Raw genomic sequence first — 288,358 nt, forward strand, 5'->3', positions numbered from 1 at the left:
AGAGAAATATGCACACAAAAAAGACCCAATTTGACACGGTGGAGAGAATGAAGCAAAGATGATGTCCACAACCTTTAACCCGTGACTTTTTACAAGTGAAGTCACATTTAACAAGAAGAATTTAAAAAATATGCCTTTTGAAATATAGGAAATCCCACAATATCACATATGAGATTCACTGAGGTACAATCAATTTTTCCTCAAATTTCCACCACATTTTTTGTCTTTATTCAATTAAATAACGGAGGGCCGATTACACATTTAGTTTGAGTGGGCTGCGATCGCCTTCTTTAACCCCAACAGGAGACCGTGTTGATGACACCAGTCCTTCTGTCCTCCTGATTCATCCTTTCTGTGCTCTCAGATACTGCCAGTGTTATCGGTTGAGTCTTTAAGAGTTACATTATCGGAGAGATTCGGCACTTTTGGGACACTTAAATTGATTTTTACTTTACTTATTTCTCTTTTAGTCTGTTTTAAGTTTATTTGGTTTGGAAATACTGAATCGTCATCAGTTGTTTTGTCAAAACTCTCTTGTTTGACTGCGAGAGGAAATGTTTGACGTCAGCATCACAAACGGTTGATTCAACTGACAAAGAACCTGATGAACCTGGACCACAAGCAAAAAGGACATTTGTGAAATTATACTGCAAATCATATACAACATGTATACATGTGACATTTTCAATATTAATTTGACTTAAATCTTAATTGCAATACCAACATTATTTTCTGTTACGGCAACCAGAAGCAGATGCCTGGCAACCGCTTTTAGAAGTGTTGAGCCCTGATGATTGTAGATTTATCATCTACAGTAAGGAACAGAGCCACAGTTGGAGTTTAATAATCAACACAATTTACACCAACAGTCCTTGTTAGTCAGTCGGGAGACGTTTTCATCCCGTTCATCCTGTTTCTTGGAACCTAACATATGTCTAAATGATCTAATGAAGTTGGATAAAAGGTTTAGTCTCCCTGTTGTGAAATGCTGTGTAAACAATGATGAAGCTGTGCCTCCAGCTCCCTCCTCCTTGCAGTTTGATGAAGATACTGTCAGCGAAAACTTCCTCCGGGAAAAGCTGCTTATTTTAAATAGCATCTGGGATTTTTTTTATAGGAAAAAGTCATTTTTACCAATCACAACTGAACCACGGAGATCTTCCCAAAAAGAAACGAGACAAAGTGCCCGAGGTGAATTCTTGGTCAGGTTGTAACCAACACTGCTTCCCTGACTTTAGACTATTTGAAGTGATAATCAAGCGGTGGACATTTGGGATTTTTACATCATTAGCTGTGTCAAAGGTCTCCATCAGCCTCAGAAAAGATGTTCTTAAGGTTTTCTACGAGTACCAGTTTACTTCAAAGCCAGACAGCTGCAGAACAGCACCACAGACAAACGCTAAAAAAATAAGGAAAGAAAAGGCAAATGACAATCTTTAGAAAGGTGTAATTTGCTCATTGTGTGTCTGTCTGCTGTATCCAGTGGGGCGGACTGGGAGATGAACTGTTAACCGTAATCAGAGCATTCATACTCCACAACTCCTCTTGTTGTTTACTTCAATGGCTGACACTTTTCTATTTTTTTTGTATTACACAATTATTATTATCAATTCTTTTTAATATTATTTTATACATATATTTTGTAGTGCAAGTAAAGTGGTCTTTTATGAAAAGAGATTTTGTACAATATTCCAACAACTTCACTTCTGTAAGCCTATACTGGACATTCCAAACATGGATGTCAACCAACACGGGACCTGACCGCCATCACCACAAACAATTATATTTCTGCTTACAAGTCTTTTCTGCAACAGCTTTATGAAAGATTTAATAATTCCAGTTCCATGTTGACCTTTACTGCACTCCTCAGTGAGTGTAATGTCCCTTAAAGATTATGTTTACACATCGACGTGGTTTAAAGATTGCGATCCGTCATTGATCTTCCCGTAAAAAGGACAACATCTTCGTAGGCCTGAGAAGGGGCTTTAAAAGGTCACAGCGACTGCCTGACCTCTCAGACTTCCCATCGAAGCTCCAGCGGACAAAGAGCAGCTAAGAAGAGAATACATTTCACCTTTCTTGCATCAGCACTGCATTTAAGGCCCAAGTTGCTGATATGCTGTGATATTACACTTCTGTAAAACCTGCAGCTTGTTGACTGTGAGCTTTGAATCTCCAGGGGGAAACAGTGAAGGCTGAAGACAAGTTGAGGGCCTAAAAACTAGCTTGTCTTTTCAAGTGGGGCTTTGAAATGAAGTTGTTTGACTCAAACTGACCAGAAGATAGTTGACCACAAAGAAGCTTCTTTTGTTCGAGAGTTATAGGCTGCCTATCAATTACTTTTATTTTTTTAAACATTTCAACCAATTCTCGGAAGCTGATCTCTTTACGAAAAGACGATGACTTTAATCTCAAACTACTGTGACTGAGCTCAGGAATCCCACTTCCCCCATGCAGTGCAAAAGTGTTTGACTAGACTGTTACTTTATATTGTATCCATTTAACTGTTTGGTTTCATTTACTTCGATTCCTTCTCCTGACATGGTGTAAATCTTGAAAGGAGGGGGAATATGCTTATTCGCACATACTTGCCGAGTATTAGATAAGAAGAACAATAATTGACCATCTCATCTAAATTTAGAAGAAAGCAAATGTGCACATTTCCGACAATGTCAAATTATTCTTTTAAAAGAAATATAACCTCACTATTCAGCTAAGGCAGCAACATCTTTTTTTTACGTTTCAGATTAGTGGATCATGGTTTTGGACAATGCTGACTCAGAGTTTTAAAAGTCATTGAGAGGATCCAAAAGAGCTGCAGGGAAGCTTTTAGATTCAAACCTGAAACCACCAGCTGAGCTGTGGAGCCGGTCAGGTCCCTAAAGTTCACACACAGTTCTTGAGCCAGTTTGGTCAGATCTATAGCTCAACACACACATATTTTAAAAAGTAAATGAATGGAGTAAAAGTAATGGACCTTTTTATTATTATATATATATATATAATGTTCTCCATGCTGTTCTCCATGCACTGATATATATATATATATCAGTGCATGGAGAACAGCACCTGTCAATATTTAAAAAATGGCTTTCTAAGCCGTTTTGTTTTACTGTTTTTCTTTTCTGTTCCTTTTCAGTGGTGCATTAAATTGCTTATTTTTTTATTTTTGAAAGATATTTGATTTGTTTCTCTTTCTGTCTTCACCTGACTTTACACTGGACTCTTGATTGTCTTGATTTCCTCTGCCGGGGCTTTGTACCTCCAGTAATACCAATGTGAAACCTGTATTCTCCTCATGATTTGACTCAGTGGAAGTGTGATGTTTACATGTACAGATTTTTGCAATCCTTTCTGGTTTTCTTTCTCTTTTGTTTCTTCTCATCTCTATTAATATCCATCCCACGTGCCCCCCCTCCATCCTATTTCAGTTAATCTGACTCGTACCTGACATGCTGAAGGGAAATGGGACTGCGTCCAAACACAATTATCACCATTTACACACAAGCCTATCACATGAGGGGATGCGTTGATGTTTTGAATTTCAGTCATCACTTTTCTTCACCAGACTCATGCTTAGATGTTTTGTTTTTAGCATCCTTTTAGAAATGCAGTTGCACCTACGTTTCATTGACAAATGCAACAATTGCTAGTTTGGGTGTGGTTACCAGTTCACTTAGTGGCAACAGTGGAGAATTTTTTCTTTTGTGTTTTGGTGAAGAAATGTCCCACAGCTGAAATTGAAAAACACGCTACCCCGTGAAGAAACCGATTGTTTGGGAGGGGGGAGCGTTGAGCTACGTGTTTGTTTGGCTCAGAGGGGGGTGACCTTTGACCTCTCGGCTGACTCCACATCATACAATGACCCTCCACTGGTGTGCCTAGGATCCGGTGGAGATGATTCCTCAGTGAATGATAAGCCATTACAGACCGAGTGTGTCGGGTCTCTTAGTCTATTAGTATATTTAGCAAAACCTTAAACTGCAGATGACAAAACTCAACCTCAGGAAGAAAAAAAAGGACATCACTTTTGTAAAAACACGTCCAACTGAAGGCCCATTTCCCTCTCTCTTTGATACCATATAAATTATATAAAAATTTCTTTTTATATTTATTGTGTTTATTATTATATATAACAGTGGATACATTTTTTCCAGTACTTGTGGCTAAATATTTTGATTCTTTAGAAAAGTGTTGATAATATATGTGAAGCAACTTAAATGATCGCGGGGAAAAAATAGATAAAAGAACTGTAGGGTTATTATTTTTGTTTGTTGACTATGTTGGAGCGGTACAGGCGTGTTTGTTTAGCCCAACAACGAGAACATATCACTGGTCCATGACAAAGAAACCAATGATTGAAAAACGTAGCTTTCTCTTGTGTGATGTCACTGCTAAGGCTGAAATGTTTCTGGACTTTAAAAACATTGTGACCATGAAGTTTTTTTGTTTGTTTGTTTTCTTCCAAGCTGTATGTCACAAAGCTAAATATACTAATAAAACGGTGTGCTATCTATCTGACAGAGCAATGCCTTTTCTTTTATATTCCAGACTAAAGGTGCACTGACCATGTTAGTCCTTGATGAATGGAAAGTAACTCTGGACATTCACACAAGTACTACATGTATTTAACAGCTGTAGTTATTTTTCATTAAGTGGTAACTTGTATTTTTTCAACCTGTATCATGTTTTTGTGTCGCAGTGACTAATGGATGAAGCAATCGGTGCATTACTGAGAGAAGACGCTGCCGTCAAACCGGCTAATCTATTAATATGTATTCCATCTATCATCTCGTTAAATTCATCTTTAACTTTGATAGTTATGCATTTCGTGTCTTTATTTGGCAAATAAAGGTGTAAAGAGATTTTGTAAGCATAACTACGACATCAAAGTAGGCTGAATTATCAACACAATAATATCATATATGTATTTTTAGTTCTGTTTTAGGACTAGGTGTTACAATCCCTGGTTGATTTGCACTCCGGAGATGTGAAGTGGGTTGACACAGACATGCAAGGTGTTTCCGGGTAAGGGTCATGGTGCTGTCTGTGGGACAAAAGGGTTACAAAATATATTCTATATATAATGGCTATAGTCAATACATATGATGTGATAGCTCTCAGTTTTTCTTCCTCCACATTAATCAGATCAGACCCCACAGATGAACTGGTTCCATTAGAGGGGCTCGACCCCAAAGTTGGGAACCAGTCGACTGAACTATCCAACGGTGAAGAAAAGGGTTAAAACCAGCAGTGATCAACAACAGTAACATACTGCTCCAACATTAATGCATCAGAATCTACAAGTACTTTTGCTTTTGCTATGTATGTGCATTTAGGTGAAAGGACTTGTAATGGAGTATGTGCACATTGTTTTCCTAGTACTTTTACTTAGGTAAACAATCGCGTTATTGCTTCCATCACTATCAGGAGGCTCACACATAAATTCAAAGTTTTCTCTTTCTCATTCCTCCGTTTCACTTTTTGATGCTGATTCTTTTAGCTTTTAATGTTGTAAATGGAAACTGAATAACAGTCTGTGATATGGAGACTTAGTTCATCAGACTCCTCTGATGTAACTCACAGAACCAACGTGTACGCTGAGACTTTCACAAATGTAAAGATTAAGATTAGGGCTCAAACTGAAAAACTTTCATGCTGGATTAGAACCAGTTCTAGTCTTTCCACTTTTCTGCTACTTCAAGATGGTAAAAGCTAACTGCCTGATTACTGTATTATGATATACTTTAACTTCATGACTCCCCTCAAAAAACTTTAGTTTTTGTCTCAAATGATACTAAAACATTAGAGAACTAGAACGGGCACTCGGTAGAGCGCATACCTTCGCATATCACAAGATTGGGCTATGAATTATGAACATTTTGGCATTAGTTTTATGCCAATTGGATAAAAATTGACCGCGCTATGGTAAAAAGAAGATTTTGACCTTTTCATGACCTTGACCTTTGACCCAATCGATCCCAAAATCTAATCAAATGGTCCCCGGATAATAACCAATCATCCCACCAAATTTCATGCGATTCGGTTTAATACTTTTTTAGTTATGCGAGTAACACGCATACAAATAAATAAATAAATACACGGCGATCAAAACATAACCTTCCGCATTTTCAAAGCGAAGGTAATGATGTTTTGTGTGGCAGACTAATTCACATGTGGTACTCTGAGTATGTGTGGCAGCAGGAAGGTGAATGTGGGATTGAGTTAAAGTACAGTTTGTGTGTTCATGGTAATGATCATGTGACCCAGTGCAACAGTGTGGATTAGTGATGTGTTTTTAATGGAGCTCTATGGCACAGAGGAACAAGGCGTATCAGGCTTTGACACACACACACACACACACACACACACACACACACATACAATACTTGTTAGTAAAGTTATTATACTTAACAAATAGCTCCTCTTTTACTGTATTTTTCTCAGACAGTCCTCACATTTGAACGGTGTTCTTAGTTTAGAGCACAACTAAACTTCTTATCCAAGAGTCAGTAGCATCATTCACGGTACCAACCGAGCACCAAGGAAAGCCTTGGTGCCTTTTTCAAGAAGCGAAAAAAACAATAATGAGAAATCACCGGTTGAGGTCATCAGTTGGACTGAAAACCTTTTGACTGTATCCGCGCCCAAAACAAGATAAGATCAGATAAGACATTCCTTTATTAGTCCCACAGTGGGGAAATTGCAGAATCACAGCAGTGGGTGTATATTAGAGCAGCAGTAAAAGATACAAATAAAATACAAAATACAATATTAAACATACAGAGCAATACAAAATATATATACACGGTAGTGATTAAAGTGTATTTTCAGCAGGTTAAAGTGTCCAGGATAAAGTGTTGAGTGTGTTTAAGTGTTTAAGTGGTTTTAGTGATCTACTGCAGTTTGTTGTGCAGCCTGACAGCAGCTGAAGGAAGGACTTGTGGTTCCTCTCCCTCAGACACCGGGGCTGAAGGAGCTGTGCAGAGCTGCTAGTGTCCTGCACGGGGTGGGAGGTGTGGTTCATCAGGGACGAGAGCTTAGCCAGCATCCTCCTGTGTCCCACCACCTCCACAGTATCCAGAGGACACCCCAGCACGAGGCTGGCCTTCTTTAACAGCTTGTTCAGCCTCTTCCTGTCAGCCGCTGCCATGCTGCTGCTCCAGAGGACCACTCCATAGAAGACGGCTGATGCCCCCACAGAGTCAAAGAAGGTCTTCAGGAATTCTCCCTGCACTCCAAAAGACCTCAGCCTCCTCAGCAGAAAGAGTCTGCTCTGTCCCTTTTTATAAAGTGCGTGTGCGTGGACAGCCCAGTCCAGCTTGTTGTTTAGGTGAACACCCAGGTACCATAAGATTTGACAATCTCAATGTCCAGTCCCTGGATGCTCACTGTTACCGGAGGAGAGCGTTTACCCCGGCGGGAGTCCACCACCAGCTCCTTGGTCTTACTGGAGTTGATGTGGAGGCGGTTTCGCTGGCACCATCCTAAAAAGACCTGGTTCAGTTCTCTGTACTCCCTGTCATCGTCGGCAGAGATGAGGCCGACGATTGCAGAGTCGTCAGAGAACTTTTGCAGGTAGACGTTATCAGAGTTGTGCTTGAAGTCCAAAATGTACCTCCTTCAAAAGGTACCACACATTCAGGCTGTGATTGACTAAATACATTTACAAGTGTAGCTCGTGTTAAATGATCACTCCTTTAAGAACAGGACATACTTGAATCACACTCCTCTTAGGTTTGTGTTTCTTCAATTAATTTGGAGCTGGACCGCCACCTAAAATTCATTCAATTTAATGATGCCTGAAGAAAAATGTGATGATTTTGATTCTTGCAGAAATTCATGATGATTTATATTTTATATGCGGTGCTCAGTTCATCCTACTTTTTGGGGAACGACGGTATTCGTATCATGCTGTAATGTTGCAGAACAGATGCAGGGCTCAAAGGCACAAAGGGAGGACCGCATGGTACAAAGACTGCAGTCATTCGACTCCACAGTCTCTAAACTCTAATTACTGACTCGCAGTAGTTGTACACCAGCCGGTCAAACTGTAATTTATACTTGTCTGTCCAAAATGTGTGATATATTGTCATTTGCATATGAATTATTGAGTTATTGCCAAAAAAAGGTGCTTACTGAGGTCCTAGTTACCTTTGACCACAAAATTATTGGCGTTTATGCCAATTTTTAAGAAATTAGCTCAAGGCATTCCTGCGATGTCACGTTCACGAGAATGGGACGTACGTACGTACGTACGTACGGTGGACGACACAAAAGCATAGTGTGGCATGATGAAAAGCAATCGGAAGATGAGATTAACATATTTTATCACTTAAAGACTCTACAGTTATTTAGTCTTAAGGATCCTGATCATACAGACTTGGTGTTATTTTCATTACTGAATAATCTGCCAAACAGAACCAGAGAATATTTGGACATTGTACTTGCAAAAGGCCTAAAAGAGGACTTTAGAATTGTAAAAAATGTTGCAGGTGTAAAAAAATCATCCTTAACCTTTGTTGTGTTATGGTTTCACAAATTATGAAGACAGTTGGAGAACATTTAGATCACATTGGCTGTAGGCTCTATAGTATGATGTTTTCCTTGGCAACTATTATGTTATTTCCAAAATGACATTTAATTATCAAATGTCTTGAAAATATTTACTGCCAGTTAGCCCAGCATGTTCACGTCTGGCTCCGACCCGGATGTTCAGGAAGCCAGAATTATTGTTCTCCCATGAGATAAGATAAACACTTTCTAAGTATATGGACCGGTGTATTAAATACAGTGAATATCTGTAAATCTGAAGATGTACATTGTTCTCACGATGTAACACAGATAAATACAATACAACAGAGTAGAACTTGACATACTCTGTTGGTGGAAACTACTGTTTAGCAAATACAGACTCCATCGTTGACACAATCAAAATGACCTTCAGGGGAAACTGTCCACGAGCCTAACTGGCACATGCACGCACACATGCACGCGCACACAAGCAAACACAAAAAACACAAAGGCAAACACACGCCCATTAGGCCCCTCCTCCCTGTCAGTACGCAGGTGTGTCAGCCTCAGTCGTTTGCAAAGCACCAAACCCAAACTTTTTACGCACCGTGCCGCCGCTTCACCTTCAGCGTGCTCGTTCCCCTTTGAGTATCAACTGCTGCAACGTTCATACCAGATTAGGATGGATTAAAATGTCTTCGGGTGCCATGCTCACATTCCCGGTTCGTTTTGTGTCGCACCGCCAAGTCCTCGCAGGGAACAGACCCGATTTGGATGCCCTCCATTGCCGTTTCCGCATTCCCGCAGCCGCCGTTACCACATCAGACGCGGAGCTCAGATCCATGATCGCAACAGAAAAAAACCGGTTCCTCCGGCTAATCTACACAAGCAGTGCTGTCGGTGCAGTATGTTTCCAGCTAGGGGAATAGAGGGAACCCGGAGGGCTGAACGGCTGGTCACTGCGGGCTGTAAAAGGCCGTTTTCAGCGGACTGAGTAAGTGTGAACCGCGCGTGTTATTGATCGGTGTCACGATCAAACCTGAAAGAACCCCGCCGCGGCGCTCCTTCATGTCCCGGGATGGAGAGTTGCTGTCGCTCCTGTATGCCGTGTTTCGGCCGGCTGTGGAACTACATATGGCCCGACTTCCGCTACCCAAACGTTCCCAACAATAGCAACCATGTCATCGCCAATCCGGCCGCGCAGGCGGCGGAGATCCGCACCGTGTCCGGCGACATCCGCATCCCGTCTCCCAAGAAGCGGCCGGTGCAGCTTTACGCGGCGCTCTTCGACTTTGAGGCCCGCAGCGACGACGAGCTGACGGTGAAGGAGGGGGACAAGCTGTCGGTGATCGAGAAGCGGGGGGAGTACGTGCTGGCCAAAAAGCTGACCGGGTCCCTGCAGTCCGGACTGATCCCGGCGAACTACGTGGCTCTGCTGCAGGACGAGTTCGCCAAACACAAGTGAGGGTTGAAAATGCAACCTGTGCTATTATTATTATTATTATTATTATTATTATTGTTGTTGTTATTGTTATTTGTCCCCACAGCTCTTCTATGTTCCTTCATTCCTAAATGATAACATATCCGTGAGTCAGTGAGGATGTGTCAATGCATCCCTTAAGCCCACACAAGGTTGGCAGAATATTCAAAGGGCACATGGGGACATTTAAAGGGACGGGAGGTGTAGTGTAGTAGTATTTTACACCGCACATGAGCATCGGCATTAAACATTCATTCTGATAACTGATATCCTGAAAAGCTGTCTGGGTTTGACTTATCTGCTGTTGGTGCAACGATATCAAACTTGTTTAGTCACTAATTAACACCACTACAAGGGCTCAAAGTACCTTTTTGATATCACCAACAATCTTGGAAGGAAATTATGTAATGTGGCTTATAAATGCCTTTCTGGTAGATTTCTACTCTTGAAGTCTGCTTTAAATCATATTGAGCTGAAACAATAGTTCATTTGTTTTGCCAATCAACAGCAATTAATTGGCAGCTGTTTTGATCAGTGACACATTTACTGATTCAATTTTTTTTATTTATTGATCTACTGTTTCTATGTCATTTAAACTGTATTATGTATTGAGTTAGTTGATGTAATGACAAAGAACATCTTTCTGCAACTATTTTCCAAGTTGTTTTCAAAGCAAAAATGCAACAAAAAAAGTACATACATAGTAGTACATATACTATATACATGTGCTACGTCCCGTTTTGTCCATTCGAGAGGATAAGGAGGCACCTTGCATCAGCATGACGTGTAACAACAAGGAATTTATATTAAAAAGATTGGCCTCATTGTCACCAAACACCGATCCAGCAATTTAACTTAATGTGCTGCAAAAGAGTATTTTAATTATAGATTACTTTCTTAAATAATGATTTGATCCCTGATAAATCTGAAAATAGTATTACAAAATATATTCTAATTGAAAAATACAAAATATTTTTGTTGGACTGAGATTCCAAATCCAAAAATATATTAAATATACTGTTACAGAAGACTAAAAACTACAAATATTCGCATTTGAGAAGGTGGAACATTTGCCATTTAGGATATACGATTAATACTATGCATAATATTTGCATCTTGCTTATCCATTAAAAAAACTAATAATTTAACATGGAGCCAGTATCCTCATGGCGTCCAAAGCAAAGTTTAGCACAACTGTCTGGAGGTACAACAACGACAACAACAACAACAACAACAACAACGACCTCTGCTGCTGTAGAACCAGACTGGAGCTAAAAGTTGCCCAGAAGCTGCAGCTGCAGGTCCTCCATTATTCATTCAGCCTGCAGGGAGTCGTCATGTTTCAGCACACCGCTCTGCCTCTTTCGGTTGACTTCTGTCTATGTTCATGCTGCCATCCGAACACTGATCACAAATGTCCCACTGTCCACAAACACAACACTGAAACTGAAGAAAGGACATCAAAACAATCATAACATCTGACTTCTTTACAAAAATGTTGACGCTTCATTCTTTGTTCCAATGACGAACGTCAACCCATGACAGGAACTATTTTAAGCCGAAGAATAAGCAACCAAAAAGATCAAAGCATCACAATTCTTATAATAATCCAGTGATGAGTTCATGCAGTGCTCGCTGTGCTTTCTGCTCTTTATTATCTCCTCCATCATCATTGTAACATTCCTATAAGTAGATAAGCTCTGCTGCAAGTCAGTATACAGTGTGTGTGTGTGTGAGAAAACTGTTTTAATTAGTAATTTTGTTTCCCCTGTGATGAGGCTTTATGATATTCTAATGCTATTACTGTGGTGCACAATAAATTATGACCTCCTTAACTGATTAGTTGGTTCATCAATCCTTTTATCAATAAATGTTTGATAATGTAGAAGAGCTCCAAGATAATGTTAAGACCAACAGTCCAAAAATATCAAATTTGTAGTGATGTAGAACAGCAATAATAATGAATAATGGCAGAAACGACTGATTGATCCATTGATTAGTATTTTTACTCCTGTCGTATCCTCTTCTGTATCCCTGCCATATTTCCATAGAAACCTCTTGTGAAGGTACATTAATCCTACATGTATCACTACTGTACAATATGTCTGGGTTCTGTTATTCATAAGCTGTGCTGGTTCTTGAGTAGCAGGCTATTGTTACTGTTAGTGGAACCTGAATGTCAGGCAGAGCAGGCGCGCCCTCCCTGATAACTGAAAGTACACAAAGGTCAGTTTCTGTATCGTAACAAGCAGGCAGGACTAAACAACACTTTAGCTCTACAAGCTTGTAAAGAGTAACAATATGCACACAGTGGGGCTTCAGATTGAGGCCCAATATGATATCTGTGTGTGTGTGTGTGTGTGTGTGTATATCTACAGACAGGTTTTCTCTGTGTGTGCTTCTGCATGTCTGCATTTACATACAACACTTTTTTCTTGTCTTTGTTCACTCCCTTTTTTTATTAATTTGTCCATTTCCTGCCCACTTTCTCTTTTTTTCATAAATTATTCTGTTTTTAATGTAACATATCTGCTCATCCATTTATCCCACAATCATTCTTCATCCATCTTGTCCGTGTGTCTTATCTGTCCGCTTTGAAGGTGGTACTATGGGAATATAAACCGGGTGAAAGCTGAGAAGCTGCTGCTGGCTTCCCAAAACAAAGATGGCTCCTTCCTGGTTCGCATCAGTGAGAGTCACAGCGATGAGTACACAATCTCTGGTAAGTGGCACCGCCTATCCATCCACCTGTTCACAAAAGTGACCTCTTTCCTCTCGTTTTCTTTCGCTTTCATCTTTCTTTGTTTCTCATCATGTCTTCTTTATATTTATTCGACGGCCTCCTTCAAACTATTCTTCCCACTCCGACTTCTTTTTATTCCTTCTTGTTTTGTTTGCTTTTTTTATGGAGCTGAATCTGAACCTAATGCAGTGAATTAAACAAGTTGTAAAAAGGGGATAGTGCAGCTTTTGTGCACAAATAAGACCTCAGAAATCATGTAACCTTCAAAGCACCTGTAAAAGGGTTAAATGACCCCAAACTGTGCTGCCAAGCAAACTGTGTCTCACAGCTCCTGTGCTACCTGCACATATTTAAATGAATTAATATGCAAATGTTTGGCTCAATGTGTCCCCCTCTATGCAGATGAGCCTCATTGGAGTCTGATTCTTAAAATCAACACGCAGCCACAGTGAAACTATTAGTGGTCACGGAAGAGGATTTAAAAGGGGCGTCTGCTCAAACTCCTTTATTATGGGATCCAGTGACAGTTGTGTGAGGAATAATACATGATTAAATCTTCCCTACATGTACATTCTAAAAATACATGAGAACAAAATTAATGAAAGTTAAGGTTATTTTATAAATGAGTCTTTAAATATTCTACTCCCTCTGAAAAACATTTGCACTGTTAAATTTGCACTCATCTGCAAAACTTAACAAGCTTGTTTACACAGTAATATAATGAAATCTTTTGTGAATGGGACCTTGAGACATGGCTGTCGGTGGTTGCAAGCAGTGCAAAATGTATGGTACCGTCAGCGGCCACAATCCATTCTTCTAGAATCCGTCCCTCTGACTTTCACTCTTGGGAAATTCAAGATTTTCCAGAAACTCCATAACAGTGGCTGAGACTAGGATAACAGTCAAGAGTAGCACACGTATCCAAGAGCCATCCATAACCTCAGTTACCGAGTAAGTCTGCAGCAGCAACATCTTTGAGTGTATAGATTTGATCTGATGAATCAACTTCAACTCATTTACAGAGGCGGCATGAAGACATGTTGGAGTCTCATCTAGCCACTTGCTAGCAGCTACATTTTCTAAGTGGCATAAAAGCTTAAGAAATATTTATTCATATTACCGTAACCAAAACCCCTTCAAAAAACCTATTAACTTGGAGATGATGAAGGGCTAAGGCAAACACTCTGACATTTCAGGTTTAACAACTCATTCCTGCAGCACACTATAAACAATTTCTCAAAAAAGAGAAACCTAATCAGAAATGATTGATGAGGAATCAGCAATTGATTTTCTGTAGCTCTTCTTATATTTAATTGATTCATTTAGTTATGGGATTTATATCGAAATGCATCAAAGTGTATGTATTTGCATATATTTTCCTCGATTGCAGTGCTTTTGTTTTGGTGGGAATCATGTTGTCATTTGCTACATTGCTTCTTCCCCTCCTATCTTTTTTTCTTCATCCATTCTTTCCTCCATTCATCACCCCCTCCAGCCACTGTCAACCTTAATCTCCCTGCCTTCGATTTTCTCTCCCTGCTCCCACTATAGCGGGCAGGAGGTGACAACTTGCCCTCAGGCAGCCATGTTGGAGGTTGACGTGGCAAAAAACGACTGATTGACGTTTTTTTCAACTGGTATGACTTTACTCGTTGTTGACTAGAAATAATTAATCTCTCTTTTGATTTTCGGATTTGGAGTTTGTTATTTTTTTTTCAACAGTCTGACCAGTTGCGTTGGGTCGATGTGACACTGTCTAATATCAGCATCGGGTCAGCTCCCTGTTAGAGTCCAGTGTTGCAAATGTTATATACAGTTATGGATGTGTCCACACATGCTTTAGGGTATGTTAACATAAAAGGAAAAGATAAATTCAATTCAATTCAATTCAGTTTATTTGTATATAGCTTTCTCACAATTTACAAATTTGTCTGAGTGCTTTTACACTGTACACATAGACATCCCATCCTCAAACCTCACATCGCGGACCAGGAAAAACAAAACTCACAACAAAAGGGGAAAAAAGAAACCTGAACCTGAGAGAGCAACAGGAGGAGGATCCTCCTAGGAGATGGAGAGATGCAAGAGATGTAATGTACAGACAGACAGAGAGTTAATGAATATGACCATGATGATGATGAGAGTGTGTAGGCATATTCTCACGATAGAGACCTCCAGACCTCCACGATCCATCAGGCAGATGGGATGGGGAGGAGGAGGGGAGTGGTCTGAGTCAGGACAGTGGCGTAGTCATGAGCAGGAATTCCAGATCCCAGACGCATCTCTGTATGATAGATGAAATGCCGCGGATAGGGTCCGGCGATGACACCAAGAAGAAGCAAGTCAAAAGCAGAGTGATTGAGAGATGAGACGTGGTGATGATTGAGAGAAAAAGAGAAGAAAAAAGGAGAGAAAAAGAGGAAAAGCATCCATAGCCCTATATATAAGCCCGCCCCCCGGCAATATAGGCGTTTAGAAGCAGGCAAGGCAAACTGGACCAGCAAACCTGATTCAGCCCTAACTATAAGCTCCTTCAAGTCCTGAGGTCTCAGTAAGTGTCCTCCCGGACTGAACTTGTTGAAAACCAGTGACTAAAAGCTTGCTGGTTCCATAAAAGGGCTCTGCTCTACTCTAGCAGACTCTAGGAACTACACTTTTAGTCTCTTAGAGTAGTGGCTTAAGTCGCATTTAGTGAATATGTTTCAGTGGGCAATATGGTAGACTTAAGAGCTTAAGATATGATGGAGCATCACCAATCAAGGCTTTGTAGGTTAAGAGAAGAATTTTAAAAGTGATTCTTGATTTACTGGGAGCCAGTGCAGTGCAGCTAGTGCAGGATTTAGTGATCTCTTTCTTAGTTTTAGTGAGGACCAACTGGCATATCTGGATCAACTCAATTGGAGCTCTAGAATTTTAGAGGTTGCAGATGGAGTTGCAGTAATCCAGTCTCGAACCACGTTTTTTTGTGACTTTTGAGACAAGATGTGCCTGATTTTGAAGATTTGCCTGATTTTTTGAAATATTACGAGATGATTAGAACTTATGGAAGAGATTTGCTTTACGGGAGTTAAAGGAAAGATAGATCAAAGAGGTGGTGTTGACAGATACTATGCTCATAGAATCCACATCACCAGATAATTGATCTCTCAACCATCACCTCATCCTTGAAACGATAATTTTTGTTATTAAAATTACGGTTGTTTTAGTCATAGTTTACAATTCTTTATGTTTCATGTTCATTTTTATGGTTTTGAATGTTTGGTTGAATTGCTCTCCTATGCTCTTGCTTGCTTTGTTTTTCGACATAAATAAGTTTGTGTAATAGTGCCGAAAGTAATAAAGCTAATGTAGAAAGTGTTTAAGAAATATGTATTGAAGGGAGTAATGATAATAAATAAATTGGTCCCAGGAACGAAACTTGTGGAACTCGTTGCTAATTTAATCATCGACCAGGCTCAGAATAAACAAAATAGATCACTGAAATGATAGTTAAAAAACCGCTCAAAGCTCGTGGTGAATTATGCAAAATCAGAATCTAGGTCTCACTCTAACAGTCAGTCAACATAGGTTATGTCATGAGGTCCCATTCAAAGTGAGAGTCCTTTTCTCTTCTGCTGTCTCATTTTCTTAAGAGGTTTAAATTTTTCGCCAGTGCTGTTGCAATGCTCTTGTTTGATAAATCTTTCTTTAGAAATCACAATAAACTAGAATGATGTCGAAATAATGGAACCCAAGTTATCCTGGAGAGGATCTAGAGAGGATTAGGAAGGGAGGAGTGCTCAGGGATCTACGATAACCTATTATCTTGAAGGAGAGAGGATAAACAAGAGATAATTAATGCCAGCCACCTTGAAGGTAATAAGAGCAAGCCTGTTAGCTGCAAAAATCTAGAAGAATTGAGCAGCCATAAACGCCAAAACGTCTTAAAGCAGCTAAAAGCCATGAAACCAAGAGAAAGACGAGATCACGATGGGAAAATAGAAAACCGGTTGAAAATAATTGATAGGAGAAAACTATAAAACCTACAAATTCCACGCGTTGGTTTCCTAGGCTGTCCATCCACAGGTACAGGAACTGGTTAATCTGTTTTTATAGGCTTGTCCTAATAGTTAAAGTAATTAAAGCATATCATACTTGTCTATAATAAAAGTCATTAAGGATTAGGGGGGCTTATGTTGTTACTATCAAGTCTTGTAGGCTACATCTTTGTGCTGAAGGATTCAAGAGAATTTTATTTTTTTGGTTATATTCTCTATTAGTTGGCTATATTTAATGGAGGCTGGGGGATATGTTTTAAGACTATCTCGCCAAACTAAGCGGGCTTCTTCGAGATTATTAGAACGCCATCAGCTTTTCTAGTGAGGGCTGCTCAGTTCAGTGTTTGAGGGTTCTCTTTCTTCTTCAGCTATGGGCGCGCACAGTCTTCCTCATCCTCAGAAGGCCTAGTGTCCTTCCAAGTGAGGATTGCAGGGTCATTCTCAAGATGACCAGGATCACCTCTGTTAGATGATCAAGGGGGGAGAATCATCACGAGACAGAGTCACTGTGTTATATTGAGACGACAGGAATTTAAGTTAGAAGAAGAACTAGCTTTAGTTGTTAGAGTTAGACATCTAGTGTAGAAATCTTTACACCACGGAGTGAACTATTAGTAGAAGAGCAAAAGTTATGAGTGGGAAGGATGTGAAAGTTTGACAAGCGGTGAAGACGACTCAATGCTCAACAAAAACAATGTCAAGTAAGCTGTGGGTTTCTTGTACAATGCTGGTGTGAAAATGAGGATCCACAAAGACAGAAGCCAATCGAGTCCAACAAGGAGATGAATCCATATTAAAAACTAATTCAAACATCTACAACATCATAAAATCTCCACCACAATAATAAAAATAAGTTTTAAGAACCAAAAACAATATATATTATTGAATTGGCAAATATAGTGAATAATGACCTAGATAGAATGTGTTTTCCAGGTTGGATGTGAGCTGAATTTGGTCAAGGGAAAGATGAAAGACTACATTTTGGCTTTCAAATGAGGTAGAAATTCGATTAGGATTAATTCTATTCACCTCCCTATTCACCTCGCTCATGATTCAAGGTCATTGTAGTGTCGAGGATGGAGTATATTACTTTAGGAACATAGTCATTATATTCACTATACACTCAAAGCTCAGCCTAAGTTATGTAACATAACATAATGCAATTGATCATCTGATATCATTCAGAAGACACAGCTTTTAATATTTAGAGAAAAGATCAATAGGACCAATTTTATTGTTTTATCAAATATTTGCTGCTGTGCTGATAAATTGTGTTAACTTTGTCTGCCTTATTTGATTTTAAAGAAATCGCTGGCACTGAATTGGACAACACATTTAGCATCGCAGTTCATTCGTTTTTGATTCAAGAAATACAATTGGCACGTGATGTTGTGGTTTTGGTTGTTCGTTAAGCTGTAGAAGCAGCATTTAAATCTCACTTAACTCCGTGAATAAGTGAGCGTTTGAGGCGTTTGTAGAACCAATTCTTTTGTTCCAAGTCAATGCCAAAGTTTTGAAAACGTGACTACTCTTTCTGCTGTACTGCTGGTACCGTTGGAGCGCGATTAGACCTGGAGACTAATGGCGTCCCGGAGACGCTAACAAAATGTCCCTGAGTATCACACATTGTATACAACAAATGTGTGTTCAAGTCAGCAGGAGGAGAGATGGCAGCATGAGCTGTCAGCACCCCTTGGACGGCACAATCCTGCTTAGCTTAATAATGGCTGTTTGGATTAGCGTTGGAGCGAGCCAGGCTAGCTGTTCCCCCCCCCAAAATGAGTCATCATGCTAAGCTAAATTAAGCTAAGCTAATCACCTCCTGCTCTGTTGTCCTACTTGATATACAGACATTACATTTAGTATCTTGCCTTACTCGATGTAAAAATATAAGTACATTCCCAAAATGTTGAACTCTAACTTTGCTGTAGCCTATCTAATGGTTGTAAAGTATAATGTCCAAACACACATTTATGAATGAGCCCACAGACAATGTTCGAATGGACCTCCTAAGATGTGTGACTGTAAAGCCTTAAAGTTATTTCTCCCTCTCCTCTGCATGACCTCCATCTTATTTCGCTCTCAGCTCCATTCTCTTATTTTCGCATTCTGGCTTTCACCATTTTCCCATCTGCATTTTTTTCCTTTCCACTCCTCCGTCCACTTCTTCCTCTATCCAGTCCTCCCTCTCTACCCTTCCCACCCTTCTTCAATGTCATCTATGTCCAAAAGGGAAAATGCTGCAGTTGGATGTTCAATTTTCAATGTGCTGGTCCTCTTGAAATATGCATCATCAGGACTCTGTGTGCATGCATGCTTGAGAGTGAAGGCAGAACTGACCATCAGACAATTGCACACATTTGCATCTGATTTACTGTCTTTCCTTTGACTATATAAATGCAACCATCTTCTTGTTCTTGGGCATTTAATAATAGAGTTTGTGTTTTTCTGTGAGGACTAAACATATGGTGTACCTGTCTGAATCTAGTCCTTCTACATGTTGGCGTATTTTGCTGTCAGTCCATATTTTATTATAATTGCTAGTCTCCTATCAATGATGATCCCATATAGCTGCATTTTGAAGGAAACACATTTTCTGTAGAGTTTCCTTTTTATCAAAATGCGATTGTTATCGCAGTATGGCCAACTGCAATTTCTGAATCAATTGTAGGAGGTGTAATATTTGTGGAATGTGAAATTGTCAAAACCCTATTTAAAATTAAATATTGTTGTGCAGATTTTTTCCTTACATCATATTGCACATACTTCAGAGAGCATCTTTGTTTGTTATAAAATCACAACTTAATAATTGTAATATGTTATGCAATGAAAAGGATGACTCGTCATCATTCCTTCTATATATCTTAAACATAAAGTACCTCAAATGCCATTTTCTGCTTGTGACAAAAGACTGAAATGATAAATTCTGAGTTTGATACTGAAATATTAAGATTTGAAGAAACTTAATGAATGAGTCCTTTTATTTAGGATCTCACTATTTGTGTATTTAAACATGCAATATGTGACCACACATATAACTGGCGTGTCCCTCTTACAGCCCGAAGTGAGGGAAAAGTGTACCACTTCAGGATTCAGCGCTCGACCATCGGGGCGTACTTCGTCTCAGATAAGATCTCCTTCGCTACGCTTGGAGAGCTGATCTCCTACTACCAGAAAAACCCTCGCAGCCTGGGAGTGCTGCTGGAGGAGGCCTGCGCTCAGCAGGTAGGACACTGGAGATGCACTTAAAAACACACCGTTATTAGTTCATTCTTGTGAGTACCAAATGAGATGAGGAATAAATTGCCCCTAACCTTAAAGTGATGACTGTAATGTGTAATGGGCTCGGGTGGCTCGAAGTGATGAACCTGTAAAGACCATTATCACAAAACTCAACGGTGTCTTAGCGGTTGTTGTTTTGGTTTTATAGCCAACAGCTGTCCTGTTTTGTTCAATCTCAGTGCTCTTATTATCCTTGCTTCAGCTTCTTTTTTTTCCCAAAACAGACTAGCTGGCTAATGTAATGGAACATTTAGCAAAACATTTCCCCTGGGACATAATACAGTTGAGTCAGACATTTCCCTCGTGCCCTGTGTTGGCCACAAAGGAGCTAAAAGGAGGGTGAATACTGAATTAATATATTTGAGATGGCCAGAAACACAAGTCCAAATGAATGCTGATGTTGCTATGTGTCAGGTGGATTTGTGGACAAGCGGCTGTTTACCAACAAATGAACTATTACCACATTTAAAAGTTCATAATGTGTCTGTGTTCAGCTTTATTCTCCTCTCTGTTAACATCATTGTTTGACAGTGAATTAATGTGTGCGTACCATTATGTGATATGATTTACAACGAATAAAATGATCGGTGCATTCTCTGGACCTCTGGCACAGTGCATCTAAAAAGTCACTGAGTAGGATGTCTAAAACTTAATAGTACAAACATAATTGATAGTATTGTATATCCAATAGAAGACAGCAGTAAAAACAATCATAGTATAGTTTTTGAAGTAATTGTATCATATGTCAATGTAAAAAAATCCCAGTATAGTATGCAAAGTCAAAAATTGTGTCAGTATATCATTAAATAAAAAGGTCTTCTTGAATATTGTTTTTGTAGTATTTCGCAATGAAAAGCCAGCAGACACTGATGACTAATACGTTTCCACCGATGATGAAACTTCAAGTTAATTTCAGGCAGCAAATGTTGTAGTTCTTAATCGGAGCATCTTTTGTCTCTGCAGTAGGAATCCACAACAAAGACTCTGAATTGATCTTTCTATTGTTGCTCTGCAGCGGGAAGCTAACAAGTGCTGTCCTGTGCTTGATATGCATGAATTAATAAGAGGCAAACATATTTTGGTGTAATTAAGCAGAGAATAAAATCATGTGGCATTGATTTAATTACTCACGCTATCTCTGCCCTGCAGCTTACATTAAACCCCCAGCGAGTAATATTCTTTATTCATGGTTCATCAGTTCGAGACTGGCGAGAGACGACGTTTTCACTTCAGTCTGAGAAACCACCTATTTTTTTTTTAAACTGCAATTATTTACATTTTAGAAACAATTGCATCAGAAATACAGAGAGGTGTTTTGGATATAGGTTTTCCTTGATGGATAAAAAGTGTGTGAGGACATAAAGTACATTTGACTACTGGATCAGAGCCCGCTCAGTGACTCCTCCTCTTCTCTCTTCCCTTCCAGAGGAGGCTGTGAGTCTGAGGCCACGGATACACTGAGGCAGAAAAGCACACATCATATGCATACATGAACACATGCAAATACAACACACATATTCTACACAAATGCATGTTCAACATGCAGATTCATACACAAACACTAACTACATAAAACAAACCTGAATGGAGGTATTTTCTCACATGAGAAGCAAACTGGCAGGAAAGTGGAGTACAGATGAAAAATGTACAGAACACATTCACGTTTTTTATATTTTATACTTCAATATTTTATTATCTTTTATAGAAACGTAATGATCTTTTCATTACATCTAATGATTGATTGGCGAGTTGGTCGTCTTTTCCTGACTCTTGAACCTGCTTCTGTGATTCAAGAAAGCTGTTCTAACATTTTAAAGTTCCACTCGATGTGATGAAATGTCCTTACAGCAGCTAACTTTTGGTATTCGGAATTAAACATATTTATATTTGGTCTTCAAACCTTTAGCGGTGACCTAGAAATACATCCAGCAACAATTCAACATTTTCAAAAAAGATACGACTCTTCATAGCTCAGTGTATGAAGAGTTGTACACCTCCCGGCTGTAAAGGATTTACGTTTTCAGTTTTGAATCCAAAATATAATATTTATATATATCCTCAGTACTTTTTAAGCAAAGATGTGTTTTCACTCATTTCTTCTGCAGCATCAGTGGACTTAAACAGTCTGTTTGATCAACCAGTCCTTCCAACGCAATAATGAAACTACTTTTAGAAAATAAACACTCACATTTAGCTTTAAAAGCTCCAGTTTTTACCAGTAAAACAAGTCACAAATGATGCTTTCAATCACTTTTTATTGCACAAGATCTTGTTTTCTGTAATTATGTAGCCAACAAACATGGTCAATAAAATCGGATTAAGCATTGTTTTGAGGACATGTCTGATAGCTTTTAATCTAAAACAGATTCATGCTGCTGTTTAAATGCCTAATAAACGGTACAAGTGGTTACATTTTTCAAATTTCAAGCCAGTAGTGAGATTATGCCATGCATAATTATAAATGAAGGAAGACATTTTAATTTAACGGATTAAATAAATAATCTGCCAAACCATTTTATTATCATAATTATTCATGATGTGAAAACCAATGATAGATATTTGTATGGTGTTAAAAACAACAACTAAAACTCTCTCTGTATGAAGTAAAAGATGTGGCAGCAGACTGAAACCAAATGTCTTTTATTTCAATGTCCTTCTTCATTTCTGTGTGTTTTGCACTATATGAAATGAATGTGTTTAACATGTACTTTAAAGCAACAAGTTGCCTGATTAACATTTCTAATTTTTTTAATATATAAAATCAAATAGATTTTTAGAGTCGTATTTATGTGAACGATGATTATTTCTTATTTAATTTATAATTCAAGTTTTTTATAACCAATCATTTTATTTTATTTCATTTTATGTTCCTTAAAGCACTTGATCATTCCAACAATGTTCTTCATGACCTGATTGTTACTTATAATACATTTGTCATAACATATTTGAATTCACTTGCCATTTATTAAACCTATTGCTTTTATTTATTCATTGATTCGTTTTTCATTTATCTTTTTTAAATGAGAACATTTGTAATCACATCAGAACCGTTTTGCATCAGGAGAGAATTAATATAATTAATGGGTGTTTTTTATGTAGCCCTGTTTGGTTTCTCACACTCTCTCCACGTCACGGCCAGACAACCACACAACCAGCATTCAAGACGTGTCCAAAAACCAACAAGTTCCCACAATATGTAATTCAATGAGTCCACAATCAAAGAAGTGTTTTATTCAACACCTTCTTTGGTCTTTTCTAGATTTCACAATTCCTTCACGTTACGAATCAAAAAGGTATCATGTAAATTCACCACCTTGTATTGTGCAGAGTGGGGAGTTATGATATTTAAAATGCACGATTCCTCTGTTGGAAACATTTTAATAAGTTTTGTATTTGTCTGTTTGTGATCCAGCATCATCTGCACACATATTTTAAACCGTTGTTATTTTAAAGTGGTCTGGACTCACCCTTTTTGTGCAGCGGGAGCTGTTTGACATGGAGCCGTGGGAGAGACCGCGAGAGGAGTTCAGACTCCACAAGAAACTGGGAGAGGGACACTTTGGAGAGGTGTGGGAGGCTCTGTGGACCACGGAGAACAAGAAGGTGGCCATAAAGACACTAAAACAAGGTACACATACAGGGAGGTACTGTGAAGAGTGTAAAGCATGCGATTGAAGCTCATGTTAGAAATATTTCTGGGTTAAAGGGTTTTAAAAAGGTATTTTCTTCATCATAAACTAAGTTTGTTTTGAATATTTAAATTTTCAATTTAAACCATTTTCTGCTGAGCTCCAATTACACACTTCTAATCAGATGCACCTTCAAATGGGGAACGACACTGAAGGAGAACATTTCTGGTTTCTTTCACTCCTTAATACTTTACATTTCCATCAAAATAAGTGCCTCCAATGTACCCGAGGGGGCAGTTGATACTCTTTAAGTCTGTGCACACTGACATCAGTGGCTTTCATGAATATTTTGCTGTTTGGTCGTGACACTTGCAAGGAAACAGAAGTAGTCCAATGTAACACAATCCATATACCAAAGTATACAATCTGGAATATTGGCTTGCATGTTTTTGGTTGGCCAACGCAGGAAGGTACCAACAACCCTGGTGGAGAAGAGCAAAAACAAGTTGTTTATTCATTAAAAGCAGAAAAAGCTGCTTAAATATTATTTATCGAAAAGGGTGTACAATTTAGAGAAATGTGTGGAGAAGAGAAAATGTGGTTGTAAAGATGGCTCTGAATGTAAAGCCAAATGAATGACATGAAACGAGTTGAACAATAAGAAGATGGTTGATCGTTATGTTTCTACTCCTCCAGAGGACACGAAGCAGGACGAGTTCGTCAAGGAGGTTCAGGCATTGAAGAGCCTCCATCACCCCAAGCTGATCCAGCTGCTGGCCATGTGCTCCAGAGGAGAGCCGGTCTACATCGTGACCGAGCTCATGAAGAAAGGAAGCCTCAAGGCCTACCTCGCCTGTGAGTGCTGAAACAAACACACGCACACACACACACACACACACACACACACATACCTCAGCCAGAGTTATAAAATTCCAAAAATGTACAAAGACGATACAGTGTTTGGTATCTCCAGAAAAAGATGACGTGTCTGTGCTTCAGTTCCTCAACAAAGTGTTTAATGTTCTTTTCTAAGCGGCACACGACATGAGAGAGGAGAGTCCACTGTTGCTTTAATATGCAACGAGGTTCAGAACAGGAAGTTGATTTAGCTTTTCTTGGGGTTTGAGAAATTCAACCCTTACCTCAGACTTTTTTTTTTAAACCCTCTGAAGCAGGATTTAGTTCAAGTGACAGTTTAATCTCTACCCCTTGAATCCAAAGGAAATTGAATTATAATGTGGCAGCTTTGCTCAGCAGAGAAATATTGTTCTGACATTTTACAAAAGGCGTTAATCACCATTAATTTACATTACATATATTTTCTTATCTGCACAGCAACTAACAATCAGTTTGATGGGTCATTTACAGTCAAACTGCAGAACAGAGCAAACCGTGCACCACTCATTTGCTGTGCAGCTTCTCACATCTAGCTCCTGTCCTGATTGTGATGTGACATATAATGTAATAATAAATGCAAAAGGAAATTATGCAAATACATCTTCACTGTGGCACTTGATTCTTTCAAGATTAAAACGGTGCCATGTATACAATTTGGCCACATGCTCCAAATACATAGTTGTCAACATTTGACCGTACAAGTTGTTTTCTCATTTCTGCCACAAATGATGACCGTACATTTAGAATGTGTTGACCCAGTGGTAGAGGTCAAATGCTGACCCCCTGATTGTTCAGAACATGTGGCGAAACGAAAATACAAAACATAGTTTTCTCATTTTTTCCAATTTGGATTTAATCCAACTATCTACACCCACACGGACCATGGATACATTTTGGTTAAGTTTCGTTTGGGCAGATGAGGGTGACGTTGCCTTGTAGCAACAGGATTCTTTGACAGATTTCTTAACTTTACAAGGCAGAATAACTTCTGTAAAAAAAGACAACTACTGTTGCAAATATGCTATAGACCTGGGCAAGGATTATTGTATCATCTACATACAATTTACTAACTCAAAGGTTGATTCAGTGTCATATTTGATGTACAAAGCCATGCTTTCCCTCAGTTTCGCTGACGGTGTATGTATGTTTCCGTGCGTGTGTGGGGGGATGGGGGGGTTTCAGCTGCTGAAGGCCAGGTGCTGACATCAGCTCATCTGATCTACATGGGCAGTCAGATCGCAGAGGGCATGGCCTACCTGGAGGACAGAAACATCGTCCACAGGGACCTGGCGGCCAGAAACGTCCTTGTGGGAGAAGATCTGGTCTGCAAGGTGGCCGACTTTGGACTGGCTCGGATTATTAAGGTAAGCAGGTTGCCTGTGTGTAAGAGTGAGACAACATGAACTCGTAGTATGAAGACCAGGGTTTATGTTTATTGTCTATTAAGTATCTGTCAAGAACCATTTTCTTATTTTCGAATAACACTAATTATTTAACCATGTTGACTCGGAGAGCCCTGCAAAACAATTCCAATGTGTCTGGACTGTGGGTCTAGGCACAAATGGCAAATAAAAAACCTTGAACCTTGAATGTTAACTGTATTCTTTTTAAATATGTATCGTGTACTTTGTTGTTTCAGTGTAAATGTATGTAAATGTAATGCCTACCTCCATCGTCCAGTATCTGTCCAGTATAATGGAGCAGCACTCATATCTGCATCATGTACTTTGTTTGCGTGTAATAGTAACAAAAATGATTTTTAGGGGCCCAATGTGTTGGACCTGGAAGTTGTAATTACAGTTTGGCCTTAGTGTCACATTGGCTTCAAATCCCACCGCTTTTCCATGGGACTTAGTTTAGAGAGGATAATTCAAGATAACACCATCTTTTGTGGATTCATGGGAAATGTAAAGTAAAAGCGTGTGTAAATACAGTTTATTTTGTTTTTCTCTACAGGACAGTGTATACACAGCCAGTCGAAACACAAAGATCCCAGTGAGATGGACGGCTCCCGAAGCGGCCATTTACCAGAAGTTCTCCGTAAAGTCCGATGTCTGGTCATTCGGGGTCCTGCTGTATGAGATGATGTCACGTGGCAAGATGCCCTATGATGGTATGGTGTTGACTTCTTTCTACTTTAGAAATACATTTAACTACAGGGCATTTTAGCAGATTGATTCCAGTGTTTTAACCGGTTTATTAATCAGTGGGAAAACAACTCTACCAGTTACACAGTGGACTTACGGGTCTAGAAACAGTAGGAGGTACTGGGTGTGCCAATGATTGTGGGTTTATACCCTTCTGAGCTTATTATCAGAATCAGAATCAGAATCAGTTTTATTGGCCAAGTAGTTTGCACAACAAGGAATTTGTCTTGGTAAAGTGTCTCTGTGCTTACACAAAATGTACATTACAACACAGAACAAACAAAACAAGTAGTGCAGAAAGTATTATGTACTTTAACTGTGCCGATTTTGGTTTTGCAGTATTCTGACATTAGTTAATACAGTAGAATGCTGTCTTACGGAAAATAGATAAACAGATAAGCTGAACAATCTGGAAAGTATTCAGAGAAGATTCAGCATAACATTCAACAAAGAAACAGCATGGCACGGTAGTTTTTTTTTTTTTTCATCCAATGTTACTCGAACAGAAGAAATATAGTGCATTTACTTGACTATTTTCAGTGGCTTCACTGTCCCAAAAACTATTAAAAACACAACATTGAGTGACACTGTTACATTAGGTGACATGTTCCTTTATTACCATGAATACACAAACACACACACACACACACACACACACACACAGTCCTGCTGCCCAAAATCCACACTACGCACCAAATGTTTATTAATCCGCCGCTGACAATCGTCCCAAACAAATGCACTGTTTCCTCGTGTTTGATTTAAACTACAGTGAACAGCTGTTTAAGGAAATGATTTGGCTTTAAAAAAAATCTAAAGCAGGAAGACAAAAAGTCTTTTATTTTCTTTCAGAAACTAATGTATAAACACCAGCCTTATCATTTAAGTACTTAATCCATGAGTTCATAGCATGTACTTTCAAGAAAACTGAACATCTTTATTCAATATGTTGACTTTACCTTTCAAAGTTGAGCTGTTGCAGTGTTTCCTGATGTTATCATTGCTGTGGTTACTGGATATCGGCACGGTGTATTATCCCTGCCTGCAAAAGAAAATGTTACGGACTTGGTAAACTCCTTCCACTCTAATGCTTTGATATCACTCCATGTTAGGAAAAAGTAACAAGGAAGTGTTGGACCTGCTGTCGTCGGGGTTTCGGCTGCCCTGCCCAACACGCTGTCCTCAGAATATTTATCGCATCATGATGGATTGCTGGGCTGCCGAGCCCTCCAAGAGACCCTCCTTCCACGCCCTGCACAGCCAGTTGGATACAATATATGCCAGGATATATTTCAAGACTATAGAGGTATAGAAAGGGCAAGTTGTGGGGGGAAGAAGAGGACGATGAAAGCAGATTATCTGCAGCTGATCATCGACAGCAAGATGGACATCAATTATGGAAAGAGTCGGATGAAAACTTGCACGAAGTATTCTCCTCCCCCGTGCCACCCACTTCCACCACAGGGTATATGTATTTGAAGAACACAAAGGTCAAAGGATGGAGGGAGAAGAGCATTAAAAGCAAACATACGGAAGTGAATTGTTCAAAATAGGGAAGATGTTCGCCAAATAAAAATGAGGAACACTTCATTTCATAGGCTAAAGGAAAGCAAGATGGATAAAGACTGAAAATAGCCACGGAAATGTGTAAATACTCTCTGAAATCCAAACTGAACACTAAACCCCTCAGCACATTCACAGAACAAATTGTTTTTAATTTTATACCCTTTTGTGTTTTATAAATACTATTTTATTACCTCTCTGTGCAATGTCTGTGTATGCACACTTAAACATGTTATGAAGTCACAGGTCAGGACTTTAATCACCTGTCTTTTGACTGCAACCAATGCTAAATATTGAGTTATGTGCAATAATTACAGCTGGCTGGATTTTTTTAGCCATGTTGGAGGCCCAATGCTATGGACACTGATCCCTGATCGCTCTGTTACTCCAACACTTTGTCCGAAGTGAAATATCGCACCACTTGTTGCAATGATATTTGGTTCAAATCTTTGCTTTCCCCAACGGATGAACAATTGTGTTGATTACATGACTTTATTTTGCACCACAGTCGAGTCACAATTTCCTCTCGTCCAACGTTCCATCATATTATTAATTCCTAAACTTCCATCAGCTTCAGCTGTACTTTAAGATCAATGGATCGGATAGACCAAAGGTATCTGAATGATTAAGGAAACCAATAACTCTTTCGCTGTAATATGGCATGGGAGTCCAAATCCAAACAGTGTTCTCGATCTTTTTACCTGAGTCCCAAGAAAGTAAGGGAATGAGTATGTATTTCCAAAAATGTTGAGATATGAAGTGCTGCAGGAATGAATTCTAAAACCGGGAAATCATTTAACATTTTTGCACTTCCAGTTTCTTTGTCCTAAAGTCAGTGGTTATTTGTTAATGAGATTTTGGTGAGATGCTTGAAATAAGGTATGTGGTGAACACAAACCTAAGAGATGTTAACGCGTTGTTCTAAAACATTAAATACATACCCCTTGTGAATTTTGAAGCTTTTACGCGTCTCAAAAACCGCAGTTGCCAACGTGAAATCTAAAATAAAGTTTGAAGCTAAGTGGTGGTGTAAAGCCATCGGGGTGGAGCTTGTTAATTAAAATCATTGTTGTCCACAGTTTACTTGTGCATTAATTCAAAATCTAATGGAATTATCCCATTGACCTTTTGTTGAGGGAACCAGATCAATTCTAACTTCTGGGTAAACCTAAAAAAAAAACTGGTAATCCCTGCAGCAGTATCATTGGCATGCAAAGATGGACCCACGTTAACTTACTGCTGATATTTGCATGTTAGCTTGTGAATGAACATGCACGTAAAACTTAACGAGTAACATACTACATAAAAACATTGCCAGTCATTCGCATGTTGAGCATTTCAATAGAGGAGCACGATACAGCTAAGGCTGATAAAAGCTGAACCAAGTCAAGTTTGAGATCTTCTGAATTGGCCACTGTTAAGAAGATGGCCCATTTGATTTATGTGACCAAAATGGCCCATGTCAAAGTTAACATTTACCACATTAAACGTAAGCATCTAGTCTGTTCTCTTCATTTTTCATCATCCACCATTTATTTTCTATATCACACAATTGTACAACATTGTTGCAATGCAATTTGAGAACATTGCAACATTTGTCTTTTATGCATGTCCATATATACAGCAGACAAAGCCAAGTTCAGGGAACTTTAGCCATAATCACCTAATCACAAGATTGAGTTGTATATGTGCCGTCATGCAAAGAATAAAATATTTTAACTATTGTTTTGAAATGTCTTTTCATCATAACATCTAGTGGGTTTGTCTTGTGCTTAGAAATACACTCAGGAAGATCTCCAGAACAGAAATAATTGAAAGAATCAGCAATTAATGAATGAGTTTAAGGTGAGTACCTCACAAACAAGTGCAGGTGGGGAAATAATCTTCCTTGGAGTGGTCTGCTGGAGCAGCAGCATCTCGACAGCAGACAGGAAGAAACTAAACAAACTCATCCAGTCCACTGGATAGGGCGGAGTGGTGGGAGACAGGAGGAGGATGGCTCAGCTCTCATCCCTGATGGGCCACACCTCCCACCCCGTGCAGGACACTGTACAGCTGCTTGATCCCCGGTGTGTGACGGAGAGGTCAGGCTCCCAATATAGACCACAACACACTTAAAACCTATGCAATATAAATAGACTGTGTAATACTAGTTATAATAGTAATTATATATATATTATATCAGTTATTTGGGATTAGTTACTGTTTTGTATTGCTTATTTATAATACTTGGTTTTGATCTTGGTTCTTTCTCTATCTTGTTAGTAGATACACTTTGCACTAAACCCTGTGCGGCTGTAAATCGTGTAAATTAAACAAATGATTACCTTATTTGAGAACAATTGCAAGGTTATTTAAAACCCGTGATAATGTAATGTTAACAGCATTAACCAAAAGAAAGGCCTCATTACCAAGAGTATGTTGGATGGATCTTATTAAATGTGTATAACCAATAAAGGAATAAGTAGCGTACACAAATATGAGCATAGCAATATAATATAGCTCTATAGCCACCTATTAATCCATATCTACTAAATAACTACAAAGTAAATTAGTTTAGATACGTTTTAAGACACGTTCACCTTAAAGTGTACTCAGGTGTTGTAGCTTAAAGTGAATGTAGTTATTTGAATAGACGTGTGTTTTAAATAATCTGTTTACACTCATCATCCGGTATTTTTGGAGCAGTCACTGAGATTTATGACGCGTTTTTCAGATTACTAAGGCGGGTTCTCGTGCTTTGTATTATTGCCCGTCATAAGGAAGTAGCAGTCAGTCCTCTGGGCGCAGTTGGAGTCACATTCTCAACACGACCAACCCAGAAGCAGCAATTCCCCTGTGAGGGCGTTCCGAGGATTCCTTGCGCTCCTTCCTCCACCTGTCCAACAGGTGTAGCCAGCTGGCGCACTCTGAGGCCGACGGGGGTAAGGCTCTGAGAGGGAGACATTCATGGTCATCTATGGGTGAGTGTCTGAAAAAAGCTTGCCCATGTCTGGACGTACTATGGCAGAGGATTTTCGGCGTTCCTTCTGGCGATAAGGGCGAACCGAGTCCCGTAGCCCCGCCGGTAACAGTGCCCGAGAAAGGCTCCATTTACACGGCGCTCTGGTCGTTTGAATCCCGGCACCCGGACGAGCTGTCGTTCCAGGAGGGAGACCTGTTCAGTGTCACCAACCGCAGCGGGGACTGGTGGACCGCGCGGAAGATCGACAAGAACGGGCGCGTCCTGGACACCGGGATCGTGCCCAAAAACTACCTGGACCGGGCCGAGACGCTACAAATGCAACAGTGGGTTGTTGTCTTGTTTAACTTTCAGAAACAGATCGACTGTAAATGTTAACATATTCCACTTCGGATACAGACCTTCCTGATTGGTGATTGGTGACACCTGACGTGCGAGGCACGGTCACTTCGGTCCATGTAACGGCAATCAATCCCCAAAATGAGTATTCACAGGCTTAACATACGGGCATTAGTCTGACACACAAATATGGTGGATCGTGAAGAAGAAAAAAGCTTCCCAGCATGAGAACAAGTCTTGTCCCCAGGAACCATTGAAGTACCTGACACTATACACTGAAACAATGTCTGATTTACTGCAGCTCTTTGGTAATGGACATGAGATATGTTTTAACATCCAGCAGAGAGGTTTGCAGATTGCAAACAAGTGAAACTTCTCCCGAGCCAAGAGTGTAGGAGAATTACAGGCTGGTGGCCAACACATAAATGTGAACAGCCCTTTCTAGAACCAGTGTTTGGTTGATCCTCTCTGGGCTTACTGAAAAAACATGGCAGAAGGTCATTGGTAACCATTTTGAGAAGATGGCCACCAATTTGTTGTCTTTTACAATGGCAACTACTTTTGGACATTAAAAAAATAGGGTTATCCAACAACAACAACAACAAATGTGGAGTTGGCTCTCCCAGTCTCTTCAGCTGTCTAACTGTAATCAAGACAGATTGCAGGTCATCTCTAAAAGTTGGGATGATGGATCAAAAAAAAGCGAGAAAGGGAGAGAATTTGAGGTATTTTATAGCACTCGGCTACAAAGATAACCAACGTATCATGGATTTGTATGCAAATTATATTCAAGCAGCATTTGCAAAGCATTTATTTGGATGCTATTCATTCATCTACAAAATACTTAAAACAAGCAAAAGCTATACTATAAAACTTATAGTCACCAATTAAGTCAGTCATCACTCCTAACATTGTATATGTTCACCTAGTGTGTTTGGAGTAGATTGTTCCATAATCTGCTACCTTGATGACACTTCCATTTCCTTATGTTTCCAATATTAAGTGGGAATTCATACAACTGCATCTTCATATCATGAAGAACTACGTCTTCAGTTTTATTTATGTCTTTTACTTTTCTGGATTGCAAACGGCCTTTGAACTGTCTGTTTTTAGTACACATTGACAAATGTCAATAGCACCTTTCCTAATGTCAGTGCCATGTCTGTGTGTCTTAGCAGTGAAGCAAACTGTGACATAAACACTCCGGCAGTCATCACTCTGTTTATTGCTTAAACAGAATGGGAAGTGTGTAATATGAAGTTATTCCCACATATCAACACATGCTGGAAGGCTGAAATCAAATTGACTCGCTAGTCCTTTTATTGGATGATGTATTGTCCCAGAAATCATTGCGTTGAAATATAAATATATTGGAGCTTTTCAGACCATTTTACAGATGATACGATGGTTATGCAAGGCATGACGCGTTGGCAGCACATGCTTTCTTCGTTTTGCCTGCTGTTGTTTCACCTGCTTCTATGAAGACACTCTGACACAAGTTAAGCTGTAACCAGATCGCAGGATGTTTACAGAGATATGTTGTCGTATTCGATACTGTTGCGTTGATAAAACAGTTGCCAGAGCTCGAAAACAGACTGATTATCAAAGAGTTAAAGTTTGAAACCATCACAACACTTCCTCATAATTACTTTCATTTATGGCTTTCTGTCTTGATCCAGGTGGTATTTTGGGTCAATGAACCGCTTTGAGGCCCAAGGCCACCTGCTGGCACCAGGAAATGACCAAAGAGCTTTCCTCATCCGGGAAAGTGAGAAAGACGACGTTGGATACGTTCTTTCAGGTAAGATAAGAAGGAGAGGGGTGATGGATGAAGCCCAAAAAGAGAACAAGAACTGTGCGGTCGCACTGGGTTAAAATAGAGTTGGAAAGCAGTACAGGATGTGTGTGTTAAGAAAATGAGATATGGGTTCGGTAATGAGTAAAGTAAAGGGGAAACAGTCGGCCTGAGGAGGTTGTAGTTGGTTGGAAGGCAGGAATGGAAGAGGTTTACACGAGACGTGATGGAAACAGTTCATATTTGTGCGGTAAATATGAACCTACAGCCAGCAGAAGGTAGCTTTGCCTGGCACAAAGAAGGAAAACAAAAACGGCTAGAATGGTCAATTAAAAAGATTCCCTTCCCGGCATCTCTAAAGCTTACTCATTAACGCGTCTCATGTGTTTAATCCAAGTGTAATAATGTCAATTCACCCATTGGTTATGAAGGCCACTCCAATTTTTCTCCTGGCCTCAGTAAGTATATGGCGTTTGTAACTGTGTGTATGGTGTTTGTTATGTAACTCTCCGAGAGAAAGCAAATAAAAGTCACTTCCAGAATGTCAACTTATTGGACTTGTTTGACAAAGTGTGCGTAGTACATTTAAACGGGTAAAGAAGGGGAAATTCAGTTTTGATTGTATTGACTAGAACACAGACACGTGCAAAGAGTGCGATGATTCAATGAGGTAAAAATGATCCTTTCTTCTTCGTGGCCCTCCATGTTTTACAGTCACATGGCATCTAAATGATGTTCTTTCGAACAGAAACAGCACAAGCGTAACCAAATAATGTCAGTATTTATATTTTCCATAATTTCAAAAAGAATACTAATCCTCACCTCTCACCACAACCCACAACAGTGCAACAAATAATAATGTCCAAGTTGCAATAAACTGAAATAAAAACATTTGGAAGAACAGGGTTAGGAGCCATGAACTGCATTACAGCAACAGCTTTACATTCCGGTCTTACTATTAACCGTTATTTGGAATCATTGGGGCACTTTTTTTTAGAAGCTCGAACTATAAATCTGTGGTAACGAATATTAAGAGAAGTCAAATACGTGTGTGTGTCCCTCTGTGTCCCTCTGCAGTGAGATCAAACAGCCAGGTGAAGCATTTCAAGGTCCTCACAACAGATGACGATTCTTTTCACGTCGAGTACAACAACAATTTCAGCTCTCTGATCGACTTGGTGGAGTTCTACTGCGCCAACAGCCTGAACAACATCGGCACACTGGGAAACCCGTGCAAGAGGGTAAGACGGGCTCTGTTGGTTGTGTTTCTATTGCTGTGCTTGTTTCTTCCCCTTTATTTAGTGTCTACTTGGTGTATGATTGTAAGTCTCTTTGGATAAAAGTGTCAGCTAAATGAAATGTCATTTCTTCTCATGTGAAAACAAAACTTGTGGATTTATTGCATACTAATTTAACCGTGGCCTTAATAAGAATGTATGTACTGTATCAGTGTCCCTGTTTTACAAGTATGTCCTGATGTGTTTCCTTCTTCAGAAAAGGCCAGACATCCAAGATTTGAATCATTTTACAGTGGATGAGTGGGAGCTCCCGAAAGAGGAGTTCACCCTGGAGGAGGAGCTGGGCAGTGGATACTTCGCTGACGTCTACCGGGGACGTTGGAAAAATCACATTAATGTCGCCATCAAGATCATAAAAAGTGGTATTTCATCATCTCTGTTGCTCTAAATAAGCTTGATTTAATAGATGGATGTCTGGGCATGAGGAGCTGTTTGGCAAAAGCTCCACCAAAAACCGAAGAAATGGGTAGGAAGTGTTTCATTAACAGAGTAAACAGAGTATGGAGAATAATTAGATGTTTTCCTCATGTGACTTGGAGCTATCAATGCGTTCCAATGATGTGATGGATGGTTGTGTCTATAAACTAGTAAGAAATAAGTATTCAAATTTACCGAAGCAAAAGTACGAATAAAACAATCTAGAACTACTGCATTTAAAATATAAGTGTTATGGTATCAGCTAAATATACTCAATAAAGTAAAAGCATTTGCATTCAAAGTATTATTAATACTGAGCTATAATCTATGCGTCGGAAACATTTTACTGTTGGGACTAGTCAAGCTTTTAACTTCTATATATAATGCATCGTACAATACTGGGGAACCAGTGGTTTCCAGTTTGGGGTTGGGAACCTCCCAAAGCGTACGAGATATATTTGAAAGGCTATCAGGTTTTTATGGGGAAATCATTTGGTATTCAATTTCTGGACTTTTTCTCCAATCGCACACATCCTGCCACATGAATGTAGTGATGGAAAATATTTCTCTCGCATGTAGTGAAGTAGCATGAAATTGAGAGTACCTCAAAATAGTACATTTACTTATTTACGTTCCCCTACTGCACCTGGTTTCCTCCCTGTGTCGTCCAACACTGCAAATATGCATTTTCCTTTGAGTGAAACAGATGAGAGAGAGAACAAGAATGCAGAGAGATGTATGATCTCCATGATGCATCGCTTTGCTGACGTCCATAACTGGATATTCAAGAAGCATTCTTATGTTTGGAACTGAAATGACACACAGTCAAACTGTTCATTAAAAACTAACAAAAAATTAACACTGTTGTGCAGCAATCAGTTTTATAACTTCATGGTTGAAGTGACGTCCTTCATCTATTTTTGCCATAAAGTATTTGCTGATATCAATTTCTAAAATAATAACAACATGTATATATAATATTGTGATTGTTATATATACATTTATTTATTTGTAATCAATTTTGTGTAAAAAACGCCTTCAAAAAGTAAAATTGGAGTAGTCAGGGGAGCTATGTAGAAGCATGAAGTGCAGCTCCGACGAAACTGATGACTCATTGCACAGTAATATTATGAAACACCTTCCCTAAACAGGAAGTAAATAACTCATAACTTTGTTATTTCCAGGTATCCTTGTTCACAATGTATCTCTAGATTGAAACTCAGGGCAGTTTATTGTGGATGATACATATTAATAACATCAACACTGACGATACCATTCAAACGTAATAAAACAGGATTTACTTGTAGTTTCCTTTCATCAGTTTATTTATTATGCTCATAAGTCAAGTGTAGTGACCATAAGTTATATACTTTCGGAGCTACTGGGTGCTCAGTAATCAAAATTGTTTTGATTTGTGCTAAGAAAAACAATCTATAACATTACATATACTTTAAATCATGGCATTCACGTTTCCCTCTTGTCCATCAGAGTCCGTCACTTCCAATTAGTTTCTATTCTGATTTAATGCTTATGGCACTGTTGTACTTTTGAGTGTTTACATTTTTTTTTAAATATATATATTGTTTTTGCGTAATCTATCACCATGATCAGAATTGCAACATATTAAATCATAACATGTATTTTATTGCCAGAGTCTTGCTAATACACAGCTCTGTTAGATATACACCAAGGTATCTCTCACCTGTAATAAATGTGACATTCATGAAGGTAATGTGTCGCCCTCACTGCCCTTCATCTAAATGAGCACCCCCGTTTTGTTGTAAGCATGTCATGTGTCAAATGGTCAAGACTTCAATGTGGCTTCCTTGGTTTCCATCTCTTGTGTCTCTCTCCTTCCCCTCCTCTTCCCAGACTCTGAGTTGAACCACCGAGAATTTCAGAGGGAAGTTCAGATCCTGAAGAGTCTCCGCCATCGCCACCTCATCTCTCTGTTTGCTACCTGCACGGCCTCCGCCCCTTACTACATCATCACTGAGCTGATGGAGAAAGGCAGCCTGCTCAGTTTCCTCAGAGGTAGAACACCGCCTCTCCTTCCTTTCCTAAATCCTAGGCTTACTTTTTTCCCTTTCCTCTCTCTTAACTGCCTTTAGTACCCTCCAGGCAAGACCACTGGCTCAGGCTGACTCTCACCCCTCACAACCAACACATTGGCCTCAAGCGCGTTCATATTTTGCCAAATGGATAAAAACAATCAGATGCAAAACCGTATGTGCATGTTCACGCTGCAATATCATTCGCACAAGACCTTTTCTTGATTGGACCTTGGGATGGGGCAGATGGTGGTTGCAAATGATCCTAAATTAACACAAAAGCAAGATAACTCTCAGTTGTTTTGACCTTGACAACTTAAAAACTGGTTCAGACCTTATTATTTAGAAATTAAAGTGTGATCTCAGCACTTTGAATATTGCATTTATTGGGGTCTGAATCTCAGTGCAAAGTTGCATTTTCCCTTCTTTTGTAGGTCCAGAGGGGCAGCATCAAAACATTGCATCACTCATTGACATGAGTGCCCAGGTGGCTGATGGGATGTCATACCTGGAGGAGCAGAACAGCATCCACAGAGATCTGGCTGCTCGAAATGTCCTGGTGGGGGAGAACAACATCTGTAAGGTGGCTGACTTTGGACTGGCCCGAGTGATCAAGGTAGGAAGGAAGTGATATGAAATGTCTTTTAAGGCAAATCAAGGCTGCAGGCTTTCAGACACCGATTTATCATCCAGGAGCCGTTCTACATCACAGAAGATCACAAGATCCCCTACAAGTGGAGCGCTCCTGAGGCCATCAGCCACGGGAAGTTCTCCAACAAGTCAGACGTCTGGTCTTTCGGTGTCTTGCTCTATGAGATTTTGACCTATGGAAGCGCTCCTTATCCAGGTTGGTGATATTTTGAGATGTTAAGGAGAGCCTTGACTTTAAACCAGTAAATGATGTCAGCAGGCTTAACCCTTGTGTTGCCTTAGGGTCATTTTGACCCGACTCAATATTACACCCTCCCCCCGCCTTTGGGTCATTTTGACCCGATTCAATGTTTCACCCTCCTGTTACCTTTATATTTACTAACATATTTTACCCTTTGGGTTCAATTTGACGCCAGCAATTAAAACCTCCAGAAAATTATTAGAATTAATATTGTTTTCCAAGTTTAAGTGTGAGGCACTTTATGTTTGTTTGTTGACTACCGAAAGAACACCGACATTAAACATTGAATGGGGTCAAATTAATCCTAAGGCGGGGGGAGGGTGTAATATTGATTCGGGTCAAAATGACCCTAAGGCAACACAAGGGTTAAACTCAAGTACAAACAGGCTTCATATACCACGAGAATACGCCGCACGAAACGCAGAAGTAGGAGCCTCCCTTTCTAAATCACAACAGGTCTCCTGGTAACATTTGTCTCGTACATATAATTTTTAAAATTCCCTCCGTCACAACTTAAGCTCGTCCCAGAGTACATTGAGAGCCTCCACGTTTGTCTCCAAGTCAAAATAAATGTTCACCACTTCTGCCCTCCGTCCTCTGCTCTCCCTCAGCCTTCAGCAACCAGGAAACGTACCAGCAGGTTACCAACGGGTACAGGATGCCGGCTCCGCCCAAATGTCCCGACTCCCTCTACACCATCATGTTGAAATGTTGGAGCGCCGAGCCTGACGACCGGCCAGATTTTAAGTCCCTCAATCTCAAACTGGACAGCAGCTCCTACGAGATGGAATGACCGCCGCCCTCCACAACCTGCAGTACAAACTCGGCACCGACAGAGACCGACACAGATTGGGACAATTCTTCACGAGGACTCTTGCTTGTACAATGTCCGAATTTGCGGATTTGGGGTTTTAACGCTCAACACAATCAGTTTTCAGAGATTGGCATCTGTACAAGAAAAACATTACTTCAAAGATTAAGCAGGTATTAAGTGTGTGTGTGTTGGAAGTGAATTTAACAGCAAAAATATATTAAACTCTCACAACTCGAGCAGTCATCCATGTCTCATTTATCCAGGTGGATACTCACTACTATGGAGCTTCCTATAATTTCACGTGATCTTCTCCATCACAGAGCTAAAGAGACTTGGGAGGCCAAAGATAAACATTGAAAATTAAAATGTGACTACATGACTGCGAAATCTGCTGATGAAGATCGTGTGATCGAAAGTGCAATCAAAGTAAAGCAAATGTGAAAAACAGCTCCAACTAATAATATTGAGTCATGACAATCTTAAAGCATTTAAAGATAAATACACCAGCATTCTTGTACAAATTGATTAAAAGCTTTCAACAACTTTTTTTACTTTAACAAACGTCTTACTTGTTGATGAACTCAAAACTATAAGCTGCAATGTTACACTTTGGCCAGAGAGGGGCAGCACACTCAGTCCTTATTAAGATCTTCTTTTCTTTTTAGTGAAGTTTTTATTGCACATTAGTCACAATTCAGTTACTTTCCTACAGCTCATACCCAACCACTATTTCAACAGTTTATCTCAAATCAAGTCTTGTCTAAGCTGCTATAAACACATACATAGTCATCCCTCGCTGTCTCTTGCATCAGTGCCGGAGATCGTCAGGACACAGTGTGATTTACTGTCACTCAATTTCTCACGTCTTGAGGAAGTTAATGTATTCAGTTTAGAGGGACGTCAAAAACACAAACATAGCTTAGTGTTTCTACTTTCCTTCTAATCATCTTGTAAACCATCAAATGAATCTTGTTAAAGATATAAATCAGAGATGCACCAATATCGATATCGGATATACTGTAGATCAAATTCTGACTCAAGTGACTGGATCGGGCATCAGTGACAATGGGCTAATCGTGTATTGGAAACCATTATTTAAAATAAAACTTAATTTAAGTTCATTTATTTTTTCACATTTTGTTCAACAGTTACGAAAGCAGTGTTCCTCCTGTGCCTGAGTCTGGACTCCTGAGTCCTAAGTACACAAGTCTGTACTTGGTATTAAGTTAAAATCATACACACTTATTGTTAGTACTAATTCAACACAGTGGATAATATAATTATCCAATGTTTGTGTTAAAGTAATAATAACAATATTTCACAGGAGTGACTAACCTAACATTTAATAAATTATTCAACATTCAAGTCGTGTCAAAGCTGCTATAAACTGAACACACACCCTGAATATATGCAAAACGATCACATGTTCGTCCCATGTTGTTGCATCATTGTTGCAGCAGCGAGGTTAAAGCTCATGCTGTATAAGACCCATAATGGGAGAGGATCCATTTTCATCTGTATTTCATATTCAGAAGTCAGACTTGTGTGTATTGTGTGTATCATGAGCCACTGAGCAACTCTCAAAGAAATGAATGGGCCTCTGACGGTGTATCCAGTTCTCAATACATTCTGTGCGACAAGCTCAGAGGTCCCATTCACTTACATCATGGTGTGTTTAAAGGTAATGGCCAAAGGTAAACTATGATGTTTTCACAGCAATATTGATCATTTTTGAATGTTCACACTGACTTCAGAGCTGGTGAATTGATTATTGTATCTGTATGTACCAATATGGATCTGCGATGATGATCAGGGATATCTTTAAGCTATATTTGTTCCTTTAGTGCTGATCCGATGTAATCCTTGACTCATAGCCATAACATCATGTATGAGCCACCAGTTTTATGATCCATTCAACACCGAATGAGATAAAATTATACTGTCAGACTTGTCACAACAGCACAATTTGTAATCAGTCATGAAATCTGCTTACATTCCCTCCTATCTGCTTCTGCAATGTCAAGTTGACATTTGACCCTGCTGTTGGAGTTCAAATTTAAACAGCTTTATTGGCCAAAAAGAAGGAACTAAAGAAAGTAGGGATTAAGAAAGATTACATGACAACTTGATAAGGTCATACAATGAAGGGGTCTTGGAAAATTCCTTGTATTTTCTATGAATATTTACCTCCGTCACCTTCTCCTTCATTTATTATTCACTACACCACGACCCAACAGATGCTGCATCTTGGCCAAGAGTAACAATGTAGTTACTGTAGTGTAAAGCACCATGAGTAGTTGGAAGACTATAAATGATAATAGGTAGAAAGGAAAGGACTATATAAATACATTTATTCATGTCACTCGTAAGCAGACACGCTAAATCAAAACGCACACTTCAGCACAGCTGCTCGAAAAAACATCCTCAGGAAAACACAACACTTTTAATACCTACCACTCAACTACCACTCAAATTTATATATTTTCAAACTCAGTTTCTTCCCCGTCTAGTCTCTTAGACATTTTACCAAACCTGAATATCAATACATCTTTAGGAATAACTAATTATATGGACGAAAAATATGCTTATTCTTATCCTTCTTCTTCCTACATTTTCATTTTACTTATCCAAAACAGGATATAGTCTTAAGTAAGCGCAGACAGTTAAAAAAAGAAATAAACCAAGCGGTGACCAACACTAGTCGGTCAAGTACTTACTTGCCATGTTTACTCTGCAGAAGAGTGGCTGCACAGGGGAGCATGTGGAGCCTTAATGGTTATATGTGTACAGAGAAACAGTGTAATCCAGGAGAAAGTAAAGTGCACTGAGGTCAGGGGAAACTTGTTTTTGTAAACCCTCTTTTCAAAACCCTTATTACTCGGCCGTCTGCTGACAAGACAAATCTCCATGGCATTTATGTCATCACTCGGAGTCTGGATTAGAGACCTGTTGTTTCACAGGGCAAGGTCTGCTCTTGTATTACAAGAGAGGGAAACAACCATTACAAGTGGTGGTGTTTTCACGTTCACTATTGGGGTCTTGTGTTCACAACAAGTCCCCATCTGCCATGTTTAGTGGAAATCTCATAAAAAATAATCTCGTCAGATTATATTTACTCTGCTGAGGTTGAGCTGTGCGGACAGGCAGAAAGAGCTTTTGTTCAAGATCACAAGCAAATGTTGTGATACGTTAAATTGCTCTCAATTCCCATTTTGTTTTTTCCTTGCAGGACAAAAAACTATACACCTTAACCCTCCTGTTACCTTTAGGGTCAATTTGATCCCATTCAATGTCAATGTCAATTTGACCCCAGGCTGTTTTTGACTGTGTCAAACATATAAGAAATATCAACTTTTTTATATCTTGAAAGGGCTATTTAGGTAGTCAACAAACAAACATAAAGTACCTCACACTTAAACTTGGGAAACAATATTAATTCTAATAATTTTCTGGAGGTTTTAATTGCTGGGGTCAAATTGACCCCGAGGGTAAAATATGTTAGTAAATGTAAAGGTAACAGGAGGGTTAAACACAACTAAAGTTGATTATTTTTAATAGTTCACTCAGTGACACGTCAAGGAAATTACCATTAAAAGCGCATCGTTATTGTGGCATCGGGGTGTGTTTAGGCTCGGCTGCAGAGTGGGTGGGGGGGGGGGTGGTTCAGGGAACGGTGTTGGGACCAGGTCTAATCAACCCCAGCTGGGGCTAATCCTTTGGTGCTTGGGGGGAGAAACCTACCGGGGACAGCCACGAACCTGTTACAATTATGCATTTGCTTTTATTAGAAAAGTGCAGTGATGGAAGAAGTAAGAAGTGAAAATAAATAAGTATTAAGTAGTCACTGAAGTCAAAGTCAAAATGTACTGAAGAGTATTATAAGTCCTCAATGCTGTAAACGAGCAGGTTCATGAGTGGGAACAGCCGGGTCAGGACTGCACAGACTCCAAGATGGCTCTAAATTACGTGCAAAATCTCAAGATAGCAGCTCCCCTATCCGGATATTTGGGCACTGTTGTACAGTGGTAGGAAGTGAAAACCTGTCATTCATCTTTATTTAAATATATGGTAATAATGTCCACACTGTACATCGAAATGATTAGGTTACTATTTATAAACAATAAATAGATACATTCCCATGAGCAATGCTCGGCATGACCTGGGGCTGCCCACGAAACGACGAGCTGTGGTCAACTAATACTGATAGTCGTGGGATAGTCGAAAGGTCTGCACCATCACGCCGACGGAAGGGAACCCTCCACTTCCATCAATGTGACCTTTGATCTACATCCACCTCAAATGTAGGGCACGCCGGAACTAAAAGAAGTAGCTGTGTCGTAAGGTAAACAGCTGCTGACCTTTTGACTTGGATGCCACTTGACTCTTTGGCAAAAACACAAGCCACTCCTACGCAGCACATGAAATCTAAACTGAATGGTCATTCCCCTCAGAGGGGACCCTGCAGATGTTGGGTTCATTTCCTGCACGATATCTATCCGAAACTTTCAGGATTCTGCAGAGCGGCCGTTTGTGTTTTATTGACGGTTTATTGATCCGAGGGTGAAGAGCGTATTTCAGGTGGGTCTCTGCATGCAAATAGAAAGTGTCTGTTTATCAGCAGTGAACCATTCAGTGTGATGCAAGAAGGTTAAGGGACAAGTATATGTGCTGACATTATTTTTTACATATCCTACTCTTTTTTTGTTTCCTTTTTTTCCCTTCCTTTCTTTCTTTAAATTCCTTCTCTGACCTTTCTTTTCCTGGTTTTCCTATTTTTCGCCATTTATTTTTCACTTATTTCCTTCCATCTTTGTCTTGCCTTACTTACTCCCTTCTCTTCTTTGCTCTTTATTTATTTCATTTTTTCCTTCCTTTATTCTTTTCTTCTCTATTTACTTGTTTCCTTCCTTCTGTATTTCTTCACTTACAACCTTTCCTCTATTTGTTTTCTAGATCTTTCTTTCTATTTTTCTTTCAATTGTTATTTACTTTCTTGTTTACTCCTTTCTATCTTTCTTCTTCCCCTTCACTCTCTGTCCTTCCTTCCTTCCCTCTTTATTTCTGCTCTAGATCCTGTCTTCTTTTTCCTGTCCTTACACATTTTTTTCAGACAGTCTTTCTTTTTTCTTCCTTCCCTCTTTCTATTCTAACAAGGTACACCCACAACTCCTCTACCCGGTCAGACTGTAACCAGATCTGGATGGGTGTGTAAGCAAGTCGACAGGCTTGACCTGTAGCAGATCTGTGCAGATCATATGACCTTTGGGGGGAGGGGGGAGAAGAGAAAATAAAAGTTGTACTGCCATTGATGTTGATAATTTATTTTATTTGTTTTTGGATTGAAAAGAGACCCGTGTATGTTGAAATGTCTCCATTTGAGTTAGTCTTGGTTTATACTTTGTCCTGTTTTAATAGCTATTTTCAGTTAAGTGTTACTTTGATGTTCTTGACATTACACTCAAAAGAGGGGGAGATGTCATACACGGTAGTCTAATGCGCTTGCGCATCTACTGGGGGTTATACGGGAGTTCTGCATGTAAAGGAGACACCAGGTGAGCCATTAAAACCAGCTGAGCCAATTAACAATCCTCTATTGCCTTGATTTACATGGATGCACTGGGAAAAGGAAAACATGGGGGGAATAAAAAGTAAACCACAGAAGTGTGAAGACCTGTGCATTTATTTATGTGGTAGAGATGTGCAGATAAAACCCTGGAGAGAGAAAGAGAGAGAGTGGCAGACTCTATAGGACTTTAAATCAACAGTGGGCGGTCAAGACCTTTCCCCTACATCTTACCAACAGACCTGCCTCACATGAGCTGAGTTTAGGTCCTTCTTACACAACAGAGAAAATGAAAGGTAGTCAAGTAAGAGATAAAGCCTAATTTATGTAACAAGCAGCTTCATTAGCAGACACATATCGCTCTTTGATTTAGAAGTTGCAAGAAGGCATATCTGTTACCTGGGATCATTACCAGACATATTTGCTGTTGTCTTGGATCTACTCTAGCACATTGGACTGACTTTTAACTTTAGGGTAACCACGCCGACCCAGAGCGCTGTATCTTTCCAGCACACACACTTTCTGTTATCATGCCAGCATGACCAAACATATGTATGTAACCAACACTGGAGCTGGCCTCTTTTCTTTAGTCTCCTTCCTGACATTATTTTAGACTCTCAGTTGGTGCAGTTTTTTTTATTTTCTATAGATGGGACCCTCTTCTCTCTGATCATGCTAACTGACCAGTGCATCTTCTGTTTTCAATCTACCAACAGTTTATCATTTTACCACATAATCTCCAGGCACCCAAGTTATGTCCCAATCAAACACTATGTACTGATACTGTTGAGTAGAAACTCCTGTAGCCTGTATGATTGAGCTTTGTTGTCATGCAATACAGGACTGCACAATGAGATGTGGCTGTGTCGCTCCCTCTGCACAGGAAATAATGTAACAAAAAAGCACAATCAACACAGGACTCAGAAGTTATTTCCAGGATGTCAGGATGACGAAATGTGGTCCACGCAACAGACACAGCTTTAGTTTGTAATGATGAGTCATCTGCTGAACTCCAGCGTTGACCCGAGTCATGATCTCCCCGCCCCCCCTCTCTCTCTCTCTCACCCTGTAGGTGAGTGACTGCACATCTGACACACCATGACCAGCGTCAACTCTCCAGCCTGTCTGTTCGCCCGCAACCACTTCTACAAAAGTATGCACGCAAGCTAACACACAGAGTAAACATGTGTAAAGCCGGAGGTATGCATAGGTAGCAAAGTAGTGTGGGATATGCATGTTCTTTTTCGAATTACATTTTTATTTTTTATAACATTACCTTCTGAACCCATTTTTGGCTGAACTGAGTTTCTCCAGGCAAAATAACAACCTAATCGTCTTGTCATCTTGTTGAGTTATAAAACACTTTCTACTGGACAGATTACAAAGTTTGATCCGAGGAGAAAATCTAAATTCACTCGTTCCAGCCCATTAAATGTTAAATAAATATTAATAGTGACTTTATTGTTCAATTTGAAGAAGTTATGATGGGAGGATATAAGTCATTGACAAAACAGATAAGCAAATTAATGTAAAATAAATAATTGCTAAAATGAATATAATTATTATTATCATTAGTTGTGTGAGTTATTTTTCAATAAATCATTTTATATGTCAAACAACTGAAGATGTCACAATAGGCTCTGGGACATTTCCTTAACTATGTTCTGACATTTTATGAATCAAATAATTCAGAATTCCTTTTTCTGTATTTTCCATATTCCTTTTGAGCTGCTGTCTCTCAGTGACATTTGCTTTTAGTCTAATGGTGGTGCATTAGTTAGAGTACATGTGTCTCTCTCTCTCTTTCTCAGACCTGCCCCCCAGCCGGGAGCAGATGAAGCCTGATGTTGATGTGTTCAGCTGTCAGAACGACTCCATCAGACACAATCAGAGACAGTTCACCCTCTGGGTCACCGTGGCAACACCTCCCGGTAAAACTCTGCACACAGACACAGTACATGTAGTACACTTCTTTTTAAAGGAAGGCCTTCTAACTGCAGGGATTTGCAGACACAAACACATGTGTCTCAAACTGTGGTAAAAAATCCTGATTGAAGCGCGTATCCTGAATGTGAGAGTGATGGAGACTGAAGTAGAGAATCTGATACTTGCCCAGTTGTCAATGACCAGTGCACCCAGTGACCTAATAATAACTCAACTCATGAACCTCAACTTCTGTAAAACAAAATCCCACAAAATACTTTTTTAAACAGAGTAAATGGATTTCTTTGCAAGTTTAGCATATAAACTAACACTCAGGGAAGCACGAATAAATAGTTTTCTGATTCAACTCTTTGCATTTCTCTCTTCCCAGGTGGTGTTGGCACCAAAGGATTATGGGTCAACATTGTCCTGGATACTAATTCTCTTCACTTTTCCACCTCCAAACCAACCAGCCCTGCTGACCGGGGCGTCAAGTAGAGGGGAACAAGCGCACCTCTTTGTTTATAGACTGAAAGGAAGTTAAAAAAGCAGATCCCCTTAACATCCACATGTCTGAGGCAAGCTCAGACAAAGTGGACGATTTCCAAGTAAAAGGGCATTTCAATTAAACGATTACTATCAAAGCCTGTGCATGCAGTAAAAAATGTCGATTGCATATTTACAATCCACATTCATGAAATCGGAGGCCTCAAGTGGAGTCAAAAGTTTGTATTGTCACAAAGTTGGATTTGGGCAAAGACGACTTACTTGAAGCTCTATGACGGATCAAAGGGGTTAAAATGATGAGCAATGTCGATGTCATATGGACACAAAGTCCTAAAACTGAGCTTCATTGTCCGTGGCTCTCTACATAAATGAATCATCATGAAGGATCATGAAAAACATGTCATGATTCCCTGCCACAATTCACAGACGTGTATTTAAATGAGTCTTTAAGTGGTGTTGTTTTATTTAATATGGAAGAGGGAAGCTTGCTGCTCTGCAGCTGTTCACACCAATAAGAGTGACAGGGAGTATTTCATCATGTGCGGCTGCACCAATAGCATTTTTTTAGAACATGTAAGCATATCTGATATACAATAAGAGTTCCAATGATTGGTCGATTAAAATCAATATTCGATCGACAGAAACGTACCTGGTAAACATTTAAATATTCAATTATTAAGGCTGGTACTTATAATTTTAAATTCTAACTTTGGGATGGGGATGTAGTATGCTATATAATACATTTATACATTTGGACAATTTGCATGTTAGTTTGAATCCAATCAAACTCAGTGGTAAGAAAATAGGGGGTCTAAGGCTTCTGAAAGGTCAATATTCCTAATATCATCATGATACAGACTTCAACCATCACCCAGTACGACAACCAGGAAGTCAAAGGAGGAACAGATGTTGTGGAACAGGACAAACAGGGACGGGAGTCTGACAAGTGAACGAGAGCCTCCCTCCCTCCCACTTCCCGATGGACCTCGGAGCACCTGGTGAACTGGAAGAACTGCAGCGGGGGAGGACGAGTGGCCGCTCCGCTCTCACATGAGCCACAGAACAAACCCTCGACACGGCGATGAGAGGGGCCCCTTTGCAGTATTGTTTGTTTTTCCTCCGTTTCATACGGACAATCAGAGGCTGAACGGGTGGCTGAGGACAGCGGTGCTTACATAAACCCATTTCACAGTCTAATGGGGAAATCCCTGAGTCAGCAGGGACATTTCTCTCCACATGTCAGGATACCTTGTATTAGTGAGAAGATAAAGCGGGTTTATGATTCTGGGGAACAGAATAGGCTTAAGTTAGTTTGGGGTTTTCTTTCTGCACCGCCATCACCCTTACTGCCGGTGACCTTCTCTGTGATGACCACTCCTCGTAGGATTATAACATTTGGTCAGAAACTTTTGTTTTATTGCAGTTAGCTCAGCCAAATAGTACAATGGTCATGCAGTGAGGACTTCATTGTATATGACTATTAAATAAATTGAATTCAGCTTTATTTACACCTGCAAATAAATAAATTACCTTTGCAAAGGCAATACGCAGCAGTTCAACAAAAACAGAAAAAAAAACTTTAATCAGAAAGGCTATACTTTTAAATAACTGCATGTGGAATTGATAATACATACATTACTTGTCATAATAAGTGAATAGTATAGCATAATGAAATATGAAAGACGAAGGGTGTAAATCACAAGTTTCATCACGATACCGTATTATATCGATTGATACAATACATGCTGATATCACAGTCTGCACAATACAATGTTGATCTGTTTAAATCAGGGTCCTGCGAAAGGCTGCGATCCATATGAGACAAAAGCATATGACCATTTAACACAATCAGTTGCATTAAAATATAAACTCACAAAAAGCTCTAACGTGGGATTTGAACATTGTATTACCGGGCTCTAGAAGAAAGAGGTGTATGGTTAAAGAAATTTGCCATGGGAATTTCAAAATAAAAGGCGTATCTTAGAGATGTTGTATGTTTTCACTTTGCGTCAATTATATTGGATTGTTGCTCATTGATCCCCCTCTTTCATATTCATTGAATGTGTTGTCACTGTAACGCTGTTCATCTGAACACATGACATATATTGCTTCTGTCCATCTGGTTTCTTCCTTTTTTTCCCTGTGAAAGTTTTTTTTCTATTTTCTGGGGGAGTTTTTCCTTGATCGGATGTGAGGTCCTGGGCCAGGGGTGTCATAGGTGTACAGGCACATTTGTAATTTGTGATTTTGGGCTATACAAAATAAACTTAATTGAATAACAAAATAAATGGGTTGTTACACTCCTATGAAATATAAGGTTAGACTGTAAAATAGATTTGACGAGGAGTCCACCCCCTCCCCCCCCCCACCACCACCCTCATTCCAACCAGACGGGGTTCTGAGTGCTGCTGCACTCGGCTGGGTGTTCACCTGAACAACAAGCTGGACTGGGCTGTCCACGCACACGCACTTTATAAAAAGGGACAGAGCAGACTCTTTCTGCTGAGGAGGCTGAGGTCTTTTGGAGTGCAGGGAGAATTCCTGAAGACCTTCTTTGACTCTGTGGGGGCATCAGCCGTCTTCTATGGAGTGGTCCTCTGGAGCAGCAGCATGGCAGCGGCTGACAGGAAGAGGCTGAACAAGCTGTTAAAGAAGGCCAGCAGCGTGCTGGGGTGTCCTCTGGATACTGTGGAGGTGGTGGGACACAGGAGGATGCTGGCTAAGCTCTCGTCCCTGATGAACCACACCTCCCACCCCGTGCAGGACACTCTGGCAGCTCTGCACAGCTCCTTCAGCAACCGGCTGATTGATCCCCGGTGTCTGAGGGAGAGGAACCACAAGTCCTTCCAAACTGCAGTAAAATACTTCAACACACTCGATCACTTTATGCTGGACACTTTAATCTGCTGACAATACATTTTAATCACCAACTTGTGTGTGTGTGTGTGTGTGTGTGTATATATATATGGTTTCAGAAATAAAAGATCATGCACCGACCAGATTACTAGCCTCAGGATCATCATTGAGCAGTCTATAGAATGGCGAACACCTGTTCATGTCAATTTCATAGACTTTGCAAAGGCATTTGACAGTGTAGACCGTGAAATGCTATGGAAACTCATGGCACACTATGGAATCCCCCCAAAGTATACCAACATCATTAAGAACATGTACTGGGACATGCAATGCAACGTACTCTTCCAGGGATGCGCACAAGAAAAATTCAAAGTACTCACTGGCGTGAAACAGGGCTGCCTGCTTTCCCCTTTCTTCTGTGCATTGACTGGATCATGGTACAATCAACCCACAATAAAAAGACTGGCATCCAGTGGAGTCTAACAGAACATCTGGAGGACCTCGACTTTGCGGATGACATCGCACCAGTGGCGGGCCGTCAGGGCCAGAAGGCCTTCTCTGCTGGCCTAAACATCATCAGAATATATATTTTTTTCTAAATATATTTTCCCACAAATATGTATTCAATTATTTCCCAGAGTAAGAGTTATTCTCTTAATTTCATAGCGTTCCTCTTGGTTGCGCTGCTGCCAGCGCCAGGTTGAGATTTGGAGGGCTGGTCTTTATGTTAGATCTTTTATCCAATCATATTCAGCCATCGTGTGTTGCCAGGGGGCTAAAATCTGCCCTTAGGCCTTCAGAATCAACATTGCGGGCGCTGGTAGCTTCAAGTGAATGGGAATGACGATGTTGTGTCAACCAATCAGCTTTAGAGTTGGCTCCTCTAGGCCTTCTAGAAGGCCCCGGAACCGGCACAGGAGCAGCGAGCAGGCGGAGTGCTGCACGTCTTTTGATTGGATTACCAATATTGAGAGGCGGGTCCTATGGGCAGGTAGATGCAGAACCTCAGAACTAGGAAACTGAATTTGATAAAGGAATTAATTCGCGGACTACAAAACTGTTTTTTCAACCCACAATGGCGGAAGGAGGAGAAGATGTCGATTTGGTCGAGCATATACTTGAAATCTGCTTTGGGTGCGACAATGCCCTGTTTAGTGAACAAACTAGTGCAAGTGACTTTTTTCTTCTTTTTCTCCGTCCCGATGCATTCTGCAGCGTGCGAGACGGAGAGCCGAGAGAAATGACATGCTGTTGTGTAGATACGAACAACATCAGACGGCTGTTTAGTTTAATAAATGAACAAAGACGTGCTATAGAGAAAATGACGGGGGCGGGCCAATTTTTTTTAATGTCATGCGATCTACCAATACTACGCCGCGATCGACGTATTGAGCAGCCCTGGTCTAGAGCCATGGCATCATAATGATAGTAATAAGAGGTGGATTAATTCGGGTGGGACTGTGTAGGACCTCACTGAAGGCCCAGGCCCCAGGCCCACGGCCCGCCACTGCATCGCACTACTGTCCAATAGCCACCAACAGATGCAGGACAAATCCGAACTGCTAGAAAAAACGGCAGCTGGACTTGGACTCAAAATAAATGGACCAAAAACCAAAGTAATGCGGATAAACACCAAGAACACGGACCCAATAACCATCGGGGACCAGACGCTGGAAGATGTCGACAAATTCACCTACCTGGGAAGTGTGATAGCTGTTGATGGTGGGACAGAGGATGACGTTAAGACAATAATTGGGAAAGCAAGAACAGCATTTAACATCTTAAACAAAACTTGGAAAAGTGAAAACATCTCCCTCAAGACGAAGCTTCAAATCTTCAACTCCAACGTCAAAACCGTGCTACTCTATGGCTCCGAAACCTGGAGAACTACCACTAACATCACAAACAAACTACAAACCTTCATAAACCACTATCTAAGACGCATCCTTGGAGTTTTCTGGCCAAACACAATTAGCAACATCAACCTAAGGGAATGCACAAAACAAGAAACAGTAGATATACAGCTGTTAAGGAGAAAATGGAGCTGGATTGGACACACACTACGAAGAAACACAACAGCAATAACAAAACAGGCACTGACATGGAACCCACAAGGCAAACGGGGTAGAGGACGACCCAAAAACACCAGGAGAAGGAGCACAGAGCCGGAATTCAAGAAGAAGGGGCTGACGTGGAAACAGCTGGAGCGGATGGCTCAGGACAGACGAGGGTGGAAACAATTCATCAATGGCCTATGTTCCGAGAGGAATACAAAGGCCTAACTAACTGTGTGTGTGTGTGTGTGTATATATATATATATATATATATGTAAACAACAAACTGTACCAAAAACACCAACAGCAGCTCTCACCTTTGTGAAGATAAGTGTCTCCCGAACATCTAGGGAGATTATATATTGTGGTCTCAAACAGCAGGACTGGAAACTCAGACTTCTGGCTTTGTCAACCGTTTTATTAGCGTTAGCTCCTTAGCTAAACGTCAATAGCAGCCGTTTTATTAGCGTAAGCTCCTTAGCTAAACATCAATAGCAGCAACTAAAGACTAAAAGACTTAAATATACTTCTATAAAATAAATCCACCAGGAAGCAACACCCTGTTGTCTGTACATTAATGTTTGTTATACTGAAGGCGCCGGTCGTTGTAATAAAACTAACAGGAGCTAACCCTAATTAGCATTGGCTGCAGGTGTGCAACAGGTAAAATGCATTTAAATAATCTGCCTTGTTAAGGACACAGCTGATTTAAACTGCCTCTGATTGGCTCGTGCTCGTTGTCTCCGTTGGTTGGATTGGTTAGGTTTAGGAAGAGAAGTGCCGTAGATTCTCAGAGGGTAATGTGGTACTTTTTCATAGATTAACAGCTTTAGATACTTTAAACATGACTACAAAAAAAAAACATGAAATACATGTAGATTACATTTTGTTCTAGACTAAACAATCCAACAGCATATAGAGAAGTTAACTTTGCTCAACTCCCCCAGATGTACCATGAAAAAGCTCCTTGTGTTAACACATTAAAGTAATATCTCTGAAGGGGACCATTGCCCAACAAGTTATTTTGCTTTAACTTAAGGAAGGTTTTGAATATAAAACATTAACTTGCAACTACTTATTTCTCCCGAGTCCTCTAGATATAAAATTATTTTAATAACACTTGTGAAAAATATTTGAAAGCAAAGACACTTCCCAAAAAAGTTTCCATTTCAAATTTGAAACTTCAGATGCCAAAAACAGGTTGAAACATCTGGCAGGGTGACTTGGATTTTTTATTAATGTAATCCTTAGACAGATCGACTCAGTTTCCAGATGTAGTGGTTGTTTAGACACCGAGCAAACAGTTACACAAGTCCAGGCTCTGCAGTGCAGCTCTCTTGGTGTTTACTCTGTTCCTGGTATAGCCCTGTACAAAACAAGTGAGCCGCTGCTGGCAAACACTGACTCCTTCACCTCCTGGTCCTTATAGGGCTATGTCATCCAACTGCCATGGCACTTGTTTTAGAAAAGTATACAGAGTTAAAATGATGTTCTTAAAAGTAAAGAAGAGATGTGAACATTAGGCTGAAAGAGTCTACTTTATTTCTGGAATCACAGGGTGACAAAAGTGAAAAATATTTTACAAAGGCATGTTGATGTGTATGCACAAGCGTGAATGCAACACAGTATTACAAAAACATTACAAATGTTAAAAAACAAACACAGGAGTTAATCAGTTGCATCTTCATTACGTTTTTTGTATATATTTTAATTTTTTTTAATAAAAAAAAAAGGTTACAAACAAAAACGAGTAAGGCAGCCCTAGAACTACAACAAATATGTGTTTTAACTAATACGGTTGTAAACAGGACATCCTCCTGTCACATGGCGTTGGTTCAATCCCATCTGAGGTGAGACTGCAGGATCATGAGGGGCTTCCTGCACCACTGCTCTCACTCACTTGGTGTTGCATCACCATCTCCTTTGCAACGCAGGTGATCTGACCATTTGTCACTGCACCTTGGACAGCTGCCCTGAGAGACAAAAAGGGAGATTGTGGAAAAACTATTCTTGATACTGTATAATAGAAAGGGTTTGACCATGTCAAACCAGTAAAGAGTGATTAGTTTACACACGGTCGGGTCAAATGCTGCAGACGTATATACAAACCAGGACGGCTTGAATAATGTACTTTAGTATGGAGTTAGTGTTCCCAGTCTAGAAACGCATTTTTATTTTCTGAACCCGTCAGACGCTAATGTTTTTTTTGTATAAAGTTAAAAAAACAATAGTATGTTAAAAGATATGGTTTATTCCTAATGCAATACAAGTTAAAGTGACTTACTTCTGCTGTGCCTCCTCGGTCACTGGGGTCATGCCTGGCTGCTTCCCAAAGAAGAAACTGGACCACCAATGTCCAGAGTCCTGCTTGGGGAGTCCTGTGGAGGCAGATGAGACACAGGTTTATAAAGGTAACAGGACCTACCGTCCATTTAATTACAATTTCTGTCCGTGGGGTTTGTATAATATCTTGACATTTGACCAGCGATACAGTTAACATTGCTGTCTGAAGCAAGACAGCAACCCAATGAGTGTGTATGCGTTTAAATCGAGTGTGCGTTTCATCAGCTACACTCCAAGGGAAGCATGACTCACCTTGCCCCCATCACAACTGTGTGTACATATGTCTGAATAGTCACTGGGCCGCTCCCAAAATAGTTAGTCAATAATGTGAACTACTTTCCTAAATGAATGTATTAAATGAGGTCAAGAAACAAATTAATTATTGCTGACTTAGTTATAACACCGAGCAGACAATGTAGACCCTGTAATACAGTATTGCAACTCAAAACTATAATTTTAATAACATTTTGTAAAACTTAAAACCGACAAATAGAAATTCTGTTCCGTGCATCAGTGTGAAAATACGTGCCCTGACACCACTAACAAGACCCTGTGCCATCACTTATGAGTTGAGCCCGATGGTTTCAATCAAGCTGCACTGATCCAGGATTACAAGTGATGTCAGCAGATTTGAACTGACATAGTGGTGTACCAGGGGCTGAATGATTTACGTTTATACTGATGGCTGAATTCCAACCAGAAAACTGAATGGGAGTAAAGCAATCCTGTATCTTTCAAAGAGAAGGGAAAATACAAGATAAGAAAAACACTTTTCTCCTAGATAAGAAAAAGACAGATCAGCTAGTTTTTCTCTAGTATGACACAAACATAGTAGCTCTGAGAAAACAGCTGATCTAGCCACAGCGATCCTTGAGCTTACTGAAACTGAAGCTCTGCCTGTGTTATTACCAGATCAATCAGTGGTATGATGTGTATTGAGCAACATCCCCATCTTTTAAAAAACTGTTGCCCAAACTGAAACACAGGATTTTGAGCAGTTGCTCCAACAGACAGAAGCATCTGGATCTGTGACAAGACACTTCTTGTCGGTGTTGCTTCCCCAGACAACACAGTTCTCAAAAACTAAAACCAAATAATCTATTAGTATTTAATGACTCAATTACTCCAAACTGAGTTTAACTTTCCTATTGAAAGTTCTCTATTAAAACTTGTTTAAGACTTAAATCCGTTTCCTGGATACACACACACCTGGATGCTGAGGGATGACCTCTCCACTGTACTCCGAACTGCCACAAGAGCTGCTACTGGATGTAGAACCAATGCGCCCTGCAAGAGAGAATCAACAGAAAAAGAGTTGCGCAAGTGAAAAGATAAGTAAAGAGGAAGTACATTTCTTTATGAATTTAATGTTTGACTGACAAGAACATGATATCTATCTGCTCCCTTATGAGGGAACAAAATAAAGTATGGTCACAGGAAATGACTGGTCAGCATTACAAATCAGTGTTCTTTTAAAAAGCACATTCAACCAAGGAATAGGTTACGTATGTTAAGTATTAAACAAATAATTCAGCCTGAGACACATTTCACTCTGACTAGTCATCTTGTACTCAGAAAAAAAAGACTGATTATATCTAAATGTTAAGCCGTATAATGACGCCTCATGGCACTAAAGTGTCAACCCAACAGTAGAGTAATAGTAAATCCCTGCCAAAAGGGCAAGAACTCAGTTTTGCGACATGAGAATAAAAAAAGAGGAGAGACTCACTTCGGTAGTAGTCAGTGGTCGCCACGAGAGAACCGCCTGCTGGAATGGATGCCATCCTACTGGAGTTGGTCCCCGTCCGCTGTGCTTGAAGGAAACCTGGAGGAAAAACCTGTATGATCAAAACTGTCTGGTCAAATACCCACGAAAAAAGAAATTTAATTATAAAACTGGTTTATTATTCTGTTATCTAATCTTTTTTAGGTCTGTATGAGTAACTATTTATTGTAACTAATAAGCTGCAAACAATAAGTATATCCTAAATGGATTTTATCTATCCATCATTAGTGTACATATTTTATTTGTAACATGTAAGAAAACACTAACAACAGAGATGCGTTTGGCACATTTGCTTTAGAAATGTCTTAAACAGACGATGTTGTGGGTATTAGTCGATCGTTTCATCACTTATTGAACCAATCTGCTGGTGTGCATGGCAGAAAAACTAACATCGGATTTAAACACAAATCGTGTTTCCTCAAACTGCTCAGATCTCATGGACAAAATACATAAATGTTTGTTTTGCTCGTCACATCCTTAATGTAATGACGTCACCCATGTTGTTTGCAGGGGTCTCGTCCACATGAGATGGTCACTGCACCAAACAGACATCGACTTAAATCTATTCCATACAAAATAATGTAATAAATACGTAAAAGCTCAATTCAAAAATGCATGTGCTGAAGGAAGAAGGTCTTAAAAGGGGATACACTCACAGACCGTAAATATGGACCCCTTTATCTTGCACCGGAGACATTTTGTTTCCAAACAAAACCTCAACAAAAAAAACTCAATTACTGTTCACTTCCAGTGCCAGCGGAACGGTTAATCGATATTCTGTGAATGAAAAAACTAACAACGATAACAGGACGTTTATTCTTCTGCGCTTAACAAATAAACTTAACTGCTGGTGTAAACACAAGCTAGCTCTCAGAGCACCGCTATCTCGCAGTTGCCCGGCCAGAGAGACGACCGTGAACCCCCAAAACAAAGCCCCCCCATCCTGGTCCTCGGCCCCTCCGCGGAGCTGCTGCCTGAACCGAAATGAGACTTCTGGTACAAATGTCTTTTAGGATCACGAGCCCTGCACGCCTCTCACGTGCGCTCGCCGCCACCAGAATGCGGAGATCCCACCATGTTGCCCGGGGGGGAACCCTCACCTTTTGTAGGGACCCAAACGGACTCGATGTTTTCGCAGCAACCAAATCAAGTCAGTCGGCGAGCCTGGGGGAGTAAACCCTGGGAGACGGGGCCCATCTGAAAATACGTTTTTGGATAAGTGTAACCCTCCAGCTCCGGAGGGGAGACAGCGAGGCTCGTTGCTGGCTTCGAGGGTCGGCGTGAGTATTTATAGAGAGAGGGTTGGTGACGTCGCATCACGGGGCAGGGCGAAACGTACACAAAGTAGTGCTAAAGGTCATCGCTCCGCGAGAAGAGAAGGGGAAGAGAGTGAGACATGCCACAGCGCACGCGCACGGGTTCACGTGGGGAAACAGAGACAATACCTTGTTGTGTATGTTTCCAAAACAGATGGAAGGGTAAAAAATGTAACTGCAGGCGGCTATTATTTAAAATATGAAATGCCTTTCTGGTCATCATGGGCGTTCACACATTGAAGTTTGGGTTGTTCTTTTGTCTTTATATTGTATTTAAGGTATTATGTATATTTGTTATGATGCAATGTTTCTTAACATTGGTCTGGTTCAAATTTCTGTTTTAGTTATCATATTTTCCTGAAATTCATAACATGTCATGACCATATATATATTTAAAGGATACAGGGTCATAGTTTATTCCTGGTATTTAATGACTAATACAGACTTATCTTAGACAAAGTATAATTACACAGTATAATTCTGAATAATGTGTATACATATATATGTATTGATATGATGACATGTTCTCAGTATAGTTTGCTTAACAATTGCTGTGTCTGTGCTACTGTACTCATAAGTATGAACTTGTTCAGCACACAATGGTTTGGGCTTTATTTATCTTTTATTATTATTTCTATGTTGTCTTTAGAAGAGCACAACACCAAAAAGCCACAAGGCCATGGGTGATGAGGAGTGGATGGCAAGGCTGAGGGCGGTTTGGCCTTCTGGAGGAGGCAATAGACCAGCCCCAAGGCAGAAGATGTGGCACGTCCTCTATCAGAAGATAAAGTATAACACAAATAATGACCTATTATTGTCACTAGTATGACACACACTTAATTACAAATATGCAATATGATCCTGCAGATAGTGACAATCAGACAGAGTACACTGAGTGACTCACTCCAGGCTAAATAACCATTCTTATCATTTCAGATTGAGAAATGCCCCATGCAGGCCCGTAGATAGAGCCCCCTCTTTGGAGGGTCCATGGCCGCCATGGCCTGTAATTGCCGATGCCATGGCGTTACGGTAATCGGTTTAAGAATTAAGTCTCTTTATTGTTCATCTTGTATTGCATGTCTGTTAAATGCTTTTATTTTTTTACAATCTTCTGCTGTTGTTCCACAGTCTATGGCCTCAGCACCATCTCCAGCTCCTCTTGATGCTACTCCACAGTCTGTGGCCTCGGACTTAGTGCGGCCTTTTCTGCGACACGCTCTAAATGTGTAACGCCCTGTTCTCCCCAGTGTGTCTTGATTGTTTATTCCCTGCACCTGCCCTCTGTCTCCCTGATTACTGATGCCCTACACCTGTGGTTTCCCCCCCTATATATTGTCCCAGTCTTTCCCTTGTAGCCTATCGAATTGTTGTCTTTGTTCTCGTTGTATTTACTAGTGTCATCGATCCTTCAATTTGTAACTGTTGTGGATTCCAAGTGCGTTTAAAAAAAAAAGTGAAGTTGCGTACAGCCAGAGTTTTTATATAAAACCTTTTCCCCAAGTAAAGTTTTTTTGTTCCCTTTATCTGGAGAAGTGCCTGCTTCCTCTGCACCTGAGCTCTTGCCCCACCACACCAGTGATAAAATGTGTCAATGGTGAATATGTGTTTTAGTAATTCAAGTTTTGTATGACTTATTTTGTATCTGTTGTATCCTTAAATCAACTCTGGTTAGCCTTTCAGTTGACGCTTTGGTGGGTCAAAGTCTACCTTACTAAATCCACATTTAGTGGGGAGGAGGACCCCTGGCCCTTCTCCTCCTCTGTGGGGGACACTCGGCTCTGCTGGAAATTACGGCATTGTATAAGATGCTCTGAGCACTGTGTAGCTTACTGTGTTCGTTCTGGCTTCATTATAAGACATATTTTGTGTTTCCTTTATTCATGCATAAACCTAATTATTATTTGTTGTCTTCCAAACTGTGTGAGCCTGGAGGAGTTCAGCTATAGGCGCTGCTGGGGCTCCAGCTTCACTCTGGCTGTCGTCTGAGATGAGACAGGCCCTCCCTGTCCAGGACCAGAGGTGGATTTCATATTGTGTGGTGTTGTATATGTGATATTATTCTTGGATTGAAAGATTGTACAGACTGGTGTATTTATCTTTTCCTCAAAATGTAACTAAATGTTATTAGGATTGGTATATTCTTCAGTGTTTTGTGGTGGTGTTTATTATTCTATTATAATGTGGTGTTTTGTATATTTTGTCCTTATTTAAATAAGTTTTTTTTCCATACGTTTTGTTTTCAAGTGACTTATAACTCTCCAATACTCGGATTGGAGAAAAAGGTGCAATATTGTTGGACTATGACCAATTTTCATCACATTTACCAGCCACAGTAACTCAAAGAAGAGATGATAGAATTACCATTTATATACCAATACTATCTCAGTTCTCTCCGTTCATTTTAAAATTATATATAACGTCAATACCGTAAGTAAACAAGAGATGTTTTATTTAAAATGTGTGTATTAACAGGTCATTTGCATTGGATACTTAAGTAAAGTAGGGACATTGTATTTCATATTCGCATAACAGTTAGTTAATTGCATTACACATGTAGATAACGGGCAACAGAAGCACTTTTATTCTGAATATCAAATCTCCATCCTGCTGGGGTCTAGATTTGAACCGGATCATTTTCTTTTCTTTCTCTTTCCCACTTTCCTTTTTTCTCCCCCCTTTCCCTTGCTAGACTATTGTTTCCCAGTTTTTCAAAAAGCTGTGAACACTAAGCACCGCGCAAGTAGCTCACCCTTGTGGCGAAATGCATAAATTGCCCCTCACTGAAAATGCAACGTGTCGGCCGAGAGGGATACATTTACGTGTAGTTTTTCTTCGTTGTTTGCAGATACATGTTAAAAATGATCTTTTTCAATTACAATTGTAAATGATTCATTGTCATATACATAACAACTAGCCTCCAGAGAAAACGTTGAGTGAGAATGATTTATTGGACAAAACAATTTCTCGTTGTCGGCAGGATTCGAACCTGCGCGGGGAGACCCCAATGGATTTCTAGTCCATCGCCTTAACCACTCGGCCACGACAACTCTTGATATGCCTTGAGATCTCAAATTCATCCAAAAACTCAAAAGTAGGAAAACAAGTACATCTCGCGTTCATGTCACTCGAGTTGAAGTATTATCATTAAAATAAACTCAGAGCCAGATGTAAAAATACTCGCAGTATAATATATATTATGTTACATATGTTAATCAGTATTTTTTGTCGAATGGTTCAACTGGTAAAATATAAAATCACCAATATAGAATAACATTCTGTTCAGAGCGTTCGATTCCTACTCTGTGGCTCTGAGAGATTTTAGTTTAGTTTAGTTTATTTCGATCAGCAATACTATACAAAAATCAAAATTTCAACAAAAGAAGAAAGTGGCCGACCGAAAGGGTCAAGGCTGAAGCTATCAAGCTTATAAGTGCCCTAACCTATGCTTTCATGAAAATACTTATTTTAAAGAACCACTACATATACCTATATATATATATATATATATATATATATACATAAACATATACACATACATACAAATTCACACACCCATATAAACATATATACACACACATACCTACATATACATAAAACAATCAACAAAACAAAAACAAAAAGCTTGTCCCCATTATCCGTTACTTATGAAGCGTCATCAATGTTGATACGTCTGTACTTGTCCAGTCATGTCTTTAAATTTTTTTTTGAATATCACCAGATTCTTACTTTCCTTGATGTCATCAGTTAAACTATTCCACTGTTTCACCCCACAGACAGATGTGCACATGCTTTTTAGAGTTGAATGAACAATCGGCTGTTTGAAATTCCATCTCCCTCTTAGTTCATACTCTCCTTCTCTATCTCTAAAAATCTTTTGAATATTTCCAGGAAGTGAATTATGTTTAGCTTTGAACAGAATTTGTGCTGTTTTGAACTCTACTATATCCCTAAGTTTCAGTGTATGTGATTTTAAGAACAGTGAATTGGTGTGCTCAAGATATCCGACATTATTTACTATTCTAATTGCTCTCTTTTGCATGATGCATAATGGCTCAATATAGATTAAAGTTCTGTTTAGAGCGTTTGACTTTTCCTATAGAATTCTGTGAGCGCGTTTACCTGATGGTCTAGTGGTTAGGATTCGGCGTTCTCACCGCCGCGGCCCGGGTTCGATTCCCGGTCAGGGAACTACACTTTTCAACTAAATTTACCTTAAGATTTAGATTAGTAACGGTATATAATTTACTTTAAAAGTGTGATTATTTTAAGTATATCCTACCGTGCATTACACCCTTTTATTAATCCCTTATATGTATTGGGATACAGTACACCCATATGCAGCTTTTTGATTAACAACTTAACGTATCATAGATGCTTACATATATTCAGTGTTTCCTAAAATTTGAAATGGTACTTCGTTGAAAACATTCAATTAGTAGGAAATGCAGTTTCCAATTAGTCTCTTGAAAATCAGATCAGACCTGTATGTGTGACCCCTCTAAAAGGCCATAAGATCAAACTGACGATCTTAATTCCATTTTATCTTTTTAGGCTGTCAACGGAGCAAAAATGGAGAACATTTAATGAACCACCAAATCCAGGATTATATTCCAGCACAACTGTAGTATTGATAAACAGTGATTTGTAAATTGTGTGGAAGTAAAGGACAGAGTGAAGATACTGACCAAACACTACGCATTAATGTAAAGGAATGCTTTATTGATATCCAAACATATACAAGAAAACCAAATAATTCATTCACCATAATCTTCCAAATCAGATCCCTTTGGATATTCTACACCAGTTAGGCCCAGGACCGAGATAAAGCTAGACGCACTCTGTCCTCCAGCCTCGCGGCGGCTGGCACTGATGTGCTGCACTTCCCATTGGCACCCAAATCAAAAGAGCGTCATCTTTTTTCTATCCATCACGACTACAAAACCGAAAGCAGCTCTAAACAGGCGACGTATGCACTGCGGGGGGAACAAAAGTCAAGTCATTTAATTCAATATCTAAAACCACCTTTTTCTAGTACGTTGAGCAGATTACGGACAAAAAGCATCAAGTAAGTGGAAAGTTCTCTGCCTAGTGTAAAAAAAAAAAATGTTAAGAGTAAATTCTGAAGTAAATGACTTGAGATTCATATTTCTTGTCGTGTGCATCTGCTTTTCTCATCCCGACGAAGCAGAAAGTCAGACTCCATGAGAGTCAGAGGCAGATAGAGATTATGAAACACATATTTTAGTATTGGCAATTTTTTTTTTTTTACAAATACCAAAATGTCCTCCTCTAACAAAAAGAAAGCCAAACAATTCACCTAACAGGAATATATTAACTAGCAAAATGATCAACACAAACAAAAACATGAGAATACACTTATGATACACTGGCAGCAGCCGGGAGCTTTCGTTAATAACCTGCAGGTCGTTTTATTCAATGCATGTTCATTGAAGCAAAGCAGTCGCAGAGACATTTGTTACCTTGTTCCTTTCAATTTGTTGGCGTACGAGTGAGTCTGAAGCTTGCTCTGAAAATTTGGCTGAAAACATTTATGTTTCCAAAGAAGTTAAGGGATATAACAATTCATATTTGATCCTTTTCTATTGCCTCAATGACACTAACATTAGGAGACATTGTGCTGAAGCTGAGGCAGGATACACAAGCAACATGTTGTCGTTGCAATATTTTAAAATAGTCTTGGCAATGCGAGAGGCAACACTGGAACAACGCCAGTGCGTCATCAGTGACATAAGATAGATTTGGGCAATTATTTCCACAAGCTGCATTATATTTGTTGGCAGGAAATTAGTGTAACATGTCAAACCACCTGCGGCAATAAAGAAAAAGAAAAAAAAAAGGTTTTCAGTTTGAGGATAAAAGTGCGGCCCTGCACAGCTCTCAGGTTTACGGTCATCTTTTGGGAGGCTGAGTGGTTTGTAAGAGCTTCTGTTTTCTACAGGTGCGCGACAATAAGAGCATCAGTGACTTTGTACAAGAGGCGTTTGTAGTTTGGCCTCACGCAACACGAGTTCGCGATCGGGGCATTTAGTAGCATCCACCGCGTGTTCACTGGAGTGCATCTGTTTCCATAAAGGGATCGTGAGCAGTCTCTCCTAATGGCAGCGAGAACATCTTATGACACATTGTGTGGCCCTTCACTCTAAATGTGGTGATGCTAACTTTCCTTCTTTCAATCAAACTCGTCTGTACAACAACAACAAAAAAGGAAAATCTACTTTCTGTCCTACCACATGAATTATAATAAGTGATCCATTTAAAGTGAGTAAGGCTGATGGAGAAGCGTTGACATCCACCCCATAGTGTAGAAAGCAAAGCGTCGTCTCACATTGAGATCTGAACGTTAAAAGGATCATTGAGATCTCTTGAAGTCGTGTCGTATGAGGTACTCGTCCAAGGTGGCGGCTCCAGATCGGAGAGGCAAAGCAGTGAACACAAGTATATCGTATCACTAATCTGTTCTCTGAAGTACCTTGTTACGTATACAAACACACTTCAGAACATCCAAACCATCACTTCAACAACAGGAAGGGAACTCCAGTCGAACCGGGGCGGGGGGGGGAGAGAAGAAACTGTTTCTAAACATGTCAACGCGTCGTCTGACGTTGTTAACCTGCTGCAGAGATCAAACCATCACGGTACTCCAGTCACATGAAACCACTTTCATTATTGGGTTTGTTCTCATCCAATAAATCTTGTGCCCAGACGGGTGCAAAGCGACTGCAGCTCATTAATGAGTCAGTTTCACAAACATAAAAATAAAATAAAAAAAATTTAGACCACACTTGTACTTAGAGGGGAAAAAAAAATGTACAGAAGAAAACTCACGTCTGTGAAACTGGCCCATAGTTTGTTTTTTTTAGGTTTGTTTAGCCTCCCCCTGCTTTTTCTTAAACCTCCTAACCCGATTACTGCTATTCGGCAGCATCAGTGACAATATATTTACTCATCTATATTTATACATATTGATAAAAGTTATGTAAAAACATTTTGCAAAGCAGTGTAAAATAGTTTGTAATACAAAATGGTGTACGGTTGTTTTTCTTTTCTTCCCGTTTTTACATCCTGGGGGTGTTCTTAGGGTGTTACACGAGTCTTCTTTGCAGGGTTAGTATGGTACAACTGAGATGAAATGTGCACATGCATGTAGCAGTAGAAGGTCTAAGAGGAGTGGGATGTGCTGGACCCCACCAGTAAACCCACTAACATGGGTTCACACCAGGTGGCAGAGCTGTGAAGATAACTCTGTACACCGTTTGAGGGATATATCGGGATCCTGGGGTGACGTGACGGGTAAGTACATGACGGGAGTCAGAAACAAGAAGACAGAAAGAGTAGCCGTACAAACAGCCATCTTGTGTCTGCATGTAACATGCTCCTCCAGATACCCTGGCCCCTATACTGCGAGTCGGGGCCCAACAATGAAGCCTACCTTTTGATGCATAGCCGCAACAGTTTAACAAACACCCAATCCCAAAGATAAATGTAAAGTTCCCCATTTAGTTTAAGAGCTTGAAATCTTAATAATGCCTCTTTTTTTTGTTGCCAGGTGATCTTCTGAAACAGGAACCACCTGTTCAAAAAAGGTGTCTGAAAAGTGCAGGAGACAACAGTGTTGACCGATTGACTAAAAAGGGGTGTGGTCTGACTGGGGAGGAAGTAGAAGCAGGGGGTGGAGATGTAACAAAGCATGGTCTGTAAATTATTCGGGTTTAGACATCAACAAAACATTTCCCTTTTCTCCAGCAGCAATGCAGAAGGATGGAGGCGGTGGAGCCAGCAGTGACGGAGAAGCTCATCCCGCCTCGAACCAACGAGCTCTTCACCTCCGCACGCCTTGAGGCAAAGTGTGAGTGGTGGCAAGTTGGTGAGCTGGAGGGTCAAAGGTCAGGGCAGACTCTGCGATGTGAGGTGATTAACAGTACAGTCTCAGGTCGTGAGGAAGGTGGCAGCGAGGAGGAGGAGGAGGAGGAATGCATTCAGAAAGGCGGGTTCTCCTGAGTGGGGGTGGTGTCAGTGGGGGAGCCGATGGCCTCCCCGTTTCCTCTGGGACCAACAACCTTGTACTGAGGAGACGAGAGCGGAAACAGACCAGAGCGTTATTGATCGCGTGCATTACTACACCGACTCAGTTTCCATTTCCTGTCGGGGGGAAAAAGAGACGTCGACTACATTTAAAATCCATCAACATGTCCTGAAATCCATTATACACAGTGCAGTTAAAACAATAATATCTATTTTCTTCTGCAATTTCTGAGGTTGATGTCAACAGACAATCGTAAACCTCAGAAGGAAACTTAAAATGTGCAGACGAGCGGGTCAGTCACCTCAGGTCTCCGGCTGCTCGCCCTACTGTCTGCTCACCTTCAGGTTCCCCATTTTATCCTCAAACGACTTGAAGGTTGCAGAGTTCCTGCAGAACAGAAATAAGAGGTTAGAATACAAAAGAAACACAAGCCAACAGTCCATCCATTGGACCGGTCCTAACATGTGGGGATTATCTCGCTAAATAGTGTTTGAACAGCAGCATATGAATCAGAGCCGGAACAGGAAGTAATGTGTGACACTGACATTGAAACAGAAGCAGTACAGTGAGCAGGTTGTGTTACTTTACCTCATGGCGGGCATACTTATAGAGTGGCGAATGGAATAGTTGCTAATTTGTAAGCGTTAAAGAGAGGAGACAGAAGTGCAAGTGTTATAAAGCAAGCAAAGTGAAACACACACACTTAAAAAACATTAGAACATGATTCTCAAATGCATATCACTGGCTTCATATGAACACTGTAAATAAAAGACTGACCCAGATGACTAGTAGCCTCTTGGTTGGTGCTAATTTCTCAGAAATACATACAAACAAGTGTCCTTGGAATTTCAGGAAAAAAACATTGGCAACACTTTATTTTATGGCTTCCAGTTTTTCTTGATATTTTTTTCTCAACATATGCCGATCTAGTCTGTTTAATATTGTGTCTAACTGAGTGTTGCTCAAGGAGAAGTCTCATTTTGAAATATTGGGAGGAATTGGAAACTCACCCACATCTAAATATTTAGCCATGTTATTGAACATCTCTTGAATGGAAGCTACGCTTTCTGTAATGCAATGTTTTACTTCTCTGTAGGCTTCTTTCCTGAGTGATGTCAGACACCTAGAACAATCTGAGCCCATCTGTGGCAAAGAAAATCACTTTTAGTGGCCGAAAGTTGAGTGTGAGGAGTTGCTCAGAGAGATGACAAAGCAGCAGTCGAACTCAACTGGACTGAATATATATATTTTTTTAAAGCAAATTCTTCTAGAACTGTAACTAATTAGACTTAATTAACACCTCAGGCCATAACTAGATAACAATTTACTGAAAATATTCGAGGAAATTGAACAACATTAAAATAACAGATTCACCATAATATAAAGTGTTACCACAATAAAACAACCAGCACACAGTCATAAACTGACAGCAGATTTCACACAAACTTAGTGTTAATCAATAATGAAATATGAATGGTGCTAAGATGCCGTATATAATGACAGATCAACAATTTATTTTAAGAACTACAGTGTTGTTTAAGTAACAGCAAAAGGACAACATGCTGCTGTAAGCATATAAGCAAAATTAATTGAGGCAATCTAGGGGAAGAAAATAATAGAGCAGGTTGGGGAAAAAAAAGCTTTAAGTTTAATAGTGTGATCAAACTCTTTTTTGTTCTAACTGGGCGTGTTAGTCTTACCTAAAGGAATTAGAGAAAGGTAGAGCTCTGCAAGTCAAACCAAGGCAGCAATTAAAAACAAGGAGAGAAAGAGCGTGAGCCAAAAGCATCATCATCATCATGACAAACAAACCAACAGCAGTAGGCGGCAGCAACACACAGCAGGCGAGAGATCTGAGTTCTCAGCAGGGAGGGGAGCAGCGAAAGATACCAGTCCAACGGACGCACGACTTCTGGTTTCTTATCTCCATGTTTTGTTGCTACGCCGAGTCCTTTACTACATTTACATGGACCAAATATTCTAGTTTTCACCCTTTTTTCCGACAATATAAAGACAATATTCCGAATAAGCTTGTTACATGGCAAATTAAATAAATATTCCGTTTACATGCAGCCGTGATTATATTCTGATGAACGTAAAAGGACCCCATGCCGCATCCTCGTCACCCGGGCCAGTGAATCCCACGTCAACGGCACTCTTGGCCGTGTTTGACCGCGGTCGGTGCCCCGACACGTCGCTTATTACATCAAACTTGGGAAAAATGGAACGGCAGGAGCCAAAATCTATTTTTAAGTTTTCTACCGGTGGTGAACTTGTTTGACCGTGCAAATACACGTTCGCTGCCTTTTGTTGCCTCAATCACCTTTTCGAAAAGGTCGGCATTGCAAAATGTGCACGTATTCTAAAACATGTTGAATTCTCGTCCTGCATAATGCTCGACAGGCGCCGCGTTTCTCCCTCCGACCAGAAATGTGTGCTTTCCTTTGGGGTATGCATCTCAACGCCAGCTTTGCTAACGCTCGGCTCGTTGGTCCAGTTGCCAGATCACATTCGAAATATTGTCATAGTCGGAATAATAGTGGAATATGAGTGTGCATTCAAACAGTCACTGATTGAGGCCTAAAAAGATGGTAATATTTTCAGAGATCCAATTAAATGAACAAAATGGGGACATTTAGAAAAAGGAAATACAACAACACCAGAATACAACTTTTAAAGATACGGAGGGAAAACTGGACTGAAAAACATGCCGGGATGGACACAAAGTGGAAACAAGGTTAAAAAAATATTGTAAACAGTTTGAGGCCATTTAAAATAAACACTATATGCTATATTGTCATTTGTTTACCTTTCAGGCGGACAGCCCTTTACGACAAGGAACTGAAGCAGCTAAAGTCACAAAACGCTTGTGGATCGGTTACTTAGTTATCGAGTGACAGGTATTTGTAAGAGTTACTTTTGATTTCATAAAAGTCACAGTAACATTTTTGTCAAAGCAGTCTGAAAGCTTTGAAGAGAGATGAGCTGCTTCAGATCCCTGTCAAAAAGGGCTGAGAAAGAATTATTTCTTGGGCCGGCTAGGGCGTCCTCCTATCGAACTTGGAACCACGCCCCCGCTCATCCTTCTCTCTTACTCTCTCTCTCTCTGGGTACTGACAACCCCCCCCATATCTCTGCACTCTGCCTGCACTACCAACACGCACCCTCTGTTGTCCTTTTAAGACCCACGACCGGTTAAAATCCTCTCGGCTCCGTGGTTGTCGACTGTCTTGGCAAGAGAGCCACCCTGCGCCCCTGCGGAAAAAAAAGCCAATCGAATCAGCGGAGGGCTCTTCTATCTCCTCTACAAGATAGACTACACGCCGCTCTCCCTTTACAAATCCATCTTCTATCACCTCCAACACTAACTTCTTCATCCCTCTCTTTCCTCCTTGTCGGCGAGAGTCAACCCTCTCTGAGAAGAAATCCTCGACCCGTCTGAAGTCAGTCAGCAACTACAGACTTCTTCTCTTCTTTCTCTCTCCAAAAAAGAGCGCGCTCTTGAGCCAAGTAGTGTCCTCCTTCCCTCCTAGTAACCACCTTCCTTGACCACTCACACTGGATTCTGGCAGGCCACTCGGCAGCCCTCCTTGCTGCTTATCCTTCTCGACCTTTCTGCAGCATTTGACACGTGAAGGACCTGGGGATCTCGAACACTGCACGCGCTCTTTTCTCTCCTACCTTAAAGCCCACCCTACGGTAACTTGGAGAGAGGATCTGTGTGATCCTTGTCCTCTCACTACTGGTTCCTCAAGGCCCGCCGTCCCTGTCCCCTCCTCTTCTCTCACACAAATTGGCGCTCCTGTCTGTTCGCATTATGGCTTCTCCACACTACCATAGCTATGCACCCAACTGATCAAGCTTTTCCGCCGTCCGAAACCACGGGTGGCGACGGCGCGCCTGCCTGTCTGACTGACATCTCTCAGTGTGGATGTACACCACTGGCGTGCCGTGCTCTCTAGACGGATCGGGCCCTACATCATCCGGGATATGGTCACACCAGACACCCGCGGCGCTCGCTCGGCAACAACAAAAGCCAATCGACCTCCTGCCCTCCTGCACATCAGATATCTTCTGTCTGTGGCTGCTCCTGTCTGGCTCCTCAGTGGTGGGGCTCCCCAGGCACCCACAGACAGCAGTCTTCTACATCTTATCTTCGGAGACTGAAAACAACACCTTTCCCCAAATTATATCTGAACAGAAACACAGATTAGCACTTCATACTTAGATAGCACTTACTTTACTACTTTTTGTTCGACTATGTACTCTAGGTTGAAATGCACTTATTGTAAGTCGCTTTGGATAAAAGCGTCTGCTAAATGACATGTAATGTAATGTAATGTAATAAAGTATACACGTAAGACCGATATGGATTTTTTTCTTTGAATAAAATGTGTTTTGCTATGGGTAAGCAATTCATACAACCCCACGACAATAAATACACACAATCGATGCACAATTGAAGAAGCCTGGACTAGAAGAGCGGCATGCCATAACATTCATCCTCCAGAACACCGGTGTCAACCACATCTGTGCTCATGGCAGACAGATCAGAAAACTGGATTAGTGCCCCAGTTAGAATATTTGAGAGTTTTAAAACCGTGTTTATCCAAATTTCTGGAGAGAGGATTTTTATATTTAGATGCACAAACATATGTGTGGGATAATCCGAAAACATGAAAGAGATACAATATTTTATCTGGCCATGTTTTCCAATGTTCCAAGTTCTTTTCAGCTTCCCCTTGCTGTTCCAATATAAATATAGACCTATTGTATGATATCCAGGTTTGAGATCTTTCCGTTTCAACAGAGTCCACTCTGCTCATTTGTTCTTGTATTTTAATCAGTGTCTCTGCAGCGTCGTACCTCATGTCTCCCAGTCTCCTGCTGAGGACCGAGCCCACTGTGGTTAAAGCTGCACTGGTCTTCTGTCCCGCCTGGGATAGAGTCTCTTGAGTCTTTTTGTATCTGCAGAAGAAAGAGGAGGATGAAGGGAGGGAAGGTGGGAACAACAACAAAAAACACAGAAAAGAAAAACACGGTGAAGAGAAAGAAGACATAAAAAATAAAGCATAAAGAAACCAAATGGAAAAACAAGGCAGATGAATGAGAGGGGCGGGACGGGAGGGTAAAAAAGAGAGAGAGGGGAACACATTAGACCAAATGACCAGAGCACGAAGTTCTCAAAAGAAAAAAGGGCAGTATTCACCCGTATGGTCAATATTCACACACAAATACAGTCACAGGCATGTGTATCAAAGGTATTTGCATCTGGCACAATGTAGGTGATGATTTATGATTCACCAACATTTTTATTTAAAAAAATATGGAAAGTAATTTAGAGTAATAATAATATTAATAAGAATAATTTGAATGTCAACGTTATGAATGAAGCTTCAAACTGTTCAGTGCAGCTCTATGATATGATTCGCATTGTGAAGTTAAAGATAAGTGTTCAATAGAACATAACGCTGTGATCTAGCCGCACGGACACAAAGACATCTGAAACTAAATGTGGCTGAATACCATCGCACACAACCACCAATCACCACCAACATGGCTGACCTTCCATACTAAAGGAACACTTGACATTTTAGCAGTACATCCGGTTCTTATCAAACAAGTACAAAATGTTAAACTTGTCCTCAAAAACATGTTTGGGAGTCTTCTGACCAAGCAGGAAAACCGTCATTAAATGTAACAGCCACTTGCACCCTCAGAAGAGCAAAAGGAAAACAAACGAAAAAAAGGATGGATGGTCAACAAAAAAAAGTAAAAAAATAAACTCCCTGAAACGCAAACCAAACTTTAAGAAGCCAGAGCTCATCTACAACGACTAAACGGTAACACAAAAAAGAAAAGGGTCAACTCACGCTTCAGAGCGGGAGATGTCATCCAGAGTGGCAGAGGCAGACAGATACCTGAAGACACAACAGCAGGAGAAACACACGGGGTGAGAGGCACACACTCGCAGGACAGTAGATCACTACAGAGTTACAGTAGATCACTACAGAGTTACAGTAGATCACTACAGAGTTACAGTAGATCACTACATAGTTACAGTGAGAGCTTCAACACTGACTCCTGACAACTCTTTGAAGATTTTGGTCAATGTCCAGCTGGATTTTGAAATCTTTTAACATTTAAAACTGAGTGTACAGGAGAAATGACAACATTAGATACACAACACAAAATCATAGAGCAGTGTTTCCCCCACCATTCTTTCAGGGTGGCGGCCCGCCCCCCTGAAAACTCCGCCCGCCACTCTGTAATTTTCTCGATAGTGCCAGATTACAGAAGCAGTTATTTAAGGTCCCAACAGGTGAGCACCCCCCCCACTAAATGTAATGTTATGGAATCACCTTTCCCCAAGTGGCAAAAACTTACAAATTCTCAAAGTTGAACCTCGAGCGAGAAATAAGTGCTTTGTTGCAAAAGCCTTTCAATCTTGAGATTCTCCTCCCGTCATCAAATATGTCATAAATGGAGGGGAACATATTGTAGCCTTCTGAGGGCCCCCAGAGCTCTAAGACAGGACTTCATATTCCTACAGAGACCGGCCGGTGTACAAATGTGTAGAGAACACACCAGGCATCTATTGAAGAAACAACAACGTAGCACGGCGCTTGGTTTTCCAACGTATCCGAGACATCCACAACGCGTACAAAGCAACAATTTCAGCCACTGTTGATGAAGTCTAAAATGCCAAAGTGTAGACGGCAGGCATTCATATTCTACATTTACAAGTGCACAAGTATGTGCATGGATGTAGCCAAAGAGGGGAAAACAGTCAGAGAAACTCAAGCACCAAACGGTTCATAAACAAACCAGATCAGCCCATTCATGTCCGTAACAAAGTGAGTTCAGTCAGTCCTGTACGCGCTCTAGAAAAAGAGAGGAAGTGTGTTTGTGCTGACTTCTCCATACAACACTAGAGCAGGAAGGAAGCCACACACACACACACACACACACACACACACACACACACACCTCTTGCTTTTGTTTAACAGTGACATTTCAACTGTATTTAGGTGGAGGCTTCAAATGACTTCAGGGGCTTTTCCATTAAAAAAAACAGGTTTGTTTAGGTTAAACAGTAAAATTACTCTGAAGAAATAAAAAGCTGCCCCACTGTTTGACTGACCAGGTATCTTTTATAAATGCAGAGCAGAAACCAACCACTGCTGAAAATAAAGAAATGAACAAAGACCAGCTCCAGGAGACGGCTCTCCTCCGGTCCAAACAAGGCCGCTCTCTGTATCCGGGCTTTGGCGAGCACAAAGCTGCTCACACAGCCACAGTGACTTCACCCAGAACCGCCTGGTCACGTTACCACATCTCTCAAGACATCGTCACCGTGCAACTGCTGTATTGGTTTTACAGCGGAAAGCAATTCTATTATTAGAAACAGGGTTTTTGTCTCCTTTACATTTGGATGTTTCTTCGTCGCCACCGCTCTCTTTATTTTGAGAAAGAATCGCAGTCCAACTCGCTGCTGCACCAACATGTTCAGAACCATATAGAAAAGAGAAGCTTGTGTTGCATTACACGACACACACGTCCCAGTGCGATATTAGCGGGAAATACATGAAGTTACATTCTGAGGGAACTACAATTCTGGGTGAAATGCACATCTGGCTGGGTGGTGAGGTTCACCTCTCTTTCCCCTGACATCCTGTGGCAAACATTGTGGTCCGATTTTGACGGTCATGCTAATAAAGCACACTTAACCGATTGGAAAATCGAATATAACAGCTGAGTGCTTCCACCCACTCCAGAATTCATGGCAGCCCACTCGTCTCCAACGTATTTATAATTCATAACCCACTTTAGCTTAGCTAATTATATATACATTATAATATGTGCGCCTCATAACCAATGTCTCTCCCTCCCTCTCTGGACATGAGATATCAGGTTACGGAGCTAAACATCTCCTTCTCTTCACCTCCCTTCCTTCATCACATTCCTCTCCTCCCACTTGTTCGTGCAGCAGCAGCTCCGCGCTGCCCGTCTCGTCACCAGACACGACCAGGTTGCATCAGCGCGTACTCATGACGTGGGTGAGACACAAACACACATTTCCTGTGCTGTATTTCTGCTACTCTAGACAAATATGTAATAATCCACAATTATTTGGGCCCTGTGAGCCAACGCATGACTGAAAGTCCGAGACGAAGAAGGGTGTGGGCAGCGTCTATTTCTGTGTGCAGAAGTAGAACAAAGGCACCAAACCAAGATCCCTGCGCCTGCTGCTGTTTGTGAGGGCGTGTAGATGCGTGTAAAAGTTAAGAGTGTCAGTCACTGTCGGCCAACGAGCCGAGTGAGCTTGCCAATCCACTTCTTATCGGAGGCAGCCACATGGAACATTCCACTAGTTTCAGACCTCGCAGCAACAGAGGCAGAATAATTCATCTAAATGTTGTTTTTCTTGCCGACTGCATAGTCTGGATTCTTTAACCCTTGTGTTGCCTTAGGGTCATTTTGACCCGAATCAATATTACACCCTCCCCCGCTTAGGATAATTTTACCCCCCCCATCAATTGTGGGTGTTCTTTTTCTTTCAAGAAACATAAAGTGCCTCACACTTAAACTTGGAAAACAATAGTAATTCTAATAATTTTCTGGAGGTTTTAATTGCTGGCGTCAAATTGAACCCAAAGGGTAAAATATGTTAGTAAATATAAAGGTAACAGGAGGGTGAAACATTGAATCGGGTCAAAAAACCCAAAAGGCGGGGAGGGTGTATTGATTCGTCAAAAAAAAAAACCCCCTAAGGCAACACAAGGGTTAAGCAGCAATCCAGAAACACTGTAAAAATAAATATCCCCCTCAAACCAACTCCTAGGACAACTTTATCTCCTCAGTTTAAATAAAAAGGTGAGACATGCATGGAAAAGATTTAATCTCAATCCCCCTTCAGTCCATTACTGGTTATGAAGCTTATTTATTTTATTTACTTGGTGCCAAGTGGTTCACTTGTAAATTGCACCCATTACTAATGAGGAGGAAGCTTTAATTATTCACTCTACGATGGCAGACGGTTGTCATACAATAATATTAAAGCTCAGGACATTTTTCAATCAACAACAAGGCACTTGAACATCGTCTATGGCCCATTGTCTCATAATCCCTCAAATCCAGGCACTTACTAATGAGAATCAGTTAAACACTGATTATTATATCATTACACAATTGCCGCTTTCACATTGCGTGCCAATTGTTTTGCTAATAAGCCCTCACTCACATCCTTCGGCAACCGCGAGTGTAGCTTGATGGAGTCTGATTTTCAATCACATGACTGGTCATTTTTTGCAATCTAGGTCAACAGACAACGGAATAAAACATTTAGTCGTTCTTGACGACTGTTGTTGCTAAAAGGTTGTCAGCCATGCTAAATAACCATCAGTGGCCTGATTACACCACAGCAAAGCCGTGACCTTTAATTCTAAACCTTGCTCGATACACTTGGCTCCACCCTTTAATTTACAGCCAAGAACATTCCTCTGATTTTCTCTTTGTGTATTAAATGTTGAATCAGACACATCAGTGTCAGATTTGAGCCTGGACTGGTAATAAATGTCCGAAAAAGAAAGAACATTTTAAACATGGAAGACTGTTGATTTGGAGAGAAGTAGACAGGACGACGTGGAGCATCACTTCTGGATGGAAGAAAAGGAGACAGGTGACCTCTTGAGAGGAAGTCAAAACAGACAAATGAGAGGTGAAGACAGGAAACTGAAGAGAAAGACACAAAACTAAAAAACACATCGGCGGTATAAAGAAGGCATAACATATTATATCTGTATATGACAACAGAAAAGAAAGAGGATAGACGATAGTTATGTCAGCACCGACTTCTGCCACGTCTCAGAAAACAATCTGATTATCAAACACTGAAGAGGGGAGTCACAGGCCAGTGAATAACAAACACTCAGTTGAATCCGTTTTCTAACTCAAGACTGAAGTGGTTTGAACAGAGACACCAAATCCCTGATTCACGGATATCGAATCAAACTAGGTTCCTCCGACCTTGAAAAGCTCCTCAACAGGGTCAAAGCAAACCAGAAATATGAAAATGCACTGAAAGTCATTAATACAGTTCGAAGCAATATACTACATCACAAATTAAATGGAAAAGTATTCAGTTCCTCCAATTAAGTTGAGCATATTAATGGACCCTCGTTTCGAAGCATTCCTTTACAGCGCCTCATGCAACCGGAGCAGAGCGAGACTGAGCAGACGACGGGTCTGTCCTCCGAGCACACACGAAGTTAAACACCAACTGTTGAAACGCAAGTGTTCTCAAACATGGTTAGAAGGTGAGAACGGAGAAGGATGGAGGTTGTGTTAAAGTCAGAGCGTGAGAGAGCAAACAGCGCAGAAGCCCAGACATCAGCGGTGCGCGAGCAGCAAACAGTGCACGGACTCACAGATCCAAGCGGGCAACCCTCTCATTCCACTCGCCCAGCAGTTCTCACATAGCTAGAAAACAGAAACACGAGGGTGTTACACTGCTGAGGGGAACATCGAGCTGGCCTGAAGAGGAAGCCAGGGTCAGGAAATCCCCAAAATCACAGCAGTCGATAATATGGACGTATAAATCAGTAAGGGATTAATAACGTAAATTATGCAATTATCCTAGAACCCTCTTTTAACCCTTGTGTTGCCTTAGGGTCAATTTGACCCGAATCAATATTACACACTCGTGTCGCCTTAGGATTAATTTGACCCCATTCAATGTTTAATGTCGGTGTTCTTTCGGTAGTCAACAAACAAACATAAAGTGCCTCACACTTAAACTTGGAAAACAATATTAATTCTAATAATTTTCTGGAGGTTTTAATTGCTGGCGTCAAATTGAACCCAAAGGGTAAAATATGTTAGTAAATATAAAGGTAACAGGAGGGTGAAACATTGAATCGGGTCAAAATGACCCAAAGGCGACAGGAGTGTTAAGGCAGGGTTCTGCAAGAACCAGCGACAATTCCAGTTGTACAAAAATAACTCTGCTCAAGACATCAAACTTTTATGGTGTATGTTTAAATGGTTTTATGAAAAGTGCTATAAAAATAATGTTGATCATTATTATTACTATATTATTAATAACGCTTTTGCCATCATCATTATTCCATTCAGGATGTCAAACTGGTGCTTATGCATACAGATCAGTGTCAAAGTTCACCTGGAAATCCTGATGGAAGACAATAAAATTAAAGCAGAACATTGATCCTCAATCATTAAAAAGCAAAAGCAGTTCTGCAGCACGTGTAAACATCCAGGACGCCTTCAGTAGCTGGCATAGCATAAGTGCTAACTCTAGTAAATGACGTACATACTGTGCTAATGTTGTGCTTTCAACCTCTCTGGGTAGAACATGTTGAACCAAGACGGCTCAAAATCTGAAAGTCATGCGTCTACGGAGCGCGTCTGACTCGTGTTTGGGGGGCTAAATAAAGTAGATAAAACTCTTTGAATACCCACATAGTAGTTTGCAAACCACCAAACGTGCCGAATGACGTACTTGTTATAATAAAGGATTACGGGACTCTTCAGTCATCCCTGTAAACAGATGCATGGCTTCATCTTCATCATCAATTAAAAGTCAGCCCAGCGACGATCTCCTTATCCTGCATCAACTCAATCATACGTTTCAGAAAGAGGTTTGGTTGTGTGAACACCTCCTGCAGAACAACCACGGCGGCTCAACTCATCATCACTCACCATCTTCAAAACTACAATCAACTGTCAGAGTCTGATGACGTCAAAGCATTACATTTAACGTCCGCTGCTGTGTTCGAAAGAAAAACGCTGACGAGCTCGATTAGCAATCGTGATCACGGTCGGATTGATAGCTTGTTTATTAAATCTGATAATGCAGCAGCTTTGTCCCGGCTAAAGTCAATCAGTCAGAAGACTTCAGGAGCCCGGATGAGTCGCCAGACGGCGAGTCATTTTGTGACGGCAACTTCCTGATGAAACTGTTAGTATCAGAGAAGGTATGCAGGGAGTGCTCATTCATCTCACCGGACGGTGCTCAGAGTTGGTTTCACTCCTTTAATTATACGGTAATCTTGCTGGAATAGTTTCAAGGTGAGCATTAGATTCTCTTATTGAACAGGTTTTTATCATTTATATTCCAAAACATGATACTCGGGTTTTCTGTCCATATCCTAAACTTAAGAGGCATCGTCTACTGTAAAAATCAGAGAACCAGAGAGCTTTACCATGATAAACCGTCAAGTCAGTTTTTTGACATTTAACAACTGCAGCTGAGACGAGGTTTTCATCTCACTGCTGTGTCTCGACACACCGGAGCACGAACCCTCGCAGATGGCGCAAGCTCCGAGCTTACACAAAAGCCATTCATGCGTTGCATATCCCTCCATGTCTATATTCCTAGACATGTAGAGAGTGCTTTTATCAGTGAAGAATTTGCGACACTCAAGATACAAATAATCAAAAGGTGCACGACCTAGCACTGTGACCACCTTCACGCAAAATAACGCCATTCTCACACCGGCCGCACGACGCCGACCATAGACTTGGCTGAAGGCAGTTCTCAGACCGACATACAGTGGCGGCTCCACTGAGGGGCCAGGAGGATCCGAATGCATTTTAAAATGGTTTTTTGGGCTCGAACTTGAGTCACTCTGCACTCAATTCACGTTTCAACATTAACTTCCAGAGAGCATTGACAATCTATCGATCCCATTTATTCTAGCTATGAGAGAACATCATGTCAACTGAGGGAGTGATTCAAGTGAATTTCTGTCTCATCTGTTGTGTTCAAATAATCCGGTCTGATCAATACGTACGCGTTGGAGGCCTGTACGTCTTGCCAGCTCTTGCTAAAGTTCTGCTTGAGTTCGTCGAGCGGGCTGAGGCCAAGTTTCCTCTTCAGGTCTACAGCGTGTCTCTCTTTGGCTGACAAAACCTGACGCAGGGTGTTGATCTCCTCCTCCACCTAAACACACAACAGAAACCCCGGAGTCACGTCTGTGGTTCATCTCTCCATTCATAGCGCTGAACACGGCTACAGATTCATATACCTTCACGGTGCATGCAATTGGGCTCTAAGTATTTTAGGATACAGGTTTTTTCTTTTGGCTCCCGGAAGTCTTCTCAGTGGTTATATTAAATAGGGTTAAATGTGAATTGTTGGTGCATCGTTAGCTAATATTCCAATAGTACTAACCCTTCATTTCTAATGTTAAGTTAAAAAAATAGCTCACTATTAACACACCTATTAATACTCCAGCTTGTTGATCAAATTTAAATTTTCAGACATGCATGACATTTTATTTGACCTAAGATGGTTTATTTATATCTCATTCAAACATTGCTCAGAGGAATTGTTGTCTCTATAGAGCAGTTCTCTGTCGTCTGACTTTTGTGGTGAGGGATCTCAAACTTCTGCACAGCATGTGGGCCGACCTTGGTGAGCTCCGTGCGAAGCTCCTCTGCCTCTTCCTCCATCAGGCCAGGTGGAAGAGGGTTGGCTGCGATCCCCACCGGCCCCGCCTCCACCACTCCCTCCACCGGCACATCGGAAAGGCTTTCTGCTTGATCCACAACAAGGCCCTTGTTAGGAGAGTTCAGGTTGATATCTGGAACAAGAGCAATAGAGGGAGAGGATGGGACAAAGGGAGGGAGAAGACAAGGTGAAGAATAGGAGAAGTTAATGGGACAGTGAAATGGAGGGGCAGCAGAAGGCTACACACACACACAAACACACGTTGAAGTGTTAAAAGCTTAGAGTGGTTTACTAAGATGATTCTTCTCTCAGTATCCATTTCACTCTCACACACAGAAAACAAGGCCCGGAAAAGGTCAGTGTTGCCAGCAGGAGATCTCCGACAGGAAGAGAAAGTGTCAATTAGCAGCACCGGGAGTTGAACTGCACTCTGGAAAAGTAACACAACACCTTTCTGTCTCAGATCCATTAAACCTTTTGCTTTCTAAAAACTGGAACACTACAATACAGTGGACCAAAAAAAATGACAATAAACTTCCCCAAAAGAACAAAAGACACCGTTATGTTTTAAAACTAAAGGTTGACAGCACAAGATTTTAAAGAGAAATCTGCCAGACAGCATTCCTTTGCCAGTGAGTTGAGCTTTCATCATTCGCCGGAGGACACCGTCATAATGCTGCCGCCTGTGGAAGCCTGGACGGTCCCAACCGTCTGTCAGTGGATGTGTGCTTCAACTCCTCAAGACCTCGTTTACTTTCTGTGTCTTACTCGCCACCTGCTTTTTATTGTGAAGGTGGTTGGCTGCACACTAGGACCGGCTAGTATGTGACTGCTTTTTTTTTAAAGTGTTTACATTTATTTGACAATTAATCATTAATATCCCTTCACACACACACACACACACACGTCAAACGCATAACAGCGCTACAAAAGACCAAGATTATCAATATCTGCAGTTCGCGATGGTGACGCTGTGAGAACAACAACATCCGCACACAAGTTGGCAAGGGATACGACCGCGCCTCCTCCTCCTCGGCATATTGATTCAGCCAAGAATGATTCAGCGTGGCCCGCAGGAACAGCAACGGTAAAGGAGAGACAACCATAAGGATCGTATGAGAACAGAGAAAAGGCATTTCTTCCTGGGATTTGTAGTTCAAGCTCAGATACTCTTTTGCTTGTCAGATATGTCTTTAAATTAGGGATTTCCTACACTTCTCAGAAGGCCTTCTGGTACGCCCCAGAATCAAGTTCCGTTTCATATAGGGAATAATAGCCACTTATTATTTATATATTCATACATACTAGCAATACAACTAGCCCGTAAACACTTAGGCATACAAGTAATCACAGCCACACGCCTCACTTAAATACGTTGCTGCTGCATTGCATCCTGGTCTATTTCCTGCTTATATGGATGCAGTAAACTAGACTGATGGATTTAGAAGGCATCCAAATCTGATATCTATTGTTGGTGTTTGACAGTTTGGCCAATTAGTCATAAGGAAACCAAATTATTATCACGACACATTAAAATGGAACCATAAAAGCAAGTCAAGGCACATCACAGATAGCCGCTGATGGTATTATTTAAGGATGGGCTTCAAAAGACTGACATCAGTGTCATGTGAGAATGCATCAGTTGGGGAGAAGTCTCATGCGCAGACAAAACATCCTATTCCCAGATCTTACAGCATTATTTAGGGAACAGTAGTGGCAGGATTTGGATAGGCATGACCTTTTCCATTCCAGTTGGTCATGCTTCAAGAAGACTGAAGCTTAATCTAACATCGAGCTTAAATGTGGGTAACGTGACAATAAATATTGTGAGGCGATAGAACTGTTTCCACTATTGTTCTCCATTTTGTCTGGAAGAAATATTGGGACCCTGTTTGGACAGATGTCTCTGGATGCCTCAGACAACTGTGGGCATTGCCACACATTTAATACAAGTATAGCTTTATGAATTATAGACTTTATAGAATTGGATAATTTTGTAAGTTATCTTTTAGAATTATTTAATGGAATTGCATTAAGATTTTCCATATCACAATTATAGTATACATCAAGATCACATGAGTCATAACTCCCAACCATATTCCAACTCTGTTACTCACAGCCTATTAATGTGGTTTTTTTGTTTTGTCAAAGACTTCATTACAAAGGATCTTAAAACTAAAAACTGTAGCTGTGGCACAAACGGTAAACATCGACAGGCTCGGTGATATAATGATTAAGCAGAAGGGTTTAGCCTCCTAGATGTAGTCGTTCAGAAGCAGCTTTTGGTCAGCTCTAGACGTGCAGTAGTGGAAAGTAACTAAAGCGACATAGAACACTGTACAGATTAACTTCTGGGTTGCCTTATAGTGTGGAAGTTAAATTCTGCATTTTAAAATTCCACGACTGCCTACATGCAAAAGAAGCACGCTATTATTAGAGCGGTTAGCAAGCAGCGTGTCCAGCAGCATCATCAGGCCTATATCTGAAGTCACGGTTCGTGGCTTTGAGGAGGGAGATGTACACAAAATCAGAGAACGGAAATTTGATGTGTTTTTTTATTTTACTTGGTTTGTGTGTGTGAAAGTGTGTGTGTGTGAGAGAGAGAGAGAGAGAGAGAGAGAGAGTAGCCTAAGAAACATTTACTCAAGGACTGTATTTAAGTATACATTTAAAGTACTTGTACTAGTTTCATTTGATGCTACTTTATACTTCCAGGGCAGACAGTGCTTTTCACCCCACTACATTTATGTATCAGCTGTCAATACTAGATGATACTTTGAAGATCAAGATTTGCATACAACATACAAGTTCATTTGACACGATAAACAATATGATGCTTTGTAAATAAATGATTATATATTAAAATACCCAGCAGTATTTACCCATTTCATTTTGACCAGACCAAATGCATGAGGTAACCCTAAACTACTTTGAATTAAGAAAACTATCTGAGTATTTCTACAACCTCTGGCTAAAGATGGAAGTCAAGAGAGTGACTGAGCACATCTGACTATGGAGTGATTCAAGCAGACTAGATTGACAAACACGTATTCAGGTCACATGGAGGCAGAGGCTACTTGGTGGTCCACTTTGGAAAGCAAACTAAACCGAACTGCGCACTTCAAGTTCAATTTGGTCCTTTTGTTTACAAAGAGTGCAGCTCGGCATGCCTCACAAGAAGATACCATGACATTGTTCTCTCTGTGAGCTGAAGTAAAGTCAGTCCATCAGGTCAAATAGTCGAGAGAAGTTTGTGACATCAGTCATACGATGCTTCCCTCTTCTCTGTCTTGTCCAGCAGCGGCCCGGACTGTCCTCGCGACTGTTGCGTGTTTGAGGATCTTTAAACACAGCGAACTGGGACACACACGAGCGGAATTATTAGGTTAATAGCTAAGTAGGTAGTGGTGGATCCGTCAATAACGACCGTATTCTGGATGCCGGGCAAACATTTGACGGATGTTTGAAGCTAAGCTATACGCTTGTTAGCTTTGAGCTAAGACATGTAAGTTACCTTGACTGGCGGGGTCCATTTCGGCGTAGATTTCACAAATGTAGAACTATTACTACGGTTCAAAGTTAACCTCGACGGGTGTGAAATGTGGACAGCAAACTAGTTCAGAGTGCTTTCCACTCGGCGTGAATGAATCTCTCTGGTTTTAGAGACAGCTCCACTCCGATAAAGTCGTCAACAGGAACTCACGACAGCCCAACAGCCAGCTCATCTTAAACGGCGCTTTGTGAAGCTCGGGACAATAATGGCAAGGGTACTTCCGGGAAAGAATTTCAAAATAAGATAACATAAGCTTTTATTTGTTTTTGTTTGTTACTCCCCAAATTTGCAATTCACGAATTTCTGCAGCAAAGACAGATAAATAGGGAACTAAAAGTAGAACTAGAAGTGTGCCATTCCAATATCCAGAGACAGTTCAACAGTTTAGAGCAGGGCTATTCAACTTCAGTAGCAAGTGGGCCGAATAAGAAAATCACGGGGGGTGTGAGGGCCGCACAGAATATTGATCAAATAATGGCTCAAAATTAAAAACAGTAATGTATATTTCCACAGGTAAACAGTCACACACGAAAATGCGTCGGTATTGTGTGGCAAAAGTGTTGCGAACAAGCATCACTATAAACATGTTTCAAAGTGTAAATATCCGCTCAAGGCAACCAGTTGTTTCAGATCCCAAACCAAACTGTTCCCATGAAAACATAAGAAATGTGACTTAATGGATCAATATATAAATTACTTGAAATGACACTAATATCTGGTGTCGCAGCGCACAGACTGCACGTCTTTGAGTGCAGACTCCTTTTGCGTGAAAGGGATCGAAACCAGGTCGGGCGATCTTTTTATTTTTATTTTTTCGAAAATGTATTTCTTCCTCCGTGGCTGTGATGCACTGCTCACTTATACAATCGTAACCGCCGACATGGATATGAACGGTGGCTTGAAGATCTCCAGCAATATGTTTGTGAATGTGTGACAAATCTGGTGCGCGAGACAGAGCCCCGCTGCAGACGTGAAGAGAACACAACGCACGCGCAGGGAAACCAGTAGGTCTGAAAACCAGTAGGGTGTAACACCGGCAACCAACACGGGTGCGTAACATAAAGATGTAACCATACAGGTTTGGTTGAGGCAACAGTGAAACTCAATGGCTCTGGGTTAAATGTCTCAATGTATAAAAGAGGCGTGTCCGTGAGTTTTATTTTTTCTTACCAAGCTATACTGATTTGCAGGCAGTCTTGCGGGCCGTAGTTAAACTCAAACGGGCCTTTCCGGCCTGCGGGCCGCTAGTTGAATAGGCCTGGTTTAGAGTATTCAAAGGAAAAGCAGTGGAGGACTTTGTGATCTGTGCAACATAAAATGAAAGAAAATCTTTGATTGTGGTAGTATAAAACTAATGTACAGCTTATAAACAAGTAAAATAACTTTAAAACAATTCTTAAATAAATAGGCCATTGTGATAGTTTGATCCATTTTTGTTTGAGTTAACATTCTCCAATACTAAGTGGGAGCAAGTGCAAATACCACAACATATTAATAGTAAGGGGCAGAAACCAAATGTACACAATGCCATACATGGAAACAGGTCGGAAACTGTTATACATATAACTGTATTTCAAAAACAATTGCTGCAGAAAGAGAGATAACCATCAAACAGAACAGAACAGAGCTGAACTGGAAGCTGGAGTCCCCTCAGCACCTCGTGGCGCTGCCTTCCATCTCTCTGTATGAGGTAGACGAGTTGTGGAGTCTGATATCCACACAAAGAAAGTATTTCCTGTGGCTTTTTAATGTAATGTGTTGGTGTCCGTTTAGTGCTGAACGTTATATGATACTTAATGATGATGAGCAACAACTTCTATATATTTACCACCAATAAAATAACCAATTTTCTCAAGAGACTTCAATGAATTCTTTAAAAGCACCATAAGGCATCAATCTAAATCCCTATCACTGTCTTAAAGAAGTCATAACATTTTATAGTGGCACATCCTAATATAATGGATATAATCACAAACTTGTTGAAATTTAACAACGCATATCAGATTAAATATTGTACAGACAGGTATATGCATTTCTATAAACCCAACCAATCTTTACTGTTAACTGGTTTATATATCACGTCTCATAGGGTCCATTGGACCTGGCTGGGTCTGATGGCATGGCGAACCGGCTGCAGCGATTGAGCAGGTGAAGGCAAAGAAGAAATAGTTTCTGAAAGGGAAGCGTGTTCTCATGTACTCAAACTGTACTTGCATTCCCACATTGGTTGGTGTATATGGGGTCCACGTATATGGGGTCCAGTTGTTCTGCCAGGGAGGACTCTGCATGTGCATCCTCTGCTTCTCTCCTCTGCAGTTGATGGGATCTCCCCGGGGTCCAGGAGGAGTGCACCAAGTTGCTTGGCTATTCACAAATCCAAAAGGACCAGACCTCATACATGTTGATTGGTTACCTGTTTTAGAATTGACTGATTTTGAGGTTATTGTGATATTAAAAACACCAGATGGGAATTGTTGCAGGCAGATCTCTCTGGCTGCACCTAAATCCTAGATCCTAGATCGATGCTAAAAACTATCTGCTCTCTTGTCTAATGCGGCTCTTTCCTTACACCTGCTGCCGTCATGACGTCATTAAATCACCTTACTCGAGCGTCAGTCATTAACATAAACATCTTTCAATACATTTTCCAAATAAAAACCCAACTCAATCAGAATTTCCCTTTAAGACCACAGATCTTGAGGCTGTTAAACTAGAGTAACTTTGGAGTAAAAGTATAACTACACGCATGTTTTAAGTCCCAGTCAGGGTTGAACTGATGAAACTGACTCTGGAGTGCAACTTTCTTTCTTTATCTCCTCAGCTAATAATCGCACGACACAACCAATCGATAATGAAATTTGTTGCCAACTATTTTAATGATCGATTTTTATCGATTCGTTGTTGCAACCCTAATACACACAGACATATATATGTATATAAATAAAAACACAAATATATATGTATATAAATAAAAACACAAATATGGAAAATAGGCTGGATATATACAACCTATTTTGCATGTTTGTGTTTTTATTTTATTTATAATTTGTATTTTATTTATAATTATTATTTATTTATAATTATTAAATAATAAATCATATTTCTAAGTCAAAAATAGACTGTATATATATACAGCCTATTTTGCATGTTTGTGTTTTAATTGCTCCTTAATATTTTTCATCACTGTTTGACATGAAAATCTTTAAAAATGTTGCCTCTTGAAAAAAGACATTATAAAAGGAAGAGGACAAATGGCTGAGCAGCTTAAGGAGGACCAATGGCTGAGCAGCTTGAAGAGGACCAATGGCTGAGCAGTTTAAGGAGGACCAATGGCTGAGCAGCTTGAAGAGGACCAATGGCTGAGCATCTTAAGGAGGACCAATGGCTGAGCATCTTAAGGAGGACCAATGGCTGAGCAGCTTGAAGAGGACCAATGGCTGATCAGCTTGAAGAGGAATGAATAAACCGAGCCGCCAGCAGGAGGAATGGAGTGAACTGTTGCGCAATATGCATGATGCTTATTTTTAGCTGAATAGTTAAAAAGCCACAAAATACAAAAGAACAAGGTATTCAAAAAAATTATTAACTAATTCAAGGTTACACATCTAGAACATCTTCCAGCAATATATTTGTGTGTAAATATATATAATAAAATGTAAACATTTTAATTCAATAAATGTAATTAAATTAAAATACACCGACATGCAAAACAGAGGAACTATTTCGAATGAGCAAGTGCGTCTGGGGTCATCCTGTGAAATGAGGATGCTTTAAATAAAACATGATCAAACCCAGACGAAACCCCCCAAAAACAGAGATTCAACTGACTTAAATTAAATTTCGGAAACATGTCTGCAATGTTGAAAAAGTACTTCTGGCATCTTTAATTTTTTTAAGTCGAAGACGGTCGGCACTTGACGCCACTCAGTGTGAGCCCCGCCCCCTCGTACTCAAGGCGCGCAGACAGCATGACATGGAGCGGAGCAAAATCGTATTGTTTTTAACAAAGGAGCAAGACGAGGATGGAGGACTGGTCTCAGCAGGACTCCTCGACCCAGTCTCCATCTGGAAGCAAAGGGGGGCAGCAGATGACTTTATAAGACTCAGTATCACATAGAAACAGTCAACATAAAAACACATGTTTGTTGTTCACTATCACCAGTGGAGGAAATAGCAGCTCCTTTACTTCAGTAAATGTACTAATACCACACTGCGAAAATACTCCGATACAAGTAAAAGTCCTGCATTGATGTCACGCTCTGTAACGTTTCCGAGGGCAGTGGCAGAGACTCCGGAGCAGAGGGAGTCAAGGTGAGGAGAAAAAACTATTTTACTTGCAAAACGTCGCACGAGGACAAGGAAAATACAGGAAGTACAAAAACGATCTGGCACAGGACAAGGGAACGAGACACAGGTGGAAACAATGAGGGCGGGGCCTGCAATCAACAGGAGGCAGAGGCATGGTTGAGGGCAAGCGAAGGGAATGAACAACCACAGACAGGCAGACAATCACAGGGACAGGAAGTGCAGGGAAACAGAGGACAGCAGAGACAAGGACTTCAAAATAAAACAGTAAACAAGACACGAAAACCCAGACCATGACAGAACATGTTAAATGAGTAACAGTACATTAGTAGTATAAGTATAATAGGGAAGTGTACACAACTGCAGTACAGTGCTTGAGTATGTAGAGATAGATAGATAGATATTCTACTTTTGCATACACTCCATTTGTCTAAAAGCTTTAGTTACCTGAGCGGAGCAGCAGTGAGGATGGCTGTGTCTCCTGCTGGTATTATGTGTAAATGAAGCAGCCGATGTAAGCCCAAACCTTCTGCAGGAGGGCCAGGAAGACCAACAGGTAGAAGAGCAGAATGACAGCCTGGCGTACGATGGAGGGATGGGCAAGAGAGGAAGAGGGGGATGAAGGATTAGGTCAATTATGATATATACATACAGGAGGAAAAATAGATGTGGGCAAAGTGGGTTGATTTGAAGATTTGGGGCGAAGGGAAGACAGAGAGAGATGGACAGATGATGCTGCAACAAAAAGACTGGAATGTGAAAGAGGAAGAAGGAAGGAAAGAGGACTCATAACTGTATAGTGGTGTAATATAACTACCGGTAAGTACATTTACTACTTAAAGTGAGAGAAAGAAGATCATTGTTTTCATTTTTATTTGCATTTTTTCTTTTGCATTGTATGTTTTTTATTGTTTGATCTATTTTTCTTATTCGTATTATTCAACACTGTCTCAGAATGCTACGGTGCTTTGCTAATTAAAATATTGCTTTCAGTATTTGTCAGTCAAACTATATTTTTCTTGTCATTGAACTGAGATTAACTTTAAATGTTCCTATCCTCCTTCCCGTTTTCCATTCAATTCCCAAAATAACAACAAGACAGAGGCCAAGTGGTAAACAATGTCAACCAAGCAAATGTGACTGCAAAACATAAACAGCATGACAACCTTTAAGAAAAGAGAAGAAGAAGAAGAAGAAGAAGAAGAAGAAGAAGAAGAAGAAGAAGAAGAAGAAGAAGAAGAAGTGCTTCTAACAAATGTATAGTCTCTGTGAGTTGATTTTCAAAGTTTACTGGAATTGAGGTCTGAGGCTGCGTGGAGAGTAGGAAATCAATCTAAAGTTAGATTTGATTAAATGTATCATTTTTTGACATTTTAGAAAATGTTTTTCAAGTATACACACGTTTTAGTTAACAGGCTCAGGGTTCCTTGAATCGAGTTAAGAAATAAAATGCTGAGCTGAAAGTACCTGCTGTGTGCTCATTCCCTCCTGCTCTTCACAGACGGCTCCTTCTTTACGAGCAGCTGCACATCCCTCGGCCTGCTCTTTTTGATCCTCTGTTTTGTTCTTCATCAGACCGGATTCTCCAGCATTTAAGTCCGGGTCATTGGTTTCCGGCTGTAGAACCGCCCATGCGTGCTCCACGGAGTCCTTCACCAGACCTGGAGCTGGTGGGACTGAGGCTGATGTTGGTGCAGCTGTTCTCACTGGTGGGGATATCGGCGTTGGGATTAGCTCTTTAATTGGTTCTACAACAGATTCCGGGTTGGGTGGGGAGGTTTCCTGATGGTGTTTTGGTTCTACAATCTGGACAGAGGGCGTTCTGGGTTCTTCAGGCTTCTTTCCCACCACTGTTTTTTCCGGAACATTTTGCACCACTGGTTCTTCAGGAACATTTTGCACCACTGGTTCTTCAGGAACATTTTGCACCACTGGTTCTTCAGGAACATTTTGCACCACTGGTTCTTCAGGAACATTTTGCACCACTAGTTCTTCAGGAACATTTTGCACCACTGGTTCTTCAGGAACATTTTCCACCACTGGTTCTTCAGGAACATTTTGCACCACTGGTTCTTCAGGAACATTTTCCACCACTGGTTCTTCAGGAACATTTTGCACCACTGGTTCTTCAGGAACATTTTCCACCACTGGTTCTTCAGGAACATTTTGCAAAACTGCAGGGATAAAACAATACCTGTTGAGACCAAATGTGCACTTGCATATGTTATTCCATTCCATTATCCAAACCGCTTCTCCTTTTTAGAGCCGATCCCAGCTGACATTGGGTGAAGGCGGCGTTCACCCTGGACAGGTCGCCAGTCCATCTCAGGGCACACATAGAGACAGACAACCGTTCACGCTCACATTCACACCTACGGGCCATTTAGAGTCCAGTTAACCTGCAAGACTTCGGACTGTGGGAGGAAGCCGGAAAACCCGGAGGGAACCCACACTGACACGTAAAGCTTGCTAACATGCAATCTCATAGAAATGATCATACTGTCAATGCCCCATATAGTTTTTCATATGCTGGTCTCTGCTCTTTGGCCTCCATGACATGTCTTCATTCAGACCAGTGGAAAGAAAACATGCAAATTAAATGGTATGAAGATAAAGTCTAAAAGTGGTTTCCCAGGCAGTCCATCTTCATACCTTTGAGGAAGTCTATGCTCCTCAGAGCCCTCTCTTGTCTGCTGAAGTTAAATATGTAGTGGCTCAAACTCTCACAACCTGGTTTCAATGTCTCAGCTGGACAAGAGCCGGTCGCTGTTATCACTCTAAGGTGAGACAGAAGACAAGGCAAGAAGAAAAAGAATCAGAAAAAATCAAACATTTGATTCACTTTAGAAAAGAAAGAGGTGTATCAACATTATATCATCCAGTAGGCAACAAAACACATCAGAATACTCACTTTGTGATCAACTCTCTTGAATTCTAAAGGGAGGAAATGAGAAACATGATAAGGGGTTATTTGAGAGATTCTGGACTCAAACAATCATATCTATTATTATAATTTTCTACAAAATTTAGCAAACAAAACTAAAAGAGAAATGACCAACATAAAGCTGAACATTTCTCAAACTTGCTACTGTAGTTACTTGTAAGTATTATTGTAGTAATGATACTTAAGAAACAGATGTGGGTACCTCTTCCTTTATTGAACCATGTTGTACTGTTGGCCATGTGTCTGTGTCTGTCTGTGTTTACCTTCCGGACTATTCTGGTGAATTTACAAAGCAATGCTTATTTATCCGCACTGGACCGAAAATAAAACCCAAACAAGAGGAGACCATTCAAACTGCATGTTTCTACAGCTATTAGTAGAGTAAATGACTGGTTAATGGAATCTTTGCAGTTGTTTAAATATTGTAGTATTTTTTATGATAAAATGTTTTGCTCAAACACACACACACACACACACACACACACACACACACACACACACACACCTGAACAAAAGCAGCCATGTCTGGTTCCTCCATGCTGCTCACTGCTCTCTCCACAAGTTTGCTGTTGGCTTCCACGCTGTCTCCATAGCAACGCACCAACGACTGGGCGTGGCTTGTCTTCTCTTCCTGCTCAGAGCTGATTCGCTGCGTCATCACCTTCAGCGTGATGATGATAAAGACCATAATCAACCAACTATGAACACTGTCACTGCTGCTATGACTTTTACTGCTTACATAGAACCAATTTAACACTGTGGGTAAATTAGTAGTATTACACTAGCACTACATCATGATCATACTGTCTGTTTTTTTATTGTGAAAAGTAAATAGCAACTCAAAAATAGTGTACTAAAAAAATACAATATTTCCCCCTGAGAAATACAGTAAATATGATAATAATAATATATGATTAAAACGTGCTGAGAACAGGAAAACATCTGACCTTTCGTCTCTCCTCAAGGATCAAAAACACACGATCGAACTTCTCACACACACTTTGTTTCTGAGTCTTACAGTTCTCCTGCAGAGAGAGGAATGAAGGTGCACAAAACTAAATGTTCAGTGTTTTCACACGATACTGGAACTAGAAATTGAATGTATGTGATGGGGAAACTAGTAAGCATGTTTAAAAAACTGTTATTACGACATGCAGGCAGAAAATACTGTATGTGCTAGCCTTTACACACACACACACACACACACACACACGCACACAAACCTCTATATTTTTGCAAGTCTCCTCCAGCTCATTGATCAAAGCCTGGACTTTGTCGTTGACTGACACCAAAGAACTGACCCCTTCAATCAGCTCATCCTGAGAAACAAAAGGAAACTAAGTTGTTAATAAGACTTATGATTATTCCTTATTTGCAACCTTTTGAAATCGAATAACTCGGTAATTACTGAGGCCAAAAAAAGATTCTAGGTTTTACACATGGACCTCAATAGATCATTAACACAATACTTGAGACATTAACCGAGGTGAGCTGTGCCATTAAACTGCTCTTATAATGAGAATGTTTATCAAATTGGGCTCCAACAATAAGAATGAAGCATTAACACAACCACACTGATCAAACCTGTAACATTACTTTGACCAAAATAAAAGAATGGACTAAGCTACTATCTATCTCTACAAGTAGATTTTCATAGAAGGAATAGCAAAAGGAAATATGCAGATATAATAGACACAAAGCCTTTAAAACATGAAAATAACACTGGTCCAACTGTCACACACCATAACAGAAGAATGTTATATACCTTCTTCTGCTGATAGATGTCTGTCAGAGGAGCCACCTGACAGGACTGATGAGCCCCGAACACTTTACAGAGAGAACATGTAGGAACCTGACAGGTGAGACAGTAAATGTTCACCCTCTCACCCTCATGATCTGAACATGTCATCTGAGCAGGAAAAAGAGGAGGAGGGACAGGGCTGAGGAGGGAGAGAGAGAGAGAGAGAGAGAGGAGGGGGGGAAGGAAACATCACGTCTTTAAACATTCGTATTATCTCATAGAGGCATATTCTTCATCGCAATTATTTTATCGTCTTCTCTTTTCACCTCGCGGCTTTGCTGTTATTGATGACTTCCTGTTTGTAGACATCGATGATGTTCTCCACCAGCAGGTTCCGTGGCAGGCCGTAGACACCGTGACGATCCAGCACAACTTCCTGTCTGCAGGACGGACATCGGAAACGACCGCTGTTCACCTGCATGGTGGTACGGACCTGGAACAAGGAGGGCTGCACCAACAGAAGCAGGAATCAGGATGCTGTATTTATTCACACAGGAATGATCTCCAACCCTCCACGACTGTTGTCAACGCCCAACAGTTGGAGTATGTTGTCTTACAACAAAGCCACATGCTGGTATTTCAATTATTAGCCGCAGTTTTGGTGTCAGTCTTCCAAATATCTCCCTGGGTGATGTCAGAGTCGGTTCAGGACGGGTTACTGGGTAAAAGCAAGACGGCAAAATCCCCCGTTCGCCATCCAGCATGGAAACACAGTGCGGCTCAGGACAGCACACAGACAACACTGTCAGAGCATGTTTACTCTCTAGATCAGTCATTAGCAAAGGCCCGGAACCACAAGCAGGTCGCAATATATTAATGAATATAAAAGATATATGCATAAGTTTGCTGAATTTCTTTCTATCGTCTTTTATTGAACATTTATATTTGCAGTGGAATCAAATTAGGGAGCCTGAATGTTTGTATTGTTCTGATAATTGTAGACTGTAATAACATTGAATCTAATATCTTACATTCTCATGATTCATAGAAAAGGCCTCTGGTGGATTTGGTCTCGATGGGAATTTTACCAAGGAAGAGCGAAAATACGATCACATTACATTCAAATTCTAATCCTGAAATATACCGAGCGGAAAGACACACAGCACTGACTTGTTGCGTGGTTTTAGCTAATCGGTTAGCAAACAGATGCCGACTTCCCAAGCAGCAGCCACTGAGCAACATGCTGTATCTGTTTCTACCTGATGATGTTTTTGTGTTCGGTATTTGGTCTCTATCAGCTCCTGAGCGATTTCTGTGTCTCTTAGGCTGCTCAATACTGCTCCATGTTCACTGACTGCGTCTGCTGGTTACACCCGGAAGCTGGTGAACGTGGCTTCATCACAGCTTGTTTGCTGATATGGCGTTACAGCTGATCATGGCATCCTGAACGACCATTTATCCAAATTGCAAGGTCAAATAAATAACCAAGAGTTTCAGAAGAATGTTTCAGTTTACAGCAGTTTACTGACAAAAAGACAGAAATATGGGCCGATAGTTCAACAGTTAAAGACAGAAACAAAAAAAACAGAGATCACAGGGAGAAAAACTGATCCAAAGGGTAAACCAATGAGGAATATGAGATTTAAGGTAAGACCGGTTGACAAGTGAGGAAAGGACAGATGAGCAGAAGGGCGGAGGGAAGATTAGAGGTGTAACACGTCCTGAAATAGTGACCTTTAATAAGCTTCAGCTGCTGCTGGGCCTGGACGAGTGATCAGCTGGTCGAGAGACCAACGCTGAGCACTCAGAGAAAGAGAGATGGTTTACAATGTGTTTACGGCCTGCTATCGGTTTGTCAATATTGAAATGATTTTACAGTCAAAACTAAAGGTATGCCTTCTAAAATGGAAATGTGGACATGGCCTTAAGCTGACTGCTCAAGAAGGTCCATGTCTGTCTCCTACAGCTGCCTCTCCAAGCAAGTCCCCGGCAGCAGGGAGGACAAGGCAAGGGTGTGAGTGACTACATAAACTTTGTAGCATTCTTGCACCGCTGCTGCAAAAGGACACACACACACACACACACACACAAACACAATCTGAACAATAGTAGTAAATATAGCTCACAGCCGGTGATTTTCATGTCCATGAGCGAACCAGTTATTCATCCACACATCCCATTTTAGACACTGATAATCCACCTAACACACAAACGCACACACACACACAAATCTGACACAGGTATATGATAAAAGATGAGTGTATTGTGACGACCTCTGCCTCACTGTCTGTGCTGGGGTGTGGGTGGGTGTGTGTGTGCGTCTCTCTCCCTGATTGTCTCCAGGTGCAGCCTCTCCCCAGGTGCTCTCAATCCAATCAGGATCTCCATAAAGGACCTGAGGAGGGCTGCAGTCTTTCTCTCTCTGGCCGGAGGATGTAGGACGAGGAGCAGCCAGGAACCGCTGACCTCCGGGCTATGAATTGTGTTTCCGCCGGTGTTGTTATCCGGTAGCGGTGGAATAAAACTTCTCTCTTTTTCTACTCGCGCCACAGTCTCCATCGTGCGTTTGTTGTGGCTGAGAGCCAAGCCATGACAGTATTCCCACACATACAGTACATGTACACATTTGCGTGGACACACAGGGATTGGGACTGTACAGAACCACACAGTACAAACATGTATATGTATATATATACATATACATCATACCTACATATATATATACACACACACACACGTGTGCCGTCTCACAGACCTGGTACAGCTCATTGGCACACTTCCGGCAGAGGTTATGCTGGCAGGGCAGGATGACCACCGGTTTGTTGAAGAGCTCCAGACAGATGGGACAGATCAGCTGTTTCTCCAGCGTTGCCAGCGCCGCCTCGCCCTCTGCTCCCCTGCCGACCTGCAGGCAGCTCAGCTCCGCCGGCAGAGACATCACCTCCTCCTGTCGGCACCAGAACTGATTGAATGAAGGCACTGTTCTGCTGCTGCCAGCCAGCAAGTCTGTTTGTTTGGGAGGGACTGCACTGGTGAATTTGCACATGTTAGAACAAGCATTATAGATATGTTTAAATGTACAGTATATATTTCAGTCAGTGCAATTTAGTTTTAAAAAACGTACGTTGCCAACAATGCCATGCCACTTGAGACCCAGGCTGTATTTGTTGGGCCCGCTGGAGGGAAGGAAGGGAGGCACGGGGGACCCACACCCTGCTGCTGTAAACCTGCTGCTGTAGAATGAGACGTTTTCTAAAGGGACTATGGCCTTTGTCCACAGGGACAGCCAAAATCAACACAAAGTGAAATCCTCTGGTAGTAGCTTTAATTGTCTCAATAAGGTATTGCAGTGGACCAGCAAGCACATTATCAGACCTCTGGAATACAGCTATCATTAATACTACTGAATACACATGTGCTTTTTCTACTATGATATGTCAAAAGGGTATATGAGTATCTCAAACTAACAACTAGAATAAAATTAAAATAACGTTTTGCTGTATTGATTTCACCAATAACGGCTCATAACACTTTTAACAAACTTCAAATATAAATCAAACATCAAACTTCCAAGTACTCAAACTGTATTATCAGAATACCATCGTGTCGGCAACAATTGTTAAAAAAAGTGGCTTAAATGTTGACTGGTGGATAACATCAGCAATATTTGAGCCTCAGCATGATTTTCAAAATATTGCGTTAAAAAGTGTAGACTAATGTCTGCCTGTAAAAGTAAGCTTATAAATTATTCTAAAATGTTATTCCGGAAAACTTACTGGAAAATGCTTTGGGAGAGATTTTATTTAAAAGGCAAGGTAAATAACATAGACAGTCAACACAAGATAGGCAAACAAGTAAATAACACTTGAAACATAAAAAAAAAAGAGGAAAACCTGAACTCAACAGCATTGGCATAACAGTTAAATCAACAACAAAACAACAACTCACCTTCCTCTCTGGGCTGTTGGCAGTTGCTGTGTGGCCTTTCTACTCTTCTTAAGAGTCAATCACATAATCATTCTGTTGAGATGTATTTGTGTCTCAATGAAATCCAGTTCTCTGTTACAGTTTTCAAAATCCGAGAGTTGAGATCCTGCAGGCAGAGCAGGAAGGCTGAACTTCACCTCCTCGCAGGGCTTCTGGGCAAGTTAGGCTGTTCCACTTCTAGTAAAAAACGACACTATTTCTTGTAGTTTCTTGTGTTTACATGCACAGAGAGCCCAGGATACGGCGGTTTAGTTTCCCAGGACGTCATTTACTTTGAAACAACCCGGGTTGTTGGGTAAGTTGTGCATGAATCTGCTGCTCTCACAGACAAGAGAGGGAAAGGTTGTCTGTCTCAGTTTCTGGAAATACCCAACTCACTCACTCACAGACAGTTTGAGTTCAGCCAGGCTTTCGTTGCCTTGGCGAAACTTGTCATGTCCAGTTATGTACTGAGAAAAAACACAAATGTGGTCACAATAAAAAAACATTATGGAAAGCTGAGGTCAAGAAAAGTCCAACTGAAGTCGACCAGTTGGAGAACAATACGTATCTTATCCGAGGACAGTAACGAGGCAGCAGTCAGTTTGTGATCTCTCCTGTTCCTGTGAAACAACATCTGGCGGGACAGGGCGTCACTGTTTCACCTTCTCCAACCTCTTCCTCACTCTCTCATCCAGCACTCACTGCATTCTTCATGTTATGCACTCAAGTAGCGACTGCCGTGAGTGTTGGTTTGCAGCTTCCTCCCCATCTACAGCAATGTGACAGTGTGGGAGGACTGATTTGAGTTGGGGGGGAGTCAGGTTTCAGCCCAGTGCCTTTGACAGCCCCCCCCCCCCCCCAACCACACACACACCATATCAGGCAGTGGCTGGTATGTGGACGCATTAAGACCATGCCAGGCTGTGCTCTTTCTAGTGTTACACACACTAACTGTCCTCTTAAAAGGTGCTAAATGTAGCCATTTAATATACATAATAATAATTACCACAGTAATCTTCAGACATTTTTATTACTGCAGCTAACAGGATCACTGCAGAAAAGTCAGTCTCACTCTACAATATTTCCATGAACAGTATAACCGATTTACTGAGACTATAGTGTTTTGCTTTTTGGGTGACATGTAACTTTGCCACCCCTATTCAGCATTTATACATGCAATATAATCATTTCATAAATTGCGTATAGCATACTATAATGTAGCTGTACGCAGATATGAGGTCATTTATTATTATTTTGTATTTTAATGATATACCGTTTGTTTAATTTTGGAATCATATGGTTTCCACAGGAAATTATAGCCGAGTTAGCCAGGAATGTTTTTGATGATTAAATTGCTCAAATCAGTTTTGATGCCATTAGAATTTTTCCCTTTGAAATTTGCATTTCATATGAACTTCTTAAGTTTGTGATTCATGAGAATAAATATTTTGATACTTATAAAAATTACCACAACAGGTACTCTGATAAGAATCATAGTAAATAGTATGATTGTGTTTGATGGTAACAATACAAAACTACTCATTCAAGACACATTAAAAAACTGACTGGGGGTCTGGGTAGTGTGAGAATAACACACTTTATTACCTCTGATTTATCTGCTGCATAGTTATAGTGGGAGTTTAGTGTAGTTTGAACCTTAAATGTCCGAGGTAACAAGAAAACATTTATGGTGTCATGTATATAGAAAATAATTTGTTGAAAATGTGGCCTAGAGTTCTGCTTTGTTTATAACATTCAACAATACATTTCACAAAAAGACTGAGAAAAAAGTCTGAAGCAACAGAAACATTTATTTGACAACAGTGTGTCATATACTTCATTTACTCAAACATCTGGCTGACACACAAACATCTTCAGATCATGCTCAGAACAGATCATCTCTAAGTCTCTAAGTACTCTGCGTGTATATACAGCAGGTCTGTCAATTTGCCACTTCATTTTCAAAATAGTTCACATCTAAAATTCTATACATCCCCTCAAGCTAATTGTTAATAGATTAAGAAAAATAAAATAATGCTTCGATATCATTATGATCTGGTCGCTGTATTTACTTACATCAGTTTTTGTTATTTATTTTGACCTTGTTATAGATCCAACAATGGAAGTTTCGAGACTCCAGGTTTATGTTTTTTAGGCTTCACCTTGCATTCACTCAGACACGGTTGCATGTTTGGTCAATAGAGGAAAATCAAAAAGAAAGGAGGGTTTTTAAAAACAATGTAGCATTTCATTGGACACAACATGAAGCACAACGCTAATCAAGATAAATCAAATTCAAAAGGGGCACCTTCAAGTTTCATAAAGGTTCCTAAAAATATCTTTTTAATCCTTAATTGGAGTCCAAACTCTGAATTATAAACTTAAATGCTATAAAAAGGAATACAAATCAGACTTAAGCAGCCTGTTTTGAACAGTTATGTGTTAACCCTTATTCTCTTTGCTTCAGAATGAGCCAATTAAGAACGAGCTAATTAGGAACCTTTCTTAAAATTATGGCCCTTTGAAATTTGCGATCGGACATTTGGAAGAGAATTTAAGGGGAACCATTTTGCTCATATTGCATCGTCTCATGATATGTATAAATACATAATGAACAAAGTGTTTGGTTTCGGAATCAAAGAAAATATATTGAATAAATTAGCCTGGTTGGTTTAATCACAACACAAATCAAACTGTTGACACAAACAACCACAATGTTCCTGTATTTCCTACTTTAGCAGAGCTGGAGTGCTACTTAATATAGATACGCTACAAAAAAAGAAAATGAGTGTTATTCTGGAAAATTATACTCTACGACATAATCAGCCTGATTGTTGTAAACTGCTCTTCAGTTGCTATGAGGATTATATAATCTACAAAACTGCTGCCACATAAACAAATAAGACTTTGGATATCAATATCCTCCCTTCATTAACAACATAAATAAGAAAAGAAAAACAATGGAAAGCAATTCTACAGAGACAAACAAATAGAAGAAAAAAGTGTTGAACTCAAAAGAAATACAGTGACGTCAAATCTAAACATACACTTTAAACGACACGTACATCATTTTTACTTTCTCACAAAACATGGATTATGTTGAAAGTATAAAAGAAGGAAGCAGTGCGAAGGAAGGGGACCATGGCAAATGTACAACGCATTCGTGTTAATAACAAGTAACCTGACTAATAATTACTGCTACTACTGAGAAACTGAAGCAATGTGATACCCTTTCAAGATTTAATAGGAGTTAATTATTACTTGAAGACCTTTTGAGACTTCTCTTTGAGGAGTAGAAACAAACCCGTCACAGTCGACATTCAGCAGCGCTTTGTGTGCCGGCTGCTGTCGACTTCCAGGTATCTGTTCAGTCAGGTGTTTCCTCAAGGAAGCCGTTTCTGTCTGGCTGCAAACTTGATGAATCGTGCGGTATTAATGTGCTGGATGACAAGTGGAATTTACTTGCTAGTGGAGTCTGCATGCCACACTCCCAACTATTTCAGAATGGAGAGGCACACAACCTGTTGAACCAGATGCAAGTGAGCCAATGGTTTCAATGGGGGGGACACTGGTGCCGCCCTCTTCACACCGAGAGGAGCTCCTGTGGCGACGTTCACAAGGGTGAGGACAAATAAACGACCTTGATCAAGGCCAGAAGCAGAAACACTTTGGTCTTACAATAAAGTTGTTCTATATACTACAAGTAGAGATGCACCGATCAGGTTTTTTGTGCCGATCACCGATCACGATCACTGAAATCAGAATCTGCCGATCACCGATAATACCGATCACCGAAATCAGTATCTGCCGATCCGATAATACCGATCACCGATCACGGTGTCGATTGAAGCATTCTATTTATTGTGTCGCATTATTGCGATTGAAACGTCTGATAGTTCTCGCAGATGTTACGTCATCTGATCGATCGGTTTGATCGGCCGTTTTGAGAACGCCGATCAAAACCGATAATGGCAATATCGGCCGATATGGATCGGCGCCGATCAGATCGGTGCATCCCTATTGACAAGTGTTTTAAACAGCCACATGGTCTTTTAAACTCCGAACCAAACTCATCGACAGGATCAGTGACCTACTTCCTGCCAGCTTTGGGCTGAGCGAGAAGCCTTCAGAGAGTTTTCTTACAACCTAACCAGCTAAAAGAAAACCGCTTGTTTCTCATGGAGCAGTTTCTGAGCATATGAAGAACAAAATCTAGGTACGTTCTAGACATCAAGGGTAAAACCCTTGTATGATGTGTCAAAAAACTCTTTCCAGGAACGCATTGCATAAATTTCCACTTGGCAAATATGCGAGATGGCAATTCTTTGTAGTCTCGACAGCACACAGGAGTCGGATATAGTCCGAAACAGACGGAATTCTGTTTGTACTACGGGCTCTTCTCATTTTTCAGTTTGTACATCCTCAGTTCCTTTGCTGAGGAGAGAGGAGACAAGGAGACAGGCCTTCAACAAAACGAGACATCTGTGCTTTGGAGCCATCCTTTTAAAGCACCGTCAGTTAATTGGGCAGTGTGGCATAGCCGTGTGTCACGCCTCTTTTATACGTCACAGGTGGCAAAAACACATCTGCATTCCTGGAGATTGATTTCAGGGTTACAGGCAGGAGGACAGAGGAGAGAGGAGACGAGGAGGCACAAAATAGAAAACTGAGAAGAGTCCAGTGTGTGTGTACAAAGTGTGTCACTCGCACAGTGTGCATCATAACCTTTGGGCTGCATGTGGACAGGCCGTGGTTAGCCGAGCTGATTTGGGCAGGTAACGAAATGTACGTCAGATTGCATGTGTCGGTCGACCACGCTTTGGCATCGCTCAGAGCCCAACACACAATCGCTGTGCTACGGAAGAAAATAGACTTAAAAGCGTTAAAATACACATTGGGTTGTTTTACCCCCCACACACACACACACACACACACACTGCATATCATAATTGTGAATCTCTGGCCGGATTAATTTTAAACTGGTGAATTATCTTCAATTAAGTTTCAGGTAATTCACTCGACTCGAGTTTGCAAACACACACAATTTTCAGGTTTAATGCTTTTTTTTCTCATGAAACGTGTGCGTTTTGAAAAGCTTCCCCTTCTGTGCTTCTAACTTCATCTGACATGATGGATATTTTTGATACTAGCCTCCTGATGCCAGCTGAACTATGAGCTCATCCAATTCTCTAAAGACGAATGTTACTCTGGATGATCCTGAAGAAACACAGGATCACTCGTGTTGTCTGTATTCAGCACCTTTTTTTTGTATGCGTGTATTTTTCCTCCGTCTCCCCTCACTTTACATTGATATGCACATTAACGTGAATTATAGGTAAACGCTTGGGCTGAGTGGTGTGATGGCCGTCTGTGAGAGATGGTATCTGGTATTTGCTGGTGTGTGTATGGGTGTTATTGGTTGATACTGCCAGGTGTGAGTGTGTGTGTGTGTGTGTGTGTCTAGTATGCGTCGGTCTTGTAGTTTTGGTGGGCATCAGTGGTGAGCTGGGTGGTTTCTGTGGCTGAGGATGGCTGCATCACGATGGGCTCACCGCCATCTAGGAAAGACACACACACACATTTAAACGCTACGTTCGTGCCATAGACTGTGTGTAAGAAGTGGACTTGGTCACTGTGACGTGCAGAAGCCGAGAGCAGGGGTTGCAATCACCTCTCTCGTCAGCGGTCATCTGGGCCTCCAGGTCCTCGGGGGAGACGTAGAACTCGGGCTCCTGGTTCATGGGCGGCCGAGGTTTACATTTACCGAAGCAACAGTTAAAGCAGCAACACAGGCAACAGCAGCAATAACAGCCTGTGGACAGGCAGCAGAAGACAAACAAGGCCTGTGGGAGGAAGAGGAGAGAGACAGAGATAAACAACTGACCCGATAAAGGCAGACAAGCACTCCGCAGAGCAGAGATAGAGAGAAAGCAAACAACACTTAACACTGGAGGAGAAGATATTGAGAATAATGTCTTTTCCAAATGTATTTATCTCGATACAGGTTTTGTGCTGTGAAAAGCATCTGACGTTAAACTAACTAATACATAGTACAAACACAAAGTATTAACTAGCATTATTGGCCCTCGAACAGTGGATGTAATTTCGGATTTCTTTGACAAAAGAAAAAGGGTGCACTGATCAGGAGGTTTGTGGGCGATCACTAGAGGCTAAATCGCTTAGCTTAGCGACAACCATCAGCAGTTTTGAAGCAAACATTTAGTGGCAAGAGATGTGAAGTAAAATATACCAGCAGGTGGAAGAGTTCACTTAAAGTTGATCACAAAGAAAGAACGCCTGCGTTGGCCTCCGCCCTACCTTCGCCCACCAGCTGGACAGAACAAAGTAGGTGTTGACGTTCTCCTCTCCGAACTGCTCTGCGACGTAGAGCCCCAGCGAGCCGTATTTGTCATAGATGTTCTTCTTAGTGCAATCGCTGAGGATTGAGTGGGCGTTGTTGATTTCCTTAAACTTTTCAGATGCGTCTGGGTTGTCCGGGTTCTTGTCTGGGTGAAACTTCAATGCTAGTTTCCTGTAAAAAAAAGAAGGAAAAAAAAGAAGAAATGAAAAACAAACAAGGTAAGGTCAGCAAGGTTTTCTCTGTGATGCTGGTCCTTTATCAAACGTTCATAAAAAACACAACAAATTATTCCAGAAGGCATTTATCACAGACAGCAGTCACTCATCACTTGCCTTTAACCTCGATGGTAAACGTCATGAAGCCCAAAACATGTCGAAATTGTCATAAGAAACAAAGAACCCGCGGTGCTCAGAGAATCCAACTGCACTTGAACTAGGCTACGTTATTATGGGACGTCCGATGTTATTGACATCGTGGGTCTAACAAGGTGATCTACAAAGATCAGAGGATGGACGACGAAAGTCTTCTTGCCGTGGTGTTTCATTCAGGCTAAATAAACGTGGACAATACAGTGAGAAATATTAATTCATTACCGCGGTTAAAATAAAACAATAATATAGGTCACCAGTCACAGAAACCGAATGACTGTCATATTAGGAATGGTTGCTCACCCAATCACAGGGCTGCCGCTCTTAGATCGTTTTTTTTTTTTTTTTTTTTAATGATTATGGAAGCTGAGAGCAAAGACTACCTTTATTTTTAATGTCATCCTTGTAAAGCCCACATACCAGAGTTCCTATACTTTCAGAAAGTACTGCCTCCCCCCCATCAGGGCCTTTCTGGGTGAAATGATCCCGGAACTAAATTTAGATCCTGGTCCCTGCAGTTGAAACACAACGAGGTTCATCGTCGTCCCTGAGGAACGGTCCTGTTGTTAAAACGGGCTAAAGAGGAAAATGAAATTAGCATTTTACATTTAAACCCTATTGAAAAAAATTCACCATTTAAATATGGTAATTCAAAATGCTTCATTCAAAAGCTGAATGAACCAATATGGAGCAAAGAAAAGGTTACGTCCCCAAGCAAATACTTAAATTCCTTTATAATTAAAGCGTTAGATTGGTCACAGGCCTCTGACTCCCTCTAGCGGCGCTGCATTAAAAACATTAATATAAAAGATGGACTATGAGGCTGCATCACGTGACTGGAGGTAGTCACACATACCTGTAACATTTCTTGATGTCCTCTGTCGTCGCGGCCTTATCGAGGCCCAGCACGGCGTACAGCGATTCTCCTGATGTGGAGAGAGATCTCTGTCTCTGCTGGTCCATGGCCTCTCTCTCTCTCGTTCCTTCTCTCACTCGCACACTCACTCGCTCAGCCTCTTACCTGTTAAATAGGAAGAAAAGAGGACAAATAAGTTGATCAACTTAAAAGGTTCTCTCACCCGCACACTTTTGACTCACAGTTTGACATGTGGAATATGTCGTTCCACATGTCAAACTGATTTGTTAAGCTGCATGTTCATGGTCAGCTCATGTTGACGTGTTGCTGAGGGGTTTAACGGTGTGTTGTGTCGAGGAAGAGAAAGGAATACATGAGACACACCAGGGTAACCTTCAGTAAATTCATGTCACGCAGCCAGGCAGGTGTGTGAGGCAGAGAGATTTCTAATCTGAGAGCTGAATGAACCTTTTGTATCCAGAAAGTAACTACTAAAGAAACAGGAAGTAGGTACAATACCACGTTACACAATACCACGTGACACAATACCACGTGACACAATACCTTTCTTAAGTCTCTTTCACACAAACAGGAGCCCACATTAGAACCCACAACTTTATCTAAAACAGAAATGCCTTTTGGGTTGATCCGCAACAAAATTATCAATAGAGAAAGTCTGCAATGCTAAAATAGGATAGAAGTAATCTATAATATTAAAGTGGTGACTATTACCATGTGGGTGACCCATTATAACCGACATCTTCATTGACACTGCACAACAGCGTTTTACTTGCAACAACAAAAAATAAGTATGCCCTGCAACACTTGTGCATCAAGAATGTGTCGTTTCAGTTTTGACTGTCAACAAGATGATGAGGTTTAACATTTATGCTTTTTCCCCCTAGACCCAGCACAAATTCTTTGATTTATTATCGGTTATCAAAGAACAAGTTACTTAAGTTAATTGTCTTTATTTATGTAACCAATCAAGGGTTTTGCACAACCTCTAATGCCACCCAATTAACTTTGTGCTTCCAAGAAATGCTCTATTATAGCTCGCTTTAGCTTGGTTTTCACTAAAGGTGTCGAAATTCTGATTATTTGCACAAATATAAACAACAAATATGTATTGTTAAATGTGTTATTTATGTAGAAAATGTATTTCTACGACAAGGGATTTGAAGTCCTAAAGTAAATCCATCTCCGTACCTTTGAGCTGGCGGTAACAGAGCGCTCAGCCCGTGGCTGATCACCCGTCAGACAGCAGGCGTCTGACGGGTGATCAGGCTGAGAGAACGCAGGAAGCCTCACGGCTACACGGAGTCACTGGGACCGGTTTGCTCGACGTAAATCAACAGGAAAAGAAGCTGCATGCCCGTCGTCAGCACAAGACCTGCACCTTCCTGATGGGAAATGATCACACGACTATCCATGGGCTCAATATTACAATGACAACACCGCTCCCATCACTCATTTAAACATTCTATGGTGGGGCAATGGGGGATGGCATCTTTAAGATTGTATTGATAATACAACGCTCAACGATACTCCTTATCGGTTCTATAGCAATAGTCCCATCGTTCCTTTTTCATAAAAAATAGCTTTTTAATATTTATTTATGTTACATTAAACAGGATTATAATTTATTTAGTTTGAAATAAAACTATAATTTATTTCTTGAGCAGCAACTGTAATGTTTACAGGAGCAAACTAGTGTACCAAATGTCCTATTGTTTTTTTACATACAAAGATTTTAGTGAGGTTTTCAAATGTAAGCTTACATGTTTATTTATATATATATTATATACATATTTTATGTCATCATCCCCTGAACAAATAATATTTGTAAATAATATAAACATATTTGTAAATAATATAAAAATATGTGTAAATAATATAAAAATATTTGTAAATAATATACAAATATTTGTAAATAATATGAACATATTTGTAAATAATAATAATGAAACATATGTTTTGGTTTGATCTCTATTACTCACACAACAGGTGTTTGTTGGGAGTGTCTGACTTTATCAGCCTGCACCAGGCTACAGTGTGAGAAAAAAGGCAGTATAAAGTTGAAATGAACCACACACCATAAACACAATGGCTAAAGGCTTATAAGTAACCAGATGGCAGCTGTGGCAACCCCACAATCGCACCACAACACCTCCCCTGACAAAACAGCGATTTAACACCTCCGTAAATCCAACCCACTGCTGTGCCGCTGATTAACCCTCCTGTTATGTTGCGGGTCAAATTGACCCGTTTCAAAGTTTGAAAATCTAGGAAAAATACTTCTAAGTACTCTTTCTGTATAAAACTTCTTCTGCTTACCTTATTTAGTGTACTCAACGTAAAAAAAAATACTAAAAAAATATCATGTATTTGCAACCCCCCCCTGCAGGTTTATATAACAGAGATGATGTTCCCGGGTCAATTTGACCCGGCTGTGAAAGTGAAGGCTAAAAGTCATCAGAAGAGTCACGTTTAGACTATTTCTTTCTTTGTAAATGTAGGACAGTCTTTCTTACTCCCTCCCACCAAGTTTCAATACACACACTCACACCAACACACACACACACAAACTAACACACGCGCACACAGACACCAACACACACACAAACACACACACACTAACACACGCGCACACAGACACCAACACACACACAAATCAGCACACACACAAACACACATATCAACACACACAGAAACACACATATCAGCACACACACCCCGTTCACAACCCCATATATAAAGTTGTACACATTTCAAACTTCAAACAAAAGAATCAGGTGGTTGTTATGGAAACCATCTCTATCCTGCTGCGTGCCCATCACCCTACATGAGAAGCACACTTTACAGACTAAACAATGTTTATCATCTTCTAACTTTCCCCCTAAATACACCTTTATTGGACATGGGACACTAATGTGAGGGTTTCTTTCATGTCTCAACTAATAAATATGTAGTATAGTACTTCTAATATACTGTCTGACTGGGAGAGACACACACCCTGTCTCATCCCAATCTCAGACCCACACACATTCTCTTTCTAACGACCCCAGCTGTGCGAGAAATACATACTATTTTGACGGGAACCTTTATTTTTCCTTGCGGGAAAACTCCACGCACGCCTTAGCAGGGGAGGGCCAAACATACAAAATGGTTGCTGAGAAGTCCTACAACATTACACTCTGCAGATACATACGACTGCACCAAGAGGATGAATGTGTGCTGGCCTTTGGTCATCTTTTATCATATAATTTATGCATCTTAACACTAAAAATAAACATAACTAAAGTTTACTTTCAATACAAATCCTTTATGACTCATTTGGCTTGATTTTTAGTGGGCGGGTCATTATGACCCTGAACAGCACAGGTGTCTCATCTCTATTTATCTACATCACCCCATGAAAAAAAAAAAATTACAAAATGCAAATAAAATTTAGGAGAACATATATGTTATGGCAGACTAATGCAATTTAGATTTAGATTCTTTCAATGTTCCTAAAAAATAGTTTGAACATGTATTTTTCATTAAAACGAGTGAGTGCTCCTGATTGAACTCTGATCTATGGAGGGGTAAATAACTCAATTCAACTAAAAACTGATTTAATTGTTAGTAATGTTGTTGGTGATGATGTACAAACTATAGTTTTTAGAATTTTTGGGTTTCTAACCACTTTTGGATGATTCAACATTAACCGGGTCAAATTGACCCGGGAACATCACGGCTGTATGGAAGAAACGAACATAACAGGAGGGTTAACAAACACAGATTCACCACCGACGAACTGGAATTAACCAATCAGTGAGATTCATCTGAACTCCATGGACTGAAAGACTGTACTGTGTGTGTGTGTGGTGAATAATTACATCCAACTATCATATTGAGCCTGAGCCAAATACTCTGCCTACTTTAGCCGGCATGCCAATGACATGTCTTCATGCAAGTCAAATTCACAGCGTCAAACCGACTGGAAAGATTGTCCACGTGGCGTCATGAGGGTGGCAGCATACGGCCGAGTCTTGGCGTGTGAACGTGTGTGAGTGGGAGACTGAAGTTGTGTGTCATTCCCGTTTACTGGATTCCATTCACTGAAGGATTTTCAGAGAGCTTTAAACACTTATGACTGCATATAAATTCTGCATTACACTTTCATCCGATACTCAGGTTGTTTTCCTTTGGTCTGAACGAGAGAAACTGTGTTATTATTTATGTTATGTAGGTTATCACCATCTTTATGTTGTTCTATGACACTTACACTGGAGGAGATTCTTTCGGCTGCATCTGTGCCAAATAAAGCTATTTCTCTTGTTTGCTTTGTTACGGTCACAACTCATCATTTACATGTCAAACGGCACACGATTCAAACACACAGCAGCTCACACACAAACCAAAACCTCCTTCTTTCATAATCCAGCAACACTCAGATTCATACCATGCAACGCTTAGAAAAAACAGTGAACTGGTGATGGCAGTACATTATAACAAAAGTGCAACTCCTTAAGAGGAATAAAAAAGTTAGCCTACGTTGCCTCCACATTTGGATGAATCTACAAGTTCTAATAAAGGAAAACCAGAAATATCTTGAGAAATAGCTTCCAATGAAGAATAAAAAGCGCCATGCTTTTTAATCTCATGTTGCCCAACTATTTAGAAGAACGTTTTACTGCGTGAGCTCGGAGCCGAGGTTCAGACCAGACACGGCCCTGCTTGGCTTTCAAAGGTTGTGTAGCTGGGTTCTGCAACATGTTAACATCGTCTGCACGACAAACAAAACACAATCACAAGCTTTGTACAAATCGGAATAGCTACCAAAGATGGCGTTTTCTACTCTGTATATACTCGCTCTGCCTTGCTGTGTGCTTGATTGATACACTGAACACGATGCGAGACAGCCTGTGTGGTATACATATTCTCACAACGTCAGAAACCTAAAAAAGAACAAAAGAAACGCAAGTGAAATTGAAAGACGGGGCAAAAAGCACTGATGTAACAAATCATGTGCTCGTATGAACCGCCTGCAGGCTTTGTGGACCGAGAGGAGAAGTGAGCACTGCGGTCTGGAGACGTCTAGAAGAGATGGCTGCAAAAAGATGTAGAGCGTCTTAAGGATGACCTACATGGACTCTGTTACTCAACATCCAAATCAATATGCGAACACTTTTTTCTCTCATCCTGTCAGGGTTTAATTTATCAAAAATATTATAATCTCATACTTATGAGTTATTATTCTCAGACGGAGTGAATGTGTTATCCCCATTGAAGAACCGTCAATAATCCAAGGTATTTTATTTTAGATTTATATGTTGGCATAGTCTGAATATACACTTTCATAAGATCAATTTTTGTTATTTTGGACTGTCGCTGTAATATATTTCATGCCACATGTTTCATCACCAGTGGATTGTAGTTGTTGTTTTTATTGGCCTATTAGTGACACATATTTGCAGTGCAGACATTCTAAATATATCTTTGAGGCAATTTTAAAGAGTGCCTGCATTACATACTTTGCCCACCAGAGAGCACTGAAAAGTTTATTTCCAACACTCAATTGTGCTCCAGTCCACAGAGAACTGGATCTACACGGTTTTGTAAACAGATTAAGGGTTCATGTCAAGTGCTTGGGAACAAATATGAATCTGCAATTATCTTGAAGAGTACAGATAATCCAAAATAGGACAAATTGGACGTTTTGAGCCTCGCTTAACTCAAGAAGTGATATTACTGAAGGAGACCGGCGTGGGAATGATTCACTTCCGTTTACTGGGATGCAAATCAGTAACTTTCCTGCCATCATTTGATTTCAACAGCCAGATGTTTGGAGAATATGGTAGCTATATTTCAGTCTGTGTGAAGCTATAATTGCAATCTATGGTTTTATTCATGTACTTATTTTAGGTATTTTTGCGTTTTCACTCTTTTGTTGTGCGTATGATAAAGTATGGAACAATAGAGCCAGGCTTCTGTCAGCTTGCATTAAAAGCTCATCACTTCACTCATACACCAACCGATAGATGACAGACAAGTCCCATCCGTGTTGGTCATGTGACGAGTCCTCTGTGTGAACATCATCAAAACAGTGTCAACCGAAAAAATAATAAACAAAGACAGGAATGCAAGGTATATCACCGATACTACCAGCCTCCCTCATGCATTCAGTTAAGGCAGAATAAAACGTAAATTATGCAGGAAACACATTATCTTTAAACTTCATCCATCTCTTTCGCAGTTTCACACAAACTGCAAAAAAATTGTACGATTAAGAAATGATGAAAATTATTGCTATTTTCAGCCTTATTCCAATCAATTATTTGTCATCTGTGGCAGAAACCACAGGGATCACATTTATTTTACACAATAATAATGTAATAACAAAACAAATGCAAGAACAAAATAATGTCCAACGTCAAACCACTATTTCCTTGAGGGCAAAGTGAAATGTCTCCAAACAGGCCAGGCTAGTTTTTAACTGACCAAAGCCAAAGATATTTATGAGAATATATGAAACGTATCTATTAATTTTACACTTTTACTCTCGATCACTCTTGCCATCATCACACTATCTTCCCCCTCTCCCTGCTCTTAACTTTTGTCATCACTTCTTCTTTAACATGCCACACATCTCCTCCCCTCTTTCCTCATTTTCAGATGATGTTTATTTCTCTGTCCTTCCTTGCATGCGTTTATCATTCTTACTTTTCTTCATTGCTTACAATTTCCATAATTCCTTATCTTTTCTATTTCTCAGCTTTGCACCGAATCCATTTCCAAACGCCAACTTTCCTCCAAGTGTGGTTTACACTTCACGTTCCTGAGTATCCTCCATCACTTCTTAGTTCACTGTGTTGATCCATATTGCGACGCCATTATGCTGATCATAAAATATAGAATTTCTGCCTTCCTTGAATGACCACACTATTTTTTTAATCAAAAACATTATTCTAAAAGCCTACAGCAATCAGAAGATAGATGCCTCATCTAAATAAAAAAAGACAGATTATATTTGCTATATTTTACAGTATTATTCATAGACTGTTAAAAGTATGTGGGACATTTTACAGCTACTTCCTCTTCTCCTTCAAGTACAAGGTTTATGAACACATTTCTGGTTATTGTCTTTGCACCACAGGGTTGCGCAACAAAATGCAGCTTGTCGTCCCGTTTTGCTTCATAAGAAAATACACAAAAATAATCCTAATCTATATTATATGGTGGAGGGTGGTGGATGCATTTCAAAGCCTCCCAGCCTGAGGAAAGAAACTACACTGAAAATTGTTGGTAAGGCAAGGCGGATGATAACGTCTCACAAGTCCCAACGGAGGTTGGAGACATGTATTCTGTATCATAGTACATTAAATGCCTTTACCTTTTTAACTGTTGATCGGAAAAAACAAGACATTTTAAGATGTTACCCTGGGCTGCAGTGAATGAAAACAGGTGGACACAACAATTAGTCCATTATTCAAGGAAATAATCTGACAATGAAAGGAAAACAATGGTTAATTGCAGCACTATTATAATAGTAAAATAAAAAAGAGGCCTAATTTCCACACCAAAAACAAAACAGAGACCAACAGACAGGCAGGCAGTGATTGCAAGAGTGTACAGCTTATTCATTGAGATCAGGTTACAAACACAGACACGCCATTTCAGCCGGAAAAGCAATAGATGGTAATGAAACCGCAATGCTCGACTGACACAGTGAACACAGCTGCCACACATGTGCACGCAACGCAGGAAACGACCCACTGGTGCATTTTACGTGAAAATAAAAAGGATTTAAAAATAAATAAATGTGGGTTTGGTTTCCTGTCCATGTGAGAACAATAAAAAATTGTATTCACTGTCCACTTCCCAGCTGGAAAAAGAACTGAGCCACTCTGAGCTTTATATAAGAGTACGCTCAAGAACGTCTTCTTCCTGTGCCAGAGCCAAGAAGTGGCAATGGAGGAACCGTCACAAAAATAGTAACAAGTTGTAATTAATGAGATTAAAAGCAGCTGCTCAGGTTGTCATATGTCAGAAGATTATATTGACAAGATGGATGCGTCGAATCTCCACACTTTTCCAACTGCGTTGTGGTTTGTTAAGAGTAAAAACGTACCCCATGTTGACAGGGACTACGCCCAAAATACAAGTGGGCTGATTCAAAGGTTGAGACCCAGGCAATGGCTATTGATCGGCATGCATGAATGAACACTAGTTTAGATCCTGATGAGCATGTGGCATCTTGCATGGCCACGCCTACTATCAGTGTATCAATGTGTGTGTGAGAATGGGTGAATGAATGTTAACATGTAGTGTACATTGCTTTGAGTGGTTGTCGGAAGGCTGTAGAGTTAACTTACACCTTTTCACTATTCTCTCACATATTATAAACTAATTCACCAATCAATTGAAAAAAAAATAAAGAGCAGATGAATCAATAACCAAGCAAATTGTTAGTTGCAAATTACAAGTTAACCTATCCACATTTTAGTTCCCAGTGTAGCAGCAGAGACCTTCTCCCTCTCTGACCTACTGCTGGGTTGTCATCTAGATTTCACCTTATCTGATACTCCTGGCTTATTTTTATGAGTCACTCACTGATGATCAATATCATTCAACCTCACCCAGAATAAATAAATAAATAAAAGACCAATCATACGATGGAAGTAAATAACACTGCACATACATTTGTAGTAGTTTTACAGCAACACCACTACAACCGATTGTTACACAAAAACATTTCTTACAAAAATGTATAAAATTGTGTGAGACTTCAGAATCAAAGTTAGGAGAGAAAATGTCAATACATGTGTATAATGCCTGCTAAAAAACACATCACCGTGACTTAAACTGCAGGACCTGGTTGCTGTAAAAATAACACCATTATAATCGCAGTTAATGACGAAACCAAATTGGCTGACCAGAGCCAAAACTGAGACTTCATAATAAAGTCTTCATGACGTCACATCTTCTGCCATAAACACACACACTCTCACGTGAGACAATGTGTGACACCACCTGCCACTCCACACACAAGTCACGAGGACAACAAGCCTGAAGGAGACAGCAGCTCTGCTCCAGCTATCTCAGAGGCGCTGTCCCGTTAAGAACAACGGGTCACTCATTTAGACTACCTAACTATCGATTCGCAAATAGCGTGGCTATTTTTCTTGACGTACAATTAACTTCCACGGGAAGTTGCACCGGTCTCTCCAACATTACCAAAGACAGGCGCGATCACATATACGTCAGCCTCTCACTCGGTAGCAGCTAGACTACAAATCCGGATTTAACCTGAGGTCGGTGTCTTTCTCTCAGTCACACTCAAGACTGACTAACTCGCGTTAAAGCTGTCGCGTTAGGACCACACTAATCGATATAACAACCTCGTCTGCCCTCAGGTACTGTAACCCAGCGCTCTCGGCTCGTGACTACGAAGGAGCACTCTACAATAGTGATGGCTTCTCAATGAATATCCAAACATTACACCCATATGTGATTGTTTACCATCTGTCCATAGACCATGGGCATTGACCACCATTAAGTTTGTCATATTTACTTTGCCTTATTGTGTCTGTGATTTATGCCACTTAAATAAAGTAAATAAGTGACCTGTACTGTTTGACTTCTGTGTTCTTGGCTGGCCACACAATTAAGAATTCAACCAGCCAAGAACACAGAGAGGTCAAACAGTTCAGGTCACTTCGTTAGTTTACTTTAAATATGACAGATGGTAAACAATCACATATGGGTGTAATGTTTGGATATTCATACATGTATGACCATGTCTGGCCTTATTGTCCAGATTGTGTATGTTTACCTCATGACAACAACACAAACATTTTCCTCATTAATGTGCAACCCTTTAAAGACGTTTTGAATTGACACAGCTGACTATTTGTTTGAGAAGCCATCACTATTGTAGAGTGCTCCTTCGTTCAGGTCAACATGCTCCATGGTGGTCGGCAGTGTGCTTCATGGTCACAAGTTGATCTGATGGTTTTCTGCCTTTCGTGGTGACCAGTGACCGCAGTGCACGTTATTTAATTGTGCGAACAGAGTATATCGTGTCGATCTTGGCCTAGTGGTAAGATCCCCGTCAATTAACCTTTTTTCCTCCCAAAGACATGAGTTCGAATCCCGTAACATCCTTATATATATTTTTTGTTGTTGTTTTTGTACTCCAGAGTTATGCTACGTGGTACATGTTTGCACAAAACAGACTCCCAATTGTATGTTGATTAAGTGTTTATTTATTTGACCAAATGTATTTCAAAGGAAGGGCAGTTTGCCAACTTCCTGTTTCAACCCATAAACAACACGCGACGCTTCAAGTCGCTGGACGCTTTCTCTTCTACATCGTCTCCTCCGGTATGTTCAGACCAGACACGACACGAGAAGGTTTCTCATTGAATTGTAGAACTAAACAATGCGGCATTCGCGAGGACAGCTGCGTGTTCTCTTGCTATTATCAACATCTGCCGTAACTACGACAACAACAGACGCATTCGACCGAAGGTCGCCAGTTAACAGGGTCTCCGGTTGAACCGTAACACTGGCAACCGAGCTAGAAAATAACGGTCGACTCGGGAATGAAAACCGTGGTTAAAGCGGATAATCTCCAGGCGCCGCATCAAAAGCACACTCAAAGCATCCATGTTGGTTAGCCGAGGCTGTCCTGGCGACATGCCCAGTGTGTATAACCCAGCTAGCACTTAACGCTAGCGCGCTCACTAATCCAAGGGCAGCGAAGCAGTCTCGTCTTCGCCCAACTGTGTGCGTGTCTTACCTTGTTTCAGTGTGGCTTCTCTGTATCTTTAAATCGACCGTAACGTTAACTCTATTTGTAGTCAAATAACAATCGCATCACAGATCTTTCTTTCCGCCGCTAAACCATTCAAACAGCCGGTGATACAGCCGCAGAGCTAACGGCTGCACTAGGAAGGAAGGAGCTGTCAATCCTCGCGGAGCGGCGCGGTCACGCTGAAACCCGCCCACTGACTCACCCGCCCTCTTTTTCTCGAAGCTCGTTCGCGGTGACTGCAGGCGCGCGCACGACGCAACAGGAAGTCAGGCTCGTTATTAGTAACTGAGAGGACGTCAGAGCATATTTGCTAGAAGCGACGTGGAGAAGAAAAAGTTTATGAACTCAGCCTACACACATTCAGGTATTTGAACGCGATCCATTTGTTTAAAAAAAAACAGTTTCAAATATAACTGCTCCTTGTACAAAGTTGACTTGTTTAAACATGTTGAATTACTTTTTCTCATTAGTTTGTGAGGCATTTGGCCTTTTGTTGTTCGTGTGTTTATCAGGTCACGCGCTAACGTTAGCTAACATGACATCCGGCGTGACGAACGTTTCCTGGCCAATCGCTACTTTTGTTAGCTGTTAGCCTGCTCAAAACTACTGAAACTTTTGGATTATACCACAACACTAATGTGATGTTCAAATATCAAGTTTAAAGTATGATACTATACAAAATATGTGTCAGTCTACAACATAGCGTTTCAGTAGAAGTAGCAATACCTCGGTGGAAACTGAGTAACGTTAAAGTAAAAAGTCCTGTATTCATATTTTCTTTAGCTTCGCTAACGTACTTAAGAACATAAGTAATGGCACCACACTATACATTACTAGCTAGTAGTGAGGGTTGTAGTAAAAGTATTTGAACTAGGTACAAGTATGTTCCTTAGAGTTATTATTTGGCCAACTTGCACTATCTAGGTTTTTCTATGACTTGCAGGTAAAAAAGTAATTTATACAAGTGATACATTTCTGTCCGTCTCTACTAATTCAATTAATTATTGAGTTTAGTAGAATAAATATGGTTCCACATAGACACAAATAATGTATGTCGCCACCTCCGCGTCGATGCGTTACTCATACCAGTAATCATCATGCCACAGTGTCTGTAAACGATGGTTTTGCAAACCTGACCCCTTTTTTTCCTGCAGTATTCAGGCTTGTTTACAAAGAGATCTAAAGATGTCGTCAGGTGCTCTCTTTCCGAGCTTGGTGAGCGGCTCTAGGGGAAACTCCAGCAAGTATTTGGTGGAGTTTCGTGCTGGTAAAATGACCCTGAAGGGGAACGTAGTGACACCGGACAAACGCAAGGGCTCTGTATACATCCAGCAGTCTGACGACTCCCTCATCCACTTCTGCTGGAAGGATAGGACGACTGCAAATGTTGATGATGTGAGTAACTATAAAATTCTTACTGTTACTCAGATGTAATATTTCTCAGTTGTCAACTAAAGCAGTTGTCATATTTTTGGCCAATGTATCCGTCAAGCACTAGTCAGCAGTAATGATTTGCAATTTGTTAAATTCTCTTATTCAAGATCCAACTGCTAATACTTTAAATAATCAGTAATTCTAGTGAAAGTGGAATTTCTAAATCTAACCATGCTTGTACGTTGTTACTATCATTAGAGATTGCGTACATTCCACAAATGCCACTAATCAAATGAGGGTTGTGGTAGGACTCATGAAAAAAAAAAAAAAAAATGAACACTGTCTTACTTTGTCATTTTGCCCATTTCTATTATTTCTGTATTTTTACAAACAAGCATTTTCATACAACAAATGCTTACACATTGAATACTTATTTAGCTGAGCTTCAACAGATCAAGCAGGGGTCACTGTCTTTATTTCAGAGCTGCAGTGTTGATTCTATCAATAGCCTTTGTTTTTCATTTCAGTAATCGACTGACGATGATTTGTTGTGGCAGAGCCACCCCAGTGTTTTTTCCCCGCCTTTGTCTTGAATGCCTTATGTTATGGCTTTTCTGTTCCAGGACCTGATCATCTTCCCAGATGACTGTGAATTCAAGAAGGTCAGCCAGTGCACCACTGGACGCGTCTTCGTGTTGAAGTTCAAGGCCGGATCCAAGAGGCTGTTCTTCTGGATGCAGGTGAGAAAAAGATGCCCTTCTTCTTCTTTCTAAATGGGGGGAAATGGTCTTTTATGAATGTATGACATCTGTGTCCATTCATGTGCAGACAGCTGGATGTTCAAATATTTTTTACAAACTGAGTGGAAAACTGAAGTGGGTGACAATAAGAGTAATGAACAGAGGAGACATGATTACACATGATGACAGGGTGTGCATGGCTGTAATCAGTATTCAGGCACCCACATTTATGGGACTCGTTTGTGTCCCTTTTTTATTTTCGTCTGTCTAAAAATATGTTTTCATTGGTTGATATGGATTTTGTACATTAGTTTTCAGCAATGTGTTCATAAAATAAATTATGAAAACATTGACTAAAGCACACGTCGTAACATTGTTGGTGAATGGAGCCTGTGAATTTGGTCTGTGGAGAATTCAAATTGATTTTTTAAAGGAATCCCGGCGTGCCTCATTTCCATCAGGAACCAAAGACTGACAAGGATGATGAGTACTGTCGTAAGGTGAACGAGTACCTGAACAACCCGCCCATTCCCGGAGCGGCAGGAAGCGGAGGCGGCAGCGGTAACGAACTCTCTGCACTCGGAGGAGAAGGAGGTCTGCAAAACCTCCTGGGAAATATGAGCCACAACCAGCTGATGCAGCTGATCGGACCAACTGGATTGGGAGGACTGGGTGAGTAGCACTGGATAGTTCTTAGATATTTATACATCTTGACACTCACCATAGCAGACTCATGAATTTGTTGAGCGAGGGAAGTCGCCTTCAGGAAACAACCGTAAACACGGTGACAACAAAACAGGCTGCTGTATAAAAAGACCAGAATGTATGTAGAATTACAGAATGTAAAGACTCACAAGTACATTTAGCCTCCTTTGTAACCCTTGAGACAAAATAAAATATTTCATTAAAACAGGATTTTCAGCCCGAATGTCCTTGAGTAATTGAACAATTACAAAATGTTATTTAAAAAAAGAATAGAACTTCTTGTAGTAGCATTGAAAGCTTTAACATTTGTCTTTCTTTGTACTCTTTTTCTTACATCATTCTTTAAATCAACACAAAGTTATGTGAAGCTTATAACTGCTGTATTTGTTTTAAATATGTGTTCATGTTTGTCTAAGGAGGTTTGGGAGCTCTAGCAGGACCAGGACTTGCCAACTTGCTGGGCAGTGGAGGACCTGCCACAAGCAGCTCCTCGTCCAGGTCAGGCAGAACACAGATGTAGAACATAATACATGTGAAGAATAAGACAAATTACTCCCTAATATTTGTATTATAAATTATTCCTTCTTAGCTCTCGTAGTCAGTCAGCAGCCGCCACTCCATCATCAGGCGCAGCCCCCAGACAGAGTTCCTCTCAGGCCTCCACCACCCCGGTGACTCCTGCTGCCACCGCTGTCGCCCCTACAAGTGTTGCTCCTTCCACTCCAGGTACAGTGCTGTCATAATGTTTCAGCTTCACTGCCAATTAAGCTCTCTATTAGGAGGAAAAACTATATTGTTACATTTTATTTAATATATTGTTCAGTGTTTCCCCTACCATTATATTAGTAGTGTGCACCGCCCCCCCCCCCGAGAAGGTCGAGTTAATTTTATTTAATTACATTTTCTACGACGGAAATCCTTTACGGTTCCCTTTCCTATTGAACAGGTCAACAACTTGTTCTTTTATTAAACAAACTAAATGGCCGTATGTTATTTATCTAATTTATATCTCTACATGGTAATAGAATTTGAGAATTTGGGCTACAAGGTGACCATCTTGCAGCCTGCCTCCGGATCGCGACAAATGGGCCAGACGTGTCTCAGTTGGCATATCGAGAGGCTCCCCAAAAATACACTGCAGTGACAAAATCTGCACACTTTGTTAGGTGTCGTGATCAAAAGCTGTAAACCTCCGTCTCATTTTCAGCCTCAGCTCAGACCCCACTGGCCCCAGCCTCTGTTGGAAGCCCCGCCTCCCACCAGCCCATCCAGCTCAGTGACCTTCAGAGCATCCTCGCCACCATGAATGTCCCGGCAGCGTCGGCTGCCCAGGGAGCAGCAGGTGAGCGACTCGAGCGGCAAAGGATCACAGAACCCACAGCTCAGATCATTTCATAGTTTTGAGTCCCGGATCTGATCAGCAGAATAAAAGGAAGCAACTATAATGACTAGAAGGCATTAATGGCCATTTTCTGTTATTATTGAATATTTGCAGATCAAATGTAGCAGTCAAATTATATTACACACCATGTTGGTACAGATCATGGATTAAGGATCAGCTACAGTCTGTGAAACCACTGTGAGCAACATGATGAAATGTCAGTCTGAATAACCGTATCCGCTAAGTGAAGGAGACGGAGAAAAGAAGCCAACAACGGAGAATAAAAAGAATGACTGACGGTGTCTCCTGTTCTCTAGTGGATTTAGCAAGTGTTTGCACTCCGGAGATGATGGCTCCCATCCTGACCAACGCTGAGGTCCAGCAGAGGCTCCTGCCCTTCCTCCCCAGTGGAGAAAGTTTACTGCAGAGCGCTGATGAGATCCAGAACACCATCAACTCACCTCAGTTCCAACAGGTAACAGATAAACGCAAAGTAACTCCAAATAAACATAACAATTCTGGTTCAGACATTTATGTCGGGGGTAGCTGGGGGAGTCAACAATTCCATCCTCTGGAAACGAAAACAAATCTGAACAGATTTATTGAAATGTGATCTTTTTTATTGAGAATCAGACACAAACAATATCAAAGCTGTGAGACGGAGGCTGTATTTATAGATGCACCAATGAAGACCTCGCACACGCATCTGATTTGCTAAATAGTGTCTTCACAAGTACCTGTTGACTCAACGTACCTGATGCATAGCTAACTAGGTTTGGGCAGAGAGCTTTGGGTGTGTGTCGACGTGTTGACCAACCCCAGTGACTCCGCCTCCTCCCTCCAGTCCATGAGTATGTTCAGCAGTGCCTTGGCCTCCGGGCAGCTCGGCCCTCTCATGAGTCAGTTCGGTCTGCCGACGGAAGCCGTGGACGCCGCCAACCGAGGAGGTGAGACGCATGACGGGGACCATTTGTTTTTCAATGACAGTTTTCTCAACTTAAAGGGTACCTGTAGTGAAAGCAAATATGTAGCCAGATCAAAAGATAATGTGTTTCTAAAGGTTATTCATGCATTGACGGTCCAGTATTCAATAACAATACGTAGTTTAGGCTGTTCAAAGTCCTCAACTCCGACATGCGACATTGCACTGGAGCTTGAATATGTCGCGGGTGGTGTGACGTCAAATCGTTGAGAGATCGACAGCCAGCCACAGCGGATGTGTTCAGATACCAATATAAACAACGTCGGCGCGCAAACAAATGCTGAGAGATTGAGAATATGGACGATGAAAGATTGTCTGATTCAGCAACTGGATACTTGTTTGAACCTTTAAAAGCAGACTATCCCCATTTAGTGAATTGTGACAGCGATGATAGCGATGATTCTGATGAAGTTGATGCCGAAGGACCGCCGGTCCAGATGCTTCACCGTGCGGACCGTGCACGCAAGTCGGCGGACGTTTGGTGCAGTTGTGGGAAATGTGTGCCACAAAAAACAGACATAGAGTGCATTTGTTGTAAAGAACACAAACTTATGTCCGATGATATAGTGTCATTAGACCTCATCTGCTTCACACAAAAGCGTGAGCTTGATAGCTACATCGCGCATAAACCAGCGCTGGAGATGTCTTTCATTGATGCAATGTTCGGCCCATATGTTCGGGGGTGCTAGTGACTTTTTCTTTGCTCCGTCCGTCCCGATGAGCGCAAACCGGTGTCGGGAGCTCCGCGCGCCGCAGACGGCGGGCAGAGGACTGTCAACGCAACACGTAGAGACAGAAATGACGTGCTGCTGCTGTAATGTGGCGCTATAGAGAAAGTGACAGGGGGGCGGGCCAATTTTTTTTAATGTCATGCGATCTACCAATACTACGCCGCGATCGGCGTATTGAGCACCCTGATATAGATTGTGTAATTCTTGAGGCCACCGATCTATCCCAAGAAGCAACGCGTGTAGAAGTGGCTCCGGATTGGCTGAATTCCTTTCAACGACTCAACGTCATAGTTAGCTTTGACATGAGTAAATAACTAGCAAAATGGCTGCGCCCTGAAGCGTTCACGGACTCGGAATGTTGACAAAGAAATGTAAATCCTCGGGCTATGCGTGACTTGTTGACAATAGCGGCGGGGTAAATATGATTTATTTGATGCGCCGAATGGATGTAGCACGTTGTTGTTTTGCACTACAGGTACCCTTTAAACACCTATTTATTTGTTTATTTGTTCATATGCATGTTGTCTTCCTGTCAGATGTGGAGGCGTTTGCCAAAGCCATGCAGGACAGTAAAGGAGACGCCAAGAAGAAGAAAGAGGATGACGAGGACATGAGTCTGGATTGAAGCTCACTCTGCCAAGCCCGCAGTAGAATCTGTGATTTGATTTTCCTTGACAACTTTTTCTTAACCTATCTACCATTTCATGTTGTCTTCCACCTTTGTATACCAAAGACAACACTCTGCTCTTAGGGGGAATGTCAACATGTAGCAGAGCTGTCTGACGCATGAAAGTTAGGCCAGTTTCTCCTGTGACGACTTCCTTTCTTTATCAACAGCTCCGTTTTGTTCAATTGACAATTTATTTTACTCGGAAAGGTCCGTTTATGGAATTCAGGGGGATTGAGCCCACGGTTTGATTTTGTTTTCCTTGTTGCAGTTCAGAGCCTGAATAAGTGCTCATGCTCTCTTTCTTTTGTGATTCCCTCTTAATAAAAAAAATCATATTGGCACCCCAAATAACCGACCTCAATATCTATCTTTTGCAGATGGGAAACACACACTGAAAAGTGTAGTTTGTATTTTAAAAAAGGCTTTATTTAAAAATACATTTACAAACATGGGGGCTGGGAGTGATGGGGAAGGACAGCTTATTCTTTCTGTGAGAAATTCTGTAAAAAGTGGTTATATTACATAGAAGTTTCACACGCAAACACACACTCATGTTTGGTACATGTTTACATTTATGAAGGTATAGCGATGGGAAATGTTGCCTGAACCCTGGACACGAGCTGCCAGATGGTGGTTATGTTAGTTCTCACCTGTGAGGCTTTCAATAGTGTGACAATATAGCACTATATTCATTTAATTTGGGTTTTATTACCTTGGATGACTGAATTTGACTGAAAAATTGACAAAGTCATACAAGATACATTAGAGCGTTCAGAAATAATTTATTATAATTTGGATGTTGACATGAACACAATCACAGGTCGGAAACTGGTTGTTACAGTAACCCCAACGTGACTTGAATGCGGCATCAACAATGTTGATAGAATGAGAAAAGAGATTGTGTGAGGAGAAGGAATTGAACTTCAACCTAAATTATAGTTGAGTTTTTGCTTTGCACCCTTAGTGTAGAAAACGTTCAGTCCCTTAAACAAGCAACAGCAGCCAATGACTGATCGGCTCTTATCTTTCTTTTCTGTGTCCATACCAGTGGTGGAAGTATTCAGATGCTTTACTGAACTAGAAGTACTAATACCACACAGTGCAAATATTCCATTACAAGTCAAAGTAATATATATATTTATAATATATATATATTGTACTGCTTTAGATTGTTTAACTCACAGACTTTTTGTAGCAATGCAAACTCTATAAGGTCATATTTGTAGAGTTCGCTGTCTTGTGAGAACCTCATATCTCTAAAAAGTCTAATTTCATGAGCGAGCTAAGAAAAAAGCCCTGTTAACTTCACCGTGATGCATTTTCTAGCCAACTCAAGAGCTTTAAAAAATATTTGTCTGATATTCCGAAATGTCCAGTCCCAGGTGACATTGCCCATCTGCGCTGCCTGAGGACGTTGCTCATACATCCCAGTGTACCGACTCAGTAGGTATTCTTTACATTCTCTGCTAGAGATGCACGACACACAACTGTATACATCCTTTACTTTTCTATATAATGCAGATCCAGAAAATGTGTTTGGACGATTGACATTTTATTTTTCACCATTTGCTTTCAAATGCAAGACAATTCAAGCGGAGTTGCCTTTATTGACAATAAACTTCACATTTCAGAATTATCTTTCGATTTTAGAGTTGATATTTGATATCTTGTATCGGTGCATCTCTATGCAGTTCTTGTAGCACCCTGTAGCACAATAACAAACCAGTAATATTGCAACAACAAACTGTAAAATATAAAATATACATTTTTCTGAAAATAGAAAATAAATATTAATATATATTTTAAATTAGCTACAGTAACATGACACCCACCACCAGTAATTTGCAGTTGGAGAATGTGAAGATAAGACTGTATTGGGGTTACATGTGTGGGCAGCCCTGCGTCCCCACGGCTCCGTGCACAGCGAGGGGTCTGGACAACATGGCCGGTCTGCGGTTGATCGTCGCTTGGCGGATGCAGCCGTGGAAGTCCGGCAGGCCTGCAGGCAGACCGGGAACGATGACGCCACCTGGTGGACAGAGGGGCGAACAACATGGATCTAGAGTTACCGCCTCGCGCTTGTATTCCGCCACCAGCCAATCATGTTGCTGTTTACATCCACGGCTGTCCAACATGTCATCGCTTCATCATTTTAACCGATTACACATTTGTTTGAAAGTGACATAATTACCATATGAATTCTGGAGATATTAGTTACCGTTGAACACAAATTATATTTAAAGTGCAAGTGTATGTGCGACATTTGAACGAATTTGCTCCAGATGTTTCTTAGATATCGCGATCAATTAAATGATTTATGATTATGAATTGAAAAATTAAAAATACTTTCTGTTTCTAGAGGTACAGATGTGTAAATTTCAAACTATTTCATTGTTGATCCAACATTTTGGGCTTTTAAACCGATAAATCAATTTATCAAGAATATATTCTTGCAGCCTATTAACAGTTATCTAACGGTGTTTTCTATATAACTGGCTGTGGTGAAATATATCAAAGAGTCATGTACATTTGAAGTTTCAGTTATTAGTGTTTACCTGTTGAGTTAGTTTAAAGTGACTAACAAAAGAAAACCACCACAGAGAGAAAGGAAGTATGTATGCCGTTACTGTTGTGACATTATGTGTATTGTTGTCTTAGATGTGCAATGCTGTGGAGAAAATTCCTCTTGGGGATAATAAATTCTATAACAAGAAATAATTCAAATGTTACGGAAAATGCAATATTTGGGAAAACAAATGAATATTTTGAGAAACAATTTCAAGGAAACTGTTGGGATTATGGGTGTATGAGTGAACTGATGACATCAGAACCTCATTAGGACATTCAGTTGGATCCAATAAATAAACATCATCTCAGATGGTGGTTCTTTGTGGAAAACATGTTCACCAGAGGACATAATGAAACAGGGTCAGGCTGAAGTCCATGATTTTGTCATTGTGCAAAAAAGAAGGGAATAAAAGGTTGAAACAGGGACAGTGCACTCACCAGGTACCCCTCCAAGGTAAACGGTCTCTTTGGACCCTGCAGAGCGGCTCTGTTTGGGGCCCACGCTGTGCTCACTGGCTGCATCAACATGCAGCTGCAGGACGTTGTTCTTCTTCACCACTGGAGATGCAGACACGACGCAGCATCAATACCTCAGCGTTACATCATCAATACCTCAGCGTTACATCATCAATACCTCAGCGTTACATCAGCAATATCTCAGCGTTACATCATCAATACCTCAGCGTTACATCATCAATACCTCAGCGTTACATCATCAATATCTCAGCGTTACAGCAACGACACGGAGACAAAGAACCAGTTGGTGTCAACTCACTTGTGATTGTGTGCCAGCGTCCATTACATAGAGGTTCCTGAGGGGTGAAGGAGGTAGAGAATTCACCTTTGCCGCTGTTTAATGAAACAGTCACCTACACACACACACACACACACACACACACACACACACACACACACACACACACACACACACACACAACACGTCAGTTCACAATGCAACTGAATTATTATCATTATCTTCTTTTGTTTTCTTGCATTTCTGTGACAATTCAACACAAACAGACTCTAGCTGTTAAAACCCTCCCTGGTGACGTCTCACCTGTCCCTGTCTGAGAAACAAAGTCAGGCGTTGGTCAGGTGACGTCCCAGCATGCAACAGCAGCCCAGAGTCCAAGACGGGCCGAACCTCCAACTGGATTTCCAGATCCCGACCTAGAACCAAGGACTCATCTGCGGGGAGAAAGCGCCTTAAATCAGAACATCATGACCCAAACAAGAAGCTGCATCACGACTGGAATTTGTTTTCAAACACAGAAGAGAAGAAGAGTGACGATAAGTACCGATTGCCATGTGTCCTCCGTGGCCAGAGAAATACGCTCCGGGTTGGAGAGGACTCTGGAAGCAGGGCACCGTCCCCTGACTGTGAGTGGGGCTTTTTGCCAGGGCTTCGTTCAGCGTCAGCTCCCTGACACACCCGACAAATCCCCCAGAGCCCGGAACCTGAAGTTTAGAAGGAAACACGTCATGATGTGTGGCCCAAGAGCTTTTCTGTGCTGGAGTTGGTGTGCGAGGTCACTATCTCACGTTCAGATATTACTCATCACCACTGTCACATTCGCCTTGTAATTTCAACTTGAAATGTTCTTCTGTTCTATTTGAGTTATATTATCGACTTCCTCCATTAATCTGTATTTCAGTTCCTCATACAACCCCACATCAAAAAAATCAACTACCCTTTAAGATTTTGGGGGATTTCTAGGATCATTTCTAATTATAAAATGTAGTTTGTTGAAAACTGGTGCAGTCTATATGTTACTGCCAGCTTATTATTATATATTAAATATTCATTACATATTTAAGCTGGTGAGTAAGAATTACAGTTAGTAGAAGTAGAAAAAAGACTATTATTTATCTCCAGCATTGATACATCACATCCAGTCATGTAGCCGACTTTTTTTTACCGTCAGTGAGGCCGGGACTCCTCCGACATACAAAGGCCCAGCGAGACGGCTCCGGTCTCCTCCAGGGATTCTCTTAGACTGAGCGCTGATGCCGTCCACTATCAGGCTGATCTTCTCGCCTTCACGTTTTATAAACACCTGAGGTGACAAAGACAGAGCGGGTGTTATATTCAGGTGAATCAGACACAGTTGAGGCGATATGTTGCAACTCTGATAGACAGAGGAAATACATTTTATTCCATGATGATGGACTATAAAAGACAAATTACCAGATCAAAATATTGTCAAGTAGATTTAGTCAATTTCACTTCCTGGACCCTGCCTGTAACCTCACCGTGTGCCACTGGTTGTCGTTGTACTTCTTGCGGCTACGCATGCTGACCTTTCTCTTTCCGCCGTCCATCAAAAGCAACAGGTGGCCGTCTGACACGCTGAGTGACATCACGGCCACGCTGCGCCGCCCACCAGCTGCGTACAGAACCAAACCATCAGAGGAGTTGATCCTCAGCGCCATGGAGATCTGAGGCCTGCAGAGAGAGAGAGAGAGAGAGAGAGAGAGAGGATTACATGTTAAACTTGTTGTAAGCCCTGTATTTACTTGATGAATGCATGTCCAATAAATACTCCTTTAAGCTCTGGTTTGGGCTCCACCATATTCAGAGAAAGATATGTGGTTCGATCTGCCAAATGTTCCATTTTATTCACCAGCTAGTTGCTAACTTTGTCTTTTGTTTGGGAGTTCAGGTGGTTTATCAGAGCTTAAAAAATACTGACTGATGCTGACAGTAAAAGTGCCACAAAACTAAAGCAAAGTGATAAAAGAGACTAAAACACCGTGTCGATGTGATCATTCTCTGTACGTTTGACTCAACAACATGATTACAACTCGCCCTGAGGCAGACAGGCATGTGTTTACCAAATTTCATGAACTTGTGGGATGACTTTTCCCAATTGGTGAACACTTAATGTCCAGTGTGTTCACACTCACATTGAGCTGAGTGAGCTGGGCAGAGAGTCGTATCTCCGGTAGCTGTGAGTGGAGCCGCTGTAGTGCGTCGCTCCGGCCTCCTGACGCGACAGCTCCCCCTGACACGAGTCCCTGGTGTTACGGCTGCGAGACCCAGATGGCTTCCTGTGCTTCCCCTGTTTGAGAGAGTTGACATGTTGTGTCTATTACTGGGCACAGGCGTTCAGTTAGTGTCTAGTGTATCTATGGTAAAAGCAAGAATTGGCTCTGTGTGTGTGTGTGTGTGTGTGTGTACCTTGGGTTTGTTGCTGTGTTTGGGCTGCGCAGCAACGATCTGCTGAGGCTTTTTGGCAGCAGGACAGTCGAGAGGAACGTTGACGTTTTCTTTCACTTTCAGCAGGTTCAACACCGTCTGAGAGTCCTTCACACTGCCGCCAGGAGACACAAACACACGTTATAGACACAGCTGAAACACAATATATGTATGTATCAAGGACAATTATGGCAGTGAATCTTATGTTACAGCAGATCTATCAAGGAGTCAGAGGTCGTTATTTGGAGAGTTGAGAACAGGAAAACAACCTGTGTGTCTATAATAATAATAATAATAATAATAATTAAAAATCAGAATATAGAGATTTATATCAATAAATTGAATGCAGGAATACAGATAATAACGCTGGCATTACAACAATTTAACAAATAATTTTGAGTGATACAACTGGCTCTAGAAGCATATGATTTGACCTTGCTTTGTGACATGATATCAAAGTGTTGGATTGAGCTGTGTTGCTCATCCTGACATGACTTCTCACCTCTTGATGAAAACATTGCTGATACATCCAGTGAGATTAGAGAGGATTTGGTTGGGCATTCCTCCCAGGAAGGTGCTTCCCTCCGTGGTCGTCAAACTGCGTCCTCTGCTGTCCAGCCGGATGCCCTCCTTTGCTTTCTCCAGCACGTCATCCATGTACAGTCGCATCCTGGAGCAGGGTGAGCCATCAGACACTCATCACGGTGTCAACAATGCACGCTTTAATCGAGATTTGTACCGATGTTTGATGGCTTTGTGTTGACAGTTGGAACAAAGAGACAACTGATAGCTTTATGTGGACTTTTACAGGATTACACAGTGAGCCTACCCGTTGATGTTGTTGTAGAGAGCAATGTAATGGCTGTTGTCATCGTTGTACGTCTTCTGCGTCTTAATCTCACTGTTGCCAGCTCTCACTACAACATGGCCTTCATGCAAAAACACCTGGAACACTCCGTCCTGCACACACAACAGCCTTAGGTCAGAAGATGACACTTAAAATACCAAGAGACCAATGCAGGAGAAAGACAAACATCATGGAAGATACTTTGAAAGCCTTAGAAATTGATTAAAGATAGCTGACAATGAGAAACAAAAACAGAGGAAACTGGAAGAGGTGGGTTACTCGTCAGACCTGATCATGGTGGTAGAACATGAGTCCCTCTTTCTGCTCGGTCCTGAAGCCGAAGCTGGAGTAGAAGTTATTTCTGAGGCTGGGAATGTTGATGAGAGTTGAGAAGTCCAGGTAGCTCTGACCAGAGAAATGAGCCTCCCGAGCCAACTACACGGACACACACACACACACACACACACACACGAACAAAACAGGTTCAATCAGTGAGCATGTGCCTCAAGAGAATTACTGGTTGGTTAAAAGAGCAAAGATTATGACTAATATTTGAGCCTGAAGGGAAACTGAGATCGTGGACACCTGCAGGTCTAAATATACAATTTAATGCCATAGAAATGTACTTTTCTTTCCATGAGCTGAACGGTTGCATATTCTTACCAGCAAGTCACTGTCACAGCCAAAACTGACTCCGGAGAGCTTCATCCTCTTCAGGTCGATGTGGGAGTTCTGGGCCTTCACGTTCCTGAAGCAGCCCTTCAGAGAGCCCTGCTCGTGGAACAGAGTCTTCAACCTGAAAAGAGACAGAGACAGAACAGATATAGCTTTAAACAAACTAAAGTTTAAAGCTATATCTTTAGGTAATTTGGAGGCAGGAGTACTTCTCAACAAGCTTAACAGACTCACACCTCTGTGAACTATGGGCTTATATAATTGTTACAGCTAACATGATAGCAAATCTCCACATACCCTGTCTGCTGTATGTCAATTGTGTTTATAAAGTCCACTATAATAAATCCTAAATCCATGGCAATCCATCCACTAATAATGTGTGTGTACTACTCACATCCCGGGCATCTTGTGGTCTGGTACTCCTCCCAGGTAGTAGCTGCCACTGAACTGGGGGATGCTCTCTGTGAACGTGTGTGTGTAGAGGGCAATGCGGTTGTTCCTCACCACAATACGGTTTGGGTTTGTACGCAGGATGATGATCTCCAGCTGTACAGATACAAACAACCCGCCACACATCAACATAGACTAGAACACTTGAGTGGAAATTAACACTAAGACAAAAAAATAGCATTTTAAATACATAGCAAAAGTAGAAACAATGGGTATTCACATCGGAAAGACAAAGACAGACATGGCAGACTTACAGCTTTGGGGTCGGCATCACTGATCTTCAGGTATTCAGATAAAGGTTCTTTGGGCTCGAGCTCCACCAGATCGCCATCGAAGTCATAGAAAACCTTCAGTTTGCCCTGAAGGACCGCCAGACACAGGAACTGGTTCTGATGGAGGAGAGAGACGTGGAGAGAACATTGAGCCACGTAGCCAGTACAGTGAACTCGACCAATGCTAGGCGTTTGAATCTGATACTCCCTGATGTCCATATTTAAGAGTAAAAAAAATAATTGATACCTATCAGCCAACATATCTTTATAAGGAACCCTTAAATAATGACAAGATGAGCACTGAGCAGGAGACTACAAAGAAAAACAAACTGGCTCTGTGGTGGACAGACTATGTTTCTAAACATTGCAGATACTGTGTATTTCTGTACTGCATTTTATTAACCTATTGGCTGAGATTTACAACAATAATGACACATTTTAATTTGATTTGATCTGAATTAATTTCAGTCTTCTATCTGTAAAAATTAAAAAAAAGGCAATGAATGCAAAACAATAAACATTAACACTAACCAATTATTCCATCGCTACATCAGATAAAAAAATGTTTTGCTCTCTCATGCAGCTATAGTATATTTACAAAATAGAAAGTAAGATTGGTTCTACTTGGCTTCTGGAAGAGAAGAATGAATGAATGCATGCATGAGCGTGTGAAGTCTTTACCTCCTTGTGCAGCAGCAGCAGGATGCCGTTGTGTGAGATCAGTTTGACTTCCTGTTCAAAGCGCTGAATGCGAGCAGATTCATCAGCAAAGGTGATCTCAGCAAAGCCGGTACCGTCAAAGTACGCCGCGTCGTTCACCCAGGCCTGAGTCAGCACCGGCTTGGACCTGTTTTTATCCATGAGGAATCACACAGAAGAAGACAAATGGAAACTATGAAAGTAAAGTAAATATATAGAGAAAAGACAAGATGAAAGATATGGTCTGATAAACATAAACTGGAGGTTATTTAGCCAACATGCTTTAAATGATATTAATTGGATGACAACTTGTACACTGACCTGCCGTAAGGTTTCTCCGCTGTGGTGTTGAGTTGGAAGGCGTTTTCAAAGTTATACAGACTGAGAACTTCCTCGTTGAGTGTATCTAACTCGATACAGCCCTTAAAGTTAGGCAAAGCGAGCGGGGAGGGGGGCTGAAAACCAAAAAAGAGAATGAAGATTAGATAAATAAGTGCTACTATATATATAATTAAAACAAAATAGTCATGAATTCATATCCATAACATCTGTTAAATGTCTTTTCAAGATCCAGATATTTTCTGATTTGACTAAACTTTATGTTTTTTGAATTTTCTTTTTTTCTGTCTTTATCACTTTTAAATGTCTCACTCCTTTATCTTACATTATTGAAATAGGTTTTATCCGTTTCATCATAGAATCTGGTCCATTTGAATTTGCTGCCTTCTGTGAAGCACTTTGTAACTTGGGTTTAGAAAAAATGCTCCATCAATAAAGATTATTATTATTTCGAATAACAGTTTAGATTGAGTACCTTTTATTATTAATATGAATTTTTGTTAGTAACTACATGAGAAAACATTCAGTAATTATTTCTGTGCAAACACTGAAACGCGGATGCTCTCATGCAATGCAATGGTGGAGCAACTCTCATATGAAGGCTTTCCACCACGTGCTCACTTTAAAAGTACTTGGATATCCTCCCACGTAAAAGACGGTGTTGTCGCTGATGAGGTTGAGGAGCCCCTGATCCCCTCGAGCCACCACGTTGGCTTTGGTGACTTTCTGTTCCCCCTCAGAGGCTTCTGAAGACATGGACATCTGACCGTACTGTAGGATCCTGCATTCAACCAGGCAGACAAACAAATAAGAGACAAAAGACAAAAGAAAGCTGATATTCAGTATTTTAACTTGCATACTGTTATTATTTTTACACTCCTGTCTCGACTGGTTAGTTAATGTTAATGTGTGATTGGTGAATCCAAACTAACCCTTTAAAACACCAGTTACACAATAACAAAAATGTACAAATCGATCAAGGCGGCAGTAAACCGGCAACTTCTGTGCTCGGCAAGGTGAAATTATATCTATTGTTAAAGGAGTCTTGTGGCTTTGAAGAAAGGATAGATAATGGCTTCAGTTGCTTGTTGGAAATGGCAGTCTGACAGGAAGGTAAAACAGAGAAAGTATGATAAATATAGCCTACACTTAAACGGATAGATTTTTTTTCGTCAGTAAATTACTTTGACCGCCTGGTTCTCCCGTACCGTTCTATTCTAATGCGACTTCTTTACAATGTCCATGTATAAGACAACAATGTGTTGCATTTATTTGTATATTTCAATGATTATACTCAACAAAGTTGGAATAATAGTAAATCAATCCATCACCTCAAAATGTGAAAAACTTCTCAAGTAAAAATCATCCATTTCTTCATGTATGCACATATCCATAGTGTGTCGTACCTCTCGAGCACTATGCTATTGAAGTTTCCATTGGCCTTGACATCTTCAACCATCAGCACCTCAGCAGTGTCTCCTCCAACATTGAAGAACCAGCGAAGTCTCTTTCCCACCAACACCATGCCCATGTACTCCTTACTGGACTACAAATGTGAAATAGACAGTAATAAACTACAAGAAACCCTCCTTACTGCATCACAACTCATAGAAACACTCTCGAAAATCAATAAACAAAGAATACTCAGGAACGTATTGCTTACAACACATTGTGTGGCTTATCTTGAGTAATTGGGGAATGATCTCTGGAGAAGACATTGCTTTTGAGTTTTTTTAATGTATTTTTGTATTTGTTGGCGCTTTGAGCACCATAAGCCGAATGCCACCAGGTGAATCATGCTGGAGCGAGAGGCAGCGTCTCTGGTGCTTACATCCTTGTTGCCGAGGTAGAAGACGAACTGTTGGTTGCTGTTGTCCTGCCGCCTGGCTCGGGACGCCTCCGGCAGAGTGATGAAGAACTTCAGGGAGGTGTAGGCAGCCAGGTCGGCCACGTTGCGAGGAGTACGGACCTGAACCCCGGACGCCCCGTTGAACTTCACCGACACGCTCACCTGGAGGAGGAGGACGTTAGAGGCTTTTCAATTTCAACTTCTGTCTGTGTGTGTGTGTGTGGTGTGTGTGTGTGTGTGTGTGTGTACCTTGCTAGCAGCATTGCGCGCCTGCTGTATGAGCTGTCGGATGCGGCTGATGTTCTCAGAGATGTTCGGCATCTGTACGGAGTGATTCTGCAGTTTGTCTAGCTTCTTCATGAGCAGAGGAATAGTCTCACCCAGCGCGAGCACTTTAGAGAGAGATAAAGAAACTTAGTCCGCTTTGCACCAACAAGGATTTATTTAAAAACCAAATTAAACTTTGAATCATGTAGCAACTAAGTCTATCTTAAAATTAACTTAAATATCAGACATTAAATTAAAACCTCTATTTAAACATCAGTTACTCTGGATTAAATTAAATTCGGTTGGACCTTTAAACTCCAGTATTTACTTTAAACTTACACTTGAGGGTGTTTAACCTTTAAAAACAGCTCTCTTTTTGAGATGGATTCAGCCAAATAGTTAAATTAAGGGACAGACTCAACCAAATTGAGTTTAATGACGCTGCTGCTGAATTTCTCAAAATGCTGATTCAGCAAGGAAACTGTTGAACAAGAAGATTAAATCCTGACTGAGAGTTTTTATTATTACTGTTTTGTTGCCTGGTTTATAGTCCAACATTTCATTCTGAATGTAATAATATAAAACAAAGATGATAATTATTACATTTAATAAGCTGGACCCAAACAAATTAAAAACCTATTTCAAAATAATACATTTTTAACTTGTCACCTCTTTTTATTCATAAGTTAAAGCTATTGATATCAAATAACTTATACATATATAAAAATATATATAAATATATATATACATATATATTATGTATATATTTATTGTTAAACAGTTTGAATATTTATTCTATCTGTGGCTTAGTTACATGTCTTTTGAATATGGCTAGTGTGATGTAACTGGCAGTGGACGTCAAAGTTAAAATATTTATGTGAGAAGAACTCACGTAATAAAAAAGAGCAGACAATAACAGAAAACAAACACAACTGTGGAAAGCAAACAGTTCTTGAAATCCTTATTTCTCCAGGATGCTTCTCTGGCGATACGTTCACACACGTCAACAAGATCCTACCAGTCTTGTTGGCCTCCATCAGGGCGTTGTTGATGTCATCATTGGTGGTGTTGGCGTTTCCGTACGTCTGCTGCCATTTGTCCAGCTGCTCTTGAAGGGGGCGCAGGGCGTCGTTGACCTGTGTGGCCGTGCTGTTCGCCAGACTCGCTGCTTGCTTCGCCTCGTCGATCTCTTGACTCACATCTGTTCATCACAGAGAAGGATGGAGATGTTTTTGTAGTCTAGTAGATCAGCACATGTGATGAAGCCAATGTGCTCTCATGATCCTTGCACTTCACATGGTTGAATGCAATAATTGAAATGTCAATTTGGATAAAAGCGTCATCTAAATAAATGTTGTATAATGTGCGTACTTGTAGTGGAGTTGAGGTTGTTCTGAATCTCCGTCAGGTTCTTCATCACATCAACCTGCTTGGTCTTGGCATCGTCCAGTCGCCTCTTGGCGTCTTCCAGCTGCGGCTTCAGGCCTGTGCAGCAGGAAAAGACAAAAGAAATTCAACCACTAAAACATTTAAACTGAACTCTACAATTCTCTACGTTTACTTGATTCCATCCCTGATAATGAATAGTTTATATGACTGTGCTGATGTGAAAGATGTGTGTTTACTGTCGTTGAGTTCATCGTTTAGCTTCTCGACTTCGTCCTTCAGCTCCACGCTGTGGTTCCTCAGAGAATCAGCGACCTGCCCGAGGTTCTGGTGTTTTAGGTTCTAAATACACACACACACACACACCGATATTACAAGCCAGACACGGACAAGCAAGTTGTTTTATGAGTTTTAATGTGAGCACATACACTACCGTTCAAAAGTTTGGGGTCATCCAGACAATTTTGTGTCTTCCATGAAAACTCACTTTTATTTATCAAATGAATTGAAAATTGAATAGACAAGGTTAGAAATAATGATTAATATTTGAAGTATTAATTTTGTTCTTCAAACTTCAAGCTCAAAGGAAGGCCAGTTGTATAGCTTATATCACCAGCATAACTGTTTTCAGCTGTGCTAACATAATTGCACAAGGGTTTTCTAATCAGATATTAGTCTTCTAAGGCGATTAGCAAACACAATGTACCATTAGAACACTGGAGTGATAGTTGCTGTAAAAGGGCCTCTATACACCTATGGAGATATTTCATTTGAAACCAGACGTTTCCACCTTGAATAGTCATTTACCACATTAACAATGTATAGTGTGTATTTTTTATTAATGTTATCTTTATTGAAAAAACAGTGCTTTTCTTTGAAAAATAAAGACATTTCCAAGTGACCCCAAACTTTTGAACGGTAGTGTACATCTTAAATGGGGGTGAAAACATAAACGCGTGTGTCTTGTACCTCCATCGTGTCGTTAGCAGCCTTGTTGGCCATCTTGGCTGCCTCCTCCGCCTCTTTGATACTGTTGATGATCTTGTTGTATGCTTGTGTCACATCCACTAATCCGTCCTTCTTGGTTTCTGTTACCAAACTGCAGACAAACCAGATTATTAACATCTTCTCTTTACTTACTTATCATGGCAACTTGTGCATGGCCCAGGCATGAATCAGGCCATAATGCAATGGCAGTTTGTCCAAACATCACCAAACTTCTTAGTTATTTATAAGGAAGCTGTTGAAACATGTCCCCATATGCCAAGACATATGACTGGCAGGAACTTGAGTTTGCGATTATTGAAAGGCAGCATAAAGTGTGCGAATGGTCCGACTTCTTTTTGACAATTAAACCAGCTGAAGTGGCTTTGCTGAGCTTTGTGAAGCCCAGAACCCGCTCGCTAGTCGCTGCTGCCTGCAGCATTCACTTTGAAGATTGAGCTCATCCCATTTGTTCAGTGAAAAAGGGCATAAACCTGTAATTGTCGCTTGCGGCTATATTTTTTTTGTCAATACAGTGAAGTGGCGTGTAGAACAATCTTAGTACACGGATGTAGAAGTAGCTGACTGCTCTCTTACCTGGACAGGTTCATGGCTAAAGTCTCCAGTAGCGCAGCGTGTTTCTCTGCTTCTTCCACCAGAGGAATTTTAGACTCGACCGAAGAAAAGTTCTGCACTTTCTTTGCCAATGATGTCCTGGCGCCGTCCAGCTGGGCCGCCAAGCGCTCATATTCCTGAAAAAGACATTTAAAGTATTAAAGCCACAAAAAATACTGCAACATCTGCATTTTTGATTCAGAATAGGATCCCTACACGTTTTGTCTGTATCTGGCACCATCAACGAAAGCAAAAAGCTAAACAAATAATCTTTAAAAAAACGATACTTTATTGGAAAAGAAATTAATTTGTTCATAATATACCTGCAAAACGCAGAAGTAATGACTGAATACAAAACCTTTTCTTGTACTAACCTTAACAAATAACACTTAAACCCTTAAACCCATAAAGCAGAACGGAAACTTAAAAAATCCAGAGTTTCTTCTGTCTTACCAAAAGGTAGTTGTGAAGCTGCATATTTATATCATCAGGATTTGAACACCTTGTCTGGAGCATGTATAACCTAAAGCATATGACAGAATTTTATGTTCAAATCTGTATGTTTTTGTTATTTTTCTAACCTCTTTGGAGTCGTGCAGCTTGGACAACACATCGTTGACCTGCGCTACGTCATCTTCAGCCATGGACAACTGGTCGTTCACCTCGTTCCGCTTTGACAGCAGGTCTTCTATCCTCCTCTGAGAGAGAGAGAGAGAGTCAGCATCTCCTTTCACCACTACCCTCTACTGTGTTGGGGATTACCCAGCAGCCCACCTGGTTCTCCTCCAGCGTTTTCTCATTGGCGTTGTTGATCTCTGCGGCTCTGGCAGTGTTGTTCACAGCTTCGTTCAGGGCGTCTCGGAGGTCCATCAATCCAGAGTGGAAGCGGGCCAGGCGCTCTCTGATAGCATTGGCCAAGTCGCTGTTCTCTCCCTGACGACCTGCCAACTCCTTGTTAACACGGTCCAACACTGGCGAGGACACAGAGGCGGAGTTTGAAGAAGTGATCATGTCTACAATTTGCTTTTGATTGTTTTGGGTCTAAAACTGTGGAAACGTTGACTTTTGCATTTGATTACTTTTGTTCTGCTTTAGAAACATGGTTTCAACATTTGAGCACCAACTGTCTCTCCGAGTAGCTTTCACTATGTAGAAAATCCCCAGACTGATGGTATGAATGTGCAATGAATGTATTGATAGATTAGACGTATCTTTTTGGCCATTGTCATCATTCTCAAGAAGAAGGTCTTGTCATAAAGATAATCATGACATGACCATGTAAGCATTCATTTTGTGATTTCAAGAAATTAACAAATATGATCAGTCCAATACCATAGCCCTTAAAATAAATAAGTGTTGCCAAGATCATATTTATGACTTGTTTTTATTCTATTTCACACATGAAAACAAGCAAATCAAATTGGCACTGAAAATTGAGCGTTTTTCACCTGTTCTTAAGTCAAGCACAGGAGAAAAAAACATTTAGATCAGATTGGAAAAAAAGAAAAACTGTCCCTAGAATTGTCTGACTTGCTTCTGTAGTCCAACCGGCAGTTCTTATGTTAATGTTGCTGTCTCACTCTTAAAAGATTGCTTTGAAGTTCCCATATTTATCCTGTTATATAAAGTTTTCAATGTGAAAAAGCAGCAAACACGCAACAACATAAAGGATAACACAATGGACACAATATTTGCAATAAAACAAGTGTAATATGACTTGAATGTCCAATATTATGTATTTAGGTTCAACAAACTGATGGAAAATACTATTAAACGTGCAGTTACCACACGAGTAGTTATTCCCTGTGTGAACAAATTCTTCCTCTTGCATTCTTTATCTATTTAAAAAGGGAAGTTGTTTCTTACCAACTTATTTATGCCGCTGAGAATTTAGGCTGGAGAAATGTTTTGGTCTAAACACAGAATATAAACTACAGAAATATCTCTATATGTTAGACATCTTTGATGAAGTACCATTCATAAAACTGGTAAGTGTTTCAAATTAATAAATATGTTAGTAAAAATACTCACATTTCTCCGCCTCCATCTTTTCTTTGTCAGACAATTTCTTTTGTCCCGTAACACACCTGTTCCTCATCTCCCTCAGCATGGCCTGCACCTCCCTCATCTTCCTCTCCCTTTCCCCTTCGTCCTGCTCAGCTTCGGAGGCATTCAGCGATGTCTGGTTGGTCATCTTCAAGATGTCTATGGAAAGCACCAGAAAAACATCAATCAATTAAATGGTCTATATAGCAGTCCTCTCTTCAGTGGATGAAAGCTATAAATGGGATTGTTAGACGAAGGCTCCCAACTCTGAAAGACACTGTCCCGCAAAATGTGAGTAATTTAGTTTCAGAGCTTGTGTTCATCTTAGTGTGGAATGACAGTATCTGAAACTTGTTTTTCTTTCAAGAAAGATGAAAACCAAAAGTTTTCTCCACCGGCTACTAAATTGTATGTCATTTTTAATAGAGAACAAACTAATTAAAAACTTACTTTTAAACCTTTAAATGTTTATTTTTTATATTGTTAGTATGATTTTACCACATAATTGCACACCAACAACCTTTTGAAATGTATACACACATGAAAAAAGATCACTGAGTAGGGAAGCCCAGTTCCACCAGTATAAAAATAAAATATGATGAAAAGCTTTGCGATACTAGGTAATATTAACGACTTAAAACATCATTACTTAGGAAAGCAAAATATTGAGAAACCCATCTCATAATAATGAATTAATTTCTTAAAATAATGACTTAGTATCTCAAAATAATTAGAAACTTTTGCATGTATTGACTTGAGATACTATGTAATTATTCCAGATAGTTTCTCAGTAGAATGACTTTCAGAGTCTTTTTTTAGTCCACATGGCCAGGAGAGGGCTTTTAATACTCTGAAATCTACTCGAGCGTCTCATGGTAATAATTAGCAACTGGAGCACTGATTGACTTAAACGAACAGCTTGTATCATGTTGTACAAATCGGTTTTGATACACATCTGACTGATTTTCCGCTGTCATACCATTTAAACCCATGGTCATGTTGACGATGAAGGACAGCAGGTCCTGCGCCCTCTGGTGTGTGCTGTTGGTGCTGTCCCACAGGTCACCGACCCTGTCGGTCATCACTGTCGCCTGAAAACAACACCAGAACATAACACTCTCAGTTCTACATACAAGCAAACAAAATGTTCATTTATTTAATATTGTATTTGTGAAGACTTGAAACTGTTATTTGTTAAAACCAGGGGAAATTACATTGTTGCTCTTTTACATTCAAGTCAATAAACTACAGCAAGAGAACAAATTCATATTTTTTGCACAATCTATTTAACTTTTTTTTGTTTTACTGTTAAGGCTTGAGAGTTTTTATGTAATTACAAAGTAGTGGTGAGCGGGGTGGACAAAATAAATATCCCAATAATTATCGAGTTATCACCATATTTACAGTAATATTCAAGAAGAAGTTCCAACGATAACTGAACTTGCCCATGAGCAAGGCATAGAGGTCTGTTGTTGTTTGACATAATCATACTGTGTGTGCATGTGTGTGCGTGAGTGTGTGTCATCAGTAACCACACCTTGCCCTGGAGTTCATCAATGTCATCATCGATATTCTTAATCTCAGCATCCAGCATGTCGGCCCGGGTCCTGCTGTCATCCAGCGTACTGTTGTAGTTCTCTATGGCGCTCTAGGATCATGGAACAATGTGGGTTATATGTAATATGACACCATCAGCACGGCAGTCTTACAGCCTATCGATTGAATCACATTATGTATGTGTGTGTGTGTTTGTGTGTGCACACTCACAGCGATGTCCTCCACAGACTTGTTGAGATTGTGCAGCTGAGCCCAGGCCATGGAGCTGGCGTTCAGGCTGCTCAGCTGGACGGCCACCGACCGGAAGTTGTCGTTCATTTTGTCGAGATCCTCCAACAAGACGATGACGCAGCTGTCACACGCTGCAGGGAGAAATACGCGCGCGCACACGTTCACACTTCATTTCACTCGAGGGTTATAAGAACACTTTCTGATAAATGTTTTTTTGGTTCTGTTCCCTGGCATTGTTTTCTCTCTTATGCATATTTTTTAAGTATCACATATATAAAAATGGTATCAATTGCAGTCCGCCCTAATGTGCGGGTGTGTATTTTACTTACGTTCACAGTGCATGCTGTCATGGTGCTCTACAGGTACGTTGTATTTTTGCTTGCAGGCGTCGCACTGTTTTCCCGTCATCCCATCAGGACAGCGGCACTCTCCCGTGCGAGGGTCACAGCGACCTCCTCTGCAGCCGCACTCTGCAGAGAGGCAGACGTGAACATGACTGCTACTAATGCTACTGCTGCTTTTACAGCTCCGATCACATGTTCAAAGTCCTTTCTGCCGAGCTGGAAGTGTTCACACTGGCCTTATTCCAGCTGCGTTTGAATATAAATTGAGTACACTCAAAGATGCTGTCCAAAAAGTGGGGTCTGATTATTATAAAAAAACAGAATACTAAGAGTTTACTTAAATAAAAATATCACATGAATTACATTTTAAAAAGGAGAACAAAATATCAGAATAGCCTGAGCATCCATTTAAAAACAGATTATTCTGACAGTGACACAAGTGTCGTATGCTGGTTAGTGTGTCATGCATGCACTCACTCTTGCATCCGTTGGGTCCGTAGTGCCAGAATCCAGGAGCGCACTGTCTGCAGCTCGGCCCGTTGACTCCGGGCTGACAGGTGCACTGACCGCTCTGATGGTCACACGGCTGTACGAGAGCGGCAGAGGCGTTGCAGTCACACTGACGGCAGCCGGAGCACGATTCAAAGCCAAATGAGCCGTTCTGAGAAACAGATTGACGCAAAGGCTCGAGGTGAAGTTTAAAAGATACTCCCCGCTACATCTCATTCGTAACAGAAAGATTTATCATTGAGATATTAGATGCAATATTGCACAATGTGATCATCAGACCTCTGTTTTAACTCAAAGCTTCCAATTTCTTTTTTTTGCGATTTGTAAATAAATTGTTGCAAATTATATTTCAGATCCCCAATCCACACATACAGACTGTACAGTTTACAAAAGAAAGAAACAGTGCATCCCTTACCTCACAGCGGTCACAGTGCGGTCCGGTGACTCCAGCTTTACAGCGACACTGTCCGGTTTGAGGGTCACATGACTCGGTGCCACATGGAGAGCAGTTACATTCTGCGTGAAGAAAACCGAACGCACACAACTTTTTTATTTGCTGATACAACTTTTAACAACTTACATTTTTAGATTCAGTAAAGTAAGTACGGCTAGAAAATGAGGAAACTTCTTTCCCTCGCCTTCATCAGTGTCCTAATTTCTGATTTCATCCCTGATCTTCACCTCCACTTAACCCTTGTCATGATATATCCATGATTAGCAACAACATTGATCTTAATGTATTGCACCAAACACTGCAGAACTCCAAAGTCCAGCAGACATTTTCCAGAGTAGAAAACAGGAAATGATCAGGTATGTCAAAGCCAAACTCACTGGTGCAGTTTTTGTTAGTGACGGCGTCTCCATAGTAACCAGGTGCGCAGATGTCACAATGAGGCCCGCCCGTGTCGTCCATGCAGCTGAGACACTCGCCCGTCAGCGGGTGACAGTCGGTGAACAGCATGTTGGGGTCCGTGTTGTCGTGGCAATGGCACAGCTGGCACCTGCTGCCCAGTACCATGGGGTTGCCGTAGTAACCGGGGGCGCACCTGTGTTAAGAGACCCATTTCTAATCACACATGTATCTAACAAGGTTGTATTTCATTTGGGTTCAGGTATGTCGATGTGAACTTACTTATATATACTTAGGAAAGATACAATTTGTTTAAAAAGTTTAAATCTCTAGTTTAGTGACACAATGATCCAAAATGATAATCATGAGTTATCAATTAAAAATCCAGTATAGACCTACAACAATTAGTTGACTAATCAATTAAAATGACAGAAAAGTGATAGGCAACTATTTTGATAATCGATTCATTGTTGAGGTAATTTTAGAGTATGTCAAGCTTGGCAATTTCCTACTTAGTTCTGGTTTACAAAATATTTAAAAAAGATGTTTCGAGCCACTGTGTTGAGGAGGAAGTTCACCTTTCACAGTGCGGTCCAGCGTAACCCGGCATACACAAACACTGCATCCTGTCGGTTTTCTGCACACAACCTTCTGCAAAGCTACACAGAGAGAACAAAGGAGTGGTTATAATATATGATTCAATGGGAAAGTAACAAGAAGAGGTCTTAAAAGAAGACAGTATAATAGTCTCACTTGTTGGATGGGACCCTTAGTGGGCAGGGACAACTGGAGCACGACACCGCCTGTCCGTCAAGACTGTTGTTGCCGAGAAAACCACCTGGGCAGCTGTCACAGTGGTCACCAGCTGTGTTGTGCTGGCAGTTCTGATGGACAGAGAGAATAAATAATGATAAAGATGGATGACTTACCAATAAGCAGCACTAGAGGGAAGTGATATCAAGAAGGACAGAGTGGTGTGTGTGTGTGTGTGTTAACGGATTTATCATTAAAAATCCTCACCAAACAGATTCCAGATCCGTCCAGGCACCGGTCAGAGTGTCCGTTACAGTTACAGGGAACACATTTCCCGAGAAACAGGCCAATAGTGTCTCTGTAGTAACCCGGAGCACATTGCTATAGAGAAGAGAGGAACATTTATGTAATGGCCAGGAAGTTCATTTGAAATTATGACTAGGAATGTATAAGTATAAGCCCAGAAAGTAGTTTTTAAAAAAGAAGAAAAAAGCCCATAATAATTTTTCACTTCAAAATTACTTTTTTAGTCCTAAAAGTGGTCCAACATCCCCAAATTGTCAATTCACAATAATATTATTCAGTAAAAGGTTGTCAAACTGGGCCGAAAGAATGCTTGACATGTCTACTTAAAAACATCCTTCCCCAAATCAATCTTCTGTTGAATGGGACTGTATTAACTGCAGAGTTTCTATTGATTATTAAACTTTGTATAGTTGGGTTGACAATAAAAAGCACCGTCTAATTTTTCTACAAACACAATGTCGACCATCCGAATAATTTGAAGGCTTTATGAGAAGATATTTCATAGACTACATTGTAATGATGCAAAGATACGACATGCTGTGACTTTTACACATCATTTAATACCATATTTTTTTACTGTAATATATGAATTGTAGAATTTCCCACTTTTAGTATAATTCCAAATGAATGTTGAATGAAGGTTTCATCTTAGTTTTCAAATGCTTTTGGGAAACACGGTCTTGGTTCCTCACCTGACAAGAGCCTCCGAGGTAATTGGCAGGACACATGCAGATCTCCACATTGTTGGCGTGGCGACCGGCGGAAAGGCTCTGGGCGACCTCCAGCACGGCGCCGCGTAGCGACACCGAGTGGGCAGACTGGGAGTGTAGCGCTCGGATCTGCAGAAGTTCCAGACCAACCAGAACCATCATCAGCTCCTCCCGAGACACAACGTTACCGGTCTGCGAGTGACGGAAACTTCCCTGTGAGGAGAGGAAGGAGGGAGGTGAACAAATGAGAGCGCAGGTTTGTGCTTTTGACTTTTCTTTGTTCCACGATGACCTTCAAGGAGGTACAGGGACATAGTCACACAGCTAAGTGGACAGCGACACCTGTTGGCCAGCAAATGGCAAATATAATACAATAAGGAAGACAATTGTACATGAATGAACAAAAACAGCAAACAAACAATACTCATCAACACTAAAAAGCACGAAAAGGCCAAACCCGACATGTTGCTGCCGGCCTGCACTTGTTGTGTTGTAAAGAAACAGCGTCTCGCATACATCCCCCGGCTTACGAGTCTTTAAATGACCCGTGACGACATGTGGAAGTGACTTTACCTCGACCATGTGCACGATTCCCAGGTGAGGCTCTTCCGGTGAGGAGTACTCTCTTTCCATGAACACCAGGGTCATCTGGTTACCCTGAAGGAGGAAACACATCGTGTGAAAAGGGTGTGTGCAGCAGTTTAACATAGAGCGTGTGTATGTTCAGTTTTATATTCGGCAGGCTTTTGGCAGCTAAAAGCATTTGTTAAAAAAATTAAAGACTCTCTTTGTTTGTACATGCATGTTTGTGTGTCACATTTCTGATATGTGAACCTTGGTTTCAGTCATATTTGTGTGTTTTGCACCTTGAGAATGATGTCGGGCCTGGAGGCTTCTGCAGGCAGAGACAACACGTCGCCTCTCATGGTCTGAGTGTGGAGACGATACCTCAGATAACCTCCATAGGAAGAGACCTGGGGAAGCAGACAACCAGTAGGTAGTAGTTTCAGGGGATATTAACATGAAAAACAAACAAACATAAAACGACAAAAGAGACGAACAGTCATGAGGCAGGAGGCAAAAAGTGAAATAGAGACAGGAAAAGCAGACAGACCATCTTAATCCATCCAACAATGGATTACATTCAGCTTGTACAGTCATCAGAAACAAGATCCAGGGCCTTTATTTACATGCCGGCTTCGTCAAAGCTGATATTTGGAGCAGGTTCATGCAGCGTAGCACGACTCAGTTTGGGGCTTAAATCAAACCATCAGCCCGCACGCAGACCGATGTTGGCTGAATCCCACATGAAAGCTGCCGATTCAAACGTCTAGACGAAAACGCTTATCTGTTTCCAAACACCTCGTCTCAGCCTCTGGATCATGATGTGGGATCATTTTGTGTATGTGTGTCGTGACCAAGCCCCACGCTGTTTGTCTCGTGTTTTTATCTCATTTAAATTACCAAGCTACGGATTCTGGGCTGTACCGAATAGTTTGGCGCTTCATTCATAACAATAACATAACATAATCAACAACTTCAAACACATTTATTTTACTCCGCTTTAATCCATTTCTGTTGCCGTTTAGCATTTTCACTGAAGTAAAAAAGAAGTTGACTCTCCCTCTCGTCGCACAAGATATTTTGCTGCTTCTTGTGTTTGGACAAAATGAAACCTTTGAGAAGTTTGGATTGTTTTGACATTTTAGGAGTTAGGCTTATCTGCTTTCTTGCCAAGAGTTGGATAGAAAGATCAAAACGACTTTCATATCTGGAGCGTGGAGCTTAACTTAATCAAGCATAATCACAGGAATATGACAACACGCCTATTAATCATAATCTCTCTGTTTCTACATGTGAGATGCATATTGGCACTACTCCAGTTGTTTTAAGAGTTCTTTATGACAACTAAGAGACACTTGAGGCGTAACATTGTTTCAGCATGACACTCTAACAAACCCAGTTTGATTGACCTATTATTACTTTCACTAAAGCTGTTAATATGTATCTCATAACATTCAAAAGCAAAACACAAACTGTAAGTCAATGATCTCTGAAGAACCAAAGTCATCCAGTGATGGAAAAAAATATATATATTGCTTGCCTCAAATGGCCCCCTGAGGGATTAATAGGGTGTTTTGAATGAAATCTACGACAAGGAACTTTTATTGTGAGCTCAATCTTGTGGAAAAAAAGGATTTTCAGAGCACACAGTACTTTTAGGAAGACTCTCATTTTACAGCAGCAGGGAGAGTCCTGGTTCTGGTTCCCTGTGCCTCCCATCCCTCCCAGCGAGGTGAAGCTCTGCCCCTGGCCTCTGGTGAAGCTGAATGATTTCTTCTGATGTTTTGCAGAATCCGACCCCTTGGCACTCAGTCATAAGCAATAAGGATACCTATATAGAACTAGCCAATCTTCTTGATGATGGTGTTGTTTGCTTCTGTAGGCCCGATAAAGCCATCAGCATTACATTGAGTCTGTTTAATAACCATAACCGTGAATAATTTATTTTCTCTTTCCTCCAACTTTCAGAGGTTAACTTTTTCTTCTTACCTTGTCTCCCAGGTAACTCTTTGGTGCATGCCAGTGAAGGTCCTGGTAGACATCGGGCACATCGCTGAGGTCGGACTCAACAAGGTCCTGACCAGGATACACCGCGACCGCTACTTCCTGTCTGTCTGCTCCAATCAACACCCAGCCCTCCATGTCCATCACCTACAGGACACGGGGGGAAAAGGTCGATGATAAAACAGCGGTGAATAAACAAAAGAGGGAAGACATCAACACATAAGTTTACAAAATGTCCAGCAATGTTGAACCGTGAATGTCGTGTACCGTTACACCTTTACCAATTAGAAATCAAGTCCTTTCCTCGGTTGGCTGCAGAATGCACACGTTTGGATTTTTAGACTGTGGAGATTGTCGGAAAAGTTTAATATTGAAACAGACCTCGGTGCGTCTCTTGTCAGAGCTGCGACAGCGGTCGGTGGCTCCAAAGCAGAAGCAGCTGGTGCAGCCCTTCGGGTTGGTTGGGTCCAGGTGGAACGTACCAACTCTGCACTGGTCGCATCGGGAACCCTGAACGTTTTCCTGCAGGTGGAAAATGCACAGCAGCTCAGAACACACTGTTGAGTGCAGGAGGACGTGTGTATGTGTGTGTGTGTGTGTGTGTGTGTGAATATGTGTGTGTGTGTGTGTGTGTTGCCCCACCTTGCACAGACACTGTCCTGTGAAGAAGTCACACACTTCCTCTTCTGTTCCTGCCTCGTTGCAGTCACATAGCCTGCAGTTGGGGTAACCATAGAAACCGGGGGCGCAGCGGTCACACTGACGGCCAACGACGTTGTCCTTACATCTGGAAAAAATATTATGTAATGGTTTTAATTAATGTTTGAGAATCAATGGGCCTAGGTTTGTTGATCAAATGTAAATCTCTGTCCAACCTTTATGTGCATGAATGAACTAATTAAACATAAACATTTTGACATCCACACACAGCCCTACACTGACAGCCGGCTGCAGGGTACATGATACTACTAGAAACTATTAATATCTTCAGAGAATGGTCGGTTACTGAAGTAAATACGGTTTCTCTCTGTCATGTTTAAATGTCTTGCTTTAAGTTTTAATGTAATGCCTTTGTTCTGCCTACTGTGTTCTGTCCTATCAGCGCCTCTCGAGGTCACTCATCACATGTCATATTTTGATTGTTTTATCTGCACAAGAAAATAAATGTAAATACAAGATAAATTGTGTGAACCTTTGAAATTCAAAGGTGCTGGTAGGCAGATTTCTTTTAAACGTTTAAAAAGTGCTAGGTTTGCATGCTAAGCTCTTCGCCTCGTGACTTTCGCTCCCTATTTATAGTGGAGAAATGCATTCATGAGAGTGGTATTGGTCTCATCGAACTCCAAACAAGAAAAGCAAATATGTACAATATCCTTTCAGGGCAATTATGGGTAAAATAGAATAATCATGGAGCTTGAAGAGGGGAGGTAATATTCAGAGAAAAAAATAAACAAAAATCCCAAATTCACATGAAATAAATTGAATATTAGCTAAGGTTTATCAAACCATAAATTATCAAAATAAATATACAATTTTAATCTCAGAGTTATCTCTCACAATATGACCTCCTTCCCCAAACTCCTTAACATTTTTCTTTTACCTTTAATGGTACAATATGCCATCATAGAATATGTTCCCAAAGTTCTGAAAATCCTTTTAAATTCAGTGGTCAAAGTGTCCCACTTTCTCTCGTTAATATTCACATTTTTCAGTATATGTTTTTCCAGTTAACGCATCGATAAGATAAACCCAGTGAGCTGTGTGTTCGTCCAATCAGGTGAAGAGTTCATGTTGAGTGAAGAAGAGATCCGTTACAATTACCAACTATTGACCATAGTTAGAAGCACAAGTGTTGTGTGATGAATGTGAGCTGCTTTTAAAAATAGTGTTGTAGTTGTGAACATAAAAAATGGTGACGAATGGGGTCTATCATCATGTTATAAAGCTTCCTGTCTGCGATATTCATTGGAGGAGGAATAACGCAGGCAGGAGGACAGATAAGACGAGGACAGGCAGCTGCTGTGTTGTTGCCAGTCCTCAGAGAGCCACGTTTAAAAACCGGCAGCTTCTACAGACAAGAGACAGTCTTGAACAGACAAGAGTTGGCAATTATAGCTGGCCAACGACACAGCAATCAACCCAGTGAGAGAGGCGCAGCCAAGATCCGGTCAGGAGACAAAAATGGCGAGAAATAACTGCCCTTTTTAGGTATTTCCAAACAGAGGCCTGATATTTTAGAGTTGAACTTGCTGAACTCCAAATATAACAGCGTGGAGAGCAGATGATGATTCATGGCTTCTGAAGAAAATATAAACTTCGAGGAAATGAGAAGAAACTGAATTTATTGATTTAATTGTTTGTGAATTTTCAGAGAGGGAAGGTTTGCCTGCCTCTGATTATGGCCCCAAAGATACGATGATGATATCAATATTCCTCGTCTTGTCGTACCTGCACTGTCCGCTGAAGGTGTCGCAGTTCACATCGGGGTTGACGATGCCCGGCCGAGAGCAGTTGCAGACCTCACACCCAACCAGTGGGTGGCAGCCAAACGTCTGGGGCTCACACTGGGTGCACTCTGGGAGCACAGTCCTGGGAGGGCAGATACAGTCGCCGGTCACCGGTTCACATAACCTTGTACCACAGTTACAAGCTGGAGGGAAGGAGAGAGGGGAGTTAGTCCCAGGGAGGAAGGAATCCATCAGAAGAAAAATAGCTTTGATTGCTTAGACATTTCAGAGACAGGCAGGAGGGTGGAGAAGAAGCCACAGAAACAAATGCATCCAAATCATTTTCTTTGTTTTTGAGTTACTGCAGGAACAAAACATTGCAGACTGTAAAGATTTTTTTTTTTTTTAAAGGTTTAAAAGTTACACAACAACATTTTATGATTTGGACACTGGAGAAACAGCAGTTAGGTTTTCATCAACTTTGAAAAAAATATATATGAACAATTTAAACCTAATTTATTATCAGTGGGACTAGAGCTACTTATTTGACCGCCAGGCAGTCAATCACACTCACGTCTGCAGTTGGGGAATCCCCAGTAGCCCGTGGCACACATGGAGCAGTCCCGGCCGATCACGTCGGGCCGACAGCGGCACTGGCCGCCGAACTGCTCGCAGGTGTCGCTCTCGGCTCCGACCTCGTGGCAGGCGCAGGGCATCGCCCCGTTGTTGAAGAAGGCCGACAGAGACACCGCCGAGCTGAGGCAGAACTGAGAGGCGGTGGAAGGCCTGCAGGGAGGAAGAGAAGAGAGGAAGAGTCTGTAGTACTGTAACTTTAGTACTGTTAAAAATATCACAATATAGACTCATTTAAACTATCTCTGTTGCTTATTTAGTTTAACAAGTAATCTGAAATCACTGGTAAAGGAAAAAGATGACTACAAATACTTTGTATTACAAAAACACCTGTCATTGTTCAGCTCTACTGCAAACTGCTGAGGTACTGACTTAATGTCAAAGCTGTTTTGTCCACAGTTGCTGATGAAGTCGTATGATTTATCCAGAGGCTCCTCGTTCAGGTAGCTGGAGCTGTAGCTCGTCTCAGGCACGACCAACACGTAGTCCTGAAATGACACAGCACATGAGGGGCCAGGCATGAGAGAGTGAGAGGGCTCCTCATCTGTTACACTTCCATTTTGGTGGAAAGACAGTTGAATGATATAACCCATATATCATCAAGATGGAAATAGAAGAGATAATCTCATATGAATCAATAATATAACAAACAAACTGAATTAAAAATAGATAAAAGTGCAACATGTGTGGAAGTGCAGAGAAAATTACAAACATTTTTAAACTAGAACAACTACAAAATATATACGTAATGACAATAAAGTTAAAATAAAATAGTAGGACATGTGAAGTGATGAGATAATGGAAAAGAAAAATCATTTTTAAGTGTCAGCCATCTTGTAAAAGTGAGTTTTAAGGAGGCAGATCTCACACTGTTCCCAAGCCGAGGGAGGAAATTTAAATGCTCACAATATTGTATTATGCACCTTTGATTCATGGCTTTAACCCTTGTGTTGCCTTCGGGTCATTTTGACCCGAATCAATATTACACCCTCCCCCCGCCTTAGGATTAATTTGACCCCATTCAATGTTTAATGTCGGTGTTCTTTCGGTAGTCAACAAACAAACATAAAGTGCCTCACACTTAAACTTGGAAAACAATATTAATTCTAATAATTTTCTGGAGGTTTTAATTGCTGGCGTCAAATTGAACCCAAAGGGTAAAATATGTTAGTAAATATAAAGGTAACAGGAGGGTGAAACATTGAATCGGGTCAAAATGACCCAAAGGCGGGGGGAGGGTGTAATATTTAATCGGGTCAAAATGACCCGAAGGCAACACAAGGGTTAAATACCAAGAGTACGTAAAGATGTGCTGCATTTGTGTGGAAGATTTTAGGAATGTAAGTTCTTGTTTAGAATTCAGAAACAACCCCAACAAAAGCAAAACTTAGTGTTGGACACAAAACAAAAGAGAGCGAAAGTCCAATATAAGCCAAACACAGGGAGAGAAATACAAGCAGGGCGGTAACACTCACCAGCCACAGCGTCTTGTCAGCAGGTATCTGCACAGTGAGGAAGACCTCGTGGTCCGTCACATCCAGAATGATCTGATTCTCAGACACCAGGACGTTACGGCAGCCGTACGCGTGGGGACAGAAGGAGGCGTTGGCGTGGCCTGAAGGAGACGCATGAAAACTGTCTCGATCTATTTTGTTTTGTACAGTTTGTACGGCCACCAGTACTGGACCTGCTCTTACCTTGCCAGATTCGGCCACCATTAATGTACACCTGCACAGGGTAGTTGGGGTGGAGAGGCTGGTGATAGTGGAGAATGAAGACATAACGTCCCAGAGCATGGACACGGGTGGAGTACACCGCTGCATTCTGGGATGACAGAAAGAGATAAAAAAGAGAACATATATTCGTATTGTTATTCATTTATCTCACTCAGGCACTCCAGTAGGTACTTTCTTGAGGTCTGAGTCACAGTTGATAAACTAACTGTATTGCCTTTTTGTCACCAAACTGTTGGGGCCGTGTCATCCCTTAAAACCCCTCATGCGTCTGTACCTGCAGTGAATCCAGCCTGATGTGGTTGCCATTATCTGCTCCGTGGGGAGGTCTGTCTCCTCCCATCCAGGCCGGCTGGTCACTCTGGTAGAAGGGCAGAGGAGGAACTGCTACAGGGGAGGCCAGGATGGGCTCCTGTATGGAGGAGCTCTGGCCCTCCTTCAGGACCAGCGAGTCTGAGGGGGTCTGGAAGCGTGAGGGGATGCAGGAGGAACTACAGAAAGTAGGAGAGGTTGTTAGGTAGGTCCATCTTTATAAAGGAGTTACAGTGCGGTTATTATTTGTTATTTTACCTGTCAGGTGAGAACTGTCCATGAGTGCTGATGCAGTGGACTTTAGGTTTGACATACTCCATGGTGAACTGGTCTTTAGGCACCAGGTACACTTTGTGCTAAAGACAGTGAAGAAACACACCGGTTTGTAATGGAAACATTCACAAGATGGTCAAAAATGAATAGGTTAATACATGTTTGATAGATAATTTATAAAAAATACACTACTTTTTTATATAGAAAATGCTAAACATGCAATTATAAGAACAATTTACCATTTCTCAATATTTCTGACGGATAAATTGTTCGTTGATTAATCGCTCCAATTAACCATTCGGTTAATTGATACAAAAAAGTTATTATTTCTTGTTGAATGATTTATATGAACATATATTCAAAATCTACATTTTCTTGTGTCACAAGTATTTTATCATTGAGATCAAAGTGTTTCAAAACTTATAAAAAGAAGGTGGAGAGAACAACTCTCGCAAAAATAAGAGGATAGATAGAAAAACAAATCTGATGATGCATTTTGTCTGATTTAAATAGTTTTGTCTTCTATGTTTATGACTTCAAAACAGGTAAAAGGTTTTGCCAGTTCCGTCTGTGAAAGTTACTTTTGGAGGAAAAAATTCTCCAATAGTAAAACCCAAAACATTCAAGTTCTCTTCCGGGTGAGTTTTTATTTACACACAGTATGTGTACCTTCAAATACATGGGGTTGTGGTGCACTTCAATCTCTTGTGGTCCAAAATTAGTATTACAATAAAACGTAATAAACGGTAACAAATAAATTAAAAAAACAGAGAATGGTGATCACTGGTTTTTAAGCATAAACACCAGTTGAAAAACAATTTAAATCACTCATTAATTGGATAAGCTAAATGTTTTTCTCACCTGCCACAAACGGCTTTTGTAGTCTTTTGTCCTTTATGTTATAATATAAATAAAACCAATATTTTTTTATTATTATTAATATTATAAACATAGGTTCACTTTCCAAACATTAGCATCTTGGAAATCTCCATTATGCTCTAACCATCTAAGGTCAGAGAAACCTTCCATGCTTGTAACATATCTCCAGCATGATGGCCGATACTGTGACCTGGGTGTTGCTCTCACCAGGAAGAAGCTGGCACGGTCGGAGACGAGCTGGATCTCGGCTTCAGAGGGGAAAGAAAAGAAGGCCACTCTGTTTTGTCCATCGATGGCCACGACTCGACACAGGAAGCTACTCAAAACACACAGACACACACATACACACACACACACGGAGTGATTACGAGCTGTTGACAGACTTCATAAAGAACAGACGGTAACAGTAAACTGTGAACCAGCTGAGTCTACATATTATGGGAAAAACACACAAACGTTTCACTGCAGCCAGAATAAAAAGGAGCGCTGTGCTCTGCAGTCCGCCACGTTCAATGAGATTACAAACCTGAGGGAGCAAACATGCTCAGTTCAAAGGGAACTGTGAAATGTGTTGGGAAGAACTGAACAACGGCTCTCCCCTTTGCCGCCAGTTGACAAGCAAGATTACCCATCAGCCATCGCTCGGCCAACAGCTGAGTACAGCACTCATTCTGCAGTTGGCATTGTGCTCTGGACACATTGCTGTTCATGGAGTTTTGCAGAGTTTACCAATAATTTTATTGATATCCAATTCAATTATTAATTCAGAGAGAGAGGAGGACAATATTTGAATTCATTAGTGAAACATTTCCCTCAGTAGCCGCAACAGGTATTGGAAAGGTTTAGGTTACCAGGGTATCAATATGAGTGTTTCTGGTCACTGTGGATTGCCGTTTAAATTACACACTGCAGCATCTTAACAGAACCGTTGACACCATGTTTCTTTCTGTCAAGCTTGCACAACTTAACAACAGTAAATAAAAGGACTGGGACTTAGGAAGGGTTAAAAGTATCTGTAAATCAGACAAAATCTGCAGGTTCATGATCATTATGGTCAGAGGTGTTTTCAAAGAGCAGAGGTGTGGTACTACTGGCGTCATTTCATTCATTCATCTTTACCAATAAGATGGTAACTGTGACAACTACATCTTTTAGTTCTGTCCTCTCCAGATTGCTGCACTTATTCAAGAGACCTGGATCAAAGATCAGTGTAACCTTTGAAAAAATGATGTAAATAGGTTAAAAGTACTGAATCTGAGGAAGGAGCTTCTCCGTACCTGTATTTGCAGTGCTGCAGGGTTATGTGGTGCTCGTGTGTTCGTGCTCCCGGCATGTTCACAGCGACAGACAGAGTTTGTGGCAGTTCTTCCTCACTGGAATATTCCACAACCAGAACGTAATCGCCTGGAGACGGCAGACGCCCTCGCAGCTGAACGCTGATCTGAAGCATAAAGAATAATAATACTAATAATAATAATACTAATAATAATAATAAACAGTTATTAAAGCTCTGTCCGGTCTCTGAGTCTTTGTGTTTCTATAAACCAACACACATACTGCACAAACACGTCCCCCTCTCTTACATCATAGCCACTGCAGACGGCCATGTCAGGGTGGCGTGGGGTGACCTTCTCAGTTGGGCAGGGGCGTGGCAGGTGGTTGTCGTTACGACAGCTGGCATCATTGCCGGAGATTGAGGGGAAGGAGTCCAGAGACAGATATCTGTGCTGCAGACAGCTACATGGGTAAAGAGACGCAACAGACAGTTATTTGATGGACAGGACTTATGTGCTGGGTTATTTCTTGGAATTCAGGAAGTCTCTATGCTCGGCCAAGAAATAGTCCCTCACATAACTGTCTATAAAACTACAACTTGTTGTACACAGATCCAGGCTAGCTGTTTCCCCCTGTGTTAGACTTTGTGTTAAGCTAAGCGAACTGCCTGCTGTCTGTATGCTCATATTCACTTTATAACTCACACAAAGGAAACAAAGAAAAATATTTTCCAGCATGTCAAACTATTCCCTCAAGGTTTAAAACAGTTTTTACATGATGATAAAATGTATAACATTTATTCAATATATATTACATTTTAAAGCACATACATTTAGAGCTGTCATTGACTAATGAAGCAATCATTTCGCTATATTTAGTAAAAAGCGAATGTGCATATTTACTTCTGGTTGCCGTCGGCCACAGAGCTGTAGGAGCAGGGCTCAGTAACTCTGATCTGCAGGATGGGAGCTTCATAGTAGGCACTGGGCAGAAGGACCAGGTAATCCTGAAGGTGAAACAGAGCAATAATACAGAGTTACTTGGTGAACACTGAAATCACTTTGTCAACTTGTGCAGACATTTGGTGGAGATTTTGTTGATTCAATATGAGTATTCTGTTCATTATCTCGAGAAAACATGAGAAAACATTTCTCACTTGGCTTTCTGTTAGAGGTTAGATAAGTGTGTATGTGTGTGTTTGTGTGTGTGTGTGTGTGTGTGTGTGTGTGTGTGCGTGCTTGTGTCTCTCACCAGCAGGATTCCCTCAGCCTCTATAACAACAGTCCAGGTTCCCGGGTTCAGGACAAATGGCTCCACAAAGGTGTTCTGGGGAACGTTGACAAAAGTCGGCTCCACACTGGGAGCAAAGACAATCTGTTTGGACTGCTCTGAACCTGGAAACACACACACACACACACAGACACACAATAAATGTACTGAGTTAGATAGTACAACTAAAATGCAATCAAGAGAGAAAAAGGTAAATACTGTAAATGTACTGAACATTTAAAAAAACATAAAATAAATTCACAACAATAAAAACGTGTTTCAGAGACAAAAATACGTCTAAATGTAAAAAGAAATTAGATATAAATTATATATATATACACATTGCAATTGTAGTGAAACTAGGAGCCAACAACTATGAATTGTGTTTGATTAATACAACAAGACACACACATACAGTACATGTTTCTTCACAGTCACAAACACTCATACTTTTTCTCTTTTGGGCGTGGTGTACACCTACCTCTACGGTTGACCTGATAGGCTGTTATTTTACCGTTGGACGTAGCGCCCTCAGAGTTTATATATCTGAGGATGAAGCGAGTCAGATAGACGTCTGCCTCACTCACATAAATCTGAAGCTTCACTGCAGTCTACAGGGATGAAGTGTGAGAAGAGGAAGTGTGGAGGGTAGAAGATATGAATACTTAAATTAATAGTCTTAAATCCCTGAACTCTGCACTGATCTGTGGCCCTGAAGGTGAGAGAAGACTGAGGAGAGGCCACCACCAACAGCAGCTCAAAATCACCAAGCACCACACACATCGCTCCATCATCCTGACCAGGGGCCGATCAAGGAAGGCAGAGTACAGAAAGGAGGAGACAGCCGATTGAGCTGGAATTAAGTTAGGTTCCAATCAAAGTCCAAGTCAGAAAAACTTCTTGACACATTTTGTTCATCATGTAAACGTATGCAAAGGCTTCTGCTGTATCAAAGACATTTGGCTGACATTACTGGCTGATAACTATAATCGTGCGTTGAACAAACTGTTCTATTGACATTTCAAAGTAGGTAACATTGTCCAAATGATGATGAGTCTCAGAAGGAATTCTGACTTGGAATCGAACAGTAAGACATATCTTTGAAACGCAGCTGAAATCCAGAGGAAAGCATGGAAATAAATAGATAAGAGGTATTGAGGTGGTGCAGCTTTCAATCGAGCATTTACTGCACTGCATCTGGAGTGAGGGATGGAAGAGAAGAGAGATGCATTCCTGTCTTTTTTTTTCTTCTCACTCACAGTTACCACAGTAGTAGTTCCAGCTGTCGTCTATGACCGACACCCGGCCCCGAACATCGGAACCCCTCCTGTTGGCGTAGCGTAGCACCACGTGGAAGAGGTCTGGAGAGCTGACCGACACCGACACCAACACTTTGGACTGCCGAAAGACCAGCGAGCAAGGCAGCAGGCAGAGGGAGAGCAGTGGGGGGGAGACGGTGAAAAGAAGGAAGAGGTATAGGGAAACATAGGAGGGAAGAGGAAGGGGATAAAGATGGAAGAAGAGCAAGGGAAGGAGAGAACGGGTGGAGGAAAAGGAGAAGGTGGGAAGTAGCAAGGGGATGGTGGAAAAAGGGAGCAGAAGAGGTGAAGCAAAAGGAAACGAATAGAGGGGGGAAAGCAAAGGAAAGACAAGGTGGAAAGAGGGGAGACAAGTGCAAGGGATTACAAAGGGAAGAGGAAAGGGAATCATTAGAGTTGAGGGCAGGAAAGAATGAATAAAACAGGAAAGAGTGGAAGTATGTCGTATTAAAGAGGAAAAAGATATAGAGAATAGGGATGAAAAGAGAAGAGGAAAGGGGGATATGAAACATACAAGAAGGAGGAAGAGATGAATAAAGGAAACACCAACAGAATAAGAGAAACCAAGTCAAAAGCAAGACTTTAATACCATCACCTCCACCACCAAAACACTTTAATCACCCAAAACGGCCCAGACTATTTCTCTCTGAATTTCCACCTCTCAGCACAAACATCCAAAGAATCTCAGAAGTAGTTAGCCACTAAAAATACATTTACAGATTATTTATTTTCACTAGTGAAACATATTAAATGTTATTTCCATATTGAGACAAGGAACACAGGTTTAACATCTGTCAACTGCCTAATCAACAGAGGTGTAAGTAAAAGTACGTAGAAGTACGTAAAAGTAAGTATAATCCAAAGTGCTTTGGAGTAATAAGTGCTGAGAGGTAATTATGTCAATGAGAAATATTGCTTTGAGCCATGGAGCAACCTTTCTGGTTCATATAGGAGGAGCATAAGAGACGGGCCACAGTCACAATAATATAATAATGCATAATAATGATCACATTATTTGGAAGAATAGCACATAGAAAATACATTCGGTATAGTTACTGTAGTATTGGAAAACAAATCAGTGAGATGACAAGAAGTGCAATTATCTGGAGTATTGGATATATATAAGTACTAACTTAAAGGGCCAGTACGGCTTAAACGAAAACACGACAATCTTTAACTTTAGGGGATTATACACTTATATACACTAATATCGCCCTGAACCGTATAATCCAATTCTCATATACAGTATTTCCCTGAAATCCTACAAATCCTCATATCTGGGTCCTTGAAAAAAACATTTATCTGTAAAATGTTGTAACACCCAACCAAATCCTGACTGTACGGTAATGGCCGACGGTGAAGGTCAAATGTAACGTTCCTACCTGGACGGGGGACATCTGAGCATAACCCCTCCAGCTGAAGTCCGGGAACTCCAGAGGGTTGTAGCCGAATCGAACCGGTCGGCCATCGAGCATGGTTCCCTCCTCAATCTCAAACTTCAAGTGATGGAGGTCTGGGAAGTAAAAATCTGGACGAGGTCTGCAGACACAGTAGAGGGCATTTAGAGGGTAAAAGAGCTAATGTAGCAGCAAGCAAGTCTGGATTTAACATTTTCATAAAGTTAGGTCTCTATGGAAGATTTTCTCATTTCTCTTATTTCTCTCCTCATTTCTTCATTCATGTGGTGATATTGGTCTCTTATGAACCACATGTTTCCTACAAATAAAGTTGGCAATGCGAGGCAAGACATTTATTTTTCAGGATAAAGCAACTGCAGTTAATTTCTTGCACTTTTTATTGAGTAATTTGATGTCTTTAAATTCCTATTTTATTTGTATTGTATTGTAATTACTTTCGGCATCATTAACAACCAAAGACTATTAATCGAAGGGTGATAAAGTAACAACTTCCTTTCGGCATAATTATTGTCTGTTCAACCCAAACATATCAAGGATTGAAGAATATTTTTTGGGGTAAAAATTTGAAATATACGAAATGTAGTCTTCATTTTAAGATTTACTACCAATCCATCTGGCCTGAAAATACAAGTTTCATTATCAACTGCAATTAAAGAAATCTCATCACAATTAAATCAATACAAATAAATTGATGTTTAAAGGGACAAGGACATCATGTTAAATCCCTCTCAGGTCTGTGGTCTAACTCACAGATTACACTTTAGTCCCTCCACATTGGGTCTGCAGCGACAGCGGCCGTTCCTCTCTCCACAAGACTGACCGGCTGAGCCTCCAATGTCACACTGGCAACCTAGATACACGACACACAAACATGTAAATACAAGACGGCTGCATCACAGCACTCAAAGCTTCGGTCTGAAGGGGGACACAACATTTAAAAGGTGTTATGCAACCCAGCCGATGAGCACTCACCCTGGCAGCCAAAGTAGTTGTGCTCCTGCAGGTTGTAGAAGCCATCTTTACAGGTGGAGCAGGTTCCACTGCAAGCGTTGGGCTTACAGTGGCACTGGCCAGTTTCCTTTCACACAAGAAGTGGATTACTTAGAATGATGACAGGAAGCTTGGATATGAATCTTACAGGGCTTCTGTTGATAATGTTGTCGTCTGTTTAACCCTCGATACTCGGAACATCTTTTCAGATTCCTAATTTTGTATTTTACGACCATTTTGTCTATGTTAATGCATATGGCATATATTTTGTTGAGGATATTGCAGCAACATTTTTAAAGGGATAAACTTAACAATGGAGACAAAATTATCAAAATTGAAACATTCTCAATACAAACATGTGTAACACGCCATCACATCAATAAACTCTTGGTTTGTTTTTCACTTCGAGAAAAATGCAAACCAATAATAACCAATGTTACAACAACCACAATGTATTTAATCTTACAATTTCTGTCTTCAAACGCATATATTCATGTGGTAATGCATCATCTCTATGATCTATATACAGGCCAAAAGAACTGCAGGTAGATGTGCTCACCTGTGCACACTCTGCCACCCCACTGATGGTACCTGCAACGTTACACTCACAGTCTGCAGGAGAGAGAAGACACTCAGACTTCAGTTCATTGAGGAGCTCCATTTACTCCATTCAAACCAGTCCAACATATGTGAGGTGAGTGTGTTTGTAGCATCTCTTACTGGTGCATCCTTCAGGAGTTTCAGGGGAGAGGTTCCAGTACAGAGCTTTACATTTGTCACAAGCCGGGCCCTCCACATGACGACGGCACTCACATTGGCCCTGAGAAGGTGATTGACAGGTAAATAAACTAATATAATATCAACATTTCTGCCAGTAAAAGAAAATAACAACATCAAAACTTAGCCTTACAATAATAAAAGAGATGCTGATCGTACAAATGTGAAACTCTCAAAATAATGAGCAAGATAAGACATCTTGAGAAATGTTCTCATTATTTTGCGATACTAAGTCATTTTTTTACAGTTATATAATTTGGAAAATGTTCTCATTATAATGAGCAAGGGGGGTCCCCCCTGTAAAACCAGACCTCTTTTCTTTTGGCTCATTAAAATGGTCTTTCATAATTTAATCAGCTCTTTAAACTGGAACTATTTTGTGTTAACTTAAAAAAACCAATGAAATAAAACCTTATAAATGAAATAAATTAAATGAAACCTTGAAAACTCACCACTAGTGTCTGCGACACATACTGAACAGAGCCGGCAGGGTGGCAGGTACCAGCTACAAAGGACGACGAAAAAGAAAGACAAAATAATATTGATAAAACCGGTCGTGTCAAAATGCAGCCATTGGAAGTTTACGGCAAGAAAATGAAGTCATATTATCAGATATGCTGGTTGTTGGTACCGTCCATCATTCATCAATACTATAAAGTTCCTGTTACTTCTTTCATTTCCTTTGCATATAGGTGACACCAAGAAGTAGCTGTGTAAGCATCTATACCCCAATTATGATCAATATGGAAATAGGTTGTTCAGTCAGGTTACAACACCTTGTACTGCTTTACATAATAATATAATACACAAGAAGGCAGTTGTTGTGTACAATATTTTAAAAACCCAAGACTGAAGCTCAGTGAAAAGAGGAAATTAACAAGTCGAAGCCTGAAACTGAAAAATCCTCCTCCTGCCAGAGTAATGTAGAACGCCAAACAGCCCGTTCCCTTGGTCAAAAGCTCCAGTCCTAATGAGTCGTTGCTGAAGTCCAAGCCAAGTGTCTAAAGTCATCACATTTTTGTCTTGTGTCTGACTTGAGTTTCCTCGACTCCACACCTCTGGGAACCGGTGTCAGCACAAAGCTAAAGCTAGCAGTGGAGGGAACCACCTGTCCAATGTGTGAACACTCACAAGTCAGAATCCACAGGAGCTTTTCCTCATTCTGCCCCACTGCTTGTGCTTCCAACAAAGCAGCTCTGCCCTGCAAACATGCGTGTGATCTCACTCATGTTCCTTCCTACATAAGTGTGTGTGTTTGCGTGTGTGTGTGTGTGTGTGTGATTAGCTGTAGGTCACAGTAACTGCAGCCGTCACACCTCACCTCCACTATGTTAAGCGGTCAAGAGAGTTTGCCTGTGTTTAACCTGCATGTGTGCGTGTTGTTCTTACCCCGGCAGTTGGGGAAGCCGTAGGCGCCGTGTGCACAGCTGTCACACCTCAGCCCGACCACGTCGGGCAGGCAAACACACTGCCCTGTCACCTGGTCACAGCTGGTGTAGCGGGAGCCCTCTGCAGAACACTGGCAGGCTGGAACAAACACACAATCAACTCCAGTTATTTATCTGTCCCATCAATCGATTGATATTGATATATTTAGCCGGATCATTTTCCCACATCAAAACGAAGTCAATTCCCAGACAAAGTTAATTACTTTGTTCACCTTAAAGAAACCAGTCATGAATGTAAGGCGTCCGTATAAAGCTTGATGACTTACGTGTGCAGCTTGGGTAAGCATGGTAACCAGGAGTGCACTGGTCACACGAGTCTCCGCTGTAGTTGGGCTGGCAGTGGCAGTGACCTGACGCAGTGCAGCTGGAGTCCAATGCGGTGCGAGGATCACAGGTGCACTCTGGGAAAACAAGAGGTGAGACATAATAAACAGGAAGGCAATTCCACGACAAAACATCAGACAAACAAGAAGGGAAATATTAAAAAGCCTTTATTTTTTAAAAACTGAAAGAAAAACTAAGAAAAGACGACAAAGAAAATTTAAAAATACGAGTCTATATCCTCATTGAGACCTGGATACTTGAGGGTGAGTATATCTGAGAAAATGTGCTTGGGATATATGTTGAGTCTAACTTAAAATGTTAGACAATAAAATAAGGCTTTGAATAAAATAATGGAATTGTCTACAGGTAGTTTCGAGAAAAAGGCATTGCCCCCCCCAGTCCAGGGATTCAAACTAGCAACTCTGTCCAATATTTGAGAGTATTATCCTTTCCCTCTTACTGTATTGTTGTAGCTGTTGCCCATTTATTATTTTACACTGAAAAGGTGAAATGTAACCTAATTTACAAGGCAATATAACACTTCATAAGAAGGTGCGTAAAGTTAAGTGTTTCCATGGAGTCCATAAGTGTGTTACAGCAGGATATCATGTTCTCTCTTTCCAGTACGGTAACTAGCAGCAACAGGTGCCTTTAATCACTTTCTTTTCACATTTCTATGTGTGTCTGTGCGTGTGTGTGTGTGTGTGTGTGTGTTTGTGTGTGTGTGCATGTGCGTGTGAGTGCATACCTTTGCAGTTGGGGTAGGAGTGGAATCCAGATCTGCATTGTTCACATCGAGGACCCTGAAACTCTGGTTTACACAAACAACGACCAGACGCATCGCAACCTTCAGGCAAGGAGCCGACTGTGCTGCAGCCACACACTGGGGAGAGAGACGGGGGAAAGGCTTTGTGATTTGGATGGAGCCAGGATTTAGTTGTATGACAAACATAAAGTTTGGACTATAAAGGCACAATGAGTAGGATTTTCCAAGAGATTCACAAATAATACCTCTCAATCATCACCTATGACCCTCTAGACGGTTGGTGGTGCCCGTTGGGGACATTTCTGGGTGTCAACCTCGTAGCAACCAAGTGCCAGTGCAGAAAAAAACCAAATATAGCCTCGCAAACAGAGCTCGGGAAATGTTTTGTCCACCGACCACAGTGACTGGTGGATTCAAAATGTTACCAGCCACTCCATCAATTACCTTTGTTTTTTTTGGGCTGGTGATTGAAGCAACTCTGGCAGCCATAATTTACCAGCATTTTTCTGATTGTTGGAGCTCATTTCCAACCCTGCAAAGCTCATTCCAAAGTGAGAGTGAATCTGGTGTAACTGGTGAGCACCATAACAACTCAAAAATGGGAAAGATGTGCCGACTTTGAATGTTGTGTTTACATGGCGCAACCAACAAATCCTACTCATTGTGTCTTGAATAAACAAACATTAGAATTCAACATAGATGCAGAATCTACATCTATTCCCCTTTTTAAACAAACTTGATATATAATATCAAATATTGACCCCAAGTTGTCGTAACCACAGATGACTCACATTGGCAGAGTGGGTAGTTGAAGTAGCCCGGTGTACACTGGTCACACTGGTAACCTTTGAAACCACTCCGGCACACGCTGTGACCGGTCAACAAGTCACATGACCCGTCCAGACAGCCGGGACCTGCACACTGACAGGCTGCAGACACACACAACACAGTTAGATCAATTAACCCTCCTGTTACCTTTAGGGTCAATTTGACCCCATTCAATGTTTAATGTCGGTGTTCTTTTTCACTGTGTCAAACATATAAGAAATATCAACTTTTTTAGATATTTAAAGGGCTATTTAGGTTGTCAACAAACAAACATAAAGTACCTCACACTTAAACTTGGAAAACAATATTAATTCTAATAATTTTCTAGAGGTTTTAATTGAAATATGTCAGTAAATATAAAGGTAACAGGAGGGTTAAACATTGAATGGGGTCAAATTGACCCGAAGGTAACAGGAGGGTTAAACAGCAGTAACACAGACGGATAAATAAAACGTCTTATTTTTTTACCATCTTAACTGACTGAAGGAAAGCTGTGAAGCTATTTACTCGGATTAACACAGTTTAGAAGCAAGCTGTTTATTCAGCAGTGTGTGTGTGTGTGTGTGTGTTTGAGGCTGCTCCTGGGTGGTAAACTAACACAGAATAAATAAACAAGCCTATAAATAAAGCTTTTGGAATTCCTACCTCTGTTTGTGTGTGAATGCCTGTGGCAGAACAAATGGGACCCAACCAATTAAACTGAAGTGTCAACGTTTTGCAATAAAAAACCTCAGACTAATTAAAAGCTTAGGCATTTTATTTGATGGCATTGAGAAGAGTAGGGATCGTCATCTGAAGGGTCATCCTTTATTAGCTCACAATTCTGTGTCGACACATGTATATGGACACAGCTGAGATCAGATCTGGGTTGTCCGATCACAAAAGACAAGTGGAACCACGGCCCAGGATAATTTGCAGTGTTTTCTTATGTTTCATAGACCAAAGGATACATATATTAATCAAGAGAATATTGGACAGATGAATCAATAATACGAAATAATAGATGGTGGCAGTACCACTATAGTTGTCTCTCCATGTAAGCATCTCTCACCTTGACAGTTGAGTCCATAGAAACCTGGAGCACAGGTGTCGCAGTGGTCACCAGTGAAACCTGGTTTACAGACGCAGGTCCGGGTTCGGGGATCCGGTCTGCAGGAATTATCCACAGTACCGGCTGCACTGCACTCACAGTCTGCAGAGAGAGGACATAAACTGGTTTTTTTGACAGCAATGTTTCTTGGCAAAGTTATTTAACGAGGGAGAACAGTTGATTGGGAGAGATGTCATCAAAGATATTATGATATGATGAGAAACTCTCAAACAAAACTCCCAAAATATAAACACGCTGGCTGATATGAGCAGAGCCACAGCAGGTGATAAACTAACATTTATCTACGAGGTTGGAGTGAACCGTGTTTTGGTTTTTCCAGTTTATCACATTCCAATGACATTTCATTCACGCCACACTGATTTTCCCAAAACTCCCCCAAACATCTGATTTCTCAACAGCTGAACCGATGAAGAAGAACATGGGTCAAACAGAAACAGTATGCGAGCGTGGATAAAGTGCTCTTCAAACGCTTTATTTACTGGTAACAATTGTTCTTAAATACCTTGTAAAGGTTTCGATAAGAGAGTAAAAAATATTTGTACTCAAATAGGACATATGCTCGAGATATGCTGTCTCGAGACATGAATTATATTTTATTTTTTAATTATTGTTATTTTATTTCCCAAAATGTGTATTCTTTTTATTTTTTTATTTTCAAGATTCATTTTTAAAAATGTTGGTTTTAAGATTCATATGACTTTATAGTCGTCGTCATTTATTATTCTTTAGTTCAAGTATTTTTTTTCATTTGTTAGGGACTATGAACAAAATATGAAATGATGAGAATATAATTACATTTTATGTTAAACATTATTTTCCCTAAGGTTGAACAAACTGGACAACACACATGGTGCCTCTGTACCTGTACTCTAGCAATGACAATAAATTGAATCCAATCCAATCCAATAGTACATTTAAACTTACTGATGATCTCTCCTGCAGGTTTAGCCTCGCCGTTGTTGTTGCTGGATGGATAGATGGGGATGGCTGAGAGAGGGAGATTAGAAACCAGAGGAGTTTAGGCTTGTGTTAAGAATATAAAAATGCATACATAGTACCCCATGTCCCTCGCTTTGCATTAAGGCCCCGAAGCACCAAACCGTGTGTCCTCCTATGACATTAGGGCTCTGACCAGAGAGAACAGCTCATACGCATGCTCACCCACATGTTTTGGAACATACTGACACTGCTGGATAAGAAGCACAGATACTGTAGGGACAAACACTTCTTGACCTCGGCCAGAAGATGACATCCACACAGGGAAGATAATCAGGAACTCTGTGCAACCCTTGGCTCTGACCTCATCCTGACCGCTCAGTCGTAGAATTGAGATTTAAATAAGAGCCGTACCTGTCACCGTCAAAGAACTTGTTTATGTAAGCAACAGATAGTTTTAATGCCTTTTTAGTTTCTATTATATTAAAGACACTGCACAGCTCCTGCTTTAGATGGAGAACAACATACACACACACTGATTATGATGATGACGAGAAGATCGTGAGCCAAGAGGGTGGGACCACCCTGAGCTCCATCAGAAGGTGTTCAAAGTCTAAACCAGGAACACCTCCATCTGTTTTAACCAATCACTGCTGCTGTCGTGAGCCCAGAGGGTGGGACCACCCTGAGCTCCAACGATGAGACGGACAAAGATTAAACCGAGTGACGTCTCCATCTACAGGACTGTCTCAGAAAATTAGAATATTGTGATGAAGTTCTTTATTTTCTGTAATGCAATTAAAAAAACAAAAATGTCATGCATTCTGGATTCATTACAAATCAACTGAAATATTGCAAGCCTTTTATTCTGATTTATTGCTGATTATGGCTTACAGCTTAAGAAAACTCAAATATCCTATCTCTAAATATTAGAATATCATGAAAAAGTATACTAGTAGGGTATTAAACAAATCACTTGAATTGTCTAATTAACTCGAAACACCTGCAAGGGTTTCCTGAGCCTTGACAAACACTCAGCTGTTATAAATCTTTTTTTTTACTTGGTCTGAGGAAATATTAAAATTTTATGAGATAGGATTTTAGAGTTTTCTTAAGCTGTAAGCCATAATCAGCAATATTAAAAGAATAAAAGGCTTGCAATATTTCAGTTGATTTGTAATGAATCCAGAATGCATGACATTTTTGTTTTTTTAATTGCATTACAGAAAATAAAGAACTTTATCACAATATTCTAATTTTCTGAGACAGTCCTGTATATTGTCTAATCACGCTTGCTCTTAAAGATATATAGAGTCATGTTCTCCTGGAGAACTGCAGTCTGTTACTGAACGATGCTTTGAGCTGACTTCATCCAGGCCCGTGCTGCACGTTAAATGTTTTGTGTCTTTGAGACTTTTGTTCTACCACACTTAATTAAATCCACTTTGTTTTGAATTTTACTTTGCCGTCCTGGTCATCTTTTCCCAACCTTCGACAAATTGGTGACCCTGACGTGATATAACGGTGAAAAGGTGACCATTTTTGGACGAAGAGGTGCGAGTCCCCCGACCCGCGCCTAGGGTCTGGGACCTGGAGATCCAAGGAACCTGAGAGAAGTCCATCGGCAGATTACACACCCATCCTCAACTGGTCTCAGGCCTGAACAAATAAAAAAGGTAAGCAGAAACCTATTTAATTGAATTCTGCATATTGTAGTTATAGTAAAAAAACAAATTTGACCAGAGGATGCGTGAGTAAAATGTCATAGTCATTGTAGTGTGTTAAAACTAAAAATTTAGATCTACAGTGGTAAAAGTGTGTTGGAAAACTGTTCGAGGGCATTGTTGATGACTGTGTGATAAGGTAAAACGAGCGTGTAAATTGCTTCTGAGTTTGTATTAAACTCTGGAAGTTGCGTGTCGTAAAACGAGTAAAACGAGCGTGTAAATTGTTTCTGAGTTCTGATTAACTCTGGAAGTTGCGTGTCGTAAAAAGAGTAAAAAGCGTGTAAATTGCTTCTGAGTTCTGATTAACTCTGGAAGTTGCGTGTCGTAAAGAAATCGTAAAACGAGCGTGTAAATTGCTTCTGAGTTCTGATTAACTCTGGAAGTTGCGTGTCGTAAAAACAATCGGAAAACGAGCGTGTAAATTGCTTCTGAGTTCTGATTAAACTCTGGAAGTTGCGTGTCGTAAAACGAGCGTGTAAATTGCTTCTGAGTTCTGATTAACTCTGGAAGTTGCGTGTCGTAAAAAAAGAGTAAAACGAGCGTGTAAATTGCTTCTGAGTTCTGATTAACTCTGGAAGTTGCGTGTCGTAAAAAAATCGTAAAACGAGCGTGTAAATTGCTTCTGAGTTCTGATTAACTCTGGAAGTTGCGTGTCGTAAAAACAATCGGAAAACGAGCGTGTAAATTGCTTCTGAGTTCTGATTAACTCTGGAAGTTGCGTGTCGTAAAGAAATCGTAAAACGAGCGTGTAAATTGCTTCTGAGTTCTGATTAACTCTGGAAGTTGCGTGTCGTAAAAAGAGAAAAACGAGCGTGTAAATTGCTTCTGAGTTCTGATTAACTCTGGAAGTTGCGTGTCGTAAAAACAATCGGAAAACGAGCGTGTAAATTGCTTCTGAGTTCTGATTAAACTCTGGAAGTTGCGGTAAATTGCTTCTGAGTTCTGATTAACTCTGGAAGTTGCGTGTCGTAAAAAAAGAGTAAAACGAGCGTGTAAATTGCTTCTGAGTTCTGATTAACTCTGGAAGTTAAAAAATCGTAAAACGAGCGTGTAAATTGCTTCTGAGTTCTGATTAACTCTGGAAGTTGCGTGTCGTAAAAACAATCGGAAAACGAGCGTGTAAATTGCTTCTGAGTTCTGATTAACTCTGGAAGTTGCGTGTCGTAAAGAAATCGTAAAACGAGCGTGTAAATTGCTTCTGAGTTCTGATTAACTCTGGAAGTTGCGTGTCGTAAAAAGAGAAAAACGAGCGTGTAAATTGCTTCTGAGTTCTGATTAAACTCTGGAAGTTGCGGTAAATTGCTTGAGTTCTGATTAACTCTGGAAGTTGCGTGTTGTAAAAAAAGAGTAAAACGAGCGTGTAAATTGCTTCTGAGTTCTGATTAACTCTGGAAGTTGCGTGTCGTAAAAAACCGTAAAACGAGCGTGTAAATTGCTTCTGAGTTCTGATTAACTCTGGAAGTTGCGTGTCGTAAAAACAATCGGAAAACGAGCGTGTAAATTGCTTCTGAGTTCTGATTAACTCTGGAAGTTGCGTGTCGTAAAAAATCGTAAAACGAGCGTGTAAATTGCTTCTGAGTTCTGATTAACTCTGGAAGTTGCGTGTCGTAAAAACAATTGGAAAACGAGCATGTAAATTGCTTCTGAGTTCTGATTAACTCTGGAAGTTGCGTGTCGTAAAAAGAGAAAAACGAGCGTGTAAATTGCTTCTGAGTTCTGATTAACTCTGGAAGTTGCGTGTCGTAAAAAGAGAAAAACGAGTGTGTAAATCGCGTCTGAGTCTCTGTAATACTGTGCCGTATCTGGAAGAGATCGGACAGGTTTCTGCGGAGGTGCTCTGGACGTTGCCGGTCGTAGCAGATCAAAATGATGAATGTGTAAATTGCCTCTGTGAGGTTGGATACTGTGCCGGGTTCAAAGACCGGACAGGTGTCTGGATGCCACTCTGGGAGTTTCATGTTTTTATAAGCGTGTAAATTGCTTTTGTGTTTTTTGAACAAGTTTCTGTAAATACTAGTTTTGAGTCGTAATATATAAGATGAACATGGTTTAAAATGATTCAGTCGGATGTTATAGAATTTGAAACAGAGGAAGATTTTAACAAATTTGTAATTGATGAAGACATATCTGTGATAAAACAAGACGATACAATTACGAGTCCTGACACTGAGGTTGATATAACTGAGGTTCGATCTGCGGACGATTTGAATAAACTGCTTAGACCTAAAGTTGAAAAATCCCCAGGAAAAAAGCTGAAAAATAAAATAAAATAACAGGAGCGGCCCCTCCCCTACCCACTTAGGATGATAGCCTCGCTGTGCTCAGCTGCACTCTCTGCGCGCCCCCGCAAAGCGCGCCGCCTTCACAGGACGGAGCACAGTCCACTTTCCGCCTCCACCTGAACTTGAGCTCTGACAGAGTTCTCCTCTCTTCTTGTGGTTAAGTACACACACATACTACTACATTAGCCAAACTAAGGAAGTGTACGACCATTTTTTATTAGATTTTTAAAAATGTTTTAGATAAATGCATTATTTTAAATTGTTGTTTAAATTTATTGATCAATTGATTCATTAATTGTTTTTTTGCCTGGCTAGCTCAGTCGGTAGAGCATGAGACTCTTAATCTCAGGGTTGTGGGTTATTAATTTTTTAATTGATTTTTTAAATTTTATTTTTATAGTTATTTATTTTATATTTTTATTATCATTTTTCCTCAATCTCTCTTAAAGATTTGACCCCATTCAAGCATAACTACAGTTTTTCAGCCACAAGGCACCTCGGTGCAGCAGACAGCAGCACAAACACCTGGACCATACGTCCCTTATAATCCGTATCCAGCCCCTCCGCTACATCCATACGCACCGATCTATCATCAGCCACAGCAAGGCAGTTCCTCACACATTATGTCCCGCAACAGGCGGGTCAGCAGCCCATTGGGCGCCACCGTAGGGAAGACGGTGGGTGAAGACTGAATATTAATAACTTTTAAATTATAGTCAGGCTGGACATTGGGCTAATGTTTGTCCTTTTCGACCACAGGGTTAGCAGTCTCAGTCAGGACCGCTTCAGTGCTCCCATAATGTCTAACCCCGCCATAACAAGCATCCAACACACAGCCACAGCCACAAGGCAACAGTGATCCACGGCACCAGGCCCGGATCAGAGACACAACATTAGCGGTGCCCAGATCCAAAAGCTGACAGCGAACTGTATCCACTGAACAGAAATGTGCCACACCCACGAGTCAGCCAATGATTCAACTGGAGACTAAAGAGACACTGAAAAGGAAGAAAGGGTCTGGTGGGACAGGGTAGATGATGACATCACACCTCTGCATGACACCAGTCAGCAGTGGAGACTTTGGTTCAAAGTCCTGCATCCCTACTCGCCACCAGGGGACCAAAGACATTGTGCTCTTAATTAACTGCACCCTGATACAAGATGAGAAGCAAGGAGTAGCAGCGGCTGGTGAATGGACACCAGAGCTGCAGATTGTATGCAGTCGTTGACACCGCAGCTCCTCAGCTCCACATCACAGTGTTGCTCCAGAGAGGAGGCAAAGAGAAGATGTGTTGTACAGTCCCTTTGATAATCAAACCCCAAAGTTCAGAGAGTTCTTGTCTGGGACTCACGGTAACAGTCTGGGAAGTTAATGAAACCGTTGGCGCAGGAGTCACAGTTCTCTCCGGTGTAGTTTGGTTTGCAGAAACAGCGACCGGTCAGATCCTCACAGGTACCATCTGTGAACTCTGACTGACAGTCACAGCCTGCAGAGAGGAATAGAGAGGAAGAGGGGCAAACAGATGGCAATAAGACAGATATGATATAAATGATGGATATATCATATTTGCATTTGAATGTATTTTGTCCATTAGATCATGGCAGAAAGCTGTCACTCACGTGAGCAGGCCAATGGGGACTCAATGGCGTGGTCAGGTGATCTGTAGTAGGTGGGGATGCAGTGCTCACAGTTGGCTCCAGTCGTGTGATGCTGAAAAGGACGAGTTTCCATTACAGTTACTGTTATCAGGAACTCAATAATGCACACACAATTACTGTAAGTGTTCATCGTATAACGATAGAGATGAGACAGATGACAGGTACAATGTTTATACTGTATATTGAGTACATTTTCTAGTATTTCTTGACTTTGCATCATCACTTTAGTAAAACGGCACATTAGGGCCGTTGTCGGTACAGATTACAGCGGTGTGTAAGGGGAGTAATTTTATTGAACCTCCAGGCAATATAACAGGATTTAATAATGAACTGCAACTAAAAATAATATAATTGATTCAATTTGACGAGCTTTAAAGATGGAACCGACAAGGCAGCGATAACAGCCACTTACTGGGACCAGTAGAAGACCATTACCTGACAGTTGAGGCAGACTCCTCCTCCTCTGTTGTGCCCGTTGATGTCAATGCTGCCTCTCTTCTGATTGACCTCAGGGTCGTAGTAACAGTCAAACGAGTGGCGGTGACAGTTACACGCTGGAACACAAAACACATCAAATACAGCCGTAAAGCAGCTAATGGACAGTGACAGTAATCTTCATACCTGCAGTGTATTTTAACAACATACAGAACATTAATAAACTAATAATGATTACAATTTAAAATTAAAAGTTAGTTATTATAAATTAGTTAGTGTAAAAGTTGGTAATCGCATCTGAGCATTTTAATTTTTGTATTTAGTTTTTATTAAAACTGTAAATTAATCTATTTGCATATAGTACATACATGTTGAACTTTGCAAGGTTTTTAGAGTTTTTAATGTATTTAAAGATGATAAATGATAAACTATTGTGGAAATTATTATTAATTATCTGTGACATCATTAACTTGGACCTCATAGTTGGTTAACGTGTAATTACTAATAAGTAAGGTGGTAGATATATATTTAATGCATGGACAGAAATCCCTGATATAATTTCTCAGATGTTCAGAAGATCAAATAAATGATTCATTACTTCTTCAGTGACAGGTTTATCTGAAACAACCTCAGACATGAATCTCAGGCTGCTCTGTGAAGTCACTTCAAGTGTAGTAGTTGTTTTGAAACCTGTTTCCTCAGGCAGGTGTTCATTGAGCTGGATGGGAGATTACTACTCTGCTGAGGATCATATTTAAGTTGTGAAAACAAATAAAAAAAGGAGATAAATGAGAGAAGCTCAGTGGGGTAAGAGGGCCGTCCTGCAACCGCAGGGTTGTGGGTTCGATCCCCGCTCTCCCCATTAGTTGATAACTAAGGATGGGTTAAATGCAGAGAACTAATTTCCCCTTGGGGATTAATAAAAGTGTATATTCTTATTCTTAATTAAAGCCACACAAGCTTAATTATTTCCTGACATTTGATAAAAGACAATTATCAGGCTCTTTGTAGTTTGAAGTAGTAAAAGGAAGGTTGGGGATATTTTCTGAATCAAAAAAGGTTATTTCATGTCTGATTACAGTCAGTGAAATCTCTTTTAGGGAGTCGACTATTTATTGGGCTTGCGAGTGACTTCATAAAGTATTGAGGTCCCCATGAGCAGGACTTGTGGGACTTGTTTGTGCTTGTGGAACTGAGTCCTTTCTGTAACAGTTTAGCTCCACATCTTCCTTTTATTATTAGTTGTTTTCATCCTGTCTCTAACTATCATGTCATTCCAGATCCTGCTTCCCATCTCATCAGTCCAACTCCCTTCACCTGCCTCTGATCACTCCCTCGTTAGTCCCTCATTACCTTCACCTGCTCTTCATGCCCATCTCACCTGTTGCCCATTCCCTCATTAGTCCCTCTCTACTTAGGTTCCCTCACTTGCACTTGTCCTCTGCCAGAATGTCTTGTGTTTTTGTGCCAAGTTCTCCAGCGTTATTAGAGTATATTCCTGACCTGCATGACCTCTGATTCTCTGCCCTGACCCGACCCTTTTTGGAGTTGTTTGCTTCTTGGACTGATCTCCCGGTTTTGACCCAGCCTGTTTTCAACCAAAGACAGTCATCTTTGTTACTCCTGTCTGAGTTGTGCTTTTGGGTCCACTCTAATAGCACCGTGACACCTTTCATCATATGAGGGAAGAGGAAGTGGAAGTCTAACGGACAAACTTGACCTCATACATGTAAACAGTCAGAAGATTACATACATTCTTTAACTTAATCTACGATAAAGAAAGAGAACCGCATGCTTTGGAGACACACGCATACAATCCTGACCAACGTTTGCTCTTCATACAGAGTCGGTGAACCCCTGATAGAGAGCTTCTTGTTCTTATCTGACCCTCAGCGCCTAAGAGGTGCCGGATGAATAAACCAGCACCGCTTATCCTCCAGCTCTGATAGCAGTGAGGTTTTCTCAGACCTGAGGCACATCTGACATTTTTTTAACAATCTTTTTAAGGACGATTCAGTGCAGTGAGTCAGTCAAGGGACTCACTGCACTGAACTAGCAGACCAGAATAAGTCATGATCAGAGACACAGTTCAACACTCTGCTCTCAGACAGATTATATATTCTATCAAAAATGAATACTTTGATCCTTCTTTTAAAAAGACTGAAACATGAAACAGATTTTCTGGAACCTTATTATATTCATGTAGCCAAAATCAAATGTACACTTCATAAAAGTTCATGCAGCTTTGTGATCTTCGCGCTAGTTGAAAAAAGAGATCTGTATTATATGTTTAATATCTGATACGCATACTTCCATCTGCCGTATGAACATAATCTGATCCCCTATGGTGTCACTCTATCTGCAGTATACGCCTGCATCTCCCTCTCCCTGAGGTTTGCTATCATGTTGACCTTTGGCGACCCGTTTGCCTTTGCGATACTCGTGCTGTTCCTGTTAAATATAACTGCAGCTTTGATAACAGACGGCTCTCACATGTAAATACAACCACAGCTTTGATAAATCAAGAATGCGGCAGGACGCAGTCACAGAAAGGTTTTATGTCACAATTGAACCTTTTGGCAGATTAACAATATTTGGGACTTAAAATGTGATCAAATATAGTGAGCTGTGAGTCTACACGTCAACAGAGTGTTATTTCAACATCTGGAAATATAGAAATAGATATATAAAAGGAAAAGTTCAGTGAAATTAAAGTTCAGTAAATTAAAATCTTACAGGCCAAAATGAAGTCCCCCCTAAAACTTGTATTTGTGATGTCATTGTGGATTACTCTACCCACAATCCTAATGAAATGTGTTATGGTCATGATTCATCTCGTAGATGGTTGGCCTTCTTTCAGGATGAACCATCTTTCGATAAGGATTTCTGAGACGTTAACGGAGTAAATTAAAGACAAACTATGAAATGATGACTGAATTCACTGGCATCTCTAAATGGAGACGGATCTCCCAGCTCACGTATGGCAGGAAAGACGTATTTTAAATATGTTGATTATATTCATGTTCATTAAATTGATGTTCATATTCAACCAGAAATCCTGAAGGAACTTTCTCCAAACAGAGTTTACATGTGTGAGAATTATGAAGAAAGTTAACAGCAGGACATGCGTCTGTTTAGCTTCATTAAATTAAGGCCAACTCATTCTGTTGAACATGAAAGGAAATACATTCCTCTGCAGGGATCACTGGTTGAAGTGAGTGCATGTGTGCGTGTGTGCGTGTGTGTGTGTGTGTGGGTGCGTGTTGGTGTGTGTGTGTTTGACCAAGCTTGTGTTCTCTCACAGATTCATGAGTCGGTGTGTGTGTGAACACAGTAACAGGACTACTACTCACGTTCACACTCGCTGGCAGTGTCGGTTGTGGCGGGTTTCCACGGTAACTGGTTGTATCCGGGGCAACACTGGTCACAAGAGAGGCCACAGGTGTTGTGCTTACAGTCACAAAGTAACCTGTAAACAACAACAACAGCAACAACAATAGCAGCAGTATGAGTAAAGAAAACAACATATATAGTTTAACATTCGAGGTGCAAAAGAAATATGCTCAGTATATTTAATCTTAGCATAGACACAAACACACACACACACACACACACACATACATACACACACACAAGACTTGAACCCATGTACCTATTTAAGATCACCATGCCTTAAACAACCGTAAGCATCATTTAAACTTTTCTCAAAAGTTCACATTCCTCTACCTCTTAACTTGTTACTGTCACTTCAAAGAAGGAAAGCGAGATAAAGATTTAAAGAGAAAAAGCGGAATAGAGGGTGTGACAGACAGTAAATAGAAAAGAGAAAAGTGGAAATGGACCCCCTCCCCCTCCCCACTCCCAAACAATGAAAGAGTTAATCTTCCTCCTTCATTGACCAATGGCTGACTTCTTCACCTCATCCTTTAATCGGATTAGTCTTTAAAGCTGCGGCCTGCGTGGCCACAGCACAGCAAGGAGGGAGGGACGACCTTCCTCACGCCATTCTCTCGTCTCTCAAGAAGAGACAAACGGAGGTCTGGAGTCATAGGAGGAAGGAAATAAATCCAAGAAAAACCCCAAAAATGACAAATGTTTGATTTAAATTCTAAAACAACTATTTGCTGAAACAAATATCTAAATATGGAACCCAGTTGCCAGAATAAACCATTGGCTCTGTATGTTCTTGCAAACCGGGAAATCTCAACATTATTGGGTTTTAACAGCAAGTGCTTTTTGCCGTTTTGAAACTACATTCTCAATCACGTTTAGGTTTAGGCAACAGAACTACTGGTTCGGTTTCATAAAAGCTTGTGGTTGGGGTTAAGTAAGGCACGTTACTTTTGGTTTCACAAGTATAGCAGTCCCGTGTTTGACCCAGTCGTCCACCTCGACCTCCATTCCCAACGCGGTTTTATGCAGACTTCGAATAAACGTAATTGTGTCACATCAAAAAATAACTTCATCCGGGAGAAAAGACAGAATCTTGTTTTGTTGTACGAGAACGTAATCTTTAGGAGAGCAGGATGAAATAGGACCTGTAGTCAAGATATGAAATGCATTTACATTTTTTAAAATGTATAAGTGAGTTTATTAAGTATATTCAAAATTAAGATTAATTAAATAAAAAGGAGACTCTTGGATTTATACAATATACAAACATTACATGTTGTTTGTTCTTTCATTTTCACTGCCCACATCTTCCGGGAACTGTGTCAAATAATGTAAGCAGGGCGGGAGACATAAGCTCAGGCTTCGGCCGACACTTTGAATTGTCACTACATCAAAGTTAATGACTTATTATTGTTATAATAAACTTGTTCAAACTTATATTAAAGCAAGGGTGCCTGTTTAGCCTCGTTCTGTAGTTGCTTTCTGTCACTTTATGGTAATTGTGTGAAAGTGTTTTGTGTAACTTTGTATCATCTTGCATCTCTTTTGTAGTTATTTATTGTCCCTTTGTGATCCATTTATGCCTCTCTGTGATAATCTTGTCTCTCATTTTCAAGGGATAAACCACACTTATGCAAAAACAAGCAAGATTTGGCTTGCAATCACTAATTTAGGTAGTTCTTCTCATGTTTTTGGAGAAGTGAGTTGGTGTTAGCTGATGTCCCCATGCATTTAAATATTTAGTCAAAAATCTCAATAGCACACGGCATAATACAATAAGTTTCCGTTTGAAAAGTATTTTAAGTGTTGAAAATGCCTCTCTGGAGGGCTCCTGTGCTCTGGGGGGTTGTGTTGGTCCACTCTGCTCCACGCTGATAACATGTGTTTCAACCGCCTCATTGTGTTTCCAGCTTTACTATCAGATCCCATTCATTCAGGCTCTCGCTCACACACAGTTTAATTCACACGCTCACTCATGCTTCCCTCATCTCTCTGGCTCTCCATCCTTCTTTCCTTTGCTCCTTGGTGATACACTCTGTTCAGCCGTTTTAGGAAATCACTTTCAATGGACGGTTTCCATCAAAATGCCCTACTTCCTGGTTTTAAACGCCAGGCGGACCGGCAGCTTCCTGACCGAAGCAAAGTAAAGTTGTTCGTTACTCAAAGGGCTTTAAAGCTGAATTCCCCTTTTCAATTTACAGTTAAATAGTTAGATTTAGAGTTTCATTCTTTTTTTTACATGTTGTAATTTATTGTTTCTTCAATGGCATTTTTTTTATTTTAGAGAAAGTTAAATTTCAGGAACTCAACATTGCTGAAACAGCAAAGACACTGGATGAAAATAGAAGACGTTTTTTTTGTGCTCTAAATTTAGTAACTTCCAAATATATATTTAATATAGGTTAGTGTCTGTCTGTGCCTGTAACTTGTGCACTGTGGTGGATGATACTTTCTGTTCAGCTGGACAGACCCTGTCAGATTTGATAAACCTTGTTGCTTTACGTTAAATGCGAGTTTAATCGACTGGTCAAGATGTGGGTGCTCTCAGTGAAGGTGAACATTAAACTTTTAATTGGTTTTGTCTGCTGACAAAGTTTCATGCCAAGAAAGGCAACATTATTTTGGCGAATTCTTCTGGAACAGGAAGAAGAATAAAAAAGGAATTTCACTTTGAGATGTGCTTGGTTGGCTGTTCTGCAGTTCAGTATTATTTCTACCTGAGTATGTTTTATAGTGAATTAAACTATGTTTAATTCACTTACATGAATCATTTCTAATCAGTGCTTCTACTCAATTAAGAACAGCACTAAACCCTCTTCATCATAATGCAGTCTGTGTGTCGTAGTCTTTAAAGTGTAGAGTTCTCATTCCTAATCATATCAGCAGTGCAGCTATAGGTCAAACTTATTAAACACAGACCTCCAGTCAGCAGACCTTCTGTCGTCTCTAACACACCTGCTGAATATGAAACGTTAAACAAAGTCCAGCATTGATGTACGTTTTCAGATCGGCATTCCTTCGCTCTGACTCAAGCAGTCGGTGCATCTCCAAAGGCTTGATGAGGAGGGATTTATTTGAATTCCTCTTGCCGTGTTCCCATCATTTAAACCAGTCTTAAAACAATAACTGTAGGACTCAAGAGAGGAAGAATATTTAGAATGTGCTCACTAAATGTAAACCACATTGCAACAGTATATAAATCCACATCCCTGACTGTTTGAAATACCAGAACCCCCTGAATCACATATCTATATCCACTGCAATTTCACAAATATAATACTTCAAACATCAGTTAGATTTAATTTAGTTTAAACAGTTTGACAGGGTTCCTGTCTCAGTGATTGCTCTTTTCATTCGGCGTCATTATACTTTTGAGTGTGAAATACCAGTCACAAATTAAACACTATCTCCCTCTAGTATGTGATAAAAGACTAACAGCTGTATCTAAATGGGGAATTCTGTCTGGATTGTGGCCGATCGTGAACAACACTCTCAAACTGGTCAATCGTTAATAGACAACCTCTCTGCTTGACACTCACTTCTCTCTTCTAATCTCTGCTTTCCTAACTTGTACGCTCTGTATTTCAGTTTTTTTGGGGATGAAATGTGTGAGGAGTTTCAACTGTGTGATAAACCACTGCTTACTGTATGACTCCATGTAGATCATATTCTGACATATGCTAAATCTATTTAATTTGTCCCTAATTTTTCTACTTGAACTTATCATTAGTAAGTAATGGGTATAGCACAGGACTTTCACCCAGGAGACCATTTTTCATGTCCTGCATGGGTGAAACCAAAAGTCAATATTTAATTATTTTTATTTAAGTAGTCTATGTAAGTTACGTTACATAACAAATGCACTTATTTGAACCAAACCATGATATTTTCTTTACTAAAGCTGTACCTGAAGTAGTTGTGTTGCCTCAACCTAACATGTATCTGTAGTGACTCTCTAAGAGATGCTAGTAAGACGTCTTTATGATTTCACATATTTCTGTGAGATCACATTATATTAGAACTAACGCCTTGTGGATGGATGCCTCCACCAACCAGTCAAACTAAGGTTTACATGCATGTCGGTCCAAAATGTCATACTTGTATCCCATTAAACATTTGTTGGTGTTCAAAATGACCATATGCTTTCTTGAGTTATGGCAAAAATCATGTGTTGTGATTTCACGGTGACCTTTGACACCAGCAAAATGTCTGCCACCAGTCAGATTCATTTGTGGGAAAGTGATCAACTCTAAAAATTAAATAACACCAAATCTGACTGTGATTTGGTTCTGTCTTCACCAAATACGAGACTCCTCTCCAGTCTCTTAACACTCATTTTAATTCACTTCACTAGTATTTCTGTTCTTGCGTCACAAAGGAATTACAGAAAAGCACAAGAACACAACTTATCTTCCCCAGCAGTTCCTTCCTCTTTGTTTTTTGCTATTATCCCGACACCCAAAGGAAAAATCTGTTTTCTTTTTAACCACACACAATCGGTATACACCCACATACGTTCAAACATAACAACACGTAATGCACATACACACGGCACCAGCCGTGCTAATGGTTAACCCAGATGGAGCCTCACCTCTCGAAGCGCTGATCCTGAACTGGAGGTGATGCAGCAAAGTGAAACCAAATGGTGCAGAACAGAACATGCCATGTGGACTTACAACATCGACCAAGCAGCCAGCTGGCAACGATATGAGCCAACGTGATGTCTGCTGCACATACTGTACATGTGAACATAATTGGGCATTCAATGTGTTTGACTTATTTATTCTCCTCCTGCTTGTGAGGATTTCCGGGAAATGTATTCCAACTTCATACAAACTGAACCATGAAAACTTATCATGAACTGACATTATTATTAAACACTTAACAATTGGTGTTTATCTACCTGTATTTAGATTTGTGCATCCACATTAGTAATATTATCATAAACTTCATCAATTATGTTGTACACATATTTTGTACCCAAGGTTTAACCCCGAGCTGCCACTGTGTAAGTCCTCCATGAGACATGTTCAGGCCCTGCTCAGCGTCATTTAAAACCTCTGGTTACATTTCCAGTTAAACATATGCATTATTAACACGACATCTACAATATAAACACACATTCACTGTAAGGACGACACGCAGTACGTCACAAGCTTTCCGTTACCATTACTATCATCTACGGTGAAATACAAGTTTCAGTGGATTATAGTGGTGCCCATTTTATTCTCAGGAGAGCAGTATCAATGTGCCTTGTTCCCATAATCTGGTGAAATCTCTCTAATGTGGTATAAAGGGAGTGAAGCCAGGACTCTCTCAGGTTGCCTGTACTGTACATCCGCCTGCAGGCACTCTCTGTTAAACCGCCATGCATTATCATGGCAGTGTAAACACATCCTGTCGTGTAAATATATACCTCTGCTGCTAGAAAGAGATTAGAGCTCACATACCGACTGAAACTGGAAACTAGAGCCATTAACAAATTCGTGAATGAATTGCACATACTTGTGTTGTGGAAGAGAACCTGTAAGTAGTTTGGTGACATTAACATGAGCACCTGGTATGTTTTAATTTTAGATTACTTAACTGGTGTTTAAATTAGTTTAAATGTCTAAAGAGCATACGAGGAAAGGAGAGCAAATAGCAATATTCTGTACAAAAATCTAAATGCTTCATAAAGTCCTCCTGCGATGTGTAACACATCTGGGGAAGAAGGTCTTCTAGATTAAATTGCTTGAAGATGTGCGTGCAGGCCAGCAAATACATGAAAGTATACACACGTCTTCTTATAGTAACTATCGGGGCCCCGTCAAGATATTACAAACACCCATCAAACACACACACAGTCCTCTTCCTACGTCTTTCTGCCTAAAACACAGACAGACACGCAAAGCTGCATTTCAACAGCTTTTGACCCTACACACACCTGTGATTGAGGCTGAACTCTGCTCTGCTCAGTGTCGAGAAGACACACACTCAAACACAGATGTGACATTTGGAGACTTATTGCAGTCTGCTTATAGTGAAACGCATATCGTAAAGTCTCCCTGAGGGATTCACCCAGACTGCATCTCAACACCCAGCACACAACCCATTTTGGGCTAATGATGTCGATCAGTATGTTATTCTGCTGCTTATTGTGCCTGGTATGCCACCTGTAATTCAAATTGAATCCAGGTTAGGGCTACTAAGGGTCAGTGAAGACAGGACATTTTCCAAGGTAAGTTAAGTTTTGGAATTTGTTGAGATTTTAATAGAAAAATCCCTTATAATAGTGAACTTATTTGGGGTGACAGTCAACACAATATTTAGTTGATAAAATAAAGACGTAACATTGTCTGCTTGTGTTTGATAGCTAGCTGTGAGGTGTAGTTTGAGCAAGCTAAATGACTTTTATTATCATTCCTCATTGTAAAACAGTTAGTTTATAAATGTGTTGTTCACTTTAAATCCAAAGTTTGCACAAAGCAAACAAATCAATGGATTTTGATGTTCAAATATGTCCCCCCCCCCCCGTATTTGCATGTTATTCGCATGATTCCTTGTTCGTTATTATGGAAAGTTTCTCCCCTAAAACATATCTTTACGTAAGAATCTCTTCAAGATTCCCATCACTTTTGAAGCGTTTAAAGAAAGAAAGTCAAATGGTCTTCAACTCCAGATTATTTAGCGCAAGCTAGAAATGATTGTGATGTTCCAGACCTTCGTATGAGGAATTAACAACCACAAAAAAAGAGCCACCTGTCTTTCTGTATCTACTGTCAGACAGATCGAAGCTTAAATATCTTCTGTAGGGTCACAGTGTGAATGCCTCCCAGCAGCAGTAGATTCTTCTTCACTGTACATCAAAAAATCGGACAATTCCCAGCTCTCCCTCCACCGTCTCCCTCTCCTCCCTCTATAATTCCTCCCAAGTTCCCAAATTAGTCACGTACAACAACAAGGAAAGAGCTACATCACCGGCTTTACAAGAGACTGAGATCGAGTACAAATAACCTCCACATACAGACACTAATGTAATCATGCAATACACACACCTATTGTTAAATTACATATATACGGCCCACTTCCACTTCTCATGAGACACCTACACTTCTGGAAATGCACAGACTCAATAACACACACACACACACACACACACACACACACGCACACACACAGACACAAATGTAAACAGGCTCCATCTTGTTATACTGCTCCAACAAAAAACTAATTATAAGACAAGAGGCTTATTTGTTTAGAAGGTGTAATCAGAAATATGCGTCTTCCTCTCCAACTCCAGCTGTTTTGCCACCAGTTGTTCAGACTTGACTTGTTTTTCTGCTTGAGATTTGAGACTAATGATAATCTGATATGAAATTTGTTCCTGAAGATTTGAAACGAAGTTTTGTTCAAATCTCTGACATATATATATATATATATATATTTGAAAGATGTTACAGATTAGTGCTACTTTGTTTCATGCATTTGACATTTTTTCGTAATTCCTTTCCTTCATTATTAATTAGCCGGCTCATGCCCTGTGATTTGCATCACAGGTTAGAAGGCATGTTGAAGATGATGAAGACATACATCACTGGCACAGAACTACAGCCAAGGATAATTTAAACAAATTTACATCAGATCAGAGCAGTAGCTCGTGGATATGGATTTGATAATATGCATTTTGCAGCGTTGAGTGTGTTTAAAAGTGTGGGAGTGGGAATGTGTGTATACTATGCTTCTGTGTGTTGCAGCAGGTAGACGTGTCTGAGTCACCGTAGTAACATAAATCATGTTTAGAACCTTCTGTGTTTACCAAGACATACAATGCACTCAATACAGTCTCACACACACACACACACACACACACCTACACTACAAAATCAAGCCAATTTTTTTTGGGTTTGCCACAAGTCTGTGATTCATGACAGTGCTGTCTGATTCCCAGATTGTGTGTGTGTGTGTGTGTGTGACATTCGCTGACCCTTTGAAGGTCGGGTATCAATTTGTGTCTTACTTGTAGGGGTTGTTGGGCTCATTGGCGTTGCAGGACTCAGCATGTCCGTTACACACACATCGTCCTCCGATGCTGATGTCTTTGATGCTGTAGTAGTACTGTCAAATGAAAATAAGACACAACATGAGTTATTATCATCAAGTTGTTGCCGTACATCATGTTTTTTCAAACTTCTAATATACTGACTAACCCTTTCTATGACATCCATGCTTCATAAAACATATGTATAATGCCTTATAATCTGCTTGTAGCACTGTTAAATTATAGTTATAAGCTTTCATAAATATTCATAATGCTTGATAACAATAATCATAAGACACTAGAGTGTTATAATGACTTAACAACTCAAGTATCATACGACTTCATAGTCACTCACTGAGTTGGTTTTAGCAAGGATCATAGTGTTATAATTACCATAGTAATACATTATAATCATGTTATAATGCATTATTATCACTGTAATAAGGCATTGTAATGTGATAATAAGTGGTCATTGTGTGCTTTAAGTAAAGTGAAAATGTATTATTTATGTTGTTCCTTTAGCCAATTGCGATCTAATATATTGATGAATCTCTTTAACTCCACTAAACCCACCAAAGAATGTCTAATATGCATAAGTTATGCTGAAATTCTGGAATGACAAACTGTAATACAAGAAGCATTTACAAGGAAGTTTTATTCTCTTTCTGTCAGTTATTCTTTGGAAGAATATGACATCAGCAACCCATTCCTATTTGGTGGTATTGCGTTACCCTGCGGGTGACAGTGGGGTCACGGAGCGTCTTCCCCATCAGGTGTCCCAGCAGCGTGTTGGTTCTCAGGAAGCGAAGCCTGATGTGGGTGGCCTTGGTGAAGTCCCTCAGCACTGGGGAGTAGGAGAAGTTCAAAGCGCCGGGCCGACCGTTCACCAAGGACACCACAATCTGGGAGAGGAGAGCAGAGGCTGGTTGTCAGCTGACTAACAGGTGCAGGAATATAAACATTACAGTCTGGGAAAGTCCTGTAATTATCAAAGGGATGATATCCACCAAATAATATTCACGATTTAATATCGTGGCATCAGCTAAATGTTTGATTTTGATTCTGTATTGCATGCAAATACTGCAGGATTGTTTTCCTGACTAAAACTTAATACGTTTATGATCATATGCTTTAAAAAAAAATGTCTGTACCCTCTGTCCTATTTTAGTTCTTGTTTTGTTTATGTACAATATTATAACTACATGGAAAACAATTACATTGACAGTAAGGGCTGTGTGATAATTAAATAAAAGGAGTAATACTCATTCAATGTAATCGTATTGTGGCAAATCATATATCAAGATATAACAATACACAAATCAATAAATAAAAAGCACTTACTGATGGAACATTTTGTAGTAAAGTTCACAATAAATGAGTCACTAAGTCACCAGTTTCTACTTTTCATTTGTCAAATATTTAATTCAGACAGGAGTACGCCAAAATAGACTTGACCGTTTGGTTCTTTAATATAGAAAATAATTGACTTAAAAAAAACACATGCTCTATCGTGATAAGATTTTTTATTAAGACATGAAATGGCATATATCATAATTGAAGATTTTGGCCATATCATATTCATGTGTTCAATAAACAAAAAATATGAATCTACTGATATTTCTCCCAATCAATCTATTCATCCTTTATTCTAGTCCAGTCCTAATCTTTAAGATAATCAGTTACATAAAATAAAGAAAAGCAACAAATCCTTACATTTGAGCAGTTGGAATTAGGGAAGTTGGCCTAAAAATAAGCTACTTTTTCTGTGAATGAACTAATGAATGAACTGATAACTAGTTACGCTCTACAGCTGTGGACGAAGACATTAAAGTACTTTCTACACACACTCACCTCTCCGTTCTCAAGCGGGACGATACGGGAGTATTCGGTGGTGCAGACGATGTCGTTATCATTGCTGATCCTCTCAATGGTGCTCTGTCCAAAACGCTCAATACAGTCTCTCTTGGAGGCTACACACACACACACACATACACACACAAACACACACACACACACACACATACAGGAGCGAAAAGGGGGGGAGAAAGCGTTGAATCAATCACTACCACATTTGCAAGCGTGTGAAAATCCCCTTGTGCTAAACATAAGGAGTGTGTGAACCTTTTAATGATGCGTCTCAGTGTGATAATTAGAGGAGGGTCTCGGATTGGTGGAGGTCTATATTTTAGTTTTCCTTTAGTTCTCTTTAAATATACCTTTTCAGCTTCACAACAGCTGGAATGCCATCATTAATAATCATCTTCCACCAACAAGACTAACTCTGTATGACTCTCTTTAAGCCGCTGTAAACATAACTGATCTAAATCAATACAAATCCCAATACTACCGATTTGACAACTCGTCTTTATTAATCGATACATCATTTAACCCTTATGTTGCCTTCGGGTCATTTTGACCCGATTCAATATTTAAAGACCAAAAATTAAAGAAAAAAGTCCTATAATCACACACACACCTACACAGACACTTAAACACATACACACCAATAATGTGCAGCAGCGATCCCACAGTAATAAGCCTTGATTCAAATTCATAACATCCATTATCTATTATATTAATAATGCTTATAATGAGTATTTATGACCTCTTTGTGACACCAGGGAACATTAATATACAGATTAACATGCTGCATAAATCTCTGTCGTGAAAATGCAGGATGACTATCACCAAAACTGTCTCATCAACAAGTGTCAGTCTGCATAACCTCATGTTTACTCGTTTTGTTTGAAAAAAGTCAGTGTGCAACAATTTATCAGATATTTTTCCCTCGGCATAGACCAAATTAACCCCAAAACAAGTGTGGAAGCACACAAAAAGGTTGGTTTGTTCTCAATGATATCTCATCTATGTTGAACTTATTTAATTTCCTTGCATCATTAACTTAGCTGTTTGATTTGGCTTTAGAGAAACCGTCTTCTGCCTTTAAAGACAAATCGAACTGTAAAACTATGTCGGACAGTTTGAGAGTTCAGCTTGTTTAAGTGACATTGTTTCTTCATGAAGACACAGCTACATTCCTGGAATGGTATCTCAGAAGTGACCTTGACACAGAGGAAGACTGAACGACCACGAAAACAAGACAAAGAAGAGGAGGCATGGGTGATGTCAAGATATCCCATCCAACCGTACCTCAAACGCACCAGCAGGTCAACCCCCCCCCCCCCCCCCCACACACACACACACACACCCCAAAAGCAACATGAATGAAAGTTTGTAGTTTAAATAAACAAATATAAATATGTTCCGGGCAGTTTAATGCTCCCCAATGCTCACACTTGGAGAGCATTAAACAAACAGACAATGAGTCCCTGTGAGTAGAGGAGTATAAAGTATCCATGCAGTGATGTATTCACCAGCAATCAGACAACAAGCTTTGGTGGGCTGCACCTTCAAGAATTCCAGGGTAGAGATGGTATCAAACTGCAAAGATTTAAATGATCTGGTATCTTGAACACCTGGAGCAGCTTTCAATAATCCAAATGAATGAGTAGACACACGCACGCACGTATGCACACACACACACACAAACAAACACACACACACACACACAAACCCCCTTTATCTTCTACTCAGGTGAATATCAAGCTGTGGCCTGTTGTCAGACTTGTCAGGAATTTCCCTGGAGCCCACCTGGACTGACAGCTGCCACAGCCAATCAGCTAGCAGCTCCATGATGTAATATTCCCCCTCCTCCGACCTGACCAACAAACTAACCGACCAATCAGCTGCCTGCCCTTGGGGCTGCTGTTAAACTGTGAGATTAGAGGGATAATTAAGTCTAACCCTGGGGGAGGTTAGGAAAGCATGAAGTGATGCTGATGGAATCTGACTCTGTGTGATTCTAATGACCAAACATCTGGAATCATGAGCAATACTCACAGGCAAAGTACTGCCAGGGTTGGTAGGTTTGACCAAAGTTGACGGATCTCTCCAGAACCCAAAGGTCCGGACGGGGAGAGTTTGCGAACTTAATCAAGACGTAGGCAACGTGGAAGAGCTGCAGAGATACAGAGAAGAAGACATTCACATTATTACCACAGTCAAACTTAGATTAAGAGAGGAAATATGAGAGGATAAGAAATTATTTAAAACTGACACATCCATCGGAAATGTCTCAAAATTAAAAAAACAATAACAAAACTTCCATCAACAGTAGTTAATAAGCTGGAGAATCATTTATTGATTATTATAGACACACTATGACTGTTAAATGTGAAATAAAATAAAATTGTTTATCACACCCAGCAGATTTGTTTTAAAATAAGGTTGATCAGGGAAAGTCTTTCAGGGAAACATCTGCTACTGACTGGAGTCCGAGCTGAATGAAGTGAACCTGCATGATTTCATCTGATTTTGCACAAAATCCAACCCAGTGGCATCGAAAGCATTTAGAATACCCAAAAAGAAATAGCCGATATGTTCGCTGATGGTATTGTTGACTTCCGTAGGTCATATAGGGTCATCAGTATACAATTCAGAACAAGTCTCTCACAGTAACTTTAGGGGAAAGGAAAATAGATAAATAAAGAAAAAAACAAAAAAAAAAAAAAAAAAAAAAAAAAAAAAAAGAAAAAAGGAGAAGAAAAAGAAGGGAAAGGAAAACAAAAAAAGGAAAGGGAAGGATGTGTGATAATATAATATAATATAAATAAAAATAAATAAGGAATAAAATATAAAAAAAAAAAAAATAAAATATAAAGGAAGTCATCTGAAAAAAAAAAAAAAAAGAAAAGAAAAAAATAAAAGAGAAAAAAAAAAAAAAAAAAAAAAAAAAAAACAAGGAAAAAATGCTGAATAGTGAGAAAACAAGAGAAAACAAAAAAAGAAGTGTGGTAATTTTGTTGTTGTGTTTGTGTTGTAAAAAAAGTCAACCTCATGCGTTGATCCTTGACTCCTCCTGAGTCCTTCCAACTCAAGAACAAAACGTCAAAACAGTAATGTATTGATGTAATGTTAACAACCTACATAATAGTCATGTTAGGTTCTGAGTTATTATCAAAAAACTGATTCCCATCAGTAATGAGCACCAGGCGCTCGAATCACACTCAGGTTCCAGCTCTGCGGCTGTCTGCATCCTCTTCTCTTTCACTTGTCATCCCTCACTCTTTTACGGAAAAGACCTGAAGCTGCTTGGACGGCGATGACAAAACTGCTCTCATGGGCAACGAGAAGCTCGGATGGACTGTTTAGCCCAGGGTTCCCCAAACTTTTTCCTGAGAGGGCCACATAACGTTTCTCTTGTCTACTGGAGGGCCAGCCGGGAGGGGGGGGGGGGGGGTGCTAGTGAGAGGATCCGGCCCGCGGGCCGTAGTTTGGGGACCACTGGTTTAGTCTTTCAGACATTCTAGTCCAACCAGAACACACTGAAATAACAAGATGACGCACATAGTAATGTCACAACTAATCACATTTAATCGGGATGTGTGTGTGTGTGTGTGTGTGTGTGTGTGTGTGTGTGTGTGTGATCCTCTAAAGTTAGACATGATACAAGATGAATAAATCTAAATGTTGATTATCTTTGTCGTTGTTGTGATACTCTTACTGTTAAAATGTGTTTTGCTCTTGAAGATGAGGTGAACATGTTACCTATCCTGTGTATTTTCCTTTTAATTACACTTTTTTTTTGTGCCACCTTAAAAGTCCTTTTTACAGATACTGTGTACACATTAAGTCCTGATGCAAACTTTTTTAAGGTGAAACATTAGATGTCAATCGTACTGTCCACACAGGGTGAGCTCGAGGCCAAAACATGGCACAATTTGATGGAAAATGTCATTTGAGTTTAAATCCCTGGATGTAAAAAACAACTGTCTTTCTGTTTCAACAAGTTCGACATTGAGTCGGTCTTTGTCTCACCATCGGAGCACAAACACACAAACTTTGACCATCCATCACTGGAGTTCGGCCTGTGGTCTCCATACTTCCTCCCTCTGACAGGCAACACACAAAACAACACACACACATGACAACATAAACACAGCACGCAAAGACATTGACGCACTTACAGAAAAAGACCTGCAAGAACTAGAACCCTCACTGTGGAATGCGAGGTGCGTGTTCCTTGCTGCTGAATGAGAGAAGGACGATGGAGGGATGGAGGAGGAGGACATTCATGTTCATCCACCCTTCTCCATCTGTCCAACCACTCATATTCTGTTACTGCACTCTGTCAGGATCATATTACAACTGCAACTTTCAAAAGCTGTAGTTTCCTGTATGAATTACATAATTTCCAACCAGTTTCCGTTTCTGTTTTTTTATTTGGTATCCAGAAATATGTTAATGTAGAGAAAGAAAGTCAGAAGAGACTTCTACATACACTTTTATTATGGAAGACTGCAGTTAAAGAAAGGTGGTTACTAATTAAAACATACATGTGTGTGTGTGTGTGTGTGTGTGTGTGTGTTTGTGACTGTGCGTGTGTGTGTGTGTGTAAGAAAGCGTGTGTGTTTGTCTTAAAGAGATCTAAAAGGACAGGAAATAGAAAGCGAGGCCTCTGCACGTCCCTCGGGGCCGAAGACATTGGGGAATAAATCCAGAAGCATTCCTCTGATTCCAGGGTTAAAGTTTGACCTAAAGTTCAGAGCAGATCCTTTGAACTAAAGAATTAATTTCTAACTGAAAACACACGACTGAACACGCAGAGATCAGGTGATTTGCTCTGTACTTCAGACGATACTGTGTTTTTACATTGTATTTAAAATGATGTAAAGCTGAATGAAAAATCACATCCTACATTATTTGTCGGATTCTGAAGGCAACTATTTCACCAAACCTTCCCCTACATTAAAGATTTCTGGCCGCACCTAATATTAGAAAAGACTTAAAAAGTCCCACTTGCATAAAACAATTAACTTCAGCCAAGTCTCCATCTAAAATGGCCTCAACACATCTGGATGAACTGGAAAGTGCACAAACCATCCTTTTGCAATACGTTGGCCATTTGCCACTAAGAGAGCACAGTGTGTGACTTGCGTCGTGAAGTGTTGGAATGTGTGTGCATGCGCATGTTTGTGGATTGTTCTTTTAAAATGACATTTAAAATTGTAATCTGCTAGTCATCACCTTTTTTATTAACCCTTGTGTTGCCTTAGGGTCATTTTGACCCGAATCAATATTACACCCTCCCCCCGCTTTAGGATTAATTTGACCCCATTCAATGTTTAATGTCGGTGTTCTTTCGGTAGTCAACAAACAAACATAAAGTGCCTCACACTTAAACTTGGAAAACAATATTAATTCTAATAATTTTCTGGAGGTTTTAATTGCTGGCGTCAAATTGAACCCAAAGGGTAAAATATGTTAGTAAATATAAAGGTAACAGGAGGGTGAAACATTGAATCGGGTCAAAATGACCCAAAGGCGGGGGGAGGGTGTAATATTGATTCGGGTCAAAATGACCCTAAGGCAACACAAGGGTTAAATGTATCAGTAATCTGGTTGTGACTCTTTTTTCAATCAGTAATGAAAATAATAATTAGTTGAAGCTCTAATGGGAAATAGGGATCTCTCTCTCTCTCTCTTTCTCTCTCTCTCGCTCTGTCTCTCTGTAGGAGTCAGTCTGTTGCCTGGTGTGAACACACACACACACACACACACATTTACAACAAAAGATTCTGCTGACCCCTGTTTTCCCAACACACACACACACACCCCTCTACAGGATTTATGGATTAGTGGTGAGCACCCAGGTCAGCCTCCATGAATTACCTGTCAATCCCATCAATTACATTTCTGTTACTGTGGCAACAGGCAGCTAGCAGCAGGTCAAACTACAGGGCGAGAGAAACGGATGGCGAGTATAAGAACTATATTGGAAGAAATCTGTCGAAAAACATTAATGGAAATGGTTTATCAACACACACAAGAATGTCAAGTATCTTAAGGACGTTTACTGTTTACAACAAATGTTTTACTTTAGCTTTCTTCTCTTTTCTTCTATCTACTACTACTGAACTATTACTGAAAAGAGAACACAAACAATGCAATCAGCTTCTCATTTTATCAATTAAATTACTTGTAAAGAGGCTCTAACACCTCTTTTAGCTCACTGTCTCATCTTACTAAAAGTTCAGCTATTCAAGGACACCTGCAGTATATATATATATATATATATATATATATACTGGAGAACATTCCTGCCCACTGCTATTAGACTTTATAATCAATCACCAGATCCTTCTCAAATGAACATCAATAAACCTTGCACCGCTGTCACTTTATACTTTAGATACACTATATACACTTTCAATTCAATTAATTTTTTACATTTTCACTTCCTTTATTATTTCAATTATAAAATGTAATATGCCCTGCTTTTTTATTTTATTGTATTGGATATTTGTAACAATGTTTGCTGCTGCTTTACGTAATTTCCCACTCAGGATGAATGAAGTCAAATCTAATCTAATCTAATTTACTACTACTACTACTACTAAATTTGACCTGACAACTTCTCTACTAAAAGAGATGTTTTGATGTAAAAATGTAAATTAGAAAGATCAACTCCTACTAAAGATGCCACCTGAATGCATACCTATACTGTGTGTATATGTCGAAAGAACAAGGTGTGTGTGTGTGTGTGTGTGTGTGTGTGTGTGTCTGGCCCCTGGCTGGTTTAATAATTGTACAAATTCCTCTGTGGCACCACATTCCTGGTGCAACGTAACCATGGAGATAAGACGGGAGACACACAATAAAAGGACAGAGGGAATGATGGGGGGATGACGGATGGAGGGTTGAAGGAAGGAAAGATGGAGGGATGAAGGAGACGCTACATCATGTACAAACACAAGCGATAAGAGCGGACACATCAAGTGTAAATGTCACCTGTCATGAACCTTGAATGCATTTGTATTGATTGATTGACTGATTGATTGATTAATCATTAATGAAATTTGTAAACCAAAAATACCAAAGATTCCTTGGTTTCCATTCGTTATATTATGTTTATTGGTCTTAAATGACTAAAAAGTACTGGCTGTGGTGAAGTGTGGTCGATGCCCGTTTCATACATCAATTCATTGTAAAAATCATCATCAGATTTGTCAAAAGAATTAGGAATTCATAGTAAGTATGAAATACTTAATAAAAAGATTTAAAGATCCCTAACTTTAAAACAAAAGGACCTAGATACTGCTTAATAGTACTTTGATTTACTATAACACTCAAACGCATAATTTTTATTGCATAAATATCAAGTTAAATAAGATTTCTTCCAAAAAACAAATGTCTCCATTTCCATGGGCTTCAATGTTAAGAGATGATATCGATCTAACAGCTGTGAATCCCACATCTGGGTCAAGGTCAAAATCAAATCAACTTGCATCTGTTCGACGGCCTCCGTTATCTAGATGAAATCAGGAAGTAATCTTTATTTATGGAAGACAAAACACCCGAGGAACGTCATGGATGACGGACAGATGGAGGGAAGAAAGAGAGATCCAAGAAAGAGTCAAAGAGGAAGCGTCACTAAATGACCTCCAGGATAGGTCACGATGTTGTGTGTGTGTTTGTGTGTGTATGTGTGTGTGTGTGTGTGTGTTTGTGTGTGTGTGCGTATGTGTGTGTGTGTGTGGGGGGGGGGGGGGTATGTGAATGTGTGTGTGTATCTGAGATATTTCTTTACAGTAACTAAGCGGATGGGAAGATTATTCTGGCGTCTTGTGGGCGTCAAGAGAGAGAATGAGTGTGTGAGAGAGAGAGAGTGAGAGGTTGATAAAAGACAGGACTATGGAAATGTTGGCAGAGTTGTTAACGTAGAGCCGGTGCTGAAGCTTCATCCGTCAGTACCTCGATGAGTTAAGGGCCGTAAATCCTTCTGCTTCTCTCCTGCGTCCCCAAACTGGTTTCACGCCGTCTGTCCTCCAACACAACCGACTGACAACACCAGCCCGCCTCTCTCCAAATATTCCACTCATTGTCACAGCTCGTGAGATTCTGACCTAAGATTACCCTTGAAGAAAATAATAATTGTTCTTATGAAGACTGACTATGTATACATGTCCCAAAAGTCACGTTTTTGATGATCAAGTTGGTATCTGATGACATCTGGCAAAAGTCTGCTGAAAGGATGAAAGGATGAGCCGATTGATTGAATGACCCTGTCCTTGTGAAACATTAATCCTTCCATTCATTCTGTTTCCACCAACTCGTCTGGTTATCTGTCAAACAGATCCAGTGGTGCCAGACTTAGGAGCAGCTGTTCTAATCTCTCTCACACACACACACACAAAATCTCTATTCACGTCTTTTACAGTCTGTTAATGTATCTGTGTGTGTGGACAGACAGCAACTGCTCTGTGTGTGTGTGTGTGTGTGTGTGTGTGTGCGTGTGTGTGGTTGTGTATGTGTGTATGTGTGTGTCTGCATGAGTTAGTTTCCCTGAGATCAAAGGTTATTCCTCACATTCAAGTCAATCTCGGTCTCAGTCTCGTACCTCTCTTTCCTTCCTAATCCTCGATGAATATGTATCCCCCCCCCCCCTCCCCCAGGCCCTACCTCCTCTCTCTACAGGGGTTCGGGAATGCCCATCTACTCTTCCTTCAGGATATCAGGGCAGAATTCCTGACAGATTCCTGAGGGAAGACTCTCACAAGCTCTTAGATTTCAGTGAGAAAATGTTATAACCGTTTCAGTTTTGGCAGTTTAAAACAAGACGCCTCATGTACAATTATAAGGACTGAAAATGATACTGTGTGTATCAAAGCAGTCAGAGGCTTTGACTTTTCCACTGTGGAGTGATTTAACCTCCAACACAAGAAGGGGCTTGGTGGGAAGGAGCTCAATATGCTTTAAACGGACTAGTTGTCACAAAGTGTCCTCTGAAAGTTTACCATCATCTGAAAGCTACTCGAAGATGAGGTGAAAAGCCTGCTACGGTGCAAATGGGCACACAAAGGGTACATCATAATATAACAGAGGATAAACAATCTCTTAAAGGTACACAATCGCTTGGTAAAGTAAGCGTGATTGTCAGTCACACTTTGTTTTTTAGAACAATTTCCAAAATTGTGAGAAACACTTCATTTCACAACACCACAACAGTTGTTGGTTGTTGCAACCTTGTGTTTTTTTTTAAATCACCAGCTTGAATTGAGTCTCGGGTTTGTGTCAATCATAGGATGCTACGAGTACATCATCCATATGATGCGGATCAAAACAACCAGCTTTCCTCATCGTTCATTGACGATCCATGAACCCTGACGTTTCTTCCCATTTGCCCGTTACTGTATTCATCATGTTCACTGAGGACTGAGAGGTCTGACAGAGATAAATGCACAAATGTAACCTTTAAAAGACAGCGGTTGGAACTGAGGTGGAGTTAGCCCCAGGCCGAGGGATATCTCACATTTAGAGCTGCAATATTAAAATTGAGCTCAGAGCGAATTGAGCTGTAAGGCCTCCCCTGTAAGTATCTGCAGTCGAAAAAATTGTGTCACCTTCAAGCAAACTTTATCAACACGCCTGTAAATCAACGGTAGAGAAAAGCCAACCAACACTTTCAGTCCCTAATAACAGCCTGCATGTTCCCAATAACCACCTCCATATTCCAACTGCACAGTTCTCCAGCTGGCATGTTGCTGCCCAGCGGCGAAAGATGTGCAAAGACAACCTGCAGCTTCACATCTCTAACACCTGTACACTCAAGCAGCCGGCCCAAACATGCTCATCCAGAGTCTCAGTTTTTCTAAAACACTTCAGAAATGTTGAGATTACACAAACTGTCATTATCTTTTTTCCATCTTCACGTTGGTTTGCACAGCGTTAAAAAATGCCTGCACATTACACATTCCCAAGTCTCTGACATGTCAGAGCAAGACAATAAAAGCTAGGTTAAGACTCGGTGACGAGTTGCATTCTTGGGATGTCACAAAAGCGGAAAGCCTGTCTTCCCGCTGGGAAAAAAAATGGGATGGCGTGACCAATCAAGATATAATTTATTGTTGGAAAGCCGAGTGGCATTTCAAGTCAAATCCTGCGGTTTCATTTTTCGCCTCATATTAGGTTAAATACGACAGAAATATGTAAATTAAAAAAGACAAACTGGATAACTTTTCTTGTAACTTCCATATCTCATAACTGGAACTTTTGAGAAACTTTTCTTAACCCTGAATATGTCTTTTATCTCCGAACTCAACTTAATGTCACAAGGTATTAAAACCATTAGAACTTGAAAACAATGACCATTGGCGCAAAATAAAAGACGTTTGCAAATGCTCGATGCTAAATAGCCTGTTAAGGAACAGCAGCATGACATCAGCTGTTGCACACAGGACAGAATTACAGATCCATCAGCGATATTTCATCCATGTCTCTCCGCTGTTTTTTCCAAACTGGACAACGAAAGGATTTAGGAGCTAGAGAGGACACGAGAGTGCCAGCTGAGAGGGGAAGACAAGGAGGAGAGTGGTCAAGACAGTGAAAAAAGAAAAGCAGACGTGAAGGAGGAGGAGAACGGGAAGAGAGATAAGAGATACGAGAGATGGACTCCCATCATGGAAATAGTGAGTGAAACCTTTTCTCAGACAATATTTATCAGTGCAGACGAGGAAGAAGGAGGAAGGGAGGTTGAAGGGCAGGAAAGGAAGGGGAGGGGAAATAAGGATAACAGTGAGGAACACTGATGACACCTCTACTGCTACTGTTTGAGTTTTACGCATTTTGTTGTTACTGAATTGTGCATTAATTAATTGGACAAAATCCCGGCACCTCAGGGTCAAAACTAAATTATTTTGAAGTTTGTCATCTTTATATTCTGTCTATTGCTTACATTCTTGCCATAACATGAACTCAAACTTAAAGTGAATGGACATGGACTCTTATATGTTCAGTGTTGCACACTACATTTTGTTGCAGGTCATATCTCAGTCTATTTTAACTACATTTGGAACAAATCATGCCAATAGGACAACACATGGTTGAGTAGTAAAACATTTGAGTTATTTCATCACCTAGAAACAACCAAAGTAAAGACACCAATGCTCAGATAAACAGAGCGAGAAGCTAAAAGGATAAGAAAAAGAGGAAGATGATGGAAGAGCAGCGAAGAGAAATAGCCGAATTAAAGTGGCAAAGAGGGAGGTGAAACAGGCAGGAGAGGCCCTCGGGGAACAGTTTATCCTCAAGTTTCTTCTACAGATTGAAGCCTTGTTCCACCACTCTGTGTCACAGTTCCACATCCCCCCAGGAAGTGGAAACTCCTGCAGTGTGTGTGTGTGTGTGTGTGTGTGTGTGTGTGTGTGTGTGTTGTACTTCTATTGTTGTGTGTTTTAAACCTTGAGAGTGAGGACATTTATGAAAAGTAAGGACATTTTGTCCGCTCCGTGCCTCATAGACAACATTCCTTGTATGCGTAAACATATTTAGGTCATAACAGATGATATTGAGTCTTTAAATGTCTGTTTGAGGCGTAAAACCTTTTTACGGTATTAATGATATAGGCCTGTATTATAAACCCAGTTCATTCTAGAAAATAACTAGTTAGTGTCTTGAAGCTGGTGCAGGACTAAAGGACTTTGGGTGTAAAGCAGGTGAGAAACACAGGATTTAGACATTCCGGGACAAATTACCCTCATTGTGTCCTTAACTATTAGCATCACCCCCTCCCCCCCTCACTCTCCAACAACACCCTTCACTTTCCTAATCACAAAGACTGTCTCACTATGACTTGCAGACTGATAATCAGTCTGACTCTGAATCAGTTCTTCTAGTTGAGTTTAAATTAAGAGCAGAAAACAGCTGAAAACGTTAGAACTGTGCATCATTCACCAACATAACAACCACTTCATAACTGAGAGCGAAATAGTAACGAATAAACGGAAACCTCGTATCTGACAAGGTTCAGATGCTTCCTAACTCCCTCACAGACAAAGTCAGCTGATATGTTGCAGCCTGACAGATGAAATAAGCACACAATTCACCTGGGAAAACCTCGATGAGAGCAGAGGAACTCATGAATATAAAAAATGGACTGATGATAAAGAAAGTGAGGTCAGACAGAGAAGAAGGGAGGTTTCCTCTCCTAACCTTGACTTCCAAGACTCCTTTCATATGTTTGCCTCATTGTAACAGATAGTTGGGGCGAATTCTATAATTAGTGGAGGAGAAGGAGGAGGAGGGGGAGGAGGAGGAGGAGGAGGAGAGATAGGAGAAAGAGAAGGGAGGGGAGTTCAGGCTTTCTTGATGGAAAGAGAGGAGAAGGAGGAGAAAGAGGAGGAGTAAAAAGTGAGAGAGAAGGGGGAGGAGTACAATTTGTCTTAATGAAAAGAGAGGAGGAGGAGAGAGGGGGAGAAAGGGGGAGTTTGTAAACTCTCCAAATAAAAACACTGATGGGTTACATTCAGGCACGATGATAGTTCTCTGTTTAATATCTCATACAGAGTTGGTTATCAAGAGCCCGAGGACGTGAACCGTTTGTCTGCCACGTCAATATAAACCTTAAAAATCACGTCTTTGTTCCTTATAATTTTTGATCTTTGAGACAAAAGTGTTTTGTCTCATTATAATTTTAGTTAACAGCTGACAGTTTAAACAAGACATGCGTTAGATAAATGGAATTTGTGTGATATTTTGTGTGAAATGGAGCCTGCTTATTTCACCTTGCCAGTTTATACGTTCATTAACATTTCTAAAAATCAAACATTTCCTTTCTTACAAAACATATTTGTTGTTGGAATTAAAAAACCCACAGTGTAGGAGTCAGGGTTTCCATTAATTAGTTTAGAAGTCAAGCTGAGAGACCCACCCACTCCCCATCTGCAAAGAGGTCAACGATCAGTGTCTGGGGCTGGTCGGGGATCACAAGCTGTGTTTGATGCCATTTCCAGCTGACGCGGAAGTAAACTGAGACAATTTGTTTTCTCTGGCTCATATGACTGTATCAATCACAAAATTACCAGGAGAATGAAAATCAGAAATACAAATCACCAGTACCTCTTCAACTCAATTTCATATTTTCAAGTGTTATTTTTAGCCAAATTCAAGTGAACATGTTAGTGTTGAATATAGGGCTGCAACAACGAATCGATAAAATCGATAAAAATCGATTATTAAAATAGTTGGCAACGTATTTCATTATCGATTCGTTGTGTCCCGCGATTATTACGGCACTCAATAAGTCGCAGAGTATAAAAAAAGTTGAGTTGCGCGCACAGCGGCGCAGGAGAAAAAATAGCGGAGCAGAGGGAGAGAACAGAACGCTGCGTTGTGAGAGCCAATCAGAGCTGAGCTGCTCTACTGTTGGTGAATCTAATTGGCTGCTGCTGCTCTCGTGGCGCTGGAAGCGGAAGTCATTCACGTAGTCGGAGTGACGTTCACGGAGCTGTGTGCGCCTCCGGGTGATGTCATGAACCCAGACACCGGGGCGCTAGATGTTACGACGTGTGTGGCATTTCCACAAGAAGTATAACGTAGAAAAAGTGGTTAATTATTCCGTGGCGGATGACGGAAAATATTTTTTCACGGAGAAAGGCAATGGAGATAAGCCACGCCCCCTCACCGACACGTAGGATGCGTTTAACCCACAAATAGTCGGCTGAGTAAACTCAGGCAAGTAAAGCGCTGTCCGTCTGTTTGTGACGGGTTCATCCACATGCTGACCAATGGATCTCCACCAGGACCTTTCCAGGACTTTAAACCAAATTTCCATGATTAAACATTTTGTGAAAACTCGGTGTATACATGAACAAGTGAGAAGATGTAGTATTTAAACGAGCAATGAGAATTCCAAAGCATACAGTACATATTCTGTTTAAATTAACATTTGAATATAACATATTTGCATTACTTTTCCAAAAATTGTGGGATTTTATTTTTTTCAAATACTTTTCTAGGCCTGGAAATAGCCATTTAAAAATCCCATGACTTTCCAGGTTTTCCATGACCGTACGAACCCTGTTTTGAATAAAGGGTTGAAAATGACAGTTTTTTTGTTTTTTTATCTGATTAATCGATTAATCTAAAAAATAATCAACAGATTAATCGATTATCAAAATAATCGTGAGTTGCAGCCCTAGTTGAATATGTTGTCAACAGTCTGGAACTAGAAAAATAAATGATAATGTTATATTACACCTGTGTTTTGCCTGCTGTGACGTGTTTAAATGCTCTTTAAAAGTTATACTACGCTCTTTAATTGACGACGTAGCTCAGCTTTATAGATATTAGCGAGACATCTTCTTTGTTGCATACGGTGTCCATCAAGCAGACAAGTCGACAGGCAGAAATGTGCTTTAGCACGCCAACTATTCCCAGCATGTGTAAGGCTGAACTTTAATGGTGACTGGGAGTGCTGAGGCTGCCCAGCTGTTGGCTTTTATGGAACCAGTCACAGTTGCTGCTGCAGCTATCGGCTTGTTTCCCTTGGTAGCTAATAAACACTTTGCTCTCTCCGTCTGATGCTAAAGTCTTTCTGTACCTGTCTGCTTTGATGGCGTGATGTTTACAGGGTCTCTGTGGCCCAGTAATGTGTCCAAACCCCAGGTTGGTGCTTTTCACAAGTGTATAGAGGCACACTCGTCATTTCTGATTCTCTATCCCAACAACACACTCCCACTTCTATCAGGTCTTTCTCAGTGCGATGAGGTTTAAAATGTGGACTTTGCCCCGTGGAGCGCATCGTGGTCAGTCACAGTCTCTGAACTCTGACTGAGCTTCATTAAGACTCTGATAGCTGCTAGCTGAGCTGGACACACACACAAACACACACATTTAGACAATTATAGCTGATCACTGTTGGCTTCTTTCAAGAAATCTATTTTTAGACTTGAGGGACTCAAAGCTATACAGTATATTATCTATCCAGACTAATCAGTCGGATTGTCTTCAGCCAAAGAAATTATTAGTCGACTATCACTCATAGGATTTTGTCAACTAACAGATTTGTTAATAAAAGTTGACAGCGCTGTAAAACTGAGATCTCCTCAGAGAATCATGCAAAAGCATCACTTTAAATATTGGCTTTAAAAGGGCTTTTTGAAAGAAAGTCTCTTCAACAGAAGAAATCTTCTTCGACTAAGGCCAAAAACACCAACTAGTTGGGTTATCAGCTTGGTGACAATGTGTCAAAAAACAGTGATGCTACAACTGTTTTGACAACAGTAACTACTCAGTTCCTCATTTTAGGCTTTAAAGTCAACACAATCCAATTTAAAACTAGTCTGAACTATTATAAAGCTCAGTGTGCTACCAGTCCAATTATACACACACACTGCTATACCTTCCGCAGAGTGTGAGTGTGTGTGTGTGGGGTGGGTGTGTGTGTGTGTGTGGGGGGCGGGGGTCAAACAGATTGACCCCCAGAAACACACAGCCGTTCCACTCCCATTCACCATTTTATGCCTTAACTATGGGAAAACCCTCCCTTCCGTTTGCTGCTCTCCTGTTCTCTCTCTCTCTATCCCTCCATTGCCCACTCTCCACTCCTCTGTTTGGACAAGGAGGAAGACATTCTTGCAATGACACAACTCAAAGGCCCCATTCAGAACAGCATCAACAGCACTGAATCAAAATCACAGGTTTCACCTTCATTCCAGTGAGATGACTACATCGGCACAGCAATGGCGCTAACACAACTTGTCACTTACCCCGTAACTTTGTATATTTCATGATTGTATACTTCTTGTATAGTTTCTACTCTTCACTAGTTGTATGTTCCTGATATTTCTTTTTTTTATCCTCTATTTATTCATACTTATTTCTGCCTTTGTGCTGCTGCAACACCTGAATTTCCCCTCTGGGGATCAATAAAGGTTGATCTTATCTTATCTCAATGTATACTCTGAAGGACCTTTGTATTGAAAATACATTCTAAACCAAACAAGGAAACGGATAAAAAGGATGTATGTCACCCTTTGGTATCATCTTAAAATAGAAAAACACACCAGGACACCAGCATTATTGTAAGTTCATTAAAAACTCCAATAGCTAACAAAATATCACAGGTTATGAAATCTTAAGCAGAAACTTGCCCTGGATTCTAAAAATCCCTGAAAGTATGTGAATTAGCTATGAACACCTGGATAAAAGATCAATGGTTGTCTTTAGTGTTTCACACTGGAATGAACAACTGTGGATTTGTTATCTTTTTTCTGTGCCGTCTTCACTGTTGTCGTGTTAACATGAACACCAGTATCCTGACGCTTGTGTTCATCATTAGAAATGTAAAGTAAGATTAACTTTAACTCAGTGACCTATATTTCCTCTGCACCTTCTTCCTCCCCCGCTCCGTCGTCTCATTAATCAGCAAAGAAACTCAAACAGTCTGCTGGAGTTGACCAGGTGAAAACCAATATGTACTGTTGTATTAACAGGGACAAACCTCTCACTTTGTCAATGCTGTTTCTTCATCTCCTTGAACTGTTTCTACACATTTTACTACATGTGTGGCGGTCTGTCTTCTTCCATTCACAAAAAACCCAATGACAAGTTAAACGGAAAGATAAACATTTGACATTTGTGTGAAATGGTCATTATTATGAATTCTTGAGTTATGCCCAAAGGTGTGTTCCGTGAGGTCACAGTGACCTTTGACAACCATATTTTAATAAAATTAGCCTCGAGTCAAAGTGAATGTTTGTGCCAAATTTAAGAAATTCCCTCAAGTTGTTCCTGAGATACTGTCGTTCACGAATGCTGACAGAGAACTCAAAAATAAAACGTCATGGCTATTGCACAAAATAACAATTGTTCAGCTCAATTTGCTCAGAAGATGTCTAATTAACTGCTAATAAATAGGGATACGTACTTAAAAACATTTAAACTATCCCTTTAAGTTTGAATGAGTGCCGCAAAGACAGACAATAATATAATAATAATACCTTCTGGTTTATTCATTTTTTACATTGGATCCAAAATCCATTAGATATATAATAAAAATAAAAACAACCACGTTCTTTTTCTCTTAAGTTGGTAAGTTGTCAAATCCAGTTCTTCTTTCTCCCTAAATGAGCTCATTGTGTGATAGCGGGCAGACATTAGCATGAGGCTATTCTGAGTCTGGCTTGGCAGAGCAGGGAGAAAACCGCTCAAAGTCCCCGGTGTCCTTCAGGGAGGACGAGCCTGGCACAGAAAGTGTTTTTCGGTCTGGGTTTTGTCTGGGGAGGAAGCTCACACACTCCTCGCACACTGCCGCTGGACATCTTTAACATGAGCAGAAATCTGATAACTCAATATATTAGGCTACATGATGGACTACAAGATAGATGAGAATAATTGATATTATCGATTGTCTTTGTGGTGGGTTAAGTATAGAGACGTGTTTAGCGTAGCTTAACACAAAGACTGGAAACAGGGGAAACTACTCTTAGACCGCCATCAACAGTTCCAAAACTTATTTAAACATTGTATATTTACTTGTACATTTAACACACTTTTTGTTTCATCAAATGAACTCACATACAGGACTGTCTCAGAAAATTAGAATATTGTGATAAAGTTCTTTATTTTCTGTAATGCAATTTAAAAATTATTAAATATTAAAAGAATAAAAGGCTTGCAATATTTCAATTGATTTGTAATGAATCCAGAATGCATGACATTTTTGTTTTTTTAATTGCATTACAGAAAATAAAGAATTTTAATTATTATCTTCTTTTCTATATCTGAACAACAGAAGCATTTTAGAAGTCCTTTCCTCACACTTAATTTGCCTACTTAGTTCACTTTGCTCACATAAAACAAAACATGTTAATCCATATGTTTACTGGTGATTAGCCTGCGAGCTAACAGCTACCCCTCTAACGTTAGTTTTCAACTTTTCAGAACGGGGTGTCAATACACGGTCATTATATGCATCGTGTCCTTTAAAGATAAACCTTCGTCTTCACAGGAAGATGCCAAAGGAGGGTCTACGGTGGAGTTAGTTGAAGCCAGTCGCTGCCACTGAAGATTCGTCAATTTCTGGTGCCGAGGGGTCCTGACCGATGTTGGTACTTGACGAGTCAGGAGTGGGAACGGGTTGACTGAGAATGTGTCAACAGCTCACACAGACCTTGAACAGGCAAAACATCCTTTGAAATACAGAACACTGAATGTCTGAGATGTCAATCTGTGGTTTGCCTGAATGCATGTGCGTGGCTGTTCATGGAAAGATCATGTGTCCTTAAAAAGAAAGTAAATTATTTTTATTTTAAATGCAGAATGAGGATCGGAATTCACGGAGATTTTTTTTTAAAGCCTCTTCAAATGAAAGAAGTGTATGCCGTTTGTTTGCCTGATTGACTGATTAACTTAATCTCCTTTAATTAATTTCCCATTGAATCTGAATTTCCTCTGTGAGGAAATGAGATTGAGAAGGATTCTGAATGTTAAGTCATTGTGAGGACTCAGGACCACCGCGGCATCAAAAGCAGCTCGTGAGGACGAGCAAACACTGCAAGACAATGGGACGGAGCTGAAGCTGAATAGACGTTCTGGGTTGCTCGAACTGGGAGAGAGACCCAACGTCTCTGAACCACATCACCAAGCATTGAAAACCATGTTTCTATATGAGCGTAGCTTATCATGAAGGTCCTGTTGAGCATTAAAATGTTGACAGCTCTAAAATTGATTTGAATGACCTGACAAGTATTGACTTGAATCAGGGCTGCATCGAACAGCTACCATGGAGCCCACTCTGTCACTAAAACTGTGTTTATACTCGCACTTGGCGCTGTCGCGCAAGCCTCCGCCGATGGTGCTCAAGCTCCGAGTATGTACAGAGGTGATTATTCTATTATACTATACTACCTCAGAGGGTGTACGAACAAAATGTCAAGTGAGCAGAAGCAGCATGTGTCTACATTCAGTATATTAGCCAGCATGTGAACATGCTAGTTAAGGATGTGCTTGTGTACTCTGATTAAGTTTGCTTCATAGGTTTTTACGTAGAAACGTAATGTTTTAGAAATGTCCAACCTCTCATTGTAACAAGTATCACTATTACACAACTTTAACCATGACAGCTCGGAATCCACATAACCAGTCTGCAATTGAAGAAAAGCTAAAGAGATTGCATGAGGGTCTACGGAGCTGGATAGCTGGCGGACTCTGATCGGAGCTGGCCGACGCAATGATTGACCAATCTGGTCTGTTTTAGCAAGGGTCAAGTGTCTTTCTTTATTTTCCTAGTGTTTGTCTTTCTACAAGCCACATCTTTTACGGCTTTTCAAACATTTACATCATCTGACTTCCTGAGCGTATTTTCATTGCGTAAGAGCCAAAGTTTTATCTCTTTCCATTACTGCCATTCACTTCAACATGTGCGTGTATCCATCTCAGTCAGTCATTCTCTTAGTTTATCTTACGCCCTTTACCCTCCAGAAGCTGGACAGGAGGAAACTCCAGATGTCCGTCACAGTGATAACACAGAGTTTCAAGAACAGAAGGTATATGAGGAGATGAATGGGCAGCAGCAGTCGAAGAAGAAAGAGGCAAGTAAGGATATGTAGATGGAAAATCTGAGTATGCAGGCACAGAGAAGATTTAGTGAGACAAGGTGAACAGGGCAACCAACGGGCGGCAAGAAAGACTGATAAGAAGCAGGTACATTTAAAGAAGTGTGTGTGTGTGTGTGTGTGTTTCTGTGTGTGTGTGTGTGTGTGTGTGCAAATTGGGGGTGGTCAGGGAGTTCAAAAGCAGTGTGGAGGTAAGAACTGATAATGACCTTTGACCTGTGCCTGTGACAGAAAGGTTGCAACAGACATCCTGCGTGACGTTTGTGACACAAAAGCAGCATCAAATGTATTACTTTGCAGAGTCATGGGTCAGCATATAATGAATCAATCAGAGCAGAATTATTGGTGTTGAGAAAGCATTATGACAAACACACAACCATGAACACACACAAGTACACACCCACATACCAACAACCAAACCACAGAAGGGCAGCAACAAGAGTGGGAGGCGATCTCTTATCATCACATCCTCTGCTTTGATAACACAAACACGGAACATTTGACATTTCAATCAAAGATAGAATATGAATGGCTTCTTCTTCTATCATCCCCAGCTGGAGTCCTTCTCTACTTCATTCTCCCCTTCCTGTCCTCCTTCTCCTATTTTTCTCTCATTCACTCTCGCCTCACCTCCAATCACTTCCTCCTCCTTCCCCTTCTCTGGTTTTTGGTTCAAGTTTTTCACTCAAATCCATCAAACTCTTGTATATTTCCATGCTTGGTGTATTCATGAAAATGTGTTGGGAGTCCCGGTTTGGTGCAAACAGATGGCACGGTATGGAGATTGATGCACGTAATGTGGAACCAAAGTTCACAAGCCCGAGTTCCGCCTTGAGCCACATTCATATACTTCACTTCTAAAATGGAGACGACTGTACTGCTCTTTGCAAAATGTTGGACGAGTATAATTCAGTTTTTAGGCTGATGCACAGGGCTTTTAAAACAGGTATTAATATGTGATTGTGATTGTGATAGTTCTATCTGCATATCAGGACACATTCAACTTTGAAATGCATGTCTAGGCAACTATTCCGAGCTTTTGGGCTATAACACTGACATCCTGCATGCAAAATAGAGCTGCAGATGATTGACCATAACAATCTAGTGTGATCACATAATCATTAATTGTCGAAGTCAAAGTGTTTGAAGTCAGAAGTGAAGATCTGACGTAAAAAGGAATGACTGAAACACAAAATATATCATGCTAGGTTTAAATACAATTTACACCAGAATAATACACTCTAAAATAAGCCAGAGACCGATACAGTCAAAGGAATGAGAAAAACCTATAAGAAACTCTGATGCTGCATTCCTCCAAATTTGCCAAAATTGTCAAACTGAAGCTAAAACTGAGCGTGTGTTAACCTTCCAACATCAACTCACTCTGAAAGCAGCTACAACAACAACTAAAAATGACCTATGAAAAATCAGCCAACTCTTTCAGACAACTGATCCCTCTCCCTCTCCCTCCCCCTCCCCCAGCCTCCATCCCTCATCCTTTATTTTGGTTCAAGTATGACATCAACTTTATTCCTTTTGCCTCAATCTTTCTTCCCTCAAAGCTGAATCACTCCTATTAAGGTCATATTTGTGTGTGTGTCTCTCTCTCTCTATCTCTCTCTCTCTCTCTCGCACCACCTCTCTTTCTCCCCCTCTTTGCTCATTATCCTCGCCAGTACACATAATGAATGACTGAAAAATGTGCACTGTGTGTGTCAGCTCTTGTCTGTGTAAGAGGACAGTTTCAGGGGCAACGTTTAACCCTGAACAAGAAGGACAGACGGGAAAACAGGAAGATGAAGGCCATTGATTAGATGGTGACATAAATAATAGTCACTGAGGAAGACAGAGGAGCGGAGGGAGTCATGAATGACTCCAACTGTTGATCCTCAACATCACAGCCAAAGAGCTGAAGAGGGCAAAATGATTTATATCAAAAATTAGAAAGAGAAGGACTATTAATGGATATGGGTGGCATGTGTGGTTGACTGAGTAGTAAGTGAGAGTAATCATGGACAGTACAGTAATAAAAATAAAAAAATAAAAGAATGAAGAGGAAAATTGCCGACAGAAATAAACCACTTTTTTTAAGACATAATGATGAAAACAACTCACACAATAAAATGCACTGCAATGGTTCTGACAAGAGGCCAGAAAACACAACGCTTGAAGTCAAATATTATTTTTTTCTCAATGTGCTAACACTGACGATCCGGCTGTCAATCAACATCTACTCGTGTGGTTCTTTTCAGATTTCAGCTTTTAGTTTTAGTTTGCTTGACTGACAAAACCAACACAATGCTACATTATGGGTACATGATATTACACAAGCTAACTGCAATATGCTACATATCCATTGGCAAATTGCTACTTGCTGACTAAGAGAGTGATAAGTGAAAAAGTGAAAATATTTTCGATAATCTTTTGAAAACAAGACTGAAAATAAAAACATGACAGAAAAACCACTTTCATGTTCTAGTTCACGTTGCTCTTTTTCTGTCGAATATGTAAGCAGATCACTATTTGTTTACACATTATCTATAATAACTTAATAAACATAATACTCATAATACCCATTTCATTAGCAGCCAACAGTGGAATATAACTGTGTCGAGTCTAAACAAGAAGAGTGACACAAAGGAATATGAGAAGAATATTTGATATATATATCTTTGTTCCCTCTTTTTCTTTATTTCCATCAGTCATCCACTCCACAGAGGAGTCTTTGTGGCTGGGCAGAGTCAGAGAAAATTAATAGAGAGATTGCAATGCAATGGAAAAAAAATAGAGTGAAACAAAAAGTAAAGGGAGACATTACGGCGAATACGAGATGATATCTTGAAAAGTGTAACATACACTCTCGAAGAGCGGCCTGCTTGACTTTGTTATACCGCCGGTAACACACATACACACGCGCACGCACACACACACATGCATGCAAAGTGTCAAACCTGAAGAGTGCGTCAAATAATAAACGAAACAATAGAGAGAGTGTAGTTCCCATGCTCGTCACTTGTAATCAGCAGAATTGGCAGAGGACACACCGATTGTAATCAGTCAGCCACACACACACACACACACACAAACACAGATACGTGATCTCAGAAAGAAATAAGAAGCTATAGTTTCAACAAAGAAACTACTATATTTGTCTAGTTTGATGGTATTTTCTTTGGAACCTTTGTCAAAGCGTATATGAGTTTTCATGACGCTACCTATCCGACTTTACGATTTGCTCGAGCTCAAAATACAAGTTGATGAAAAGTTGCACTTGGCTGTTTAAAGTTGCTTTGCACTGGCATTACAGTATTAATCACACATTGTTCTGGTTGAGGAAGAAAATAAAAGGGAGACATAAAAGCAGACATGTGTCGCAGCCTTTAGAAACTCAGGCTGGAAAGGAAACTGTTCCAGCCAACTCTTGGGGGCCTGTGCATGGAATATTAAGCTTGACATGAAACTAAAGACATTTTATGTTTGAATATGTTTGGTGTGAACTCAGCTTTACCCCCAAAAAGCATGTCATAACTGTCCGGATTTTCCAAATATAAACCTCCACCCTGCTGCAGCATGAAGTTAACTGTGACGTTCAAACCACATCAATAGCAGGAAGCCTTCAATTGGGAGAAGTTGGCACGGCGATCGCTCTTACGCACGGCAAACAATAGAGCTAACTCAACACTGCATGCCAGAGTGTGTACATCTGTGTTTGTGTCTTTCTTTGTCCGGTAGGGAAACCTGCCAACACACGAGAGAGTGTGGGGGCATGGGGAAGAGACAGAACACTTCAATCTCTCTCGTAAGAAGTTGCCGTCGAGCTTCAGTAAAGACCTCTTTAATATACTTTAAAAAGATGTATGTAGCCATCTTTGACTCATTTCACATCTGTGGGCCACTTTGAAGGCTGTTTAAACCTAAATGTTAAGTCAAGAAAAACATGTTTTCTCTTTTACCTCTTGTGGTTTTTTCCCCTGCAGATGGTTTTGGTTTTATTTCTTCTGGTTTTGAGATATCTCTAAGATTTTGACTAACAATGGGCTATTCGGAACCTAACTACTCAAACTCAATGCCTAACCCGAACATATCGTCTCTGCTATGAAGCCGGTATGGTGTTTAAGTCACTTACTGATCCTCCACCGTTTTATTTCAAACTGCAGCAGTAAAGCTCGGCTACGCTTGAGCTTCAGAATGCTTGAAAAAAATGTAGCTTGTGTGGACGCAACCTCACTGCTTGATCAATAAAAGAGCGAAGCTACATACAAGCTATTTGATTCAGAAAAGTGCGACAATACCACCACACTACTGAGAAATCATTTCTCAGAAATGTAATTTGTAATGCCACTAATTGAAGCGCCGGTACTGCGTGACTTCCTTTAATATGTTCTGTAATTAAATAAACCCACTTCAAATCCCTGGAAGAAATGCAGAAATGTTCAAATGCAGCTTCCTGCAAAACAAAAGCCTTTGACAAGTGTGATGATGGAAACACTTCTTCTTTTTTTTCACTCACGGTGGAGGATTATGAAATAGAGAAGACCTCACCTGAAGAAAATGAACATGCACATACACCAAAACACATTCCCAACTGAAGCCTATATTGTGCTCTAATAATAGGGTGCTGAAACAGACAAACATCCCCTGTTCTGTCATCTCTTCCTCCTCTTCTTTACATGCCCTCACCCTCCTTCCTCTTCTTCACCTCAGTTTTCTTTTCCACTTAAAACGTCCTCCCTGTCTTCCTCTTTACCATGTTCTAGCATTCCTTTCGCTCATCCCCTCTTCTTGGGAGTTTTGTTTCACCTGGCCTTCAAACTAGATTTGGTCTCCTTGTTTTTTCCATCTGCAATCCCCTCCTCCTCTTATTCTCTTCCTCCTACTTCACCTGTTATTACATAATCTTTCCACATACCTGAAGAATTAAACTGCACACAAGCATAAATCTGTGCAGCTCAGATCACACAGCTTACATAAAAGACAACAGTGAATTGTGTTGAACTGGATGTGACCTCATCGGATGATGTGTATTCTTCCTACAGTTCATTTGGCTGCTGTCATTCATCTTCCACCTCTTTCCCTCTGCCTTCCTTGATGACACCTGAAGTCATTGGATCATTTAGTGTAGTAACATATACACTACCGTTCAAAAGTTTGGGGTCACTTAGAAATGTCTTTATTTTTCAAAGAAAAGCACTGTTTTTTCAATAAAGATAACATTAATCAAAAATACACACTATACATTGTTAATGTGGTAAATGACTATTCTAGGTGGAAACGTCTGGTTTCTAATGAAATATCTCCATAGGTGTATAGAGGCCCATTTCCATCAACTATCACTCCAGTGTTCTAATGGTACATTGTGTTTGCTAATCGCCTTAGAAGACTAATGTCTGATTAGAAAACCCTTGTGCAATTATGTTAGCACAGCTGAAAACAGTTATGCTGGTGATATAAGCGATACAACTGGCCTTCCTTTGAGCTTGAAGTTTGAAGAACAAAATGAATACTTCAAATATTAATCATTATTTCTAACCTTGTCAATGTCTTGACTATATTTTCTCTTCAATTTTCAATTCATTTGATAAATAAAAGTGAGTTTTCATGGAAGGCACGAAATTGTCTGGATGACCCCAAACTTTTGAACGGTAGTGTATGTTGCCGAGCTTGAAAGAGGATTAGAACTGCATAAGAGAAAATAGCGAAGTTGTTTTTTACTTGTGAAGTAAAGGACTTGGAGGAGAAGAGGGAGCAGAGGCCAACTGGAGAGGAGCGAGAGCAGAAGAAAGAAGACAGGAAGGTGGAGGAGATAGAAACGGTCTATAATGGTCTTTGTTATCCTTAAAGATAAGCGGATGGAGTAGATATAGAAAGACTGTAGGACAGGAAAAGTTGTGGGACAACTTATCATGGACAGGAATTTGGGGAACTATTGTTGTCTCATCTAAGAACCCCAAATTATCAGCAAACACACTTTAAACATAGAACTTAGGGTCAACAGTTATTTACATGTGAAGCAGACCTGGAGTAAAATCACTAAATGTAAAAGTCTGACACACATTTGATATAAACATATGAGGAGAATTAAATATTACAGAAAATTAAAAAATTAGGAGATTCCAGTGTAAACTGAGTGTTGGGTGGATACAGGCTGTGCTTGGTACACAGCTGCTGCAGTAATGCTCTGATATACTGATGGTACGCCGTGGTTACTGCCAACTGAATTCCACACCATAAGAATGTCATCAGGTCTTTAAAAAATAAATTGTTCAGCTGCTTCCCTTTCCAAAAGCACCTTCACCTCCCATTAACCTGATAACACTTCAGCGTAATGTGCAAACTGCTGTGCTTTCATTGCCTTGCTCAAGGGCATCCCAACAGTCTCAAAAATCAAGATGTTGTTGTGTATTACACTAGAATTGAGTAATTCCGTAAACAACTTACAGTTACATTTGTTTGCATTGGGTTGCGTTGGTAATCTTGAAAAACCAACAAGAGTGCAATGGATTTAGAAAAAGTATCCAACCGAAAAACCCAACGCCGTGTTGCCAATTCCAATGAAAAGAACTCGCAGTTTTGCTCCAGAAGTCACGAAATCTAGCAAGAAAGTGACCAAGAGAAATAAAATCGAGAGAACAACCTTTCCAAATAAGTGAGAGAAAAACATAACGTGGAAAATGGGGAGAACATATAAACGTAGCTTGCCATCACTACCTGCTATTATAAATGTAAAGTTAATATATTCAGGGTCATATTTCCTCACCACGCTCTTTGGAGCTTTTTCTACTACAGGGTTTCCTCATACATCACTTTTTTTCATTGCAAAAACTGATCAATTTGAGGTCACTACATCCAAGCGAACATTATCCAATAGTGGGAAAACACGCTGGTCTCTTCCTAACGGTGTGATTTCTTTCCGTAGAGGCATTCACGGATCTACAGCATACTGACCTTAACAGGCAAACCGTGTGCCGCCGGACATTTAACAAGCCTTCCGCTCAGCAGGTTGAGGCAGGTTAACTGACATTCCAATCTCTCCCTCCTCTTTCATTCAGCCAGAGGTAAGGGGGGGGGGGGTGTAGGGGGGTTTTCAACACACTCTCTGAGCCCTGTCACTGTCACACACACACACACACTCGTAAACCCTGGCCTTAGCCTACCTACATTCTTTCAAGACAAAACTGCAACCTGGTAACCAGAGACATTCCTCTCCCCCCCCCCCCCCCCACACACACACAAAAACACACACCTCTCTCACTCTCTCTCTTTCTCTCTTTCTCCTCCGACCCCCTCCTAAAGCTGTCTTCTTAGCGTTGATGCCACCCAGAAAAAGTTTTGTTGCAATGCAGGTGTTATACAAAGGACCAACATATCTTTCTGAATTAGTTCTGGTGAATTTAAAAATCAAACTGTCTATTTTCTAAAGACAATTCTCCAGTGCACTGATTCAGGCCGGGCAAGTGTACCAAAACCATCCTCACAATGCTGTTGATAAGAAAACTAATACAAGAACACTTTTGACTATTACACATCTACGGCTGCAGCTAACAAGGATTTGTATTCCATTGTTTAAATTGATTAAATTTATTCCTGCTATAAATTGTTTATTCTATAAGATGTCAACAACAAAAAAAGGTGTAGGAAGGAGGAGTTTTTCTTGGCACAATGCTCGTTCAGGAGAGAAGGGTTGAGACCTGCTCTCAATGGAAAGCGCCTCCAGCTAACTTCTGTTCGGATTTGATGCAATTGAAGTGGATTGAATTTAGTTTTCTGGATTTAAAAGATGGCAGATGTCCTTTTTTTGTTGTCCAAGCAACAGTCTAAATTTAAATCTATAAATATAATACTATATACAAAGAAACGAAACAAAGCGAATATTCCTATTTGGGAAGGTGAAACCAGAAGATATTGGTGATTTTGCTTAAAGGGTCACTCCTTCAAGTTAATATTGAATTGCCATAATGTTAGTCAAATAGAATAGAGAGTATTACATTGAGATTGATTAATAAACAGTTAAAAGTTCCTCCCAGTAACAAAGTCCAGATCACATAAAATACTGCCTGCTGCATCCTTGTCATCCAGTCAATACTAATATGATTGTGAAAATATTTTCATTCATTTTTGTAGTACTTTCACAAGTTATAAAAGCTGAAACACACAGTGACAATAACAGCTTCCTGCTTCTCTAATAAGACCTTCGACCCCGAGCGAGAGAAGCTGACGAGAGGAAGAGAGGGAGCGAATCAAGTAAAGAGAGAGGAGAAAGGGGACGATAGACGGAAGAGGGATGGGAAGCTGAATGCCATGACAGAAAACACTCTTGTCAAGGACACAAGTGCACAGACACACACTGGGCACACAGCGCTGTGAATGAGGGCACTCGAGTCGGAGAGCCTGGCCCAAAAGAGTCACATTCAGAAACAGAAACGGTTGTTCAAGAGCGGCGTTCAAAAACACAAAAAGGTTAACTTCAGCTTTTCTGGATGCTGAGTGTGTACCCGTGTGTGTGTGTGCTATACATTGGGACGTGAGTGTGTGTCATTCTGCAACACCAGCTGCAACAAACAGAAGCTCCTGCCAATAACAACGTCTCTCAAATCAACTGAAGAGTTAACTGCTGGGTTTTTTCTTCTTCTTCCTTTAGGGTCATTGAGATTCAAGAGGCTGTGACTGAGCTACTAAACCAGTGAATGGACTCAGATGAATTTCACATTAATTATCAGAGAGGGCCAGGAAGAGCTGTTTATTACTATGAGGTAGCACAGAGTTTACCAGCAGCTAACATGTGTGTGAGGGCACTACAAGTGGCTTTGGATGAAAACCAATCAGCCTCATTTGTAGTTAAACAAAAGATCTGAGATAAATGGATATGTATCAGTTGAAAAGGCAGCAACAAAACATTTTCACATTTTCAGCACAAGTGGCAACTCAATGAGAACCAAGAACAGAAATGCAGGTGAATAAATGTACTCTAATTGTAATAAATGCCTAATAAAGCCACTGATCCTGAATCATTCCGTCAAGCTTGGATACTAGAAAACACTCGTGATTAACACCAATGCACAGTCCTCAAAGACTAGTTACTGTTATGAAATACAACACATTCAACATCAGTAAAACATGACACTTTTTGTTCATGTGACCAACCAAAAATCATGATGGGAAAAAATATTTTTGGAACCACAATCCACAATCTAGTGTAACTGGTTATCTACCCTTTGCTGCTCTGTTGTAGGGCTGGGCGATATGGAGAAAACCAAATATGATGACATTTATTAACGATTACCTCAATATCGATATCGCGGCTATATTGTACGGTTGACTATTGATGGTTCGCAAATATTTACAAAATGAGGGGGACAGGGGTGGGGTCGCGAAAACATTGGCGGAGCTTCTTTAACGGAACCACAGATTGACCAGCGAAACTAAACTAAATAGACAACATGCGTCGGTGTGTTTCAGCATGTAGATTTAAATGAGTCCTACCTGTCCGAGGTCCAGGGTGACGTTCACCTCGTTGAACTCTGTGTTGCGGGACAGAGGCGGGCTCTGCCACCAGCGCTCCGTTCCATCGACGGCGTTGGAGATGGGGTGAGCGCGATCGCTCTCGCCCTGACTGCAGATGTCACAGTGTTGTCCCTGAGAAGACAGAGATGTATACATTTGACTCTTTAGTTGAGCATATAAGGTTACTGTTATAACGCTTTTAACTGAAACTTCACTGTGTCCAGTATCAAATATAAAAGGCCGTACTTGAGACCTCGCTGTTCACTCTTCAGCAGTTTCAACCACATTTACCCCACGGCGTGATGCACCGTCCTTACAGTTTACCTTGGGGATACAATTCAAAGCACCATGCCGTGTGTCTCATGCGCGTCTAAGATTTTTTCCAACATCCTTGCATTTTGTGCTCTTTCAGTTATGCTGATATCATTAGATATTTCATCTATTGTTAAAGAATGTCACGAGAGCTTCCAGGTCCCAAATGAGAGTCTGCAGGGTTTGACTCCATTCAGTTGATACACCAGGTGTGTCCACTGAGTCGCTTCAACAGGAGAGGAGGAACTAATCAATGAGTCCCTTGCTGTCGTCTTTGGTTGAATTATCTCATTATATCTCATCTTAAAAAGTCTTATTGTGGGATTTGACCACTCAGACCTTAAGTTACAGCCCTATCTAACCACCCAAACTAGTGTTACAGAGACACAGTAAACAATATGAAAAATAACTGTTTTACCCCGAAGCTACCCGGTTCAAGTTACTGATTTTCCAGCGACGAGGCGACTCCACTCAGGTGACTGTAACAGTGAGGCCATAGCTTCCATTGAATTTCTGATCGTCGGTTAAAATGTATCATAAGTGTAGTCTCTGTTGTTGTCTGAGTTGACAGTGTGTGGTACACTAGTATCTCAGTCAAAGAAAATTACAATAATAGTAAATAAAATAATAGTGACTTCTTCACAACAAATATTATCCAGATGGAAACGCAAAAACCAAATGAACTTTGGACCGGCTGCTTAGGGTCTGGGGCTAATCCTGGATGGGAAGTTTAATTGTGGACCGTTCCCCTCCGATGGGTCTTCGGATGGTCTATCGTGAGAACAATTATTTTTCCTTTTTATAATGAAAGCATGGTGGACTCTGTTATGCAGCCACCTACTGCCATTCCCAAGCCGGCCTGCACTGCCCCATCCCCCTTCCTCTCTGGCATGCTGGCTAGAGGCCTCCCACAAAACAAACAAAGACACACAACAAATGAATTATCAATATTATCATTTGTTTTTCTCCCTTCAGTACCTTATCTTCTTCCCTGTTTTTGTGGTCATTACGTAGCTATCCTCGTTATAAACATACCTGACCTAATCTTACTAGTCATGTCACAAACACTTAACCTCCCAGTTTAATATTAACTGTTGTTGTGTACTGGACTGTACTGTGCTTGTCTGTCTTGACATCATCCAGTTGGCTTGCCTTTTTGTAATTTTTTATTGCACCAATAAAATAATAAAAAGTCCTGTTAACCGCCAGCGCTGTTGCCTCGATGTCGCCTCCTTATTGACAAAACTGAACACACTCTGACGTTACACGGTAATAACTCAGTCTACACCAAGCACACAGGAAGAGTGATTTGAAGCTAATTTGACACAGTGGCCAAACCATGGAATTACAACTTCCGGGTCTGCCATATGATGCCATTGGACTCAAGTCCACTTGAAGTGTCCACGCCACTTCTTTGGTTTCTAAAGCCTCGCTTCATTCTTGGCTAATCCAGATCCAGATTGTTCGTCAGAGCGTTTAACCCGACCACTTCTGGCTATGTTAGCGTTAGACCTGTAGACCTGAACATAAGCCCGAGTTCGGAGATGTTATCACTGCGGTCAGAGGTCATCTGACTCTTCCCCCCTCCAGCCCACCCCCAAACAGCCTCTCCCGTACCCTGACTTCCTTCCTTTCACATTTGTGTGAAACTTGTTGAGCCTAAAATGAATCTGTGTAGCCTACTGAAAATTACAAATCATTCTCTTGAATTTAGGTCCATGTTACCTTACCTTTACCTTCATCACTCTCGCCACTGACCACGTGGATGGAATTCACTTTTATTTTAATCTCTAACCAAGATATATGCCTCTACTACTAAGTAAAAATTAAGCTCTTTTGAGTGAAAGATTCAGTAAATCGAGGAAACGTTGTTCATTGAGGTTCACAATTTATCAAATATGACCCTCGGTGACACCTTTTGGGCTCTGTAGTTGTATTTTAGTGATAAAACAGACATGTGTCTCTATGAAATTGTTGCAGATTCTTACTTTTTCATTGCTTTGAAAAACAAAGTGCACTTACCTTATAGTTATCTAAATATATCCTTCAATACTAATTGCTCATGTTGTCTGTAAACTCTGAGACCACAAAGCAGTACACAACGACTTGAAGGCACTAAAGACGGCAAAAAATCACCTCCAGTGAGCAGCTGAACGCCGGCAAATGAAGGTGCTTCTCAGGATGTGAGCTTTGAAACAGCTAACAATGACCACGCTGATTCCAAACCTAAGTTTGTGACATCTTAAAAGAACAATGCACGTTGTCTAGCAGAGTGAGATGTCAGGGAGTCTGCTTCTTTATTTCTGCCTGGCTGTCAAACACACTTTCACGCTATTTATTTCTCTTTTTATCAGTTTTCTTTCACAGCACATGCTCAATCCTCTCGTCAACAAAAAGACCTCCTGGAAATGAACATCTAGAGCTCTCTCTCTTTTTCTCTCTCTCTCTCTCTTTCTCTCTCAACCGTTTTTCACCTCTATTCCCATTTCTTTCGTTCCCTCCACTGTTAGGTCAATGAGCAAAGCTCTCCAGCAGCATTGCCCTGAGGACCTGGATTCCTCACTCAGAGGGAGACAAAGTGTTGCTCAGTCAACACCTGCCACTTTATGTAATCAATCTTTTTTTCCTCTCTTAACATAATGCGCAACTTTTCTCATGCGTCCTCGAAGTCTTTCTAGATCACATTTATTTCGGTTATCTGCTTCCATCTTACGTGGCATCAGTATTTCACGATACTTCACCAACTTTAAAAATGTGCATGTACTTGTTTTAACAGCCTAAATTCCCAGTGACACCTATCATGAGTAACTGGTGCAATTCCTGGTGCAACGTATCCTCATTCAACAGATGGGGTGTGTCTTCCTACAGATGTTCAGCAACATGAGAGTGATCAGTGCACCTGTGCATCTCCTGCGATGTTCTAGCAACACGACTACTTGGCTATGCTTTGGAAGAGATGCGATGACGTGACAAATTCTGGTTTCACACGGGCAGCGGGCTTCTGGGTAAATGTCCTGAGCTTTCTGTCACACCACACACACTACAGTCCTCCTCCTGCGGTTTTTAATTAATACAAACACTCTGCGGCTTGCTGTCAAATCAAAACAGGATTAACCTCAGCGCAGAAAAGTGAGTGGGCCGAGCCACAAGAGTCCAGCAAAGTGGGTTAAACCTCTTTGCCCAAACACATAATGCACCATTCCTTGAGCTAATGACCAGATTTATTGGGTTCATTTTGAGATTTCCTGTGTTAACTATGCACCAACCTCACCACTTGAGGCAGAGAAAGGCTGAGCTGAAAGAAAACCCTGATAAGAGAATATGTAGTTATAATTCTCGTTGTGGAGACGCTGAAGTGAGTAAAATGTGGTCAGAATCAAGTACTGCAGAGAATGTAACACCAGAACGCCAAATTACCAGCTGAATTAAATAATAACTCAGTAAAATTAATGACTTAGTAAAAAAAAAGTTTGCTTCATTCTTAGTCTTTCCATTCAAACGACACTTCAGACTCCCTTCTGTTCATTCTCACCAATTTCACATTTATCTCAACAACCCTTCTTTATCTTCCTGTCTGACCTCTCTTCATATAAATTCACACGGTACTTTTAATCATGGATGTCACTTGTTTTCCAAACACCGAACATCAGCGAAGGATTTATAAGTGATCAAATTCCTCTGTTCCCTCCTGACTTATGAATCACCACCACAAAGTGGCGTTCACTCTGGGCGTGATAATCCTGCAGATAAACTTGGTCTGATTGAAGACATACGTCAGTCACTGTGAGGAAAGGCCCAACAGGTGAGAGAGGGAGGCAATACGCCTGCAGGTTATTGCCCAGACAGTTGCTATTAATGGTTAACCCATGCAATAAGCCCATGGGCTAGCTGGCTGTACCTGGAGGCTCAAACATCAGACACACAATGTTTTTTACAAGCTCGTCATCACATTAAAAACTCATCTATAAACACGTAAAGCATGATGTGGTCGCTGAATTTCCTTCTAAGTGTCCCCTCTAAGTGAAATGTTGCCTGCTCTTATATAAGTAGCCTGTGCTAAATGTTGCCAAGTCCTACAAAGGAAGCAGTGCATGAAATAATGACTTGTCAGAGCAGTTGGAGATGCATGCACACTGCTGACCCCCTCTGTTCAACTCTCTCCTCTGAATGCAGTGAAGTGTGCAGGTTAGCGGTGTCATAAAGTCTAACAGAGAAAAACTGGATCAAAACATAAAGTTTTGTGACATAAAAATGCTGAAAAACTTGTTTACTACTTTTCAGAAGCATGCTATGAAATGTGAAGATCATCGTGTAACCTAAATCTGATACCATTAAGTCCTGAAAGTAGACTGATGCGGCAACACAATGGGATCCTTATAGGTGCAGACACATATTAATGGACTACGGGGACGTGCCTGTGAGGCTACTCTTAATCTGGAGGAATATCATACACATAAATTAACAGCGAGAGAAAATCACTGTAAAACTCACAATTGAGCATGCACCACCGTAACCGACTATAAGGAGAGCTGACCTTAACATTGACTATAAGGAACATTATGGGGAACACAATGCAATCAAATTAAGTATTGAGCAGCACTAGTAGTTATTATTATGTAATAGTAGGAGCCTACTCCTAATAGGAATTAGATGTTTATGAAGTGCTCACCCGGATGGTCTGGCTCGGGTCTCCGGACACCGGGCCTCCGACCAGCTTGCAGTACAGGTCCTGCACGGTTCTGCCGGTGTCGTCCTCCCCGCAGGTGGCCGTGGCAGTGATTTTGGTGCTATCGGCCAGGTTGAAGTAGGGTGGGTGCAGGCTGTATCCGTTCACCCCGTTGCTCGACAGCTCCTGAGCCGACACGCCGTGGCAGCAGGTCAGTAGCAGCGGCCACAGCAGCAGCGCGACCCGCGGAGCCGACGGCGGCGCCGGTCCACTCGCCATCATCTCCACCTGTTCGCTCGATCCGGTCCGAGGGGGTGAAACAAGTTAGAGGAGCGAAGCACTCAGAGTAAGAGGAGAGGTGAGCCGTTAACGTGTGTAGGAGAGAGGCATTGGTGGAGGAAAGCGAGAGAGAGAGGTAGCGAGGAAGAGAGGAAGCGGAGTCTTTTTAGTCCCGGAGAGCGGTGCGTTGAGCTTTCAGTCCTCTTTCTCTCCGTGTTGCTCCACCAGGGAACTACTCCAACTCAATCTGCGGCCCCCTCCCTCCCCCTCCCTCCCTCCCTCCCGTTTGGCCCGTCCCCGGTGGTTGGAGGAGGGCACAACTTCTACCAATGCTGCGCGTTTGAATCACTTTCTTTTAGCCATCATCACGGTTCATTAATTGGTTCAAATAAAGGCATCACATATGGATGATACATGTTTCTGGGAATTCATTACTGACTTCTCCTTCATTCCTCGCTCACTTCTTTCCTCCCTGCTTGCTTTGGACTTGTATTTATTTCCCCTCCAGTTTCCTTAATTCTCTTTTTCCACCCCATCACTCCATCTTATAAGTGGAACATCAAGGATCTTTATTTATTTACTGTGTCATTAATGTCGACATGCATCATTACACTAACCGAGTAGCAAAACAACAAAGACAGGCAGACAGACAGACAATCAGACAGATAGATAGACAGACAGACAGACAGACAGGCAGACAGACAGACAGTCAGACAGATAGATAGACAGATAGACAGATAGATAGACAGACAGACAGACAGGCAGACAGACAGACAGACAGGCAGACAGACAGACAGTCAGACAGATAGATAGACAGATAGACAGATAGATAGACAGACAGACAGACAGACAGATAGATAGACAGACAGGCAGACAGACAGACAGTCAGTCAGATAGATAGATAGACAGACAGACAGGCAGGCAGGCAGGCAGGCAGACACAGTCCACACAGAGACGGCCACACACTCAGAGCTCCTGTAGGCAAACAGAGAAAGAGGAATACCACGAGGGTTTGAATTGGGAATATGAAATGATTCCTGGTATTGATTCATGATTGTTATTGCATAACTTTTATTATTTGGTTGCCTTCTTGCTTGTACATGTTGAATATCCAGAATGAATAGCAAAGCATTTCATAATTTGAATCAAATATAACGTGGATAAGTGTGTTTAATGTGTGAAAAAATATGTTACTGTTTAAATTACATCCATGTAATAAAGTGAAACCTTGTATTGACTTGCCAAATGCGACACAAATGTTTTGTTGACAAGTTTTTTACTTTGTCAGAATCAGAATCCGGTTAATTTTAGAGAGGTTTTTCACATTTACAAAGTCTGCTTTAGTGTTTTTGTGCTGAACCAAATAGCTTTGTTGTCTAAACAAAGTAGTTGTGTGAATTTTGTTGTTGTTGTTTTAAATATATATATATATATATATATATATATATATATATATATATATATATTTGAAATGTTAACCACCATGTTTCAAACTGTTCAACCACTTATTATTATGTCACTCTAGTTAAACAGTTAGCAGGTCACAACTGAGTTGACCCCATGACAACTGAGAAAACTCAAATGTTGTATATAAATGTGTGTTTGTCTGCTTAAACTCCAGGACTCAGTAGGCGACCTGTCATTCTTCTGTGCTTATCATCCGTCCCTCTCTCTCTCTCTTTCTCTGTCACATCAGACCATCCCATGCAGACCTTTGTCCTGCTCTCGGTCGGTGTGTGAGAGAGAGACAGTGTGTCCACTCAATATTTCATCTCAACACACACACTTTCTTCAAGTCTAAATGGTTCATGTCACAGAAGAAAAGACACCAGAATGATCTTCTGTTACTCATCCGTCTTCCGTTTGAAACCACCGGAAGCTGCTGTTGGCCTTAGAATAAGTTGTCCTTTCTAAATGTCTTTCTCTGATTGAATATCTGAAGAAATGGGAGGGCAGCGGTTTTCTGAGTTAAAAAACAGTTGTTTGTGATGTACATTGCACTTTTAAGTAACATTTCTTTTCTTCCTCCAGTCAAGAACTAGCCTAGCGTCAAAGATGGATTAAAAGGTGAAGAGGCTCCTGGCCACTTCAGAGGCCCATGTTTCTTTGTGCTAAATCACAGACATGTTTTTAGCAATAAAAAAAACTAAACATCCACATTTCGGCAACCACACTGCTTGGTTAGGTCGAGGAAAAACCTCATGGTTTGGATTAAAATAAGTGTGTTACATTATTTAAAAATGAGTTAACACTGACTTTTCGTTTCACACAGTGGTCTCCTGGGTAAAATCCTGTTCTAATCATCATAGAATGTCTGAGGAAATTTGACGATTTAGCTTTTTTTACACTCATTACAAGGGTTGTATGAAAATGTACATCAATTGTATAAGAATGTGAATACAAGTGTATAATTTCAACAAGTTGAGGAATTGTAGAGATAGAGCAGAAGAGACTTTGTGACAAAAGGTATAGTTTAGAGCACCAGAGACAGCTACATGATTTATTTTTGGAAAGTTAAATCAGCTAAAAACATCCCGCTGCATACACAGACTCTATTGAAGTTATACACCTCCTGGAACACCTGAGCAGCTGTGTGTTTCTGTGTGTGTGTTTTCCCATGGACTCTGGAGCACCGGCATCTCATCAAGCTATACAGGAACCACTTTAGAAGATGAAAGGGTTTCTTTTCCACAGACACACACACACAGATAACAGATGCTCAGGTGAGTCAAAGTAGTATTTACATGCCTTTTGGCTTGAAAGGATGTTTATATGTTTTTTTAAAAATCCTTTTGTGGTGATAAAGGAAAAAAAGAAAGAAGAAGATACGGCAGGTGAAAAAATGACTGCCATGTTTGTACACAGTGTAGTCTAGAGTCCAGAAACCTCACACATCTACTTCCTCCATCGTCTGTCAAACACATGCTGAACTCTGACCTGTGGACTGCTGTCTGCCTCACACACACCACACACACACACACACACTGGGGTCAGTGACCTCCTGTAGTTTAAAGGACTCTAGAGGCAGTGTGTTAATGCAGCAGAGCTTCATTCACTGACACACTAGAACATTCCACAGGCTTGGAGGCTCGTGGGTCGCACCGGACTCACTTGTGTGGTTTGTGTCCTACAGTTTACAGCTGCAAGTTACACAAATGTTCATTCATATTTTATTTTATTCATAAAATGTCAGATAATTATAAAAATGACGGTTTCCAAGAGCCAGAGGTAATGTCAGAAAATTCTTTCTTTATTCTTTTTACATCCACATGTAGACCTTAAACACAGCAGCAGAAAATAAATACATGGAGCCGATTGATGTTGAAATAGCGCAGCGGAACGTAAAAGCAGCTGCATTAAACTACCATCACAGGCTGTTTTTTAATCACACTGAAATGTAAAAAATAATATCTGTGAAGTCATTAAAAAAAACTTTTATTACCACTTATCACCAAAGGAACCGCCAAAAAGAACAAATCGGAGCTCTTTGATATTGTAATTTTCCGACTAAACATGGCAGGCTTATTTTCTTTACTTTGTACAGAGCCAGGCCAGCTGTTTCTCCCTGTTTCCGGTCTTTATGCTAAGCTAAGGCTCAAGCTCTGTTACACCGCAATGCAGATGAGTGTAAAACCCAAGATCTCAACTAACTCTCAGAAAGAAAGCAAATAAATGTTTTCCATCAAAGTCTTGAAGTATTTATTGAATGCGTATAAACAAAGAGGACAACAGAGTCGAGAGAAATCCTGGGGAAGAGAAAAGAGCATGAGAATAAAGAGACAAGAAAAGAGGAAGAAAGAGGGCTTGTCGTTTCACCCCACTAATCCACATGTTGTCGCGGCAACTGCTAACTGCTCCATCAATTGAACCACTTACCCCCTGCTGGTCTATACACACACACACACACACACACACACACACACACACACATACATGCACTCGAGACACTGAGCTTTCCCAGGAACTTTCCCAGACAGGATGTATGGAGACAGACGTCAAGACGTTCAGGCACGCACGCACGCACACTCACACGCGTTCGCACAAACTTTCCACACTGAAATAATAATTTAAAAAACATATTCAATATTAAAATAGGAGGCATGCAGCGTTCACATATTTGATTGGCAACTTGTTTGAATTTTGTCATAGTTTGAATAGAAGTCAATCTGACAGGTAAACAAATGGCTCCACATGAGTGCCGGTGTAAATCAGAGGAGCAGCTCTCCAAACTTCCTGTTGTCACCGTTTAGTGAAGACTAGATGCTTTTATCTAAATCCATCTGTTAGTATCTGTCTTCAGTCCAAACGTAAGCCTCTTCTCATCACATGCTACACACAAACACACATATGTGCACATCATTAATCTGTTCCTTCTTTGATAACAGTGTTGAGTAAATACTTTGAGTCTATTCCCAGCATTCCTCAAGTGTGCCGCCTCCCATTCTGGAGAATGGACTTCCAGACACACACACATACACACACACACACACACAGAAATGTCACACAGTGCTGAGGGCGGATATGTTTGATGTGCTGTGGGCCGGGGTGGGGATGTTTGGGGTTGACAGTGGACTCAAATGTGTGTGTGTGAGGCAGGTACCTACATGCCCTTCTCTTTGTGTCCCCCAACAAGACACTTCAAAACACACTCCTGGTGGGCCCTCTCTCTCTCATTCTCTCTCTCTCTCCCCCCCATATGAGTTCTGCTTTTACTGCCTGCAAGAAAAGATCAGAGTTTGATGTCAATGATGCCAGCGGGTCACTCAGTCCAACCATCCAGACAACACTTCAGACCAGACAAAGATATGTGGTGACCCCCTGACCTTTCTTCGAGTACCATTATTAGGCTAAAATGTTGATATGAGTGATATTATCTTTGCTACAGTTACCCCATATTACTTTACTAAAATATTGCAATTTGAAGAATATTGATGATAATTCTGTTTTTGTGTAGTTGCAAAGTCACCACAGGTATTAAATGAGGATTATTTGTAGCCTGCAGCCTTTTCCCTCTCCTTGACCTGCTCACTCTCCTTACTTCTATCTCTCTCTCTCTCTCTCACTCTCTCACTCTCTCTCTCTCTCACCAGTGTCTCTTTCACCTCCTTTCCCTTCAAAGATCTCGCCTACTTTGAAGTCTGCTGGCATCCGAAAGAGGACAAAGAGACACAAAGAGACGAGTCGGGCTGCTTTCTGAAGACGAACAAAAGGACAAGCGAGGGAGATAGAAAGATAAAAAGGGAAAGAGACACACAACCAAACACAGGAAGTTAGGAATAGGGTGAAGAAGGTAAATGAGAGGCTGTACATTAAGAAAGATGGAGTTGAGACAAACTGTAAGATTGTATTTAACCATGAAGTAAAACAGTGTAAAACTGATTCTAAGTTATTTACAATCAATGTTTTATCTTGTTCATTTTAAAGTAGCACAAGTTAGAGCTTCAGTTCACTTGAAAGTAGTCTGAGTTTTGTTTTAGCGGACACCGAGTGCCTTCAGCAGAACAGCAGGATGAACTGGCTGCAGTACAGGTTGATGCTTCCACCTTCACTGCCTATTTAGCTAAAAACGAAAACAGCTCCTAGAGCAGTGCTGTGGTGCAATAAACAATAACATGGAAGAAAATGCAGTTGATCTTGACACAAATAAATGCTGATGGAACACATAAAGTTCAACTATATATCAGCACAAATGCAATCAAAGTCTAAATATGAAGATACATTTTACATGGATGTTCAGCTGAAGAACAAATCGGCTTCCTGTCCCTGAAACAGAGTTCTTTGTCTGTCTGTGTGTGTGTGTGTGTGTGTGTGTGTGTGTGTGTCAAAGGTATGCAGGGGGCCAGGTGAGGGGGGTTATGAGGGGCCTCCATCCATCCTTAAGATCATTGTATGGCGAGCTCAGACTCGCCTGGCGCACCCTGCCACAGGCAGACATGTTCAGCATTTAATTCAGATCAAGAGTTTGGCTCCAACAGAAGGCACACTGATAGAGAGAGAGAGAGAAAGAGAGAGAGAGTGTGTGTGTTTGTGTTTATGCGTGTTTGTTATACAGACACACAGAGTGAAAAAAAGGAAGATGAAAAAAACGGCGCATTAGCGTCCCACGTGTGTAGCAGATGACATTTAGTGTTGTTACATATCATTCTTCAACTTCAATATATTAGCCTTGGTTTTAAAACTAAAGGTTTAAGGCAATTTATCCATTAACAGGAAGTAAAGCAATCAAAAGGCTGACCAGCAGAGCACACTCACTGTCGCCTGTAATTTCACCCGAGAAAGAAGAGACTCTTGAGGAGGTGAGAGCTGGTTACCTATTACCTATTTTTGCAAGCATATCCTACAAGCGTGAATAATAATCTGCATGATGCTATAGAATGGCAACAGGATGACTGCATTAAAACACACTAGAGACATCCAACTTCGATTCTCCTCCAGTGAGCTGGACGTTCAGATCTATAGGACTCATTTCAGTTCATGTGAACTCGAGACGGGGAGAGTGCTTTGCATCACGTGACCTTTGAGTGGTTTTTAAGTGAAGCGAAGGGTTTGCGAAGCAAATATTTCTCACATACCCTGGTCCAAAGTCTAGCCAGGCTTTCTGGGAAAAAGAGAGAGAGGGGGGGGAGGGAAGTTAATGAAGATAATGATGACAAACTTGTCCTCTGCGTAATTATTCACCTGTAGGAGAACAAAAAAGAGAGAAAATGTGTGGGAACAAAGCAGTAAAGCAGCAGTTGATGACAACTATCACTCTGAGTTTAAAGACACCCTAAATCCGCTCTCACACCACTTGACCATCACACCGTATTTAGCCTGAATGACCACTGTAACCTCCCCATGCCTTGCCCTGTTATTCACACGATGACCTCTATTTCAGCTGCTCTCTCATTCTTTGAAAGCCAGATGGTGGAGAGTCAGACAGGAGGTCACGTGTCCCTGCTGCAAGAAATGTACTTATTGACATAAATATTGTTGAAATAAAATGACCGCAGTAGCAGCTTTGAGTTCAGTGGTGCTAAGGAAAGAGATTGTTTTTGCAAAGGCTGTATTCATTTTTAATTGAAATTCCCAGTATTAAGTCAGATTAAATCACATTGTTGAACGCAGACTTGCCTGACATCCTCTATCTTCTCTCCTGATGGATCACCTTCAACATTTTTCTGGAGACACCCGAGGCTAAAACATTGTTTGGTTTATTAGTGGGCGGTTCTGCCTCCATGCCAGAATTCCTTTAGATAAATAGAAAGAAACATCCGAAACATACATGAATGTGTTTGTTGTACTACTTCTGCATCTGCAGAACATTCCTCAATTCACCAAAAGTTAGTTTGATTTACATATTTAAAACTACAATTTTAGAAACTTTATAATACAAGAAAAGTATTTTCTTATCAACTGGGGAAGTTTCATTGGGATATATATTAGTTATTGGTATGTTTTTTTACCCGGATCACCTGTGGTGTCTTCCTTTAACGTGAAAAGGGAAGGCCAGAGATTACTGGCATAATAAGTATCATACAATACATTATAATCAGCTAAATGGGCTTAAAGTATCGAAACTAAAAGATGTGACGAATAAACAATAATAATACATAATACAACTAATGCATCTGTGACGGTGCTGGAGCTACTTTAGGTGCAGTTCCTTTTAGGGGAATGGCAGATGCTTCAATCTTATTTTGACAACGCGGTTTCTTGGAAAATCATATCATGGCATATTTATTTTAACTAGGAGAGAAAAACATTGACTTGTGTTCACCACTCTAAATAGTTTCAGGGGTGCTCACACTTTTTCAGCATGCGAGCTACTTATTATGTGACCAAGTCAAGGCGATCGACCGACGGGGGGGGGGGGGTGCTAGTAAGTGTGCTCACCTGCCGCGCGCGACCCGAGAAGAGTTGTTGACGGGGGGGTGCTAGTGACTTTTTCTTTGCTCCGTCCGTCCCGATGCGCGCAAACCGGTGTCGGGAGCTCCGCGGCGCACGAGACGGCGGGCAGAGGACTGTTAACGCGACACGTAGAAACAGAAATGACGTGCTGCTGCTGTAATGTGGCGCTATAGAGAAAGTGACAGGGGGGCGGGCCAAATTCTTTTTATGTCATGCGATCTACCAATACTACGCCGCGATCGACTGGCAGGTCGCCGCGATCGACCGGTCGATCGCGATCGACGTATTGAGCACCCCTGGTTTATTACATTTGACATCCAAGAAATAAATATAGCACAAGTGTTGCGCCCTCTTCCACCACCAGAGGTCCCCATATATCAGTAAAAAAAAATGTGCCTTCAAATCAAAGCTGAGATATTTATAAGATATTATAATGCTCATCAATATGCACTTCCAACAACAAACCTTCCATACAAATGCAGCATATGTAAATGTACTTGTATGTATACAGGAAAGACATATATGTAATAGACCGTTTACAACACATTACCAAGCTTCATCATTTGAAGTATGTCGTTTTCAATTTCTGTCCAGCATCATTTAGTCTTCAGAGTGTCTTTGTTCATTTTTATTTTGTTTCAGTTTATTAGAAGGGCTAATTGTTCATGTTGTTAGCTTGTTTTTGTTCGTCAGGTGGGATGTTTCAAAGTACTGAACTACATTTAGTCCGAACATCGGATACTTAAGGATCTCAAAGTCAGCCATGGTTCTTCTCAGGCCGTAAACTAGTTAATGTGAGAACTGCACATGGTATATTGCAATAATTTAAAATGTTGGTTAGTCAGCATTGGTGAGGAGTACAACAACCTGTAGAACAGCACTGCCCCCATGTGACTAAAGGGAGTGGAGCGAGATACTTTCTTGCTTTTTTGATCAATTTAGTCACGTCAAAAAGTTAAGTTACGTTAAACGGGCCTAATTTTTATGTATTTTTTCCATTCTATAAGCATTTACCTTCTTTCTTAGCATGTTTACCTTAAGTCTAAGTAATTGTAATTCTGTGTACGGAGTAACTGTCTGTTACAGTGTATGAAAGACAATAAACAATAGTGCAGTTACTCAAGACAATTTATTTTTGAAGTACAGATCAGTTTAAAACTGTCCATCGTCTTCATCCTCATCTCCCACACTATCAGCGCCAACCTCCTCGTAATCCTTCTCCAGCGCCGCCATGTCCTCTCTGGCCTCGGAGAACTCTCCCTCCTCCATACCTTCCCCCACATACCAGTGGACAAAGGCACGCTTGGCGTACATCAGATCAAACTTGTGGTCAAGCCGAGCCCAGGCCTCTGCGATAGCAGTGGTGTTGCTCAGCATGCACACGGCCCTCTGGACCTTGGCCAGGTCTCCACCAGGAACTACAGTGGGCGGCTGGTAGTTGATGCCCACCTTGAAACCAGTGGGGCACCAGTCCACAAACTGGATGGAGCGCTTGGTTTTGATGTTGGCAATGGCAACATTCACATCTTTGGGCACCACATCACCACGGTACAAAAGGCAGCAGGCCATGTATTTACCGTGGCGAGGGTCACATTTGACCATCTGATTGGCGGGCTCAAAGCAGGAGTTGGTGATTTCAGACACCGTTAGCTGCTCGTGGTACGCCTTCTCAGCGGAGATGACGGGGGCATAGGTGGCCAGAGGGAAGTGGATACGGGGATATGGCACCAAGTTGGTCTGGAACTCTGTCAGGTCAACATTGAGGGCGCCATCGAACCGAAGGGAAGCGGTGATGGAGGACACAATCTGACTGATCAACCTGTTCAGGTTGGTGTAAGAGGGACGCTCGACATCGAGTTTCCTACAGCAGATATCGTAGATGGCCTCGTTATCGACCATGAAGGAACAGTCGGAGTGCTCCAGGGTGGTGTGGGTGGTCAGGATGGCGTTGTAGGGCTCCACCACAGCGGTGGACACCTGGGGAGCTGGGTAGATGGAGAACTCCAGCTTGGACTTCTTGCCGTAGTCGACAGACAGACGCTCCATCAGCAGAGAGGTGAAGCCAGAGCCGGTGCCACCGCCAAAGCTGTGGAAAATCAGGAAGCCCTGAAGGCCGACGCACCTTTCAGCCTGAGGGCAGAGGGAGATCACACCAATCACATATATGAGATGCAGTACAAGTATTTGGCTTGAAATAGATGTGTTGCTTATTTGAAAACGCCATGATTTATTTGTGCATTAAAAAAAAAGGAGACATTGCAACACGCAACCAAAGCTAAACACACGTGACGGCGGTCAAAGAATGCAGCCGCTCAAGTGCGTAAGACATAAGAAGCGACCGGAGGACAGCGAGTCACATGAGGGAGCAGAACAGTCCTGCCTGCTTCAATATTGCCACAGACAGCAACAATTAATGGAGGTCGTATTATGATGCATTCAGTCAGTTCTGGAACCATTATTAATTGGCGAAGGTATATTATAACGTTGGCATGAAGAGTTCTGATACAATCTTGTAAAATGTTGTTTTTGGCGAGAAACTTCAATAATTAGCCGGTCCAGCCCCTAGACATGCTGCTCCAGGCTGATAGGCTGCTGGGGACGCTTTAGGATACACTGAGCACCTCTCTCCTCTTCTCTCTCGACTTATGGATGAATTTTTCATCTCTCCATTGCACATTATTAACTCTGATCCTCCCCGGAGTCTTTGTGGCTTCACGTCTCATCACACACTCCTCACTAACAACACACTCCTCAGCAATAAAACACTCCTCCCGAGTAACAGACTCCTCCCCATCACACACTCCTCCCTAATAACACACTACTACCTAGTCATAGGGTCCATTGGACCTGGCTGGGTCTGATGCCATGGCTGCTGATGCTCCGCCCACTCCTCTCTGTCTCCATCTGCCTGATGGATTGTGGAGGTCTGGATCGTGGTCCATGCCTACCACCAACTATTCATACAATCTATCATACTAATTTAATGTGTTCTAACTATGTAATGATTCATTCTGGTCTCATTACATCTATTGCACCTGTCCATCATGGAGAGGGATCCTCCTCTGTTGCTCTCCTGAAGGTTTCTTCCCTTTTTTTCCCCGTAAAAGTTTTTTTTATTCATTTCTTTGGAGTTTTTCCTGATCCGATGTGAAGTCCTGGGACAGGATGCCGTATGTGTAAAGATTATAAAGCCCTGAGGCAAATTTGTAATATTGGGCTATATTCAATAAACCTTTTATAACTTTGTACCACAAGTTCTAAGCAGCTTATAAAACATAACTACTAATGCAAGAAATATTTTTTATCAAAGCATATACTTAAAAAAAAAAATACAATAATTAATTTCCTCATCATTTGAACTTTTGACGGTTTACACCGTTATCAGATGAAGTAACGACAGCAGATTCTCTCAGCGGTAGCTACTAAACATTAGTTCTGAGAGCTGGCTAAACTGGTAAGTTACTGGTATCTCTGCTATCATATAAAACGGCTACTTTTGAATATCATGATAATTAGTTCATCTAAATTACAGAAAAATAATGTTTCCCTCTACCCCGAGGTAGATACCGCAATACAATTTGTGAAAGTTTAGATAGTCTTTGAATTGTGCTTATTATATCGTCGCCCCAATATAAAAGAAGGTTGATTGTAATTTAGGGTTATACTGTAGTCATTACACCAAAGTTCAAGTCCACGCTCTCAAAGTGTTCCAGCCCGATTAGGAAAGAACATCTCCTGCTCTGAATTGCCCACCAGTTTGCGGGTCCTGTCCAGCACCAGCTCAATGATCTCTTTGCCGACGGTGTAGTGCCCACGGGCGTAGTTGTTGGCAGCATCCTCCTTGCCAGTGATCAGCTGCTCAGGGTGGAACAGCTGGCGGTAAGTCCCACTGCGCACCTCATCTGAAGAGACGGATTCAAATCAGAAATCACTTGCGGGCTTGATGGGATGACATAAAAGAGGGCTCTGTATTTAATGTGTTTACCGATGACTGTGGGCTCCAGGTCCACAAAGACGGCTCTTGGGACGTGCTTCCCAGCTCCGGTCTCACTGAAGAAGGTGTTGAAGGAATCATCTTTTCCTCCCGTGGTCTTGCCATTGGGCATCAGTCCGTCCGGCTGGATGCCGTGTTCCAGGCAGTAAAGCTCCCAGCAGGCATTGCCAATCTGGACACCAGCCTGACCGACGTGCACCGAGATACACTCACGCTGGAAGGGAAACGAGCAAGTGATAACATCTAACATTAAATGTTGCCATATTTATGTTTTAACCACGTCTAATTAGATTCTTCAGGTCATCATGACATGTAGGAGACGGCTGGAGTCCAGAGGGAGGAAGGAATAAAAGGACTCTTTGTAAAGTACCAGATAACACAACATCATGACCACGTCACCTGACACATACTGCCCATCTATTTAGTCTTAAAATGAATATGTTTATTCAGACGAAGAGATTCATTACACATGAATAAAATCATACTGAGAGAAAAACAAATATTATATACATTTTTATAAATACTCTCTGGAGGGACATCATTTTAATTCTACCAACACCAGACAGAGCTGTGGTCATATTGTTCATAGGCACGCAGATTTCAGAGGCAGTAGCACAAGAAAATATTACAACTTACGTGTTGGATTCTTACATTTTATGAGTAAAACCCTTTCAAAGAAGTGTTCAAATAGAAATATAAGACAGAGACTAGGAGAAATGAAAAGAAAATCAATATAATACACAATATTAAGAACATAACGTTACTAGAATACACTAAATATATTAGTCCTAACATATTGTAACAGGATAAAACACTGCACAGAGGAATGTGACAAGACTAAGTTAATTATAAAATGTTACCCCAACTGGGTCACTGCAGACAGTACAGACGGAAAGTATGTATACATGTTTATAGGCTCTACCTTGTCCATTGGAATGTTTACACTTAAAAATCACAAATAAAACGTGACGTCACATAACTGTTGTTAACGTTAGACCCCCTTAAAGGCCACATGAGCTCAAGCCATTCGTTAACTAATGCCGATACATTGTTTAATCAAAATGTGTGATATGTGGGCTGTGAGCATTAATAAATAAAAGAAAGAAAACTTCGCATTGTTCCACACTCACCATGTTTCCTGAAGCTTTGTCTGAAAGGGATGGAAATGAGGATGACTGGACGGATTTAACTCTCACAACTGCGCTTCAAGGAGTGCTGTGTGAGACGCCAACACCAGGCTCGCTGGAGGAGGCTCTTTATAGTGGCAAGCTACTGAATCCTATTGGTCGAGAGTGACGAGAGCTTCTTTCCTATTGGTTAAGCGAAAGCACCGGTCTTCGTCGCAAGTGTTACTGCCCATGACTGTGAGAATTGCCGTCTACGTTTATACATACCACACATAATAATTTAAAAGACAAATATATCAGTCATTCTAAAGATTTTTATTTTGTGACCGCATCAGTTATTTAAATGAGTTAGAGGACAAAGTTTTATGCTACCATTCATATCGATTTATTTGGTTGATTCCGATCACATTCTCATCATTTGAGCTGGTTTCTATATTGTACCTAGTTAAGCCAAGTGTAAATACTTGCGTATTGTGCTTTTAGGCAATAATGAGCTTTAAGTTGAAGTAATATAGTAGATTAATGTTTTAAAGTGTTCACTTCATAGAGGCTTGCTTTGTCAACCTTTCACTTAAATAGTTGCAACAAACCACTCTGAGGAAGTCTTTGCTCTGTAGGCCACTGAGTCCCGACCCTTTGGTGGCAGAGAGGAGCCTGGAAGGGAAAACACTAAACGGGGTCACAGACCACGGCCACCCCTGAACTCTTTAGTGTGCCGACAGCTGATATTAATGTTGCTTACTGTAACCCAACTCAGCACCACAGTGGCCTCATTTTTAGACTGGCTGGAACATTATATTCACTTAACAAATGACATTTGAATGAATAAATCCTTTGACTGTCACTGACTTCAGACCAGTGGAGGCCGGTGCAGTGCTGTTCATACTTCTGTAAGATAAAAAATTAGCTTTAAGAATTACTTTTAACGCCATATATATAAATCAATTAACAGGCTGATCACTTCTGTCTCGACAAAAACACGTGAAAAATAGCCAGAAGGCTTTCATCCTCCTGCTTTGGATTCAGCCACGCCTTGCCGACGCCCAATTATTTGAAATGCTGTATTTGCATGCAGTTTGAAGTCCTCAGAGCGAGCTGCCCGATATCGGACAGTGACAACTCGTTACCCTGTCAGGCGACTCCAACTCTTCAGTTGCTATACTGAGGAAAGATATAGAATCCAAACTGGATCAAACTTAAGATTACTAAATAAATAATTTGTTGGGTCATTTGCATTATCTTTTGCTAAATGCTAATGTTCGCTATACATCATCTGTACTCTACAATCATTTAAAAACCAAACGTGACCAATTTAAAGCCGCGGTTTCAACGAATTCAGGGAAGAATCAATGTCGAAAATCAACACCAAGACGTAGAAACAGACACACACATAACCAACTGGTTTACAGCTTTCATTTGTTGTTGAGAAATTACAACAACCGCAACAAAGTAGTTTTTTCCCCCCATTTTATTTTTTACAAAGTCTCCACTGCTGCAGCATTGCACTTAGATGCTCCTGTAAAACAAGAAGAAAAGTATTATTAGTTGTTGAATTTAAATAACCAAACAGATGTTAACCGACCAACTTCCTGCCCGGATTTGTCCCGAGGCATGAAGAGGCACACGTTTGCAGATAACATCCATTTAACGGCTGAAATTCAGAAGCATTCGAAAGTTTGATATAAACAGAAAAAAAGAGCAAATACATTTCACCCGACTATTTCTTTGTATTTTCTCAAATCAAATGGTGCCGCCTCGTCCACTGTTATGCATTACTCGGACCCTTTCACAGACAGTCTTTTATTCATGAGCGACTAGTGCTTTTCCCATCACGAGTCAAAGTTTCTGCAGTGAAAAGGGTTGTATATACATTTCCTTATTTTAAGTGTTTGAATTGGACCGTTTTAATTTACTGTTAAACAATTACAGTTGTACAAAGATGCATTCTCCTCCTACAAAGAGGAACAACTTTAGATTTGAGAGAAGAATATAGCTTGAGCAAACCTAAATCATGCATGATTTTAGTACAGCTTTAAAGCACTCAGTGTTATGGATCAATCCATTCCGGAACAATTAACAAGTTACTACGATTCAGACTACAGAGACCCACAACTGTATGCTTCATCCTTCTTCATGCACGATGAATGATTTTCATATCAATGAACACAGCCACATGAGAACAGGCTCTTACTTTGCTACAATAGAGTCATTCTTTGCCAGCCTCAGGATGGAGTCGTCAGACTCACCCTGTAGGACGAAAAAAATAAAAGCCGTTAAAAAAATCGCTGCGCATTTATAAGAAAATATCATGCAAAAGCAAGTTTCAACTGTCATAACAAAGTTACAAAATGTCCTGTACTTTTAATTATTAATGAAGGATGAAAGAAAACGATCCCACAAATAATGCCGTCCTGTAAACTACTAAGCAGCTAAAATGACCACAAATGGAAATTGGTGTTGATCGTTAGTTTTATTAGACTGTGGTGGGAAGTCACGGGTCACGTAACCCCAAATTCTATACATCAAAAAAAGGAAATACTTCAATCTGGTGCACCAAGAGCTAACTTGAGAAGCTACAGCTACAAAAAACTCAACAAGTGTGTTCCATTGTTTTTAAGTGTTGAAAAGTAGTCCTACGGTGTAATGGAGATATTTGTACATAACTTAAGTATTTCTATAAATGTAACTCTATACTTCGACTCCCCAGGAAAAGTTTTCTACTTCACTATTAGTATTTGACAATTAGATAGCCTGTTTGCTACTTATTCTGCATATTCTGTTTCTTAAGCTATGCTGCTTCAAACTGTAGAAAGTAGTTGAAATGAGCTCCACAAGCGAAAACATCTGAAAAACATGCATAACTACATAGCAAAAACATTGCGTTGTACAATGTGACAAACATATCAGCTTAAATCTTTCCTAAAACACTCTTGATGACTGAAAAACATGTGACAGCGGGGAAACAACAAAGCAACAGATATTCAGCTGAGACTTACCATTCTGCGGATGGCGCCACAGATGGCGTAGGTCTTGAACTGACCATTGAAGCGTCCGGTCACCTTGTCAACCTGCAGGACAGAGAACGTTGGATTAGGAATGCGCGATATAAACGATATACGATATAAACGATAAAAAATGGCCTACGATAGAGATCTTAGTTATATTGCTCTATCGCGATATTGCATGTTTGACGCGATCTATCCATGACCCGCGAAATATAAAGTGCCACGAGTGTCACGATGTGTACAGGATGTGGACCCAGCGGATGTGGACCCAGCGGGACGGGCGGTGATCGCGGGAGGCGCGAGGCAGGAACGGGTAGGCACTAGGCAGACGGATGATCGGCTGGCTGCTGACGGAACGAGTAATCCTCTGGCGGGTGTACATTACGTATAACAATAACGCATGTGACAATAGTACAATGATCCCACAACTCGTGGGTGTCAAGCTGGGGTTCTTATAGTCCCGTTGATTTGTGATTGCTTGCTGGTGTGTGCGCCGCGGCAGCGGAGTCCGGCCACGCCCCCACCGCGACAAGACCGGTGACACGGTCGCGACCGTGACAACGAGCTGCAACCGTCTGCAACGCATCGTCCGCGACCCGCGAAATTTAAAAAGAGCCACGAGCTGCGACCGGCATCAACGCATCATCATCTAAGTAAATATGGCTGAAAGCCAAACGGAGGAGCTGGTGAAAAAGAAAGGTGCAACTTCCATCATTTGGAATTGGTTCGGATTTAAGCGGACCGACGAGCAGCAGCAAGCTATACTCTGTAGAGTGTGTGGGGCAACAATTCTGGCTAAGAGCGGTAACACGACTAACCTGTTTTACCACCTCAAAACGAAACATATCGGTGAATACCATGAGAGCCAGGCAATGCAGCCAACCCCAAGCTCAAGTCCGAAGAACGCAGTAAAGAAAAAACAGGAAATGGTTCTGAAATGGTTCTATTATGATTTACAGTATATATCGTGATATATATCGGTATCGCAATAGCTGCAATGTATATCGCAATATGGATTTTAGGCCATATCGCCCATCCCTACGTTGGATCAGAACTGATGAAGTCAAAATCAGCCACTGCATAACTTTTATGCCCACTATGTTACAACCCAACACGTATAGAAAAACGAACTTGATCTTTACATATAAAACAAGTTTCATCACAAGAATATTAAATAAATTCAGTCCTTGTCTGTAAAGATTAAACAAATGAAGAACTCTCTTTGCACTGTTGATCCACCCAGATTAATGATAATCCATGAATTGCTGCCAAAAGTCATTTTCTTATTGTTCCATGGCAATGCACCCTTTTATATATAAAATGGTCCCGCTTCATGCTATATGTTACAGTACCTGTTCTTACTAATTAAACCATACTCCCATCAGGGCGCTGTGGGTTGTTACTCATGTGGCTAACTATGCAAATATTTACCACCAGCCTTGTGTTTGAATTTACTTGGTGTGTATTTGTAAAACAGAAGGCAGGGTTTTTCCTGCATAGAGAAAATTTGGGCGCCCGCCTAAGCTGTTTTTCCGAGCGCCTAAGGCAAAAAAAAGTCTGCGATGGAAGGAAAAAAAAGTGTTAATCACGTGCATGTCAGCGAATATGTTGTCAATAGTATGTTTCAAGTAGGCTACAGCCGAACCCTCGTTCTGTTTTGATCAATAGTAATCGAGTTGATAAGCGTGTCTTCTTGTCTGATCAATACGCAACTGTGAGGTGCGCGAATGGACAGAGCGGCCAGCTGCTGATCACTAAACAGCCCGACGTGCCCGATAGACCCAAACATTTTTTTTGGGGAGCACCGAAGACCCATTTTGACCAAGGAAAAACCCTGGAAGGTAGGTACAACATGTGTTGCAAAGCCCTTAATGAGTAGCAAGCTATTAAAATTCACTCATACTCTGACGGTATTGGGGTTAATGCATACAAATTCCATCTATGTTGACAATTGGCCTCATGCGAGAACCATCCGTAACAGACTTGTGCGTAACATGGCACATTCAGCGATTGTCTCACAGGGAGTTTACACCCTCAGCCCGTATCCAAGTGTAATATACAAATAAAAACATGTAACACGGCAAATCTGTTCATTTTATGAATCTTGTACTGCAATTTTTGTTCCGACTTAATCAGCTGGAAAAGTGTTCATAATATATTACGAAATAGCACACTAAGATGACAATAAAAGCATTGTTGGTCTTGATACTTAGTCTTTAGTAGATTATAAGAGTTCTTAAATACAACTGGTATTAACCATTAACACAGCATGTCAATTAGTTCTTTAATCAGGACACAGTAATGTACTTTAATGCTTTCTATTACACATGGCAGTATAACTGTAAGACTGAAATTCTCCACTTACCTCAGCAATGTTGATCTGGACGGAGGCATGGTCCTTGGCTCCAATGATTCGGTTACTAGCAGAGCTGCAATACACATGTGCAATTTATTGTTCATCTAAATCAAATCTCACCATCATTTACACCAATTATATGAATAACAAAGCTTTCAGCTAAGCCTTAATGCCTTAGCTGAAAGCCCAAACAATTTAATATTCCTTAAAAGCAGGCCAGACCCCAGAAATGTTAGTACTTTAAATAAATAAACTACATAGAAATCACATTAATCCAGAAAGTTATATGGGGATCATTTGTCTGAAGAATCAATACTGTAAAATCAATAATTTTTAAAGACAATACTATTAAACGAGAAATCACTGCAATCATGTAAGGCTTTGAACTCAAGGACTTTTACTTTGAGTAGAATATTTTCAGTGCAGTTCAAATACACAGTGCAGTTAAATACTAACGTAAATAAAGGATGTACTACTTCTAGTGCAGGATTAGTACTTCGACATATATAAAGGATGTAATACTTTAAGTGCAGTTTTAGTACTTTATTATAAATAAAGGATCTAATATGTTCAGTGCAGTATTAGTAGAATGAAAGGATGCAATACTTTGCACACAGCAACACTCACCATTTACGTGGGATGTAAAGGTCCACAAATTCACCGGAGTCGTTCTGCATGTTTACAGGTTGTTCGGGTGGTCGCCGACAAATCTGAAAGAAATGTGGCAAAATCATAAATAACATTTCGCATATTTCGTGCGCTAGCGAGCTCACGTTAGTCACTGCGCCAAAACTATAGGAGACGCTTCATGTGTTCACGGTCCCTTGTTCCCACAACCACGTGGATATATATGTATATTACCGGATAAAAAAACAAAGTGGATTTAATGCAATGCGAGTCTTCAGAATTACCAGCAATTACAGTTAGCACAGTTAGCTCATCGCGGCCGCATGTGGCAGCTAACACACTGGGGAAACGTCTGACGTTTACACACAATGTCCCCGGTAAACACCCTCCAAAGGCCATCTACATCTACACAGACACGTCAACTTAACATCTCACCGAAAATGTAGGCTATTTCAAGATATGAACCGTATTTTAACCCTTTTGAAGACAAGAGCGCGAGAGACACCCACCGTATACGACAAATGACCGACAGGAAAGGAAGAGCTGCTGATCCGGAAGTAGAAATCTTTGTCTCTCGCCACCTGCTGGCTCGGTGTTGGTACTACACACGACCTGCCCCAAATAGCCAAAAGTGTGTAGACACCCTGCATAAAACCTTGAGCCATGGAATGTTTCTCGTTGTGTGTATATTTATTTATTTAAAAAGGGACAATGTTCTCGATGTAGGCTTTCCAACAGATGTTGAACCAGGCAGCAGGGATTTGATCTCATTCAGAGCATCAGTGAGGTCTAACACTGATCAGATCTGGTGGACGTTTCAGTCATGTGTAATACACACCAGATCAGCTCACCATCCAACACATGATGTGTTGGATGGTGAGCTCAGATCTCTGTGCAGGCCAGGCACGTTTTTCAGCAGAAAACAGGGAAGACCATTTCATTACGGAGCTGGTTTTGTGGATCAACATATTGTATTCATACACTCTGTCATATTCATTGAATGTATTTTAACTCTAAATCTGTCCTTCTGTACACATTACATCTATTGCATCTGTCCATCCTAGGAGAGGGATCCTCCTCTGTTGCTCTCCTCCAGGTTTCTTCCCTTTTTTTCCCCCTGAAGGGTTATTTGGGAGTTTTTCCTGGTCCGATGTGAGGTTTTGGGGCAGGGATGTCTATGTGTACAGATTGTAAAGCACTCCGAGACAAATTTGTAATTTGTGAAATTGGGCTATACAAATAAACTGAATTGAATTGAATTGAATTGAATATTGAACCAGATTTAGGCCTCCCCAAATAGTTACCACAAAGCTAGGAACACATTATTGTCTAAAATCTTGTATGCTGGAGCAGGATTTGCATACCCCAAACAATGTAAAGCAGCCCCAGTACACAAACAAACATGACCACAGATGCTGAGCTACTGTATATAGTGTCTGTGTAAGTGACGACAAGAAGTCCACATTTAGCTTACACTTGAATTTCATTATGTTTATTTAGGGTACAGTCACCTCAACCATGGTAACATTATTTCGTTCACATTATGTAAAAGAATAGTTTTCACATTTGTATTGAACACAAATATTCTGAAAGTATCAAGTTGTTATTGTTTGCACATTACACGATACATAATAAAAGTGTGATAAACGTATGCTGCACACGTACCACATTTTACAAAACACGTAGGGTTTTTTCTCCACAAAATTGAATTCCCCATGGTAACATCTATGACAACGCCAACATTACAGCAATTTATAGCGTTTAATCTCGTAAAAGTTCCACAATGACTGTTTCAACAGAAACATTTTATTCATCCTACCATAAAGGATGGACTTTTAAATATTAATATATCTATACTGTGTTTATTTGTAACCTATGCATATCTAAAACTATATACATCGGCACAGCTAATACAAAATCTGTCTTAAATATAGAAAAAAAACTAACATCTCGATTTAAACAGTAAACTTCTTCAAATAATATCCCTTATATTACAAATGCAAGAGTGGCAACTAATCCAGGACTAGGACTTTTCCTGATGTGTGACGCATGTACACCCCACAGCGAGATTGAAGGGACACTTGCACCACGTGGGATTGTTGCCTTTGCGTATCATGTGGTAGACTGACACCTGGATGAAGATGGGTTTGGAGATCATGTGCTTCACAGTGCACTCCTTGCACTTAGCAAAGTGTATCAGCGAGGGCTCTCGGTCTGCTGTAGAATCGACACTGAAAAAAAATGCAATGTGTCAATTAAGCATAAATAAGGAAATGCATAAATTACAAAGGAATACATTTCTCTTATTTTTACAACATCTTTAAAAAATCAAATAATGTGGTATACTATATAATGAAATATACATGAAGAAAAACAATTGAATAGAAGAGTAGATAAATAGGGTAATTAGTAATAATAAAAAAATACATAAAAAAGAAAATTGAAAATTGTCACATTTGACCAATTAATTGAGACCGACGTTTGTTTAAAAAGAAATGTGATACACAATCTTATTGTTGACGCACAACATCATTTCCAAAATGGTATGTATAATATAATTTTCTTATTTGTTGTTGGCAGGTTTTTTCAGCCATAGGAACTAAGGCAGCTGGTTATTTCAGGAATTTGGAAAGATTTAATAAATGTTCTTGTTCCAGCAGTACATTTAAGTTATTTCACAGATAAAAGAATTGATTTGATATATTGGAGGAAAGCAGAGTTTGAACTTCTCACTTTAACGCTCTTCCATTTTTGACACAATGCCTTTCAGGAATGAGTGATAGATGTTTGCCTTTAACATCTTCCTATTTTGATAATGTACCATTAGTGAAGAACAGCTTCTCTCCTCTCTTCCTGCAAACAGAAATAAAACTCACCTCATACTCCAGGGAGCAACTGAAGCGTGTTCGAGCTCCGACACGTGTTTAAAGTCCGGCTTGTGAAACTCAGTGACAAGTTTACAGTTTTGGTCACATGAAGGCTGGCTCCACACCGTCCCCATCAGTCCCAGTGACAACTGGAAACACAAGTAATATATATATATATATATATAAATTATATATAACATAAAGGCTGGCTCCACACCGTCCCCATCAGTCCAAGTGACAACTGGAAACACAAGTAATATATATATATATATATAATATAAATATCGATAAATGTTATAGTCACATTATCAACATAATTTGCGTTTCCTGTCCCTCCTCACGATCGAGTAAAAATGCACAAAATGCACAAGAAACACAACTGTAACACACTTTAATAATCATAATTATCGTCATATTGTTGCAAAAATATATTCTTACATCACCTGCTTCTGTGAATGAAATTGTGTTTTGATTACATTTTCAGTCCAAATAATTTTTTGCAGGTAATGTTTTACAATAATTTGTGCATGTATCGTTTGGCACAAGATACCTCCAACGATCAGGACCTTTCTTTAGTAGCAGAAAGTATATAGTCAAATATGTCTGCACTGCATGTAAAATACATTAAAATTTTTAAGTACAAAAAGGAATAACCTTGAAAGCACATTAAGTTAATTTTTGTTTTAAATGTATCACTTAAATGTATAAATCTATTAATCTGTGAAAGGTTACTGAGGTTTAAACTGTTAGTTTTCTTTCAGATTATTGACAGTACTCACCAAAAGAGCAGTGAAGTTCATGACGGGGCTAAAAACAGAAGCAAATGCCTTGAAAACAGAGTGAAGCGAAGGTGATCCCTCTCCTGTTGTCTAAACTCTGGTGTCCTCTTTCACTGAGCTTTCTACTCTCTCTCAAAGCAGTTTTTATAACGCCAATGGTGAGAAACATTTGCATCACTGGGGAATCACCAGCAGCAGCATCATGGACTAGACTATCACCAAGAGGGTGTTGTCATCTCAATTTTAGATTTACCTGTGACACTTGATTTCATTCGTATTCCACAACTATCTTCCAGAAATAATACAAAGAGCTGTGGATTTCCTTTTTTAAATTTGACTTCATTACAATGTTGCTACCTACTATTGCAAAAGTGTTACTTTTTTGAAGACTTACAAGCATTAAACTCTTTTATAAATTATGTGTTTGAATCTACAGAATTATACGTTGGACTAAAAACCAAAACCTACCATAACCTTAATGCAGGACCTGATGCACAGAGGTATAGAATGGCTTAATCCATTTTATATGGTATAAGTACATTTTTATATGACACATTTATATTTGAATGATATGTTGTCTGATAAAGTTGAAAGAGTACATTAGAGCGCATACCTTCGCATATCACAAGATTGGGCATTAAATTACAAACATTTTGGCATTAGTTGCATGCTAATTGGATAAAAATTGACCAAGCTATGGTAAAAAGAAGATTTTGACCTTTTCATGACCTTGACCTTTGACCCGATCGATCCCAAAATCTAATCAAATGGTCCCCGGATAATAACCAATCATCACACCAAATTGTATGCGATTCGGTTAAATACTTTTTGTGTTATGCGAGTAACACGCATACAAATAAATAAATGAATACACGGCGATCAAAACATAACCTTCCGCATTTTCAATGCGAAGGTAATCAAAGAAAAAGACTAAACAAAAAGAATATTTATCAGTGTGGAATTGCACAGCGCTGTGTCATCCCGCCTCTTCTCCTGATACAAGGAAACAAACCACAACAAGTATGTGGGCAAGTGAAAGGGATAGCTCCTGAATAATTACCAGGGATTCCCCACGTATGACAACATCTCTACGCCACACACCCACACAGAAATTGCTTAGAAAAGCCCAGACAAACCACATGAGGCTATCCTCATGACACCATCAGCAGGCACGTACGTAACAAGTGTCCCGCCTCTCCACCCTTCGACACACCCTTCGAAGTCGTCACAACTCGTAACAACACTAGTGCCGATGCTTCGAAGCGTGTGTCGAGTAATGGAGGGGGCGTTTCCTCGAAGCGCGTATCGAGGCTTGCTTCATTTAGGGGAGGAGCCAAAAATGATGACGTCCGAAGCCTCGCTGCCCGGCTGTACCACGTGACTGCTTCGGGAAGTGGTTCAGATTTTGCCGGGAGGTTTGACAGCAATATAAACCCCTCAGGCTCCATTCAACATGTGGGTTGTTGGTTGAGAGTTTGGAGAGTTTAGAGAGAGAAAGATAGTTTGGAGAGTGAGGAGAGAAGGAGAGGTGATAAGATGAGAGTGTGCTCACCTGTGTGCGCGCATCACGGCTGAGCGATGCGCGCGCTACTCGCTGTGAGCACTGCGCGTGCAGACAGCATTTAACGGAGCGGTCTGATCGTTCTTTTAATGAAGTATCGATACTAAAAATATGCTAAATCACATTGTGTTTAACGTACGGGTACTTTGTTAGTATCGATACACCGTGCCAGCAGCAGATGTAGCGGACTAACATTCAAGCTAACCTAACTTCCCAAACACTGTCGACATCTGAACGCTGATTGGCCGAGACGCGACACGTCCCATCAAAGATGTTTTATTGCGAAGAGCACCACTTCACATTTACTCCGCGTCTCACTGCAATCTCAACGGCAGCGGGCCAGGTGAAAAAAATAATGAATCGGAACGCGTCTCTGATATTGTTCAGGGGGCCGGTCCAAATGTGGAGGCGGGCCGGATTCGGCCCGCGGGCCGTAGTTTGGGGACCACTGCTCATGAGGCTTCATCTCACCATCACTAGTCGGCACATCTCGTAACAACACTAGTAATTACCAAGGCCACTGGTTCTGCTGTTGTTCAATGTTAAAGATGACAGGACCAATGGTGTCTCAAATGCACCTTTTTTTTACTAATCTGGATGTTTCACTAAAGAAACAATTTATCATACACAATATTAAATACCTCGCTGGCACTTTATGGGTAGGAGCCTCTTTGAAAACACAGCTCTGTGGGAAGTTTTGTCTTTAAAAAAAAGAACCTTTTAAAAAAAACTTTTAATCGCGATTAATGAATTTCAAAATGTGCGATTAATTAGTTAAATTTTTTTTATCGATTGACAGCCCTAGTTCATACACATGCTGATCAGTGGATCTCCAGGACCTTTCCATGACTTTAAACCACATTTCCATGATTAAACATTCTGTGAAAACCCTGTGTATAATTCAATTCAATTCAAATTACAAATTTGTCTCGGAGTGCTTTACAATCTGTACACATAGACATCCCTGTCCCAAAACCTCACATCGGATCAGGAAAAACTCCCAAATAACCCTTCAGGGGGATAAAAGGGAAGAAACCTTCAGGAGAGCAACAGAGGAGGATCCCTCTCCAGGATGGACAGGTGCAATAGATGTAATGTGTACAGAAGGACAGATTTAGAGTTAAAATACATTCAATGAAGATGACAGAGTGTAGTAGGCATATTCCACGATGGAGACCTCCACAATCCATCAGGCAGATGGAGGTAGAGAGGAGGAGTGGGCGGAGTCTCAACAGGACAGTGGCGCAGTTGGTAGCAGGAATTCCACGACACAGACCTCGATGATCCATCAGGCAGATAGGATCTATGCTGTCTCATAGGGTCCGATGACCCTATGAGACGTGAAGTCAGAAGGACTCCGGGTAGAAAGTATCCATGAACAAGTGAGAAGATGTAGTATTTAAACTAACAATGAGAATTCCAAAGCATACCGTATATATACCGTGTAAATTAACATTTGAATATAACACATTTGCATTACTTTTCCAAATATTTCGGGGATTTAATTTTTTTCAATTACTTTTCTTGGCCTGGACATAGCCATTTAAAAATTCCATGACTTTTCCAGGTTTTCCATGACCGTACGAACCCTGTTTTGAATAAAGGGTTGAAAATTACAGTTTTTTTGTTTTTTTATCCGATTAATTGGTTAATCGAAAAAATAATGATCTTCCTTTGGACAGTTTTTGGTTATCTGTTGCCAAGGAGTTCCCCATTCTGGCCAACAAAGCTATTTTGACATTGCTTCCGTTTTCAACCACATATCTGTGTGAGCTGAGCTTCTCAAGCTTGACTCCGATAAAAACTAAAATCAGAGAGACTGAGAGCTGTTGAGGAAGAGCTTCGTGTGTGTCTTTTTACCATTACTGCCAGGATATCCATTTTGTGTTCATCGAAAGAGGCCCCGGTTTCACACTAAGCACTAAGTGAGTAATACATTTAGAAACTATATTATTAACGATATGTATTGTATGTACTGTGTTAGAGTGTCATTTTGTGACATTTTGGTTGGTGGTGTGCCCCAGGATTTCTTAAATATAAAAAATGTGCCGCGGCTCAAAAAAGGTTGAAAATCACTGTGATAGACAATGCTTGATCCCTTGATTTTGGTGAGCTGTGAAGGTTCAACTGGGACCAAACTACTGAAGAGGTATACAATAGATTAATGTTAATGCATGCAGTGGGAGAGGCTGATCTGCAAGCAAGTGCAGAATTTCGAGCAAAAATAGTTTTTGAGATCATAAAAGAATGTGTTGCTCTCGATTTGAGCAAACAAACTGGTTATGGACAAAGCTGCTCACTCTGTTTGGGGCATCATAACACATTAAGAAACATAAGGCTGTATGCATGTAACACATGGGATTTGAAGGAAAACATGAGGTGTATTTTTTTATAAATTATCATACAAACCATTGATTGATAATATGTTTTAATTATAACAACTGACCCACGCCATTTCTTTTTGCCGTCTTTCATTGAGACTCTGTTAAAGTTTGGACTGATATGCTTTAATTATTTTGACACTCCACTTTCCTTAATGCTTTTAGGTATAAAACATCTGGGACCATAGGGTATCTATATGGGTGGATATTATTTTTAATAAACTTTTCTACCCAACATGGGAAATACTTTCTGTGATACTACTGATCATTTGCATAGGATGTAAATCTTGAGGTGCATAATTGTCCAATATGTTGATAATTTTCTGGATACTGGGATGATACCCCACGAGCATATTTGCGTCTTGACCACCGACACATTGACAACCAGGTCAGCAACACTGATTCGTGACAAATCAACAATGATAAAGTCATGTCACATTATGAAGGATACATTTGCATACTCCCTCGTATTGTATCGATTTATAACTATGCCTCATAGTTAAAGTTGATGACATTTCTCAGAGAGCAGTGAGTCACTTTCAATGCCAAGTCCTTTTTGTTGCTTTCCTCCTTTCCACCTAGCGACAACAACCTGGGGATTTAGCTCAGAGTGTGCATGTTTTCCGGTGAAAACAAATGTATAACATTCGTCAATACCGAAGAATTTCTAGAATTACAAAAATTAAACAGAATTGAAATCAGGTGAGGGAGGCTGTCGTGACTTTGTCGCTGCCACCATATTCACATGGCGTGACGGCAGCCATTTAATGTTTATGTCACGCTGGGTGGAAAGTAGTCAGACTGCAAAAAGCTCTGGTTAAGCGGCCTAAACATCTAACTTGTGGACCCTAAGAAAAGAGGACAACTGGACAGCAGAATTGAAGGAAAGACCACGTGACCTGCATTGTTATTATTTGACACGAGTTCAGCTGGCAAGTAGCTAACTTACTGGCTAAAATTGACATGAGAAAGCATTAGGGATGGGTACCGTTTAGGTTTTTTCCCATACCGGTGCTAAACCGGTACTTTTAAAACGATACCGGTGCCTACTTTATTTTTTAAACGCACAATGAGGACATTAAAAACCTCTTCGGCCATATTCCCTGTAGAAGCCGTTATCATGGAGCACTGACAAACAACGGATATCAGACTGTTAACATACACAATATATGTTCTCCATTATATGATGTGATATGTATTGTCATGTGCAGACCTTATAGGGTTAATCCTGTCACTGTTTTGATGGGCAAAGAGAACAACCAATCAGAGGGACTGAAGATGACACGTGACAAATAAAGTTTTGCTTCTGACAGCGAGAGGTCCACTGAAACAAAGTGACGCCCCACGGTCTTTATTCCTCCGTCATTATATTCCCGGTAACACCGGGTAAACAGCCGGGATCGCTGTACATCAACACATCTGCTAGCAGACTGTCATGCTCGTAGCTCGTAGCTAGCTACGAGCTAGCTTTAACATGGTTATAATGGCTAATTTATTATTTCTTGGGCTACTTTTATGAATGCAAGACTTGCAATCAAGATACGGTACTAATCTGAGTTCCGGCTGCTCGTCATCATCGGTCTCCCCGTCGCGCCCAGCCTGACTCAGGTGTGCTCCACACGGCCACGCCTCCGCTGTCAGAGTTAAATATGAGAGGCTCAACCTGCTGACAGGGCGGAGTCACCTGAGAAGTTCATAACAATAGTTTTTTTCATTTTCAATCGGCTCAGGCATCGGAAAGAAGCACCGGAATGTGCGTTGCGTTTCGGTCTGGGTAATACCGGTTGTATTGGAACCGGGACCATATTGGCACCGGTTTCCGGTACCCAACCCTAGAAAGCATTGCCTTGTGGTACAACATACTATTTGGTCAGACGTGACATCTCCAGGCTGTCGGCCTATCAGTTCTATATATTAGTAACGTGACAGGTCAAATTGCGCTGCTGCCTTACGGTGACCAGACGTCACAGTGTCAAGTGTATCCCGAGTCTCAACGAATATCTGTAATACGGTTCAAGATTTTCAACATTCGCTCACAAATTGTCCCAATTTTAATCACAGTTAATAATAATACCAGTAATAATTGTTTGAAGTGCTTACATAGACATTTGACATGTTATTTCTCATTCATAATCATTATTTGTGGGGCAAATATCATTGACAACAATCTGAAACTAGCAGCTCAGATTGGGAAGTTATTTTCATGCTTTAGCCTATGAAGTTAATGAATAGACCAAAAAGAGATTTGTACCATTTTTCGTTGCCAGAGAATGGGTCACAGAAAGACGCTGTCTACGGGGTTGAAAGTTGCACTCCATAAGTAAGGTGCACACACCAATGATCTGTGCAAAAGAGTGTGTGCACAAACCTGTGGTACACTTAAAGGGTCCCAGTTGACAAACACAAATATCACCTGGCAAACAAACACCTGCTAGCTAACGTTACTAATCAGACTGGTCCATCGGTGGTATTTCCTTCAACCTTGAATCCAGCGCTTCCCTCGGTTGGGATTATTTTGGAGATCTTTACAGACGTATCTGTCCATGTTTCAAAAGTTTTAACACTCAGCTGAGGTACACATGGTCGGACCACTTCATTATAGCTATTTAGCCGCCTGACTATTTACTAGGATGTTCCTTTTCACCATAACGTGAGACCAAAATGGCCGCCATGTAAAACTAGAGAATTAAACCACACTTTAGCATTTCATCAAGGCGTTGTTGCATTTTTGTTGTTGAAACCTTGTTATATTCCTGTGGAAGACCAGGGATGCTTTGTTGATTTTGGGTAATAAAAGCAAACAGGTTGGTTGATGGAGGAAGTCCAAGAAAGAGAGAGCAGGAAGAAAAGATGGTCACACACCGAATGGAAATGATATCAAACATTGTTAGTGTTGTTAGTGTTGTTGCGGGGTTGGGTTTTATAGCCATTTGAGTAGTATTCCTAATTTGCATGTATGCATACAGGGACTCCCTCCACACACACCCACACATGGAAAGCAGGCCACAACTCTTTACTACTGTTTGGCCTGTGAGTCACAGGCTGCTGTCCCCGACTAAAATCTAATAATTTAAATAAATATAAATTCGGACGACATGTCATGACAACATTGATAACAACAGTGAGGGTGACACATGACAACAGAAAGTGTAACAATATAACAGAAGTACAGTTTATTGTTGAATTGACATGGACAAATGTTTTGTCAGGTGGGTAATCGACAAAAGTAAAGAAGTGTATGTCTACGGAGAAACACGTATTTAGAGTTTCTTTCGACTTGATAGTGGCTGTGATAAAGTAATTAAAGTATAATTTATAAATAACATAAAGAGGAAATTGTAGCTAATGTCACACAAAAAACACGTACCAATATCTAATGAAATTTCAGAGATTTCACACACAAAAATATAAATGTTAGTTTTTTCAGGATTTTAAAGAAACTTTTGTATTGTTTAAATAAAAAATAGCTTTTAACTTTTCAAATTGTATACATTGATTGCAACCATATCTGCATAACTTTCAAAAGTATTAAATAGCATTATTGGTATTTTTATGAATTTTTACTTAAAATATAAATGTGTTGTGATGGAGATTACTTTGTGTGGCAGAAAATACACATCTATTGTATTTGAAAAGAACTGTGACAAACAGTCGTGAATAATTTACTCTTTCATTTCCCCAGACACAAAGTAACATTCATTTTGAAATAGAACTTGGTTATCTACACTTAAATCATTAATGTGTAACAGGTAACACATATAAACTGGCATTTATTAAGTTTGAAATAGGTAGTTGAACCTTTAATTAAAATCAAATTAAAATGTTGAACTTTTTAAGTTAAAAGTGAAGCAAACAAAAGCTCCTGTCCTCGAAGGTTTTTGATAAAAATTGAATTAAAAATGATTTGTAAAATAAAGTAAAAATCAAATAAAAAAATAAAAAATACTGTCTACTACTTTAATCAAATTCAAAATTACTAAAATTACATTTTGTCCGAGGGACAGACGTTCACACATTTATCACATTAATAATTTAATTTGATGTATTTGAAATCAATTAAAGTTCAATTTTTAAAAGATGGAAGGGGAATTAGCCGTTCTATTCCAGGTTATGGAATCGCTATCTCAAAAACACAACACAAAAACCGGCCGAAGAAATCTAGTTGTACAACACTCCAAGTGGGCATGGGCAAGGGCACATACGATTCTGGGGATTTCTCAATACAAACAAAGCTATTCCTCAGAAATGGGCACTTTCCTACATGCTATGTGGGAGTGCTCCAACGTGTAGCCTTTATGGAAGGCAGTACTGAAGACTAGAAGGGTGGCTCAAGCGGCCTTTACCAGAATCCCCACAACTGTGTTTATTAGGGGACACATCCACCAGGCCTCACCAAAGCAGAGATTAGGCTGTCATTAACAGGTTTCATGGTGGCAGCAAGGCTTATCCTGAGAAACTGGAAAAGCCCACATACGGCCACGCTCACAGACTGGCTCAAACTCATGATGGAGACGGCCGCTTTTGAAAGTATGATTGCCAGGCTGAAGAACAGTTCAAGCCAAACTGACCAAGCATGGAAAAGTCTGATGGTTTTTATTACAAATTAGAGGAGGGGTCAAATACACAGAGGTCAGATTTGTGTTTTTAGGGAAATGCAAATATAGATGCAGGGGGGTGCATACACACTTACAAGTAAAAAATAATTAAGGGGGTGCCAGGGTTGCTTTTCTTTTTGTTGTTGTTTAGTTTTTTTGGGCTCTGCCAGCTGATTGGTAGTCAGCCAGCTGCTCTGGCTGATTGGCAACAGCCAGCAGCCGAGGCCTAAATGGAGACCCCAGCCCCACATACATACATACATATATATATATATATATATATGTATGTATGTGTATATATATATATATATGTGTGTATATATATTTTTATGTTTATGTCTGACATTTTTGTACTTTTGTGTTTTATGTTTATATGTCTAAACGAATAAAAAAATGTAAGTGACAAATTTTTTTTTTACATTTTAAAGGTTGAATATCCAAAATCTGCCACAGGTGCAAAGGAAATATAAGACAAACTGCACCTGAAAGGCAACCTATTATAATATAAAAATTACAGAGCTATCATTTAACTTTGTATGCCTTTTTTCAATCAATGCAACACAAATGTAAAATAATAATATGCAAAGACGATTTGATTGTGCAAGACAAAGCAGAAACTGAGAGTTGTGAAACCTTGAGAGTAGTCCGGGGGAGTGGTTTCGATTTATTCTGGTCGGTGAAAGTTATATAACTTGCTTCCTAAAATATCCATAACACAAATAGCAGTAGCTTACAAAAACAGGTCAAACAAGTTCACTAGTATCTCCAAATGTACTCAAGGTCATGCATGTCCCAGCATGCCCAGTGGTTACTTATTCAATTCAGAGTCAGTGAGTACAGTTAAAGATGAACAATCCACTCACACTATAGCAAAACAGCATCCATCTGGGTGTGATGGCCAACAACTGTGTCAATGCTCATGAAGAAGACAAAAAGGTGAAATATGTCAAGTTGTAACCATTTTTATTTCCGGCCATAAAATTGGTCAAGCACAAGAAAAGCTTTTTACAACACAAGGAGAGACAGAAAAAGAGCATAATAAGACAATGGATGGCATTTGTTTTCACCTTCATGTCACAGATGGGAGAACAAAATCTAACAGAAAAACACCGCTGGTTCAACTTGTTTTTATCATCGTGATAAAAGCTACAGAAATCTGACAATGTTCAAATCCTCTTGAAACCTTACAGAATAAAGACACTACAATACTCTCATCTCCGCCTCCTTCCCCTTCATTGCCTTCTCTTAACTGAAAATGGCGGCGCTTCAAATTATGTATTCGTCACTTTTTTGCTTCTGTGATTTCTCAGGAGAATGCCACGAAAACCAGATTGGTATCGAGAAAACATTTGATGGGATGCTTTTATTTGTCATTTTTGCAGAGAAAAAACCTCACCACTTTTCTGTTTGTCAGCTTGCCTGACAAAACACACCCAAACATTTTTAAAGGGTAGTTTTACTGAATAAACAATGTCAGGTCACAGGCTGGGGCATGAAGCAGACCTCACTTCACTCTGTTCTCTGCTCTCTGACTATTTCAAAAGTTGTGTGTGTGTGTGTGTGTGTGTGTGTGTGTGTGTGTGTGTGTGTGTATGTGTGTGGCAGCATTTGAAAGATCTGTTCTAGTGTAAAAGCCAAGGTGTGCTGGAATCTAATTCATGGAAAAATGTGTGCAAGAATCCAACATAGATTTTCAAAACATACACTAACTTTAAGAGACAGAGATACTTTATTTATAACTTCACATTTAAAAAGTTCATGTAGCCTTTCTGTTTTACTCAGATTTGTCTTAATAATTCACTTTTGCAGCTGTTTGCCCTCATCACAAACGCCAGTATTTAAAAGGAGTGTCTGTGTGTGTGTGTGTGTGTGTGTGTGTGTGTGTGTGTGTGTGTGTGTGTGTGTGCGCGTGTGTTTATGTGTATGAACATCAGCAACAGAGGCTGCAGGGTGTATTTTACAGGAGGAATCTTACATTCTCTGGTTCAGTTTATTTTGTATAGCCCAACATCAAATTACAAATTTGCGTCAAAGGGCTTTACAATCTGTACACACACGACATCCTTGTTCCAGAACCTCACATCGGATGGTTGAATTCATTTAAGTCAAGTTCAAGCCATTTTGAGACTCTTTTCATGAGTTTACTTGAAATGTTCCGATACCATTTTCCCATCCTGATCAGAATACCTGAACTTGTGTATGGGCCGATACAGAGTATCGATCTGATACCAGTGCGTATAAAAATAAAAATAAATCAAGTTTTGCTTTGATTAAAAAACATGTCTTACCACATTAGTGGTTTGATTGGTACAATAAGTTGTCAAGAAGTTAAAGAGGTCACTATTCCCTCTCAAATATCTATTTTGTCTGTGTTACATTTAGTTACATTAGAGAAAAATTAGGGTGCACGCTAAAAGTTTAACCGGGAGTGTAGTACGACTCTGTACAGTGCTGATCAGGCAGGAGGTAATCATCAGGTAAATGGTTAATGATATCACAGGTGCATAGACTGGTGTCACGGCTGATACCCATTTTAGGATGTACTTCCAATATTGCATCGGTATAAGAACATCTCTATTTTCTACAAATGAATATATATCAAATTGAAGTCATTTTGCAACAGTTATTCATTAGTCAGTTTATATTTTCAGTTTAAAATATATCCGGGTTCTAATATGTTGCAGGTATCCATACGTGTGTATTGCTGAACTCGTAGTAGTCTACATCCTTCAAGAGAAGGGACTTCCTCTTTCTGAGGAATGTTGGTTTCTGGTCAGCTGACATCAATAGGCTTATTTGGATCAGATGTCTGTGTCGACTAAACTTTGTTCCATTTATTTTTTCTTTCCTTTTTGTCGAGCAAGTTTTGGGTTTTTATAAGAAATCTTAGAAATATGAGAGAGGAGTTTGCACCCAACAGGTCTGTGATCCGTCCTCGTGGTATTTGACAGAAGTTTAAGGTTTAAGGTTTAAGGTTTTTTATTTGCCATCTGTGCCTAGACCAGCAGTCCAGACACATCGGAATTATTTTTGCAGGGTTCTCCGAGTCAAGAGGTACAAAACAACACACTATAATAACAGTAACAGTAACAATAATAGAAATATGAAACATATCTCAAAAAAAAACACCGTACAAAAAACACTGTACATAGTGTGGTAATGTGTATGTATGCAATATTTACAGTATAAACAGTAATAAGTATGTAAGTAGGCTAGTGCTGTACCTGGCTTGTAAAAGGAAAGAAGGAGGGGGAGGGGACAGTGATATAGATAGATAGATATATACTTTATTAATCCCCAAGGGGAAATTTGTCGAGTCAGTAGCAGCAACACACAAGAATAAAAAAACAAAACACAAAATATAAGAAGGGTTAGGGTGATCTGGCAAGAGGTGAACTGTTGTAGAGCCTCATAGCCGTCGGCAGGAATGTTCTCCTGTATCTCTCCTTGTGGCAGCGGAGCGTGAGGAGACGTCTGGAGAAAGTACTCCTCTGTCCCTGTAGGAGGTGGTGGAGAGGGTGGTCCGGGTTGTCCAATATGGACACCAGTTTCTTCAACGACCTCCTCTCCACCACCTGTTCCAGGTGCTCCAGCTGGCAGCCGATGATGGAGCCAGCCTTCCTAACCAGTTTGTTAAGACGGCTGGTGTCACCGGCCCGATGCTGCTCCCCAGCAGACAATGGCAAAGTGCAGCACACTGGCCACAACCGACTGGTAGAATAACTCCAGCATCTTGCTGCACACGTTGAAGGATCAAGCTTTCTCAGGAAAAAGAGACGACTCATCCCCTTCTTGTACACAGCGTTGATGTTGGCCTTCCAGTTCAGTCGGCTGTCGATGGAGACGCCCAGGTACTTGTACCTCCACCATGTCCACGCCCACCCCAGGACACTCAGAGGTGTAGGAGCTGTCGCTTCCTCCTGAAGTCCACCACCATCTCTCTGGTCTTGGCCACGCTCAGCCGCAGGTGGTTCTCATCGCCCACTTTACAAAGTCACTCACCACTGCCCTGTACTCCTCCTCCCGTCCATCCCTAATACACCCGACCACTGCAGAATCATCAGAGTACTTCTGCAGATGGCATGACCGTGTTGTACTGGAAGTCACTGGTGTACAGGGTGAAGAGGAAGGAGACAGAACAGTTCCCTGTGGGTTTCAACATCACTGACCACCGCTCCAGACAGCACACGCCCATTCTGACAAACTGTGGTCTGCCTGTGAGGTAGTCAGTGATCCAGGAGATGGTGGACGGCCCACACCGCCACTGCAGCTTCTCACTCAGCAGCAGTGGCTGGATGGTGTTAAATGCACTGGAGAAGTCAAAGAAAGTGACTCTCACAGAGACATCGGTTCCATCCAGGTGCGACTGAGCTCGGTGCAGCAGGTAGATGATGGCGTCGTCCACTCCCACATGAGGCTGGTAAGCAAATTGCAGAGGGTCCAACGACGATTTCACCTGCGGCCGGAGGTGGGCCAAGACCAGCCTCTCCAGCACCTTCATCACATGGGAGGTGAGGGCGACCGGTCGGTAGTCATTGAGGCCAGATGGTGCTGACTTCTTTGGGACAGGGACCAGGCACGACGTCTTCCACAGCACCGGGACTTCCCCCAGCCTCAGGCTGAGGTTGAAGAGGCGCTGCAGGACACCAGACAGCTGGGTGGCGCAGGTCTTTAGGACCCTGGGGCTGATGCCATCAGGACCTTCAGCTCTGCGCTGGTGTAGTTTCTCCAGCTGTCTTCTCACCTGGTCAGTCGTCACAGAGAGAAGGGGGAGGGTGGAGGAGCCCATTGTTATTGAGGGCTCGGTGGATGTGCAGCTCAGCAGGGGGACAGAGGGGAGGAGGTGTTTGGGAGGTGTGATGTGGAGGAGACGGGAGGGCTGTGAACTGAACCTATTGAAAAACAGTTCAGCTCGTTGGCCTCTCCAGGAGCCCCTGGCTGTCTCCTCCCACCTTGAAGCCAGTTATCTGCTTCATGCCAGACCACACCTCCTTGTGTTGTTCAGCTGGAGTTTGGCCTCCAGCTTCCTCCTGTAGGAGTCCTTGCCTCCTGAGCTTCACCTTCAGGTTGCGCTGGGCTTTCTCAGCTCATCCTGTCTCCAGACCTGAAAGCAGCTTTCTTCATGTTAAGAAGCGCCTTCAGGTCCCTGGTGATCCAGGGCTTGTTGTTGGGGAAGCAGCGCACAGTCCGTGATGGGATGGTGGTGTGTTCACAGAACTTGATGTATTCCGTGATGCAGTCGGTCATACTGTTGATGTCCTCCCCGTGCGGTCCACACAACACATCCCAGTCCGTTGACTCGAAGCAGTCCTGTAGAGCGTCGTTAGCCTCCAGAGACCACCTCCTCACAGGGGATATTGCACATGTTCAGATGTTGGGGGAAGGTTGTGTGGGGCTATTGCACTGATTGTAGTGTTGCACATTTTTCACAGTTTCAAGGAGTGCCTCTTTCTCAGTAGCTGTGTTGTGCCATCAGTCTGACTGTGGCAGGGAAGAAGCTGTTGAAGAAGCGTGTCCTATGGGTGACGATGCTGTCCGCTCTGCTGTGTCTCAGGTTGTATGTGCAGTGTTTGTGTCTGAGCAGAGAGTGAGCTGGATGAAGTGAGTCTCCAATGATTCCCTCTGCTCTTTTCCGACAGCGCTGCACATACATAGAGTCCATGGACGGAAGTTGTGTCCCTGTGATCCTCTCCGCGGTCCTTATGACTCTTTGCAGAGCCTTCCTCTCTGCCTGTGTGGTGTTTCCATACCACACAGTGATGCCTGCGGTGAGGATGCTCTCGATCAGTCCTCTATAGGCCTGGGTGAGAGGGCGACAGTTCAGACCAGCTTTCCTGAGCATCCTGATGAAATAAAGCCTAAGTTAATCTCCAAGTCGCAAATTCACCACAACATTGTGTTGGTTGTGTTCAGCAAAAAAGATCAAGATTTTCAAAACAGTAAAGCTTCAGAGAGAGCCCAAAGTTATTTGTTTTTCTTCGACAGGTAGAGCCTTGAGAAACTATGTCGACTTGTACAGAGGGAAACAGGGAGGTGAGAATGTGACTGTTGAAGGGCAAAGTCAACGAAAAACAGACGCCACGATGACAAAGCAACACTTGACACTCAGCTTTAAGATGGTCAAGGGAACCTATAATTCTCAATAACTTGATAGAACAGAGGCTGTTTTTCACTAATGTAATTGGTGTTGTAAAACATTTAGTTTATTATGTATTATAGTCTCTAAATTGTTTTCCAAAACAAATCTCGTAGAAACTGACCAACTCTATACGGGAACAGTGACAATTAACGGCAGATAAGTTTCCCTTCTCTAAGCTCCATGTCCACCTCTGATGGGCTGACAGACTTCACGTCATGGCACTTCCCATAATGCCACACTCTGAAGGCAGTTTTACAGCTAGAGTGACATGGCAAAACGCCCCTAACTAAATCGAAAGCAACACACTGTAAACATGTTTTTCTAGACCAATAGAAACCGGTTTCCTTGATATCTTTGACAGGTAAGTCTTAAATAATGTCTGGAAAACCAGACAAATATCAGCTTTTAGCTGCCGATACAAATCCAGTGGTCACACATATGCGAACCGGCCAGTGGTAGATGTTCCCATGAATTCACCTGCCAAAGAAGAATATCATGCTCACTCACTGGGGAGTACATGGGCGGGTGTTCTCATGAGGGGGGACACATACACACCTGTGCAAATATATTTGCAGTCGCTTGTTGCTCGGCTGACGGTGGCCACTATCGCTTAACCCTATGTCTCCAACTGGACCTCCAGTACCTGAAGAACCCAACATTTAAATGAAAACTAGTGAGAGAGGCGGACAAATTACTCGACAATTTACACATTTCTCCATTACTAATACTCTCAACACCGTCCCTGAAACAACCTTCCAGGCGGTTACTGTGACTGCACGTGTGCTCTCAGTCACTTAGCTCATTGAAATCAGAGGTTAATACGGTTTAAAACTGGGCTGGCCAAACCTTGACCAGATACCCATTTTTAAATGGCCCGCTTTTAATAAAATTAAATAAAAAATAATAACTAGAATATGGCTTCAGCATATTTCTAAAATATTTCGCTGTATGCATGTTGTACACACTAGTTTAAAGACTAAATGTCAAGTAAATATAGAGCAATTATCTCCATAACCAATATTTGACCATTTGTGTATGTTCAGTTTGTTGCATCTTAATATTTACATCATGATGTTTTCAGTGGCCTCTCAGACCATGCACTGTATTAGAGTTCAAAAGTATTTCATTGAATGTTTAATTTTTCTGCATACGTCCCACATTCAAAAATGTTTGGTTATCCCTGGTTTAGAGATTAGCATAACAGCGTCCTTCATTGTTGGATGGCCACATTTTATCTGGGAAAAACAATCTTAGTAAAAGTCCTTTTGGCATATTTACAAACATTTTATGTCAACACATGAAACATAAATATTAAATATCAGTATAAACAGCGTTTTTCCTATGTAAACAACTCGTGACAACAACATATTCCTGGAGTGAGACTGACCGGTCAGCATGTGTGAGGTGATGGTGTTTTCCTAGTGAGCACTCTGAGATGCAGCACATTAAGGACGAACAAAATACAAAGCAGGAGTAAAATTAGTTCCATAAACTAACAAAGTTAGCCTGGTTTTATAACATTGGTGTATGAAAGAGCAGACAAGGTGATTGTATTTGTAGCTTTAAAAAAGATGACATATTCCTTTACTTACATTGTGAAGATGCTTCAGCGTTCACACAGTATATATTGGCTTTTGATTTATTTATTTTTACAAATACTTTATATAAGTTTGAGGCGTTTTCTTTTTTTGCACATTCTTTTGAGGTTGTCACACGTGTCCTTTCTGTACGCAACTGCAAGAGGTCAGAGGTCAATGGACTCTGATGTCATACCCCTTTTAAAAGTGTGTAAAAATAAAATAAAAATCACAATCATATTTTCACCTTTGTGTTTCTTCCTCTGGGAATCGTCTGTAAGGAGAGAGAGAAGTTTAAGGTGTTCGAAGAGGAGGAGGTCATGTCTGTGTTTGGAGAACAGGTGGCAACATTAGCATTTCCTCTCTCCGCTGACTCCAATTGGGATTCAGACTCACCACCGCCGGCTCAGGTCTGCAGGAAGAATAGGGAACACACACAGAGGATGTTTCAAAGAGAAAACACGGCACACCTTATTTTCAAATTTTGAAAGCAGCTGAAAGGTTGCGACTTCTCATTTTTCTGTACTCTTCCTTTCACAGTATCGGTCGCCCACATACTCAAACAATTGTTCTCCATAGTGTCATGAATCCAAACACCTGTTTTGTATTTATTATTTTGGGCATGTCAACTTCATGTCAGACTGAAATTTACATAGATGACTCTGACACTCTCCATTTATTGTGTGGTTACTTTGTCACAGTATTTGTTGTCATATTAACTTTCACTGCTATTTTGAGGATAGATTTACTGTACGGTGTAGATATAAAACTTGATTTTCTCAAAAATCACATTTAGAATTCATTATAAAGTATAATGGGTGACACACACCAGCAGCATAAAAGCACCTACACCTGCATTATTTTCTACAAAATATGCTAAGTTACGATCAGTTCAGTTAGAAAAAACTAAAAATACATAAAAGCTGAAGCTACATTATTCAAAACCTTTATTGTCAGAAATGTGTTTCAGATGTGGTATAGAGGTTGGTTCCTTCCTACACTGTTCCTGGATTTGCGCAAAAAGGTGAGGTCCTTTTGGTATGACCTTTGTCATGCCTTTACTAAGATCACAGGGGTTACCTTCCCATTGGACCCTGAGCTATGTTTACTGGGAACCCTCACAACTTTCAACGGGGCTTTGACGAAGCTCCAAACTAAATTTGCAGAAATTGCTTTATAGTGGAAAAATAAAATATCTAAATTACTTTCTTTTGAATACCTAGTCAATATGAATCATTTCCCCTGTATAATTGATTTGGATTTACTCAACATTTGCCATATTATTAGTAAATCCAACATATTTGTAATTAATATTTTGTTTAAATTTGCTTAATTAAATCAATAGTTTTTAATCAAAGATGAAGTATTAAATTCTATTCAATTATATTAATTGTCACTTTGTTGCCTTAATTTTATTGAGTAGACAATGGTCAAACTTTTCTGAGTGTATGTGTGGCCAGGAAATGCATAGCAATGACCCGTAAGTCTGATTCCCCCACTCTTATAGATAGATGGTCTTTGAAAATGACTTACAGTCTTAGAAAGAGGCATACGTTATTTTTTAATATCTGGCAGCCTTATTTGGAACACATGGGTACAACGCTAACAGTATTTGGAGCTCTGAATTATGCACTGTGTCATGGCGGTATCTCTGCAGTTTCATCATCTTATGCACCAACCTTTTTTATTTATTTATTTTTCTCTTTGGGAGGGGGGAATTGTCTATTTAATTTTAATTTTGTACTTGTGTATTTTTATTTTTTATTTTCAGAACTGGCTGTGTGATTTTCTGTAATGCTCAATGTAGTATGCTCTGCATGTTCTCTTGCATTGTGAAAATATTTGGAAAATAAAATATTACAAAAAACCATATATCAAAGCTATTATGCCTTTTACTATAAAATCAAACATAAGAAAAGGGCCAAATTGTATTTTCGTTCAAATCAATAGTGCCTTAAAATATATATTGGGTACTATAAGGAGCAGGAGCCTGAACCTTTGCACTCTTGTGCGCAGAGCAGGACGCCGAGTCTTTTTCGCCCCGCCCTTCACGCTCCGACTCGCATTCCCGCTTTCCTGTGATGCTGCTTCTGCTGTGCAAGCGGAGTCCTGAATGTCCGATGATGCATGGAGAAAAACATTCTTGTTATCAAAAACACTCTGAGGTGGATGTGTGAGTAAAATATATGAGGTCTAGTTCGGTGGATCTTCTGTGATCTTCCTCCACTGGGAAGAACCTGGTATTGGTGATGGAGGTGGAATAGAGTTTCCCCTGTGCGGGAGCATTTATACACACGAGATGAGGTAGGCTACGTATCCTCTCTATCAAATACAGGCCCTGAGCATCTAGTACAGGCCTATTCAACTAGCGGCCCGCGGGCTGGATACGGCCCGTTTGAGTTTAACTACGGCCCGCAAGACTGCCTGCAAATCAGTATAGCTTGGTAAGAAAAAATAAAACTGACGGACACGCCTCTTTTATAGGCTACATTGAGACATCTAACCCAGAGCCATTGAGTTTCACTGTTGCCTCAACCAAACCTGTATGGTTACATCTTTATGTTACGCACCCGTGTTGGTTGCCAGTGTTACACCCCTACTGGTTCTCAAACCTACTGGTTTCCCTACGCGTGCGTGCGTTGTGTTCTCTTAACATCTGCAGCGGGGCTCTGTCTCCAGACATAACACTAACCCTAACCCTAACCCATAATTGTGAAATATTCTGGGACATATATTCATTTCTAAAGCTTCTTTGACAAACTAAACCTGCTTTAATATTGAATTGTGCATACATGAGTGTCTGGTTATGTCTATAAAAGCATGTCTGAGTTTCTTTGTTTCCACGTAGTCCAGAAAGACAGAGGGAGGAACGGTGCCATCAGATAGGAGGTCAGCCGTTGGCACCGAGGGGCTATGCCAGGAAAAGTACCGACCTAATGAAGTCTCCGTTGGGGTCGATGCGTCGGCCGAAGCCCACAGGGCAGTAGCAGTGGAAAAACTGCTGGAAAAATGAACTGCAGGAGAGCCACATCCAACTTCCTGCATTCACGCTCCAGTCTGCATCAAGAAGCAACTCCTCAAAGACCTGACACACAAAAACAACTGTTTCACCAGATGTTTGTTTTACACTTGATGCAGAGGTTTCTTTAAGAGTCATCGTGATAGAGAACTTTGAGGGGAAACAAATAGAGAGATATACCGGAGGTCACAATCTTTCTGGACGTCTTGATGCAACAATGTAAAATTATGCTGTGACAGGTTTCTAGCCGTCACTAGTAGGTTCTGTTACGAGATGTGCTGACGCTTCAAAGCGTGTGTCGAGTAATGGAGGGGGCGTTTCCTCGAAGCGCGTATCGAGGCTTGCTTCATTTAGGGGAGGAGCCAAAAATGATGACGTCCGAAGCCTGTGTTGAATTAAGTAACATTCTTCCAAGTTGAGTTGTAACTGATTTTATTTATTGAATCCAAATCAGTATTATCCAGATATTTAGTAAATGGAAATCAATTTCATCCACATAATTAGTAAATCTAAATTACTTTTTCACAGCTATTTGGTATATCTAAATTACTTTTTTTTGAAAACCTAGTAAATATTAATCATTTTCACCAATAAAATTAGTAAATATAAATTGGTATTATCTGGATATTTAGTAAATGGAAATCAATTTCATCCACATAATTAGTAAATCTAAATTACTTTTTCACAGCTATTTGGTATATCTAAATTACTTTCTTTTGAATACCTAGTAAATATTAATCATTTCCCCTGTATAATTGATTTGGATTTACTCAACATTTGCCATATTATTAGTAAATCCAACATATTTGTAATTAATATTTTGTTTAAATTTGCTTAATTAAATCAATAGTTTTTAATCAAAGATGAAGTATTAAATTCTATTCAATTATATTAATTGTCACTTTGTTGCCTTAATTTTATTGAGTAGACAATGGTCAAACTTTTCTGAGTGTATGTGTGGCCAGGAAATGCATAGCAATGACCCGTAAGTCTGATTCCCCCACTCTTATAGATAGATGGTCTTTGAAAATGACTTACAGTCTTAGAAAGAGGCATAAGTTATTTTTTAATATCTGGCAGCCTTATTTGGAACACATGGGTACAACGCTAACAGTATTTGGAGCTCTGAATTATGCACTGTGTCATGGCGGTATCTCTGCAGTTTCATCATCTTATGCACCAACCTTTTTTATTTATTCATTTTTCTCTTTGGGAGGGGGGAATTGTCTATTTAATTTTAATTTTGTACTTGTGTATTTTTATTTTTTATTTTCAGAACTGGCTGTGTGATTTTCTGTAATGCTCAATGTAGTATGCTCTGCATGTTCTCTTGCATTGTGAAAATATTTGGAAAATAAAATATTACAAAAAACCATATATCAAAGCTATTATGCCTTTTACTATAAAATCAAACATAAGAAAAGGGCCAAATTGTATTTTCGTTCAAATCAATAGTGCCTTAAAATATATATTGGGTACTATAAGGAGCAGGAGCCTGAACCTTTGCACTCTTGTGCGCAGAGCAGGACGCCGAGTCTTTTTCGCCCGGCCCTTCTCGCTCCGACTCGCATTCCCGCTTTCCTGTGATGCTGCTTCTGCTGTGCAAGCGGAGTCCTGAATGTCCGATGATGCATGGAGAAAAACATTCTTGTTATCAAAAACACTCTGAGGTGGATGTGTGAGTAAAATATATGAGGTCTAGTTCGGTGAATCTTCTGTGATCTCCCTCCACTGGGAAGAACCTGGTATTGGTGATGGAGGTGGAATAGAGTTTCCCCTGTGCGGGAGCATTTATACACACGAGATGAGGTAGGCTACGTATCCTCTCTATCAAATACAGGCCCTGAGCATCTAGTACAGGCCTATTCAACTAGCGGCCCGCGGGCCGGATACGGCCCGTTTGAGTTTAACTACGGCCCGCAAGACTGCCTGCAAATCAGTATAGCTTGGTAAGAAAAAATAAAACTGACGGACACGCCTCTTTTATAGGCTACATTGAGACATCTAACCCAGAGCCATTGAGTTTCACTGTTGCCTCAACCAAACCTGTATGGTTACATCTTTATGTTACGCACCCGTGTTGGTTGCCAGTGTTACACCCCTACTGGTTCTCAAACCTACTGGTTTCCCTACGCGTGCGTGCGTTGTGTTCTCTTAACATCTGCAGCGGGGCTCTGTCTCCAGACATAACACTAACCCTAACCCATAATTGTGAAATATTCTGGGACATATATTCATTTCTAAAGCTTCTTTGACAAACTAAACCTGCTTTAATATTGAATTGTGCATACATGAGTGTCTGGTTATGTCTATAAAAGCATGTCTGAGTTTCTTTGTTTCCACGTAGTCCAGAAAGACAGAGGGAGGAACGGTGCCATCAGATAGAAGGTCAGCCGTTGGCACCGAGGGGCTATGCCAGGAAAAGTACCGACCTAATGAAGTCTCCGTTGGGGTCGATGCGTCGGCCGAAGCCCACAGGGCAGTAGCAGTGGAAAAACTGCTGGAAAAATGAACTGCAGGAGAGCCACATCCAACTTCCTGCATTCACGCTCCAGTCTGCATCAAGAAGCAACTCCTCAAAGACCTGACACACAAAAACAACTGTTTCACCAGATGTTTGTTTTACACTTGATGCAGAGGTTTCTTTAAGAGTCATCGTGATAGAGAACTTTGAGGGGAAACAAATAGAGAGATATACCGGAGGTCACAATCTTTCTGGACGTCTTGATGCAACAATGTAAAATTATGCTGTGACAGGTTTCTAGCCGTCACTAGTAGGTTCTGTTACGAGATGTGCTGACGCTTCAAAGCGTGTGTCGAGTAATGGAGGGGGCGTTTCCTCGAAGCGCGTATCGAGGCTTGCTTCATTTAGGGGAGGAGCCAAAAATGATGACGTCCGAAGCCTCGCTGCCCGGCTGTACCACGTGACTGCTTCGGGAAGTGGTTCAGATTTTGCCGGGAGGTTTGACAGCAATATAAACCCCTCAGGCTCCATTCAACATGTGGGTTGTTGGTTGAGAGTTTGGAGAGTTTAGAGAGAGAGATAGTTTGGAGAGTTAGGAGAGAAGGATAGGTGATAAGATGGAACTGTTGAGAAACTGTTATTTCTGAATAAAATGTCCCCTGTCCTGTAGCCTACATCACTGTCCAAGTTACACAAGCATATTCAGTCCACTCTTCCTAGTTACACACACACACGTTCACTGTCCTCTGCCTGCTTAAGCCCATGCCATTTTCCTAAAGTGACATAATAACATTATTACACAACCTGCCATATCATATGATACTACCATTTTGGGAACATTTACACACACAGAACACATTCAACAAATATTTTATTATGCACATATGTGATAATTTATGTACAGAAATTATTTGGTCATACATTTTTGTAATTCATAGTCATTCCCAACAGCCATAACAGACACACACACATTCAATGCATCACATTATGTGGTTCAGATACAGCTGCCTGTGATTGTACACTTGGCCAGTAGGTGGTGTCGTGAGCACATGAAGCTTCGAGAAATCGAACCAATCGGCTGAAGTGGTTCGATGCCTCATGAGGCTTCATCTCACTAGTTCTCCCTATAAGCACCACAGAATGAGCAGTCGGAGTGATATTTGGTAATTTCTTTTATTATTCCAGACCGCAGACAGTGTCTCTGCTCGGCACTCCACCCCCGTCTTCAGTCCATCCAGCTCCTTTAAAGACAAAGCCTCGCAGACACACAAAACACAGATTGTCATCAGTTGGACTGATTACCCATCAGACCAGCTGATGACAATCAGACACCGTTCCCTGAACCACACCCCCGCTCCACCCACTCTGCAGCCAAGCCTAAACACACCCCGCTGCCACAGATGCGTCCTGGAGTTCAGTAATGTTCAGAATGATAAACGCGGTGACATCATTCATTATTGCCTTTATGTCTCATATCCTCTGTTGATTGTTAAGAGAGACGCGTACGTGAACCGAATTCTGTCGCCTCGGGTGAGAGACGGAAAGAAAAGGCACGCCTGCAGTCTTCTCGGGTAGGGGAAACCGGGGGGGGAGAGGAGCGGGGAGAGGGGGGGGGGAAACGGGAACGAGACGGGAGAGGAGAGATGGAGAGGAGGGGGGGGAAAGGTTTGAGGTGCGAGCCGGCTCACACCGGGTACTTTATTGAGGGGAAATAATCGTGCTCTAATGACAGACGTGTAGATAACTGTCGTAAGAGCCCGTCGGCGGCGCCCAGGCGCAGCGCGTCACCGCGCTGCTAACCTGTCGCACTGGAGAGGACACGGGTCCACACGGGTCACGATGCCCGGCCTCTCTTCTGACGAACGGCCCCGGTCACGGTCTCCGCGCCGTACGCTTCGAGGGGGAGAGGGAAACTCGAGCGAGGGCGAAGACCGAGTTAAGGGAGAGGAGGCGGAGATCAGTAACTCCTCTATATGATTCCGCGATCGTTCGGGCCTGATGAATGACGCGTGCACATAGACAGTGGTAGCTGTTATTCTCGCACGCGGCACCCGGATGATGTCAGATCGATCTCCGTGAGAGAAATGCTGGGTATTCAATAATCTAGTCTCCTCCCAAACACGCCGAGGTTACTAGGCTCGTAGAGCGGCTGGCGGGACACTTATTAATATTCTTATTCTTAGGACAAACTCCGCGACGAGGACTCGGTGTTACGAGTCCCTCTCTTGGTCCCCGAACCAACCACGGCTCGGCGGAGAGACGGAGGTCTACCGGCTGCAGCGATATCTCTCTTTAGTACAAAATGTCAGTTACCAGTGTGTGAGGAATCAGTATGGGCCCTGCGTGACGGAGATCAGTGGGTGTAGCCGTGCAGATGTCGCTCAGACTCACCTCGGGGGCGGCGGGGGGGGGTCCGCTCTCGGGTCTCTGCCTTTGGTCTTCTCGGGTGGGTCGACAGGTGAAGAAATAGGACTCACAAAAAAGTAGGTCCACGAACCGAATGTAAAGTTTAAGACTGCAAGGCAGCCAAGTATTTTATTCAAAAAAGGAAGAAAGAAATAAACAAAGTACAATTATAAGTGATTTCCCTCTCGGGAGCCTGACGCAAAAGTCACAAGAACTTAAAAAACTCTTTTTCTTCAGCCTTTCAGAAAAGAAAGAAGAAAAATAGACAAAGTACGTCAGGCGCCCGTGAGTTCTTCACGGACGCCTGACGCAAACCACAGCATATGAAAAAACTCTCCCAAAGACCTCCTTTCCTTTTCTCTGTTCGTCACCTTTATACCCTCGGCTCCTCCCACTTTTACCGGATATCCGTCCCCCTCTTTGGGGTGCTGATGGGGGGTTCATCCCCCCCCCCCTCTCTTCCTGAGAGGTTCTGGAGAGACTCTCTGTCCCACTTCAAAGAGGGGGACCGTTGTCTTCTCTTATCTCTCAGGCACTTAGGGTACCCTCTTTATGACCCTTTCAGACCTGGTGAGACTTCCCGATGCCAGTGACATCAAACACACTCTAACCGGGGGTTAGGATACCGAACATATTGGGAGACATATATCACATTATCATATCAATGACCATTGATCTACAGGCAGGTTAACACACATGAATCCAGGCTCGTGTTTATTCACTTTCGTAGTAACATCCTCTCTGGCCCATTTGGTCAGGATTTGGGCTCCTGAACACACAATCAACCAGGTCTTCATCTGAATATCACAAGAGGTGCCATGGTCGTGTCGTGTCGAGCCGGTTGTAAACGCCTCCGCTGACCCCTCAGGACCTGTGTTCTGTCACACCTGGCCCTCTGCTTCTCTTCCCAGCGATGGCCTCGATGCTTTCATCTGATTTTACAGCCACTCTCCCTGTCGGCCGGCATGATGGATTCCTTGTTGCTTTCCTATTGTCGTAGTCTAATGGAACTGGGGTCCCCTTTGATCTGTTTTATTACCCACATTCCGCATTTACTTTTCCCGGCCTGGTCTATTCTCGCTAATCCCAGAAAAATTCGCATTTATTTGTCCCACTTCTAACATGATCCCCTCCTGTTCTTAACATTCCTGCATTCTCACCTTCATCCCTTCCTCCCAACTGATCCACAAGTCGCCCCTGGTGAGAAAGCAAGTCACTGCATGCCTGGCCAGGTAATGGATCCAGCCCTCGTGCCTCAGCTGAGTCATGATGGCATCTATCCAGGGAAAACCTGTCTTAGCCTCGGCCCATTTGGCAAGTGCTTCCGAATTTTTGTCCCAGGGAATGCGGACGCAGATGGGGTTCCCTTCCATCTTGTCAAAGCGTGGGTTGTTGGTTGCTGTGGTGTAGATGAACTCCCGCCACAGCAACTGGCCATACAGGGAGAGTAAGAGAGTAAGAATAAGATGGAAGATCCAGGACACAATTATAAACATAGGTTATCATTTGAAAGAATATGATCAAAATAAAAAAAAGCAAACCATGTAGATTGGGGGTGTCGCGATATAACAGTATTTATAATAGCAGTGATATTAAATAAAATATTGATATAATGTTAATAACATACATATGATTATATTGTGTAAATTATATTTAAAACCATCATAAATATGTTCTCCGATTAACTTCAAGCATGACTGACTTTTCTCTCCAGATGGCGCTCTATCCTGGTCAGAGCCTCGGTCTCTCCTCCCGGCCACACCGCTATAGGCAGGCCCTCAGTGTCGAAGCCTAAAAACAATCATCTGAATCAGCTTCCTGGTTGACAACAGTGTTGCACTCGTATATTGAATGAATCGACCATCCTTCAGTTATGTCAAGTACACTAAAATAACAACACTATGTAGTTTCATGCAGGTTATCAGCAGGCGTGCAACCAGAGAATAGCTCCTACGAAACATGACCAGCAACATCTAATTGGTTGCTGTTTTGGTAATGAAGAAACTAGTTCTCTTTTCTTCTTATTTATCTTATCAATACAATACATGTCATTGGGTATCTGTTGAATAATAGCATTCAGCAACATCTACTGCTACGTAGTATTCACTGATGCACATTATAATAAATCATCTGTAAGCGTTGGATGGGGTATTTATTCATCGTGCAATTTCTAAATTAAAAAATGAGTTGTGAAGACGTGAGCAAAGAATACTTTTTTCAGAGTTAATCAGGGACACTGGGTGCAGGTGTGAGCACATATCTGCAATCCTGTAAGCGTTTGAATGAGACGTGGCTTCTTGTGAGTGGAAACCAGACATCTCGACTGATGGTGTTAGAGAGCTAAATCCTTAAATATCTTATTGACGCTATAGGCGGCAGATGGCTTCAATGCAATTAGTATGAATGAACCTGTAACCTTTTTTTTAATGGAAACCTGACATCTCAATACAAACTTGATTTTTGGTTGTGTCACTTGATTAATACAATAGTGAGGATCAGACGTTCCTTCAAATAGAGAAACTGGATTGACAGTTTAGGGAGGGTTAATGAGACAGTTTATCATGGACGGGATTGTCATCTTGTATAGGTCTTAATCAATCGTAGGTATTTTAGCCGTCTTTCTAAGGTTTGTTTCTGCAGTGGTTGGTTTGAGGGGGTTTCTTCCTGCTACCTATACCAGGTCTATACTTGTCCCAGTGCAGGGGTGTGCGTTTGTTTTCTCACCTAGCTCCTCCAGGGACGGGACCCGGTACTTGTCTCCGTGGTCCTCAGAGATGGGGGTGACGCAGCGACCCATCATGGTGTCTGACAGTGTCTCCACAGGCATCTCGGAAGGATCCAGGCGACTGATCAGAGTCTGGAAACGCTTGTAGGTGAGAGGAGGCTGTCCACCATTCAGCTCTATGATCCTGGGGATGGAAGGAGACAGGGACCCGTCTCATTTCTAAATCTTAAATCAAACTTACTGTTTAAAAAAGTTAAACTTGAAGACACAATGCTGACACTGAAAGGAGAGCATTATGACATTAACATACAGTACATACAGCAACAGCAATGGTTTAACATACATATATATATATATATATATATATATATATACATATACACACACATATACATATATACACACACACATATTTTAAAACTGTGTGTATTTTGCTTACTTGTCCAGGTCGTAGAGGGTGTGTGATGTCTTCACGATGACCTCCACCTCTGCCTCCATGGCCAGCTTCTTGATGGCAGCATCTCTCTCATTCCCAAAACAGTTTAGGTCTGGAGACATCAGTAGAAGGGTTTTCAATAAAGATTTACTTTTTAGTCACATCAGCACAACATACATTTTGGAGAGCCTTTTCAGCATTTGGCAATCCAACATTGCTCTGAACTTTCTTTCTAAATAATCTCTTCACATAAACGAGACTCATTGGATTTGTATTATTCAAAAGCATTTCAGTTAATGTGATGATGTCAATCATTTCCTAAAAATGTCCTTAAAGAGTTACGCAACCAAAATGATTAATATGATAGGTTATTAGACAAAGTTATTGGATAATTATTTGAGTTATTCATATTGAGTTTGTAAGTAACTTATAATAAATCCATTCACACTTAATATGAATACAAGCTACATATTTAATCTAAGATCAGAACTGCAACCCTTATGGAAATCATTAAAACGCATTATTTTCACAATCATTTTCTTGAAAGAACCACTAAAACGCAGAGACTGGACAAGACTTAACCAAAGTTCATGTGAACGTATTGCTTCGTTACCGTTTGCATGTAGAAAAAAATGTTATTTATTTGTCATTGTTTCTGCAAGTTTAGTTGCTGTTTACTAAGCTTATCAATTTAAAAGGGTCTCTTTTCTAACCTACGTCTAATCCAAAAATACATAGATTCTTTCATGATTTGTTCAAGAAAATTCTAAGGGAAATATGGACTTAAAAAAAGAGCGTTAGGAAAGTTTTTAATTCTGCATCCTAGTGATGCAGACAACCACCAGTTATGGCATAACATTCGAGAAGGCGGGCTGACTCACATGAACTCACATGCATTCCCTCAACACTGAGCTTTATCTGACAACACACACACACACAGTTTATTTACATACCATTTATCCCTGCCTTGTAACCGATTCATCCAGTAACCAGATCTTAAATGTACCTACTGACCTGACCTCAATATATATAAATAATGGGGATTACGTGAGCAGAGACTAAAACAAAAAGGGCAAATTGTGTCTGTGAAGCCAGCTGAGCAGGTGCATCTAGGTCAAAGCTGTAAACTCTATTTTTTGTGTCTAAATCCACTTAAATTAAGTTGTCTTAAAAAAAAAGAGACTGGATTTAAAAATACAACCAAAAGAAGTCTTTACAAGGCTTTATTCCGACTCATGTCGGAGCAGAAGACAAGACCAACAATTTAGACAAAGAGCAAAAGCCTCCAGCCACCAGTCAAAATCATAAAGCCTTAGATGCAACAAATAATGTTTGAAAAGCAGAGATCTGCTGACACCGTGTTGTGTGTTAAAGCACTGCAGCTCTGTGGTTCTCTCGTGTTCTAATTTCTCCTCTACACTCAAAAAAACGATTCAAGCCCTTCTTAGAGGTGACACATTTAAATATTGTTTGATACATTTAAATAAATCAATTACAAAACGAAGATATTTATATTGAATGGGTGTAACACAAAATGTATGAATACTTTCATTTATTAGATTTATTTAGGTTACACTCACAAAAACGATTCAAGCCCTTCTTCGAGGTGACACATTTAAATATAGTTTGATACATTTAAATAAATCAATTACAAAAATAGATGTTTATATTTAATGGGTGTAACACAAAATGTATGAATACTTTCATTTATTAGATTTATTTAGGTTAGATGGTGTGCATATCAACTCAAAATAAATGTGTTTCATTGAGGACGACCCTTTGCGCATGCGCTTTCTGAAAATCAGTTGTTTATATGAGGTGAACACACTTTCAGGGCTGTACGGTGGTGTAGTGGCTAGCACTGTCGCCTCAAAGCCAGAGGGCCGTGGGTTCAATTCCCAGTTGGGGCATTCCTTCTGAGTGGAGTTTGCATAATTTGTTAGTTAGTTTATATTTTGAGTTGGACAACAGAAAACCCACACGGAAGTGCAAACACCAGAGAATTCAACGTTTAATTTCTTCAAACTCACATGCACATAGGCTTTTCGGTGGCTTCCCTCTTAGGTCAAAATACCATCAATAGGTTGCGATCTGAAACTTCACCGCAAAACTGCATTAACTGTTACAAACCTGCAGTTAATTGTTCATTTAAACTTGATGAATCCCCTCAGGCTTGGGACACTGGGGAAGTTATCTAATGTTGATTGAGGAGCCACTAGTTTTCGCACGAGGCCCCGATGTTAAGCTTTAATGGTCTTGAATGGTTGAATTCACAAAAGATAGTAACTTGTTTCTTCACATTCAGTAGTTTGGATATGTCAATGTTTTATAAATTCATCAATGGCTGTGTGTTTTGAGAAAGTATTCAGAATTTGTTGTTGCCAAAATCTTCCAGTCTGATGGACTGCTTCTCCATAGCAACGTTGGGTATTGCAGTATTTAGACTAGGGTTCTTGAGTTTGAGAATTTAAAGCCTACTTTTGATTATAAAAGAAACACGTCAAGAAACATTTTCCCAAGTAAATGAGAACAAACAACAACAACTGGTCTGTAAATGTGTTGTGACACCATCCGCTCTAAAAGCCCACATTTATATTTTGCACACAAAAATCATCCTGCTTATTCAAATTAATTTTAACCAATCACAATGGTCTTTTGCAGCATTCATCCCAGGATGCAGCAACAGTTTCCTTGTCAAATAGACAAGGAAGGGTTAGGGTTAGGCTTTGACGGTGCTCTAAACTTGCCTCGCTTTAAAAACAGAGTAAACAGGATTCACCCTCAAATCCCTGCTGTCACAGGCTCATGTTGACAAATGAAAAGCAGAATGTCGACAGCATGTCGACAGCTTTTGACTTCCCCAGGGCACATGCACATCCATGTGCCTTTGTAACACACATACACACACTAACTAACAAAGCAGCACATGCACCACACACACACATGCCTCGTTAGCACAGGAACACCACCGCTGTGTTAAAAATTGCATTCTCTTGGTTTTTAATTTGAGTGAGTACTGCGGTTGAACAAACTACTTACTGTTGCATGCAATATGCAATCGATAGATAGGGACATACGATGTTCTCATAACACGGCACCTCAGACTTCGTTTCTCTTGCTCATTGATCTGGTGCGCTGAGGATTGTGGGTCAGAATAGCCAGAAAAGCTTGTTGGCTTGCATGATGCAAACTTGGAGCGGATGCAGTAAGACATCCTTGACTTTTTGGCATATCGCATTTGACTTGCCATGCATTGGGACACGGTCAACCGTTTTCTGGCACACTAAATATTATGTTAGTATGGGTATGGGAACGCATTGCACACCATGTGCTTCAGCCTAATGGAGGCGGTGACCTGCCGGCTGCGCTGAACACGCTACACACCTTGTTCTCACACCTTCCCTCTGCGCCTCCTGTTTCTATATGCCTCTCTCTCCTCCTTGTCCTTCCCTCAAAGTGGTGATCGCCGTGTTCTCCGGAGTAACACGAACCAAAATGAACTCAAATTAAAAGAATAGGAAAATAACAATAAGTTTGTGAGTATATCTTTTTTTATTTATGTGTTGATTGAGTACTTGTTGAGCCATTTTAGATGCATGCAGACCCACACATGAACAGCAAGTGTCTGCTCAGCAGCATAACCAATCTACACCTCCTTACGTGTACATCCATCAACATAGGATGCCTCCACTGGCAGCCTCCTTGTGCTTCTTCACTTGAGGGTAACGTTCTCAGTGGCGTCTCAGACAACTAGAGGATCTAAAATAATGAGCAGGTCCTGACTGTGTTTGCTTGTGGCTGCCATTCAGCAGCAGCCTGCTCCTGTGTTGCACTCCGAGTCCAGTTGAAGGTTAGCGCTGTCTTGAGGTCCAGGTTGGAGCGCGTCCAAACTAGGCTGAACCGACAAAATCTCCTGCACCAATCTCCTGAAACACAACAGATATTGACTTTTATGATTTTAATGAATTATCAACATATATTTCATTTTGAAGAATCCGTTTATCCAGCCACCTTAATTACAGCTGTGTGTCTCAGGGGTTGGTCTCAGGCATAAATTACAGGTGTTAACTGTTATTGCCAGTTGTTGCCAACTGCAGCCTAAATATAGCACATCTAATATATAGATCTTAAAAATCAATAAGCATTTAAAGAAAACATATCATGCCTATTTCCAATCTCATACTTTGGGCTTCTCCTAGAATAAGTTATGATGCTTTAATGTTCAAATAACAGTAAATCGTTCTCATACTGTTTGAATATACCTGTATTTACCTTATGTCTAAAACGCAACTTTTAGTGCCTGCAATCTCTTTAATTGTTTTGGCACAACAAGTATCGTAAACATGTACTCTTTAGTCACACTGCATCATCTGAACTCTGTACGCAGTGTTTAAATGTCTTCTGGAGTTACCTCATAGCCTCCCCAATGTTCTTGTTCTCTTTGACCGAAACCTCCATCCATGTCACAAAGCCGTTGGCCTTACTGAACCTGTCGATGCTGTCTGCGAACACAACCCGCTGAGCGAGGTCACACTGCAGAGATAACGAGAGGAAAGAAACATCCATTATTTGCAGATTTCTATGTTTTCATATGATGTGAAATTTCAGTCTGTAACCAAAATGGAAATGAGAACATTATCTCTTAATATTTTTTTTTTTTTGAATGCATACCACACAAACCACACACACAAAAAGACATCCAGTTGAATTTGTGCTGGCCTTGTTTAAACCAAAATAAAATAGATGACCTGAGACAGTTTGATTTTTAATTTTCCATTCTAATCTTTCATTCTTTTTGTCTTTCTTCCTTGTCACATTTCGCTGGAGAACAATGAATATAATTAATTAATTAATTAGGTTGATTCATAGAAACAGTGGAGTGTGACAACAATATCTGCATTTAACACCAGAATAATATCCCCTCTTGTTCAAAATCTTTTTAGAATACAAAACGTCTCAATATGCTAGAGGGCTGAATGCCTAAGGTGTTAATCCATCAGGCAACAGTATATTGCTCATTTATTAAAACTGAGAGAGAAGGGTTTCATGATACATCATTACTATTCAAATGCATGGAATCACCTTGTTGGCCAGCAGGATGCAGGGGATGGAGTCTCCATTGGGTAGCATGGCTTTGTTGTCCAGGTCCCGTTTCCAATGGCAACAGCTCGAGAAACTGGCCGAGCTGGTGACGTCAAACATCACGACACAGCCCAGTGCGCCTTTATAATAGATCCTGTTCATGGATATGAAACGTTCCTGGCCTGGAGGGAAGACACAGAGTTCACTTCATCTATCCATCCAGCCATCCATTCATCCATTCATCCATCCATCCATCCTGTACCTGCAATGTCCCATATTTGCAGTCTGACTTTTTCTTTATCCGACCAGAGCAGCAGCTTCACAGAATAATCCACTAGAGAAATAAAAAAACAAAGATACAAGAGAAAGAGAAATGGAAATAGAAGAAGTGAAAGGAAATAAGTGAGAAGTGAGATAACTGAAACAGAAGTGAAGACTTATATAGATTTACATAGATTGCTCAAAATAGGAAAAAATCAAAACTCCCCAAAATGTGCTTCTGAATTCCAGACTTTCCCTCTAAAGGCCTTTACACACATACCGTATGACACATAACGCATAAACAACACAAAAATGCTAAATATTCACCTGCAATTATTTCACATGAAAATGATCCATACCAGCAATTTACGACAGTTAAACTTTTTCAGTAAAACAAATTAATAGACTCACCTCAGACCACCTACTGTATTCTGTTTCCTTTCAGCGAAATGTTCCGAGTGCATGTGGTAAATGGTTACGCAGTGTGTTTGTGTAGGGATTTTATTGTGAAAGGTAAGAATGAAAGGAGTGGATCTGGGATATGCTGCCTTTTTCATAGTTGAAAAGAGTAAGACAGTTTGCAGTCTTGTTTTGGACTATGTAGCCTCCCTGTTGTTGTACAATATACTACACATTTCTATAATCTTCTTTCAGCACAACGTGATTGGTTTTCACCTTTAAACGTGGTGTGAAGGCTCCATAACTCGGAAAAACGATGTTGCTTTATGCCATACTGTAAATTCAAATTCTGTGTGAAAGTACTCTTGACAAAATGCCCCTGTTGTGTAAAGACCATCGGAGGTTATTGTAAAGACCAAGGAAGAGGCTGGTGTGATCCCATCGTAACATTTGTTAGGCCTACAAAAAAAAAAGGTGAACTAACGTCTCGTAAAATATACAAATCATTGTGTAAGAATACGTTGCAGCAGGCTATCACAATGACAATGCTGACATGCTAATGTTTGGCTTGGGTCTGAGGTTTGTTGGGTTAGGAAAGTCAGAAATAATTTTAAAAAGGACAAACAATATATTTGTTTTTTTCTGTTCATTAAACGTGATGCTCATAACACATGGTTATGTAACGACATTCTTTAGTTGTTTCTGATCTAAATATGATGCCAATAAAGCTTCAATGAACAACGAAAAGTTATTTGAGGGTTTGAGGAAAATTGAAAACCTTACACTGATCTAACAAAGCTTTTACCAATAATTAAAAAGTCACACACAAAACACACACCACACATAAACACAAGCACACACACACACACACACACACTACGATAGAGCACAGATAAACCAAAGCAGCCGCACCTCCCATCGTCATCTTGTACATCTTGTTGAATTGTCCGTTGACGTAGCGATGCACAAAGGAGGATTTGCCAACGTTTCCATCGCCAACAATCAGTATTTTCAGCAGGTGCTCGTTCATTGCTCTCCTCTGTCAGACAACATCATGTGCCAACAGCTCAAAGGTCAAACATCACGTCAGGATATTCTTTCTGCACCTGAACAAATACTGAAGCATAACCCACCTGGACTTTGTTTTACCTGAGCGTTTCCTTGCATCGTTTGACCATAAACATTCTAATTCCCTTCTGTCCTTCTGAACTCAATGTATCCAGTAAAAATATAAACTTCCATGCCTCCAAATCCCAACATTTCTATTACACTAACTCCATTTGTCTTTACTGTGCCAATTCTATACCTAGAATACGTTTTCCTAACCATAAACAGCGGTATGTCCTTTTCTCTGTAAACCACAGCCATCAGGTCTACTGGTTTTACTTTCAGGAAGGCCTAAAACAGATCAGCGTCATAAAACAGGAAACAAGAACAGTTTCTCTTCCACATTGTTCTCTTGCTCCTACTTGTTTGAAACATGACACAAATATGATGATAGTGGAGTAGGAGCTTACATTCATACATCATTCACACCATAGGCCCAGCTACGGGAGCAATTTAGGGTTAAGTGCCTTGCCCAGGGACACATCGACATGGACGAGTGGATCCTCCACTGAGCCACAGTCACCCCTGGATTGCTATGGATTGGTAGATGTCTTTTGAACTTTTCATATGTCCTACCTAATGTCCTCTATGCTCAGATATTTTGTTGGGACTTATTAATGTCATTATTCTTTCTAAGCCTTGAGGAGTTTTTATTACATGTTGTTAATAAAGTCATGGGTTGCTCTGGCATTGCCTTCAAGAGACGCAATTCTAAGACTGGGACTAGAACTACACACAGTTCATTACAATAAAGCTTCTACCCTTCAGTAATATTGAATATTAACACTATAAATCTCCCTTTATGCCACTTCCTCCACCTGCACCATATGGCTCCGGTGAGGGGAGGATGCTGGACACAATAAATCCCAAGGCAAACATTAACTGAATGTGAACTCAGGAGCATGAAAGTCAGACTCGCTACGTGTCGATCCACACGCTAACTTACAGCTTTGCTGCAGAAACCACACTCCTCCCTGCATTGGTACTGAACGTTGGCATTGGACGCAACTCATGTCCAACATTGATGTCGTTCCTAGTGAGCCGACCTGCCTCTCATCCTCCTCCTCAACATGTCAGGAAATCAGATTAAATAGAGTTATTTTTCTGCAAGTCTTACTTGTCTGCCAACTAGGCCACTGCAACTGGCTACCGAACATGAGGCATGAGTCATGAGATTAATCATCTTCTGGATGCTGTTTGAGTGCGTTTTTCCTGTTTGAGTGTTTTCGTGTCCTGGTCCTTTTTCCAGTATCAGTTACAGTACCACTCAGGGTTTGAAGATAACTCTTATTGATGTACACAACTCATTGTTGAAATGCTATATGTACTATAATATTCTTGAACCAGAAAAAAATAGATGAGTTTGGAAGTTTTCCAGAAGAAGGAGGCATGGACTGTGAAACCTGAGAGCAAGGCTGGACCGTGTGCTGTGCCAACTATCCAAATCAACATTTCCAAACACGATTCCTGATTCTGAGATACATGATACAGAATTAGGTTGTGTTCATGCCTCACCTCTGAAGTGGGGTTCAGATCTCTCAATTTGTATTCTGCTTTCAGGCTTTCACTCACAAATTGCTGACTAATGTTTCATGTTTTCTGATTCACAAGAAAGTTAAAATAGTGGAGCTATGTTGTCTGTGTAGATCTGATTTATTGGAAAGAGTTTTTCCTAAATGACCAGTATCATGAATAATAATGTTGTCAGGGAGAGAAGAGTCAGATGTACAAGTGAGGCTGAAAATCCAAACACTTCGATCATTTTAACCAAAGTTTAATGTGAGATATTTATACGATGGCCATTTCCATAAAACATTTTCAATAACTCTAAAAATCCTCCCTGGGTTCTCCGGATTCCTCTGCAGTCCAAAGACGAGCAATTTAGGTTGATAGACGACTCTAATTTGCTTGTATGTGTGAACGTGAGCGTGTCTGGTTTTGCGTCTCTGGTTGTGCGTTTCTCTGTGTTTACCATTAAAAAATTCTGATTGATTAATTTCTCAATTTACAAAGTAATCAATGAACTGAAGGCTACAATTAATGTACAATACAATACAGTACGTTGTGCTGGGTGGGTCTCTGTGCTCTCTCTGGTATTTGTCTGACAAATGACAGAAACACTTTTAACTGGTTCGGTATATGGGAAAAATTATTTGTCAAAAATCCAAAAGCCAGTCCAATTAAAATATGGCTACTTAATTCTGTTATGTTATATTTTCAAGACCACAAACAGATGAGGTGATACAGTATGATCAATTCAAAATTATATTATTTATTATTCATTTGTTTTTTTATATATTTAAATTCTTAAACTTTATATAAACAATATATAAAGAAATAAATTAATGCAAAAGGCTTTGGCCCTGTTACAGCACTTTGTCACTGAACAATGTTGAAAAAAGTTCTCCATTAATTGATAATTTATTTACTGTTGACAAAGAATATTTAAATAACAATAGAAGACATTGTACAACTTTACAATTCTTTATATTTTAACAATTGGACCCACAAAAGGAGGAAATCTGCTGCCTGGAACTCTGGCTGTCACGACAACATATTCAGTTCAAAAATAAATGTGATCATGAGAACCAGCAGATGCTGCAGTTTGGATCAATTATACAAGTCTGTTGTGACTTTAGTTTTACAAAGAAGGTGAGCTAACTTTGACGACAGCGCCAACTGGACCTGTGAACACTGAGGCAACGTATCCTTCAAGGTGCAGTATGTTGTTCAACATCTTCTCACAGCTCCACTTTGAACAGTTTCATGGAGTCCTCCAGTGTTAAAGTTAATTGTAGATACATCATTCTATATATTAGAGAGCATGCTTCGACACATGATGCTGATTTAATGTGATAAAATCATATAAGCCTTAAAAGAAATGTGGGCACAGCATGTTGCCTATGGATACCAACTCAATTAAACAAATTAAAAAACTTCTCGACCGCGGCTTTTTTTTCGTCGTCCCCATTGGAAAACTAAATGCATCTTTATTTCCCACAGATTTCCTATCAAACAGCAAAATGCAACATGAGACTGTCAGGTTTTACTTCCTCCTCCTCCTGTTGCTCCATCGCCTGACTTCAGTTTCCCTGGAGGAGGTGGAAAGCATGCCATTGGAGGTCATTGTTGACAGCTCTCCCTGCAGCGCCACCTGTGGGCTGGGCATTAAAACCCAAACCCTTTGTTTATTGAAAGATGGCGAGACAGCCACGGAAGAAGTGACAAGTAAAGATGGAACAGAGGTACTACAGAGATGTCTTGAACATCTAACACCGAGGCGGGGGTGCACTAACGATTCATGTTCAAAACCATGTTGCTACTAAATTTAAAACCTGCTCAAAATTAAGATTAAGAAATTGAACCCTCTCCTTATAGTTACACTGAGGAACTTGTATCTGTTTGGGAAACAGCCTCAATGTATGACTGCTGTCTCTGTATGAACTGCATAAGCAAATGAGACAATCAACAAGAAGGCTGACAATACAGATTCTTAAATGCTTGTCAACGTGCCACCGAGTTGCATTTAATGCAACATGAGAACAAAATCAGGCAGGTTCCCCAGAAGCTCCTTCAGCTCAGATAGTGACTCGCCAATCTCTGGATTTTATAAACAGAGATTTTTTTTTAAAGGGGCAGAGCTCGGGTTAATTTCTTTAAAACTGGATTTACTCATTTTAAACCGAGTTTTGCTTAACTCTGATTCAAACTAATTTTAGATTTCATGATCTAATTGTTCTCATTTGCGCATGGGCTTAATGGCAGGTGTCGGATGTTTGCCATCCTCGTAAGGTAAAGTGTCTGGAGTCGTGGCAGTGTGGACTCAGGACCATGACCGTGACTTCAGGACAGAGATTGGAGATTGACTGTCTGGGAGAAGTAATGGAGGCAATGGGGAGGTTCTCCTGGAGGTAAGGATGGAGATTTAGTAGTGATTTGTGTCCATTTGATGAGGCAATGTTAGACCCAGACCATCATGTCTTGCCTTGGTAGAATTCATACTGTAATAGTTCAACGAGGCTACAAACACAGACTGACAACCATTATTTACAATTCTTAAAAAGTTGCATTGTGCCATTTAAAAGCTGGCATGTTCATGAAATGATCCATTGTTTTTCTCAAGGTAGAGTGCTTCATCTTTAAGAGGCAGAACAACCTGTAACTGTACCAGCTCTTTGATGGAGGGCAGTGCTTAGTGTGATGTTTTCCTTCATGGCTCAGGGTGGCGTGGCGTTACGCCCGAGGAATAATTACCTCTGATGACTCTCTGTTCATCCGCTGGGATGCTCCTCTGCTGGATCGAGTGATTCTGGACCCCATCCGGGAGGAGGACGCAGGTAAACACACACGTGCTCATACACACTGGAGTTCAGAACTCCTCTTCCTGCGGAGCTTGAGTTGGGCCAGTAGGTATGTAAACTTATTTGTTTATAATATCTCGGTCTTTTATTGCTGTCTATATTTGTGCGCTTGTTCTTAACATGAGTCTTCCTTTTGAACTTTGCTTACGGGTTGACTTGTATAAAATCTGCCACATCATTTTTTCACAATGCCATTGTGAGAAAAATAATATGTCCCAATGATAACCTTGTTTGTGTATTTTATTCAGTCAATCAAATCAAATACAATATTATCCTATATAATATACAAAAGAGAAAGACTGAAAAGGTATAGGTAGAAGCAAAAAATGCTTATAAATTCCTATCCTAAATTGAAATAAAAATAAATCAGAAAATTAATATAAAATAAAGAAAAAATATATACAATGAAGTGCCACTAATCTTGTCATTTTCAGGTACGTATTGCTGTGTTGTGCAGGATGTCACCTTACGCAGGGTGAAAAGGGCTTATTGGGGGATCCGAGTTTTGCCTTTCGGATTTCTCAATCTGGACTACGAAAGCTCTCTGGCCCAGTGGGACCTCCCTGGAAACCAGCAGAATGAGACCGTGTCAGACCAGCATTACCACAAGACGGATCTTCTTTACACAGTACTGTTTGTTTACTTTCTCCACAGTTTAGTCTATGAAACATAAATAAGGCCATATTGTTGTTTAAATGGTTGTTACAAAAAAAACATTTTATGTAGCCATCAGGTTAAAAACTAAATTGATAAAAATATAACTCAATAAATGTTAATGGATGATGCCACCATATTGATCCCTCTCACCAGCAGTTGATTTGTTTTGCCTGAACACACAGATACTGATCAGTTTGAGCCTGTCAGGCATCGCCGCTGGATTGATGCTGCTCGTCCTGTACTGGACAGTGAAGAGGAGCGAGCTCAGGCATTTTGACAGATGTTAGTTTTTCATTCGCTCTGTGCACAAACAATAAAAATGTTGATTCACATGGTTGATGTCTCTAAAATTATCCCCCCAACAAAAGCAAAAAAACAACAACAAATAAATAAACATCTGAGATAGAATGAACACCATTGATGTCGGACTAGAGAGTGAAAATAAAATCAAGCCACTTTGTAAAGCAGCTAAACTATGAGCTATATATAAAGCTATAATCAATATCACTGATAGTGATGAGCGTCCAGATTATTGACTGCTCTGCAGCTCCCCCCTTCTGCTCAAGGAGTTTCAACTCATTATTTAGATGTAATCTTTAGAGTTCTGATTTCTTACATCGCACTCATAGTGTAAACTTTTGGAGGCAGCAGACGGTTGTTTTCAACAAAAAGCTCTAAAATTAATCTATGCACTCTGCACTACTCAGCATTGAAGAGCAGCTTGCTCAGTCTTCTTTGAACAGTGCTCTGTTTGATCTGGGCCTCGGAGATGAGCTGGTGGTCACAGTGGAGCGTTTAGCAGCAGAAGAATTAGGGGAAACTAACCCTAACCCCGTTGGGCCAACACCGCCATGAAAAAGAGATTTTCAATCTTAATGTCAATCTTAAATAGTTATAATAAGAAGGAAATAATTGGAAGTTGATCCACCCTAAATGGTGCACCACAGCTGTTAGGAGGGACGAGGACTCACAGAGTCCTTAACGAGACATCCAATCAAGCAAAATCAAAGCACCTGTGGAGCTGGACTATGGTTGATGAAGGGTATTAAACCTCAAACAACTGAGGAAGACAAAATGAAAACATTCAAACTATGGGCACGCAGTAGTGGCGATTGTGTGTCAGGTGATTTGTAACCTCTGTGCCAGCAGGTGACAGTGTTGGTTCATGAAAAGGTTCTGACAGACAGCGTGACGTTGAGGGAGAGCACATTCATTCCATCTCTCCATGAGGCTGTATGACAGGACTGAGCTGCCATGAAACGGATCTGGTTAAGAGGGAGGAAGACAAAGGGATCCTCTCAAAAACAAGATGATGAATCTCAAAATCTTGATGCTCATTACACGCCAGAAACAAAACTGTCGGATGGAGGAAAAATGTTGAGAAAGTTTTGTTATTCAAAGATCCTTAACAGTTCATTTTAAACATTCAACGAGAGCAATGTTTAGCTGTGAGGATTCACATGTACAAAAAACATTCAATGTAAATATTAGTAACCCATACAGTCTTTGAGTCATAAATGTCAATCGTTTGTTAATGATCGACTGGTCCAAATTCTCTTCAGGTCTTTTTTGAGGGTAAGTGCTCCATGTCCTCCTGATGAACTAGAACTTAAATAAATATAGCGAATTTTCCTTCTTGTACTACTGCACACCAGTAGTTCGACAGGTGCGCAGTAGAATACATAGAGTAGACAATATAGAACAACAAAAGTCACAGCATCGTCTTCACTTGCAGTCAGAGATATTTACTGACTATATAAATATATCTGAATGCAAGTAAAGAAGACAACTCTAAAATGTAGCCTCCACTTTACTTATCAGCTTAACACAAAAATAACAGTAGCTTCAGAATAGTTATGTTGAAAAATTAATAGTCCAGATGCAGTTGAAAGGATTCGAAAGACCAGAAGAAAAAAAGAAGGAAAAAAACCACACATAAAGGTTTCACATATACTGGCAATAGGAAAGGAGTCTATTACAAATTAGTTTAGCAGGTTTTCACTATTAAAAAGACGTCATATACCCGCTAGTGTTGGTGAAACATTTTTTTAATTTTGTGTTTATATATTTATTTTCATTGATGCTTTGATGTGCACCGCTGCTGTGATTTTTGAAATGTCCCCACTGTGGGACGAATAAATGAATATCATATCATATCATAAAAGGTAACAAAGACAGATTTAATAAGAGCTTAAAGTGCTGCACCAAAACTTTCCTGTCCCAATTTATACAACTACCCAAAAGGGAATACATTGGTTAAAATGAACTCCACCTCATGCATCAGTAACAACACTACAGTAACATCTTCCTGCATTATAAGTGGGCTATTTCTGCTGATACTTCTGAACATTCTGCTGATAGTGCATCTGAGCTTATTTATCAAACATGTTTGAGTGCAAGACCTTAACATCTAAGAGTATTTTCACACTGTAATATTGCTGATATATAAAGATCCTGAAGATCTCAGGCCAGTTCTAGGACAAGTCACAATAACATCAGATATTGACATCATCAAGTGCTTCTAAACTGAGGCAGAGAGAAAGGTGATAAGGACAGATGTCTTTGCTTGTCAGTGATGAGCGTCTTTATTGGTATGTTTTGGGAGGAGCAGAGGCAAACGAGAAATCAGGGGAAATAACACAAATGCAATTATGATGATATGCTTACTGTAATTCATTCATTTCCTCGTGGAATTTGTCCCATTGAAACCCGAAGAACATCATTTCCTTCCATGTGCTTATTTACAACATCCTTCTACAAGTCAAGAGGTAACTGTTTACCCCGCGCTCACTGCACAAACAATTCAATTACTGCTCCACTGAACCATCATAGAGCACATTATACTCTGCCATTGAATATTGATTCAATGGCAGAGTATAATATGCTCTATAATGTCTCCACGATGAACACCTCCAAAAAAGATTCTAAATGCGGCTTTTAGATGTTTGCCTTCTTCGAAAATGTTTTATTAGTATTTTAATTATATTTTTTGCTGCCCCTCTTGAGCCATAGACTAAAAAGCAGCGGTGGAGAGTATCAAAGTACAATTTACAATTTTGATGTACTTGTACTTCCACCGTATACTACAATAGGCCCCGATCAGACACAGCACGTTTCAGTGCAAACATATTGTATAACTTCCTCTAAGTACAAAGCCATTAAGTATGTTGACTTTGTGAAGAGGTCTTACGAGGAAACTCAAAAGCCCCTTTCCCGCTGGACAAGACTATCTACAACAGGGGTCCCCAAACTTTTTCCTGTGAGGGCCACATAACGTTTGCCTTGTCTGCTGGAGGGCCAGCGGGGGTGCTAGTAAGAAGTGAGAGTGCGCTCACCTGTGCGCGCGCATCACGGCAGACAGCATTTAACGGAGCAGCGCGTGCGCTCTGATCGCTCTTTTAATGTAGTATCGATACTAAAAATATGGGGGGGGGAATTACAGAGTGGGGGGTGGAGATTTCACCCTGTTATAATAGTAGGGATAACACTGGAGTAGATAAGCGTGTCTTCTTGTCTGATCAATACGCAACTGTGAGGTGCGAGAATGGACCGAGCGGCCAGCTGCTGATCACTCACTCAACAGCCCGACTTGCACGAGTAGACGGTGCACCGAAGACTCATTTTGACCCAGGAAAAATCATGGATGCGCGCGCCACTCGCTGTGAGTGCATGCGCGTGCAGACAGCATTTAACGGAGCGAAGCAGTGCGTGCGCTCTGATCGCTCTTTTAATGAAGTATCGATACTAAAAATATGCTAAATCACATTGTTTTTAACGTACGGGTACTTTGTTAGTATCGCTACACCGTGCAGCGTGACGGCAGCAGATGTAGCGGACTAACATCCAAGCTAACCTAACTTCCCAAACGCTGTGGACATCTGAACGCTGATTGGCCGAGACGTGACACGTCCCATCAAAGATGTTCTATTGCAAAGAGCACCACTCCACATTTTCTCCGCGTCTCACTGCAATCTCAACGGCAGCGGGCCAGGTGAAAACAATAATAAATCGGAACGCGACTCTGGTATTGTTCAGGGGGCCGGTCCACATGGGGAGGCGGGCCGGATCCGGCCCGCGGGCCGTAGTTTGGGGACCACTGATCTACAACTATCTTTTGTCTTCAGTGCTAAAAGTTACAATAGGCATTCATTCCTGGGACAAATTACTCTGCAGTAGTCACACATACTGTATCTATGTTCTCCAGCTCTAATTGGCAGTGATGGAAATATGACACCCAGGTGGACAGACTTATTTCGCCTTATCTGGAGCTTTTTATGCAATCTCAGCAACAAATCCCATCCTTCTTCGTCCAAACAGCCGAAACATCATTCCAGATTTATCGGCATCAAGTTTGAAGAGAGACTGATTACTAATAATAGGCAGCGACAACCAATACGTAACTTTTAAAGAACTCAACAACATTTTAAAGACACAATAACTGGTCTCCTGGTTGGAATCCCAACATAGTATAGCCCACCCACCCTGTGAGGATGCGTTCACCACGGAGTCTACATTGGAGATAGTTGCCTTGTGCATCCTCATCAGATACACTTTACTCATACACTTTTAACTAAAACACACCACTTGAAGCACACACCCAAACACTTTCACATTATTTGTTGTCTTTCTGTCGTGTTGATTGTTGTTTGTTTGTCATGTCCAAATGTTGCACCTTCCGCCAAAAGAAATTCCTCGTTTGTGTAAACATTCCTGGCAATAAAACTGTTTCTGATTCTGATTCTGATTCTGATGCCAAGGAGCGTGATAAAGAGTCGGTATTTGATGCCAAGGGAATGAGAACGGGCTAGAATATGGATTACATCACCCCTATACATCGAGAAAACTCAGAATTATGTCTCCAGATTGAATTGTCTACATGATGGTACAGCTGGTTAATATTGCATCTTACGTGCAAATATCTGGTTGCAGTCTGGCTTGGAGATACTGTTCCAGACGATTAAAGCAAGAAATAAAGTGCAAATCAATATGGATATTATTGTCCAAATTCAAGCAGGACTGCAGTTTGAACAGACTGTCGCATAACAAAGCCGCAAGCATCTTCTGAAAGTCCTGCAGATTCAAATTATATGGGTATCATTTATGGATTTTAAATGGTTTCCGAGTGCACCTGAGAGGAAAGAGTGTCGTAAAAAAAAATTGCAGATGGCTTTAAACATGTATTCAAGCCTGGGGCATACAAGGTTTTGAAAAAAAGCCACTTCTCAATGTCCTTTTCTTTCCTCTGTGGACTCCCATCAAACATTACCACAAATGATGTCTGACAACTGCAAGACTATACAATCAGCTCACAGTTTGCATGAGCAGAATACAGATACAAGATGTGGCATGTCAAGTGACCAACCACTAATGGTAGAGGACACTAAATTACAAAGCAAAAGATACATCATTAAACAATCTTTCATCGTTAGGTCATCGGGGCGACCGCGACAATATTCCAGTTGCTTACTTCATGTCTCTAATGTTACTGCAGACCTTTTAGCATGCGCCCAGCTGCACTTAAGATAGAAGTACAAGGTCATTGTTTTTGTAACAAAGCCAAAAGTCAATGTCTCATTTCTCCTGTTTTCTACCACTTAACCTTCATTATTCTGTCTGTCATCCACAAATGTAATAAAATTAGAAAGGTCCGTTCTCATGGCCATCTTGGGGCAACTCCTCTTTTTGCAAGCTAAAGTCTAATTGCATAGACGTCTGAGAAAATGACTCTATTTCTCACAATATGTATTACCTTTAGTAAAACACTGTAACACAACTTTATCCTAGTTCCAGGTCTTCTTCAAAACAGCATGATCTTTATTAAGTACATTTTGGTAAAATAGAGGATAAAGCAGGGTATGCTTTAAGGCTACCTTGTTATTGAGTTGTAATGGACATGTCCTTGTTTTTGTGTTAGAACTTGAACCGTTTTACAGTGTGTTTTAGTTAATTAACATTTTGGTCACATACAAAAATGTCCTATTCAGTGTTTGGTTGTAGTTAGCTCCACCTTCTCATGTCACTTCTGTTTCTAAATAACCAAGATGGAAACAGCCAAAAACTAAGATGGTGACACCCAACATGCTGAACTTGAGGCATTAAGACCGTTGTCCACAAACCATCCGATTACATCATATTGACTACATCCATTTCTTATATACAGCTGAGGGCCAAACGACGCCCCTTAGCTGTGATGTCATCACAACATACCACAGCCTTTTGTGAGCAACTGTTGAAATATATTTCTAACAATTAAGCTTATTTTACAATAATGTATTAATTTTTCTTTACATATTGGTCTTGAGTTATGTCTTTTGAAATATCCAATCATCAGCAAATATTATCTGAATATTCTTTGAAAGAGGCAAAGAACCAAACTAAACACAAAACTACGGTGTCAATTCTCTGGAGAGAACACAACCTCTAAAATAAGTGTATTCATACAAAGTGAATACAATTTCTCAAAGAAATCCATAAAGCAGATTCTATGAGCCCACAACTCCCCACAAAACACCTACACATTTAATTTGGAATGTTTTTAAAGAAAATAAATACATAACATATTTGTTTATATTGTTTTTTTGTAACCTTTTCTGCTGCATCCATTGTTTGTTTTGCTGCTGCTCTCTGCTTTCCAGTTCCCAATGGCCAAGTAGCATTGACCTTTCTGTGAAACACTCTTGCTCTTTTGTGTGTGAGTGCACCATCTTTTTTAATGTCAGTGTGGTCTCCAAATTTGCTCTCCACCCAAACAGTAAACTAAGAGAGAATGACAAACCTTCATCCAGAGCGGCAAGCAGAACATACTTTAAACTGGCATTTGTATGGAGCTTGCAGGTATCAGGCGAATTTAATAATACAATGTCGACAGAGGAGATTAGGGCGATGAACCCAGCGGTTTCATCGCACCTACAGCTGACAAAACTACACACAGCATTTTCTTGTTTAACTCCGAACTGTTACAGTAATGCAGCTATCGGATTTAAGACGCCTGTGTATTGTGTTGCACAGATATCTACTGAAATTCGCATGTTAACAAGCTAGCTAGCCGCTCAACATGATACTAGTTTAAATTAGTGAGTCACTTCAGAATCCAGTCTGCCCTGAGTCCAACATGAGAGGATGAAGAAATGCCACAAGGCGCTGTGGTTTGAGCTGCTGCATGCTCTTCTCCCTGGCAAAGTGGTCTTCTGATGGTGGGAAAGACAAAAGGAAAATGTGATACATTTTCCCGTTCTGACACTTTGATTTAATCCCGTTAACAAACCCGTGAACCACACAGCCCCCTTTAGTGTCACTGTGGACACAGGATGGATGAGGCTCTTGGCAAGACACCTTTATCTCCATCCCAACCATTTAGTATACCATATATTTAATTAAGTGTATTCTTGGCCCGTTGTTAGTTAGTTAATAGATGCCTTTATTAAATAACCATTGACTGGACACTTAGATTACATGGGCTGAGTAGTAGCAGTGAAATGCTCTTTTGTTAATATGGAGTTTTCTCTATATAGAGTCTATACTCTCAATATAGAGGATAGAGTATATAGTCCATACTCTCAAATTCAAAAAAAGCTTAGGATACACAAAAACACATGAAAAACTACTTAGTAGTGCGTCTGTGTTATAACTGATTTATACTTCCACCACTGTGTCCTGCATGGTCACTGAAGTGCTGCCATGCATTGTTCTTGGCCCTGGAGAAGGATTGTATCTCTCCCCCAACATCATCAAAGTAGGCTGAAATTGTGCAAGACTCCTAAAAGATTTAGAACTTTGTTGTGTCAGAAGCGTAAATGGAACGCATGGAATTATAAGACCTCTATCAAGTTCTGGCAGCAATTACTTCCGCTACAGGAGCAACTAATGTTCATCCAGGTCGCCTGTCTAACGCTAAAGCTTCAAGGGTTGCCACGGGGATTCACATTGAGCTCTGCACTTTCTTCCAGCCCCCACGAGGAAGTGTAGCGTGGCAGCAGCAGAATTTCAGAGGAAGACTCAACTGAAACAGACTGCTTAAAGACGTGAAACATATCTTGTTCGAAATAACAAAAGATATCGCATGAAATTTCCATCCAAAAGTCTACATGATAAATGTGTCATTCAGATTAATTGATCAAATAGTTCATATCATATGTTTCAGCAATTCAATTAAAGTGTCACATATGTAATACATTTTGGCTCAGAATGGTGTGTAAAAAAGGGAGAATGAGTTCAACTACTCAGTGCCTGTGACAGCACTTATCTCTCCTTCTGGCTCTCTCTGCTGTTTTGCAAGGCTCTGCTCAATCTCAAAGAGGATTTGGTGGATTCTAAATGTTACCACAGATTTCTCCTTTCTGTATAACTTTTTCTAGGTGTCAGTAACAATCTGTTTCTATCTTGTGTCCTTATCATCCACACCAAGCTGAGCAGCTCTCTAGCAATCATCAAGGCAAAGAAGAATTTCACTCTTTTCCATCTTCCGTAACTGGTCTGGATGGTGTAACAGAGAGGCCCTGAGGCTTCAAGAGGCAGATGATAACACACATGGGTGTCATGTTAGCCCCATGGAGGGAGTGTAATGTTGGTCTGCTCTTCATCCAATGTATTGGTGAGGTAGCCTGAAACAGGTTACAGAGAATTACTCGGCAGCTGTGGGTGATTTATCCGACTAACTTAGTGGGCGGGATAGTTCCTCTTCGTCAAGGTGAAATAACATTTCAACAAAGAGTTAAGATATTATTATTCTGCCTCACATAAAAGTTACTGTGAGGAATTTATGTTTTAACATGTTGGGAAATAGTCTCAATGTAATAAAGATGCCTCTATATGACCACCATAAGTGAACACGTCCTTCATCGAGAAGATTGGTTTAACAGTTAAACTCAATGCTTGTCATCTCTGCCACCAGGGCCGATTCTTAGATGGGATTATACAGGTTCACCAGAAAGTCCTTCAGCTCAGACTCCAGGGGGTCACCAGCCTGCTGCACACAGACCCAGAACCAGCTAAGCTGCCACCGTTGACCTGCAGTCAGTAGGACTGGTCACTGTCGGGGGAAAAATGTGTTTTAGAAGTTCTCTCTCTCCTGGAATGTGTCAACAGTTGTCTCTTCCAAATGTCTCTGGAGGATAATCTAATCCTGTGTGGGGTCATGTGAAAAGGTCACAAACCGATGACTTGAGGTGATGGACCAACCGGAAAGGTCACTCAAATGTTGGGGGGTTGCAGATTACGCAAAGCTTTTAGGGGTCTCAACTTCCTCTGATAGGAAACAGGTGGACTTTGGAATGTGGAATGTCTCTGAGATCTATAAAGGTTGCAGTCTTGCACAGAGAAGGCAGCAGTTATTTCTGACGGCTTCGAGAGAAGGCTCAGGGATTCTGCTCCATTCAGCTGAATGTTTTCATGACTTGTTTGTTATTTAGCGTTTGGTTGATGACTTGTAAACTTGTTACTATAATAAAGTGTTATGGGTCAACCATGCTTAAACTACTTTTGATCTCTCACAAGGTAAAGGAACACTTATTTCCACCACAGTCACCACATACTCTGGTGCTGGAAACACTACCAGTCCGACCACACAACCCTTTGTAGTAGCTTTAACATTTTATAACCTCCACGACTGTTATAACATTGTGGTAACACCTTCTTTTTTGTAAAATGCATTTTTGTCTGCATTTCCGTCTGTTCTTCACGTTTAAGACAGTTGAATTCACGCAATGTAAAAATGTAACAGATGCCATTATATTTTCCATTTAGATTTCCACTCTACTACACATTAATAATTGACTAAAACTGCACCTCACTGTATCAATTCAATTATAGGACAAAAATAGACTGGAAATAAATCTATAACTGA

At 40.7% G+C, this 288,358-nt stretch overlaps 12 protein-coding genes, 1 long non-coding RNA gene, 2 other non-coding genes and 1 pseudogene across 31 annotated transcripts; 6 read left to right on the forward strand and 10 right to left on the reverse strand.

Annotated features, from left to right (window-relative positions):
* The first annotated feature begins 6,670 nt into the window (after positions 1-6,670).
* Positions 6,671-30,013, forward strand: srms (src-related kinase lacking C-terminal regulatory tyrosine and N-terminal myristylation sites). Its single transcript, XM_056423460.1, has 8 exons — positions 6,671-9,975; positions 12,595-12,716; positions 19,833-19,999; positions 23,537-23,684; positions 24,382-24,540; positions 25,765-25,946; positions 26,539-26,695; positions 27,839-30,013. Exons 1-8 carry the CDS (start codon positions 9,593-9,595, stop codon positions 28,036-28,038), a joined length of 1,518 nt encoding a protein of 505 aa, XP_056279435.1. The 5' UTR covers positions 6,671-9,592; the 3' UTR covers positions 28,039-30,013.
* Positions 30,014-31,084: 1,071 nt separating this feature from the next.
* On the forward strand, positions 31,085-39,404 carry ptk6b (PTK6 protein tyrosine kinase 6b). 2 transcript variants are annotated; one of them, XM_056423461.1, is made up of 8 exons: positions 31,085-31,577; positions 33,270-33,391; positions 34,463-34,626; positions 34,880-35,045; positions 36,973-37,134; positions 37,586-37,767; positions 37,845-37,998; positions 38,655-39,404. In XM_056423461.1, the coding sequence occupies exons 1-8, from the start codon at positions 31,249-31,251 to the stop codon at positions 38,834-38,836; spliced, it is 1,461 nt and encodes a 486-aa protein (XP_056279436.1). In that variant the 5' UTR covers positions 31,085-31,248; the 3' UTR covers positions 38,837-39,404. The 2 variants fall into 2 exon arrangements, with proteins under 2 accessions (XP_056279436.1, XP_056279437.1); XM_056423462.1 differs by having other exon boundaries at positions 34,880-35,042.
* A 13,875-nt stretch (positions 39,405-53,279) lies between these two features.
* Positions 53,280-57,125, reverse strand: ppdpfb (pancreatic progenitor cell differentiation and proliferation factor b). Of its 2 annotated transcripts, none has more exons than XM_056424149.1 (5): positions 56,990-57,125; positions 55,833-55,941; positions 55,313-55,390; positions 54,045-54,138; positions 53,280-53,733 (listed from the first exon to the last, which is right to left on the reverse strand). In XM_056424149.1, the coding sequence occupies exons 2-5, from the start codon at positions 55,885-55,887 to the stop codon at positions 53,625-53,627; spliced, it is 336 nt and encodes a 111-aa protein (XP_056280124.1). In that variant the 5' UTR covers positions 55,888-55,941; positions 56,990-57,125; the 3' UTR covers positions 53,280-53,624. The 2 variants fall into 2 exon arrangements, with proteins under 2 accessions (XP_056280124.1, XP_056280123.1); XM_056424148.1 differs by having other exon boundaries at positions 55,833-55,928; positions 56,990-57,124.
* LOC130200143 (uncharacterized) lies at positions 57,084-59,442 on the forward strand. The gene is made up of 3 exons (XR_008832936.1): positions 57,084-57,169; positions 57,855-57,994; positions 58,142-59,442. It is a non-coding gene; the product is annotated as an uncharacterized LOC130200143 (long non-coding RNA).
* Positions 59,443-60,173: 731 nt separating this feature from the next.
* On the reverse strand, positions 60,174-60,255 carry trnas-aga (transfer RNA serine (anticodon AGA)). The gene has a single exon. It is a non-coding gene; the product is annotated as a tRNA-Ser (tRNA).
* Positions 60,256-61,324: 1,069 nt separating this feature from the next.
* On the forward strand, positions 61,325-61,396 carry trnae-cuc (transfer RNA glutamic acid (anticodon CUC)). The gene has a single exon. It is a non-coding gene; the product is annotated as a tRNA-Glu (tRNA).
* Positions 61,397-61,906: 510 nt separating this feature from the next.
* Positions 61,907-82,434, reverse strand: tpd52l2b (tpd52 like 2b). 6 transcript variants are annotated; one of them, XM_056422438.1, is made up of 9 exons: positions 82,241-82,434; positions 78,687-78,859; positions 78,068-78,216; positions 71,126-71,173; positions 70,119-70,220; positions 66,953-66,979; positions 65,841-65,882; positions 65,591-65,639; positions 61,907-65,292 (listed from the first exon to the last, which is right to left on the reverse strand). In XM_056422438.1, the coding sequence occupies exons 1-9, from the start codon at positions 82,257-82,259 to the stop codon at positions 65,206-65,208; spliced, it is 696 nt and encodes a 231-aa protein (XP_056278413.1). In that variant the 5' UTR covers positions 82,260-82,434; the 3' UTR covers positions 61,907-65,205. The 6 variants fall into 6 exon arrangements, with proteins under 6 accessions (XP_056278413.1, XP_056278415.1, XP_056278417.1 ...); XM_056422442.1 differs by having other exon boundaries at positions 65,204-65,292; positions 65,554-65,639; XM_056422439.1 differs by having other exon boundaries at positions 65,207-65,368.
* A 3,407-nt stretch (positions 82,435-85,841) lies between these two features.
* On the reverse strand, positions 85,842-95,971 carry LOC130199164 (tripartite motif-containing protein 54-like). Of its 5 annotated transcripts, none has more exons than XM_056422433.1 (13): positions 95,218-95,971; positions 94,394-94,502; positions 94,025-94,216; positions 91,596-91,777; positions 91,294-91,468; positions 90,752-90,847; positions 90,476-90,553; positions 90,034-90,189; positions 89,496-89,518; positions 89,237-89,361; positions 88,052-88,758; positions 87,032-87,161; positions 85,842-86,344 (listed from the first exon to the last, which is right to left on the reverse strand). In XM_056422433.1, exons 3-12 carry the CDS (start codon positions 94,205-94,207, stop codon positions 87,075-87,077), a joined length of 1,812 nt encoding a protein of 603 aa, XP_056278408.1. In that variant the 5' UTR covers positions 94,208-94,216; positions 94,394-94,502; positions 95,218-95,971; the 3' UTR covers positions 85,842-86,344; positions 87,032-87,074. The 5 variants fall into 5 exon arrangements, with proteins under 5 accessions (XP_056278408.1, XP_056278409.1, XP_056278410.1 ...); XM_056422434.1 differs by having other exon boundaries at positions 94,025-94,275; XM_056422435.1 differs by lacking the exon at positions 94,394-94,502.
* Positions 95,972-97,029: 1,058 nt separating this feature from the next.
* On the reverse strand, positions 97,030-113,790 carry LOC130198901 (dnaJ homolog subfamily C member 5-like). Its single transcript, XM_056421992.1, has 5 exons — positions 113,613-113,790; positions 102,824-102,988; positions 101,557-101,770; positions 100,910-101,081; positions 97,030-100,796 (listed from the first exon to the last, which is right to left on the reverse strand). Exons 2-5 carry the CDS (start codon positions 102,928-102,930, stop codon positions 100,699-100,701), a joined length of 591 nt encoding a protein of 196 aa, XP_056277967.1. The 5' UTR covers positions 102,931-102,988; positions 113,613-113,790; the 3' UTR covers positions 97,030-100,698.
* Positions 113,791-113,890: 100 nt separating this feature from the next.
* Positions 113,891-121,846, forward strand: adrm1 (ADRM1 26S proteasome ubiquitin receptor). 2 transcript variants are annotated; one of them, XM_056421990.1, is made up of 10 exons: positions 113,891-113,991; positions 114,782-115,022; positions 115,625-115,741; positions 116,203-116,413; positions 116,863-116,944; positions 117,036-117,172; positions 117,654-117,788; positions 118,145-118,302; positions 118,672-118,774; positions 120,077-121,846. In XM_056421990.1, exons 2-10 carry the CDS (start codon positions 114,813-114,815, stop codon positions 120,163-120,165), a joined length of 1,242 nt encoding a protein of 413 aa, XP_056277965.1. In that variant the 5' UTR covers positions 113,891-113,991; positions 114,782-114,812; the 3' UTR covers positions 120,166-121,846. The 2 variants fall into 2 exon arrangements, with proteins under 2 accessions (XP_056277965.1, XP_056277966.1); XM_056421991.1 differs by having other exon boundaries at positions 116,866-116,944.
* Positions 120,615-216,874, reverse strand: lama5 (laminin, alpha 5). Of its 2 annotated transcripts, none has more exons than XM_056421989.1 (80): positions 216,427-216,874; positions 211,425-211,577; positions 184,390-184,507; positions 182,341-182,459; positions 181,221-181,391; positions 180,469-180,566; positions 172,430-172,545; positions 169,077-169,195; positions 168,603-168,693; positions 168,335-168,469; positions 162,962-163,024; positions 161,978-162,118; positions 160,890-161,027; positions 160,081-160,215; positions 159,275-159,409; positions 158,950-159,087; positions 158,013-158,065; positions 157,504-157,603; positions 157,343-157,395; positions 156,766-156,871; positions 156,544-156,643; positions 155,758-155,914; positions 153,538-153,667; positions 153,039-153,181; positions 152,690-152,793; positions 152,096-152,249; positions 151,790-151,953; positions 150,720-150,828; positions 149,619-149,716; positions 149,326-149,539; positions 149,013-149,139; positions 148,791-148,930; positions 147,688-147,803; positions 147,257-147,468; positions 146,684-146,885; positions 144,878-145,022; positions 144,617-144,757; positions 144,221-144,382; positions 142,534-142,641; positions 142,241-142,324; positions 141,650-141,880; positions 140,919-141,032; positions 140,652-140,782; positions 140,477-140,557; positions 139,880-140,094; positions 139,464-139,564; positions 139,016-139,199; positions 138,524-138,664; positions 138,174-138,325; positions 137,944-138,054; positions 137,386-137,497; positions 136,392-136,565; positions 135,135-135,331; positions 134,942-135,058; positions 134,343-134,497; positions 133,731-133,860; positions 133,001-133,103; positions 132,747-132,860; positions 132,394-132,576; positions 131,358-131,500; positions 131,091-131,270; positions 130,666-130,805; positions 129,881-130,040; positions 129,242-129,375; positions 128,903-129,068; positions 128,204-128,338; positions 127,894-128,045; positions 127,488-127,620; positions 127,113-127,259; positions 126,807-126,937; positions 126,480-126,647; positions 125,960-126,092; positions 125,686-125,840; positions 125,032-125,224; positions 124,698-124,835; positions 124,077-124,236; positions 123,836-123,966; positions 123,554-123,647; positions 123,217-123,336; positions 120,615-122,239 (listed from the first exon to the last, which is right to left on the reverse strand). In XM_056421989.1, exons 1-80 carry the CDS (start codon positions 216,703-216,705, stop codon positions 122,091-122,093), a joined length of 11,079 nt encoding a protein of 3,692 aa, XP_056277964.1. In that variant the 5' UTR covers positions 216,706-216,874; the 3' UTR covers positions 120,615-122,090. The 2 variants fall into 2 exon arrangements, with proteins under 2 accessions (XP_056277964.1, XP_056277963.1); XM_056421988.1 differs by lacking the exon at positions 153,538-153,667 and adding an exon at positions 154,316-154,454.
* An 8,828-nt stretch (positions 216,875-225,702) lies between these two features.
* Positions 225,703-231,066, reverse strand: LOC130198983 (tubulin alpha chain-like). 2 transcript variants are annotated; one of them, XM_056422128.1, is made up of 5 exons: positions 229,717-231,066; positions 229,238-229,293; positions 228,578-228,800; positions 228,346-228,494; positions 225,703-226,722 (listed from the first exon to the last, which is right to left on the reverse strand). In XM_056422128.1, the coding sequence occupies exons 3-5, from the start codon at positions 228,696-228,698 to the stop codon at positions 225,745-225,747; spliced, it is 1,248 nt and encodes a 415-aa protein (XP_056278103.1). In that variant the 5' UTR covers positions 228,699-228,800; positions 229,238-229,293; positions 229,717-231,066; the 3' UTR covers positions 225,703-225,744. The 2 variants fall into 2 exon arrangements, with proteins under 2 accessions (XP_056278103.1, XP_056278102.1); XM_056422127.1 differs by lacking the exon at positions 229,238-229,293.
* Positions 231,067-231,163: 97 nt separating this feature from the next.
* Positions 231,164-236,249, reverse strand: rps21 (ribosomal protein S21). 2 transcript variants are annotated; one of them, XM_056422130.1, is made up of 6 exons: positions 236,211-236,249; positions 235,702-235,784; positions 235,084-235,147; positions 232,710-232,781; positions 231,905-231,960; positions 231,164-231,229 (listed from the first exon to the last, which is right to left on the reverse strand). In XM_056422130.1, the coding sequence occupies exons 2-6, from the start codon at positions 235,749-235,751 to the stop codon at positions 231,220-231,222; spliced, it is 252 nt and encodes an 83-aa protein (XP_056278105.1). In that variant the 5' UTR covers positions 235,752-235,784; positions 236,211-236,249; the 3' UTR covers positions 231,164-231,219. The 2 variants fall into 2 exon arrangements, with proteins under 2 accessions (XP_056278105.1, XP_056278104.1); XM_056422129.1 differs by having other exon boundaries at positions 236,137-236,225.
* A 21,544-nt stretch (positions 236,250-257,793) lies between these two features.
* On the reverse strand, positions 257,794-266,772 carry LOC130200039 (cryptochrome-1-like; annotated as a pseudogene).
* A 3,430-nt stretch (positions 266,773-270,202) lies between these two features.
* LOC130199745 (ras-related protein Rab-7L1-like) lies at positions 270,203-273,615 on the reverse strand. 2 transcript variants are annotated; one of them, XM_056423482.1, is made up of 5 exons: positions 273,526-273,615; positions 271,995-272,066; positions 271,733-271,914; positions 271,062-271,183; positions 270,203-270,576 (listed from the first exon to the last, which is right to left on the reverse strand). In XM_056423482.1, exons 1-5 carry the CDS (start codon positions 273,557-273,559, stop codon positions 270,456-270,458), a joined length of 531 nt encoding a protein of 176 aa, XP_056279457.1. In that variant the 5' UTR covers positions 273,560-273,615; the 3' UTR covers positions 270,203-270,455. The 2 variants fall into 2 exon arrangements, with proteins under 2 accessions (XP_056279457.1, XP_056279456.1); XM_056423481.1 differs by lacking the exon at positions 273,526-273,615 and adding an exon at positions 273,305-273,515.
* A 2,907-nt stretch (positions 273,616-276,522) lies between these two features.
* On the forward strand, positions 276,523-287,536 carry tmem81 (transmembrane protein 81). Its single transcript, XM_056423987.1, has 7 exons — positions 276,523-276,744; positions 277,265-277,410; positions 277,721-277,836; positions 278,295-278,488; positions 278,700-278,799; positions 286,872-286,948; positions 287,408-287,536. Exons 1-7 carry the CDS (start codon positions 276,523-276,525, stop codon positions 287,534-287,536), a joined length of 984 nt encoding a protein of 327 aa, XP_056279962.1.
* Positions 287,537-288,358: the final 822 nt, after the last annotated feature.

Source organism: Pseudoliparis swirei, chromosome 9, assembly GCF_029220125.1.
Source record: "Pseudoliparis swirei isolate HS2019 ecotype Mariana Trench chromosome 9, NWPU_hadal_v1, whole genome shotgun sequence".
In the NCBI taxonomy this organism is placed as follows: Eukaryota; Metazoa; Chordata; class Actinopteri; order Perciformes; family Liparidae; genus Pseudoliparis; species Pseudoliparis swirei.

Excerpts from the sequence above, each read along its gene's own strand:
- ptk6b (XM_056423461.1), top strand. The coding sequence starts at position 31,249 with ATGGGTGAGTGTCTGAAAAAAGCTTGCCCATGTCTGGACGTACTATGG. Across the intron at positions 31,578-33,269 it reads GAGACGCTACAAATGCAACA|GTGGTATTTTGGGTCAATGA; the intron begins GTGGGTTGTTGT and ends GTCTTGATCCAG. Across the intron at positions 33,392-34,462 it reads CGTTGGATACGTTCTTTCAG|TGAGATCAAACAGCCAGGTG; the intron begins GTAAGATAAGAA and ends GTCCCTCTGCAG.
- tpd52l2b (XM_056422438.1), bottom strand. Across the intron at positions 71,174-78,067 it reads GACGTACAGGCCTCCAACGC|GTATCTGTCTGCCTCTGCCA; the intron begins GTACGTATTGAT and ends TTGTGTCTTCAG. Across the intron at positions 70,221-71,125 it reads GACATCTCCCGCTCTGAAGC|ATACAAAAAGACTCAAGAGA; the intron begins GTGAGTTGACCC and ends TTTCTTCTGCAG.
- LOC130199164 (XM_056422435.1), bottom strand. The coding sequence starts at position 94,207 with ATGTCTCTGCCGGCGGAGCTGAGCTGCCTGCAGGTCGGCAGGGGAGCA. Across the intron at positions 91,469-91,595 it reads AATAACAGCAAAGCCGCGAG|CCCTGTCCCTCCTCCTCTTT; the intron begins GTGAAAAGAGAA and ends CTCCCTCCTCAG. Across the intron at positions 90,190-90,475 it reads TCCTTGAGGAGAGACGAAAG|GTGATGACGCAGCGAATCAG; the intron begins GTCAGATGTTTT and ends ATCACGCTGAAG.
- LOC130198983 (XM_056422127.1), bottom strand. Across the intron at positions 228,495-228,577 it reads CCTGGAGCCCACAGTCATCG|ATGAGGTGCGCAGTGGGACT; the intron begins GTAAACACATTA and ends CCGTCTCTTCAG. Across the intron at positions 226,723-228,345 it reads TGGACAGGACCCGCAAACTG|GCTGAAAGGTGCGTCGGCCT; the intron begins GTGGGCAATTCA and ends CTCTGCCCTCAG.
- ppdpfb (XM_056424149.1), bottom strand. The coding sequence starts at position 55,887 with ATGGCATCCATTCCAGCAGGCGGTTCTCTCGTGGCGACCACTGACTAC. Across the intron at positions 55,391-55,832 it reads GACCACTGACTACTACCGAA|GGCGCATTGGTTCTACATCC; the intron begins GTGAGTCTCTCC and ends TCTCTCTTGCAG. Across the intron at positions 53,734-54,044 it reads ACCGAGGAGGCACAGCAGAA|GGCAGCTGTCCAAGGTGCAG; the intron begins GTAAGTCACTTT and ends TTTGTCTCTCAG.
- LOC130199745 (XM_056423481.1), bottom strand. The coding sequence starts at position 273,422 with ATGAACGAGCACCTGCTGAAAATACTGATTGTTGGCGATGGAAACGTT. Across the intron at positions 271,915-271,994 it reads GCAAATATGGGACATTGCAG|GCCAGGAACGTTTCATATCC; the intron begins GTACAGGATGGA and ends TCTTCCCTCCAG. Across the intron at positions 271,184-271,732 it reads GCATCCTGCTGGCCAACAAG|TGTGACCTCGCTCAGCGGGT; the intron begins GTGATTCCATGC and ends TTATCTCTGCAG.
- LOC130198901 (XM_056421992.1), bottom strand. The coding sequence starts at position 102,930 with ATGGACCAGCAGAGACAGAGATCTCTCTCCACATCAGGAGAATCGCTG. Across the intron at positions 101,771-102,823 it reads GACATCAAGAAATGTTACAG|GAAACTAGCATTGAAGTTTC; the intron begins GTATGTGTGACT and ends TTTTTTTTACAG. Across the intron at positions 100,797-100,909 it reads GATGACCGCTGACGAGAGAG|ATGGCGGTGAGCCCATCGTG; the intron begins GTGATTGCAACC and ends TGTCTTTCCTAG.
- lama5 (XM_056421988.1), bottom strand. The coding sequence starts at position 216,705 with ATGATGGCGAGTGGACCGGCGCCGCCGTCGGCTCCGCGGGTCGCGCTG. Across the intron at positions 141,033-141,649 it reads ACCTCGGAGGCTCTTGTCAG|CAATGTGCTCCGGGTTACTA; the intron begins GTGAGGAACCAA and ends TCTTCTCTATAG. Across the intron at positions 140,095-140,476 it reads GCTGGACCGCACTGTGAAAG|GTGCGCCCCCGGTTACTACG; the intron begins GTGAACTTCCTC and ends CTCTTAACACAG.
- tmem81 (XM_056423987.1), top strand. The coding sequence starts at position 276,523 with ATGCAACATGAGACTGTCAGGTTTTACTTCCTCCTCCTCCTGTTGCTC. Across the intron at positions 276,745-277,264 it reads CAAGTAAAGATGGAACAGAG|GTGTCGGATGTTTGCCATCC; the intron begins GTACTACAGAGA and ends GCTTAATGGCAG. Across the intron at positions 278,489-278,699 it reads AGACGGATCTTCTTTACACA|ATACTGATCAGTTTGAGCCT; the intron begins GTACTGTTTGTT and ends CTGAACACACAG.
- rps21 (XM_056422130.1), bottom strand. The coding sequence starts at position 235,751 with ATGCAGAACGACTCCGGTGAATTTGTGGACCTTTACATCCCACGTAAA. Across the intron at positions 232,782-235,083 it reads TCCAGATCAACATTGCTGAG|GTTGACAAGGTGACCGGACG; the intron begins GTAAGTGGAGAA and ends TCTGTCCTGCAG. Across the intron at positions 231,961-232,709 it reads GTGGCGCCATCCGCAGAATG|GGTGAGTCTGACGACTCCAT; the intron begins GTAAGTCTCAGC and ends TTCGTCCTACAG.
- adrm1 (XM_056421990.1), top strand. The coding sequence starts at position 114,813 with ATGTCGTCAGGTGCTCTCTTTCCGAGCTTGGTGAGCGGCTCTAGGGGA. Across the intron at positions 115,023-115,624 it reads CGACTGCAAATGTTGATGAT|GACCTGATCATCTTCCCAGA; the intron begins GTGAGTAACTAT and ends TTTCTGTTCCAG. Across the intron at positions 116,945-117,035 it reads ACAAGCAGCTCCTCGTCCAG|CTCTCGTAGTCAGTCAGCAG; the intron begins GTCAGGCAGAAC and ends ATTCCTTCTTAG.
- srms (XM_056423460.1), top strand. The coding sequence starts at position 9,593 with ATGGAGAGTTGCTGTCGCTCCTGTATGCCGTGTTTCGGCCGGCTGTGG. Across the intron at positions 12,717-19,832 it reads CGATGAGTACACAATCTCTG|CCCGAAGTGAGGGAAAAGTG; the intron begins GTAAGTGGCACC and ends TCCCTCTTACAG. Across the intron at positions 23,685-24,381 it reads CATAAAGACACTAAAACAAG|AGGACACGAAGCAGGACGAG; the intron begins GTACACATACAG and ends CTACTCCTCCAG.